The following is a 288,358-nucleotide window of genomic DNA, read 5'->3' on the forward strand; positions in this document are numbered from 1 at the left end:
ACCATTATCTTCAATTTAATGATAAGAAAAACTGAGCTCCCATGGTTTATAAAATTTGCCATATTGTCATTTCATGGAAGACCTAGGAATCAGATCTAAATCTGTCTAATCTCACATTAAAATTCTTAATCCTATATAAAAACCTCATATTGTTTTCAATCTACTGAAAGAAACAAAATAAAACCTACAAAGAAGCAGTATATAAGTGGTTCTGTGGATACTTGGAAAAAGATTTCCTGGCTAGAAAAATAATATTAAGAGAACACTAAGTATGAATCTGGAGAGGCAATGGAAATTATAATAGTTTATCCTATAAATACTGAAATTTAATTTTAATGTAATATGACTTTGTGTCCTGTACTAATTATTTAAAATTTCAGTGTCTCAGCTTTTCCATATGTCAAACAGGGATAATAATATTACATTCTTTATAGGATTTTTATATGAGTGTAATATGTTAATTGATGAGATATGGTTAAAATAGTGCTTGACTCATGGTGAACAGTGAAATTTAGTAATCAAATAAAATATAGAATAACATCAGCATGGAGTAAGAGGAGATGGCAAGTAAATATCATTCTAAACTGAAGAAATATTAATAAAAATCTGTGAGTTAGATGATCTAAGAAGCAAAGCATTTTGAGATATTCTTTAGGTAGGTAGAGAGGGAAAATATATTATTAAATGACAGAAGAGAGTCATACACACTAGGTTATAATAAACACCTATACAATATTCAAATTAGGAAATACTTTTACTTGTTTTTTCAACCAAATAATAGGACCCTTTTTTAAAATGAACATTGTACATCTTTCAGTGCTACTATAACCATTATCTATATCTCTGTCACTATCCATTGTCAAGTTCTTTTTTTATATATATAATTTTTATTGAGACCAATGTGATTTACAAGTCTTTCACAGTTATACTTAAGGTATTTAGAGTCAGTGAATTAGGGCAATTCCCACCACCAGTGTTGGGCTCCCTCTGCCGTAGTTCCCAGCATGCATCCCATATTTCCACCCTTAGCCTCCTGGAATGCTAGTGTAACAGGTACCTTTTGTGTATAGCTGTTGTAGTTTGGGCCTTTTGATTTTATTATCGTTGACTTTGGGTGGGTATTTAGAGTTGATTTTTTTAATTTCCACTTAATGTTCATGAGAATGCTGCCCCTGGTACCATCTACTTTTTGTTTCCTCAAGTTATGAGGCAGAACAAGCTGATTCAATGTCTATGGTTCTGTTGAACAAGAAAAAAAAGGGAAAAAAGCAGGGGCAGTGATGTCAAGTTCTTATACAATTTATTACATCTTTTTTTTTTGAGCTCAGGTATAGATGGAAACCTTACATGTTTATTGAAAAACACTTAATCACCTCATACAAAGTTTTGATTTACATTTAATTCTATCAAATTCAACCATGTTCATATTACAGTAAGAGATAACCTTGAAGTTTGGGGGACTTTTGTATACAAAGAAATTTTTGATAACCTTTTATTATCTAAATATTGCTAAACCTATACTACATACTTTTATTTAAAAAATATAAATGTTCTGGAACTGGAGAGCTACCTCAAAATTTGTAGTCTAATCTTTGCATGCCTGAGGCCTGTGTCTGATCTCAAGCACCTCATTGTTCCCTAAACATCACCAGTGACAATAGCCAAGTACAGAAACAGGAGTAGCCCCAAGCATCACCAAGTGTGGCCCCAAAATAAAATAAAATAAAATAAAATAAAATAATATATATAAAAATGGTCTTCAAAAATATTAATGAAGATAAACATTAAGGACATAAATACTAGTTTAGTTTATGCCAAATAGTAATGTATGTCTAATGAATATTTACAGTGCTATTGATATTCCCCTGATATCAATTTATTTTATTTAGTATTTTTAATGTATGATAGCACAAGTGTATGCGAATAGTAAATTTTCTTTGTGAAAAAAGACTACTCTCATAAAAAATATACATCTTTTTTAATACCTTGTTGACACATTTATTAGAGAAGAAAGCAGAGATCAATAATCATTCACAGGACTGCTATTAGGGAAATCATTTGTTTCCAGTCAGACTAAATACTGTAAAAAAAAAAATATATATATATATAGGAATAGCCATTGTGCTCTAGATCACAACATTATGTAATTTATAAAGTGCTGCAGTGGGACAAAGCAATGCCATTCATCAGGATCCAATCAGCAATGAAGCTGGCAGAAGAAAGTAGGCTGTATAAGAATGCATTGGCACAGGCCATTTAAACTGGCAAATTCTAGAGCTTGGCAGTGTTTTTTAAAACTAATTTATTTGTTATTTGCGGAAAAGGGTTACCATTTGAAATTCACTGAAAAAGTTTCCAATTTCAGGACATTGAATAGTCAGACACTGCTACTAGTATTCTTGTGTGATTTCCTCTCTGCACCCCTTAGTCCCATCCATACAGCTGATAAGATGTCATTTCATTTCCTGCCATCACTACATATTTTTTTCCTCATTCCCTATTTCTGTTTTAAAATTGAATCCTCTCCAAATTCTTTTCCATTTTTAAACACCACCTGCTCTTCTTTCTAAAGTACTTACAACATAGGTTCATATCTCTTGAAGAATCCCATTAGATTTGGAATTGATGTACACATGCTATTTGTGGTTTGGTATTAAATGCTGGAGGACATACCGATTCTTTATTTAAATATATTAGTACAATGTGGACAAAGTCACAATGCCATGGCCATCTATAAATTCAAGGCGATTCTAGTAGAAAACACAATAGGATTTTTCATACATCTTGACACACTGATGTTTCAATCCATTTGAGAGAACAAAGCTCTAAGCCTAGCCAAACATGTTTGGAAAAAAGAACAAGAAACAAAGAGGTCTTGCTTCACTAGAAGTAATGATTTTATTTAAGGTATAGTAGTTAAACAATGTGATTATAAAATGGGAGAAAGACAAGTTATCAAAGGGATTAAATGAGAATCCCAGGAAAAAGTTTGCATACAGGCAAGCTAGTTAGATTACAAAATTGGCACTGAAAAGACATCATCGATCAACAAGTTGTTCAAAGGTATATTTGAATAATAGCTCCATGTATGAAGCAATGCTAACAATAAAAATCAGGCTTTCAACAAACATTATACATACATACACAGACACACACACATATATAATACTAAGGTTTTAAAATTTGCATATTAAAAAATAGAAAATATTTGTGATCACAGGGTCCTATCAGAAGCTTTAAAAATAATTTAATTAGGGGCTGTAATGATAGCGCAGCAGTAGTGCATTTGCCTTGCATGTGGCTAACCCAGAACAGACCGCAGTTCAATACCTCAGTGTCCATATGGTCCCCCAAGCCAGAAGCGATTTCTGAGCGCATAGGCAGACCCCTGAGTGTCACTGGGTGTGGCCCCAAAACCAATAATAATAATAATAATTAAATTGGATAGATCATGTTTAAAATATCTGAACACTGTATGATACAAACCACACATTAAAAGAAGATATTAATAATATCACAGGGAGAAAGCCTCATATATATTTTAGATTTATTTCTATTGCAGTTTTGATATCATGGTTACAATAGTTAACATTTATAATTTTGATGTACAGTTACAGCATCTCTCTACTAACTTGTCAAAGACCTTCCACTTTGGAGGGTCTTGGGCACCTTGACATTCAAATCTGACACTTTCTCCCTTAGCTCAGCCCCTCCACCCACTATTAGTATCAGACATTTTGTAGTCTAGGTAAAAGGTATGTCATTGCTTGATCATGTCTATTCCCTTGGAAAAAAACTCATATATTATAAAACAAAAGTAAATTATAAAATGAACTAAATATCTGCACAAATACCAAAGATGAAACATGTGGCTAATTAACAAAGTCAGGTGTAAAGAAATTCACATACAGCACATCAATATCATAAAAATGCAATTTCACAGCAATCAGATAAATACACAATAAAATTGGTCTGTAAAATTAAATGCTGGTGAAGATTTTGGTAATTCATTTGAGTTATTTAGGTCAATAAAATCATTTTCTTTCTTTGTTTTGGGGCCACACCCAGTAATATTCAGGGTTTAGTCTTGGCTTTGTGCTCAGAGGTCATGCCTGACAGGCTTGGGGTCCTTAAAAGGTGCCAAATATCAAACTCTGGTTGGTGGAATGAAAGTTAAATTCCCTACCTACTGTATATCATTATGAGCCTCAATAAAAGCATTTTGGTCAATTAAAAGTAATATTAATATCTAAGAAATAAATTATTTAATGCTAACATACTCTAACAATCTGCGTGAAGTCACAGAAGGAAATATGTATGACTTATAATGTTTTGGAGGTCTGTTTGTACAGAAACAATTTTGAAACAACCCCTAAGTTTACAAAAGGAAATGAATGCAATTTTCATATAATAATGTGAAAGAAGCAGCACGAATTGAATACACAAAATTAGAGCTAGATACTACCACATAGTCACCACCACTTCATATTCCTTGTACCTTATTTTCTAGTAATACTGATGCTTAACATTTTTAATATTTTGATTAATTTTTACAAAAGATTAGTTGTAGGGGAGGCTATAAAATAGTTATGTTTTTTTGTTCAGTTGTTTTAGTTTTGGAGCTACACCAGTAGTGCTCAGGTCTTATGACTGAGCTCAAGGAAAACACATGAGGTTCTAGGGATCAAACCCTGGTCTGTGGAATGCAAAGCAAATAAGTGCCTTACTTGCTGTACTATTTCTGGCTCATAGTTTTGCTTCTGATACACTGAAGGAGATAATGGAATTATCTCAGTTTTCACATGATATGCTTTTCTAAAATTAAGGCATAGCTGCTTTTCACATTAACGCTTGGATAAAATTTACATTAAAGCTAATATATATGTTTGTATATATTTTAAGTGTTACTCAACTTTTGCATACATACATACATATATATATATACACACATATATACATTTGTTAGAACCCCAGGCAGAAATTAGGGAAGGTTCTCTGAGTGATCCTTCCTTCCTAGTGAGCAGTAGAGCTCTATATTCTACCTATGGTTTATATTGGGGGAATCATAGTATTTTTACTAACTTTTGTTCTCTCATCCTCTTCTTTGCACTATTATAAAGTAATTATTTGATTAAAATAAACCTATAATTTCTTTCACATATGTAAAAATTTTAGCTCCTTTCTAGTCATTCTACAAAACCTGCCTTATGAAGGACGTTTTCATAGAAAAAAAAAGAGGCAATATCTCTGCCATAACATTAATTAATGAGGTTTATTTATAGTCTAATTTATTAATTAAGCTAGACTAGGTCTGTTTAATGAGAATAAAAATAACAAAGCAGCTCCAAAAATCTCATTGGCTTAACTGAAAAAAATAATCGACTAAGATCTTGTATACAAAACAGACTGATAGAAGGTCAACTCTTTTCTTTATTTCTTCCTTTTTTAAAATCTGTTTTTGGGCCATGTCCATCTATTCTCAGGGCTTATTCCTGGTTCTGAACTCAGGAATTAGCCCTCATAAGCTCAGGGTACCTTATGGGATGCCAGGTATCAAATCATTTGGGTTGGCAGGGTGCAAGGCAAACGTCTTACCTGCTACAATATTCCTTTAGCCCCAAAGGTTCATTTATTTTTTCACCCTTAATGACAAGTGATGGCAATTTCACCATTTCATAGCTATTATGAAAGAGCTGAAAGAGACTACCTTAGTAAATTATTGGGTCAAGAATACATATACCAGGGATATTCCATATTAATTATTTATACCAAAAAGTTATAGGATTTGTTCACTACAGAAATTGTTTTCTGCGTGCCTAGAAGAGAGACGATTGAATGTTGGTAATTACTATTAATCTCCACAAAGATATAGAGCTAAGCTGGACCTGAAATAGTTATTATACATTTAAAGAGGACAGTCTATGCAAGGTTGAACAGAGGACTAAGAAAGAAGTGGCTTCTCAATACCAACCAAAAATAGTTCTTGCCAGATCGAAAAACACAGAAATTGGGAGAAAATTATATATCCTAATGCTTTTCATGTAGGTTGTTAGTGCAGTCTGTTTGAAAGGCTTTGAATCAGAAATGTAGAACAACCAGTGTTAGGACTTTTAGTTTTCCCAAACAATTTTGCTGATAATAATTGATGTATTGGTATTTAGACCTCCCATAATTTAATAGGCTTATATAAAAGCATAAACAGTCAAAGATTTGTTCATTCATTCTCATTCTTTCATTTTTGATTATTGTATCCAGGACAAGAAAATAAAAATTTGTTAAAGTACAGAATTATTTTGTGCTGATTAAAAAATATATTAAGGTGGTTATATTGTTTGTGTTCAGTGCTATAAAGATTTGTGCAATATGTCTAAAGATAATCTTATTAGGAGGAGTCTCTTTACTAAAATTAATTTATTATAGTATAGCTTCCATAATATATTTGATTATTTTCTAGTCACAGATAAATTGCAATCATCTATGCTGGCAGTTCTCCATGTAAAGTTGCATATTAGATATTTTTGTGTCCAAGGCAATTTAATGCCATAACATATCCATGTTATCCAACAAGAGATTCTAAACAAATTTAGAAGTTTGTCTGCTTCCTTTATCTTTTAAAAAACTATTAGTAGTCATAAAACTAACATATGTGTTCTAGACATAGTATTTAATTATTGGCTCATAATTTTATTAAATTTAATGCAGCAAGTTTAATGTGCTTGTGTTCAGTTCTGTAGTCAGGATCACAATCTAGGAATCAAGTAATCTTATTATCTTAATTTATATCTAAAATCTAAAGTTACTATTTCAGTTTGATAATATGCTAAATTCTAAGGAATTATTGTGGTCAACTAGTACTGTTAATTTTGTCAAGAGAGATAGTATAATAAACTTTTAAAATATTTTCTTATATTTATTCATATCCTACTGCATTTATTTATGTGTATTGCTAACAACAAATCACATTTGTTTTCTTTTGTTTTTATCCCCTTATCTATTCTTTTAGACAAAAGAGAAACAGAAAACAAGTCAAGGAACATTCTTTTCCCAGAACAGTGCAGTGGATTCTTTAAAGAAAGTCATTGTTTTATAAGGTAATGTTCACAGTTCTCAAACATATTGGTATAGCTGTCAGCAAGTATATTCAGTTTGATAATAAAGTTCCAGTTAATGAGCCTCTTAGAACTATTTATTATTAAATTTCATTGCTTTCTGCAAATGTCCATGTTGATTAATCCCATCCTTTCAAGCTCTACCACACACTTAGACCAATCACTTATATTTTCAGTGTGACGAGATGGTAAAATTTGAGCTATCATGCTTTCCACAGGACCTGTCTTGTCAAATCTTTAAATATAATGTAATAAAATGGCTGTTGATGTAACTATCAAAAGTGGAAAAACTCATTTATAAAAGCAACCAACCATACCTGAAGAACATTTGCATTCTTTCACATGACAAGGATTACTTAAACATTTTGGATAATCTGTGTAAAAAAGAATTGCCATGTGTGGTATTTGTCTACTATTCTGTCAACTGTACTCTGTCATAATTGTATCACATATTTCCTAAAAAAAAACACTCCCAGGCAAACAAATTTTCTTAAAAATGACTTGAAATTTTCAAATAATATACAAGTATAATATTACAATATATTAAAAAGCTATGCATATTTACATGTGTTCATAGAAGTCTTTTCTTAATATTTTATGATTTTGTAAAGTGATAAGCAAATGCTTTAGGGATATATTTTATATTATTAGTATTGCCATAAGATGAAATTTGGAGAATAATTTCTTGCATAGAATGGAAAATAGATGAGAATGCAATATATATTACAGAAATGTGTACATTTGTATGTAATTTGCAATACAAAATATAAAAACACTGACATTTTCTAATTCAATAAGAAGAGGAGGAAATAGGCCCACTAAATCAAATTTTCATTGGCAAACAATGAGACAAGAAAATATTTTAAAAATGTAGTATCAAAATGTAGGTAGAATTTGCACATTTGGGAAGCTCCCATATCACCTGAGTTCTTATCAATTCAACAAACATATTTTTATACTTAGTTGTGACTGGGTTTATACTCCTCACTTTTCATGAGTTTTGAGAAAATGAACCCTGGTCTTTCATATGTTCATTTTAATCCCTTAGAAAAGTATATAAGATTTAAATTGATCAACTTATGTTCAATTCATTAATTGAGAACATAATTATGGATAGAATAATAATATTTTGTTACTAATTTTCTTGTAATTATATTCAATATTATTTTAAAGAAAAACAAAAGATATTATTAAAGATGGAGAGAGTAAATCTTAACCCTGAAGAAGGGTCATTTATATTCTTTCTGATATGATTGGTTACACGGTATCTATTATTCAAATCAGGACATATGTAAGTGCCTATCTTACTAGATATTATCAAGAGGATAGAAAGTAATATATAAAATATGTACTCATGAGTACCTCATAGTCTGTTCAAACACATGCTAATTTTACAAAGCCCCTGTCAACATATTCTTAGAAATGAAAAGATTCAAGAGAGCTGTGTGCTATGTGAATCTAATATTTTTCTTTTGGAAGGTTTCATCACAAAGTTATATTTCAAGATGTTCTTTGAAGTATAGCACAATACTAAATAAGTGAAGGGTGTCTTAAAATTTTTAATAATGTTTATTTTTGGAGAAGTATATATGAAAAAGATGTGTGGCACAACAATATGCAGTAATAAGCAAGAAGGAAACCCAGAGAGAATGTGACAGTAGGCTTATATTTGAAATAATGTGATATGGAAGGAAAGGAGCATAAGGACAATGATGAATAGACAGGGTCAGTTTTGTGGTGGTATGGTATAGTAAACTTCCATAGCTTTGAAACACAACAATATTTACATTTTAATATACATACTTATATGCATATATTCATATATCTATTTTGTTTGTAATGAAAACATTTTATAACAATGTAAAGACAAGGCAGTAAAAGATTGTGAGAATAAAAAATAATAAATGTTCAAAAGTTATTTATACAGTATTAATCTTTTCATCTTTTAACCACTAGTTTTAAATTATTATAATAGCACAGAGAAAAAAGAAAGAAATGGGAGTTTAGAATCATACGATTTACTTAGCTACTTTTGTAATAGGAAATAGACTTCAATTTTACCATCTGTTATCTATTATCACGGTCCTTATGTAATTCCTTTTATAAAAAAGAACCAAGTATTGAGAAGTTATTTGTCTCAAAATAACTGAACTATTAAGTAGACTTAACTTCTCTGCATTTGTGTATCAATATATCATTTGGACCACCCCCCGATGATGCTCAGAGTTACTCTTGGCTATGTGCTCAGAAATCGCACCTGTCTTGGGGGACCATATGGGATGCAGGGGATCGAACCACTGTCAGTCCTAGGTCAGTGCATGCAAGGCAAACACCCTACTGCTTGTGCTATCCCTCTGGTCCCTCAATAGTATATGTTTATATATTGCTGATATATTTAGTTCCAACTTAAATGTTCTGTTTCAGGGTTGCCTTTAGAAAAGCTTTTTGTGTCTGACTTCCAAAAAATAAATTAATATATTTTCAGCTAGTAGAAGATATAGATATAACATATACTGATGGATATTGATAATGAAAGGTATTTATTGATACACAACTATTAGACAGAATCTGGAAAACAAGACATATAAACTCAGCAAAATAAAATTAATTTTCAAAATCCTGAACAGAAAGCAACCAGACTAAAGCATGAAAATTAAACTACCTATAAACTTAATAATACACATACACACAACATATGGTTTCATAAATTCAGACCATTATATCTTCATCATTTAACATGTATTAATTTATTGTATAAATGTTATTTTGTTCATACAGAATAATTACCCACACATATAATAATTATGATAGACTAAATTTGGGATGAAATTAGAATACCTTCTTATTAATAACCCAGTGGAGGCAGGAGTCATGAAAAAAAGCTGTATAAATGTCTCCAGAAGAAGTAGGATTGACAGAAGTACCATACTGGTAATATTTATACTCTAACATAAGAACTGGATTGCTTTGGATTCAAATTCAAAGACGTCTGATCTATTGTTTATATTCACTTTGGTTTCCACTTCGAAATTCGGGTGAAAATGTCTTGGCGTTTCCTATCTTTTTATTAATGGACAAACTCAGAAATTAATGTTCCACTGTCTTAGACCCCACATTCTCTAACATGTAAGTATCTTTAATCCTATGAGTGGGATCATAGAGAACCCATTTCATTCCAAATTTCTCTGGAAAAAGTATTAGCAGATAGTCTCGGTACAGAAACATTGTACATTGGAATCACTGATATAAATAGAGCCAGTCCCCCGCCCAGAGTATTGTGCATGGAACATTTAGTGCAATTGTATGCAATGCCTAATCTTAAAAGCATCATAGCTGCATTTTATCCATTGGTAAGAACCAGCATAAAAAAGATCATAGACGGGGCCGGTGTGACGGCGCTAGAGGTAAGGTGTCTGCCTTGCCAGTGCTAGCCTAGGACGGACCGCGGTTCGATCCCCTGGCGTCCCATATGGTCCCCCAAGCCAGGAGCGACTTCTGAGCACATATCCAGGAGAAACCCCTGAGCGTCACCGGGTGTGGCCCAAAAACCAAAAAAAAAAAAAACACCAAAAACAAAACAAAAACAAAAAAGCAGATCATAGACATCTGAATTCAATACTTCATGATTAGAAAGCAAGATTCATTTTAGTTCTCTATTTTCTGTATCAGAATAACTAAGCATATCCCTGGGCTTTAACAAAATTATTTAATCACTATTTGATACCAATATTTAAAAATTAATCACTTTTAAAATTATTACACTAGAAAATTCATTCATCAGTGTCTGACACATAACAAAGACCCCAGAAAATAGTGATGTCTCCAGATTAGAAAGATAGCACAGCAAGTAGACTCCTTGCTTTGCATGAAGCTAACTAGAATTCATGTCTATCACGCAATTTGGTTCCCGAGCAAAGAAAGAGACAGAATCAAGTGGGTGGAGTGGGGTCCATTCCCCAAATAGTTATTCCCAGTATTATCTAATTGTCCTCAGTATAGAAATTTTTAAAAATCAATGTCTTTTTTTGGTTTTGTTGCCACTTTTAGTTATGCTCATGGCTTATTCCTGATTATACATTCAGGGATCAGTCTGAAGGACTATATGGCAAGCAGGAAATCAAACAGTGCTGGCACCATTCAAAATAAATGCCCTACTTGCTATACTATCTCTTCAGCCCAATTTTTAATTACATAATAAAAAATACCTATACTGAGTCTTAAGTTGTGAATTAGTACAAATGGACAAAAAACACATAAAAATGCTCCATATCACTAATCATCAGGGTTATGAAAATGAAAACAGAAATGAGATATCACCTCACACCAGAGACTAGCACATGTAAAAAAGAACAAGAACAACCAGCACTAGAGCAAATGATGGGGGGGTGGGCGCAGGGGGAACAGTCTCATTTACTGCCAGTAGGAATGTAGACTATTTGGAAAACAATATATGCTTTTCTCAAAAAACTAGAAATTGAGCTTCCACTTGATCCAGCAATATCACTCCTGGAAATATATAGTAGGAGCCACCAAACGCAATACAGTAAAGGAATCTGCACTTCTATATTCATTAAAGCACTATTCACAATATCCAGGATTTGGAAGTAACCCAAATGCCACAAAGAATAGTCACACTCATTTATAGTATATTAAAAAAAAGAATGTAGTGAGAACAAAGAGAGTGAAGAGTGTAGGACACACCTGAGAAAAGATGGGTATTAGAACGTTGTATGACTAAAATTCCATCATGAGATTCAATAAAACAAAAAATAAGAATAAAACTAATGTTTGAATGAAAAGTTGTGAAATAGAGTTGGTACTAGAAAAATTCACGATTTGGAAAATATATATATTAAAAACAATAATTACAGGTTCAGGGTTGCCAGAGCATATTTCATGATTTTATAATTAACAAAAGTTGCTTTATTATGAGTAAAGGAATCGCAACAGCAGTGACAATTTGATAAGGACATCTACACTTCACTACATATATTTCACAACAGACTTTTAAATAAGAAAATTGGAAGAGTAATTAAAGCTTTTAATTGGTGGTAAAATATGCAATTCATAAAATCTATTTAATTAGTTCACAGAACAACTCAGTGATCCAACAAATAAGTTTCTAAACAAATGTGAACTTCAATAAAAAGAGAACCATATTATTAAACATAACCAGTTAGTACTTATAGGGTAAATGAGTCTAGATTGAATGAAATGTAGTCTTACTTTTTAGCATTAAACCCAATTCCCTTAGATAGTTCAATTATCTTTTTTAAGCTTTTTTTTTATTAAGTATACAAGTCATTAGTATTAAAAGGCAAAATAATGATTTCAAGAAGAAGCTTCAGACTTTCTGCATATTTAATCAACTGCCTCTAAATTTTTAATCATTTGAATCCAGGTTCTTGTCTTGAAGCTTAACTTGATCATAAACTTACCAACTTGTAGAAATAATTGGTACAAAATCAGTCAATAATTTATAAGGAAAGAAAATATATATTAGAAGTTGCAAAGGTAAAAAGTTACCAGCTTTAGTTATTTCTGAAATGTAAAAGCAAAAACAATGTCTAGCTCTAAAATTTCTATGGAACACTGGTGACATCCTCTGGCTGTCCATTAGCATTGTTCAAAAGCTTGAGAATTTTTAAATGCAGGACTATTAATTGATAAAATTTACATTTAATACCTTTCTTTAATGTTAACACCAGTTATATAAACTATACATATTTTATATACAGTATAGCATATGTCTAAGTTTTAAAAGCTTAAAAGCCAATAATATATGAGAATGGTGCTCTACTCTGCATTAGAATGACTCCAGTGAAACTCCTCACTACTATTTGAAAAAGTATCTTTCACACTGAGAAAAAAGTGAGAGAAGAAATGGCATCACTGATGATCTGATAAAAATTTATATTGTCGTTTTATACAAATGGCAATTTGGTGAACTGTTTTGCATGGTCACTTTGAAACAATGAGGAATATATATGATAAAGTTTAGAAATGTGCAAAAAATGTTGAATGCACTTAAAGGTTCTGGAAGTTTAGCAAGCATCAGGTGATGAATTCTTATCATCTATTATAGAGAAATATTTCTGAGTCCTGTTGCAGAAATACACCAGGATATTTGAGAGAATTTTTCTGATGTCACTGATTCACAAATCGCATTCCTAACCTTAATACTCCAAATACATATTTGCACATAGAATGCATTCTATATACTGTTTGGATTCCCTACTGGAGACAGGCAACACAGAAAAGATGCCCGACTTAATCAGTGGAATCAATTCTTTAAATAATTTATTTTATATTATGTAACTTCCTAAATTGAATCACCTAATAAAAACATATTTTAAACTGCATTTTACTCCTCTTTTTTTGCTGTTGCAATTTCTGAAGACTGCTCACACACTTGGTTAGGGAGGTTGCACATTGAGATAAAACACACCACATGCATGTATAAGTCACATACCAGGTAATGGTAGAGAGCAGTGAACCCAGAGTTGCAGCCTGACACAACACACGCCATGACAGGCAGGACATGCAGGACAGGCAGGACATTGGGGGAATTGTGTCTTTGGGATGCGGAAATGGTGACATAAGAATGCATCCCCACTGTGGGAATACAAGGATACGATAGAGGTCATTGTACCCTCGCTGCAGAATGCAAGGGCAAGATAGAGACCCTTTCAAAGTCTTCTAACATGTTAGCGGAAAAAGGATATCTAGATTCAACCCCCAGACATAGGAGGAAAGAATTGACAGCAAGAACCCTTGATTGTCACAAGGTTGCACTCCTTTGTTACTTTTGAACTAATGCATCTGTGTGCACCAATGAGATACTTGTATTGCTAAGCCTATGCAACCCTTTATAAACTCTGGGCTTCCTCAGTTCAGGGTCCACAGACCAGCTTGCTTCAACAGGAAACTGGAGACTGTTGGATCCTTGGTGGCCAGGTAATAAATCCCACTTGTTATTGCATTACCGATTGGTAGTCTCTTTCTCTGGGTTTTAGGGTGGTGGGCTACCCGGACTCTTAACTCACTTTCCTGTCTTTCCTTCTTTTCTGGCTCTCTGTACCTCTAAATGTCTATTCATTAGAGCAGTCTGAATATTCCCCCCTGGGCCTGGGACCACCAACTAAAAATTTCTAGACCAGTGACTATGAAGACTCCTATGGCAGGATGAGGGGGTCACGAGCAGGTCTCCCCTGTCGCCTGCAGAAGAAAATTTCTGCAATGGTGTTAGACACATATTGGTTAAAGCAAAACACTCTCCCAATATTATTTGGCAGACTGCTTCTACCTCTTCCACCTGTGGCTTCACGAACCCTAACAGTAAGATAGCCCCAGTGTTCCTGAGCCCTGTACTCTTTTTTTTTTTTTTTTGGTTTTTGGGCCACACCCGGCATTGCTCAGGGGTTACTCCTGGCTGTCTGCTCAGAAATAGCTCCTGGCAGGCACTGGGGACCATATGGGACACCGGGATTTGAACCAACCACCTTTGGTCCTGGATCGGCTGCTTGCAAGGCAAAAGCCGCTGTGCTATCTCTCCAGAGCCCTGTACTCTTAAATGGTCTGTTTGCACACATGTTTAACTACCAGGGTCATGCTCTTTAACTGTGGTGTTGATTCAGTCGTGATGCTTACAAGATATCACTTGTGGTGTTCACATGGGCACTTATCACAGGTCAGACTTCTTTATTGGGGGGAGAGGGAAACATCCAGTGACACTCAGGGGCTACTTCTGGCTATGCGCTCAGAAATCACTCCTGGCTTGGGGGACCATATGGGATGCTGTGGCATCGAACCTTGATCTGTCGTAGCCGCATAGAAGGCAAAGGCCCTACCACTTTGCCACCTCTCTGGCCCCTCAGGTCAGACTTCTTGGTCATAGTGCTCAAGCATTTTTTTTTTTACATGGCACAGTCCAGTGGTTGCATAAATTTAGTGGAGGTGCTCACAAACACTTAACTACAGTGCAGCCAGAAATTATATACAGCTCTGGAATCACAGATTGTAGACAGAGCTTCCAAAACTGTTATCAGCACAGGGGACAACTAAAAGCGAGTTTACATTTGCAAGATAGTAATTCTAGGTCGGTAAATAGGGCCAGAGTAATAGCATAGCAGTAGGATTTTTCCCTTGCATGCTGCTGAATGGGGATGGACCAGGACAAACCTGGGTTTGATCCCCAGCTTCTCGTGATTCCCACGAGTCTTCCAGGAGCATTTTCTGAGCGTAGAGCCAGGAGTAATCCCTGACTAGTGCCAGGTGTGGCCCAGTAAAAAAAAAATATTTCCCTGGGATTTTTTCTAGGATCCATCTCTAGGAACTGTACACAAGAAAAACAGAACTATTATTATTTAAAGTTTAACATTAAATACCCAGTTTCTAGCTGGTAGTTCAAATGGCAGAGCATATGCCATTATGTGTGAGTTTAACCCTTTGAACTAATGACCTCTGAGAACCACTGTGCTCAGCATCACTGGGAGCAATTTTCTGGCTCTCTAGTCCCACCACTATTATTTTGGTTCTTATTTTAAAGTCAGAGACTCAAAATAAAGTGATATTTAATAAATGTCAGATAATTAATATAAAACATTATAAGGCAACACAATTGTATGCACTACACTGCGCATATCAATGTTAGAAATGCTGTGTAATTTGTGGATATCAAAAATTCAGATGTCAGATTTTTGTTGTCTTCATTTTCTACAATAAAAATGTAGTATATATGAAATTGTTTTCAATTTAGTCAAATATACACTACTACAGATTTTAGCAAAATCATGGTTAGACTGGGAAGAAATAGTGTGAATAGAGCAGTCTTTCTCCCACTCGTGATCTTCTTCATCATCATTTACTTTGTTTTCAATCAACCAGAATCTTCATGGATGACTTTTAAGAACTGAGTCACCAAACAAAGATTGGGATATTTACTTGGAAGCTATGGTTTAATAACTTAAAGTTAATAATTGTGACTTGGAGTAAAAGACAATTTTGAGAAGCACAAAGAAGGTAAGATACACAGGGCAAGAAAGCAAAAAGGCTAAGCTATTTTCTATGAGAAACCAAGAAAAGGTATTAGAGATAAGGGGTTATAAAAGAGTAAGAGCAGGAGAGATGCATTTTGGACATAGGTAAGAATCTACTTTTCTTATTTTATTCCTTCTTCCTTCCTTCTCTGTATCTCTTTCTTCTTTCTCTTTCCTTCCCTTTCTTTCTAGAAGCTCTTTCATCCATAATACTGTGTATCAGTTCTATTTGGTATTTTTCATTCTTTATTTTCAAAAAATATCTCATTGATGTATTAGTTTATAACATTACATAACTTCAAGTATACAACATTGTATATCAAAATCTATACAGCCTACATGTTTGCCTTAAAAACCTAGTTTCCACTTTTTACCATACAATTTACTCTTTAAATATGATTTACTACACTTTCACTTCCACTTACTTTCCTTCTGGTGACATTTTGTTTTTTTAGTCTAAGAGATCTAAGAATTGTTATTGATGTAATTTTTTGATGTTTTATTTGTTGTTTCATTACCTTGCACATATGGTGAAATTAAAGTTTTTTTTAATTTCTTCATCTGACATTTCACTAATCATAACTCTAAATCCATCCACTATTTTGTAAATGACGGAGTTTTATCTTTTTTATAATTAGGTAGTTTTCCATCATTTTAATCTTACAATGTCTTGATAGACATTTGGGATATTTTTAATTCTTATTATTTTGCACTTGATCTTAGCCAAAAGGCCGAGAAGTGATAATTCTTGATTATTTTGAATAATGCTGCAAAGTGGGGGAAAATGTCCATTTCTATTGGCGATTTTAGTTTTGAAGTAAAGATTTCAAAGTGGGGACAGATGGATCATATGGTATTTCAGTTCTTAATATTCTGAAGAATTTCTAAGCTGCTTTTCATAATGGCTGCACTGACTCCCTTTTCTCCGCATCCTTAATAAAAGAGATAATGATGTTCATATTTTCATATATCCGTAGGTCATCTGTACGTCCTGTTTGAGGAAATATTTGTTGCAATCTTCTACCATTTTTTTTTGTTTTTGGGCCACACCCGTTTGACGCTCAGGGATTACTCCTGGCTATGCGCTCAGAAATTGCCCCTGGCTTGGGGGGACCATATGGGATGGGGGAAAGGGGGATCAAACCGTGGTTCATCCTATGCTAGCGCTTGCAAGGCAGACACCTTACCTCTAGCACCACCTTTCCGGCCCAATTTTCTACAATTTTTAATCAGGTATTGTTGAGTTTTATGAGTTTTCATCTAATTTTGATATTGATTATGGTTTACAGGTATGAAATTTTTGTATTATGTTTTCTTGTAAGGGCTGAGAATAAGCTAAGGCAAGTTGGGTATAATAGGCATAATTATTAATTAGAATTAACCATGCTTCTGGCTTGTTTTTGCTTGCTTTTAGAAACTCTTGAGTTGATTAGTTGACATAAGCACTGATATTACAGGCTGCCATTATAAAGTAAAAAGACTAGGCCTGAAGCAGCAGTTAATTCTGGAAACCAGACCTTAGGGGTAGAAAATCAGGCATGACGCATCCCCTCCCCTAGCTGACCCTCAAGATAACCATAAGAGCATTCCAGAACAAGATGTCTTAGACGGTCACAAGAGGGAGAGACCAAGGTATAGCAAATGGCCCTTGAGTATTAGAAAGGGCCGGAGAGATAGCATGGAGGTAAGGTGTTTGCCTTGCATGCAGACAGTTTGTGGTTCAAATCCTGGTATCCCATATGGTCCCTGAGCCTGCCAGGAATGATTTCTGAGCATAGAGCCAGGAGTAATCCCTGAGTGCTGCCAAACCAAAAAATATAAAAAATAAATAAATAAAAGGGATGACTGCATGTGTTTCCAACTGCTGGTTACTCTTTTTGTGTACATGCATCACTGAAGGAGTAACTAGCAGTTGAAAAACATGATTTAAAGTGATAACTAATAACTCAAGAACACATAGGATGGAGCAATGGCTATAGAATAAGAGTGAGATAGAGATTGTTATTCTTCACTTCTGTTACTGGCCTGCTTTGAGCTAAAGTAGTATAAGAAACCAGACTCCCTCCCTTCCTCCCCCCCCCACCCCCCACCCCCCCACCCCCGTCAGCCCTTGTAACTGCCTTACCAAGCAGACAAGGCCTCCACCCTGCCAGATCAGAAATCTCCCAAGAGTCATATAGAGGGAACAGGCCATATCTTTACAGACCACCAGGAGGGGGCTAGGGTGGCTGACGTTAAAGAGGATTTGGGATAGTTAAGGAATTGCACCTTTTTCTGTTTGCACTATTGTTTTTGAATTGTAACAGTTGTGTGAACCAATGACGTGTTTGAAGTTTGAAACCTTATTATCATATGGATTACTCTAAAAGCCCTGGGTTTCTAAGGCTCTGGGTCCGCTGGTGAACCTGCTGCGTCAGGAGATGGTGGACCCCAGAGCTCTGGATGAATAAACCCTGCGCTGCTGATTACATTCTCTGAAGGCTCGTGGTCTTTATTTGAGAAGGTGGGCTCTTTTCGAACCCATTAATGGACTCTTTTAACATTCTTGGGATCTGTCTCGCGGTTGTATGCTTTAACCAAAAATAAGCAATAGAAATCATTGATTATATCATTCACATAGATCAGTTGCCCACAGTAATCACAAAGTGAAAACTAACAAAATAATTCTTGTATGAATGTTGAGCAACTACATGAATGACAAGCACATCTGGACACAACATTAATCAATTTTATACATAGAATAAGTTTCTAAAAAAAGGAAAGTCACATTTCTATTACATATAAATATTTTCAACTATCATTAAAATGAAGGAACTTTTGCTGTAAATTACAGCAAAACTAAAATGTAAGAGTATTATGTAATGTGGAGAAATTTCCATCACACTCTATAAAAGATATTTTAAACATTTTGTCAAGAAATTTCTTAGTCTTGGTCTCACAATTGCCTGTAGTCTTTTCATGTACAGAACAGCTCCAAATGCAAAAAAAATAAAACAAAAAAAAAAACAAAACAAAAAACAAAACAAAACAAAACAAAAACCTATAGCTTAGTTGCACAGTAGGCCCTTTTTAAAACTTAGAGAGTCTAAACATTAACAAATGTGTTATAATTAGGGTGGTGAAGGGGGAATTAAAAGATATGGGAAAATTATTTTGCCTCATCCAAATAGTGAATTACCTCCAAAATTCATCATGAACTTGACTCTTTACTAAAAACCTGGAAAAATAAATCTCCTTCATATGAACTACTGCCAAAATTTTAGACCTTTTGAAGTTTCTTTAGCACTCCCATTGCTATCAAACTTAATGAAATTTCTAGTTAGGTTCATCTGTCCAGAATAACATGAGCTCTAACTTCATCATCCAGTGATCAGACTCTGAGAGAGTGGATCAGACTATAAAGTGACCCATGACTTATTGAGGACTTGAAACTTCTTTTAAGTAAATCCAAACTTAAAAGCTAAGTTGTTTCTCTTAACTTTGAACATGTCTTCACAGGTGATCAGAAAAAGAGAAATATAGTTTTCTTTTATAGCACAGTCATCAAAATGCAAAAGAAAAGAACAAAAGTTTATGCAATGGCAATTTTTTTTTCTTCTCTTAAACACTCTGCCCTCCCTGGGCCAGAGAAAACTTTTTTCTTTTAGAGTAATTTTTTTTAAATCTATCTATCTGGTTTTCAGATTGAGAACTGTGCAATCCTATAAGCCTTTATTTGTGCCATATTAATACTGTTAGCATGAGATTTCATCTTAACCCCAATACATCTTAGCAAAATTTAAGGGAGTGAAATCTCTGGGGGGAAGTGTGGTGATAGGAGGGTCAAAGTAATGATCTTTTCAGAAATAATAAAACTTAAGAAATTGCCCCACCCTGAAATAGCCAAAAGACATCAAGAACACATCCCACTAAAATGTAAAACTTGAAATCCTAAAAAATGAAGAAGCTGTAGCAAAAACTCAAATGCAGAAACTGAGACCCTCTGAGAAATACAAAAGGCAGAGGACAGTTTAAAGGTCATGATAAGAATATAAAAGGACCATCAACTGTGGAAGGCTTTCCCTGTTGCAACAATTATGTATACCAAGAGTTCAAGGCTAAGACAATTTGGAGAAATTGTATATACCTCCACCCAAAAGCTATTCCCTGCTCCCCAAAGCCCTTTTCTTTCTTGAACACTTATCTCTCTCTTTCTCCCCTCACATTTTTCTAAATTTCTCTCAAAACCTATTTTGCTTCACTAATAGAAGGAAACTAAAATACAAAATAATGCATAGTCTCAACATACAGAATCAAACAAAATAAGATACAGAAAATGTATTGGTAATTGCCAGTGATGAAGGGATGGTGGGGATTAAAAAAAAACCAGCAAGATAATCATTAGAAAATAATATACAGTATGATGAATGTAGGTAATAATTACACATCTATATTAAAAGTTTATCAAGGAACTCTTAAGCTTTAATCACAAAAAGTTAAATTATGATACCTGATATCAACTAAGTTTATTGGGATAACCACTTTGCAATATATGTAATATGTAAATATATATTCACACACATAAAATACATATAAAATTGCCATACTATTCATTTAAAACTAACATGTTATGTCAATTAATCAAATTAAATTGATTTATTTTAAAAATTGAAATAAATTTCTTCTTGAAAATAAGATAGCACTTAAACATCCACTAATAATATCTTAGTATGTATAATATACTAAGAGAATTAATATATAATTCCCTCACCCCTTTTCTTTTACTTAGGGTTTTCACAACACAGTTGTGGTACATTGGTGGTCTCACACTTGGCTAGGATGCTCACACTTGGCTAGGATGCTAAGGATCAACTCTACAGTGATACAAGATAGTACTGGGATCTAGATTGAGACCACACATATGATATGCATTCTATCACTGAGCCATATTCAAAGATCCTGGATACTTAATTTACCCCACTTCATTGCTAGTATTTAATTTATCTACTAGACAAATACCAGAATCTAATGAAAATTTAAATTTGTTTTTGAATGCTAATGAGCCTCACTATCTTTTAATGTTTATAGGCTACATATATTCTCATTTGCAGTTGATTCCATTACTTTTTCTATTGGAATGAATATCGTGATTAAGATATTTTTCACAATATGATTATTTTATTAATTATTAGGCTTTATTTGGGGAAAAGGGCAACTAAATCATGGAAGCTCCTGTATTAGAGAGGGAGACGGAGGGTCTCCTAAAAGCATTCCAGAAAAAGCCATAAGCCTTCCCCTTTTATGCTTTTTTTTAAGAAAGGTGAGTGCAGAATTAAATCTGGTACTCTAGATGGTCTAGCCTACAGTGGTCGGCAACCTGCGGCTCTTGAGCCACATGTGGCTTTACACTTTTAATTTGTCTCTTCTGTGTCCCGGACGGCTGCTCCAGGAGTCAGGACTCTGGTCCTAGCCTCTGTCAGTGCGCGCCCTGTGTGGCTCTCAAAATAAAATTCAATCGTGGTTTTGGCGAGATTTGGCTCAGTTGAAAAACAAGGTTGCCGACCACTGGACGGCATGTAGTTATCATAAAATTCACTGTTGCACTTTTCAAATAAGAATACATTTTTTATTAAAAAAAAAAAGCAAAAAGCAAGATAAAAATCATTGGAACAATATTAAGTGAATGATCACAGCCTACCTAAATTCAGATTTTATGCTATAATTTTTAAAGCTATATGCACATAAGTGTATACATATAGATATATTCAAACATAGCTATTTTATATTTATAAAGCTCTGGAATTATTACCTTATACGATTTCACCAGAAATCCAGAATAAAAAGTTCCAGAACTACCTTATTCTGTTCCTATCCATTGCTATATTAATTCATTAAACAAATCTCTATTGAGGGACTGCAGCAGTGGTGTAAGTGGTAGGGTGTTTGCCTTGAATGTGTAAACCTAGGACGGATCTCGGTTTGATCCCCCAGCAGCGCATATAAGTTCCCCAAGCCAGGAGTGATTTCTGAGCACATAGCCAGGAGCAACCCCAGGGTGTCACAGGGTGTGGCTCCAAAACCAACCAACCAACCAAACAAACCCAAATTTCTATTGAGTTCATTTAATAGGGCTTTAGGCAATCTGTTATGTTCTGAGACTAGAAATTTGAAAAATATAGTGATTCATTGTCTGAAACTTATATTTAACGTAGAAAAACTATTAATAATATTTTAACAGTGTTGCAATGATCATAACAGAAACAATGGGTTACTGAAAACCTTACTTCTTTCCCAAAAAAGAGATACATTATATTGGCTCTCAACGAAATAGGATAAACTAAGTTTTACAGAAGGGTAAAGGAATGTATTCAAAATAAAGGTAAGAAATGGAATGCATAATTTGGATGCAGGAATCCTAGATTCAATACCCAACACCATTTGTTCTCAAAGTATCACCCAAAACAAAACAAAAACATTAAAGAAAATTTTCTGTGCAAAAGTCCAAAATGTGTCAGAACAGAATAGGACAGAAAATAAATTGTAACAGAGAATGGCTAAAGATGATGCTACAAATACAAAGGTCAAAGCCTGAAAGCCCATAGCCATTTTAGGAAGAATAGTTTGCTTCAAGGGCAATCGGAAGTCACTGAAGCTTTTATGTAGAAAGATACTACAATCAAATAGTGTTTTTGAAAGAAAACCCTCACTATAGAGTGTAGTAAATGTAGAATTTGGGGAGTGTAGTAAATGTGGAATAAAGGCAAAGGAAGTACTTTCAAAAGTCTACTCAGGAATGCAACTGGATTAGCAATAATATAAGGACCTAGTGGTGGAGGGTCTTGAGCACGTGGATGGTAATTGTATGCAATGTCTTATTACACCAATACCATAAGTTTTAACACTATTAGAACCATGTACCTCACTATAATCAAACAAAAAATGAACGTGAAACCATAAACATAAATGAGTATTAAGGGTGCAGTAAAAGAAGAGAATTAAGACTATTCTTAGATTTGAATAATAGTATTTCAAGGTTGTATTGATATTAGAAGTCTGTAAAAATAAAGACCAAGGCAAAACACCCAAGCTAGGAAAAATAAAAATAAAAATATCAGCATGAAAACTAAGGGAGAAACTAAAACAAGAACAGGGTTGTCATTAGCACCGATGTCACTGAAATAGCTAATAGAAATATTTGAAAAATCTTTCATATGACTTCACAACTTATGATAGAGATGTCAGTAATATCAAGTAACATCAAGCAGATAAATGGTGATTGCAAAAAGATAGATTTAACAGTATGGTGACAAAGTGATTAAAGTTTTCTGCTAATGTTACTAAAGGAGGGAGACTTTTTGTTTTTTATTTTATTTTACTTTGGTTTTGGGGCCACACCTGGTGACACTCTGGGGTTACTCCTGGCTATGCACTCTGAAAAAGCTCCTAGTTTGGGGGATCATATGGGACACCAGGGAATCAAACCACGGGCTGTCCTAGGTCAGCTGCGTACAAGGCAAACGCCATACCACTACCGTACCGCTCCTACCTTGTTTTTCTTAAATGATTGCAGAAACTATATTCGCTTAAAACCATCAAATTTGCTTTGTGTAAAACAAAATATATATCCTCCTGGTAAGTTAATTCCTCAATCAAAAAATATTTGAATTACGGTTTGAATTTCTTATTCTGTTCAACTTTGATTAATTTATATTTTACTCAGACATAGCCTCTAAACCTAGATGTGAGGTATGATCTTTGCCCCAATCTTTCTACAACACTCCTCCAAGTTTCTGTACTTGAGTTTTGATTTCAAGTTTGGTATGATGGAACTAGGTTAGATGTAAATTTCAGAGGAATCAATGCCTAAAACACATATACTCTAAGTTCATGTTCTTAAGAGTTGTTTTGTCAGATGATCTCTGACCTTTCTCAACACCCATTTTTCCGTTATTTCAAGATGGTGGGAGACCTTTTCAACCCCCACCATCTTGCTAGGCACTTTCATTCTCTCACTACCTCTCCTCTATAATTCCATGAGAATTTTTCTAGGCAAACTGTAGTTGTTTGTATTTAACGACTTTTAGTATCAAGCTTTCAAGACTAACTTGTCTAAAAGATAATTTTTCACTCACAAAAAGAATTCTGTTCAAGTTGTTTAAAATATGTTTTTCACCATCATAATTATCCACATCTCCCTTTTTTCCCTGGCCTTAAACTTAAATTTTGTCTTCTTTCTCCTTGTCAATTACTAGTATATCCCTTTCTATAGAATTATTTTTAATTCTAGGGCACTCAGTCTCTATCCTGATTGTCACCATAACCACTTTATTTGATGTTTAATGCTGAACCCATGCATTGTAAAGGATATGTTCTACCACTGAGCTAAATTCTGTCAACTTTTGATGTTACCTAGATGGATTCTTTAGTATCTCTTTGACATTCTAGTTCATCTTATACACTTACTCTTCTAATCAAGGCATCTTCAAGGTACTTACATTGTTTCATTCAATCAAAATTTCTGAGAAATAATTTCCAAGATGCAAGAGAGAAATTAAAAGACAAAGTCCTTTCCTAATTACAACCACACAAATATTTAAAGTGGTGACACATTAATTTACCAGAATATGACTTTCCTTAACTAAATTTTTAGCCATTTTGCTAAGTATTGCAGTACATGCTTGAATATATAGACATGAATATTGATGAATACTTGCTATAAAGTAAAACTATCATTTACTGAACAAGTGGAATTCAATCATGCCCTTGCTATAGCACTTTTCATTGCCACTTTGATGACACTCGATAGTTATCCAAAGTTTTGTTAAATACATATCCTATAGATCTCTAAGACTCACTGTATTCCTGCCACTTTCAACAAGTATAACTAATGTCTTTTTCCTATTTATAACACCAGCTTGACTTAGAACACACACACACACACACACACTTATATAAATCAATACCTATTATTCAGTTTTGAATCTCTAAAAAAATCTTTCACAAAACAGGCTTTCAAAAATGCTAAAGCAAACTTAAAAGTGTACAAGTTAATCATGTTTTCAGTTCCTAATCTGATTGCTAATATTATAAGAGTAAAGGGAGCAGAATCTACTTTGAGTGTTTGACTAAGAGAACTGAAGGTCTTCTAATTTTAAAGATCACCGCTCACATTGTATTTTTTCATTTTCCTACATCAGCTCATTTTCTATATTTTCTGGTAGAGTTAGTTTTCTGTATTTCTCATTCTATTGTATTAATCACTGCTATTTGAGAGTATAAAATATGTGAATCCAAAATTTCATTTTGTATTCTTACTATGCAAGAGGAAGAAAACATGTATCTGGTGTATATGGGTACTTTTGTTCCATAGTCTCATTATACTATTACCATGACCACCTCCCATAAGAGAGTGATGTATACTATCAACAAAATGTCACCAGAGAAAATTGAATCCATTTGTTGTAGTAATCCCTAAGCAAAATGGCAAAGGTAGCAAAAGTTATCTAAACTGAAATAAGTTATAAGCCAAATAAATTCACATTTTTTTGAAAATCCATTTTAATACTCTTCTAACTCTGAAGATATGCAACATTCTCATTTAATTTTATATTAGATTTACACACACTCACACATTCAAAACCTTTTATCAGAAGGAATCAGGAATGATAATACTAACCTTTCCTTATTAATTTTTCTTGGCTCATGCTTTCAGATCAAAGTAAGCAATTACATACAAAATCTGGGATCCACAATAATAAATTTAGATTTTCAGTGAAGTTAAAGATACAAATAACAAAGACAAGCACATGTTGGTCAATTTATAAGACTATGATTAAAAATGTTACATTATATGATATTATTAAACTGAGTTGGGCACAAAATGAGAAAATGCATTTTAATTCAGGACAAAAAGTACTTTGATAAGTCAGAAAGAAATCAGAAATACTCAAATCTTTTTCTTAAGGAGCAAGTGTGCTTATCACTTAACCCTTTCACTTAGAGGTCTTATGAGTCCTCTAATATAGAAGATCAATATTTTACATCAGATTTAGATTCTAAATTTTAGAGGTTTAAAAATTAAGTTTGCATTGGCTAAACAAATGAATACTTTAAAATTTCCACCAATAATTATTTTTCACTAACAAATGATTTATTTGTATTTCATTTAAATATTTAAAATATTTAAAAATGCAATTTCCTTTAAAATTAAAGTATGCATTTAAAAATATGTTTTAGGGTTCAGAGCAATAGTAGATTGGGTAGGGCACATGCCTTGCAAGTGGCCAACTAGGGTTCAATCCCAGCATACCATATAGTCCCCTGAGCACCACCAGGAGTAATTACTGAGTGCAGAGTCATGAGTAACTGGGGGATGGGTAACCTGAGTTTTGCTGGGTGTGGCCTAAAAACAAACAAAATTCTTTTAATTTTTTCTCAACTTTATCAAAATTTGCATAAATTAATTAGAGATGGGCAATATTGAATATGATTTTAATATGTATATCTGATGTTTTTTCTTATTTTTCTTTTAAAACAATGAATATCTTCCCACAGAGTAAGAAAATAGAATAATAGAATTTCAGATGGTATTAAACTATAAGGGAGGTTACTTTCTCACATTTCCAAAATCTTTGGCTTCCATATCGATGCTGCCACGGTAAAAAAAAAAACACTTAAAAAAGAAAGAAAGAAAGAAAAAAAGAAAAACTATGGAAGGAAGCTGGGTGACAAGGAGAATAAAGTAGATTGCCTGTTAGCATTTTCATAGATTTTCAATCTTTGATTTTTCTTGTATTTGGTCAATAATCCAACAGTAAAAGAATCTGAACACAGAGTCTTCTAAAATTTGCAGCCTTGGATAAAACCTGAAAAAAAAATCATGAACTATTAAGGAGACAATGCCACACTGTCATAGATGATCTGCTTCAAGGCAGCATGTGCAAATTTTGATCATTTTCTTCAAAACAAGTAGTTCCAGTCAATTATTAAATGGACAAAAATGCAACGAGTAAGTTACCACTAATAGGTACAATACCAGTGTAATTATTACAGTAAATTAATAATTTAATAGTAAAAGTCATTTTGAAAAAATGCAATATATGTCAAAATAATTTTTAAGCTGCTACTTCAAAATATGATTTAGTTCTAAGGTTGTAATAAATTCAGAAAAAATATAATTCAGTGTAATTTTAAATTTTATTTCTAGGTTGTAGGTAGCTGCTTGTAATTGGTAACTCAACTATTTATCATTTTTTTAAATTACAAAAACATTTTGCAATTAAAATCTGGTCTGCAAATAATTCATTCTGAACCTCTAATTTTCACATTATTTTTCAATTGAGAACTCCAATGTCCTTAATGACATAAAGATGATTAAAATTTACTCATCTGAAGAAAATATCATAGTAATGTAAAATCACACAAGAATACACCACATCATTTTTTCTGAGGTTTAATTTTAACTAAGAAAATTTAAATGATGAAATGGAAATCCAAATCTTTGCTTCTATATAATGCTCAAACCATATTTGTAATCTGTAGGTGAAACAGATTCTTTTCACTATGGCAATAATTCCACTTTTATTTGTGGTCATTCTTTTTTCATTTGCTTGAGTCCTTTTTCCTTCAACAGTTTAACAAGTCACTTTTGGCTTTGCTAAAGAGCAATTCGGGCACAATAATGTTTCAGCTTGCAAGGAAGAACACCTTTATTGAGCTGATAGAATTCTACCAGCTGGATTAGATCTGTAAATCTTGTATGGCCTTCATCTAGGGTGTGGAACATTTCACCATCATCTTCTACCTGAAAACCAAAAACAGCAAACTCGTATGAAGGTCAAAATACTCAAATGAAATTACCATGTTCTATAGCATATTGTATCTTTATTACTGACAAGTTTAGAAAAATGATGGCTAGAAAAAAGAATAATGACTTTTTTATGTAAATCTATTAATATATATTGGTTTTTGGGCCACATGCATGATGCTCAGGGGTTGGTTACTCCTGGCTCTGCACTCAGAAATCACTTCTGGCTCAGGGGATCATATGGGATGCCAGGGATTGAATCCAGGTTTGTACTGGGTCAGCCTCATGCTAGGTAAATGCCCTACTGCTGTGCTATCGCTCTAGCCCCATAAATCTATTAATATTTTAAAAAAATATTTCATTCTAGGAAAAGCTGTAGATTTATTTTTCTTTCTCAACTCTCCCAAATCTCTGAAATTTGAGTGTTCTATTTTTCAATATACGGTGATATATTTTCACTATTCAGTGAAAAACTAATAATGTTTTAATACTCCATTATATAAAAATTAACTTCCTAATATTATCTTAATAATTTGATTTAGCATTAAAATGTGTATCAATAAATTGTATCATTAAATTGACTTTGAAACAATTAAATATTTTAGTAATAGAATGTTATCTGTTTTGTGAGAAGGAAAGTAAATGTATCATTAAATAATTATATTTTACAGGAATTGCTCTCTTAATAAATAAAATAGGGAAGAGACTTTATATGGATATTAGTTTATCCAAAGAGTGTTATGGGGACATCTGAAATCTGAAATAAAACACCAGAAATTTAGGCATTGCATATGACACTTTTCTGATAGTACTCTGAATTTCTATTCTATACTATGCTTTTCTAACATGCATTTTTATGTATACATCTTATAAATACTTTTCTGATAGTAGACTGAATTTCTATTCTATACTATGCTCTTCTAACATATTTATGTATATATCATATACATGCATAATTATATAGACACACACATATGAAAAATAATAAAAGCACCTAGAATGAAAAACTTTAAATTTATTCAGAATAATTTAAAAGATCTTTAGTTTTAGAGTCATAATGACTAAATTTTTTGCTAAAGAAGAAAACCGATTTGTAAATAACCACTGATATAATTGAGAAATAATATTTATAGTTTTTAACAATCAGTGTCATGGGAATCTATGCAATATTGCTAAATCATATTTTATGAGAAAAAAAAAATAACCAACAATTCTGGTATTTCTTATATTTATTCAGGTTCATAAAACCATTCTTGCTAATCTTAACTCTAATTGAAAGTACATACAAACTCCTATATTGTATTTGATAAAAGAGACACAGTAAACTAAAGCATTCCTAAATTCATGCACTAAGAATATGTATAAATATATGAGTATGAAATCACAAATTACTTACTGGTATAATCTGAAAGTGCTTTATTTTTTGTCCATGACTCATTGATAGTACAAAAGTTTTGGGGTTACTCTGACTATCCCGAACCAAGAAAACACTAAAAAGAGAGAAGGAGTTTTAATATGCTTCTATATTTATTCATAGGTTTCATAAAAATACAGCACATAACAAATCCAGGAAGAATATTCATAAATGTTGTTAAGAGTTAGAGTCTTCTTTTAGTGTTTAGTCAATGATGGGGCTCTCTGACATGCAGACTATATAGTATAAAATCTTACACATGAATGTAACATCACTGATAATTTCATTAGCATAAATATATATCAGATCATTTATTTAGGATAGCAAATATAATGCTATGCAAAAATTAATAATGAGTTAAGTGTCCTTTTTCCTTCTGGGATATTAGTATTCCCATAAAAATCTATTGAGGAGAATAAAGAATTAGTATATCAATACTCTCTGGGTTATGTTATTAGGCCTTAGTAAGAATACTGAAGAATGAAATAATTCCAAACCCCTCATCTACTCTAGATTCTCCTTTTCCTTTTCATTAGGTTCTAACTATTAAATATGTAACAGAAAATAAGAAATTCATTCTAAATCAGTCCTAAAATAATTTATTAAATGCTTGAGCTTAAAGTTTTAAGTAAAACAAAACAAAACAAAACAAAAAAAAACACTCAAATGACATGGATTTCAATCTAGAAGAATAGTTAAAAAGTTTAATATTAATCGATAAAAATGAGACAAGGCCTTATGATCTAGCAGAAAAATGTTCTGAGGCATGAATTCTAATTTGTTGGCAAGACAGTGCAAAGTTATTTCCTTATGTGAACAGAGTATATACACAGTCTCTCATGGTGATTCTAATTTCACTGTGACTGGGAAAACAAGTAACTAAATCTGAGTCATCACTGATATATAATGATATTATCCATTTCATTAGTGCAGAGTGAGATTCCAACTTTATATGACTAGATGTTTCCAAAATTTCATTGGTAAATTTAAATTGGTGCAACTATCACATCACTCCCAGGTAGAACAGCACTACCACCTAGTGGACCAACTGGAATCATCACATCCATCCAATTACACCACCTACACATATTTTAATATAAAAAATAAGAATTGTTTTACACATATTTTCAAACACTGTGCTTAGAAACATAATATAATACACTGTATTATAACACAACCATTTTAACCATTATTATAGTGTTTTGGAGGAGGGTAACATCACATTGAAATTCTATGGATCATTCAAATACCTATCTAAAAGTTTGCTATAGTGAAATGCTATTTTCTTCTTCTTTTATTTTTTTAGTCACACCAGCAGCATTCAGGGCATACTAAAGACTATTCCTTTGGGGATCATTCCTGGTCAGGGCTTGGGGAATGACCAAATGTAGTGCTGAGCAAGGAACCTGGGGTTTGCCACATTCAAAGTAAGATCACTACACATTGTACTATGACTCCAATCCAATATTGACTTTCTATTAATATGATTTCGTATCAAAATCAATTAATTCTAAATGTAAATATAAATCACCTTGAAATACTTAAAGAAGATTATTACTTAATCTGTGCCACTTGCGTAAGTTAATGTTAGTCTCATTTCTTCGTGAAACCTCAAACAATTTTTAATTTTAATTTCATTTAACTAGAAAATTCCACTAGCATTAGAAACATTATCTAAAATACTAATTTAAAAATGAAGACAATTTTCAGTTAAATTTAATTTTTAGATTTCTTTATAAGATATGTATATCTTATAAATCTTTTCTAAAGAATAGGAGAAACAGTCAAGAGGCTTTTTTCATAGGTTTTTATTAGTTTAATAGAAATTAAAAAAAAAAACCCAGAAATTTAAAAGATGGCTTTCAAACAGAAAATTAAAAAAATGTGGACGAAATATGTTAGAATAGTAGGGTGGAGGAAATGTTGGCTTCCTACTGGTGAGGGGATACTGACCATGGTTTTGGTTGGAGTTGAATCAAGCAAACTAGTACATCTTTGCAAATCATGATAACTAAATAAAATATTAAAAAAACATATTTAAGAACAGTTCTTTACTTAATACTTACTACAATTAAAAATAAGATTATGTAACATATAAGATAATGCCATGGAATACCTTGGAATCATATGTTAAAATTCTTTACTTGGGAATTAAAAACAATTTCAGGCTAAAATGTTAACATCGCAAAATGGCAGTTTTCCCTGTCTTACCTCCCTTATCGATTGATATTTGAATTGTTAGTTTTTTTGCAGCAAGGGTGTTGTTAGATTACTGGCTAATATATGTACACTATATAGCTCTCTATTTATGAAAAATTATTATACCAAGTGAACATGGTGTAAGGACAGTGCTGGGGTAAACTCACCCATAGCCCAATTAGTTTTATGATAAGCTCAATCAAATCTCTTTGTGTAAATTAAATAAGAAATTGCTGATCACAGAAAAAAGAGCATCACTCCCACTGAAAATTAAACTTACCCATCTACAAGTCCTTGCTGAATAATTAATCGTTGAGCTTCATCTCTAGAAATTTTGTGGTGAAACCATGGCTGAGACTGGTGGATAGCTGAAGGAAATAAAAGAGGGAAATAAAGCGTTCTGTTTAAAATGACATCTTAATTGCCTGTCCATTCGATCAGGACAACTCAGAGATATATCCAAGGGCACATCTATCTATTCAGTCACAATGAACATATACAAACATACCCATGTTTGTGGCAGAGCTCTGTGAAGAGGCAGTGGGGCTACCATGAGTACCCAGACGTAAACATCCTTTTTTCTGCACAAGGAATGGGCAGACATATGTAAACTTTTAAGGTGAAAGACATTAAAAATTGCAAGCATGTGAAGAATGTGAAGCTTTTTATACCCTCCAAGCAAGTCCTTCTTCAACTGCCACTGACAGGGCTTCAGTGGGATTTTCGATAACTCTACTTTTCTGGCCTGAAAAGTCCATTGCAACCAGGGAATTCTCTGATATACTTCTCTGGAAAGAAATGCATATTTTTCCGTGAAAATATTGTTCAAGATATTTTTAGTGCTTCGCTTGTAATACATTACATTCACTCTAGATTGTGATTGCAAAGGTTGCTAGAAAGAAAGCTATTAAAATTACAAGAGATAAAGGTGCTATAAACTATTTGGTTAAATAAGTAACATAGCTGTTTATTAAGGTCACTGAATTAAGTGTGGAGTAAAGCAATAAAAGTCCTCAAAGTAAGCATGTCTTTCTCCTAAAACATTTTGTCATTTATATTCTCTCTATAAGGAACAATACCAACTTAAAAAGAAATAAGGCTTCCTGTGGTTAAGAAAGATTCACTACTTCTGAAACCATCTTTCTATTATGCTTTAAGATTCATCAATTGACCTTTAAATAGCAAACCATCTAATTTAAGAAGCATTTCTTAGAAGATTCAATCAAGATACACAAAGGCTGTTTCTTTATCACTTCTTTACAAAGAAATAATACTTGTACTTTATAATAGGGCCAAAACAACAGTCTATCATCAAAACGTTCATCACACTAGCTATAATCTTACTTAGAAAATGAAACAATAGTTGAAATAATTCTACAATATCAAAATTTATATAAATTAAAGTAAAAATTTTATCATTTATGAATGTGGTAAAATAAGATTCAAAAATAAGTGAATGACAAAATAGCTAATATAGAAGGGGAACTCTTACAACAAATATTACAATAATAAGTTAAAACAAGTAAGGAAATAAGTTCACATTCTATCAATTAAAATTGTATTTGTGTTCCCTGATAGTAAAGATATAGCCCAAGACTGGACCCTATTTTTAGGATTTTTGACTCAAAATTTACTTTGCTATTATCATTTAAAATTGTGCCACTTTGCAATGAGTTATACATCCTGAAAAAATAAAATAAAAATTTCAAAATATCCAGTTAGCTTTCACTCAGTTTATAAGAATTAGAATTCACCAAAGAGAGAAATCAAGAACTTCAAGGGAAAAAAAACACTTAATAGTTATTCCCCACTGGTAAAAAAAAATCTAAACAAAGAAAATGTATTTCAACCAGAAAGGGAGTTTAATGGAAAGTAGGAGCCAGAGACATGTGGTTTCAGATCACTTTACCTCTCCATTTGAATTTGGTAATCCACAAATGGATGGAACATATATAGTCCAATTAAGGTTTAAAACAAAACCTCATGCATCTTTCACATGTTCTCATTTTCTCTCTCTCTCTCTCTCTCTCTCTCTCTCTCTCTCTCTCTCTCTCTCTCTCTCTCTCTCTCTCTCTCCCTTCACACAAACACACACACATACACAGAGAAGGCTAGTTTATCAGTGCATGACACATTCACTTTATTAGCATTTATTATTTCTTTAGACCATGCTGTAGTGATCCACAATCATATTATGGTTCATCTTTATTTCTAGACATCCAGCATGCAATCTTTCATTTGTTAAAGGAGTCTTTATAACTGACAGCTGCTCTTTCCAGACAGATGCTGTCTCTGTAATCTCTATTTGCTGTCACACCTTACTTTGCCCTTCTCACCCCGTGATCTTCTGTGCCGGGCTGTGGACCAGTTGGATATACTTTTGCTTTGCTGACATTAATGAAAAGCCTCCACCTGCCCAAACCACAGAGTAACTAATCTCAATCATAATGATAGCTTTATCCTTATAATATCTCTACTATCATATGCCAAGATGGGCTCTGTTATCACAAGGCCCTGATAGCATAAAAATACGATTAGGAAAGAAAAATAAGCATAACCAGTTGTTCCTGTTCTGTTATCCACATCCCCATTTTTTTTTCCTACAAAATGAAAGTGCTGAAGATAAAATAAAATCTCAAGTACTATAATTACTTGACATAAGTAGGAACACTATAATACAAGTAAGTATTTTCACTTGTTATATTAATGACACTGGGGAGAAGCATGGGTATATAGCAAGGGTTTTCTGTTGGAATGGCAGATGGTAGATGAAAAATTAATAGTTTACCTTGGTGGACAAAGAAATGTAAGTGAAGCAGAATCTAATGTGAACTAGAGGTCATTTTCAGCTCAATTTCTTTCACATATAAAGGTAATGTTGATAATATTCAGAATCAGTGACTTTCTCAAATATTTGTTCCCTTTTCTAGATCTTCCTTCTGGTGAAATAAACAGGGAGAACGCTAACAAAAGGGTCCCCACTTTTATAGCATGCCTCCCTTGTTTAGAAAGAAAAAACCTGGGTATACCCTATTATCCAAGCCTTCTGAGATCAGATCCAATAGCTCTTAATGAGACTTAGAAATAAAATATTTCATAGGCAATTTGGCAAGGTAGCAGATATTAACCAGACACTTTTTGTCACTCCATTTCAGATTTAGATAAACCTGCATGAGGGTACAGAATCTTCTCTGATAGTAATCTTATGAGCTTCTTACTGAGTCACAGGATATAAGAGTTGGCAGTAGTTTGGGAGATTATGAAAACTTCTTATTTTACATTGCAGGACACCAATGACTCAACTAAGGACATGAAAAGTTCATAGTAATGGAATGACAAGGCTCAATTTACTACTTCTCTGTATCATAGACTATGAGACATAGGAAAGAAACTGCAATTTGAAATGTCTAATTGAGATTCAAAAGTGAAGAATGACAAGAATTTGCAAATATCTATTTTCCTACCGCTTAATGAGCCAAGATCAATATTATTACTATTATTAGAATTCTGGCCTTAATTTTATTCTACTTATTTTTATTAGGGTTTTGGGCCACATCTGGCTATGCTCAGAGATACAGCTGACAGAACCTAGAGTATGATATGGGGTGTGTGGGGCGAGTCTGATTATAAACAAATGTTACACAGACATGCCCTCAGCATGAAGGCACCTACAAATCTGTTTTTCCATCGTATTGGGAGTAACTTCTATTAATGGTTTGTTAAGAAAAGTTACAAGAATGGTCAAAATTTTATCAATATACAGACACCGTTTTGTTTGCTTTTGGTTTGAGAGCCATAGAAATGGTGTTCAGGGCTTACTTTTGACTTTGCTTAGGGAACATTTCTGGAAGAGCTTAGAAGACAACATGAGGTTCCAGTGATTGAATTCAGATAGGCAAGTGTCTTGTATACTGTACTATAGTGCTGGCCCCAATAGTAGGACTCTTTAAAAGGAAGGAGTCAATAATGATACATATGATGGAATTAGAAAGTACTTTGTTTATAGTGATGTTGTTCTATACTTAATAGGACACCAAACAATAACTATTTTCAAATATATTGCTTATCCTAATAATATCCAAAACTAAAATAAATTTAGGATTGAGAAAATAAATGATATAATAAAATTCATTTTCATTTTACATATAAAGATTGAAAGAAAAGGATAAATTTCCTAAATAGTGAAAAAGTGTAAGTACATGGGGCCAGAGTAATAGCACAAGGGTAGGGTGTCTTTCATGCAACTAAGCCAGATTAATCTCCAGCATCCCATAGAGTCTGCGAGCATTGCCAGGAATGACCCTTGAGCATCACCAGGTGTGCTCCCCCCCAACAAAAAGTAAAAGAAAAAAATCTTAAGTATGATTGTTTATAAAAATTAATTGCATCCCATAATTTCTTATTATGGGGGCTTAAATAAAAGCAACATCGTACAAAGATGAATAGTTATTCATCCATAACTTAAAGCAACACAACTGCAGAATTGGAAATCTTGTTCCACATTAGTATATCAGGTTTCATAATCAGCATTATTTCATGCCTCATTCCTGGAACTAAGCGTTTTATCTGTTACATTACATTAGGTAAGGAAATGTACCTCCTTATTCTCACCATGAAGAGGCTATTTTTAACTCAAATAGAAATGCAGCATGTTAGCTGATTTATAACATGGACACATAAGTGTGAATTCCAAAAATACTCAATAGTTAGAATCCCAAAAGAAAATAGAACAAACTTTAAGTTCAAAAATAAATTTCTTGAGTTAATGCAAAGGAAACTAGTTAGGTGACAGGGTAAGGAGAAGGCATCTATATGTGTGTGTAAATAAACATTCACATTAAATAAATCTAAAAAGCCACGCTAGACTTTTCTATTTTTTAAATATTATTTTTATTTTAATTATAGTGGCTTATATATCGTTCACAGTAATATTCCAGGTACATATCACGCTAGACTTAATGTAACATATGGCTTACACTTGATGTGTAGCATTTTGGGTTTCTCAGAAATAGTAGTGTTTATAGATTTAGAATTTAAAATGTTTAATAGTTAGAAAACAAGATACAATAGATCTCACATGTGTATAATGCAGACCTAGGGAAATAAAATTATCTGAGGTCCTAGTAAAATCTTCAGCACTGAATGGTCCCCATGCACTCCTGGAGTATGCTAGAATATCAACTGAGAGTAGGTCCAAAGATTAAAAGTTGTGGTTTCCAAACCAAATTTAAATGAATAATGTTCCATATCACTAATCATCAAAGAGATGCAAATTAAAACAACAACGAGGTATCATCTCACACCACAAAAAATGACACATATCAGAAAGAACAAGAACTAGTATTAGTGTGGATGCAGGGAAAAAGAAACTCTCATTCACTGCTGATGGGAATGTAGACTAGTTTAATCTTTTTGGAAAACAATATGGATATTTCTCATAATATTAGAAATTGAGCTTCCATGTGATCCAGCAATATCACTCCTATGGTATACCCTAGGAGCCCAAACTTACCATGTAGAAAAGCCTTGTGCACTCCTATGTTCATTACAGCACTATTTACAATAGCCAGAACCGGGAAACAACCCAAGTGTCCAAGAACAGAGGAATGGCTAGAGAAACTATGATACATCTACACAATGGAATACTATGCAGCTGTTAGAAAAAATGAAGTCATAAAATATTCTAATACATGAATAGATATGGATTATTATGCTTAGTGAAATAAGCCAGAGGGAAAAGGATAGTCAGAGAATATCACTCATTTGTGGGATATAAGAAAAATAAAAGATCATATGGTAATAATATTCAGAGACAAAGGAAATGAGGGACAGGAAGTCCAGTCCATAGCAATAAGTTTGTGACAAAGAGCCGGAAATGTGCTCTGGTTTTGGTAGAGAAGGGTCCACTATAACAATGATAGTTGGGACTGATCACTGTATAAAAATGTGGTGCTGAAAGGGGATAAGTATATGATACCTATTATTAATTATTAATAGTGAAAACAGAAGTGTTAAAAAAGAAAAATGGGAGGAAAGAGAAAAAGAGATAGAGGGAGAGAGAAAGAAAAGTGAAATGTCTACCATAGCCAGGCAGGAAGAAGGAACATGCAATGGTGAAGGGAAGTATACACTGCTTGACTAAACTCAATCATGAACAATTTTGGAACCACAGTGCTTAAATTAAAAATAAAGTAAATCCAAAACCACTGACATCTTTCTATTAGACTATACAAACATGATAACTACCATTAAAATTAAAAATGGTTTATAAAAAACATTTACTAAGAAAATATTTATAATCCCCCAAAAAACATTCTAGGAGATAGTTACCTAATCAAGATTTTTTTTTTGGGGGGGGGGTTTGGGCCACACCTGGCAGTGCTCAGGGGTTACTCCTGGCTGTCTGCTCAGAAATAGCTCCTGGCAGGCACGGGGTACCATATGGGACACCAGGATGCGAACCAACCACCTTCGGTCCTGGATCAGCTGCTTGCAAGGCAAACGCCGCTGTGCTATCTCTCCGGGTCCTCTAATCAAGATTTATTCCTTAAATATATTAATGAAGAATTCACAGAAATCTTTTTTAATTATCTAAATATTTTCATTAATGTATGTATCCTAATGTACTTTATATATATTCTCTATTCCAATATTATCAATAGGTTCCTATAATATATAGAATAAATCTATCAAGATTTTGTGATAGCATGATGGCAATGAACAAATTTACTTCATTGACAGAAGATAAGCAATATTATTATAATGTAAACTTAATGTGATATAATTTTCAATTAAGATAATATAAATATAAGACAAAAATATAGGTTCTGAAACAATCCTTACCATGGGTGATATACTCTGAGAACTGCAACCACTTCTACCTTGATATGGATGCATGTAATTCTGGTACAGTTGCATGCCATACTGCAGAATAAATAAACAAGTAAATAAAAAAGCACTTCCACTTCTTATACTATACAGATTAATTTATAAAAATCAACACTTTTATGAAGAGGTATAATGAATATTTAAAATAAAAGTAACTTAAAACTTGGTTTTCAGTACTTTTTTTTTTTTTTTTTGGTTTTTGGACCCGGTGGTGCTCAGGGGTTACTCCTGGCTGTCTGCTCAGAAATAGCTCCTGGCAGGCACGGGGGACCATATGGGACACCGGGATTCGAACCAACTACCTTCGGTTGGATTGGCTGCTTGCAAGGCAAACACCGCTGTGCTATCTCTCCGGGCCCGGTTTTCAGTATCTTACAATGAGAAAACCAGAAAGAACTTTACTTGGACCAACACTGTAGTTGCACAAATACTGGAATTCCTGTGTATTATTATAATGCAATATATAGGTGCTCTTAGCACCAAGAGTGCCAGGACCATTTTAAGAAGTATATCACCTAGAGATAAGAAAGCTCAATGGGGATGGATGCCAGACACGAAGATTTACATACTCTAAATAAAACCGGGTAAATTTTTTTAATATAATTTTTATTTTGATCATAGAGGCTTACATATTGTTGACAGTAATATTTTAGGTACATATTTACATAAAATCAGGGGGATTCCCATCGCCAAATTGTCCTCCCTACATCTCCGTTTCTGTCCTACCTCCCATTTCCTTTTCCCTCCCCCCAGGGCGGCTAGAATATGTGGTCCCCTCTGTATCCAACCCACTACTTAGTAGTCTTGCACCTGTTTGGTCTTGATACCTCCCTTATTTCCCCCTCTAACTGGAGGCAGGACTAGCTAGTTCAAGTTGCGTGGTTTTGTTTGAAAAAGAGAAAAGTGATAAACTGGGGTAAGAGTCTAATACCCCGAAAATGGGCGGAGTCCTTCTAAAGGCTCTCATCATCAATTTGGGAGATGGAGAAAAAGAAGGTGAAACACTCCACTAGTACCAAAAGAAGTATCAAATATCCAGTGAGGGCTCCAGCTATATCGATAAGCACCTCAAAGAACCGACAAAACAAACAAACCAACAAAAACAAAAACAAAAACAGACAAACAAAAATCACGCCATGGTCTTGAATTGAGAAACATGGCATAGCACATACCGAAAGAGAAGAAAGGAAGAGAGAAAAAAAAGTAAGTATAATTGGGGACAACACTTTCAATAATCGCACCCAAACAGAGAAATCAACCAAAATAGATAGGTAAATCAAAAATAATAATAACAATAATAAATGAAGGTAATATATATATTTATATAAAAATAACCAAGGTTTTGTGCTTTTTTGTATTTGTTTTTTCCCTCCTGCCCTGGCACAGTAAATATTGGGGTCATTAGAAAAGGAATTCACTTGGCCTAAGAGATATGGGGTTTCTCCGTCCCTGGAGCATACTGTCCTGGGATCAACTCTAGACTTTGCTCAGGATCAGGATCCTTTACTTTCCCGGTGGTGTTTTTTGTTTTTTTGTTTTTGTTTTTTTTTTTTTTTTGGTGTGTGGAAGACTTCTGCTCTGTAAAACCGGGTAAATTTTAACCAGGCTTGTCAATTACTGGCTAAATTACATTGTCCCTTTTGTAAATATATAAGTCAGGTCATCTTCTGGTAGCAAAGTTTTTGGTTATTTTTATTAAGTTTTGGTTTTGAATTCAGAAAACTCAAAATGGTAAAGCATTAGTCTGATTTCTGAAAAAGGGTTACAATATGTCAATGGCAGTTGTGAAACACAAGCTTCATTGCTTGCAGGATGTAGCTGCATAAAAGTTGGGCTATCAGGCAACAGGAGAACGAATGTCTAGATTATAATCAGATTATTTGTTTAAGGGAGATTAAGAGTAACAACTTCTGTGACCAAACCTATCTTGCTGAAGTTCCCATCTGAAACTAGAAGAGGACCTCCTTAGACTAAAATTGTTTTGTTAAAAAAAAAAAAAGAAGAAGAAGAAGAAAGAAGCAAACAATGAACAAAGGAGATAAATGGCAATGGACTTTTTAGGTTTGTTTGTTTTTGTTGTTCCTGCTTTTTGGCTGTACTCTATAATTCTCTCTGTTCCATGGAAATTAACAAAATTATTTAAAGTATATTTTGTAAAGTAGACTATATTAATAAAAAAGATTGAAGAGACACCATGGAATATGATCTTAAGCTTAGAATGAATTCTATTTTAACATTCCAACAGCAGTGCTTCTCAACTAGAGATTATTTTCTCAAAAGCCAACTCCAGACAATTGAGTAGTTTGGTAATTAGGCAGAAAATCAGAGAGAAGGCTGTAGGGAATAACTGTTTTCAAGACTTGAATTTAAACACAAAACAAAACCACACTATGTAAAGTTCTCTGGATTGACAACCTCATCCAAATATTTTCTAACTATATATATATATATATATAGTTATATATATATAGTTATATATATATATAACTGCATTCAGAAATATATATATATATATATATATATATATATATATTCTGCATTCAGAAATCATTTCTGGCAGGCTTGGGGATCATATGAATTGCTGGGAATAGAACCGGGGTTGGCTGAAAGCAAGGCAATGTCTAATCTGCTGTGCTAGTCCCTAAAATATTTTTTTAATTTAAGGTTTGATTGACATTAATAGAATCTAATGAAATTTATCTTCAGCCAACTCTACTTCAACAATGACTTCAAAAGAAGACAGAGAAGCTAAATTCCTAGCCTCCAGCTACTACTTACACAAGCCCCTGCTGCTTTAAGTCACTTATTATTTATCTGCTGTGTAAGGCCTACCATTATCTAATAAATTTGTTTCCTTCAGAGATGACTGTTACTGGCACCTGTGGTTTTGGGTACTTGTTACTGGTCTTTAGTAGGCATTTGGCTCTGGCTCAGCAGTAGGACATGAGTCACCTTATCATTTCCCTGTCTTATGGAGGACAAAAAAAAAGACAAAGTAGTAGAAACAAGCTAACAGAGTTATAATTGAATGTATAGGGAAGCAACAAGTAACTGGGATACTGTGGATGAGCATATCTCTCATTTTCTAAGGTTTTAGAAAATAAGAGCATTTCTATTTGAAGCTACATAAAGAGTTTATATGAATATGAATAAACAATGGGAAATACAATAAAAGGTTGAATTGTACTAGGGAGTGATAACTATAAAGTTGTATACGACCATGATTAACCACTTTATGGTCACAAAAGTAATGAAATGTTTGGGTATGCTATAGATGTGATGTTTGCATATCCATTTTTATTTACTAAATGTCACTCACTTGTTCACCTAAAATATTTAATTTTGATAAATGATATATACATATTACATTATTTTTAATGTAGAGTTCAAAAATCATTTTTCTAAACCTGCCATAGCCATTTAATAATTTTGAATAAAATTAATTAGACTTTCTTTAAAAGAAAATGCTTGATAATTATATAAAATGATAAATTTGATGCTGTATTTTATTTATATTGAATCTATATGTTTTCTACATAGTCTGAAACAATTCTGTCTCTCTTACCTAGAGAACATTCTTTAGGATGTTCTTATACCATACAAAATGTTCAGTAAAAAATTATTTTTGGAATGGACTCCATCCTGCCCAGTCCCACCAATGGTGTCCAAACGAACATTGCTCCTAAAATCAAAGACACCCCCACCACCAGCGTAGTGCAGCATGTCAATGCAGGTGAGCAGACTCCACCCCGAAGGGTGGAGCCAGAGGATCAGGGGTAGGCCACACAATTCTCCTAATCAATGAATTCCAGCACAACACATAAAAAATACTACACTACAAGAGTGACAATCAGGAAACAACAAAGGCTTCTACCACGCCTAGAAAATGAAGTTGATAGATTTGATGACTTTAAACTAACAACCACCTATTTAGCCTCTCAGATAAGGACTTTAGAGAAGAAATATGAAGGATGTTATAAAACTCAAAGAAAGCATGGGACCAACTGAACAAACCACAAATAAGAATCAAGAAGCTATTAAAGTAGAAATGAAAAAACTCCAAAATTTAATAACAGGACTGAAAAACTTGATAGGTGAAATGAAGACCTCACTGGAAAGTCTCTCAAACAGAATAAAAGCTGTTAAGGACAAAATCAGTGACCTGGAAGATGAGATGCATAACAACTCCATACAACAGAAGAGATTGGAAAGAGCCTTAAAATAAATGATCAGACAATGAAAAAATCCTCAAAGAATGTGAACAGATGAAAAGAGAAGCCCTTGATAAACTGAATAGAAACAACATAAGAATTGGCCTGGAGCAATATCACAGAGGTAGAATGTTTGTCTTGCAAACAAACCTGGAATGAACACTAGTTTGATTCCCAGCATCCCATATGGTCCTCTGAACCTTCCAAGAGTGATTTCTGAGCACAGAGCCAAGAGTAACCTCTGAATGCAACTGGGTATGGCCCCAAAAGCAAAAAGAAAAAGAAACAAAATAAGAATCATTGGAGTCAGTCCCAGAGACCCACGAAGAAAATCCTCATGAAGAATAAACAGTCAAGGACATCATGGCAGAAAAACTTCCAGAGCTAAACAGAGCATGCAACCAAATTCTGCATGCCCAAACAGTACCAGCTAAAAGGAATCCAAAGAAGAGCATCCCAAGACATATCCTAGTCACAATAAAGAATCCCATAGATAGGACAGAATACTAAAAGTAGAAAGATCTAAAAAGGGACATTACAGTCAAAGGAGCATCCTTAAGATTTACAGCATATCTGTCACAAGAAATCCTCAAGGTCTGAAAGCAGTGGTGGGATATAGGACAAAACTCAATTAAATCAATGCTTTGGCAATAGTACTACACCTACCAGACATACATTCAGGTTTGAAGAAAGGATACAAATCTTCACTAATAAACAACAGATCAGAAACTTTACAAACTCAAAACCAGTAAAGACAAATTGAAAGGTCTACTTTAGGACAGACCATAGACACACCAAACTCCTAAAAAAAAGATGACATTATATATGACAATTATCTCTCGCAACAACAATGATCTAAATGCACCCGTTAAGAGACACAGAGTAGTAAAATGGATCAAAAAGCTGAATCCAACATTATGTTGCCTATAAAAAACACATCTGAATAGTCAGAACAAACATAGACTCAAAATCAAAAGTTGGAGGGCAATCATCCAAACAAACAATTTCCTTAAAAAGGCTGGAGTGGCCATACTAATATCAGATGACATAGATTTTAGACTTAAAAGAATTTTAACAAACAGAGATGGACATTTCTTAATCAATGAATATGTAAAACAGGAAGAAATCAGACACCTAACATTTACTCTCCCAATGAAGGACTAGCAAAATATTTAAAAAAGAAAAAGAAAAAAATAAGGAAGAAATAAAATCTTAAAGAAGACATCAATAGTAACACAACAATAGTAGGAGACTTCAACACAGCACTGTCATCCCATGATAGGGCAACAGACTAAAACCTAAAAAGAATAGACTGTCTCTGAAGAGAAAATAGAAGAGAGTGGCTGAGTATGTATCGTATATTTTAGAATATAAGATGACTGGGCACATAAGATGGCGCCCTACTTTTCCTGTTAAAGTATAGGGTTTGGCTATATTTTATATATATAAAATATTTCTATATTATATATATATATATATATATATATATATATATATTTGGCTATATATATGGCTATATTCACCATATAAGACTACCTCTCTTTTTTTTTTTTTTTTTTTTTTTTTTTGGTTTTTGGGCCACACCCGGTAACGCTCAGGGGTTACTCCTGGCTATGCGCTCAGAAGTTGCTCCTGGCTTGGGGGACCATATGGGACGCCGGGGGATCGAACCGCGGTCCGTCTCCTAGGCTAGCGCAGGTAAGGCAGGCACCTTACCTCCAGCGCCACCGCCCGGCCCCAGACTACCTCTCTTTTAACGCACATGAAATGGAAATTAAAAACATAAGAGAGAAAGAGTAGAACCCTCAAAGGTTAACAGTATATGTTTAATAAAGCTAGACTTTGGAGTGCCAACAAATCATTTTACATTTGTCATTTGTAGTGAGTGACTGTGAGTTTTTTCATTGTGATCTTCATTGAGAGCAGGGAGAGGGGGCTCCTCCAAAAGCAGCTGGCTGGGGTGCAGTAATAAATAGGACAGCTAGCAGAAACAAAGCACCTCCTCTGTGTTCCATAAAAGCTGAACAGAGGACTGAGCACTGAAAGACCACATACTCAGTGGCTGGATAAGATGCAGTACTCGGTAACTCAGCTCCTCTGTGTTCCCTGAAAGATGAATCAGGACAAGCAGAGGACTGAATGATGATGCCTGGCAGAGGGATGGGATGCAGTGGTAAGGGGGGGGTGTGTGTGTGGATCACTCATTCACTCGTCCCTGAAGCTGGAGTAAGTTTCAGCATGCTGTATACCGGCGTATAAGACAACCCCTGACTTTTAAGAAGTTTTTCATGGGTTAAAAAACTGGATACATTTTTCTCCAGTGCACAGTCATTCTTCAGAATAGACCACAGGTTGGCCCATAAAACATAATCCAGTTTTATTTTGGATTTTATTTCTATAAAATAGATAGGCTAGAAATTATATGAACTATCTTTTCAAGTCATAAATGCACTGAAATTAGAAGTGAATTGCAAACACAGAGAAAACACAGAGAATTACAGACACAGAGAAATTAACACCTGAAAATTAAACAGTTCGCTATTGAACAACCAGTGGTTCAGAGATTAAATTAAAGAGGAAATGAAAAGAATCTTGAAAACAAATGAGAATGAAGATACAAATTATCATAATTTTGGGGAAACAGCAAATGTGGCACTGAGTATAATTTATAGCTTTGCAAACATTCATCAGGAATAAAGAAAGGTCCTACATAAATAAGTTAATAACACAACTTATAAAATTATAGTGATCACAAAATGAAATGAAAATTGAGGATGAAACGAAATAAAGCTTAGAACAGAAATTAATGTATTAAAATCAAAGGAAATAAAACAATTCAAAGATCAATGAAAGAGTTGGTTCTTGAAAAAATAAACAAGATCAATAAACAACCAGCAAAACTCACAAAAACTCACAAAGGAAAACAGAGAAGCTTAATAAACTAGATTAGAAGTGAAAAGGAGGAGCCAGAGAGATAGCATGGAGATAGGGTGTTTGCCTTACATGCAGAAGGACAGTGGTTCGAATCCTGACATCCCATATGGTCCCCTGAGTCTGCCAGGAGTGATTTCTGAACCTAGAGCTAGAGCGTTGCTGGGTGTGACCCATAAACCAGAATAAAAAAAAAAAAAAGAAATGAAAAGGAGATTACTACAGATACTACAGAAATTCAAAGGGTAATCAGAGATTACTTTGAGAAACATTATGCCACAAAATAAGAGGACCTGGAAGAAATGGATAAATTCTTGAACTCTTTTAACCTCCCAAGATTGAACCAAAATTGATATGGCATATCTAAACAAACCCATCACTATTAAGGAAATTAAAATAGCAATCAAATGCTTTCCCCAAAACAAAAGCCCAAGCCCAGATGGATTTACTAATGAGTTCTTTCAAACCTTTTTAGAGGACCTGCTACCAATTCTTTTCAGACTCTTCCTGAAACTGAAGAAACAAAAACACTCACAAATAGTTTTTATGAAGCTATTATCACCCTGATACCAAGAGCAGATGGAGCCCACCCCCAAATACAGAAGAAATGCAGAACACTACTCCTGATGAACACAAATGCAAGGATCTCAACAAAATTCTAGCAAACAGGATACAACAGCTCATCAAGAAAGTCATAAACAAAGACAAAATAGGTATCATTTCAGAAATTCGAGGGTAATATAACACATGCAATTCAATTAATGTAATATACCATATCAATAAAAGAAAAAATAAAAATGGAATGGAAAGAAATTTCCTCAATATAGTTAGACCATTTACCATAAGCCAATGGCAAATATTATACCCAATGGCAATAAACTGAAATTCTTTCCTCTAAAATCTGGTACAAGACTAGGATGTCCATTTCACCACTAATATTCAACATAGTATTGAAAGTATTTGCCAGAGAATTGGGCAAGAAAAAAATAACAAGGGAATCCAGATAGGAAGGAAGAAGTCAAGTTTTCATGGTTTTCAGATAACATAATTCTGTAGAATGTGTATCTCGAATACAGGCAGTGGATGAGGTAGGAGAGAGACGGGAGGCATTGTTACACTGGTGAAGGGAGGTGTTCATTTTTTTAATATCTGAAACCCAACTACAAACATGTTTGTAATCATGGTGCTTAAAAAATATATTAATTAAAAACAAATAAAAAACATCTGGGTATGTATGAATAAAAAATAGAAAACCATAAAGACTCTATTAAAAAGCTTCTATACAATAGATTTCTATAGAGAAGTGGGAGGCTACAAAGTTAACATGAAAAATCAATGGCCTTTTTATACACAAATAATAAAAAAGAAGAAATAGACATTAAAAAACAATCTATTCACAATAGCACCACATAAACTCAAATACATTGGAGTCAACTTAACTAAAGAGGTGAAGAACCTATACAAAGAAAACTACAAAACACTTCCAGAAATAAAAGAGGACACAAAAAAATAAATACACATACCCTGTTCATGGATTGGGAGAATTAACATCATGAAAATGGCAATACTCCACAAAGCATTAACATATTTAATTCGATCTCTCTAAAGTTACCATGACATTCTAAAGAAGTGGATCAAACACTCCTGAAATTCATTTGGAACAATAAATGCCCATAAATAGCTAAAGCAATCCTTAGGAAAAAGAAGATGGGAGACATTATTTTCTCCAACTTTAAATTCTATTACAAGACACAAGTCATTAAAACAGCATGGTTTTATAACAAAGTCAGATAGTGTATTCAGAGCATGTCCCCCAGACATACAATCAATTAATCTTTAACAAAAGGGCAAAATAATGCAAAATGGGGCGGGGAAAGCTTCTTCAGCAAGTAGTGTAGTGACAACTGATCAGCCATATGCAAAAAAAGTAAATTCAGACCTCCATCAACACCATGCACAAAGGTCAAATCAAAATGGATTGAAGACCTTGATATCAGACCTGGAACCATAAGATATATAGAAAAACACAGAGAATACTCCATGACATTGAGACTAAAGGCATCTTCAAGGAGGTAACATCACTGTCCAAACAAGTCAAAGCAGTAATAAACAAATGGGATTACATTAAGCTGAGAAGCTTCTGCACTTGAAAGGATATAGTGACTAGCACACAAAGGCCACTCATGGAATGGGAGAAACTATTCACCCAATATCTATCATATACCCATATATCTAAGAAATACAAGACACTGACAGAACTTAACAAAAAAAAAATCTAGCTTCATCAAAAAAGTGGGAGAAAAATACAGATGGCCAAAAGTCACACACACACACACACACACACACACAGAAAATGCTCCATTTCATTAATCATCAGGGAGATGTAAATAAAAACAACAATGAGGTATCATCTCATGCCACATAATGGCATACATCATAAAGAATAAGAATAATCAGTGCTGGTGAGGATGTGAGGAGAAAGGAACTCTCATGCACTGCCATATAGTCTAGCCTCTCTGGAAAACAATATAGATGTTCCTTAAAAAAATGGAAACTGGGGGTCAGTGAGGTGGCCCTAGAGGTAAGGTGTCTGCCTTTCAAGTGCTAGCCAAGGAAGGACTGCGGTTCAATCCCCCGGTGTCCCATATGGTCCCCCCAACCCAGGGGAAATTTCTGAGTGCTTAGCCTGGAGTAACCCCTGAGCATCAAATGGGTGTAGCCCGAGAAACCAAAAAAAAAAAAAAATGGAAATTGGGTCGGAGCAGTGGTGCAAGAGACAGGGCATATGCCTTGCACAAGCTAACCAAGGACGGATGGCGGTTCAATCCCCAGTGTCCCATATGGTCCCCAAAGCAAGGAGCGATTTCTGAGCACATAGCAAGAAGTATCCCCTGAGCATCACCGGGTGTGGCCCAAAAAACAAAACAAAAAAAAAAAAAGAAAGAAAAATATTGAGCTACCATATAATTCAGCTATATCACTCCTAAGGTATACCCAGGGACCACAAAAGCACAATACGAAAATGCCTGCTGCACTCCTATGTTCTCTACAGTGCTATTTATAGAAGCCAGAATCTGAAAACAAACCCATTTGCCCCACAACAGATAAATGGCTAAAGAAACTGGTACATATACACAATGGAGTACTACTCAGCTATTAGGAAAAATGAAGACATGACATTTGCCTATACATGGATGTACATGGACACTATTATGCTGAGTAAATAAGTCCAAGGGAAAGAGATTGACACAGAATAGTTTCTCTTATCTGTGGGATTTAAGAAATATAAAAGACAGATGGTATTAATACCCAGAGATAATAATGAGGAGGGCCAAAAGACCATTCCATAATATGAAAGAGTGATGAGAAATAACTACACTAATAACTATCATGACAATGGTAGTGAGAGACAGAAATAGAAAGCCTGTTTCAAAGACAGGCTCTGGGGTGGGGAGGAGAAAAATGGGGGACACTGGTGGCAGAAAAGTTGGATTGGTGAAGAGGGTTGTACATTTTATGACTGAAACCCAACTATGAATATGTTTGTAACCATGGTGCTTATATGAAGATATTAACAAAAATAAAATGTTTTTATGAGAGCTATAATTTCTATTTAGCACAAACAAGGCCAATATTTCAAAAATACTGTTAAGAGTCTGAGTTATACTTATAAAGCTTCCAAGCAATTTCTACAGCACTTAAATTAAATATACAATGAACAAATTCAGGAAATACAATGAGGTGGGTACATTCTAAAATATATTTTATAAGGGATTAATGGCAGTATTTTAAAAATAAAAACTAATCTTGTACAAAAATTGCATAAAATATACAACCAATATGTAATACTCTTAAAATATCAGAATATTTCTTAAAATAAACTCCTATTCCACACACAGCAATAAGTGTATCAGAGAACTCTTTACTTCACAACGGTCTTTTAGATTAAAAAAATAAAACTTTAGTGCATACATTTTATGATGGTTCTATCTTTATCTCTCATAAACCCACAAATTCATAGTGTGTTTTCAAATAAAATGTTTGCAAACCTCTATGGCACTTCTAAGCTTAAAAGAAGTTTGTGCCTGCAATAAGATTACCTTAAGCAATCTAATGGCGGTCACCCAGCATGTCCTACTCTGCTCTTCTTCTGCACAGAGCATTTTCAGGTCTCGGGGCCCTCCTGCTTTGTTAGGCTAGAAGGCCACAGCACATTGTTTATCGTTAATGCATATCTTGAAGGTAACACCTGTTGAAATAAAAGTCACTAAAATTCTCCTATATATAAGAGAAAGCTGTCTCTTTTTAAAAGAAATTAAAAGAAACTCAAGCTTACCTAAAAGGCTGAGGCTTGCTTTATTCATTCTAGCAAAATATTAAGCCTGTACCTTAAAGCAGAATCCATAGTTAGTCGGAGCTCCATGTTTTTTTTTGCCTGCCAGTGACACATAAATATCACTATTGCCAAATTCGCTGAAAAACTGCAAATGCCGTGGTTCCTTTAAAAAGATATGTATATTGAAATGATTACATTCTTTTTACATTGCCTATCTTTTCTATCACATTATATAATATGTACATTGGTAAAAATCACAGAAACAAATAAAAATAAATCATTATAACCAAAAATAAAGAGAAGTTAGAAGTATTCATTAGAGAACTTGTAATTTACTTTTGATTTAATTTACAATATGCAAAAAAATCTTAAAATAATTTTCTTTAAGAATTTCAAGAAATTTGAGGTAGAGAGGAAAAGAACTTGATAACTGTTTTTCTTGTCCAAATTTCAAACAATAGAAATTTAACAAAGGGAAGAAGATGAGCTTGGACTTCCACAGCTGTTGAAGAGGAAAAAGGAAAAACAGATCATAATTTCTCTTTTTTTTTTTTGAAATGACTATCCCTATGCTTGTATTTGCTTAACATATCACAGCAAGCATAATGATGGTGAGCATAACTCTGTTTTCAAAAAAAGAAGACAGCCTATACAGATGAGTTCAGGGAAATTATCTGGCAGAGTAGCATATGTGATTATCAAAGCAAAATATCATCATGGACAGTTATATCTTCTCTGGTAAATTCACAAAACTTACAGATGGTTATGGGAAATCACTGGGTCATATTATTTTGCGATAGGTTAATAACTTGGAGAAGTGCTTAATGCTCACATTGAATTTATAATCAAACTGACAACAATGCATTTGTTTTTTTTGAAATGTTGCTACTAGCATTAATCTGGTCCTACACCACAATATCAGCAACACCTAGGAGCCTAGTGTCAATACAAAATCAATTAAAAAAAAAACCACCCAACTACCAAATCAAAAATTTCATTTTAATGGGATTCTAGGTAATTCATATGCATTTAAATTTGAGGAAAAGTGCTTTAAAGGGAGATGGAAACAGAATACTGTGCAGTGAGCAATCCAGTTAAATCCACATCCAAGGAAGTATCAGTCATTTGTCATCCCTGATCTTTTACAATACAAGAGCTTTTAGTCAAACCATTGTTGCTAGTCATTCTTCTCAAGTATTTTGGTATAACAACCACAAATGACCAGTTTCCAATTTCATGTGAAATAATATTGAAAATAAAATTATTATACATGATCTTGACTCTGATTCTTGAGAAGAGGAAGAAGAAATGTACTCATAACTTTAAAAAGTTTATTCCTCAATAAACTGATTCACTTTTTAAAAATGGCTGACTTCTCTGACACAAGTAATCCCAATAAACTGAAATTGCAGATAACAATGTACTTGAGTCATTTGGATGTGAGAAAATGCAATTCAAGAAACTGCAAAGCAGGATGAGTATTTTTCTCTGATTGATATCTATTTCTTTACTGTCAAGATATCAAGGTTTTATGACATTATCAGGCAGATTTGGCATGGTTGTATGTATATAAGGTGTATATTAGATGTTTCTCTGAAAATATATTAGAGTCACATCTCCAAATCTTACAGAATTCATTACTTAAAATCTCACATAACTATGTAATGTAAAATGTAAATGATCCTACAAAAATGTTATAATAGATATTAGATAACCTACACAATTTGCAAAAAAATTATAATCCCTGAGGCTATCACTAATACTTTGAATTTTTTCTTTTTTTTTTTTGGTTTTTGGGCCACACCCGTTTGACGCTCAGGGGTTACTCCTGGCTATGTGCTCAGAAATCGCCCCTGGCTTGGGGGGGACCATATGGGACGCCGGGGGATCGAACCGCGGTCCTTCCTTGGCTAGCGCTTGCAAGGCAGACACCTTACCTCCAGCGCCACCTACCCGGCCCCATGAATTTTTTCTATGAGAGAAAATTTAAAATTATTTCAAGAAGAATTATGGGCATGAGTTCATTAGGCAGAAAAAAGAATCTTATGTACAAATGCACAGCATTCAGACAATAGGTTGCTTAAAGCTAAGATACAGCCTGAGAACAGGCTTTATACAAACAATTTTGCCTAAGCAAGAGGAATACCACTACAAAAATAAAAGCATGGCTCCCATATCAGGAATAAGAACTTTCTTGTATAATGTTTAAGAGGGAACAGAGTTAGGAGAGGAGTAAAATAAAAATCAAGTAGGTAAAATAAGCATAAAACAAAATGAGTAATCTGCTGAAGAAGTCTGAATTTAGAGATTACTGAGTTTGCTATGGCAGGAGTCAGAGAACCATGAGCTTTGGGGATGGGACATTTGTTAAAAGGTTCATAATGCCGGAGTGTTGTCTGAATGAAACTCTTATCATTGACAATATTGGAAGTCATGGTGATACCTCAAACAGAACATTTTTAAAGTTCTCATCGCAAGAGAAAATTTTTATTTATGAATTTGTGATGACTAATGTTAACTAGACATACTGGTATACTTATATTTTAAGATACAAAAATATTAAATCTTTAAAAATAAATAGAAATTATTATATCTTGGGGCCAGAGCAGTATGACAGCGGTAAGGCATGTGCCTTGCATGCTCTAGCCTAGGATGGACTGCGGTTCGATCCCTAGGCATCCCATATGCCCCCCCCCCCAAGTCAGGAGCAATTTCTGAGTGCATAGCCAGGAGTAACCCCTGAGTGTCACTGGGTGTGGTCCAACCCCCCCCCCCCGCACAAAAAATTACTATATCTTCTAACAAAGAACCACTGAAAAGTTTGAGATAAACACAATTATTGGATTTAGAAACCACTGTGTGTATGTTAAAAATAAAAAGATGAGCCAGCACACATTTAAACAAATGTTTATTTTTTTAAATAAAAATCACTGATACTGGTTATTTCATGCAGTAGAAACACTGGGGAACAAGTCCATCACTGAAATGTTTAAGGAAATTCTAAAACTTTAATTATAAAAATGGATAATTACTCATCCTTTCTGTTATAAATAATGTTGAAAAGTAGCTTAAATATTCAATAAAAAAGGGATAATTTTATACGCATGATGGAGAGTAATCAAACAATGCAAGCTTAAATGATGAGTGTTAGGAGTTACAAAGAGCAGAGCCCAATTACACTAAGGAGGTAAAGTGTTTTACCACTAAACCTTCAAGTAAATATAAACACATATAAACACATACATATACATATACCCCACAAGAATGAACACACAAAATTCTTTTATATAAACACACACAGAGCAACAACAACAGCAAAAAAACTACATATGCAAAGGAAGATGTTTAAATGTCTGATCTCCATCATTAGTTGTGTTCTGAACATTTCCATTTAGATACTTTAACCTCAACAAATTATGTCAGAAACATTTAATCATCTGGCAAAGCTAATCTTACTGTTTATTTACTCTTTCTATCTTTTTTCTCAAAGAACACTGAGGAACCTTCCTTTTCTTTCTTTTCTTTTATAATTTTTTGTTTTGTTTTTTTTGGCAAGACCTGGTGATGCTTAGGGGTTTCTCCTGGCTATGTGCTCAGAAATGGCTCCTGGCTCAAGGGACCAAATGGGATGCAGGGGCTCGAACTGAGGTCTGTCCTGAGTCAGCTGCATAAAAGGCAAACACCCCACTACTGCACTATCACTCTGGCCCCATATCTACCTTTTCTTTCATTTCAATTAATAAAATATGGATAATTAAGCTTTAATCTTATATCTATCACTTTTTCTCCTTTTATGTAATCACCTCTATCATAATATACTCAATATCTCAATGTTATCTTTGCTTCAAATCAATGTTTCCTTTTAGTTTTCTCTCTTGACTGTCCCCAAATTTTACTTTTTCCTTTCTCCCTCTTTCTATATAACTTTAATTTGGAGGAGGGGGTAGGGAGTCCCAAGCAGAGAGTACTCAAACAGTTTACAGAGCCAGCATTTCAATACAGATTCAAGCATTCAGTGAAGTTTGGACCCTGTGTGGCTGATGATTACACAGGGCATCCCAGCAATGCATAGGTGGCCCTCTAGGGCTTTAAACGATAATGTTCAGGGGATCATATTTGGTGGAAATTCAACCAGGATTGACCACATTCAGGCATAAACTTTAAGACATACTATTTCTCCAACTCCTTCTCAGGTGATTTTTAAAGCACTTTATTTGTACTTGACTGTAGAAGTCCCCATGGTCAGTCAGTCTAAACTTCAAGAAACTTGATCATTTCAGTCTCTTGCTCAATGCTTTCAGGGACTTCCTGATTTTTTGTGGAATGAAAGTTTCCTAAAAATATATGTGTCCATGCTCCAAACCCAAGAACTTGTGACTGCTTCTTTATTATTTTTGTTTTTTGTTTTGTTTGCTTTTGGGGGCACACCCGGCAGCGCTCAGGGGTTACTCCTGGCTCTACACTCAGAAATAGCTCCTGGTAGGCTCGGAAACCATATAGGATGCCAGGATTCGAACCGCCATCCTTCTGCCTGCAAGGCAAACGCCTTACCTCTAAGCTATCTCTCCAGCCCTGCTTCTTTATTTTGGAAAAACAATGTGTATGTAATTAAGCTATGAATCCACAGATAGCACTAATATGATTGTCTATGATTATCCTGATGGGCCCATAAACCCAAGAGAAAAAAGTAGCCAGCATGGAGAGATAGAAAGGAGGCAGAGAAAGAGGAGAAATGAGTTAAATAGTCACAAGGAAAGGGGCAACAGTAAATTAAAAAATTAGAGACAATTGGATCCACTATTGGCAAAGACTGAAAATAACTATTGAAAAATTAATATTTAAATAGGAATTAGAGGGCCTGGAGAGACAGCACAGTGGTGTTTGCCTTGCAAGCAGCCGATCCAGGACCAAAGGTGGTTGGTTCGAATCCCGGTATCCCATATGGTCCCCTGTGCCTGCCAGGAGCTATTTCTGAGCAGACAGCCAGGAATAACCCCTGAGCACCACCAGGTGTGGCCCAAAAACCAAAAAAAAAAAAAAAAAAAAAGAATTAGAATAATATGGATGAATGTTTTCAGCGTAAAATAAAAAATATGAATGTATAAATTATATGTGAAAGATTAAAAAGTATTTAAATATATGAAAGCAGAATTAGAAATGTGCGAATGATATCCATGAGTATACATCTATATAATAGTACTACAAAGATACATATACATATGAAAGCACATGAAGAGACACATGGGTCTACCCTTTATCTTAACATAATAGTTTCTTTCTCCAGGAATTTACAGTCTCAGTGATAATACACAACTAACTCAAAGAAATAAAGGAACAGTTATGGTCTCAGCATAATATTAGTAACTGCATCAGTATCAACAGAAGTTCAGAAGTGAGTAAGATTAGTCCTAAGACCTGGGAGAAAGATAAATAAAGTAAAGTATGTTTGGCTTCAAAATATTCAGCCTAGGATAGGGAGAATGAGAAGAAGTGAACAAGAGATATAAAACTAAAATATATGCATCAAGATTTCTGCAAAGGATATATGCTGAAATTAATAGGAGGAAAAAGACAAATATATTTGAAAGTTTTACTTGAACTTAAAGTTTGCATACTCTTGATATCTAGTAATAGGTACTTTAAAATAATAGTAGAACCCATTTAAATGGTTTACCTACATATAATTCATAACATATCATAGATTTCCCAATTTACCTTTGATGTCCCTTTAGTAGAAAAATATAAACCCGATCTTCTCAGAAGGAAGTAAATCTTTTTCCAGGACTTCTTTCCCTGTTCTTTTGCATGTAAGAAGCCATGGATTTCAGGATATGTGCTTGAACTTAGAAACATCTAAAAAGAAAATTTGATATTTTCAAACTATATTTAAATCAATAATATTATAGCCTCATTATTATCCCATTAAGATTTCAAATAGAAATAGAAATAGAAATTGAACAACATGGATGTCATTCATACCATTATAAAATGACCATCTGTACAACAGTCTTTAAAAATTGGAGGCAAAGTTTTAAATAACACATGCTTACAAAATGTATATTCTAATAATGATAAGACATTAACAATGCCACTTGAAAAGTTGGATTTCATACATGGAGTTAGGTCATGACATTTTACCCTTTTCAATGGTTTACACTGAGATAATAGATTGATCCATCAAATTCAAGTTCATTATAATAAAACCACAACCCTGTTGTCTCTTTTAATTATTTGAGAAGTTGAGGCAAGTTCATTTTTTGGATAGAGGTAAAGCTAAAAATACATTTTTGTTCTCTGTTTCTCAATAATAGTGTAGTTTTTGATTTTCAAAGAGAGGGTGGGTGAAACTGAATGTGTGGAAAAAGAATCGAGGCTATGAAAATACCTGGCACATACAGTGAAAAACCATTTTAGATGGGAATCCTCTATCTCAAGACTCAATATGCCTCTGAGATGATCCAACCAACTAAGCCCTCACCAAATTTCTGACCCATAAAATTGTGGGCAAACTTTGAGTGGATACTTAAATCATTAAGGTTTAGAATAGTTTGATATAGAGTAATAATTAACTGTGATGGTGGGCGTGTGTTGATCAGGATAAGGAGAATGAAAAGGAATGGCTCTATCTGTGTGCTTGTGCTCAGCATCTTTAACAAGACAGTGGACGAGCATTAGCATTTCATTAGTAGAAGAAAATAAAAAGCCTCATTAACAAACAAATACAAAATGGAAAAACTTAAAAGTACAAGAAATTATTAGCTAAAACATGGCAACATTTTAAAAGGCTACCTAGGGAAACATAGCAGATATTTGTGTTTTTTAAAGTAAATTAATAAAACCGTCTTAATTTAATGAGCCACAGATATTAATTGACATGCAAAACATGCAAGTCTTTTTTTTTTTTTTTTTTAGTTTGAGTGCTTTCCAAGTTATTAAACCAAACCAATTAAATTTTAAAAAGGGAGTCAGAGAGGTCACACAAGAAGAAAAAAAATGCTTTAAAAAGTATAAATGTTGCCTCAGTGGAGAGAAGAGGTCAGGGGCACATGGAGGGCTATCTGATTCTCAAGCTATGCTTTTTCTTGTTTTTATAATTTAACAGTAGAGTAATAAAACTCTATTAGAGGAGTGTTTGGGAAAGAATATAGAAGAAAATTCCCAGATCAACAGTCCATCCTAATCTAGTAATCTTGAGAAGCTTTAAGAGAAGGTTCTGCTTTTGCAGTTGCCTTTCACCTTAACATTCTGGCCAGGTATCTCAATGAAAACCCCAGATATTTAGAAAATCTCTTTGATACTGATGATATTTATAAAATATTCTAAGTGCGAAAATGAAACCTGTTTAAAATGTCAAGAAAAACAAATCTGTGAAAGATATACCTACCCAAAATATTCAAAAGCATACTACATCAGAAGTATTAAAATTTTCTGTGTTGAAGATTTGAGATTACTGAGTGAGACTGGGAAAAACTTGTGCTTGGCTCAAAATTAGCCACCTACTAACAAGTAGAGCTTTCTCTTATAGGATATAGTTGTCTATCAAAAATACAATTACAGAGGCTGGAGTGGTGGCGCAAGAGGTAAGGTGTCAGCCTTGCACTCACTGGCCTAGGATGGACGGCAGTTCAATCCTCTGGCGTCCCACATGGTCCCCCAAGCCAGGAGCGATTTCTGAGCACATAGCCAGGAGTAACCCCTGAGCATCACCGGGTGTGGCCAAAAAAACAAAAAAAATACAATTACAGAAACACAGCTGTTTGTAATGCAAATATCTTACATCATGGGGGGAACATATACTACTGCCAAAAGTGACTGTCACTTTAAAAAAATTAACTCAGCTGATAATACTGATTTTTATAATCAAGATTATATTAATTTAATATATTACTTTTATTATTACTTTAATAAAATATTAAAACTAATATTTACATTAAAAAAAGCTTTTTAAATTTCTTTAAGATTTAATAAGTATCCACAAGTATAAATAAATTATAAGTAAACCAAATGTTAGCTACTAAATACACACACACACACACACACACACACATATATATATACATATATATATATATATACACACACTCTTTTTTGCTTTTATTTAACTGCTAAATAGTTGCAAATGGAATTGAGGTTATTTATTATAAAGGTTCACACTAAATATGCTTTAATAATATCTGTAATTTATTGGGATTTAAAATTAACAAAATACTAATATCATTAAGTACATCACAGAGCAAAACTATGATTTCGATTCCACGATACATAATTTTAGATATTTTTTTATTTTCGGCCACACCTGTTTGATGCTCAGGGGTTACTCCTGGCTAAGTGCTAAGAAATTACCCCTGGCTTGGGGGGACCATATGGGACAATGGGGGATCGAACTGCGGTCCTTCCTTGGCTAGCGCTTGCAAGACATACACCTTACCTCTAGTGCCACCTCACCGGCCCCAAGAAACACTTTGTCTAAGGTAAGAATAACAATATTGTTCATAGGTCTTATTGATTTAGGCATTTCTTTATCCTAGTTTTCCTTTTTGCTATACTTCAATTTTGCTTTTTGCAAAAAACATTCAAAGCATGACATTTAAAAACTGGGCATAGGGAAATGCAGGTAATAAAGTTTTACTGTAAGATAAAATTATTTATGTACTTTAATAAAAATAAATTTACCTGCAAAATCTTTGTGGGGGTAATTTCACCATTGGTTTCAGTTGCAAAAGACACCATATGCTCTGGAAAAAAATACTGACAAAAGGATACAAGTTATATTATCCAAAAACACATGTAAAGAAAGATAAAATCATGAACAATCTAAAGCAAAAGGTAAGCCAGTATAACAGAAATTCAAAGTGCTTTTTAAAATGTTAGTCCTAAACTCTACCTTTAGGTTCATAAGTAGAAGACACATGCTGACCACCCATATTCCTAAATTCCATCTTAGAGCCAATGACATAATTGCTTCCATAATTATCCCTTAGTCCTACTAAAGCATTTTCAGCCTTTATTTTATAAAGTCAAGGCCCAGAAAAGTAGAGAGTATTCTCATAGTATAGCAGGGGTATCAAACTCAATTTACCTGGGGCTGCAGGAGGCAAAGTCAGGGTGAGGTAGGACCGCATAAGGGATTTCACAAAAAAAAAGTCCTCAAACGTCATTATTAACAGTTTTAATTATTTCTTCTGAACATGAATAGAACATTGAGTGAAGATCATGAACAATTCTTTTGAACATGGCATCTTTTGCCTATTCTTTGCTGCCAGAGACTTGACAGCACTTCTTCTCACAAATCTGAACCACATTTGTCTTTAGAGAGGAAGCAGTTGAGATCCTCAGTATGGCTTGAAGATGATCATCATTAAGTCTTGACCTGTACCTTGACTTATTGACTTTTAATGTGGAAAATAACTTTTCACACAAATATGTGCTCCCAAAAAGGCACATGGGGCACTTGAACATTCGGGAAAGCTCAGGGAAGCTGGGAGGCAATTATCTCAAAAATTGCCCATGCATGTCTGCTTTTCCACTAATCTCCCTGAACTTGGCTTTGAGATCAGAGTTGCACTGCAGGTCAATGAGCTCCATTTGAAGCACAGGAGGGGCATCTTGCACATCAAAGGAAAAGGGGTCCACAAAAATTTGAAAAGTGGCTCTGTGCTTTTTGAAGTCTGCAAATCTGTGATCAAATTCCTTCTCTAGCTTAAAAATAGCATCAACATATTTCTCACCACTGAATGGTATGCCTGCATCCACAAATTCCTTGTATGCTGGGAAATGGCAAAGGTTTGTCTAAAAGAGCTGGGATTTCCATAACACAAGTTTTGTGGAGAATGCACTCACGTTGTCATAGGCAGCACTGATAAGCTGCCCCGGGCCTTGTAACATCTTGTTTAGTACATTCAGCTTATGTGTGATGTCAACAAGAAAAGCTAAGTCTATGAGCCTTTTGTGATCACTCAACTCAGAAACAGCATTCCCATCCTTCTCCATGAAGGCTTTCACTTCTCTCAACTCAAAAAAATCTTTTCAGGACATTTCCCCTGCTGAGCCAACATACCTCAGTGAAATAGAGCACATCTCCAAATTCTGACTCCATTTTCTCTAAAAAAGCACAAAACCTCCTGTGCTTTAAGCCCCTAAATCTGATTTGGTTGATTCATTTCACAACAACAGGCATCACATTGTCACATGGCAGGCATTTACTGCAAAGGGCCTGCTGACGGATAATGCAGTGAAGAGCAATGGCCTTCTCTACACCCTCCTCTTCAAGTTTTTTTGGAACAAGTGCCACCAGTCCATTTTCATCCCTGTCATCTATGGCACTCCATCAGTTATTATTCCAACAAACCTCTTCCATGGCAAACCTGTATTCTCAATGGCATCACACAGATGCCGAAATATCTCATTAGCGGTGGTCTGGCCATGCATTGGAATTATTGTGAGCAGCTCCTCTGCCTATTCAAAATTGCAACCAACACCACGGACATATATTGTGAGCTGTGCAGTGTCTGTTAGATCTGTGCCCTCGTCAAGAGCAACTGAGTATGCATCAAAACATTTGGCTTTCTCACAGTTGATGATAAATGTCACTTGACATGTCAGAAATGCGCTCTGCCAGTGTTGGCAGAAAGGCTGATTTTGCTAAACTGACCTTTCTTTTCCGGACAGATAATACTTGCAGCCTGTAACATGCATTTTTTTTTTACAAACTTTCCTTCTGTGAATGGTTTCCCTGACTTAGCAATCATCTCACTAACCATGCAACTTAGCTTCAACTGATGCAACATTCTCTTTGGTTGCTTTCTTGAAGAAATCTTATTGCGTCATTAGACATGCTTTAAGACTGGCAACCCGCTTGGCTCTCTCATTTCCTTGATATTTTGCACATTCCTCAGCATGTTTAGTTGAATAATGGCGTTTCAAGTTATATTCTTTGTGCACTGCAACTTTCTCTGAGCAAATAAGACATGTAGGGATGCCCCTGTGCTCAACAAAGAAATACTGCATCTCCCACTTTTCCTGAAATTGTCTGTGCTCGTCATCAATCTTTCTGTTCACTGCAGGCTTTGATGAAGTCATGATGAAGGTATGACAAAATATAATTCTGTAATAAACTTCTCTCCCTTAGGCCTCCGATAATACAAGGGACAATGGGCAGGAGCAGCGGAAATGATGTCTGCGCTAGACGCAAAGTATTAGTGATTATTCGCTTACCGATTATTCGCAATAAAAAATCGCATTAGTAAGAAAAAATCATAAAAAATTGCATTAAACATTTGCATACCCCGAACGGGATTGCTCGGGGTATGCGAATGTTTAATACGAGTTTTTCTTACAATGTGATTTTCATTGTGATTATTCGGTAAGCGAATAATCGCGAATACTGCAATATTTGAAGGCAGGCTGCAGGCCACAAATGTTGTATGAAGGGCCGCAAACGGCCCGCGAGCCGCGAGTTTGAGAAACCTGTAGTATAGAGAAGCCAGGACTTCAAATAGCACTGGGCAGTGCTTTCATCCCGTTTACCAAATTTGTTTTATTTACCCATGGCAGTTATTTTAAACAGGAATTCCCAAAGCTCAGTCCTGGAATATGATTCAGTACATTTGGGATGGTTCTGCACTCTCCAGTTCCCTCAGATATCTGCTATGGTCAGACAAGTTTTTAAACAAACTTACTATACTATCCCCTAGGACAGGGTATTTCATTGTGATATTACTAATACAAAACAGGTAAAAGTAATATTTGACTAAAACTTAAAACTGGGACCAATATCAATACTTCGACTATAATCTATGTTTTCGGAAGTCACCCTATCTTTTGTTGGGTGACTAGCAGCATTTCTGGCCTCAATATGCTAGTAGCCCTTCCTTCTCCACTTATAAAAACTAAAAATGTCCAGAGATTGTGAAAATGACTTCCTACTCACTTACTACGACAGTTCACAACCACTGGACTATGCCCACAAATTAAATGCATATTTTTGTTTGAAAGAGTGAAAAAAGTGAAGGGTAAGCCACATCTCTTGACATGACTTAAATTCTTGCTTAAATAATGATTCACTAAAATAAAAAAAATTTCTCTGCAAATTCTATTTAATTGTAATTAGGACTTTATTTTCTTTGAAAAATTAGCCTATCCTGATTCTAATATTAGTTTCAAATAATAAAAATATAAAAGGTCTTATAGACTTTGAAAATATTCTATTATAGTGTGCTATATGTTTTTCAAAAAGGTTCATTTCAATCCAATTATACAAGACAGTATAAAGATATGCCCCAGTTATAAAAAAAAATAAAACAATTTGAAATAATGAGCCCAGATCCCTAAACTTCATTAATATGTGACATACATTTACTTTCTTTTAAGGAAAACTACAATGCAAGTAGTATTTAGTAGATAATGTACTGATAATTACCATATTTCTACTGAACTCAGTAATTATTACACTATAAACAAAATAATTTGGATCATTAAGATACATGTCAATAATTTTAAATTACTAAACTACAACACTCACCAATCTGTTTTACTTCATAAATGTTTATTTTGTACATTTATTAATTTAATATAAAATATTAAACTTTGAACATGCATGAGTAAATGTAATTCATTACCCCAATCAAATATGTATTAAAATATATACACATATATGTCTTTATATTTGTATTTGGGTTCACACCTAGTGTGCTCAAGAGATAGTACTGCTTCTATACTCAGAAATAACTCCTGTTGGGCTCTCAGGTAACCTATGGGATGCTGAGAATCAAACCTGGCAGCTTGCAAGGCAAGAGCCAGATAGCAAAAAAAAAAAAATTTCACTTCTATATCTAAACTTCTAGACATGATGCTAAGTATTGTCAGAACAAGAAATGTGATCAAATTTGAGGTGACCAAAAATCATATCTACAACTTATAATAAAAATGTATTTTATTGGTAATTACTAATTATTGATAGTTATTGATCTCCATTATTAGGATTTCACTTACCATTGGATTTTTAAAGAATTCATATTTGGCATAATTTTTTCTAAAGTATAGCTTATTTTCTTCTTCCATTCCCCAGTTAGAGAGCACTTCAATTACCAGCTCATGGTCTTCTATGGTTCTTTCTGTTAAGAATGTTTCATAATAAGAATTTTATGTCAATATATGGAGAGATGAATGTATGACAGAAAGGCATACAAATATATGTTGATATGGGCAAATAGGCAAATAATATTTAAATATAGTATTAAGTACTTTCGTTAAAAGGTATAATTGTAATTCAATTCGGCACTAATCAAATGAATACATTTTCAATTTTAAATTTGTATTGTTTAATTTTATACTAGTGAAGTCAATAAGAGAAAACTGACATAAAATATCACAATGCACTTCATGTTCATTCTCATTCCCATTTTATTTCTATATAAATTGTAAGTTTGATAATAAATCTACATTAAGAACTTGGGAACTATTCTTCAACTCATCGTGGTGTCAAAATTAAATTATTGCCTCAAGGTAGAATAATTCACCCTATTAAGAGATAAAAAAATTTGACAGGTTCAATATGCATCTAAGACACATAACCTGAATAGTTTAGAAAAATTAAGGGCTTTAGACAAAAAATTTAATGTAATTACATACAAATTTTGAAAAATCCTAATTTCTTGTGGCTCTTTATATTTCTAAAACCAATATTCAAAAATGTATTTGTATTAATAATGAAGATAATTAGTTTGGGTGGAAGGCACTTAGGAAAGTCACTTAAAAGAAAAAAAAACATTAAAGGAGGAGAGATATCATACCAAATCCTATTTTAATAAAAAACTGAGATATGGGGCCAGAGCAGTAAGCAGTAAGGAGTCTGCCTTGCCCACACTAGCGTAGGACTGACCACAGCCCTAAAACAAAAACAAAACAAAAACAAAAAAAGAAAAGAAAAGAAACTGAGATATTCACAGGATTCCTAGTCATAATTGTAGTAAATTGGAAATTACTAAAATGCCTGTATTTGATAATGGGCAAATGAAAATATAAAGCAAACAATGAAATATATATTGTAATGAGCACAAATATTGGATGAATTTTACAAACATAAAATGGAAGTGATTTTCTTTTTTCTCTTTGGATTACTCAGTTCCTTATGATTTGTTCCTGGTTGGTCTAGTAAAGAGTTGGACTATATGTGGTATCAGGGATAGAAGCCATGATTTATGCATGCAAAACATTTATACCAGCAAGTGAATGTCTCTCTACCAGTGATGGCTAACCTTTTTGAGCCCGAGTGCCCAAACTGCCTCACAATGCCTGGTCCTCCCAATGGCCGGTCTGGCCCTGTTGCCAGGTGAGCTGCAAAGCAGATACCGGCACATTCACCTCCCACCGCACCAAATATCTTAATTGCGGATGTTCCCACGTGCCAGCTGCATGGCCTTAGCGTGTCACCACTGGCATGCATGCCATAGTTTCGCCATCAATGCCTAGACTATAATAGTGAATGAAAGACAGTAGAGCATATATACATATATATATATATATGTATAATATACACGCACATATATACACATATTATTCCACTTATATGAATATTGAATCAATGAAGAAAACCTATATATGCTCTTGAAAATTAGGATGAACAGTGGGTGAGTGAGTAGGGATATCTAAATAATCATTAGAATGTGGGGAATATTTTGTCTGTTGGTTTGGATGTGGGTAATCAGGTATATAAAACTGAAAATTATTCATGTGGCTCATGTATGGTTTGGTCACTGTAAAGTTCCACTTTCTTTTCGAAGAAGCTATGTTTGAGTTCTGTGTGTAATACAACAGTTATTTTTCTTATTGTATGTCATATTTCAATAAAAGGTTAATAATAAACAGTCAAAAATTAATGAAAAACAACCAAGTAAAAAGCATTTACATTCTCTACCTTTTTATGGGCTTCTAGAACCTTTTTGAAAGGAATTATGTTTTAGAAATTCAACATTCAACAGTGATCTGTGACCTATAACACCTGAACTCTTAAAAGTAATAAAGCTAGATTTTAACAGAAGCTCATTCATCTGAAAGTTCTTGTCAGAATGTCCAATGAATATGGATGAGTTTGAACTATATATGTATCCATACCTTGGTTTCTATTTCTATCTCTGTTCCTTCCTCTCTCATTGATTATATTTTTATAGCACCTTCTACTTTCTAAGATGCAGTCTTCATCTCAACTCTTTCTTTTTTTCTAAAGATAAACTAATTCAAACTCCCTTCTTCAACACCACAGCTGTAAATTCATTCAAGCAAAACCAACACCTACCATATATTTAACTCACATTTCAGGGTCGCTGTTAGACTCTTTATTAATGCAAATACATTTATATAGACCCACAGTTAGTATGAGTCCTCAAAATATTGAAGAATTCTAGCAACCCCAAAGCTGTGCACATGATCAAATAACATGAAAGCAGGGTTAAAACAATATCTATAGATTATTGTTCAGATTAGTTTGATCTATACTAACCAAAGGTGAAAACATCCTATACCCATTAAAAATGTATGGATAGGGGTGAGAGTTCCCTCCCTTGTGCGGCTAGGAGGAAACTTGGTTCCCTGTGCGGCTTGGGTGAGCGTTTTGCTCCCTTGTGCGGCTCGGGGGAGACAGGGTTTTCTGTGCAGCTTGGGTGAGAGTTTTGCTCCCTTGTGCGGCTCCGGGGAAACTTTGTTTCCTGTGTGGCTTGGGTGAGAGTTCCCTCCCTTGTGCGGCTCGGAGGAAACTGTGTTTCCTGTGCGGCTTGGGAGAGAGTTTTGCTCCCTTGTACGGCTCGGGGGAGACAGGGTTTTCTGTGCGGCTTGGGTGAGAGTTTTGCTCCCTTGTGCAGCTCGGAGGAAACTTGGTTCCCTGTGGGGCTTGGGTGAGAGTTTTGCTCCCTTGTGCAGCTCGGGGGAGACAGGGTTTTCTGTGCGGCTTGGGTGAGATTTTGCTCCCTTGTGCGGCCTGGGGGAGACTTTGTTTCCTGTGCGGCTTGGGTGAGACTTTGTTTCCTTGTCGTCAGGACCGACTCCCCCCCCCCAGTGAGTCCCTTCCCCCGGGTGGGCGCCTGGAAAGGCAAGTTGAGCAACCGGAATAGTCGGGGGAGATAGGGCCAGCTATCTGGACTCTCAGGTGACCTAGAGCAATCCACCCCCTTGGGCCCTGGAGCGGATCAGGGACTCCCCAAGGGTGAGGGCAGAGCCTGAAAGGGTAGACTGAGGGAACTCCTTCAAGGGAGGTTTGGAGGGGGCGGAAATCCATTGACTCCCAGAGAAAGGAGGGGGGATTGAGAGCTAGGCTCAACAGCGCCAGTAACCATTGTGGCCAGGAGTGGAACTGCACCGCTGACAGAAATAAGGAGCAGAAAAGGGAAAAGACCCACAGCAGGAAGGCTGAACTCTAGGAAGCAAAGGGGAGGAGAAAGGGCTAGGCTCAACAAACTCACCCAACAGGCCCCTCTAGAAACACCTTCAGGAAGGGGTCAAAGCAGGCCAAAATTAGAAGCCACAGCACTCCAAAATACACCATTAAATACAAAGAACAATGCGTAAAGCAAGGAAATCGCTAATAACTGGAGACACCATGACAAACCCTATCAAATTTCCAAGTCCACCAAAACGCACAGATCCACAGGAAGAAGACCTAAAAGCTGTCATGAGGAAGGAAATGCAAGAATTAATAAAAGAATTGAAAGAAACCCTAGCAACCGAGTATAAGAAATCCATGGACGGGGGCCGGGCGGTGGCGCAAGAGGTAAGGTGCCTGCCTTGCCAGCGCTAGCCTTGGACGGACCACGGTTCGATCCCCCGGCGTCCCATATGGTCCCCCAAGCCAGGAGCAACTTCTGAGCGCATAGCCAGGAGTAACCCCTGAGCGTTACCGGGTGTGGCCCAAAAACCAAAAAAAAAAAAAAAAAAAAGAAATCCATGGACGAACGAATCAGCCAAATTAAAGAAGAAATGTCAAAGAACATGAGAGATTCCATACAAAAAGAAGTGAAGGACTTAAAAGACAAAGTAGCAAGTCTTATGAGCAGAAACACAGAGTTGGAGAAGCACATCGAAGAACTCGAAGGAAAACTACAATCAAACAATGATCAAGAAACCAACAAAGAAATAAAAGGCAAAGCACTGGAAGGAAAAATCCAATATCTAATGAACAAAGACAAAAGAAACAATCTAAGAATTGTGGGTATACCAGAAGGGGAGGAAATAGGGAAGGGGGAAGAACAGGTAATCAGGGAGATAATAACAGAGAACTTCTCAGGACAAATCCAGGAAGTCAAGAGAGTCCCTAATAAAATAGACCCTAATAAACCCACACCAAGACACATAATAATCCAAATGGCAAAAAACAAAGAGAAAGAGGAACTCCTAAAGGCAATAAGGGAGAAAAAAACCCTCAAGTACAAAGGAAAGGACATAAGAATCAAACCGGATCTCCCATTTGAAATAATTCAAGCAAGAAGACAGTGGAATGACATATTTACACGACTGAATGAAAGAAACTTCAACCTAGGGTCCAATACCCAGCAAAACTATCATTCATATGGGAGGGCAGACTAAAAACATTCTCAAACATGAACGAACTTGAACTATTTGTGCAAACTAAGCCGATCCTAAGCGACTTACTCAGAGATGAATTACACAATCCAAACCCCCGATTGTAACAACCACTGCACACAATACAACTGCACAACAGTCCTCTCTATCAATAATTTCCCTAAATGTGAACGGACTAAACTCTCCATTTAAAAGACACATAGTAGAGAACTGGGTTAGGAAAAATAAACCGGACTTCTGCTGTCTGCAAGAAACACACCTACAGTTACAGGATAAGCACAGGCTTAGAATAAAAGGATGGAAAGTAATTATTCAGGCCAATGGAAAACAAAAAAGAGCAGGGACAGCCATTCTTATATCAGACCAAATTGTATTCAACCTCAAGAAAGTGATCAGAGACAAAGAGGGACACTACTTACTGATCAGGGGAACATTAGATCAAGAAACACTAACCCTAATCAATATCCATGCACCTAATGTAGAGTCAGCAAAATATGTGAGGCAACTACTGGCAAACCTGGAGAAACACATGAAGGGAAATGTGATAATAGTAGGGGACCTCAATACTCCACTATCACCACTGGACAGATCCACCAAACAGAAAAATAACAAAGAAATAAGAGCTCTAAATGAAAAATTAGAAGATTTAGGGCTAATAGATTTATATAGAGCCCTCCATCCCCAGAAAGCAGAATACACATTCTTCTCAAACCCACATGGAACCTTCTCCAGAATAGACCATGTATTAGGATACAAAGCCAACCTATATAAGACCACAAAGGTAAGGATCATAAGAAGTACCCGTTCAGATCACTATGCAACAGAGGTTAAAATTGATGTCAAGAAGAAGCAATGGAGGAAAACTAGTACCTGGAGATTAAACAACATCCTGCTCAACAACAGCTGGATCAAAGAACAACTCAAGGAAGAAATAAAAAGATTCCTTGAGACAAATGACAATGAAGAGACAACATGTCAAAATTTATGGGACACAGCAAAAGCAGTAATTAGGGGGAAACTCATAGCAATAGAGGCCTATGTCAAGAAACAGGAAAATAACAAAACCAACAGTTTAAAAGATCACCTCAAAGAATTGGAACAACAGCAACAGAGAAATCCAACCACAACCAGAAGGCAAGAAATAATAAAAACCAGAGCAGAAATAAACAAGATCGAAACCAAGAAAACAATACAAAAAATCAATGAGACCAGGAGTTGGTTTTTCGAAAAAATAAACAAGATAGACAAACCATTGGCAAAACTCACCAAAAAAAAGAGGGAAAACACCCAAATCAACAGGATCAAAAATGAAAGGGGAGAGATTACAACAGAACCCCAAGAAATACAACATATCATGAGATCATACTATGAACAACTATACTCAACTAGGCTAGAGAACCCAGTAGAAATCGACAGATTCTTAGACAAACACCCTCTTCCAAGACTGGAAAAGGAAGATCTAGAAAGCCTAAACAGACCAATCACCTCAGAGGAAATTGAAGACGTAATTAAAAAACTACCTAAGAACAAAAGCCCAGGCCCAGATGGATTTACAAGTGAATTCTATCAAACATTTCAAGAAGACTTACTACCACTTTTCCACAGGCTTTTCCAAACCATAGAAAAAACAGGAATCCTCCCCAACTCTTTTTATGAGGCTAATATCACACTCATTCCCAAAGAAGGCAAAGACACCACCAAAAAAGAAAACTACAGACCAATCTCACTAATGAACATAGATGCAAAGATACTTAACAAAATCTTAGCAAACCGAATTCAGCACTTCATCAAAAAGATCATACATCACGACCAAGTGGGATTCGTACCAGGAATGCAAGGTTGGTTCAACATACGCAAATCAATCAATTTGATACATCACATCAACAACACGAAAGACAAAAACCACATGATCATATCAATCGATGCAGAGAAGGCATTTGACAAAATCCAACATCCTTTCATGTTAAAGACACTCAGAAAAATAGGGTTAGAAGGAACTTTCCTCAAGATAGTTACAGCTATATATGAAAAGCCAACAGCCAACATTATACTTAATGGCGAGAAACTAGAAGCATTCCCACTAAGGTCAGGAACTAGACAAGGCTGTCCACTCTCTCCACTCTTATTCAATATAACCTTAGAAGTCCTAGCAATAGCAATCCGACAAGAGAAGGGAATCAAAGGAATTCAAATAGGGAAAGAGGAACACAAGCTATCTCTATTTGCCGACGATATGATGATATACATTAAAAACCCTAAAGAGTCCACAGTAAAACTCCTAGAAACAATCAGCCAATACAGCAAAGTGGCTGGATACAAAGTCAATACACAAAAGACAGTAGCGTTTCTATATACAAAAAATGAAGTTGAGGAGAGAGAGATTAAAAATACAATTCCATTTAAGATAGTATCAAAAAATATCAGGTATCTAGGAATCAACCTTACAAGAGAAGTGAAAGACCTATACCAGGAAAACTTCAAAACACTCCAGAAAGAAATTGAAGACGATCTAAAGAAATGGAAGAACATCCCATGCTCATGGATAGGTAGAATTAACATAATGAAAATGACTATCCTACCCAAACTCCTATATAGATTTAATGCAATCCCTATCCAAATCCAGACACAATTCTTTAAAGAATTAGAACAATCATTAACAAAATTCATCTGGAACCACAAAAGACCCAGGATAGCCAAACACATACTGAAAAACAAGAAGCTGGGTGGAATCTCCTTACCTAACTTGAAACTATACTATAAAGCCATAGTAGTCAAAACAGCATGGTACTGGAACAGAGACAGGACTTCAGACCAGTGGGTCAGGACAGAATTCCCAGACATAAACCCCCAAGATATACAGCCAACTAATATTTGATAAAAGAGGCAAGAATCTGAAATGGAACAAAGAAAGCCTATTCAACAAATGGTGTTGGCACAACTGGAAAACCACATGTATGAAAGTGAAAATCAACCCATACCTCACTCCTTATACAAAAGTCAACTCAAAATGGATCAAAGACCTTGAAATCAGACCCGAATCTATAAAGTTTATTGAGAATAAAATAGGGAGAACACTCGAAGACCTATATATCAAAAAGGTCTTTGAGAATGGAGCACCAATGGCAAGAACCTTAGCAGCAAACATAAACAAATGGGACTACATCAAACTAAAAAGCTTCTGCATGGCGAAAGAAACCTTACTTAATGCAAGAAGACAGTTAACAGAATGGGAAAAAATCTTTTCACTAGACATATCAGATAAAGGGCTGATATCTAGAACTTACAAAGCACTCAGAAAACTGAGCCCCTCAAAACCAAACAAAGCCATAAAAAAATGGGGAGAAGAAATGAATAGACACTTCTCTGAGGATGACAGAAGGATGGCTAACAAACACATGAAAACATGCTCACCTTCACTCATACTCAGAGAGATCCAAATCAAGACAACAATGAGATACCACCTTACACCAGTGAGGATGGCTCACATCAAAAATACTGAGAACAATCTTTGTTGGCGTGGATGCGGTATGAAGGGAACTCTCATCCACTGCTGGTGGGAATGCCCCCTAGTCCAACATCTATGGAGAACAGTCTGGAGAGTACTCAAAGAACTCAGAATTGAGCTCCCTTTTGACCCAGCAATTGCACTCCTAGGTATATACCCCCAAGTTGGAAGAACATTTATTCCAAAATACGTGTGCACCCCACTATTTATCGCAGCACTCAGTATAATAGCCAAATCTTGGAACCAACCGCGATGTCCAACAACAGATGAATGGATCATTAAGATGTGGTATCTATACACAATGGAATATTACATGGCAGTCAGAAATGATACAATCACAGATTTTGCAGCAACGTGGATGGACTTAGATCATGTTATGTTAAACGAAGTAAGTCAGAAGACAAAAGATAAACACAGAATGGTAGCACTATTCTGAAGCACATAGAACATACATCTCAATCACAACTAATACTTAACAATCAAATAACAGGGTCTAACAGGGTAGAAACTCCAACCACTGTAATAGTCAACATATACCTCGGAACAGTGCCCAAAACACATGGAAAAGGAACAACACAAACTTGCGACTACACATTATACCACAAAGAAAACAGCAACACCAGAACAGCAGCATAGAGAGAACAGGTACGTAATTAACCTTCTACAATAATGGCCCATAATAATCATGTAGAGATTGTATACAGGAACACAGGTAAAGAATACCAAGGCAAACCACTGGCTCCAATGGAAACATCCCATAAAACTACGTATTAATGCCTCTATCTTACTATATTTAAAATAACCTCTCAGCTTTTCTGTCCACAGGCGTTCTTGGATACAAAGGGCGGACAAGCTAAGATGGCACCTCGGGATACCACACGAGATACCATACCCAGTTTGCACTACGAGTTGGCCCTGAGAAAACTCTTTAACATACACTTTATCCCTAGGTTTACCTTCTTTTAGGGTTTCAAGCACGTGACCAGTCAGACCACCGAAGCAGTAACAGCGACGTACAGACCCAAACTACATGCTCTATTCACTGAACACATTCAAGCAAACCAGCATTCCCTTGCTATTTTCTCCTCTCTTCTCACCACTTTCTTGGTTATTTTTTTCTTTTCTATTCTTTTCTTTACTTTCTATCCTTTCTCTTCTCCCTTTCTTTCTAATGTATTTTTCTCTTTTCTCCCTCCCTACCCCTTCCATACACCTTACCCTTTCCCCCCTCTGGAACTATCCCTCCACCCCTCAATCCCATCCAGACCTCCCTCTATATTAAAACACTTCACCCTCAGTCCTTAATCTATTAGGCAACAAGATCGACCTCCTACCCCAACGAACCAGTACCCAGCACCCAAGAGAAGGGACACCCAGTCAAACCCACAGCTCGTCCCGGGCAAGAAAAGACAGCCAACTCCCCTGCGGACTCATGCTGCGAGGCCCTCCCTACCAACTCCCCCTAACATGGACTGTTTCTTGAAACCGGACCTAGTTCCAAAAGTATCCCCAATGCAAGAACTCTTCCAAGACCTCCCTGCCGCAAATTTTTACCAACCTGAAGAAGGTCAGGGGGTGTGATAGGAAGATGCCTGGGAACCCACACATCACAAGAAAAACCCAAAAGACAATGGGAAAAACTGTACTTCCAACATAGGCATAAGACCTGTAATACACCACTTCGTTATCTGCTCTCCCCCAAATGTAAGGTAGTCTTTTGCACCACTTTGGTCCTTTAAAAACTTCGCTAACTCATTTTCGTTCTTTTTTTTTTTTTCCTCTTAAATTTATTTATTTATTTTTTTAAATGTTGGTCCTATATATACATTTGTGAGCACATACGTTTTTATTTATTTTATTTTATTATTATTATTATTATTATTATATATTTTTTTTTATCATTTTTGGGTATGTGACCTGTGTCTGTTATCCCCTCTGTCCACCCCCAAACACACCGACAATACAATGTGGCTCCACCTCCCCCTGCAAAGACACACTAAGTAATGGGGAAACCTTACATATAAAAAAAAGAGCTCTTATCTACTAGAGATGGGAACTCATAGTTGTTTACAATACAGGGGTATCTCCTACCTTGAAAATATGTCATGTGGAATCACTTAGACCTCAGATGATTAGATGCCATTCATCCAGCCTTGAACCCTGGATCCCAGACATAGAATCGGCACAGCTCTTCACAACAGCTACAGGAAACAAACTCCATCCGGAACAGCCTTAATACTGCGGGGTCAACAACAAGGACCAGCTCTAACATGATATCCTGACAAAGAGGAAAATGTGAACAACTTGACCTTAGAGCAGATTAGCCTACCTTACCAGCTAACGACAAGACAAAACCAGAAGACTCGGCACCCTTTGGTAGGTCCAAAAGCCAAGATCGTGACTTACAGATGACTGGCTACTAGAACCACGACCAGACAGTATACATCTTGGGACCAATAAAAAAGCCCTAGTTTAGGGTTTGAACTATGACTTGCACAATAAGCATGACCCCCAGTCCCAAAGGTCTGACAGAGACAACTGCAACAGAATGGGCCTTCTGGAAGCACAAAGAAAGACGCTAACCTAGGTGCCATCCTAGGTTCAGTGCAAAGACCAAGGTCACCAACCACAGAAGATGGACTAAAACGACACTGAGGTAACAGAACCTCTAGAACCACAAAGACTGACCTCACCATAAGTCCTACCTCAGGATCTGTGCAGATACTGAGACCTCTAAACACAGAGCTCTGAGTGTATCACCCTGGACAGAACAGAAGTCTTCCACACGCCAAAAAACACCACCAGGAGAATAAATGATCCTGAGCAAAGTCTGGAGCTGATCCCATGACAGTATACTCCAAGGACGGAGAAACCCCATATTTCTTAGGCCATGTGAATTCCTTTTCGAATGACCCCAATATTTACTGTGCCAGGGCAGGAGGGGAAAAAACAAAAATACAAAAAGCACAAAAACTTAGTATTTTATATATATGTATATATATGTGTGTGTGTATATATATATATACATATATATCTTTTACCTTCATTTATTATTGTTATTATTATTTTTATTTACCTATCTATTTTGGTCGATTTCTCTGTTTGGGTGTGATTATTGAAATCGTCATCCCCAATTATACTTATTTTTTTCTATTCTTTTCTTTTCCCTCGTTATGTGCTATGCCATGTTTCTTATTTCAAGACCATGGCGTGTTTTTGGTTTGTTTGTTTGTTTTTGTTCTGTTTTTTGTTTGTTTGTTTGTCTGTCTGTTTTGCTTTGTTTTTCGGCTGTTTTTTTGTGGTGCTTATCGATATAGCTGGAGTCCTCACTGGATAATTGACACTTTTTTTGGTACTGGTGGAGTGTTTCACCTTCTTTCTCTCCTTCATCTCCCAAATCGATGATGAGAGCCTCTAGAAGGATTCCACCCATTTTGGGAGTATTAGACTCTTACCCCAGTTTATTTATCTTCTCCCTCTCAGGCAAAACCACGCAACTTGAACTAGCTAGTCCTGCCTACAGTTAGAGGGGGAGATAAGGGAGGCATCAAGACCAAACAGGTGCAAGACTACTAAGTAGTGGGTTGGATACAGAGGGGACCACATATTCTAGCCGCCCTGGGGGTGAGGGAAGAGGAAATGGGAGGTAGGACAACAACGGAGGGGTAGGGAGGACAATTTGGGGATGGGAATCCCCCCTGATTTTATGTAAATATGTACCTAAAATGTTATTGTCAACAATATGTAAGACACTATGATCAAAATAAAAATTATATTAAAAAAAATGTATGGATAGGCAGCAGATATATAGGACACATATACAATGGAATATTTAATCTTGGAATAAATTTATGATACATCCTGTAATATATATGAAACATAAATATTATGCTATACAAAGATAGCCAAAAATAACATATTGCATGATTCATTATAAAAAGTAACAACAGATTTTTTTTTCTTTTATAAAATCTCTAATACCAGGCCCTATCAGAACGTAATATAGAAATCAACTGCAGCTTCAAATTCTTCCCAAGTAAAATTTAATTTTGGTTTTTGTTAGGGCCACATCAATGGTTCTCAGGGGTTATTCATGGTTCTGCATTCAGAAATTACTCCTGGTAGGCTCTAAGAACTCCATATGGGATGCTGGGGATAGATCTGAGGCCTGCTATGTGCAGACTAACCATAGTACTTTTGCTCCAGTCCACCAAGTAGAATTCTTAAACCGATCAACTTACAATTCCTGATCTGCACTAGTAAGATAATCTGCACAATAAATCCCATTGTCCTCTCCTAAGGAAAGTTGATCTTACCTAGAACAATCTTTTCTTTCACTAAAAATCAGTCCAAAACTCCAGATGTAGCCCAGAGGAAGAGCAAGTATGAAGCTCTGAGTTCCTCTATAGCCCCAGCCCCCTACTGCACACTCATTCCTGCATGGACAATAAATAAATTAAATTAAATAAAACAAAACACTTCTTTTCCGATTATAAAACCTTTTAATTTTTTTTTTTGGTTTTTCAGGCCACACTCATTTGATGCTCAGAGGTTACTCCTGGCTAAGTGCTCAGAAATTGCCCCTGGCTTTGGGGGACCATATGGGACGCCAGGGGATCGAACCGCAGTCCTTTCTTGGCTAGCACTTGCAAGGCAGACACCTTACCTCTAGCGCCACCTCGCCGGCCCCAAAACCTTTTAATTTTATCTAATTCTTTGGCACACTTTTTTTTTCTACTAGATATATGGGATCCTATCCATAATCCTAGAATAAAGGCAATTTAGATTTTCAAATTTATCCCAATGCTGTTTGTTTTTATAACTCAATTTATTCTAGGAATCTAGAATAGATAAATTCATAGATAAAGAAAGAAAAAAGCTGGTTGCCACGGTTGAAGGAGAAAAGCAATGAAGTCACTATTTACTGGAACGATAAGCATGCTAAATACAATGTAAATTTTAAAAAGTGGCAATTATTCAGGGAAGAGAAAAAGAAGATGATGCAAAAGGGAAATTTATTTTTTCAGAGTTTTCCAGGTAATGCTTCACTGAACACTAAAATATCAACAAAAGTCCAAAGGAGAAGGTACAAACTAAACAGATATCTAGATTAGGAAATTGAACAAAGAGTTTGAGACATGAACAGAATTATATTTAAAGCAAGTTTATTAATGTGACTGATGAGCTCTCAACTGCTCTCACCCTTGCACCATGGCTCACTTGCTTTCGCCATGCATCATGCACATTTCACCCCTTACCATGGCTCTAGACTAGAGAAAAAGACCTTCACCTTTTCCTCCTCCTCATCTACTTTCACCTCCACTACAGACTCCTCCATTGAACCTAAGATGCCATGCTGTGCCCAGAGTGCTGCTAGAAGACTGCACTGCTTGCTATCTGCCCATGCTGAATATGGTAAAGGCACTACAAGCCAACAAGCATCCTAGGGGCACCACAGTGGTCACCATCAAGATCTATATCCTGCACAACTATGTCATGTCAATTGTAACTCGGCTTAAGTACCTGCTGAAACAGCCATTGGCCATGGGCATGAGCTGTGGCCACCTCACTGGGCTGTCACATTCCAAGTCCAAAGATATCACCAGCAGCTTCAAACAAGATCCAACTCCACGAGGAAAGTCCAGTCCAAGAAGATGTGCACCAAAACAGTCTCCAGAAATCCTGGGGTTGCTATGAGGCAGGGACCTAAGAGACCAGGTGCAGCTAAAAAGGATCTCCCCAGACAACGCCAGGCCAAAGGGGACCACAAGAAGCCTTGTGAGGGGAAGATGATTCAGGCCAAATGGGAGTCATCCAAGAAAAAAATCCCCATCCCCAAAGCCAACAAGACCAAGGACCTTACCAACCCAGACAAGGTGGAAAATGGGGAGCAGAAACCAAGAGGGGTGAAGGCAGCCCAACCAAAACCAAGCACAACTAAGAAGAAGCCCCCAAAGAATGACTACCAGACCATGGAGCCCAAGACCTAGAAGACCCCCCATGACCCAACATGGCCGGAAAGGTCCCACATAGTGGTTTACCAAAGGCAATGGGGGTAGTAGGCAAGCCAGTTCTGCCAAAATGGACCATTCCCTGTGCCATTCCCCAACCCTGGCAGACACCATGCCCAAGAGCCATAGATCAAAGCCCAGAGTCAAGAGCAAGCAGGGTACAGCCACCCCCTCCAGGAAGGAGAAACTTGGTGGTGTTGTGGTGTAATAACATTATACACCTAAACATAAAAAAAAAAAAAAATCATACTCTTGGGGCCGGAAAGATAGCATGAAGGTAAGGCATTTGCCTTTCATGCAGAAGGTCATCGGTTCGAATCCCAGTTTCCCATATGGTCCCCCGTGCCTGCCAGGAACAATTTCTGAGCATGGACCCAGGAGTAACCCCTGAGCACTGCTGGGTGTGACCCAAAAACCACACACACACACAAAAAAAATCATACTCTTACATAATGCTACCTCAACAAATTAATCATTTTTAAAGAAATAAATATGCCTTTATTTGGTGAAAAGCTCCTGATTGTCAGTGTTTGACTTTCTTTGTAATAAGGAATAAAACCAGCTTTTCTGCTAACAACAGCCAATGCAATCAATGGGTGACACAATGCAGCTTAGATTAGAGTGGGAAACAGTGCACATGTAAGTATACAGAAACTTGATATATCTGAAGGAAAATAAATCTTGTGACAAATTTCATAAGAAAAAAAAGATAGAGGTGGTTAATGTAAAAACTAATGATCCTGTGCTAATAATATGGGAAAACTAGGTAGCCATAATAAACTTGGAAGACTAAAGGAGAAGTGTGATAGGGAAGATCTATTTCACAAACAAGGAGGAAAACCTGCATCCTTAATAATCTCTCTATACTTATTTTTGTCTACTCTCATAAACTCAGTTGGCATTTTCAAGCTTAATAAAGGAGGTTACTCTATTTAGCATTATATATACAAAATGCTACCTATATTATTATAACTTCAATAGAAGAGGATGTCAATATAAAGAAATGTATTCTTCTATATATCCATTACTTCTTTCTACCTACCACTAAGGACACAGTTTCTTTTTTGCCTTGTGATATATACTTTACAGAAAGAAAAGAACAGAGATGCATTTTCTTTGATTCTGAACTTCATGGTACACTTTATCAGTTTTTGACAAATATAATTGCTTAGAGGAAATCATCTCAAGCCAATTCTCCAAGATCTCATACAGAGATCTAACCTCTAATCTCCGGGAAAGAAGTCTGAATTAAGAGGTTAGTAGAGGAAAGGCAAAGTGACTTGTGTCCTATGGTGATATAACTCCAGGAAAGTTTAATGGTGGCAAATGGTTCAAATCTGAGTCTGAGGAAAACATCTAGCAAATAGAAGCCTTGCCTTTAGTGTGGTAGAGAAGAAATAGCTAAATGCAATGTGGAGATGGATGAGTCTATCATATACCTATAGGGAAAAAGACAAAAACAGTAGTATTACATCCTGTAATACAAGTTAGGTCCATAAAAAGACCACAATTGTAAGGAGTTTTCTGGTATAGAACAATTGCTGGAGAAGAGCAAAATATCCAGAATATCAAGAATCTATATATGCATATGTATACCCCTCCTGCAACTGTGTGTTAGAAGAATTAAAGAGAAATGTAACTTTAATAGATAATATTTTAAACCTAATGTAATTCACTTACACAATCTGAGTTGATCATTTAACCTAACATGACTTATAATAGGCCTTAAAGCAAATTAATATATACTATAATACAGCCAGAACACTCAGATCTACAGGTTCAGTCAGAAGACTCAGCTAGAAATTCATTCAAGTTCTTATGTAAAATTATATACAGATATAAATGAATTTATCTTAAGTCTCAATTTGGAAACTAATTTATTTAGTTATTATTATAGGTAAAGTAGAATCAGTAAGATTCCTTTAGTAAAAGCAATAGATATTTATCTTTAGATTCTGCAAATGCCACCTTACATGGCAAGCCTTTGGGAATGACATCAGTTCAAGGGTACTGAGATGAGATTAACCTGTAATATAAAGGTAGTTCTCGAATCTATCTAATCATATATATCCTGATAAGAACAATACAAAAGAGGTTCTGGAATAGAATAGGCCAGGGGAATCACAGATGTATGTGACCACATCAAAGGAAAGTTGGCATTACCACAATCTGGAACAGGAAAGTAATGAGTTCCAGTAAAAGCCTCTGAATGGAAAGCAGACCTGTAAACAATTGATTTCAGCCCAATGAAACTAATTTTGGATGTCCACCTCCAGAACTATTAAAGACTACATTTGTTTTTGTTTTTTCTTTTGTTTTGTTTTGGGGCTACACCCAGTGACCCAGTAACGCTCAGGGATTACTCCTGGCTATGCGCTCAGAAATCGCACCTGGCTTAGGGGACCATATGGAATGCTGGCAATTCCAACAGTGGTTCCTCCTAGGTTAGCACGTGCAAGACAGACATCCTACTGCTTGTTCCACTGCTCCGGCCCCTAAGACTACTTTTCTTTTGTTTCATCACAACCATGCTTGTGGTGATTTATTACAGTGGCTTAAGAAAACTAAAACAATAATATAAATAATACAATTCATTTATATTTTATAGAAAAATAACCTTAAGTTCAGAAAAATGAATATTTCCTAATTTGCATGTCAGCTGAATGCTCACCCTGAGCTTTCCATTCCTTCAAGGATTTCTAATATTATTCCATTAAAAATACAGGTAACGTCAAAGCAAACAAACAAGCAAATGATTACCTAAGTTCAAATGCCCTACATGTTGTTTTCAATTTTATTTGTTACTTTGGAGGCTACACTTGGTGAGGATGTTCAGGAATCACTCGGTTCTGCACTCAGAAATTACTCCTGGTGGTGCTTGGGAGACACAGAAGCTGGGGATTAATGCGGATGTTGGCCATGAAAAAGGCAAGTGCCTTACTCACTTTACTATTGTTCTGGTCCATGTTTTTAATTTTTTAGTATCATATATTTATGTAGAACAAATATAACACTTTCTTACCAGACCATCTTAGTTGTTAAATAATATTTAATAATATTTTATTTTGTGGTATAAGTCTCATTTTTATTGACAATCATTTATAACAGTACAAATGTCTATGTTTATTTCAGGGATTTTATGCTACCAAACCACACCTAATACAAAAATATCCATATCTCTCAATGATTAATCATAGGTTACTTTCAAGCTGTTTCCTATCCCAGAAGCATTTATAAATAATGGGAGAATATTTTTTTCACTCTTCTGGATGATGTTTTTGGCCATTCTGTATAAAACATGGGATCTAGATCAGTCTTTTGACCTAAGAATTACCTCCCAAATCTGTATATAATTATAAATATTGACTGTTTAAAACATTTCTCATTACTCTGGAAAAGTTATTTAATACAATAATAAAAAATAAAATAAAATGCTTATCACCTTCCAATTTGGATGTTTGTTCTGTCAATTAATAACAAGCCCAGATTTGAGTTACTATCTAAAAAATAGTACTTTATAACTCTAAATTCTACATTGTTTTAAAAAGATCTTATAAGTTAAGCTTCATAAGTTCATCTAAAATGTGCTATTAAAACATTTTATGAAAGCAGCAACGGTCAGATTTGTGACTCAGTGGTAGAATAATGTCTTGTATGCCCTGTATTTAATCCACAAGAGTCAACACATATACACATAGCATAGTAACACATTTTTAAAACAATGTTTTAAATTTATTATAGGTACTGAAAAATAAATTGCAATGATCCTATGAAGGTTAAAAAAAACAGGGAGAAACTTTCTTAAGTCATTTTGACAGAGCAACCAAAAAGAAGGTAAAAGAAAAGAATGTCTTCAAAAAAAGAGAACTAAAAAGTTTTCATAAAACAGAACCATCATGATACTTGATTTTTGTGTTTTATTCTTTAGTGAGATTTTATGGAATGGAAGGGAATATTACTAAACAATGAAATTAGAAAATTTATTTTCTGTTCATTTTTTTTTAAATGTTTCCCTTAAGGGGAAAAAAAGTAACTTCTAAAACTGTTGATATAGCTTCAAAGTCTTTTAAAAAAAAAACCTCAATCCTACCAGAATGGAAAGTGTTCACCTGTGACCTTCTGCCTGGATTTCTTCACTGAATCTACTGAAAGTACAGTGTGGGACTCAAATAGAAACCCGAGTCCCTACTCTTCTCATCACCTGATAAGAGGAGAAACAAAAGTGGCTTTTACCTCTAATTCACCCAGAAAACAATTCTTTGTATCCCTCTGTTATAGGAAACTCCAATAGACAAATGGTCCTTGTACCTTTCCATGCGAGGTAGAAACTACAGACATTTTGTCAATCTTATTTTTAGATAAAAATGAACAGCCTCTGAGCAAGAAAAAAAAAAAAAAAACTGGAGAAAAGAATAAAACAAGGCTCAAGTTCTAAAAGGTTCCTTAACATAAGAAAACCTACTTAATACCAGCAAGATCCCCAGGAAAATTGCGACACCAGATTCAGTTCCTCAAGAGCAATAATAAGAAAATCTTGACACTTATGCTTGATGGGTTTATAAAGGCCTTGTGGATCATTCTTTAACAAATCAAAAAAGTTCTTATATTAACGCAGTCTCAATGATCACTACTAGGATTTATGAAAAGTCTCATTTTCCACCAAAAAAAAAATATATATATATATATATATATCTTATCTCAAGCTAACTGGTAAATATCTGAGAAGCTTGAAAACAGTTTTCATGAATTTTAAGTTTCCTAATACAACCTTTAAGAACTCAGTAAATTTCCATCTGGGCAAGATATGTGATTTCTTTGGCTTCTTTTCCAAGTCTTTCCTATGTACTTTGTAATCCATCCTTTGACTACTTTGATCTACTTAATACAGAAGTTTCCAACTAACTTATTTGGTTTAATGTCCCCTTTTCACACACAAAAATATTACTCAGTCTCCCTTCTTCCTTTAGCTGAAATCTATCTTTTTCATCAGAGAAACAGAAAGCACTACAAGCCTTCTTCCACCATTGCACCAGAAGTTACTTCTGGTCCCTAATCAGTAGGCTTCTGTGTGTATATGTATCTGTGTTTGTGCATATATGTAAGTGTGTATATGTGTGCATGTGTCTTGCTATTTTTTATTTTGGGAAATACAAATATGTTATAGTTAAGTATAATTTTTTCACAAATAATTTATTTGCCTCATTCGTTGAGTTAAAAGATATGTGTATAGTCCCAACTCTTAAGAATTACTTTTAACAATTTTTTTTTTTTTTTTTTTTTTGGTTTTTGGGCCACACCCGTTTGATGCTCAGGGGTTACTCCTGGCTATGTGCTCAGAAATCACCCCTGGCTTGGGGGGACCATATGGGACGCCGGGGGATCGAACCGCGGTCCTTCCTTGGCTAGCGCTTGCAAGGCAGACACCTTACCTCCAGCGCCACCTACCCGGCCCCTACTTTTAACAATTTTATTACTATTACAACAAATACAGAAAATGTTACAGTAAATAGCACAGAAGATACCTGCTTTAGAAAGAAGTTGTAAACAAATCTCTAAAAAGTTTCAAAAATATTAATATTTTAGTAAATTAAAAAATATATTTCTACCAAAGTATCTGAAAATCACCATTGATCATCTGTTAGTCAATTAATTAAAAATAAGTACATATAATTTCTATATATTATCTTCTTGTCTTTTCCTCTGGGTCTGTTTGAGCATTTATGTTTTAACATATTTTATAAATCACCATATAGTACATATCAATGTATTGATAATTTATTGTTATAGGCTTATATACTAGGCAATACATATGTATTAAAAAATATTGCTCTAAATTTTATGAAAATTTTATATACATACACTCATATTATACTTTTATTCTAGCATCATTACATTTTGGTATGTGTGCCTATAGTAGTAGGGTGAAGGAAAACTCCAAAAACATAACACAAAGCCGTAAAAATTTACATTCTAAAGATGTACTATAATTATATCTATTATTGTACACCATTTAGTTTTACTTTGCCAATTAATGGGCATCATAAATTATTCTGTCTGAATAGCCTTCTATCTATAATTTATTCATATTAACTTGTTTCCTGATTATGTCAATCACATGTAATCAAGAGCATGTTGACTCCAAGACAAAATTTACTAGCATCATTTTGCTTTATATACCAGCAATTTTTATTTTCAGAATTTACAATTTCTTAAGAAATGTATAAGACTGGGTAGTGGTGAAAAAAATACCCTGTTCATCTTACCCTGGTCATCTTCTCCATCAGAGAAGCAAATGTCTATTCTTACAGGCCAGGCATATGAAAGAGATAGCTAGCTGTCTCCCTACATCTACTATGAGATAGAAAAGCAGAATTTCACTTCACAAGACCAGCATGGGAACTTTCAGCTGTGTTCCTCTCTCCTTCTGCCAGATTCTCGCACATGATTAGCTGCTCATCAACTTGAACAGCTAAAAGTTTTTTCATCTTATTTTCTTTACATACATGTGTGTCTTTATGTCTTTATTGTAATGTCCAATGATCATAACTATTATGAAAAAAAATCCAACCCTCACAACATGCTCCTTGTTGAGAATATGATGACAATAGTATTAATTTCTCATTATTTTAGCCTTCCAAAGAATACACATTAAAGATGGAATAATAATTGTTTTCATAGGTGTCTGTACAAATAGCAGTTCTATTTTACTGCTAGTTATTTTTTTACAAACTTAAATTCATGTATTTGTTTTGTGGTGCCCAGGATATAATGTGAGGCCTCATACAAACATAAAACATACTTTATATTGCTAAGCCAAATCACTAGCCCCTTACTAGTCATTTTGAAATTCCAAGTAATCTTTGGAAAGTGAACAGCAATATTTTTGACAGTTTGGAAGTGAGATAATTATACATATTAAATCCAAACCCCAAGGGTCAACACTTATACAGTTATAATGTTGATCCGAACTATAATAAGTTAACACTTTTGGGGGTCACACTCAGTGGTGCTAAGGTCTTACTCCTGTTATCTGTGTTCAGGGATCACTCTTGGTAGGTACAGAAAACCTTACATAATTCTGAGATTGTGCTTTGTACAATGGCCCCTATACTAAGTAAACTAAAAAGAAAAATTAAAATCAGTTTTCTAAGAAAGTGATGAGGCAAGGGAGGGAACACTAAATAATTAGTGGAGGGACCTTGGCACAGGTCTTGAGTTAAAATATTGAGTTTCCAGAATATATTACTAAAAGATTTGTAAATCATGTCTGTACTAAAAAAAAAAAAAAAAGACAACCTAAAAAGTGGGAAAAATAAATCCTCTAAAGAGATGAGAAATTCTACTTTACCTTCATTTTATTGAGAATCCTCACTGTAAGCAAGAAGATAGTAAATACTGAAGCACAAGCAGACTACAGCAGAAAGTTCACCAATGAATGAAAAAGGTTTAGGAGGAGGAGGGAAGTGAAAGACACAGTGTTCTTGGGATGGGAGTCAGACCAAATATGCCATCAACTCTACAAGGGACCTTACACTATAACTCAAACAGAATCCAGTCTGTCTTGATAATCTGGGAATGATGAAGGGATAAATGTTGAGACCGTAACACAGGATATTGAGAAGGAAAATTAGGAGCAATGGGAAAGAAGGTTAGTTATAGGCTCTTCCCACTCTGTTATTTTCTGATTTCCCAGTAGGACACCATACGTTCTCAAAGTTCAGGAAGAAGCCACCTGTGTACCAGTATTGAATGGGAAGGAAGTGTTCTAAAGACTTTATATATATATATATTGGTGAGATGAAAATGGTTACAGCTCTGATGACTGGTAGATTACTGACAGAATAGCGAGTTGAAGGTACAACTATAAATTAGCTCCAGGAAAACCACTTATGTCTCTTGTTTAAAGATAGAGAGAAATAGAAAAATAAACAAAAAACGTGAAGGAGCAGTTTCAAAGAAGCAGGCTTTTAAGCATTCCCTCCCAGCTGCTGCTATGCTTCAGTTTTATCTTAAGAGATCACATGGGTGTTGCTGAACACATAAAAATGGTTTCATTAAAAGCCTCAGTCAATTCATTTTGCTTATTAAAGCCACTCCACAATGATATTCACAATGGAAATCTCAGCTGTCCCCAGCAATGGCACTAAAATACAATTAATTCCTCTTCCCTAGGAATCTACAGGTATGCACTTGAGGTATTGTGTTAATTGATAGTGCTTCATACAATGGTTTCAATTAGGAATAAAAATGGGAGCAAGACAAACATGGATCCCATTAAATTCCAGAGGCCTTAAAACTTAAGTGCTCCCCTTGCTACACCTACACTGATTATGAAAGCCAAGACGTCCTTCTGGGGAACAACAGTGACATCCAGTGGCTGTCAAGGAAACACACCAATTATACACCATGTTAAGCATCCCAGGAGAAAATTATTTGTTTAACATAATTTAAATTCAACATCAAAGTTGTTCATACAACTAGAATTTTGTTGTAACCTAATTGACATTTGAACTTTAACTGCAGTATTAATACTGAATATCCTGTGTCCATATCATTAATACACATGATGAAATATTTAATAACAATATTTTATATGAAGTTATCAGAGATGTCTAACAATTCTTAATTTTGTTACAAATTTTAAATATTCCTGATATTGTCACATTTTCCTGATATAACTATCACATATGTGCATTTATATCAAAATACTAAGATTAAAGTTTCCTTTCACACAGATGTCACACTGAAAATAATCTTTAAACTTTATAAATTTATTATATTTTGAGTGTCAAGTGCTTCTTCTGACTTTAATAATTTGTGTTTAAATGGACTGAAAGCCACAATAGTAGCATAGAATAGAATACTTTTGAAATGTCCCCAGATTATTCTGATCATTAAAGTGAACACTAACTCTCAACTTGTATCTATCCCACAAGTTGAAATGCTCTTATCGATAAGATCCAGGATCTCAGAAACCATCAACTTTCATCTATCCCATGTCACAATGTTCTTACCTATAAGACTAAGGATCTCAAGAGCACTACTCCTCATACATATAAAGAACATAATTCAAAGGGGTTACAAAGAGGAATGTTTTACTAGCAGGAATGAGTAAAGATCAATCCAGAAGGTGGACTGATGCCAACACAAAAGCATTTAACCTTCAAAGCTCAAATTCTGCATTCTGGTTTCTTAGAAATGTACTTTAAAAACCAATTCAGATTTATTGCTTTCTAAATCCAGCATCCCATTATTTTCTTTTTTCTCAGTGTGAATGTCAATTTCCCGTCCATACAACCCTATTAGCATAGGATCCTCAGCAACTCTCTGACTTTCCCATTATTGCTTCTGACTGACTGATTCCATTATGGGGACGTTGGCCTTTCAGCTCTTTCTAAATACAAGTTATCACAATCAAATCTTTTTTTTCTCTGTTCCTTCTACACAGAAGTATCTTCTGTTTAGATGAAGAAGTGATGTCATGATGACTTGTTTCAGGTACCTGGTTAAACCTCTAACTGGCATGTAACTCTTCCCAGATGCCTTTTTCAAGTAGAAATTCCATCCAGCACAACACTCTACTGTGCCTTTCCTCTGCCTTCCTTTACTCTCCAAGTCAGGAATAATAAATTGTAGTCATTCATTTTTCAATTTTCCATATTTGATAGAATGCAAACTCTTTACAGCAGTGTCTTGTATATTTTGCTTGAAAAATTGTATAAAAATTGTTTGTTTGCAAAATTGTACCCACAGGGTTGGTGAACTAAGTGAAAATAATTATTTGTTAAAGCATGTGAAAAAAGCATCAGGAAAGGCAGGAGATTTCTTAATAATTATATAATATATAAATTAAAAATTAAAACTAAAAATAGTCAGAGGCATTTCTAAGTTGATGCACCCAGATTCTAAGATAGTCCACAAAACTAAATATGGAGTAAGTTAGAAATTATATCAAGGGACAAGAAATGCAAAATGGAGCGCAAGGTAAGCCTTTTCAACCAGTGGTGTTGGGACAACTGGTTAACCACATGCAAAAAAGTGAACTCAGACCTCCATCTAACACTATGCGCAAAAGTCAAATCCAAATGAATTAAAGACAGTATATTAGACCCAAAACCATAAGGTATATAGAAGAACATTTAGGTAAAACACTCTATGGCACTGAGACAAAAGGCATCTTCAAGGAAGATACAGCACTGTCCAAACAAGTGGAAGTGGAGATAAATGGATGGGACTATATTAAGCTGAAAATCTTCAGCACCTCAAAGGAAATACTGACTAGGATACAAAAGCCACCCACAGAATTGGAGAAACTATTCACCCAATATCTATCAGATAAGGGGCTAATATCAAAGATATACAAGGTACTGATAGAACTTAACAAGAAAAAGATATCCAATTCCATCAAAAAATGGGGAGAAGAAATGAACAATTTCTCAAAGAATAAATACAACTGCCCAAAAGGCACATGAAAAAATGCTTTACATCATTAATCAGGAAGATGCAAATCAAAACAACAACAAGATACCATCTCACGCCACAGAGACTGGCACACATTACAAAGAACAAGAACAATCAGTGCTGGTGGGAATGTAGAAGAAAGGAACTTTCATTCACTACTAATGGGAAAGCTATCTAGTCCAGCCTTTATGGAAAACAAATGGAGATTCCTCAAAAAACTGGATTGAGCTCCCATATGATCCAGCTATATCACTACTAAGGATATAACCTAGGAACACAAAAATACGATACAAAGATCCCTTCCTCAGACCGATATTCATTGCAGTGCTATTTAAAATAGCCAGACTCTAGAAACAACCAAGATGTCCTTCAACAGATGAGTGGCTAAAGAAACAGTGGTACATATAAATAATGAAATATTATGCAGTCATCAGGAGAGATGAAGTCATAAAATTTTGCTACACATGGATGTATTTGAAATCTAGTATGCTGAGTGAAATAATTAAAGGGAGAAAGATAAGACACAGAATAGTCTCACTCATCTATGGGTTCTAAGAAGAATAAAAGACATTATTGTAATAATGTCCAAAGACAATTGAGATGAGGGCTGGAAGGACCAGCCCACAACATGAAGCTCACCACAAAGAGTGGTGAGTGCAGTTAGAAAAATAACTACACTGACAACTATCATGACAATGTCAATGAGTGAGAGAAGTAGAATACCTTCTCGAATACAGGTGGTGGTGGGAGGGGGCAGAGAAGGGAGATAGGGGACATGGTGATGGTAATGCTGCACCGGTGATGGGGGGAGGGTGTTCCTTTTATGACTAAAACCAAACTACAACCATGTTTGTAATCAAGGTGCTTAAATAAAAATACAAAAAAAAAAAAAAGAAATTATGTCAAGTAGAATAAATAATAAAATGTACTGCATTGTTAATTATAGATAATATCACTATTTGACATACAAAATTATTATTATTATTTTATTTTATTTTATTTATTTATTTATTTTTTTGCTTTTTGGGCCACCGCCTGCGACACTCAGGGTTTACTCCTGGCTATATGCTCAGAAATCACTCCTGGCTTAGGGAACCATATGGGACAATGGGGATCAAACCAAGGTCTGTCCTGGATCGGCCACATGCAAGGCAAACACCCTACAGTTAGCTGTGCTATTGTTCCAGTCCCACAAATCTCTTATTTTAAATGAGCTGAGTTATTTTTGTATTAAAACATTTGTAACAACCAAAGTCACTTCCTCTAGTTTCTATTCACTGAAAGCTCATGATTTTGATCAAAGGTGATCTAAAGCTTCTAAAAAAAAAAATAGAGAGCTCACAATTTAGTCAAAAAAAAAAAAAAAAAAAGCTCTGGAAAATGGTTTGATTAAGCTATCAACTAAACTTTGGTTCCTTACCAACAGCCTTCTGGGAAGATGTACAGCTCTGTGTGTCAGTGGTGTTCTAGTGAAAAAGGGCATCTGCCACTACATTGCCTCTTAACTTTATCTTTTTTATGTAGGAGCCACAGAATAAGCAGTGCTCTGGGGAGATGTAGTGTTGAGCAAACTTTGGTGCTCTGTAAATGTGAGGCATTTGCTGCACCATTTAAGCTATCTTCTCAAACAGTGTATCATCTGTGGGGAGCCTAGCTGATAAACCTAGAACATAAAGACACCTCAGTAATTCCTAATCTGGTCACCCACGTGACCAAAAGCGCCCATGCCTTGAGGACAAAGGAAATAGACAAATAAAGTAATTCAGAGCAGCCCGATATATCCAGCCAGAAAGAAAAATATAGAGCAACCTGCCTTTGTGTTATTAAGATTATAGCTGATGTTCTATTTATACTTGTTGAGTATAATTTATAGAACTCTGTTTGAATCTTATGCCTTTTAGTAAAACGTGCTCAGGTCTACCTCTTTGCCCCTCCCTATTACCTGCCCCAGTTTATGCTAATGAATGCTTGTAACTGTGATTGGTGTAAAACTTGTAACACCTCTGACGTGTTTCAGCTCTTAAAAGCTGATCCCCCAACAATAAACTTCCCTTTTTTGAACAGCATGCGTTGTCTTGAAGGCTTCTCTTACTAATCTCTCTAGTTCTTCTTTACAGGTCGGTTCTGCTCGAGTGAACCCACTAATAACTAGCAACCTTCATTTCCACACCCCCGCGGGTCGGGGGTCCCCCATGAAAGTTGCAATCATCTGCACCATTTAAGCTATCTTCTCAAACAGTGTGTCATCTTTAAAGGAAAAAACACTTTGTTCTAGTTCTTTCCATTTATTTTAATATGCAGATGGAAAATTACCTAATACTATTATTAGCCTGAATAGCTACTGCAAAATTATGTATTTACAAACTACATGCATAAAAAATTAAAACCACATTGGTTTCTATTTGATATAAGGAGCCACAGCTAGCACCTCTTAGTGATTATTCTATTAATAGAAGATGGTAAAAAAAAAAAAACATTGGCATGTGGAGAGTAGTATTGCTAGCAATGCATTCTACCATTTGAAGTTATAATCTCGAAAAAAAAGAAAATGACACAAGAAAGTTCTTGAAATCTATTTCTCATAAGCTTTAGTGGTTGGGTCTGTGCATGGCTGATGAAGCAATTTTCCAGAAATACTTATTTATCCAGAATGAAGAAATATACTTGTATTTCTGTTTGAAGCTTAAAATTTTAATTTAGTATGCAACTAAAATTAATTCTAAATTTCCCATTTAAGCCCATAGATAAAAATATTGTGCTTTTTATTCCTTAATATAGTTTGCAGTTTTCTCAGTGAAAACTTCTGTTTGACTTACAGAACAGAATTGTTGGTGAAATTTAAACTATTTGTAAGGAATAATCTGTGTAACTATAAGAAAGATAAAGTTATTAAGATTTTCGATCTTTTCAGCTGAGGAGGTCAGCATTTTCCTCAGGGTCATATGGTAGAGCTAGAATTGGGTTGGACTCAGGCAGAAACCCATGCTCTGCACCATGATACCATATTGTCATAGGCAAATGATTTTTAAGATCTGATATCCCAGGCATAATAACCAAACATCTGCAAAAAAAAAAAAAAAAAAAAAAAAGATTTTTCCCTAAAAGAAAAACTCACCAACATAAATAAGGTAACAAAATGATATGCTTTTGTACTTGTCAAAAACTACATTTCTATAAGTATATGTGAACAAAATAATTCAGAACATGAGCTATTGATTAAGAGTGAAAACCAAGTTTCTAGGAGATTATCATGTGTAAAAGTTGTTTCTCATCACAAATGAAAAAATATATATTGAGCTTTTTCTGGTATAGAAAAATGAGACAGCAAATTGACCATTTGATGATCATTAACCATCAAAGCATACCATAGAATTCATGTTTTCCTAGCAGGTGTAGCTGTCAAACTCGTCAACTACCAACTAGTTTTGAAGCAGGGAACTGATGGTGAAGGTAGGAGCTGGGGTTCAGATACAAGTATACTTCTCTTCCATGGGTTTTATTCTGTCCTCTGAGATACTGACATATAACAGGACAACCTTCTGATTGGGTGTTTATTAGTACATTCTGGGAATGGAGATAGTTTTCTACTACATCACAATCCAGTATCTTTTTAAAAGAAAACCTCAAAACAGGCCTTTTCTAAAAAACATTTGAAGCTGTTTTAATTCAATAGTTTTATTAATTTATTCAATAGTTTTAATAGTTTAAATTTCATATGACAAAGTGAAATTTATCATTTGAACTAAAACTGACTTTGGTTATTGTTCTGGAGTATAAGCTGGTTAGTTCAGTTTTTCACAAAACAGGAGATACTATGCACTAGCAGCCACTGGAGCTTTGAGGGAGGATGTAGTAGTCTCCAGTTCATTTGTGGCAGGCTTTATTTAATGAAGCTAAATCTGATCTGAGGGGTAGGGGTCTAGGGGCCTCTGATTTTCTTTTCTTGACAAATGGATTAGCAGATAAAATAAGTTTATAAGCCTCTAATTCATCAAACAAAAGGGAAATTACTATATTTGTAGCTACCTATGCAAGAAGGAATGAACCTCATGACAGGTCTATACTTTTTTAACGATTTTTCAAACAATTTGAAGGAACTTATTACAAATGACTTACCAAGTTCTTTGGCATAAAAAATAAAGCAGTTGACAAATGACTTCAGTTGGTTGCAGGTTAAATAATAGCTCCCAAAAATAGCTGCATATGAACCCATCCATGTATAATATCTTGGCCAAACCTAGAACTTTATTGATATGACTGAGTTAAAGTTTGTAAAATACTGTGATCAGTTTTGATGATTTGGATGAACCTCTAAAGTTCTTATAAGATTTGGGAAGAAGGAGACTAATAAAAGAGAGAAGGTAAGAGAGAAATGGGAAGAGTGAAACACAGAAGAGAAGGCAAAGTGATCACTGAAGAGTATAGAATTGAATTTAGACTAACTCAGTCATTGGAGACTAAGAAAAGCTATAAGAGCCAAGAAATTGATTTCCCCGATAGGCTCATGACATCCAAAATGATGTCGCATTTCAACCCAGTTATACTGGTTTTTGCTTTGCAATACTAACAGAATACATTTTTGTGTGCTTCAAAGCCACCAGTTCTGTGGTTATATGTTACAATAACATAAAACTAACAGAGTACAAATGACACTGCCATAACAAATTTCTACCTTCTTATTTATTTTCTATGGTAACATATTTTTAATACCAATCTCTATAAAAATAAGAAAGTCTATGACAGAATTGTTGTAGAATCTATAACATTCTAGAAGAGTAAAAAATTTGTATAACATATTGAAGTAACTGAAAAAAAATCCTATACTTTGCCAAAATTGTATTTCCAATTAACAAAATTTTATTGTATTTGACATCACGGACACCATGTTATGTGAGTCTTTATAAGTCTCTATATGTGTAATTAACACCATTTTGACCACCAAATTTTTATTTCCAAGAGAGAAGCTTCTCCCACCTATATTCCTCTCAACAAACCCTTTTTTCTTCTGTGGACACAAGCTTTCAAGTGTAGGAGTTAATTTTGTGATTTTCTATTATCTAATTTTAGTTATTCTTACTCTACATACAAGAAAAACTATTTGTTAATTGCTTTACTGCCTTATTTATTTCACTTAGCATACACTCAAAATCTATTTATTTTTGTCTTCAAAGTGATATTATCTAAAAATTGCTTTAATTATTTCTGGCAGGCTTGGGGGAGCATATGGGTTGGCCACTTGCAACTCAAGTGCCCTACTTGCTATCACTTTGGCCTCTATATTTGTGATTTTTTTTTAAAACTTAGAGTTCACAAAGGAGATGCAGTTTAATCCTCAATATTGATATGGCCCCTGGGCACCACAAGTGTGGACTTCTCCACCTTCATCTGCTAAGGAAACTATAAAGGAGTTCATTTTATATGAAAAAATTTAGGCTGTATATACCATAAAGAACCTGCACTCTGGATATTCCCATGCTTATGAGTCTACAACAAACTCATAAGTAGTTATAATAGCAATTGATTGTATTAAGTATATTATAAAATTTACCTTTTCAAAAAGATGGAGTCCAAGTTTTAGCTAAAAATTTCCACACACTCACCACAGGGATAGTTTAGTGCAGTCACAGAAATAATTATACTGAGTACTGTCATAACAAAATGTGACTGAATGAGGGAAGTAGAAAGCCTGTCTAGAGTACAGGCCAGTGTGGGGTGTATATATATATATATATATATATATATATATATATATATATATATATATATATGTATGTATAATCAAAAAAAGAAAAGATAAATATATATAAGAAAAGATATATATATAATAAAAAAAAAGAAAAGATAAGGCCTCCCAATGCTTACCACAGGCTGTGTTCTTTCCACTGACTGTATAGAAGAGGAAGTACAGTAAATGTTTCCCATATACACCTCAAACCAAGGCCCTTTGCCTGGTCTGTATTGTGAATGGGGGGACAAAAAAAATTTCCACAGGAAATTATTTAAACAAAAGATACTCAGTGTATATAATTTCTATGCTTTACTTTAAATATATTACAATTTTATCAGTCGTATCTCAATAAAACAAAACTTTAATTTTCCTTTTCAATTGATTATTTAATGAAAAAAAATAATTTTTTTTGGTTACTCCTGGCTGTCTGCTCAGAAATAGCTCCTGGTAAATTAATATTTTATTTTAAAATATTTACACACTTTCTAAGTAAATTCTAAAATTTTTACTATCTTATTTTTTAATTTTGTTTTGTTTAGTTTGGGGGCTATACCTAGAGATACTCAGAGCTTTACTTCTGGCTCTGAACTCAGGGGTTATTCCTAGTAGCCTTGGAGGACAATGTGTGGTGTCAACTTCAGATTGAACCCAGGTATATTGCATACAAAACAAGTAACTGGTTCACTGGACTGTTGCTCTGTAGCCTACTTTTTAAATTTTTATTTAGGCCCCATAGTTTATAAAGATGTTTGCAGTAAGGCTTCAGGTATACAATATTCTACCACCACATTTTCTATTCTTATGATCTGGAGTGATGGTCCACTAGGTAGAGCTCTTGTCTTGCATGTAGTCAACCCAGGTAGGATATTTGGTGACCCATATGGTCCCTGAATCTGCCAGGAAAAATTCGTGAGTGCAGAGCTATGAACCCCAAAGTAACCTCCTAGTATGGTCCAAAAACGAACCAAAAAAAAACTAAAAATAACTTTTCTTAATTCCATCTTCTGCTTTGTCTTATACAACCAATGACAAAATGAAAAATAAAAATTTATAATTTTCACCTATTTTTCAACACACTGTACAATAATGTGCAAATATTTCCACTGAGACATGACTGTAACTATAAAGGACACAAAAGCAATGTATGGCTGTAACTTTGTCAACTTACCTAGACCTATATAAACTAGGTGTTCAAAAAGGGTCCAGCTGTGGTCATCAATGTAATGATTCTTCAGGATTAACAACTGACAAACATCTCGGGCAGTGATATCACTGGGAACTTCTAATGCCCTGCTGGTTTCATCCTCACTGTATACTTTAATAACCTGTGCAAAGAGAAATAAGAAAATGAGTTAAAATACTTTAAAATACTTTGATATGCTATCATACTTATTGGTTAACTTAATTGTGAATTGCTTAAACAGTTTATTGTATATCTATTCTCATTATAAATTAGTTTCACAAAAACTTTTTATAAAGTGTCAATGTCACTTTGTCAAACAACTTTCACTCTCTTCTCTTCATTGTCTAAATAAAAGACATTCAATAACCAAATATTTCCCTATATCTCTGGTCTACTAAAATGCTGTTTCTCTCTAATCAAGTTTTACACTTTTCTGTTACATATTTAGATCCTGTAATACAAATAATGGTTGATTTACTTATACATGTAGAAAAAGTAATAAAATAAATAAAATCAGATTTGATGGAAAGAATTCCCTAATTCAATTACAGAAAGATTTGTCCAAAAATAGCTAGAAGTGTACTAATCCTTTTATATTTCTCATATATAATTAATTGTGACCACGGAATTGAGTTTTAGTCAATTAGAATTGCAAACACAGGCAATGCTGACTTCTAGGTCTAGGTCAAAAAGTCTTCTACCTATTTTTCTCCATTCCCTTAACCAATTCTCCCATTAAATGCAAAGAACTGTAAGAAAGGGCTCAACGAAGCACACCTGTGTGGAATTTTGATATAAAAAAGTAAACGTTTGGGGCCAGAGTGATAGCACAGAAGTAAGGCATTTTGCCTTGCATGCGGCCAACACAAGACGAACCCCGGTTCGAATGCTGGCATCCCATATGGTCCTCTAAGCATTCCAGGAGTGACTTGTGAGCACAAAGGCAGGAGTAACCCCTGAGCGCTGCTGGGTATGACCCAAAATCAAATAAAAAAATAATAAATGTTCATTGTGTTAACTTATTTTGAATTTACACTTATCTACCACAGTCCAAAGAGATCACTCTATGGATTTAGAGTTTCAAATATAATACACCCTTAAACATTTACCAAGTTGTGTTCTATATTAGAATTTTTATTTATAATATTCTATATTAAATATTTGCTATACTCAAGGTATATTATAATTAATTAATTGAATTATAGGATGATAAATGATATATGCACACAAAATGAATATTCTATGAAAATTCAATAACAAATACAGCTGTTACAAAAATGCGAACATTTTAACATTTTAGTAGTTCAAATGGGTACAAATTAAAATGCTTTATTTTGTTCTATAAACCATCTTCAAATTAATATTAAAATAAAATAGCTCCGATAAAATAATTGCTCTTACACCTAAAATAATATTTATATGTTAATATATATAAATATAAATTAACTACCTGGTACGCATATTGGAATGCATTTAGTAAAAGCATCAAAAGGTCAATTTCTTTCTTTGATTTAATCATTTCACTTAGGCAAACTATGTCAACAAATCTGTCCTATATGTAGAAAATTATCTTCAGTACAAATTTACCCAACAAAATACTCTTCACAGTCCTATTAACTTGAATATTCAACAATGAAAGCATAGAAACTGCAGTAATTACACAGAATGACTAAAACACTTAAAGAAAAATGTAGGAAAAAATATTACATGGACCTAAAAAGGTCACTTGAAAAAAATGATATAAGAACTTTTATGAAACCTTAAGTAAAATAAAATGACACCTGCATGTAACCAGTGGCATAGTATAAAATTTCTTGTTAGATTGAGACCTGTTGCCTAAGCCCCCACATAGGACTGATTTCTTTCCCCAAAAAGAACACTGCTCTCTTCCTCCCCATTAAGCCTGTGATTCTGATCTCTGACCATTCAGCTCCACTGTAGTATGTAGTTACTGCTGAAACTGGCTTAGACAATTCTTTAGATACTTAGGAACATTGCAAGACAAGAATCTTAAAATCATTTTTTTTTACATGGAATTCCTTACAATAAAGAAAGAAGCTAGCAAATGCTACAAATAGTTGTGTGTGTATGTATGTGGGTTTTTTGTTTGTTTGTTTGTTTGTTTTGTTTTTTGTTTTTTAAGAAAACTTTAGGAGGGACACAGTGATAGCACAGCAGAGAAGATATTTGCTTTGTACAAAGCTAACCCAGGTTCAATCTTTAGCATCCCATTAGGCTCCCCTGAATTCCTGAATGCAGATCCAGGAAAGCAGATCAGGGGTCACCCCTGACTGTGTTTGGGGGCCAACCCCAAACAAAGAGGAGGAGGAGGAGAAAGGGAGGGGGAGGAGGGGAGGCAGGAAAGGATGGGAGGGGGAAGGTGAAGGAAGAAAAAGGGAGGGGGAAAGAGGAAGTAGGGGAGAGAGAGGAAGGGGAGGGGAGGAAGAGAAAGAAGAGTAAGGGGAGGGGGAAGAGGAAGAGAGGAGGTAAAGGAAGAAAAAGAGGAGGAAGGGGAAAATATCAGAAGTTTTCCCAAGGAGTGGTTAACCCAGGACCAAGGTAGTTTTCTAAACCCATGGACAAACAGTGAATACCAAGGACCAACCAAGCAGAATGTCTCAATACTACATCCTGATCCTGACAATAATAAACTGCCCAAAACTAGCAAAGCTGAAAAGCCTCCTGGGCCACCCTGGTAGAGCAAGAGAGGAAGGGCATGCTGTCCCAGGAATCAAACTTGGGGCAGGCCTTGCACATTGCACCTTACATACTTTAATACAGATTAATCTATTAGTGCCCTATATCCTGCCAACAATCATAATGATTTCAGATAGAGGAAGATGATTAATAAGCAGTCAATCTACTTATCTTTTCACTAATCATAAACTGGACTTTCATCTCTTTGCTTTTTTTAAATTGAGCACATTTAGGATCAAGCTGTTATTATTCATAAAAGATACAATGTGGAGAAATAGAACCCATATAAAGTCATGTCAAAAGATGTAAAAATGCAGAGAATATCTTGAGGACATCACTTAGAACTCATCACCATATCAACAAGCCTTTGAATTTTCCCTGGTTTTATCAGTGTGTTTTATGAGGCTATGCTTTTCTAGTGGTGATAGCCAGTTACTTATCTCTTTTTCCTAGGTATGGCTACCCTCCATACTACTAGCAAACGAACTTTCTAATAGCCAATCCAATTAGATTCCTCTGGTACTAAATTTCTTCATTGGTTTCTCTCGTCTAATTCAAGTTGCTTATTGTGTATATTAATAGCCAACATACATTTTTTCCTGTGTTTTAATGAAAGGTTGTCCCCAAAATATGGATTTTGTCCTTAAAGAGCCTAAAGTATAGTGAAGAATTCAGCACTATAGAGCAATTATAATCAGCAGAACATAAGATATAGCATGTAACCAAAATATAAAATGAGGTTTGGAGAGAGATAGCTAATATTTAAGATAAAATGTAAAACAGAGTCCAGGAAGAGTTCAATGGACTAAGTTCATGATAGAGGGCCACTACTGCATGATAGTCTGAACTCTTTTAGGCATGATCCCAGTGCTGCCTGGGAATACTGTCAGGTGTGGTGCAAAATCAACACAGACAAACATACACACACACACACACACACACACACAAGTTAGTAGCTAGGCAAAGAGAATAAAAATATTTCAGGCTAAGGGAGAGAAACTGCAATATCACTGGGACAGGAAGGAACTTCGCACACTTTTTTTTCAATATCTTTTTTTCTTTATTTAAACATCTTGATTACAAATTATGATTAGGTTTCAGTCATGTAAAGAACACCCCCCTTCACCAGTGCAACATTCCCACCACCAATGCCCAAATCTCCCTCCATCCCACCGCACACCCACCTGTACTCTGGACAGGCTTTCCATTTCCCTCATTCATTCACATGATTATGGTAGTTCTCTTTGTAGTTATTTCTATAACTGCACTCACCACTCTTTGTGGTGAGCTTCATGAAGTGAGCTGGAATTTCCAGACATCTTCTCATTGTCTCTAAGGATTGTTGCAAAAATGACTTTTATTTTTCTTAAAACCCATAGATGAGTGAGACTATTCTGTGTGTGTCTCTTTCTCCCTCTGACTTATTTTACTCAGCATGATAGGCTCCATGTATATCCATGTATAGGAAAATTTCATGACTTCATCTCTCCTGACAGCTGCATGATATTCCATTGTATATATGTACCACAGTTTCTTTAGTCATTCGTCTATTGAAGGACATCTTGGTTGTTTCCAGAGCCTGGCTATTGTAATACTGCCGCAAAAATATAGGTGTGAGGAAGGGGTTTTTGTATTGTATTCCTATATTCCTAGGGTATATTGCTAGGAGTGGAATAGCTGAGTCGAATGGGAGCTCAATTCCTAGTTTTTGGAGGAATCTCCATATCGCTATCCATAGAGGTTGGACTAGAGGGCATTCCCACCAGCAGTGGATAGGAGTCCATTTCTCTCCACATCCCCGCTAGCACTGATTGTTCTCATTCTTTAGGATGTGTGCCAATCTCTGCGGTGTGAGATGGTATCTCATAATTGTTTTGATTTGCATCTCCCTGATTATCAGTGATGAGGAGTATTTTTTCATGTGCCTTTTGGCCATTTGTATTTCTTTTTTTATCAAAGTGTGTGTCCATTTCTTCTCCCCATTTTTTGATGGGATTAGATGCTTTTCTCTTGTAAAACTCTGTCAGTGCCCTGTATAATTTGGATATTAGTCCCTTATCTGATGGGAGAAACTATTCACCCAACACCCATCAGATAAGGGGCTAATATCCAAAATATACAGGACACTGACAAAACTTTACAAGAAAAAAGCATCTAATCCCATTAAAAAATGGGGGAGAAGAAATGAACAGATGCTTTGATAAAAATGAAATACAAATGGCCAAAAGACACATGAAAAAAATGCTCCTCGTCACTAATCATCAGGGAGATGCAAATCAAAACAATGTAGAGATACTACCTCACACCACAGAGATTGACACACATCACAAAGAATGAGAACAATCAGTGCTAGCGGGGATGTGGAGAGAAAGGAACTCTTATCCACTGTTGGTGAGAATGCCGTCTAGTCCAACCTCTATGGAAAGTGATATGGAGATTCCTCCAAAATCTGGAAATTGAGCTCCCATTTGACCCAGCTAGTCCACTCCTAGCAATATACCCTAAGAACACAAGAACACCATACAAAAACCCCTTCCTCACACCTATATTTAGTGCAGCACTATTCACAATAGCCAGGCTCTGGAAACAACCAAGATGTCCTTAAACAGAGGAATGGCTAAAGAAACTGTGGTACATATACACAATGGAATATTATGCAGCCATCAGGAGAGATGAAGTCATGAAATTTTCCTATACATGGATGTACATGCTGAGTAAAATAAGTCAGAGGGAGAGAGAGAGACGCAGAATAGTCTCACTCATCTATGGGTTTTAAGAAAAATAAAAGTCATTTTTGCAACAATCCTCAGAGACTATGAGAGGAGGGCTGGAACTTCCAGCTCACTTCATGAAGCTCACCACAAAGAGTGGTGAGTGCAGTTATAGAAATAACTACACAGAGAACTACCATAATCATGTGAATGAATGAGGGAACTGGAAAGCCTGTCTAGAGTACTGGTGGGGGTGGGGTGGGATGGAGGGAGATTTGGGATATTAGTGGTGGGAATGTTACACTGGTGAAGGGGGTGTTCTTTACATGACTGAAACCTAATCACAATCATATATGTAATCAAGATGTTTAAATAAAGAAAAAAAATTTTTTCAAAAAAAAAAAAAAGAAAACAAAACACAAAGCCAAGAATAAGCCTGAAGTACTACAGGGTGTGTTGCACATTAAACAACCACAACAATGTTATGCTATGTCTGAGTTTTCACTTAAATTTCTTTGAGTTATTAATTCATAGGGCTCACTAAAATTCCAAGATTGTTTAGCATATGTGTTTCCCCTGTTAGCATCTACATTAATATGTGTTTTTTGGGGGGGCCACACCCGGCGGCACGTAGGAATTACTCCTGGCTCTGAGCTCAGAAATTGCTCCTGGTAGGCTCAGGGGACCATATGGGGTGCCGGGAATTGAAACCAGGTCCATCCAGGGTCAGCCACGTGCAAGGTAAACATTCTACGGCTGTGCTATCTCTCCGGTTCCTGGAATAATATGTTTTAAACATTTGTTTCTATAGTGATACTTCAAGGGCATGCTGTCCATTATGCATGCAGCTTTGTTGAACCCTGACTAAATTAAAAATGGGTGGTGCAAGGATGATTCTGCCCAAAGTAGATAATCACCACTGAGAGGACAGGAGGACCAAGCTCTCTGGCTGCTCCTCGTGTGAGAAAGTAATGATGAACCCATTTCAGGGTCTACTTCACTTTTCATGTGAAGAAGTGCTGTATGTATGTGGGTGTGGGTAGGCAATGAAACAAGACTGAAATGAGCCAGTAGTCACTGGTAGCTCTCTGCATTTTATCATTGACCATGTGTTTTATTAAATTGGAAGTTATATACTGCTAATGAAGTTCAAATTTCTTAAGTCAGCAGAATGAGAAAAATGACAGAGACATTTGGATCAAGTCAAATTAAAAAAAAACAGGCAAGAATAAAGCAAGACAAAGAGCTAATTTTAGAGAAAGTGACAAAGATCTCACCAATCAAAGAATTTCACTTATTTGTTCAGATTATGTTGCTGCAAACTGAAAAAAAAAATGGTGGAAAAGAATCAAGATACCTATATTTAAAGGGGCTATGTCCATATAAATACCTGGAATAAGTGCATATGGGGCTGTTGAGGTAATATAGGGGTTCAGGTGCTTGCCTTGCATGCTGCCAACTCTTGTTCTATCCCTAGTAACAAATAGTCCCAGCACAGGGCAGAAAGGATTCCTGAGCACAGAGATAGGCAAAAACCTGGGGTAACTCTAAATGTTGCCCCTAAAGCAAAATATAAATAAATAAATAAACAGAAATAAGGGCATGTTTTGTTTTTATTTAAAAAATAGCACATACTGGGGGGCTGGAGAGAGAAATGGAGGTAAGACTTTGCCTTGCATGCAGAAGGATGGCGGTTCGAATTCTGGCATCCCATATGGTCCCCCGAGCTTGGCAGGAGTGATTCCTGAGCATAGAGCCAGGAGTAACCCCTGAGTGCTGCCGGGTGTGACCCAAAAACAAACAAACAAACAAACAAAAATAATACTACTGAGAGCAGTTTTCTTTGTGATGTATTTCAAAAACCTTATTTTAAAAATTCTATTCAGGAGCCAGAGAAACAGCATGGAGGTGAGGCATTTGTCTTGCATGCAGAAGGACAGTAATTCAAATCCTGGCATCCCATATGGTACCCCGAGACTGCCTGGAGCAATTTCTGAGTATAGAGCCAGAAGTAACCTCTGAGCGCTGCCAAGTATGACCCAAAAACCAAAAAATTTAAAAAATAAAAAAATAAAAAGTAAAAAAATTCTATTCAATACTGATATTTTTCAAATAAATATGTACCTATGATGGCATTCAACTTAGGTTAATAATCCACAGAAGTGAATTTTTGTTTTCTCATAGATCTATTGAGTAATAATTATGAAAAATGCCTTATGCTACTAGTAAGATGCCTTTGTTGAAAGTAATATTTTATTTACATGTATTTCTTTTTAAAGTAAAGAAAAGGAAATAAAATTTCATCCTAAATATCTAGTAGATTCAATTTTTCTCAGGCTAATATTACTACATTAAACCTTCCTACTTAAGAAAGTCTTTGGGAAAAATGAATAACTATTATTAATTAAGATTAAAAATAAAGTACATGGGCCAACTGCAGTTGAGCACTAGCTTTGCAAGTGTGAAGCCCTGGGTTTTGTTCCTACAAAAATAAATAAAAAATGTTCATGACTATGTAAAAAGCAAATAACAGATCTAGTCTAAAAATCACTGGAGGGTTCAAGGATGTGGTTCAATGAAATATCAACTGTATTGTGGGTATACAGCTATTTAATCCAGTTCTTAATCCAGTTTCCCATCGCTGAGTGTGAACCTGAGAGCCAAAACAGTTGAAGTCTCTAGCATGCTGCAACCAAGCCTGTGACTTTTGGACATCACATCACAGAAAAAAACACAGGAAAAGGAAATAAATACACTTAAAAAAAATAGAAAAGATGGGGCTGGAGAGTGAGTTAGGTGCTTACCTTGTACCAGCTGACCATATTTCAATCCCCAACATATGATATGGTCCCCCCAACCACTTCCATGACTATCTCCTGAGTACAGAAAAAGAAATTAGCCCTGGTTATTACCAGGGGTAACCATAAAACAAAACAAAACAAAACAAAAATAGAAAGGATAACAGCTAATTAGATAAATCTGCTTGAAATGCAATCAGATATATCATAAATTTCCTGTAAAATGAGGTTTAGCGAAAAACATTTTTAAAAATAATTCTTAGTGTACAATAGCAGAATCTTATACCCTCTTCATTCTGAGAGGGAACAAAAAGAGATCTGAAGATCACATTTACTTCTTAACAAAAGCACATTTCTAGTTCAGCTATCCAAAACCCCATCTTGCTTTATAAAGTAAAAATTATGGGGCGAAAATACTTAAAACAAATCAGCTTATCTACAAGATCACTTGAAACTGCCAGCAGGAAGAAATCCTTTCTGTATCATACAGAATAGGAACTTCCTTTGTTTCATCAGTACAGAGGTTCTTGACTAGCAAGAGACACTAGCACTGATAAGGCCTTTCTATAACACTCCATCACACAAACAGAGAGAAGGTCAAGGACAGGCAACGTGGTACACACAGGCTGTGTTGAGAAAGCTCTTCCTTGTCACTATAATCCTGACAATTAGAGCAACCTTGGCCTTTGGAGAGGTTCACAGCTTCAAAAGCTGCTGTGGGAGCACATGGTGTCTAGCAATGGAAATTCAATACCCAAGACACAGCAGCCCTGCAGGGGATATGTTGGAATGTGGGTGGAGCAGGTCCCTGTTTTGGCGTACAGTGTTATCAACACAGTTTATATACTTTTTATGCCATCTCCCCTAGACTGCCTTCTAAAACATCACTGAAGGCAAGAGATAAAAAAAAATAACAGCAACCCATTTTTACAGCTGTAGACACAATAATTTTCAAAGACAGCAGGAAAGAACTAACTTCAAGGAAATTTTGAGCTTTCTCAACCATGAGAACAAAAAAGCAAATGTAAAATATAAGAAAAAAACTTTTTGAAAAAATAACCAAAAATAAAAAATAGAATTGGAAAGTCAAGCCAATATATATCACCTTGTCCACAAAGCTTAGTATTTATCGGCTACAGTTACCAGACATTCTGGCTCTCAGAGCAGAAGCTGTAGTTTCAGGGAAGCACTGTTCAAGGGCTAAGCAGCTAGTCTTCTCTTCCCTGGGGATCCCAGGAATGTGATGACATAGCACAGCCTTTCCCAGCTTGGCTCATGTAGAATATTTGAAACAAACCTAGGATAGTCATCTGGTCATCTGGAAATGCCAGAGTCAAAAAAAGGCTACTGGATGGTCTTATAAGCTGTTATCAACTCAATATCTCTCCCTACTAATCCTTTGTTTCTCTAGAAGAGGGAGAGGTGAAATCATACAACACGTGGTTTTGAAACAAAGAAACAAAGGACACAGATTAAGCATAAATTCATGATCAAGAATCCATAGAAAAAGAGTAAGGAAAAAATTTTTTGAAAAAGAGTGAGAATGAGGATAATATTAAGTAGCCTTATAGTCAGTGTCACATTTTGTATGGTGGGGTTTAAGAGATAGCTTAAAGAGCAAGTGCAAATGTATGAAGGAGGCCTGGGTTCAGTCAGTCCTTGGCATCACAATGTCCCCCAGCACCATAATTTGTGGTTCCAAAACAAACAAGGTGTGTAATTCTGTAATTACCATCCCATGACCAGCACTACATAATGCTGCATGAGAGTATAGATGGTGTCCAAGTGTGCTTTCCACTATGTCCTCAGTAGTTAGTATCTGGCACAGAATAGACAATCAAATATAATGAGGAATGAAGCCATCATATATAGTCAATATTGAAGGAAATCTTAGAAATTCCAAACTAGTAATTCCTGTACTACACTACATTTCAGTTAAATTTATTTCTAAATTAACTGTGTTTAAATATCATAAAGATTAATTCTTACTTTTTACTTGTAACTAGAATATTTAAACATTTTAAATCTTATCACAAAGGTATATTCCTTTTAAACAAACAGATGTCATAATATTAACTGCACATAGAGAAAATGTATGACTAATAGAAAATAACAAACATGACCCATATATATTTATTTAACTCCCAGTGTAAAGTTGCGTATTTCCACAAATCACCCAATTTGCAACCGAATTATAAATCTATCTCTAATTTAATGTTTTTAATATTTTTGCTTTATTTTTACCAAATGGGCAATGCACCTACATCATGCAAAACAATAATGAGGTCAGATTTTTACATTCTTTTAAATAAGAAATTAGCTATTTTAAGATAAGGGGATACATTAATAAATTTTAATTAAACAACTCAATGCATTCTCTTTCTTGAAGAAAATATTGAATACTTATAGATTATTATTAAAATATCTAATATAAAATTATATACTTTGAGGTACAGAGATAGTTTAATGTTATAAAGTCAGGAATAAGCCCGGAACACTGCTGGGTTGCCTCCTTTTAATTAAAAAAAAAAAAAGGAAAACAAACAATAGATCTTAAATTTTTCAAAGATTTTCCTATAGATCCTAATTGCTTATGAAACACTTTTGCTTCATTATTGCCATTCTGCATTATTTTGCTAGTTTTAAACTATTTAAGAGAAAAACAACACAAAGTTTAGAGAAATCAAATCAAGGAGTCAAATTTTCTCCACTGATAGTCAATCTGACATTGTCCTTGGACAATCGCAGTATATGTTTATTGAATTGCAAGATATAAACTCATAACAGCATCAGAATTAAATGAACTTATGAACACAAACAAATTCACTCCATATCCCTTTCTGTGCCTTATAATATCTTCCTCATTCTCTGACTCTGATCCTAAGTTTGTGTTTATTTTCCTCCTTAGTGTATTGATGTAAAGTATTTGCACAACTGATCCTGTCTCCCTACCATTTATACTCCCAGACCTTCAGGCAAACCAGGACTTCTGAAGCGAAGTTTTTGATGGCCTTCCCAGTTAGGTCCAGGCCCTCTGGTGCAGTATTCAATATGCAATTTTGTTATTACTATCCCCCGGCCTCCTCTCTGCACAATATTGAATGCTCCATGACAGCAGTGATGTTGTCCAAGTGTGCTTCTATTAAATCCTCTGAGTTAGTACCTGTCACTGTATATAATGATCAAATATAATGATGAATGAAACCATCATATATAGTCAATACTGGAGGCTATTTTAGGAATTCCAACCTAATAACTCCAAAGCTTTAGAGGACTTGAAAATGTTAAGGGGAAAAAAAAAAGACATAACAAGGTCAATAGAAATAAGGTAAGTTTTTGGGGGGTGGTGTGAAAAAAGAAAGAAATAAGGTAAGTTTTTTGTAGTTGTCTATTTTTTGGTTTTTGGGCTATAGCCAGCAGTACTCAGGAGTTACTCCTGATTCTGCCCTCAGAAATTCTCAGGTCAACCAAGTGCAATTCAAACAAAGGCTCAACCAGCCGTGCTATTGCTCTGGCTCCAAATAGGTAAGTTTTTATAAAATTCATGAAGTGAGCAAAAGTAAGTTAGGAGATACCTAACATACCCAGTTCAAGCCAACATTCTATTTAAAAAAAAATTATTGAAAAGGAGGTAGGAAAGCAAGTAAGATATCTCTGAAAGATAGTCCTGAGCAAAGATACTAAGGATAGAAGAGTAAAAATTTTGAATATAACAGTAGATAATTTTGCTCAGATCTGAGAAAATAAGACTATTATAAGAATAGGTGAGGTAGGGCATAAAAGTGTGAGGGGCCTGTTGAAGGAATCTCTTCACTCAATACTTCAGAACACCAGCTTGTTATTTTCTACCAGTGCTTGTTATTTTCTACCAGAAGCATCAATGACAAGGTCATTTTTTTTTTATTGTGGTCAAAGTGAATTACAAATCTTTCACAGTAATATTTAAGGCACATAGTACAATGAATAAGGGCATTCCCACCACCAGTGTTGTCTTCCCTCCACCCGTTCCCAGCATGCACCCCACATATCCCTCATTTAACACCCCCTAATGCTAGTGCAACTGTTCCCCCTTGTACAGATTGTTGTAGATTGGGTATCAATTCTGTTGTCATTGACTTTGGATTTGGTATTCAAGTCTGATCATTTTTTATTTCCACCAAATGAACAATAAAGTTTTAAAATGACAGTTTTATATGATTATAATTACAAATTGATTGGAGATTGAGCTTAAATGGCCACCTTGTGACTAACTCATTAAACTCTGACTGCGGGGCCTGCGAGGTGGCACTAGAGGTAAGGTGTCGCCTTGCAAGCGCTAACCAAGGAAGGACCGAGGTTCGATCCCCTGGTGTCTCATATGGTCCCCCAAGCCAGGGGCAATTTCTGAGCACTTAGCCAGGAGTAACCCCTCAGCATCAAACGGGTGCGGCCCGTAAAACAAAACAAAACAAAACTCTTGACTGCAAAAAAACTGAGTATCAAATTACAATATTTTTAAAGACAGGTTTATTGTTCTTTGTTGTTTTTGTTTTCATTGTGTGTGTGTGTGTGTGTGTTTCTTCTCACTGTCAAAACCACAAGCCAAATGCTCAGAGCTTTGGGAAGCCACTCCATCAAGTCACTGGTTACCAGGCTCTTCCTGTTAGTCCACAGTTTTTAAGGTCACAGGATGGATCACCACTACATCACCTCTATAACAACCCTGAACTGGTTGTACATTTGTATGTTATTACATTTCAACAGGAAAATTACTGAGCCAAATTGGATAAAGAGAGGCACTATTCACAGTTAAAGAACTTATGTTCCTGGGCTTGCACATAGGTCTTCCAGTTCTGGAGATGAATTTTAAATGCAAGAATGGAGCTTTTTGATGTATTGATTTGCTTCCCATTCAGCATGAAGTCAGAAAGGCAAGTGTGACTTCATCACTGGAAATGCCTCAATGTCGGCCTGGCAGGATATTCAGCATTGCCACTCTTGAGAGCCTAGATCAGTGACACTGCAGAATCATACCATGTCTAGGCTTCTGACCAAAAGAAGCAAGACCAAAAATCAAGTGTCCAGGCATAGGGAGTCCTGAAAGTCCCCGTAATGGCCCCAAAGTCTATGTTATCCTCCTCTTCTCTTTATCTTTCTGCTCTCCTTACTTCAGGCTGAAGATAGCTCCCTTCTTTTTTTTTTTTTGGTTTTTGGTTTTTGGGCCACACCCGGTAATGCTCAGGGGTTACTCTTGGCCATGTGCTCAGAAGTTGCTCCTGGCTTGGGGGACCATATGGGACACCGGGGGATCGAACCGCGGTCCGTCCAAGGCTAGCGCAGGCAAGGCAGGCACCTTACCTTTAGCGCCACCGCCCGGCCCCGATAGCTCCCTTCTTGGGTTTATCTAGCAGAGAGTAGTAAGACTACCTCAAGAGTCTTCAGTTTTCAAGCACTTCAAAACTGAAGCAAGATTCAATTTTACAGAGACAGAAATGGGAAGCCCTTACTTACTATGAGCTCTCTCGGATGAGGCAAAAGAAACATCTCTCATTTTATTTATTATAAAAGAAAAAGTCACTATTAAAAGCTAAGTAAAAAAATATCCTATAGCATCCCTACACACATACACACATCTATCCATATATGTACATGCTACTTTATGGCCTAAATCCAATATGAATAACGAGGAAGATTAAATCACAAATTTCATACTAATGTTTCCAATGACTTCATCAAAGGAAGCTTCTCTGAAGCCTCAGTGTTTTTAGAACTCATGTAATTCCTGCAAAGATGCCAATGCTGACTAATTCATCTTTGAAGTGAAAAAACCTTCACAAGTGCTAATGCTTATTCATATTTAAAGCAGAAAACCACTGCTTTTGCTTATGTTGGATACAATGTTATCCTAGTATCTCATTTCAGCTTTTAAGCAATCATTTGTTCCCAAAATAACCAACCATAAGTGTTGTCCAAGTGAAAATGTTAAAAACTGTTTCATACAGAGAGAAAGAAGGACAAGATTGAGAAGGGAAAAAGTTCAGAAGAGAGGAGAAAAATACAGGAGAGGATAGAAACTCTTTACTTAGAGGCCAGGACACTCCAGGCGTTTTTTACAGTTCTTAACTGCCTGGCATCAAATAATACATTTTTAAGAGCTAGCTTCTTTTACTGATTTTTGAAAGCACTTTTTCTCACTTTTAATTTATCTGAAACTAGGATGGTAATTTATCATCAATGTATGTCATAATTTAATTGGAAGTCTAATAAATGATGATGTGCTTTGCAATTCAAGGTGGGAGAAAATCCATGAAATAGTCTATTTTTCATTTTTACAAAATATTTAGGGTATTAGTTTACAAATATATAAAAGGATACAAAATATTATTTTCTAAAATTGACATTTTCATGCTGTTACAGTACTGGCCATACCTGATTGATATCCATTTTTATAGTATTACCTTTCCATTATTCTTTTAAATATTTCTTTATTAAAGTGTGTACAGAGTTGGTTCCTCTAAAAGACATGGAGTCAGTGCTGTTAAAATCATAAGAGTTTAATGGTCGAAAGGACTTTTTGAAAAGATTCTCTAAAATCCTTTCATTAATTACAAATTCAGAAGTAGAGATGAGGCTCAAGAGGATCTCACTTGGCTGGGGATCCCTGCCTAGACACTTATTGAGCCAGCCATGATCCAAGCTCCCACCTGCCTCCTGTTATTTCTGTGCTGCTCACTGACCTGCATGTTACAGTAAGCTGGAGTTCTCCATGAATCTTGGATAAGATTCATAAAGAACTGAAAATTAGAATGTAATAGTGCACATATGCCCCAAAGCACCTAGATTTTGAATGTCAAAAATGTTTGTGTTTGTGCCTTTTAACTTTTTTCACTATAACATGACAGAAAAAGAGCATACCATGAAATAGCCAGCAGAGGGAGTCTTTATTTTTCAGTGGGTGCAAATCAAGAAAAAAAATGTTTTGAAATTTTCAACTTTCAAAAGCTCTCCAGAAATCAGTGCTCACTCAAAAATAAATAACATTGCCTTTTTTTTTGTTACACACCTCCTTGTGGAGCTACAAGAGTCTAACCTCCATAGCTGTGTTGTGTGAAATTGAGAGCAGAGTTCCTATTCTCTCTAAGGCCATCTTGGAAAGAGAAAACTTGAGTGACCATAAAGTATGGACAGGGGCAAAAACCAAAGAAAGAAATTATTTAAATAAAAATATATTGCCTAAGGGCGAGAGCTATAGCAAGCAGACTTGGATTAGATCCTCAACATTCCAAATAATCTCTCAAGCCCACCAAGAGTGATTCCTGAGTGCAGAGACAGGATTAACCCTTGAGCACTGCAGAGTGTGCCCTCCCCTAAAAGTATTGCTATATTTAAATAATTTCTTTGTTTTCACACAAATAAAAGCCTTTATTTAAAAATTCAAACTTTAATATCATTACTGCTCTTGAGATAATTTAAGTTTTTAACAAAATTTAAATAATTTTCTAAATATTAAGAATTTGAATCTTTAAGCTAAACTACCATATAGACATCTTAAACTTTCATGAAGGATATTCAATGTATGTATACACACATATACAAATGAGTTACCTCATTAGGAATCTTCTTGGGCCTTAACTGAGGTTCTTCAAATTTAAAATGCTATGTTAATATTTCTCTTCAAATTTTGAGCAAACTATCAAAACTTCATCATCATACTTCTAAAATTATAAAATAATGTCTCTGATAGTTTTAAAAACACACCTGAAAGTATATGTCCAAATATGCAAGTCTGATTAGGAGATAGTGTTTTCTGATGGTACTGTTTGTGCTAAAACAACTTTGGAATTTTTCCTTTGGAACTGTTTTCAGGGCAAGCATTTTAAAATATCCTACCAGGGTAAAATCATCTTTATCCTCTCAGAAGGCTTAATATCTAAAATTACTAAACGTCTCATTTCTTTTTTTCTGCCAAGAAGAAATTCTTATTTTCTAGATTTGGCTCAAGGTACTGGGGCATGTCCAGGGAAGCTGGCCCTGAGACTGCCCCCATGCAGGATGCCTCGCCTGTGCTTCAGTCCAGCTGTTTTTAATCTGCCTTCACTGCCAAACGTGTACCATGCTGTTAACATGTAGTTAACAAAATATTCTGAGGCCTGGTGCCCCTGGTTCTCAAGATTTTTTTTAGTTCGGGTACCTCTAGCAACAGTGGCTGTGCTGCATCCACTTTGTACTCAGATCCTAGACCACTGGTTTATCTATCAGTTATAAACCAGTCTTAAGAGTTCTCATTCTGTAATATGGACAAAATACAGGCAAATTGATATACTCAATATTAAAGATTCTGTATGTCTTATTAGAGGGGATTCCCAAACAGTAATCTGGATATAGAGTCAATGCCCTTCAAACTTAACCAACTAAGCTGAGTATTCTGTACTCAGGCCTGAAGAAACAGAACTGTTTGGCCTCATTATAAGTAGGGTCACAACAAGGAATACTGGGGGTGAGGGTGATGAACATGTGATGGTAGGGTTCCAAATTAGGAGTGAACGCTGAGTTACTCTACAACTTCTATATACATGGTTTTAGGCAAAAGAGAAATTTAGGCAGGAGTAAAGCCTCAACAACATCTCTAGTCTTGTTGAGCTGGAAAGAACTCTGACATATGATTTAGCACTCTGTCTGTGAAGTAAGACTGTGAAGTTCCTAGCAAGAAAAATAACCAGACGAGCAAAAGGCAGACAGGTTCAAAAGGAAGATATGTCTAGGGAGAGGGGAGAGAGAATAGAGTCCTGAGGCTGTTAAGCAATGGGGATGATGAGAAGGCCTGGGGTTCACCATTTAAACCATGTGTGTATTAGCATCAGGAAATTCAACATTTCCAAAACTCTCTTTCCTCACTTGAAAATTGGTTTGTTCACCAGCCCATTTAGATCTTCTGAAATGGATCATATTATTGCTGAGTACATTATTTTTTCAATGAGTTGCAAGTTTGGAGGTGTGCACTAATTGCACCTAACTTTGCCCACAGTAGTGAGCAGCAGCTGGTGGACTAAGGTAAGAGAGAAACTGAGGGATTTCCAAATAAAGGGTTTTTTTTTTTCACCACAAGTAAAATAATGAAAATGCAAGCAAAACAGAGCCACAGGAAGAAATGCCCAGAGAAGGTTAAGTATTGAAGGAGCACAATACTGTTGCTTTTGTAATGTGTATAATCAACTAGATGCAATATATACTAATTCTGTATCTTTGTATTCTGAATCTATTGCCCTAGGGTGGTCAAGATGAAAGAACCCTGTCTATCTAGAACTAAAACACCAGTGAAGCTACACTTACCTATTGAAAGAGTCATAACTATTTCATTACTTTCAAATATACAACTAGCCTAGGGATATGGCCAAGTGGTAGGACACAGCCTCCCATATCTAAAACTCTAGGTTAGAGCACCTGCATCAGCTCCAAAGGAAAGTGGATTGGGGTGGAAATTCAAGTTAAATATACCACACTTAAGCTTGTAATTAATGCTCCCTGGGAGAGTGATAGGAAAAAGAATCTAATTACCTATCTTAAACTTAAATCTATGTCTCCAGATCAAATTTTGAAATAACTCTTATCAGCACGAGTCATATTTCATTTAAAATTGAAATCCACCTTGACACACAAAAAAAGAACTTTGAATAAACACCTGAAAAATGCAATGCTTTTTTCTCCTGTATCATATCAAGTTCAACTACCTGTTCTCTGTTTCACTTACTACAAAAAGCATTTTAGAGTATTACTTTAATAGGACAGGTGAAAAATTCTAATTTCAAACAAAAGTATATACATAATATTTATGAAGCTAGTAAAACAGACCCTTTTAAAAATGAGGTATAGAGAGAAGAAATTCATACTTACTAAGCTTCTACTTTGTGTCAAATACTTCTAAATGCCTATCCTATTTAGTCCATACAACTATAAGTATCATTACCCCAAAGAATAAATTTCTGGACAAGTTTAAAAGAAGGCACAGAAAGGCGTATCACTGGACAGGGACAGACTCAGCTCAAATTCAGAGCTTTCTGGTTCTCAAGCATCCAATGATCTCAATTACACCATACCTTTAAACATTCTCAGGGGAAAATATTTTTTGAAAAAAAAAAATAGGCTGCAAAGAACAGATAGGTTATGAAAGGGGAGGTCAAATGAAAGAAGGAGGCAAGGAGAATACGGTACAAGGATACTGATGTGATAACATGCAATTTGAAGAGTTGGGAACTTATCCCTAATATATACACAGACTTGAAAACCAATGTTACCCCAATATAAAGGAAATGAATAATAAAAATAAATTAGTGGTGTATGCAATGTCTTTCCAGAGAGAATATACAAGCTGGTAGATATAATAAGTAAAAGAGCAAAATATTAAGGTTTGGCAAAAGTGATGATTCTGGTAAACAGTATTAAGTCCATTTGCTACCATTTTACTACTATTACTAACTTCCATGCATGTCCATCATCACAAAAAGGTCTAAATTTCCATTACCCTCTCCCTGAAGAGGAAATCTGCTTTCTCTGCTGTATTGCTCCTCTACTATCCCATACAAGTAATAAAATGCATTTGGGCAAATAGCATAGACATTTTTCACACATCTGGAATGACAATAATAAAAAAATATCCAACAAATGAATAATCCCTGAATACCATGTATGCTGGAGACACTGGATAGTTTCCCACCAAGAGCTACGTGGCCCACCCCTCTTTCCTTCCAAATGCTCACTGAATCTGACGAAGAAGGCAAAATTTTTAGCCATAGGTGACATTTTCCAGCTCCTTTTGGAGCCAGTGTTGACCATGTGAAAAATCCTGGCCAGTAAGATGTAAGCAGAAACTCGAGGTTATTACAGAGTGCTAAGCTAGCGTCTGCAAGAACTGCAAGAACTGGCCAGCATGCCCTTGGTCTTTCCTCGTTTGTATGCCAGGAATGTGAATAGAATGACTGGAGATTTGCATTTATCTTTCCATAAAAGGAAAAGGGACCTACTCTAAGGAAGGCATAAGAGAAAACAAGAAGGAGCTTGATTTCTCTGCACTCACTACTGTAGGACCTGAAGACACTGTAGAGTCGTTGGCATGAGTTTTAGATTAATTTTTCTTGTAAAAGAAAACAAAAAATAAATCTTCTCAGTTAATTCTCTATTATTTTAGTTTCCTAGTTACCAGCAATTAAATTTAGTTTATATCTGACAAAGTACTTTATTAAAAGACTCCTTTGTAGAAAAAAAATTTAATATTGGATCCAGAGATAACTCATAGTGCTAAATACATGATTATATGCAAAAAGCCTAGGTTGATACCTAGTACCAAGAACTCCATTCTCAAATAAAATCTGGTTATAAAGAAAAAAAACAACATATGTATGCTTTATATATTATATACAATACGTATGTTTTAGGGACATACCTAGAAGTACTCAGGATTTAATCCTGGCTCTGTGGTCAGCGATCACTCCTGGTGGTCTTAGCGGTCTATGTGGATTGCTAAGGATTGAGCCCTCATGTAAACAAGTGTCCTATGTGCTGTACTATCTCTCCCCACAAGGGAAAAAAATTTTTGGCAACTAAATAGTGTATGATGTGTATAAAATACATGTGATACACAGAAAAGACTAAAAATCATATTAGCAAAGCCAGACAGCATTAAGACACATACTTAGAGATAACTAATAAGACTTAAAGGTTAAAATAGAAAAAAGTAAAATGATATCACATAGCAGTAGTTACAGAACTAAAAAAATAAGAGATAAACATATGTTCACTAATTCTGAAACAAGGTGCCATTAATATACTAATATGGAGTAAAGTCTTAGCAGACTTCAGAATGGTACTGTAGTTTGAATTGGGATGGACAGTCATTGTGAAAATAAGCAGGAGCCCAGGGCTGTTTACAGAACCTGAACACAAGATCTGGGAATCATAAATGCAGAGAGATAAATGTTTCACTGTTTAGAGCATTAAAAGAAAACCTGTGAGAAGAACTTAAGGCATCACATAGAACCGGATAACTGTAACTCATGCATACTCTAAAGATGAGAATACCTTCTCCATTTTGATTAATTTTGTGTGTATTTAACAGTTTCTGGGTCAAAATGACTTTAAGAAAAATAAGATCATTGCAATTATTCCACTTGTTTAAAGAAGTAACTAAGATCCTTTTCCGGTTCATAAGCATGATGATCGGGTTTTCACATGCCTGTGTGATATGTGCCTCCCTTTCAACCTTGTTACGACGTTGGCACATCACCCTTCTGACATAAAGAAGTAACTAAACACACTATATACTATCCTCTACTGTAGATGAGAAAATGTATCTTTTAAGTGGTAATGATCTAGGTCATACTCAATCTGAGATTAAGAAAAAACTATTCTCTAAAATTATCTTTTATTATGTGATTTCATAAGATATTATAAAAATTTGTGTTTACAGATAATTCAGAAATGCTTGTAAATACAATTTGCAAAACAATGTTAGTCTTAGAGAGGAATGCATATCTATTCAGAGAATCAGAACATAAATACCTAGATTTCAAACTAGTATGTTTTTTTAAAAATAAAAGTTGCAAAATTTACATTGTACATAATGTAAATATTTCAATGTTTTAGTCTTTTTGTGGTTTCATTTTTGGTCTGTACATGGTGTCACTCAATGCTGAGGGATCAATGGGTTGTCAGAAATAGGATGTTTGTTGTATGCAAACACACTGCCCTTGTACCAAGTATTCAATCTCAATGTACTTTAGTCTTTCACTAATTCTCTGATATCTTTAAATATTTTATTTTAATCATTTTTCTTTAAAAAAAAAATAAGCCCTACCAAGAGGTGCTCGAGGGAATACTTCTGGCTCTTTAATCCTCAGGATTCATGACCAGCAGTAATTTGAGGCCCTGTGATGCTGAGGAGCAAACTGGAATCATCCACATGCAAGGCTAGCTCTTAGCCCCTGGATTATTTCACCTGCTTTGAATGTTTCATGATGTAAATAGTATATAAACCTAGAATACAAGACTTAATTTCCCCTCTCCTTAATATATTTCTCTCATAAATATAAAATTACTCACATTCAGACTCACAGTGCTTTCTAAATAGAAAGTGTATACACTTTGATGATGTAAAAGGAAGATGAAAGGATTTGCCTAAATTAATTCTAAACTGGAAGTAGAATGGCTTATCCACACCAATTTCATTAAAATCAATATCATTAACATATTAATTTCAGAAGGTAAAATATATCTAGGATAAATATACTAGAACTCACAAGACCTGGATTCTATTTCTAGCTTTGCCAATGACCTTCTGGGTGACTTTGCATAAGTCCCTCAACACCCAAGAGATTCAGTCTCTCATTTTAAAAAAATGGCAAAACATCATAGCTATCTGAAAAAATAATGCTTTGAGGGAAAATATTCATTCAGAACATTTGGTGAAAATGTGATAATTTTTGCTGGATACAAAGAGCTGTCTGAATCAGACAAATAAAAATCAAGAAAATAAGACATATAAGAAGCCAAAATGTTCTTTCTAATTTATTTTATAGTACATCAAAATGCCTTGTTCTTCAAAGATCAAAGTCTACTTGATCTTCTGCACAAAAATTGTAACATTATAAGTGACATATTTAAGTGTCAAATTCCTAGCCACTCAGTGGAGTATTATTTGACCACGTAGATCAAACAATCTAGTTGAAAAAAATATTACTCTCTAGTGCTACTAAACATTTGCAAAAATGTCCTCAACCTTCTAAATGATTTTTAGTTCATTTGGCAAATTATTTTGTAGGAGTCAGTCATTCATGATGAGAAAACTCTTTACCAAACTTGTGGAAAGTGTTTTGTGAGAAAATGAGAGGCTACCCTACAAATGCTATGACAGTTGCTTGAACATATCTAAAGGATGATCTTAAATAATGGTGCACAAATAAATGTAGAAAGCATGGGCTAATTTCTTATATTTTTGTTTGTTTTTTGGGCCACACCTGGTGATGCTCAGGTGTTACTCCTGGCTATGCACTTTGAAATCGCTCCTGGCTTGGGGGACCATATGGGAAATGGGCGGATCAAACCACAGTTGGTCCTAAGCTAGCGCTGGCAAGGCAGACACCTTACCACTTTGTGACACTGCTCTAGCCCCTGATTTCATATCTTGAAAAAGAGTTATAATGTGACCAGATTATCTGGTCAGAAAAATATTCAATTCCTTAATGAGATATTAAGATTTTCAGAAATCTGAAACACAATGGTTATCCTGGCAGCTAAAATAGTAGGATAAAATAATTATACTTAATACCTTCAGCATATGACATTGGACTAAAACATATGAACAGTTAGTATGTGTATTCAGTGGAAGGAAATTATATGAACTTGGGCTTAGATAATCTTGATTTATGTAGTTATTATAATAGAATCCTAGCTAGAAATTTGTCATAAGAACACCAAGAGAAGTCACAGTGATGTGTCTATTGGCAACTTAGACCTAACATCAATTATAATCACAGTTTTCCAGAGTGATCTACTTTTGCTACATAGTAGTTAGGGCTTTAAGTTATATCCTCACCATATCTTTCCTCTTAGCAATTTACCATAGACTAATTACTCAAGTCCTTTGAAACAATAGCTTCTTTTTTCTTAATGTTTTATTTCCTAAAAAATAAAAATGTTTTAAATATTTTGTAATTATTATAAAATAAAATATTTTATTTCATTCAAGGGCTTATAGAAATAAGAATGAAGAAATGATATAGTGGAAATCATTCATACTATCTACTGGCTAAGACTGAGAATTTAAGTGAGATATTAGGGCCACACAGCTAGTTAACATTACCCAGATAGTATGCTTTTTGCCACACCAGTATGTTATCAACACACACACACACACACACACACACACACACACACACACAAAATGGAAAGTTTTGAGTTCAATTCTGAGCCATGCATATCTCTCCAAGCACTGTTGAGTGTGAGTAAGATGGCCGGCCCATGCAGAACAAGGTTTGAGCACTGAACTGACCTCCACAGTTGGTGAAGTATGAGCAAGATTGGCCCCCAGTGTCCAGAGTACTACTGAGGAGGCCCTCCCAAAAAGTAAATAATAAAGTGCATGCAGACGGATGCACTCTCTCTCTCTCTCTCTCTCTCTCTCTCTCTCTCTCTCTCTCTCTCTCTCTCTCTCTCTCTCTCTCTCACACACACACACACACACACACACACACACACACACACACACATTGATAGTTACTTTTCAGTCAACATAAACTGCAATATTAACTACATAAAGCAGAACTCAAGGTCTGAGGAGATGGCTCAAGGGCTGGAGTATAAGTATAGAATGTAGGTCACTTGGATTTGAGCCCCAGCACTCCATGTACCCAAACACCAAGTCCCTGAGTAGTCCCTGAGTATGCCAGTTGTGTCCACCCTCTTAAAAAAATCAAACCTCAGAAAGTAGAGTTGGAATAGTAGAACAAGTAGAATGCTTGCCTTGCACATGGTTAGCTCAGGTTCAATTCCTGGCACCATATATTGCCAAGCACAACCAGGAGAGATCAATGAACACAGAACCAGGCATAAGCCCTGGTTATTAATGTGTGTGACCCCCAAAAAAAAAAAACAATAAAGAAAGTAGATTTTATATATGTTAGCATACTTTTTCATAAACTCTGAGTTAGGGAATTAATGTGGCCATACACTGTTAAATATAAATAACATCATTTAAGCTCAAAAGTAATTTTTATTTAATTTGTTTAAATAAGTAAAAGTGAAGAAAAAAAGAATGGTAAAATGTATTATTTCAATGCAAAGTAAAATGATCTCAATTAAAAAATGGTCAGTCATATAAGAAATTTAACTGAAACCTAACTATTAAAAGTAATGAAAAGACCATAAAAAAGCTACTTTTCTAGAGTTGTCATCTTTAAATAAATTAAACCATGACCTTTGACTTAATGAAATACACTAATAGTTAACCTCGGTTAACTATTAAAAGTCAGGCATGGAAATAAACATTATAGTTTCTCATGTACCTAAAACCATTCAGAATGAATGCCAAAAAATGTATTTTGTGCTTTCTTTTTCTATACAGCAAATTTGAATATTTAAGGAGTTCAATGCAATTGCAATTATTTAATATTTGCAAAAGAAGTTTAGAATATTCAGCTTGTAAAATACTGTATTACATGGCATAATTATACCCTACTAGATATAATGCCACAGTTAAATAGAAAATTTCTTTACATAAAAAGAAAATATTTCATATAAAATTTTTGTTAATAATTAACAGACAGCGCTTTCACAGGAAAATTTAATGGAAAGTTTTTCTTAAGCAAATAGGTAGAAACTTGAACAGAAATGGGTAGAAAGTAGAGGGTAATAAACTGATACCATATGTTTAAACAGTAAAACAATTACCTAGTTCATTCAACAATGAAGATGGACGTACTATGAATTTTAGTAAAACAAAGACACTGTTCCTTAATAAAAAAAATATAAAGCATAATAGTTAGCAGATTTCCTACTGAAAAGAAGGCAAAAGGCCTGAAGTTACAAAAGGAAAAAAAGAAAGCTCCAATAGTCTCTAAGACACAATGACTTGAAATCGAGACCAAACTGCTTTTAAACAGAGGTTTTACTACAAAAATCTTGTAGCACAGCATTTATTTTTCCCTGCTCTAATGCCAATTATATGTCCTTTAATCACCTGGAGCTAAAATAAATTGCAGTTCTTTCACAATAGGGAAGTGCAGTTTTCAAAATGTTAATAAAAAGCACAGTTAACTGAAAAAAAGAAGGAAAAAAGGGGAAAAGAAGGCAAAAGCAGTCACATACCCTTTTCTGTAGAACTATTGGAGTTATTGCAGGCAGAGTAACTCTTCTCGCACTCAAACTCATGCCTGCTTCTCTCAGAATGATCTCCTCTCACGATCATGAGCGAAATGAAAGAAATCTTTTACAGTTACTCCTGGGGAATCAGAAGGCTCAGTGCAAAGAAACAACTAGGAAAGCAATAAATGTCACCCTGCTTATATGATTCCAATCTACTCAAAGCCAATTAAGGATGGCTGTGGGACAGGACAAGGCAGCAACCAATCAAAGCCCAGAAAACGCTGCCTTTGTCCTTGGAAACACATTCTGATACTTTTGTTTATGATATTTAAAGAACCAGATTAACAGGCATCTAGTTCACTTAACTTTTTTTTAAAAACAGTGCAATTCAATGCCATCTTTGTTGACTAGGCAGTTATGTCTTTACTCTGCTAAACATTTCAGCATATGGCAGATAAGACAATGTTTACATTCATCTATTTAAAGTATATAAATATTCAGAGAAATTAAATTTGCTTAGGTTACTTGTTACATTGATAAATGGGTTGATTGGAACTATTATATGAGGCACAAAAAATAAGCAGCCAGAAGTTAGGATTGATCCCAAAGCATTAGTTTGTGTTAAAAATATTTAATACATATTTATGTAATTCATCTCTTAAACTACTTAAATAGTTGCATTATCAAACGTTAAGCAATCCATAATTAGATTCCTAAATATTCCTATTGAATTTTTCCTTGATAATTAACTTAAATAATAATGTTAAATATAAAGTAGGCATTAAACTGCAGATCATGAATTATAGATACTGATTTTTTTTATTTTGTTTTGTTTTGTTTTGTTTTTTGGGGGTCACACCCGGCAGTACTCAGGGGTTACTCCTGGATCTACGCTCAGAAATCGCTCCTGGCAGGCTCGAGAGACCAAATGGGATTCCAGGAGGGATTCCAACCACTGTTCTTCTGCATGCAAGACAAATGCCCTACCTCCATGCTATCTCTCCAGCCCCTAGATACTGATTTTTTAAAAAGCAAACAAGTTAGCAAATTTTAATCAAATGCATTTAAGAAATATCCAGTGCTTAAAACAATTTACAAAATTTTAACAACCATTTTGCTTTGTTTTCTTAAAATAACTAAAAACTACATTCTAAGAATTTGGGGGACTGAACAAGGTACACTTAAACATAACGTTCATTTACAGAGAATACTTTCATTATTTGGGGAGGGTACTCTCAGCTGTGTCAGGACTTACTCTTGACTTCACACTCAGCAATCACTTCAAAAGGGACACAGGGAAAAATTTTAGATGCCAGTGATAAAATCCAATTGACTACATTCTAGGCAAGCACTCTACCTGCTGTACTATCTGTCCTGAATAAATAACAAAGGCACCATTCTAGAATGAATTTTAATATTATTATATTATATTATTATTTTAGTATTATTATAAACTTCTTATGAGTTTCAATAAATAATTTTATAATATTTAGACTTTATTGAAAACTCTCTCTCTAGTACTAATAATATAATATCTAGTATTAATATGAGTAGTTTAACCTTGAATTCCTTTTTGGGTAGGCCAACAATAACAAAGCCCATAGTAATATCACTTCAAGAATTTTATCTGGAATATTTGAATTTTTCTTTACCATAGCTCAACATTCCTTTAATATTACAAATAAATCATATTTCTGGCCTCAAAAATAATATTGGATGTATATTAGAATCAAATAAATTCATTCCACTATATCATGATGCAAATTATTCACGTAAGTTAGGCACTGAGTTAGGCACTGGGAATATATTAATGAATAAGATATATAGCTGCTGTCTCATAATAGATTACTCATTTAAAAAAATAAATCCAGTAGGTGATTAAAATAAAACAGTCATTCCCCTATTTCCCCCTAGACTCTTGGCCTTCCCTGGGTGCCAACTCAGGTGGCCTGAAGTGGATTCTAGGTAGACCCTTTTAGGGGTCCTCAGGCTCCCCCCTCCATTCTAGGAGGGAGAAGCATGGGGAGGGGCCTGGCAGATCTGGCTTCCGGTTCCTTGATCCTGGAGGCCAGCTCTTCCCAGGTAATGGATTAGGGGACACCTCATGCCAGAGGCCTACTCCCTAGCTTGGGGGGGTGCTGGGAAGCTTGGCAGGCCTCCAGCCATTCCTCTATTTCTCCCCTTTATTCCAGGCCTTCCCTGGTTGCTGGATCAGGTGGACTCTATAGTAGTCCTCAGGCTTTCCCCCTTTCTCTCCCTACACTAAGGGGGAAATGCATGGGGTGGAAGGCGGGCCGATGCAGCACTGGTGTATGACATGACATTCACTGGTATTTTTTTTTCTCATTGGTCTCCATTTTAAAAACCTTGCAGGGGCATACTATATATATTCAAAATAAAAATGAGAGGATAGACTCTCAGTTTGGGAAGAGACCAGTTCGGGTGGGGGTACCATATATTTTCAAAATAAAAATGAGAGGAGGGATTCTCAGGCTGGGAAGAGGCCAGTACTCTTTTCCTACTTGTTTACTCTCAGCGGCCTCTTGGCCTCTTCCTTTTTATATTGTGTAACTGTGGTTGCTACCATACTAGGTTTCTGATTAGTTCCCATGAACGGTGACAATTGAGTCCACTGTCTTAAGTTAGATTGTTTATTTTCCCCACTTTTTTTTTTATCTTTTCTCCTCTTTGTGAACTGTTCAATAAGGTATTTTGGTGAAAGAGTCCCTCTCTATCTTTCCTTCCCTATGTTATTTGTTAAATAAGAAAGTTTGTAGAAGTGTCACTCCATTTAATGTTTATATAAGAACCAAGTCAATTGGATTGTTGGACTTGTTCTAGCATCCCCATAGGCACAAATCTCGCCATGTGATACTGTTCTGCCTTTGCATTTGCACAGGCACATTAAAATGGTAAACTATATACAAACACGTTCTTACAGAGATGGGAACACACAAATCTTATAATGCAGTAGGACCTACACCCTGAACATTGTCATAAAGACCTCATTCATGTCTTGAAAAAATAGGCATTGTCCATTTACCCCTGAACCAGGGATGCCACCTACAAAACAACCATGGTTGTGTACTACATCACCTGAAAACAATCCTCTATCAGGGAAGATTCTACCACTGCTCTGGCATAGACCTATTCAACAGAGACTTCCCTTTAACACTCAGAGAACTTAACAACAATAACAACCTTCTTTAAAGACTGAGCTCTCTGCATCACCTTCTAATTGTGAGTGAAACTAAAAGGTGCTCCTCATCATCCTGACTTTTATATAGGATATGGACATATTCCGAGATCCTTGGCTACAGAAACCTGACACCAACAACAGTGTGTGAAAAATAAAAGTGTATTGGCACTACAATGACTTGGGTTGGACAACCTAATATGCCTGAAGCCTAGAGTTGGTCTTATGCCAGAAAACTTCAGGGGTAAGGTCTCCTTGTATTTAGTCCAAGGCTTTTTCTTTTCATGTCCCCTATATTTTGCTGGGTCTATGCAAACAATTTCCACACTAACTCAGTCTTTTTGTGCTCCTTTTACTCATTCTTAATGAGTTGTTGTATTATGATCAATTGTGTCAACAATACTACAGCTTATTTGGGGGGGGCACACCCGGTAACGCTCAGGGGTTACTCCTGGCTATGCGCTCAGAAGTCGCTCCTGGCTTGGGGGACCATATGGGACACCAGGGGATCAAACTGCGGTCCATCCTAGGCTAGCACTGGCAAGGCAGACACCTTACCTCTAGCACCACTGTGCCATCCCCAATACTACAGCTTTTAATGTTAAAGGAGTTGCATAAATTTTGTGGCTTTGGATTGCTTTGTGTAAGAAATATTATAATGTACTACAATCTGGGGGCTCAAGGGACAAAGTAAATGTACCGGGCGGTGGCGCTAGAGGTAAGGTGCCTGCCTTGCCTGCACTAGCCTAGGACGGACCGCGGTTCGATCCCCCAACATCCCATATGGTCCCCCAAGCCAGGAGCGACTTCTGAGCGCATAGCCAGGAGTAAACCCTGAGCGTCACCGGGTGTGGCCCAAAAACCAAAAAAAATAAAAAATAAAAAATAAAAATAAATAAATAAATAAATAAATAGAAAGAAAGAAGAAAAAAAACTGAACAGCAGCAGTGTGTCAAAATGAAAGAAATCCAACATGAGAATCCAACATGAGATTATGGCTGTATTCAAGGTAGGAATGAGATTTGATTTGAAAAGTGATTCAATGAAAAAGAATACACATAAATTAATACTGATGTGGGCATAAAGTGAACTAATTGAAGCTTACTGCAAGGTGTAAAGTATAGATGATCAGTAAATTAAAGATGCTACTTTACATTACACTATAGCACTTTCCAAATACTGAAATGAATCCTTCAACTCAAAATACTGTCCATTTATTATGCTATATAATATATAAGTCTACCTTTTGAGTATTAAAAATTTGAAAGGCAGCTAATAGTTGATATCTGATAAATAATTTCTTCTTTTTTTCCTTTTCTTTTCTTTTTCTTTTTTTGGTTTTTGGGTCACACCTGGTGACACTTAGGGGTTACTCCTGGCTATGTGCCAGAAATCGCTCCTGGTTTGGGGAACCCTATATGATGTTGGGGATCAAACCCAGGTCCATCCTGGATCAGCCAAGTGAAAGGCAAATGCCCTAGCACTGTGCTATCACACCAGCCCTGATAAATAATTTCTGTAAGTGAGAAAAACTGCTAATTTTTAAAAATCACAATAATCAAATTAATAAATTTTCAGTGAAAACCCTAAAAAAGAAAATGTGGCATTTTGGGATGTTATGTTATCCATATAGCAAATGTCTTCCAAAAACAAAAACTCATAGGTACTTTTAGTAATCAACAATCTGGCAGACTAATAAGATGACATTCATACTCAGGACAGGCAGAGTCTTATTTTACAGTAGTCCTTTCCAAGAGCTCATGTTAATCTCCTTTATTTTACTTCATAGTTATCACAGACAGTCATCAAAATTTAAATTTAGCTTAGGCTTTTCAAATCATTGTTATAAATATGTTTTCAGTCACTAACCTTGTCAAATAAACTTTCTAAAAATTACAAATACCACTATTTACAAGTTGTTCATAATATAGTTGTTTCAAGTACAAAATGTTCCAACACCAATCCTATATCACCAACGTAACCTCACCTCCACCAGGGACCAGATTCCCACCCCAACACCAAAGCCTTCCCTATTGCAGAGGCACAAAAAAATTACTTCGTATTGTTTGATACAACACAAAGACAAATGGAATTATCAAAATTTAGAACAATAAGAGTCAATTTGTGATAATTGTTATATCTCACAATGGTTTTATTAAAGTGATTGTCTGATGATCTACAGTGCTGGCTAGAGCTAATTGAGCCTTCTGTTTCATTGTTTAGGGTCATTTAGCTTGCTGAACCTCTATGTAACTTTCCCATCAGCTCTATTGTGATCCTACTGGGCTGACAGTACTATGAAATTTGGAGGTATCACATGGCCAATGCAGCTGAACTCAGTCCAGGAGCTACAAAGCAGAAACTAATTGGTGACTCAGCTGTTTAATAAGGTTCAGTTGTGGTCCGCACTGTTTCTGTGTCTGTGGTTTCAGGTGTGGCTCTGGGGTGCTGTGCCTGTGAGCAGAGAAGGGAATCTGCCTGCATACATTCAAAGATGGCTTCAGAGTTGTAAGCCTGGACCAGTCTACCTGGTAAGGTTCAGTGGTATCATGTTCTTTTGGAAATCATTTGTCAAGATGGACTGTTTCTCTCTGCCAATCTTGTCAACTAAACTTTAATTTCTTATGCTGCTGAAAGACTGGGATAAAAAGAAAGGAAGTAACTTTTGAATTGTGGTAGAATCCAGAAAATCAAATTTGTATAGAACCTGGAAGAGCGCTTGGCAGATTCTGAAAAAACACTCATTGAATTCATTGCAAATATTTATAGCTGTGATGCATTCTTCCTGGATTGATGCATTAATTATTATTTCCAAAAATAAAATTTGGATATAATAGTTTCACATTTACTTAAACAGTGTCAGCATCATAGAGTTGTGCATTATTTTCTGCTTAGTGTTCTGGCAGAATAAAAGTGAATTTTACCACTCCAAATATAGGCAGAACAAGGTTTTAATGTCACATGATATTAACAAAAGAACTATTATAATGATTAATACAACACTTATAGGAGGATTCATTAATCCTCTCAAAATGTCTATAAAGTGTGCATTAACTTATGAGAAAACAGTAAAAAAAAGAATAGACAACTAAGAAAATGACTGCAGATATAAGTACTTATTGCAAAAAGCCATACCAATTTCGTAAAGTATGTAAGTCAAGAAGTGGGGTGTAATCCACATTTGGTACTCTCCAAGAACTGCACTTATTCTACTTTATTATTGTCTCTCCTACGCCATACTATATAATTTCAAATAATTTTAGCAAAAATGTCATCTTCATATACTCCTCACTTCTGAGGCACCTAAGTTTTTTAAACAATATGTGTCGAGGACCTTCCTATATGTAAAATACAATTATTTGCTATGGGGATTTAAAAAATGGTAACATCCGATTCTTGTTTACCAAAGGAGAGGCTACATGTTAACAATTAGCCAAAGTAGTATACAAAATCTTGGCATAAGAAGGTTATGTAAGCATCAACCAACCTTTATATTCCAGGTATGCCTTTCAAACCTCTTCTCTATACAACTTCAACAAAACTCTAATAGTTCCTGTATTCCCACGTCACTGTTCTTTCTATTCATACCCAAAACCCCATAAATTCTAAGTTAAATCACGTCTTTCTGAAAACCTCATTGTTGAAGCATCCTTCAAGCATATAGTGTGTACAATAAGTTTAATAGCTATCCTGAGAATACTTGTTTTAGAAAAAATCCAAATGATTTATTTACACACAAACATCATCTATCTAATTCCAATGCAGCTTATTTTACTTTAGAAGGCTTTCATTTCCTAAGTATTTGACATGGTATTGTGTTTCACACTTGTAGATCCTGATGTAGTCAAACTTGGTTTACCTTCTACCCTAACAGGTATGGGGAGACATTCTGCCATGAATGTGTAGAATTTCTTATTAAATAACACTCAAATAAAAACATCTTATTTCATTTTCATTTCTAAAACTGTAATCTTAGTATGGAAAGATGGAGAGAGAGAAAATGCTAATTGACACATCAGTTTGCTAAGTAAACATTGGAATAGTGAGCCAGATGGTGTTGAGCATCTAACTCAAAGCTGAACATGCAAGGCATGTGCTTTCCCATTTTGACCCATGTTCACAGCACAATTTCTTCATTTTAACTATAATACTGTATACATTGCACTGCCCTCTAGGCTTTACATTGGAAAAAAAAAATGCTGTGCTAAATGAAGTGAGTCAGAAAGTAAAAGAAAACTATCAGATATTCTAATTCATATGCTGATATAGAAACAAAGAAAGAAATTAGAAAATCTACAAAATGCAATAAAGCCCTAAAATATGATCAATAAAACTGGAATCTGGAAGGTCAGAGGAGAGAGAAGAGGAAAGAGACTATAGAGAGTTGTGAATGGATACTGATGGAGAAACTGGTTTGATAACACTACAATTGTAAAAGAACAATGACAGGGGCTTGAGAGATAATATAGTGGGCTCAGTACTTGCCTTGCATAATCATGACCTGTTCAATCCCTGGCACTCTGAATAGTTCCCAAGCCCTACTAGCAGTGATTTTAAATGCAGAACAAAAAGTAATCCCTGAATACTGCTGAGTGTTACTTCTAAGTGCCCCCAAATACACAAAGAAAGAAAATTATGACAATAGTATTGTATATCATTGTATACTTCAAATAAATGCTGTTAACTAGAATGCTTTTTGATTACTAAGCCTTATAATATTTCTTTAGTCACCAAAACAATCACTGTACCTCATTACATAAAATATAATTTGTATATTATTTTGTTAGAGAACTAAGTTCTGTCAGTGTGCAGTACTGTGGGTTATCCTGAGAATATTGGTTTCAGAAAAAATCCAAATGATTTTGCTATAGAAATTAACAGATAGTCTATATATTTACACACAAATGTCATCTATCCATTTCCACTAGCTGATTTCACGTTAGAAGGCCTTTCATTCCCTAAGTATTTGACATGGCATTGGGTTTCACACTTGTAGATCCTGATCTAGTCAAATTTGGTTTCCCCTCTACTCTAACATGTAGGGGGAGACTTTCTGCCTTGAATGTCTAGGATTTCTTACAAAATAACACTCAAAAAATGTCTTCTTTCATAGAAATTACTAAATGATTTATAAATGTTTAGTGATGATAATCATACCAATCATTCAAGTGTTTGAACAGTTTTAGTGTAATCTATTCTGACAATATTTTCTAAAAGTATTGTCTACTGACCAAAGAAATATTATCTTTAGGAGGGCAGATGGATATGATAATTTTATAAAGAAAATGCTAATCCATCAAAACCCAATAATCTATTTTCACTATTAGATAGTATACAAGCTATCCAAGTAGACAAAGTATTCAAGACTGAATTGCAATTCCAGGAAAAACAACTGATAGAAAGATGAGAAATTTTTTTTTTTTTTTTGGTTTTTGGGCCACACCCGTTTGACGCTCAGGGGTTACTCCTGGCTATGAGCTCAGAAATCGCCCCTGGCTTGGGGAGACCATATGGGACGCCGGGGGATCGAACCGTGGTCCGTCCTACGCTAGCGCTTGTAAGGCAGACACCTTACCTCTAGCGCCACCTTCCCGGCCCCAAGATGAGAAATTTGAAACAAGAACTTTATAGTCTACAGAACACTAAAGAGATAACTCTCATTCACAATGGTAGTGATATTTGATGAAATATACACTTCAGTGTTGAAGATTAACTTTTTGCTATTTCTGTGAATGGGGTTTGGAAGAAAGGAAAAATGAGTTAGCCTAAAAGAGGAATACAAATTATTTGATTAGAAAGAAGCTGATGGCATTTAGTGATCAGAAGGCATAAGAAAAAGGGTCAAATAGTTAAAAACATACTTTTATGAACAAAACATAACTAGAAGAGTTTCCAGTATATGACCTTATAACAAGTTATAATTAATAAAATATGGGCTATCAGAAATAGCTCTTGTCTATACTCTCTTGAAATTTTCATATACTTCATTATTATTTTTAATTGTCTAGTCTTGAAGATACTAGAGAGATTAGGTCAACAAAACAGAAAGAAAATAGGAGCCAGGCTTTCTTTGTACCCTAAAAACTTTAAAATGACAAGGGAAGAGTGGGGGAAAATATCATATTTCATTATGAGTAAAACATACCTTCATCCTTAATTGTGCTGAGATATCAGAGAGGTACTATCAGTAGACTGATCATTAGTCAAAGTATTTCTAGAGTCTGGTATTATTGAGAACTAACTGGTAAGAACACATGAAAATACATCCAAGATTAATATAAATTAAAAATAATCTGAAAGCAAAGTAACTTATCCTTAAAGTGAATCTGAAGAAAATGCAATTTAATTATCTTGCTAGTTAAGTACTTAAAAGAAAAGCAGAGGCAGAGACAATCAGAAGTTCAAAGTCTCTGAAAAACTAAATTAATAGACCAGCATGATAAAAAGGGCAACCAAAGGGCAGAAAATAAAACAAATTTAAAATGTATATGAATACATAAATAAACCCTTCCAAAAACATTAAGAGACAGCTGGGGGGGGGATCATATGTTCTGAGGCAAGTTTACCACCCTTTCTTTGATTGCTGCTGTTGTTGCAATGACCAGGAATCATCCAAGCTTGACTCATGTGCACAACAGGGGTCACACATCACTGTAGGGAGTCAATACATTGGGTCAATCACTGGGGTAATACACTTCAGTTGCAGTACTTGCACAACTCTACTTGCCAGGATCACAGTCCTCTAGAGCTGGGTAGGAAGCAACTGGGATAGAATTCACAGTCCCATGGCATAAAAGGCAGGTGCCTTTAGTCATTAAGCCATACCCTAAGGCTTTCAGTAAATAATAAAATAAAAGTAAAGTAAATATAAAAATATAAAGTAAATTTAAAAAGTATAAAATTATGGGGCCAGAGCGGTGGCACAAGCAGTAGGACACTTGCCTTGCACGCGCTAACCTAGGAGGGACCACAGTTTGATCCCCGGCATCCTATATGGTTCCCCAAGCCAGGAGCGATTTCTGAGTGTGAAGCCAGGAGTAACCACAGGGTGTGGCCAAAAAAAAAACAAAAACAAAGTATAAAATTATAAAGTAAATTAAAAAGTAAATATAATAAAAATAAAATAAATAAAAATCTATAAGTAAGACAAACATTACAGAAAGTTAAGGTGGCCTGCATGCAGCTGAGCCTGGTCTAATAATCATCAGCACCACCCATGTTCTCCTGGGCTCTGCAGGGTTCACACCTGATTATAAAAAGGGATAACCCCAGAGAACTACTGGATATGAACATCCAAAACAAACAGAAAAAATATGATTGGATTTCTTAGACAGCACCAAGAATCAAGGCATACAGAATTGATAAAATAAAATGCTATGGTGTGTTAGAGTATCATTAAAGACCACAGATCATTCACTTAAGATATCAATATAAATCATTATTATGAAATTAATTAAAAGCAAAGGACACTGGGGCTGTAGAGATATCATAGAGGTAAGGCATTTATCTTGCACATGGCTGGCCTAGGATGAACCTGAGTTTGATTCCCGACATCCCATATGGGCCCCAGAGCTTGCCAGGAGTGATTTCTGAGAGAAGAAAAAAAAAGAAAAAAGAATAACATTAAAATAAAGTTGAGAGTATCTCCCATAGATAAGAAAATTAAAAATGCTTAAAAGACAAGTAATAATTCAGAGCAGTAAGCAGACACAGAATGTGAGCTATAGGAAAAAAAAGTAAAAGCAATCAGAAAGAAGAGATGTTATTAGAGCTGGAGAAAAATACAAACAAATCTTTCAAAGGAGCTATACAATAAATTAAAAAGGAGTCATGCTATAAAATTAATTACAATTAATCTTTTATAAAATTATTATCACAAAAATTAAGTTTTATAATTCTTTCTGAGTGGAATTAATGTTTATCAATATGGCATGAGGATTATATTAGAATATCATATGATTTCCTATCAATATTTCTGATGAATATAAACACAAAGATCCTTTGAAAACTAATTAATCCAATGTATATAAAATGTTTATCTTCACAGAGAAGAATATCATTTTTCTGTTATACTGTGCTAATAGTGTGATATCATTTTTCAAGAAAACTTTTACAAATACTCATAATCATTTATAAAGACTAATATATAAAAATATACATATGTATTAACACCAAAACAGGACATTTCGTATCTGTGTCTATGTATATGTGCGTGTGTGTGTGTTGCTGGGAACTGAGTGGCCCAGGGTCTTCTACATACAGAGCCTTTGACCTACAACTAAGCCAGGTACTGGCCCAAGGACAATTCTTTTGAATTTTTCATTAGAATTTTCACTATCCATCCATTTAAACACCCTATTAAAAACACAAAATTTTGTTCCTTTAAAAATGAATAATAAAATAGAACTAAAATCAAACATGTGCAAACTAGCAAAGAAAGGAACAAAGGTTCAAGAAAAACAAACGGCAGATGAAGACTAATTACAAGAAAAGTACTGCCAAATATAAAATTAAATTAAATATCACACATTTTATCAATCATAAAGAATTATTATGAACCAGAGATGTAGCTCATTGGTAGAATTTATGTTTATATAAATGAAGCCCTTGATTCAATTTGTAGCACCCACCCACTAATGCTAATCAAGCAAATTATTATGTATTCATACAAAGTAGAAAAATAAAAACACAAAACTCAAGAAATTTAATTGCTATATACTGAAATGCAAAAGTGAAATAGAAATTAAGTTGATGACAGATAAAAGCAAAGTATTATATTGAGAAGAAAGTATTTTAAATCTAATATTAGAAACAGAGAGCTAAATATAAGAAAAAAAGAACCAGAGGCACGTAGGTCCATAAGAAAAAAACAAAACTAACCAACAAACAAAAACCAGATAAAACATGTGCATAGAAAAACATACAATATAATTTCTATAATAGAATGCAAGAAATGAAAAGACAGAAAATTCCAGAGTAGTTCTTTGTAACAGTAAGACACCATAGTAAAGCTACTTGAACTACATTATTTAAAGAATACTTTGGACATCAAAGCAAATCACTCTGGAAACTTATGACAAGTAGGGGAATCAGCCTTTTGTAGTATTTCCAACATTCAACAACAGGTGTCAGGGGACCCTAATGCCTTCTAGTTCCTCCACTTCATGGAGTAATACCCACGTAATCCTGGGGGGGAAAGAAAATAAAAATGTAATTTTGAAATAGAACCCAACTCATTAATTACAAAGACAACAATGTTCAAAAGTTTTGAGCATACGTGAACACATAAAAATGTGTTCCCATGGGATCCTCATGGGAATTTACTAAAAGAAAAAAATAAAGTTATCCAAAAGATGACTGGGGAAAAGAAAACAGCATAAAAGGACTATACTAAATACCAAAACTAATGATGGAACTCAATTCCTATCTGATTAAAGGGCTACAATAAAATAAAAGAAATACGTGATTAAAAATGCAGACATAATAAAACAAACAAACAAAAAGATGAAAGCAGAAGAAGAAAATATCTGGAATGTTACTGAGATCAAAAGATATCATTTAAAACGGATAAATTAAAGGACAGTTGATGTACATTATTTAAAATATCAGAATTAAATGGTATAGAAAGAAAAACATTAATTTTACTATTTCCTTTTAGAAGCAACTAATGTCTAAGTTTAATTGCATGTCTAAGAAGGCTTTTACACAGCTGCTATTATAATAATAATGAAAATATAATTTTAAATTAAAAAATCAGAAGACACTAGTCTTTCAAATCTATAATTTTTAAATTAGAGGATAAAATACAATATTTACATAAACCTACATTTATTTTCTTTTATTAATGTTAAAGAGCCAAAATCACCCACTAAAAGAAAAAGATAATTTCATAAAAAGTAAAGATTTCAAATTCTATTCTATAGAATAGAGAACCCTATAGCCAAATAATTAAGAAAATTTGAAAAAAAAAGAAAAAGAAGGGAAAAGGAAGAATAAAAGAAAAGATGGAGGGAGTGAGGAAGCGAAAGAAAACGATTTATAGTGTTTAAAATTGAATTCAGAACAAAACAGGAAATGAAAAAATGTTTTAATATTTAATGATATAATTCACAATGAAAAATATATTGATTATGAATATCTAAATTATGTAATGCATATATATATATATAAAGAGTACCTTATTAGGAGATGTGAAAAAAACAGGTAAAACACATTATCAATGAGTTATTGTCCTATCTTTTCTGTGGTAGTGCAGAGCCACATTTTGCTGTGGTCAGGGGTTACTTATGTTCTTTCCGTAAGGGTCACTAAGAGAAGCTGGGCAGAGAGGGGGCAGTACATACATGGTACTAGGGATTGAACTGGAGTCAACCACAAGTAATGCCTTAACCCCTGGTATGAGCTTTTGGTCTTGTTAGACTCTTAAACCATAACGTACAAGTGGATCAAAATTTAAAAATTATAAATATAATTAATAAACTACATTCACTGAATTTAAGAATAAATCAAAGCCATATATATTTCTTCTCTTTTAAAATGTGATTTAGGGGCCGGGAAGGTGGCGCTAGAGGTAAGGTGTCTGCCTTGCAAGCACTAGCATAGGACGGACCGCAGTTCAATCCCTGGCATCCCATATGGTCCCCCCAAGCCAGGAGCTATTTCTGAGCACATAGTCAGGAGTAACCCCTGAGTGTCAAATGGTGTGGCCCAAAAACCAAAATATATATATATATATATGTATATATATATACATATATATATATATAAAATGTGATTTAAAAACCATTTTAAATGCTTAAAAATGTTGGTCATATTTTATGTTTTAAATTAATTTATTTGTTAAAAATCATTTTTAATTGAATCACTATGAATTACAAAGTTATTCATGATTGAGTTTCAGGCATACAATATTCCATTACCCATCCCTTCACAAGTGTCAACTTTCCCATCGCAAATGTTCCCAGATTCCTTTCTGTCTCCCCAAGAACCTAACGTCCCCCATACAACACACACATAAACACTCTGGCAGGGACTGTTTTCTTTTTAATTTTATTTTTCCTTCTAAGCATGTTGGTTTACAATACAATTGCTGAGAGTTACCTCCTTTCAGTGAATGTGCAGTTCTCCTCCAAGAGGACACACTCACTGTCATTTTCTTAGTTGTCTTTATTCTGACCTAACCCTACTCTACACAGTGGCAAGATTCCTACTAAGGACCAGTTTGCTCTTCCTTGCTATTGCCTTTGGGGAAGTTGGTTACATTTCAGATTACAAGTAAAGCTTTCTAGTTACAGAGGCCAGAGTGGTAGCACTAGAGGTAAGGCATCTGCCTTGCAAGTGCTAGCCTAGGATGGACCATGGTTCAATCCCCTGGCATCCCATACATACCCCCAAGCCAGGAGTAACCCCTGAGCATCACCAGGTGTAGCCCAAAAACAACAACTTTCTAGTTACAATAAAATAAAATTAAAATTTACTAGTAAAATCTGGATATAGGAAGTTCCTACTACACGTAAAATTTAAATTATTCAAATAAGTTTCTGTCTAAAACAATGCCATGAATATAATACAACAATATTACTATTACATTTGGGGAGGGGTTGGGCCACACTTGGATGTGCACAGGGGTAGCTCCTGGCTCTGCACTCAGGAATTCCTACTGCAGGGCACAGAGGGAACCATATGGAAAGCCAGGAATTGAACTTGATGATCAAACTCAGGTTGATCTTTAAGAAAAGCATCCTATCTGCTGCATTGTTGTTCCTACCTCCATATTACATCTTTTACTGCTGAAATAATTCTCAAAATTTAGAGCAAATACATATCTGCTAATGGCCAAGAATGAAAATAATTAAGTTCTAAAAAATTTTAAATTACATTAAAACAAAAGGAAATTTGGAAAGCAGAAATTAGAGGAGTGAGAAGAGACAGTTGAGTGATCTGGAGATTCATGCTTTGCATGGGAAGTGAACCTAAGTTTAAATCCAGTACCACATTGCCACCAGCTCTAGCAACCCCTCAGCATCACTGGCCACTTATTGCTGAACCCAACCATTGAACAATTGTAGCATAACTGGTCAAACATCGTATGGTCAAATATCATAAGGAGGGGCCCCCATCACACACACAAATAATAAACTAGTAAATGAAACTGGAAAAAAAAACGAACAAAAGGAATCAAAAGGCATTCTTTAAAGATGAAAAATAATATAGATAGTGAAACTAATCTAGAGGGATAAAAGACAAAGAATGAGAGAAACAAATTTTTCTGCCCCATTTTATTCTAATAAAACTTGGATAAAATGAAGAGTTTCTAAGCCAAGTTACATAAATTGAATACAGAAAACAGAAACTTCAAAGACTTTAATTGCTAGAGAAAAAAAGAAAAGAAAGTTTTCAAAGAGCTGCTTTCCCAAGAGTGGCCTTCTGAGACCCAGTTCATTCTGCAAAGAAATTCTATATAACCAGTAAAGAGCAATAAATTTCTCTTCTATTTAAATGGATTAATGTTATTTAAAGTAAATTCAAAATTATAACCAAGGCAGTTAAAAAATAATATGAATAGGGAGAGTTTTTCCATAGATAATATAGTCCATATATTAAAAAATATACATAGCTAAAAACTTAAAACTTAAAACCAAATATATATATATTTTATATATATATATATATATATATATATATATATCCTGATAGATCCATGGTATGACAATGAAAATAGAAATAAAAAGAAACAAAATATTTAAAGAAGACTAACAATATCTGATTAAGTGCAAAGGCATGGATATTTCTTTTTATTTTCAGGCTAATCCAGTGGTACTCAGGGATTCTTCCTGGATCTGAGCTTAAAAAAGATCAGAGGAGTGCTCAGGGAGAATACATGTGGTATCAGGGATTCAAAAAGGGTTGTAGCTAAGTGTCTTACCTCCAGGTATAGGTTTCTAACAAAAAATTTTAAAAATTAAAACACTAAAATCGGCTCCAAAACAAGAAAACTAAAGATAAAATTTTGAAAGTTGACAAACCAATGTAAAAAAAAAATGTAAAAAAGCCTTCCTAAATAAGAAAACCATGTATCAAACAAAAATAAATAAATAATTTTAACTCATGATGAGCCATTATACATAGTACAATATAAGGCACAGAGAGATGATATATGTGCAATGTATTTTTAAAGAACTGGTATATAGAACATATACTCTTAAAATAAATAATATATATCTAAAGAAAATTACACAAAACCATAAATTCATATATACAAAAAAACGCATTATCCTTATGAATATCAAAACTTTAAAAATATGCAATCATTCTACTAATAAGATAAATGCCTATTAAATAAGATAATTTAACCACTGGCAAAAAATGTAAATGGCTAGTGATATCAAATACTGGTACATATATCATGCGAGAGTGATATTCTCAGATACTGATGAAAGTACTGCACTGTATATAATAGCATCTGAAGTATCTGTAAAAATTTTGAGAAATTATGACTTTGATCATTTATTCCCCTTCTGGTTTATTATTGTATAAACTCACATAAATATTTAGAAAAGCATATGAAAAATTTTTAAATGCATCACTGTTTACATGAGAAAATTCAAATTGAAAAAAAAATTCATGTTAAAATACATTGTTGTTTATATTATAGAATGTTAACTAAAAAACCTAAAGAATGTTGTTGAATTCTCATAATTTAAAAGCACAACAACAATTTGTTTTCAGAGCACAGAAGAAGTGGTGCCTCTTTGAATGTGGTCATACACAATTTGATCACCAGAAAAACGTATGGTCCCCGTAGCACAACCTGATGTCACTTTTGAGCATAGAGCCAAGAATAACCCCATCCACCAAAATAAAAGCAATCAACCAATCAACAAATAATTGTTTTCAAAACAGTTAAGACTTGTTTGTGTAAAAAAAATCCTATAGTTTTATATATATATATATAATATATTTTTCTATATATTAAGTACAAAACCTATAGAAAAAATATCAAGAGAACTCCAGTTAACTCATAGCAGCTTAAACACCAATGGTAGCAACCCTACTCCAAGCAACAGAGCTTGGAGTAGCACCCGAGCTACTACCGGGGACCCCAAAAATGAACATTTTCACACAATAAAATTTCAAAAACTTGTTAGCCATTTTTTGCTTTAATAATCTTGATCTCTAGGGAGAAAAGTAAAATGAAGAAGAAATGTCATCATGAAGTAGCTGTATCATAAAGTGGCCAATTAAAATGCAAAAGGTTATAAGATAATTCATGTTAAATGTCAATTATTTGACAAAATTAAAGTATGCCTTTTTCTAGTACTTCTCAAGGTTTCACATATAATATCCAAAACTAAGTTTTAAAAAAAATTACTGGTGAAGGAGGGTATTCTGTTATTGACTGAAACCCTACTACAATCATGCTTGTAATCATGGTGTTTAAATAAAGATTTTATGCATTAAAAACAGTTACAAATAGGATCCAAAAACATGGTGTTGAGGTAAGGGTGAGAGAAGAGTACATTAAGCAATGGAAAAAAATCTAGAAATTAGAGCCATCAAATATGTATATCAACATAATAATTGCCAATGTATTCAAGAAAATTGTATGGAACTGAAGATATAGTACAGTAGGTTAAATGCTTGCCTTGCTCATGACTGACCAAATTTTAATAACCAGTATCCCATATTGTTCCCCAAGCAGTAGTAATTTCTTTTTCTGGGAGGGGGCACACCCATTTGATGCTCAGTGGTTATTCCTGGCTAAGCGTTCAGAAATTGCCCCTGACTTGGGGGGACCATATGGGACTCCGGGGGATTGAACCGTGGTCCTTCCTTGGCTAGCGCTTGCAAGGCAGACACCATACCTCTAGCGCCACCTCTCCGGCCCCAGCAGTAGTAATTTCTAAGTGCAGAACCAGGAGTAACCCCTAAGTTCACTGAATGTGACTCCCCTCAATAAAAAGAAAAAAAAATAAAAATGAATAACCCATTCAAATGACTCAACTATAAAAATGAAGGAAATGAGCAGCAAAATCATGAAACTAAAAGCTCAAATATAACTTTAATAACAAATTGGATCTAGCCAAAGGAAAGATCAGTCAACTGGAATATAGCAATCAGTAAATTTTCATCAATGGAAAGCAAAGATGTCAGTGAAAAATATACTGGGGATAAATTTGGCTGCTGGGATGGGGAGTTAGTGGGACAAGTATGATAGAGCTCAGGGTCACTCCTGGCTGTTTTACAGGATCATTTCAGGTTGTTCTTAGAGAATATGCAGTGCTGTGGATTGACAAAAGAAAGGCACTATCTTAACTTCTGTACTATATTTGACTTATGAAGAAGAATATTTAAAGAATGTTCTATGTGTATGACACGCCAAAATTCAGGAAGATTATCAAAGAATTAAGAATTTTAAATATGTCAAAAGTGTATCACAATAACAAAAGTAACAAATAAAGTTAACTAAATATGGGGAGATGCAGAAAGTATTGTGCTCAGTGAAGTGAATCAGAGGGAGATATAGAAATAAAATAATCTCACTCATTTGTGGAATATAAGAAAAAATAATATAGTCATATAGTAGTAATATCTAGAAGCAATAGAGATGAGGGCCAGGAGGATCAGTCTATGCTTGCCACAAATAGTAGAGCAGTGCATTTAGGGTACAGAAGGGTCCACTATGACAATGATAGTTGGAATTTATCTCTCTGCACAATAACTAGACACTGAAAGGAGACAAACGGCTATGCATGATACCCCTTCATTAACAATATTGCAAACCACAGTGCCTAAAAGGGAAGAGAGAGAGAAGTAAAATGTTTGCCTCAGGCAGGGGAAGGGTCTGAGGGAAACTGGAGACACTGATGGCTGGTGCACAATGTATGACTGAAAATCATGAACAATTTTGTAACCACAGTGCTTAAATAGTTTTTTTTTTAAAAAGATCTATAATAGATTAGGCTGGTATAAATGGCAGTATTACTTCAATAAAACATCTTACAAAATCTAAGGTAACTACAAAAGAAAGATTAAATTATGTAAAACCACAAGTTTAGTAGAGAAATCTCAGAATTCTACATTCCTGAGTCATGCTGAGAAAATAAGATGATCTGTATTTGTGCTTACCCAACTCTGCTATTAAACAGTAATTTCTTCTTGGGCAAATAACTTTTACTTTCCAATGCCTCAGGTTTGTTACAGTGATTGTACATATAAAAATAAATTATACTTATTAGCTGCTAATATCATTATTATAATTCAATAGTGCTGATCTTAAATTGAATAACTTACATTTTTATATCTTAAATCAGAACCCAAGTCTGCAAAAGAAATATGCATGAATGCCCATAATTATTTTTCCATTTAGAAAGGGGGAAAACACATTAATGTTAACTTGAAAATAGATTTATTTATTGAAAGGATTCATATATTGTGAATTTATCATAGAGATACTGATGCTCATGTTTCTATATCTCTTTCAGGAAATTTAAGTACATTTTAGCTATTTTTAGCTATTCGTTAGTTAGAAAAAATATATTGGCATGTTGACTTTCCACCAACCAATGTCACTGTTACTGAAAACACAAAGTCATGGTTATTCTCTCTAAAATTCAAACCCCAATAATAAGTTGCAATGTAATGTCTTCCCCGAACCTTCTTCATTTTCATCAAGAAATTGTGAGTGCCTAAATTAAAACTTACACACTCCCTTACATAAAATGATATGACTTAAATAATCAGATCATCAGACATCTTTAACTTCATCAGTGGAAATGAAAAAGAGAATATGCATCTTGAAAGAGACCTCAGCTTTCAGCAGATTTATTTCTGTAAATTCAAGAAACAAGTTAGCTTATTTTCAAACTATATCCATAGGCAAATCAAGTTAATGAGTACAAAAATTTAATTAAAGGGCATAATATCCTCAATAATAAACTCTTAAATTTGATTTTCATTTTTCTTATATTGTTTAGGTAATGCAGTTATAATAGTTACTGTACTTATAGTATTCTTCATAAAATTCTGAAATTAAAAAAAGAACTGAATACCAAGTATTTGAAAATAATCAACTGAGAATAATTTTGGTCATCCATTAGTTACATTTAGTACAAATAACAAAGTAAAAATTTACTTTGCTTCAAGTAAAGCATAACAATGCAGGCTGAATGCAAACATTTACTCATTTATCCATTTAACCATTTTTGCCAAGCTATGCTAATTAGATCACAGATGAGTAAGTCATTGTCCCAACCTATAGTCAATTCAGTGACCAAAGAGATAATACAATGATTAAATTATTCACCTTGTATATTATAAGCCAATACCAGTTGAATACTGGCTCCACAAGGACCTCCTCTAAGCAACATTGGAAGCAAATTTGTGAACTGAACTGGTAGTAGGCACCAAACACTGCTTCAAAGTGTTTTTAATTTAAAAATAAAATAAAGTAATTTCAGTGTAATATTTCAGGTGCTATAAGAGATACATAAATAAGAAAAAAACATAGGACTTAAAGACATTGGCAATGTCTTTATAATTAGACCTTAAAATAGTAATATTTCATTGGTTAATTGTAAAGTAGAGAAGGATATAGTCAAAAGGTAAAGAATTGGTTAGCTCTGGAAAACAAAGTATGTAACTTTATTAGACATAAGGGATATATAAAAATACTAAAATATAATATTAAAATTTTTCACTGTAATTAGTTGAAAATTAAGTGTAAGGATCTGATATTGATTTTGTAGGCAAGAAAATCCAATAAGAATTGTTTAAGGAGTGTTATATGACTAGTCCTATTCTGACAATATTAATCTGGCAACCATTTATTATATGAACCCACATTATACCTACCATATGGAAATAATTGTAGATTCACTCTTTCTGCAACAGACTTCCACCATATAGCAAACTGTGTCACACTGTTATTTAAATTCCTATATCCCAACTGCTTATACTTTCACTCTTTATGCAAACCATTTCACCAACAGCACTAGCGACAGTTTAAAATAATAAAACTTTAGAAATGAGGCAATGCTACCTGAGGAAGACCAGAGTCATGTCCAATAAGCTTCACACTAAAAACAGCCTAGACTTCAGTTTAAAAGTTAGAAGTCTATATTGAGATTCAGTGTCTTGATCAGAACGATAAGCTTAGAAGAGCTTAGGCATCTGAAGTAGAAATAATAATTACCATATTGGGTACTGTCTCTGTGGATTATAATTTGCCCTTTATGATAATGCAATTGATGATCAAAGATGTTAGAGGTTAACTTGCTCAAAACCACAAGGCTGACAAAACCCTTGGCAAAATTTATACCTAGAAGGAGGGGAATAAAAGACAGAAATAATGAAACACATAATGTTCTCTTAGCAGAATAAAAGACCATATATTTGAGATTAAATGAGACTGCAAAGTACAAAGTAGGCATAGTGTATTTTTAAAAGATAACGTTAAATGTAGTTTAGTATATTATAGATCACAATTACAACACTGAAAAAAAATTGCAAAATTTTCAGAAAGATCATAAAACAGTCATCAAAACAAAAAAATCATGTCATAAAAACAAGTAGGAATCAGATTCCTACAAACTTTTACAAACACTGAATGGTGCATGATATAAATTAATCTTCAATATTTTTAGAGGTACAATTATTTTTAATCTAGAATTTAATAGTTTGTCAAGTCACTGATCAAGAGAGAAAATAAAGACATCTTTAAAAAAAAAGAACCCCCTTTCCTATAAATGATAGATGATCATCTGTAATTTCAAGCACAGTGTGAGGCATTTCACACAGGTGAATTTCTTAGGCCAATGCCAGTTTTCTTTATACAAAAGCTGTCTCTGAAAAAAAGTTTATCAAAAACTATTTCCCAAACATGTTTTAACTTTCAAAAATGAAAGTATGAAACATGAACTATTTCTAGTACCAAGAGAAAATAAAAAGAATTTAATATTATTTCTTTCTACCAACTCCAATACCACAGACTTCAAAAAAACCGAACAACCAATAAATAAGCTGTCAATGATCTTTACACACTTTCACATCCTCCAATTCAGTGTGTGTAGACATGTAAATCAAAACCTGGCATAAAATTATCTTCCAGGGCCGGGCGGTGGCGCAAGAGGTAAGGTGCCTGCCTTGCCTGCGCTAGCCTTGGACGGACCACAGTTCGATCCCCCGGCGTCTCATATGGTCCCCCAAGCCAGGAGCAACTTCTGAGCGCATAGCCAGGAGTAACCTCTGAGCGTTACCGGGTGTGGCCCAAAAACCAAAAAAAAAAAAAAAAATTATCTTCCAAAGCAAACTTTCAATATAAATATTTTAATGAAAACTACTCCTGACATAGAATTTATATTTTCTTATTTTTTTTTTTTTTTGGTTTTTGGGCCACACCCAGTAATGCTCAGGGGTTACTCCTGGCTATGTGCTCAGAAGTTGCTCCTGGCTTGGGGGACCATATGGGACACCGGGGGATCGAACCGCGGTCCGTCCAAGGCTAGCGCAGGCAAGGCAGGCACCTTACCTTTAGCGCCACCGCCCGGCCCCTATTTTCTTATTTTCAATATAATTATTTTTTAATTTGGGGGAATGGGTATCTTGGACCACACCCAAATATGCTCTAGTATTACTCCTTAGTCTGTGCTAAGGGTCACTCTTGGCAGGGTGGAAAGGACAATATGGAAGCCAGGGGACAATCCAGATCAGCCTCATGCCAGGGAAGCACCTTCCCTGCTATACTTTTTCTATGACATTCTGACAGAATTTTTTCTAAGAAGTATTATATGCCATATCAGAGAGTGAACAAAATGGAAGCACCACAACAACAGAAACCACAATCAAAAAGAAATGAGCAGAAAACGTTTTTTGTCTAAAACAGTGACATTAAAGGCAACTTTTTTTTTTGTTTTTTGTTTTTTTTGGTTTTTGGGCCACACCCGGCGGTGCTCAGGGGTTACTCCTGGCTGTCTGCTCAGAAATAGCTCCTGGCAGGCACGGGGGACCATATGGGACACTGGGATTCGAACCAACCACCTTTGGTCCTGGATCGGCTGCTTGCAAGACAAATGCTGCTGTGCTATCTCTCCGGGCCCATAAAGGCAACTTTTAAAAGCCCATTTTAGTTTCAAAAGAAGTCCCTGCAATTATATTGTCTTGTTATTACATGTTTGCTTCTTTCTTTATTTATTTTTTGGCCTCCCAATAAAACCTGGAAGTCTGCAGCAATTCCTGACCAAATAGGCTGGCATTTAATGCAAAGGGCCTGTAGTGGCAGAAATACCTGGGGCATCACAATGATGCTTAGGTCTCAAGATTGCTCCTGGCAGTGAGCAGGAGAGCATGTTGTGCAAGAAATCAACCCCAGGGTAATCAGTCTGCCATATACTCCAACTATGCTATATTACCTTCAGACATATGTTGATTTTGATAGATAAATCTGTTATCAGCCTTTAAAAACTCTCTGTAGGTAACAAGATTTAAACCTAGATTCATCTTTTAAATGATGAGGAGGAGCAAAGGGAGGGGCCAGGCAGATAGCTGGCTTCAGGTCCCTTGATCCTGGAGGCCAGCTCTTCCCAGGTATGGGGTTAGGGGACACCCCATGCTGGATGGCATTCTCCCTAGCTTGGGGGGTGGTGGGAGGCTTGGCAGGCCTTCAGCAGTTCCCCTATTTCCCCCTGGACTCTACGCCTAGCCTGAGTGCTACCTCAGGTGGCCTGCTGTGGATTCCAGGTGGACTTTTATTAGGGGTCTCCAGGCTTCCCCCCTTCCCTACTCTAGGGAGGAGGAGCAAAGGGAGGGACTGGACAGATAGCTGGCTTCCGGTGCCTTGATCCTGGAGGCCAGCTCTTCCCAGGTATGGGGTTAGGGGACACCTTTGCTGGATAGCATTCTCCCTAGCTTGGGGTGCTGGGAGGCTTGGCAGGCCTCCAGCCATTCCCCTATTTCTCCCCCTACTCCAGGCCTTCCCCAATTGCTGGCCCAGGTGGTCTATGGTGGTCCTCGGGCTTTCCCCATTTCTCTCCCGACACTAAGGGGAACACATGGGGTGGATGGCGAGCCAATGAGCACTGGTGTATGTCGGGACATTATCTCGTGACAGTCACTGGTATTTTTTTTTTCTATTCATTGGTCTCCATTTTAAAAACCACGCGGGGGCACTATATATTTTAAATAAAAATGGGAGGATGGACTCTCAGTTTGGGAAGAGACCAGTTCGGGTGGGGGTACCATATATTTTCAAAATAAAAATGAGAGGAGGGACTCTCAGGCTGGGAAGAGGCCAGTACTCTTTTCCTACTTGTTTACTCTCAGCGGCCTCTTGGCCTCTTCCTTCTTTCATTGTGTAACTGTGGTTGCTACCACACTAGGTTTCTGATTAGTTCCCATGAACGGTGACAATTGCGTCCACTGTCTTAAGTTAGATTGTTTATGTTCCCCACTTTTTATCTTTTCTCCTCTTTGTGAACTGTTCATTAAGGTATTTTGGTGAAAGAGTCCCTCTCTATCTTTCCTTCCCTTTGTTATTTGTTAAATAAGGAAGTTTGTAGAAGTGTCCCTCCATTTAATGTTTATATAAGAACCAAGTCAACTGGATTGTTGGACTTGTTCTAGCACCCCCATAGGCACCAATCTCGCTGTGAACTGTTCAATAAGGAATTTTGGTGAAAGAGTCCCTCAGTTTAATGCTTATGTTTGAACCAGGTCACGGGGATTGTTGGACTTGTTCTTGCGGCCCCCTTATGCTCTGATAACGCCAGGTGGCATTATTCCTTGTTTGCATGGGCACATTAAAATGGAAAATACTATACATACAAATAAGTTCTTATCTAATAGAGATAGGAACACACAAATCTTGTAGTGCAATGGAACCTTACAAACCCTGAACATTGACATGATGACCTGGCATAGGCCTCAGAGGTTTGGGTATTTTCCAGTCACCCCTGAACCAGGGAAGCCATCCATAAAACATCCAACGTTGTTTATGACATCACCTGGAAGCAATCCTCTACCAGGGAAGACCCTACTGCTGCTCTGGCATCGATTTACTCAAAATAGTCTTCCCTTAACACTGAGAAGACTTAAACAACAACAACGACCTGCGTACTGGACAGGGATTTCTGCATTGCCCTTTAATTGCGAGTTGAAATTAGAGGCTGCTCCGCACCATCCTGACTTCAATGTAGGATATACAGATTCCAGGACCTTCAATACAGAAACGTGAGATCAACAACAGAAACTGTGAAAAATATAACTGTATGGGCACTACGGACAATGACCGGGATTGGACAAACTAGCTTGCCTGGAGCCTAGAAATGGTCTTATGTCAGGAAACTCCAGGGGTAGGGTCTCCCTGTACTTAGGCCAAAGATTTTCCTTTCCATGACCCCTGTACTTTGGTGGGCCCATGCAAACGATAACTGCCACACTAACATTGTTTTTACAGTGCTCCTTTGACTCCAAACTTTTAAGAAACAATTAGTAAAAATATCTGGAACTGCAAAAAAAAAAAAAAAAAAGGTTTACATTAGTGTTAACGTATATGCTTTTAGTTATACCAGCATTCTGGGGGATAAAGGAGGGAGATAAGGGATTTATGCTTGGGAACAGGGATGAAGGGAAGACAACTCTGCTGGTGGAAAGGCCCTCATTTATTGTCACTGTGTACCTTAAATATCACTGTGTAAGATTTGCCAAAAATTAAAATTAAAAAAAATTATACAACACGGAAAATGGCTTTAAAATACTTATGATTCATTTAATGGTTATATAAAGATAAGAAAACTAGCATGACAATGCCTAGCCAAGGGTAGGCAAGAAATGTAGAAATTTTGCCAATGTACCTCAATGCTAACAGAAGCATCCTTATGTTCTCTCATTAGACTCTCCTGAGCAGATTGAGTAGAACTACTGAATTAAATAAGGGCCAAAGAATTTCTCTACTCAAATCAAACCACCATCTGGTCTGCTATGCTGTTTCTGCTAGTGGTCACAGCAGAAACTTCAAGAAAGCAAATGTGGACATCATTATAGGATTGTATGTAGGTGGAGAGAGAAAAGTATTCTTAACTGCAATTGTGGTAGACTATGTCTTTTTTATAATTGCAAGTTCAAATATTTATAAGGTGTGACTGTGATAATGATACTGACTTAACAAACAGACCAGAACAAGTGGATCCTCAAAGGAGTGAAATCCTTCAAAAGTCACACTGGCTTAGAAGTTTCTCAGGTAAATCTCTTCCAGTGAAGAGAACTTTAAACTAAGCTGATGAATATAAACATACATTTTTATTTCCAGCAATTTCATTCATTGGATCACATATTATCAACAAAGAGATATAAATGGGACTTCCAAGTTATTTTATAAACTATGACTCTAAAAGTTAACACTACATGTATGTATGTATCTGCCTGCTATAGGAAAAGCTATTTTGAGAATAAATTGGTTTCTGCTCACAAACACTTTTACTAAAATTCCTACTTGAGATAAAATATTCTAAAGCATTACTTTAGATAATGTTAATTATCTATTACTAATTACTTTAGATAATGTTAATTTAATTGTGCCAATTAGTTGCATGACAAAATCCATGAGATAGATTATACTTTTTGGTGCTGAATGCACATATAACTCAGTACACAGAGGACTTGAAAGAGTCACTCTGTACCTTCACAAAGAATTTAAAAGGAAGTGAAATATGATTATATATAATGACTTTCATTTAAAAAACTATCCTTAAACAATGTATTTAATTAAATTAAAACTATAATAATACATAGACCTTAGAAAAACTACTATTTTCCATTCCAAAAGGAATAAAACATAGAAAGTTTTTGTCTGGGGCCTGAGATAATATAAGGATTTAGGCACATGCACATGATTGGCCCTTTTATGTGCTTGATCCCTGAAGCCATCAACACTTCCACAGGGCTCAAGCAGGGCCATATCCTTGACTAGTTGACTGGCATTACCACATTGGCCCCTCTTGAATAAGAAGATGTCCTGATCGCTTCTTAGGAAGTGTACCCCATGCAAAATAACAGAAAAAGGTTGAGGCATCCTGCATTATCTGTTGTTGTTGCTTAGAATTTTATTTTTATTAAGCTTTAATTTTTCTTTATTTTTATAAATTAAAATTATTTAATAAATGTATTATGATGATGATTTACAAAGTTATTCATGGCAGGGTTTTAGGAGTACAATATTCGAACACTAATATCTTTATCAGTGACCCAGTTCACTACTGAACAATCAATGGATCAGAGGAAATCAACAGATTCCTAGACACAAGTAGATATGAGCATCCAAGACTCTTATTCGAACAATGCTTCTCTCTGCTATTTTAACATTCTCCATAGAGAATACCAGGATGGCTGAGTCCGGCAATAAATTCAGAGCCTCAATATTTTATATATTTTCAAACTGGGATAGTTACTGCTTTATCATCCAAATTTGGTGCTAAACAACTCTTTGATCTTTCATAAATCATATTATTTTAATGAATTAAGATTACTCACCGGCTGTGAGATTTGAAACTGGGAGAGACAAAATGGACCTGTTGGCTTTGCATGTTTCTCTACTATTCTGTCTCCTGAAGCTCTCTTGAGAGGGCCAGGAAAGCCCAGCAAAAGCTGTCTCCTAGAGGGGCACCCAGGCTAAAAGGCCAAGAAAGACTAAGTGAGTGAAAACCAGCTATCAGAAGTGCCCAGCAGAGAGGTGACTCCTTTGTCTGTGAATGTGGGAAGGGTCTACCCCTGCTGTGAGATTCCAACTGGGAGAGACTGAGGGGATCTGTCTGCTTCGCATGTTTCTCTACTCTTCTGTCTCCTCAAGTTCTCTTGAGAGGGCCAAGAAGGGCCCAGCAAACCGAGCGCTTTCTAACTAGTGAACCCCACCATAACACACAGAAAAAAATCACACAACAAGTGTGACAATGGGGAATCCTCCCAGGCAAACATCATGCACAGAGAATGAAGATGATAGATCTGATGACCAAAAATATAACAACCATCTGAATAATCTCTCAGATAAGGAGTAGAATAGAAATATGAAGGACCCTCATGGAAATCAAAGAAAACATAGCTCTAGCTGAACAGAACACAAAGACAGAAATCAGAAAACTCCAAACTGAAATAACAGATCTGAAAAACACGGCAGCTGAACTGAAAACCTCAATGGAAAACCTGTTCAACAGAGTAACAGCACCCAAGGACAGAATCAGTGAACTGAAAGATGAAATGCAGAACAACTCCATACAGCAGAAGAGATTGGAAAAGAACCTTATGGAAAATGATCAGACAATGAAAAAAGAACTCAAGAAAAGTGAATAGATGAAAACAGCAGTCTTTGATAAACTCAATAAAAACAATATAAGAATCATTGGAGTCCCAGAGGTCCAGAATGGACATCCCCAGGAAGAATCAATAGTCAAAGACATCATCACAGAGAAACTCCCAGAGCTAAAGACTGCATGCAATCAAATTCTGCATGCCTAAAAACTACCAGCTAAAAGACACCCAAAGAAAAACACCCCAGGACACATCCTAGTCACAATGAGGAATCCCACAGATAGAGACAGAATACTGAAAGCAGCAAGATCGAAAAGGGAAAGTACATTCAAAGGAGCATCCATAAGATTTACAGAAGACATATCAAAAGAAATTCTCAAGGCCAGAAGACAGTGGTGGGATATTGTGAGAAGACTGAATGAAATGGATGTTTCACCTAGAATGTTGCACCCGGCCTGACTCATATTCAGGTTTAAAGGAAGGATACAGAGTTTCATGGATAACAGATCAGAAATTTTACAAATGCAAAAAGGCTTAAAGGAAAAATGGAAAGGTCTACTTCAAGACAAAACAGACCAACAGACACACCAAACTTATACACAAAGATGACATTAAATCCCATAACAAATCATCTCCCAAAATGTCAATGAACTAAATGCACCAACTAAGGGACACAGAGTGGATAAATGGATCAAAAAGATGGATCCAACCCTCTGCTGCCTTCAAGAAACACAACAAGAATAGTAAGAACAAACACAGACTCAAAATCAAAGGCTGGAGGAAAATCATCCAAGTAAACAACACCCTTCAGAAAGCTGGGGTGGCCATAGTAATATATGACGACACAAACTTTAGACTCAGAAAAGTTGTAAAACAAAGATGGACACTTAATACTAATCAAGGGATACATGAAACAGAAAGAAATCACACTACTAAACATATATGCACCCAATGAGAGACCAGGAAAATATCTAATACAATCATTGACAAATTTGAAAGAGGACATCAATAATAACAGGATAATTATGGGAGACCTCAAAATGGCCCTGTCAACACTTGATAGGTCAACCAGACTGAAAACTAACAAAAATATACTAGGCATGACAAGAAAAATGGAAGAAAGAGGCCTAGTAGATATAAATAAGACACTCCATACCCAGAAACCTGGATACTCATTCTTCTCCACTGTACATGGGCCATTCTCCAGGATTGACCACATGCTGGCACATAAACCATACCTCAATAAAATCAAGAAGATAGAAATTTTGCAGGCTACCTTTACTGACCAAAAGGCTCTGAAATTAGATGTGATCTATAAGGGACACAGAACTTTAACAACTGAAAATTAAACAGCCTGCTACTGAACAACCAGTGGGTCCGAGATGAAATCAAAGAGGAAATCAGAACGTTTCTGGAAACAACAATAAAGACAAAACTATCAGAATCTATGAGACACAGAAAAGCAGTACTGAGAGGAAAATGTATAGCTTTGCAAGCACACATCAGGAAGGAAGAAGAGGCATACCTGAATAGCTTAAAGGTACAGCTTGTAAAATTAGAACATGATCAACAAAAGGAACCAAAACTATGAAGACAGAAGAAAATAACAAAGCTTAGAGCAGAAATCAATAAAGTAGAAAACAAAAAAAAAAATCCGAAAGATCAACAAAAGCAGAAGTTGATTCTTTTAAAAAGTAAACAAGATTGATAGACCATTGGCAAAACTCACAAAGAGAGATAGAGAAACTCAATAACCCGTATTAGAAATAAAAAGGGGAAGATCACTACAGATATTGCAGAGATTCAAAGGGTAATCAGAGACTACTTTGAGAAACTTTGTGCCACTAAACATGAGTACCTGGAAGAAATGGATAAATTCATGGACTCTTATAACCTTCCATGGTTGAAGCTGGAGAAGTAGCATATCTAAACACCCCAATCACTACTGAGAAAATTAAGACAGTAATCAAATGTCTGCCCAAAAACAAAAGCCCAGGCCCAGATAGATTCACTAATGAATTCTTTCAAACTTTTCAAGAGGAACTATTACCAATTCTGGCCAGGCTCTTTCATGAAATTGAAAAAAAAAAAAAATGGGAACACTTCCAAAAAGCTTTTATGAAGCCAACATCACCTTGATACCAAAACCAGACAAAGATGCTTCCAAAAAAGAAAACTATAGACCAATATCCCTGATGAACAAAGATGCAAAGATCCTCAACAAAATCCTCGCAAATAGGATCCAATGCCTCATCAAGAATATCATTCGCTATGATCAAGTAGATTTCATCCCAGGAATGCAAGGATGGTTTCACATCCGTAAATCTATCAACATAATACACATCAACAACAAGAAAAATAAAAATCACGTGATTGTATCAATAGACGCAGAGAAAGCATTTGATAAGGTCCAACACCCATTCTTGATTAAAAAAAAAAAAACTCTCAGCAAGATGGGAATTAAAGGAACCTTTCTCAATCTAGTTAAAGCCATCTACCACAAGCCAATGGCAAATATTATCCTCAATGGGGAAAAACTAAAAGCCTTCCCTCTAAATTCTGTACAAGACAAGGCTGTCCTCTCTCACCTATCCTATTCAACATAGTACTGGAATTCCTTGATATAGTGATTAGGCAAGAAAAAGAGATCAAGATAATACAAATAGAAAAGGAATAAGTCAAGCTCTCACTGTTTGCAGATGACATGATTCTCTACTTAGAAAACCCTAAAGACTCTACCAAAACGCTTCTAGAAACAATAGACTCATACAGAGAGGTGGCAGGCTACAAAATTAACATACTGAAATCAATGGCTTTTTATACACCAATTATGATAGGGAAGAAATGGACATTAAGAACACAACCCCATTCACATTAGTGCCACACAAACTCAAAAGTCTTGGAGTCAACTTGACTAAAGACATGAAGAACCTATACAAAGAAAACTATAGAATCCTGCTTCAAGAAATAAGAGAGGACATGTGGAAATGGAAACACTTACTCTGCCCATGGATTGGCAGGATTAACATAATTAAAATGGCAATACTCCCCAAAGCATTGTACAGAGTTAATGTGATCCCTCTAAAGATACCCATGACATTCTTCAAAGAAGTAAATCAAACTCTTCTGAAATTCATTTGGAACAATAAACACCCTCGAATAATTAAAGCACTCCTTGGAAAAAGGAATATGGGAGGCATTACTTTCCCCAACTTTAAACTGTATTACAAAGCCAAAACAGCATGGTATTGGAATAAAGACAGACCTGCAGATCAGTGAAATAGGCTTGAGTACTCAGAGAATGTTCCCTAGACATACAATCACCTAATTTTTGATAAGGGAGCAAAAAATCCTAAATGGAGCAAGGAAAGCCTTGTCTTTTATCTCAGAGACAAAAGAGAGGAAGGCTGGAAGGTCCAGCTCATGACATGAAGTTCACCACAAAGAATGATGAATGAAGTTAGAGAAATTACTATATCAAGACTATCATAACAATATAAATGAATGATGTAAATAGCCTGTCTACAGTACAGGCGGGTGTGGGTTGGGGAGAATGGAGATTTGGGACATTGGTAATGGAAATGTTGCACTAGTGAAAGGGGGGGGGTGTTCTTTATATGACCAAAACCCAACTACGATCATATTTGTAATCAAGGTGTTTAAATAAAGATATTAATAAAATAAATCACTCACCAACCAGAATGTTTAGAAGATCAGTATCAGTTTACTAAAATAAAATGGCCTGTTTTCTTATTCTATTCCCTTTTCCATTGTCTATATTTTGTAACAAGCTGATAATGTAGCGACATAAATTTTCTGAATACTGTTTGCTATTTTTGCAAATTCAACTGAACATGAGAGTGGTATCCTAAGAATCTATGGTTAATGTTGGAACACAAGAGAAAACTATTATCTTCCTAGAAATTCTTCAGAAGCTGGCCAAATAAAAAAAAGAATGAGAATAAAATATTAAAGAAATAATTATATGTGTGTACGTGTATGAATATGTGTGTATATATCTATCTTTTATACCCAAGTGAATACCAGTAAAGCTGAGTAATCAGGAAGGATATGGTCTTAAAAATCATCTTCCAATAAGTAAGATAGAGGACTTTGGGAAGAAGACCAATGAAGAAAGAAAGCACTGAAAAACAAATTTGGAAAGACAAAGAGGAAAGTTTTAGAGACTCTTGATAGAAATACTATCAAGATATCCTTAGGTTACACTTGCCTTCATTTATCTTGAAAAAGAATTATGTTTAAAAAAAAAAAGATTAACTGGAAAGCCTGTCTGAGTACAGGTGGGGGTGGGGTGGGATGGAGGGAGATTTGGGACATTGGTGGTGGGAATGTTGCACTGGTGAAGGGGGTGTTCATTACATGACTGAAACCTAATCACAATTATTTATGTAATCAAGATGTTCAAATAAAGAAGAAGAAAAAAGATTAAAAAGAAACAATAATCTTTAGGGTATATTAAAGAATAAAGAAGGATTCTGGTAGCTTTAAGAGTGAAAAAAAAGATTATGTTCAAGTAATGGCACAGTTCAAACTGAGTCTCTGTTTTTTTCATTTATAAAATTAGAAAGCAGATCACTTGCTGCTAAAAAATGTATGATTATAGATCAACACACAGTATTTAATCAAAAATGTTATATGTGGAGGCCTGAGCAATAGCACTGTGGTAGGGCTTTTTCCTTGCATGCAGCAGGTCCAGTATAGAACTGGCTCCATCTCCTATGTCCCACATGGTCCCCTTGAGCAAGGATCAATTTCTGAGTGCATAGCCAGGAGTAACCCCCTGAACATCACCGGGTGTGAACCAAACACCAAAAAACAAATTAAATATGTAGATGCATTCAAGATTATAAAAAGAGAAAAGAGATAGAGTAGCATGAATAAGGCACTTGCCATGCTGAGTTGGACTCAGGTTCAACCACTACCTTCCTCCTTGTCCCCCAAGCCCTCCAGGAATGATCTCTGAATACAAAGCTAGGAGTAACCCTAACTACAGCTAATACAGCTCCAAAAGAAAAAAAAAAAAACTTATTAAATGTTTGTAGAGGTTAGTTTTTCTTCTTTTTTCTCCTATAATTGCCTTTTCTACTTCTAGGCCAAATCCAGTGGTACTGGGCAGGGGATGAGTTGGCTTTTCTTGGCTACCGCTGATGGTGCTCAGGAACTAAGTGCTTCTAAGATAAAACCTAGAGGTTCCACATGCAAAGCATCTATCTGATCTAGTCTTTTGATACCTGTCTATGACCCCAGTAGGAGTTATTCTAAACAATTAGATCATGTTTTTAGCATTGATTTATTTGTTTTAGACCATGCCTAGGTATTTTCAAGACTTACTCTTGGTTCTGTTGGTACCTAGGGACCCATTTGTATTGCTGAGTTTGAACCCAGGTCAACTGTGAACAGGGCAGGATTTACCTGCTTCACTGTTTCTCCACTCTCTGTCCTTTAAATCATATTTCAGTTTTAATTTTTTGTTCATATATAGTTTCTATTCTCATAATTTTAATAAGTCAGTAAGTATAAATATAAACATTTCACATATAAAATGTAAATTAAATCCTAAAATGTATCAATAAAATTACATTTTTAATTTTCTTAAAGATTGATGGTTAGCATCACTCAGGCATATTTTTCAAAATTCCCAAACACTTTTACTTTGTATTAGCAAAGCTGCTCATAAGTAGGTAGATGAGAGACAATAGGTGATAGAGGAGTGAAGCAGAGAGAAAATAAAGAAATGATTTATTCAGGATCATTAATAGAATCCCAACTACAAAGTTTGTGGAGACATTACTTTTATAAAACACTGATACAAGTACTTAGAAAATAATTTTCTTGAAGGTATCATCCTTATTCCGAAACTCTGAACCATATTTTTTTTTTACTGACTATGTATGTACAAGTCAAAAGTCATAGAAAAGCTTTCCCAGTCTCTACTCTGTCAAAACTTCAAGGCATAAAGATAGAGATTTTCTTTTGAAAATGGCAAATTTTCAAATACAAACTTTTCTATTCACTATAGGTATTTTAGGAAGCTTATGATAAGACTAAATCCCTTCATTTTACTTACTTTATACATGTTTTATTTATACAGCAAGGTGTGTTCTAGACACCAATCCTCTATTTAACCTAAATCAATAAAATTTAAAAGTCAGTTTAAATAATCACTTATTTTCAGGATAATTGTGCTTTTATAGTTAGTTATACTTCCACTTGCCTCCATCTTTATAAAATATTATTTTTTTGCATTTCCACATGAGACTTAAGTTTCATAAAAATGTGGTTGTGTAAAAAAAAGCAACTTTAAATAATAAGTATGCATAATGACATTCTACAGCTCTTCTCATATTTCAAAGTGCTTACTTAAGAGAAAAATATTAAGCCAAAGAAAATAGTTAACAGAACATGCCTATAAATAAAAGTTAAGGGAACTTAAACAGACACTGTTTCGGTGAAGATATACAGATAGCCAACTGATATATGAGTTTTTACTGATTATCAGGGAAATGTATATCAAGTAAATAGAAACTAAAATGACCTATATCATAAAATTTAAAAACTGCAAGTCCTAGAGGGATGTGAAAAAGATGAATACTCATTCACTCTTGGTGGGAATGTAAATTAATTCCTTTTGAAAAATATTATGTATTTATTCCCAAAATTCAAATAGAAGAACCATGTGATTCAACAATTCTGCTCCTAACTTGCTATCTAAATAACACTAATATGCTAATTTGAAAAAACAAACATATATGCACATCAATGTACACTGAAGTAGTAATAATAAGTGATAATTAAGATCTGCAAACAACCCAAGTATCAAACAATAGATAAGCAAATGAAGAATACTTAGGCAATACAGAATAATACACAGCTATAAGAACTCTCAATACAAAATGTATGAAAGTAAATAAATCATATTAAACATAAGAGAGAAAGACAAATACCAGATTATAACACTCATAAGTAATAATTCCCACAAAAATAATAACGGAGTCAGAGAGATAGTACAGTGGTTTAGGTGCTTGCCTTGAATATGGAAGATCGAGATTTGATCCTTGCACTCTATATGGTCACTCAAACCTTGCTACGAGTGATCTCTGAGTTTAGAACAAAAATAAACCCAGAAAGTAGAGACACCCAAGTGTATCCTAAGAGTCAGAACCAAAAACAAAACAAGAAATTAGACAATAAGTCCCTAAACTTTGTCAATGGAACTGAGGTTATAAGAGGGAATGGAAGAGGTGTGGAGGGAGAGGACTAAAGAAAAGGAGCATATAAAATGACAATGTAAGACAATGGTTTTTCAGTGGTTGGTGTGGTGTGGAAACAATAAACATCTAAAGCATCAAAACCATTGTTACTTCAATAATTCTAAAAAATATGGGAACATAATTTTTTATTTTTCAATAAAAGATTTTATGTTTGCATAAACAAAGCTCTAGTTCCAAGTGTCAGCACTAAAGATATTTATATTTTTTCATATTTCTATATTTACACATACATAAATGTAATATATTACATATTAGGTAGTATTTAATTTATATTAATAAATACAATGTTGGTGGATAATACATATTAATTATTATTTAGTATGAGTACACAAAAATAAATATTTATTTAGTATTAAAGTTAGATCAATTTTAAATTATATATTATATTTTACATGTATATGAAAGTTTAATTTAGATTATCTTTATTATAAATGGGAAAAATAAAAATTAAGTAATGAATGGATATGCTTTCAATGAAAGTAAAATTTCAAAACTATAAAGTAATACAAAACAAGAATAAGCAGAAACACTAACAATCTATGAAGAAACTAGGAAGCAAATTTAATCTTAAAATTTCATATAAGAAAACAAAATACATGGGATAATAGTACATAATTTAGGAAAATGATAACTCAAACCTGAGGGCAAAAGCAATGAATATGAATCCAATATATCCTTAAACCCATAAAATATTCATAAGGCAAAAATATAAGCAAATATGCAAGCAATGATGTGATTAGATATAAGAAAACACTATGGGAACCAAAAAAGTAGTACAGTGGGTAGGTCTCTTTCCCTGCAATTAGCTGACCCTGGCTGGATATCTGGCACTGCATATGGTTCTTTGTGCACTAACTGGTGTTACCCATGAAACTTGATTAAAAAGCTTTGAAAACTTGTATTAAGGGTTTTTACACTTACTGTGAGTCCTTTCTTCTATCCTACCACAGCCAGGGAGATAATGTGTTTATAAAAATAAGATTCCAAATTAAGTGGAGACCTGGAGTGAAAAATTTTATTTCATTTTTACAAACATAACTAATTCTCTCGAAACATAATGTCTTCTCTTACCTCTCATATCTTATGTACTAAGCTTACAGCCTCAAATTATTGTAGGTGAGGTGAACAGACATGGTGATATCACTTAATAGACTGACATGGTCATGTAGGTCCCCCAATAAACTTTATTAATATTGCCATATGATGAAAACTACTAGCTCTCAATATTCATTTTATGATGCCAGTTTAAAATATGAATGCAGCACCAAAAGTCAATGGGCATTTGATGAATATTTCCATCACAAAAGTAAAGGATCATAATAAGGACAAGATCAGATGCAATGAAGGGAATAGAAGATAACTTCAGAGAAGCAATGGATCCTAGACAGGTAACAGAAATAGCATCAGGGTACTATAAAATTAAAGTAACTATTTAGATCCTGCTGCCACTCCTGAACTCCCTGCTATTTCTTGCCCAATCTCAGGTTTAACTTTGGTCGGTCCCTCACATCAAATGCAGCCAGTGTCACTTCCAAAGTCTTCCCCTAAGCTGCTCCACCTCCCACCACTGCTCCTGACCTAGCTGTTGTTTCTTGCCCCATCTCAAGTTTGTCTGCAGAGATAGAGACCCTTTGGTCCCTTCCATTAACCCTCCTCCTCTGAAACCATGTGGACACTAGTGTGTCCACATGAAGACAGTTCAATTTATATTAGATATTTCCAGGCATATTGGACCTAGCAATTTATTCTTTTATAAAAATTTTTACTTTTTTCTTAGAAAATATACAACTCAAAACTCAGTTGATCAAATCAATTAATTAGTTCTAGGCAATATTTTTATCATACTTAATAACCTTGTGTGTTTAAGTAAACAACCTCAAAAGCAGATAGAGATCTCTCTAGCCAGCTTTACACAATCAATTCAATAGATCACTTTCTAAAATAACCTGAAACTCCAGCATTCAAACCCACTAAATGCAAAGAATAATAGGGAAACAAAGAAAGACACCTGCAATTTTGGATATAGAGAGAACCCCTGGCAGGTTTAAAAGCCCACCAAAACACATTAACCAAATAGATGAGGATATAAAATCAACAATCAGTATTTTAGTATGAGAAATCAAGGAATCACTAGCCTGAAAAAATAATCTATAGATGTACAAGTCAATGAACTCAAAAAGAACTCTTTGAGCAGATAAGAGAATCCATACATATGAAACTGAAAGAACTAAAAAAAAAAAAATGTTATCAAGCCATAGTAACAGAATTACACAGATGGAGAATAGCATTGATGAACTTGAAGATAAATTACAAGCCATCATTGATAAAGAAGTTAAAAAAGAAAGGACAGACAAAACAATATAAGAAAATGTAAGGTACGTAGTAAACAAAGACAAAAAAAATAATCTTCAGATTATAGGAATACCAGAAGGGAAGGGAAAGGGCAATAGGGAAGAACAAGTAGTAAGGGAGAGAATATCAGAGAACTTTCCCACTCTCTGAAAGAGGATGATGTACAAAGCCAAGAGGCAAAAAGAGTGTCAATATTAACCCTAACAGAACAACACCAAGACATATAGTAATCCAAATGCCAAAAACAAAACAAAACAAACAAATGAAAAACAAAGAGAACAATCTTAAATATAAAGGAAAAGAAAACAAGAACCAAACCACATCTCCCATTTGAACCAATCCAGGCAAGAAAAGAGTAGAATAACTACTGAATTAAAGAAACTTTCAAATTAAGAGTCTACTACCCAGCAAACCTCTCATTTATATGGGAGGGAGAGATAAAAACATTCTCAGACAAAAAAGAACTCACAATATTTCGGCTAAACAAACTGATTCTAAATGAACTACTCAAAGGTAAAACATTAGCCAAATAACCAATTGTAACATCTATAACTCTACACAATATAATAACACAACAGCCCTTTCTGTCAATATTTTCCCTAAATGTCAATATACTAAACTTTTCCATCAAAAGGCACAAAATAGCAGGTTGGATATGAAAAAAAAAATGTCAGCCATTTTCTGCCTGCAGGAAACATACTTAAAATTTCAAGATAGACACAGAATGGAGTAAAAGGATGGAAAAAGAATTATACAAGATACTGGAAATAAAAGGCTGGGATAACCATAATTATATCAGACCAAATTGCATTCAATCTCAAGAAAGACAAGGATGGACACTACTTATTGATCAGGAAAACAATAGTCCAAGAAGTACTAACTGATAAACAGTTATGCAACAAATGTAGAGTCAGCAAAATGTGTTTTGCTCACAAACCTACAGACATAATATATAGACAGAAATGGAATAGTTGTGGGAGATTTTAACATGCCACTGTCATCACCACACAGATCCAATAAGCAGAACACTAGTAAAAACATAAGAGCACTAAATGAGAAACTAGAAGAACTGGGACAAAAGGATCTAGATAGGGCCTTTCATCCCGAAAATGTCATATACACATTCTTCTCAAGTGCACATAGAACGTTCTCTAGGATAGACAATATTTTAGTACATAAGCCTAATTTAAATAAATTAACAAATAAAGAAATTATACTAGGCACCCTATCAGCCCACAGTGCCAAAGAGATCAATATTGATTGTAAAAAGGAGATGTGAAGAAAAGATAACACCTGGAGACTAAACAACATGCTGTTCATAAATAGCTGGATCAAAGAGGAAACGAAGGAAGAAATAAAGAGATTCCTTGAGACTAATGATAACAACAACAACAAAAAGAAATTACCAAAAATCTATGGAACACAGCAAAAGCAGCAATTAGGGGAAAACTCATAGCAATAGAGGCTACATCAGGAGGAAAAAAAGTCAAAATCAACATCCTTAAGGTACACCTGAAATATCTGGAAAAATAACACCACAGGAACCCAAACACAAACAACAGAAAAGAAAAAATAAAAACAGGTTGAAGGAAGAGGATGTAGCATATCTAAGCACCCCCATCACCATTGATGAAATTAAAACGGTATGCAAATGTCTGCCCAAAAACAAAAGCCCAGGCCCAGATGGATTCACTAATGAATTCTTTCAAATTTTCCAAGAGGAACTACTACAAGACTACAAGACTGGCAAGACTCTTTCATAAAATTGAACAAACGGAAACACTTCCAAATAGCTTTTATGAAGCCAACATCACCTTGATACCTAAACCAGACAGAAATGCTACCAAAAAAGAAAATTACAGACCAATATCGCTGATGAATGCAGATGCAAAGATCCTCAAGAAAATCCTGGCAAATAGGATTCAATGCCTCATTAAGAAGATCATCCACCATGATCAAGTTGGTTTCATCCCAGGAATGCAAGTATGGTTTAACATCCGTAATCTATGAAAATAATACACAGCATCAACAACAAGAAAAATAAAAACCACATGATCATATCAACAGATGCAGAGAAAGCATTCGATAAGGTCCAACACCCATTCTTGATCAAAACTCTCAGCAAGATGGGAATCAAAGGAACCTTTCTCAATATACTTAAGGCCATCTACCACAAACCAGTGGCAAATATTATGGAGAAAAATTAAAAGCCTTCCCGCTAAATTCTGGCAGAAGACAAGGCTGTCCTCTCTCACCACTCCTATTCAACATAGCACAGGAAGTACTCGCTATAGCGATTAGGCAAGAAAAAGATATCAAGGGAATCCAGATAGGAAAGGAAGAAGTCAAGCTATTGCTGTTTGCAGATGACATGATATTCTACTTAGAAAACCCTAAAGACTCTACCAAAAAGCTTCTAGAAACAATAGACTCATATAGCAAGGTGGCAGGCTACAAAATTAACACACAAAAATCAATGGCCTTTCTATACACCAATAGTAATAAGGAAGAAATGGACATTAAGAAAACAACCCCAATCACAATAGTGCCACACAAACTCAAATATCTTGGAATCAACTTGACTAAAAATGGGAAGGACCTATACAAAGAAAACTATAAAACTCTGCTCCAAGAAATAAGAGAGGACAGGCAGAAATGGAAACACATACCCTGCTCATGGATTGGCAGGATTAACATCATCAAAATGGCAATACTCCCAAGGCATTATAACACATTTAATGCGATCCCTCTATAGATACCCTTGACATTCTTCAAAGAAGTGGATCAGGCACTTTTGAAATTCGTTTGGAACAATAAACACCCTAGAATAGCTAAAGCAATCATTGGGAAAAAGAATATGGGAGGAATTACTTTTCCCAACTTTAAACTTTACTACAAAGCAATAGTTATCAAAACAGCATGGTATTGGAATAAGGACAGGCCCTCAGATCAGTGGAATAGGCTTGAAAACTCAGAAAATGTTCCCCAGATATATAATAACCTAATTTTTGATAAAGGAGCAGGAAATCCTAAATGGAGCAGGGAAAGCCTCTTCAACAAGTGGTGTTGGCACAACTGGATAGCCACTTGCAAAAAATTGAACTTAGACCCCCAGCTAACATCATGTACGAAGGTAAAATCCAAATGGATTAAAGACCTCGATATCAGACCCCAAACCATAAGATATATAGAACAACACATATTCAAAACACTCCAGGACATTGAGACTACAGGCATCTTCAAGGAGGAAACTGCACTCTCCAAGCAAGTGAAAGCAGAGATTAACAGATGGGAATATATTAAGCTGAGAAGCTTTTGCACCTCAAAGGAAAAAGTGCCCAGGATACAAGAGCCACCCACTGAGTGGGAGAAACTATTCACACAATACCCATCAGATAAGAGGCTAAGCTCCAAAATATACAAGGCACTGACAGAACTTTACAAGAAAAAAACATCTAATCCCATCAAAAAATGGGGAGAAGAAATGAACAGACACTTTGACAAAGAAGAAATACAAATGGCCAAAAGACACATGAAAAAATGCTCCACATCACTAATTATCAGGGAGATGCAAAGCAAAATAACGATGAGATACTACCTCAAACCACAGAGAATGGCACACATCACAAAGAATGAGAATAAACAGTGTTGGCAGGGATGTGGAGAAGAAAGGAACTCTTATTCACTGCTGGTGGGAATGCCGTCTAGTTCAACCTTTATGGAAAGAGATATGGAGATTCCTCCAAAAACTGGAAATCGAGCTCCCATATGATCCAGCTATACCACTCCTAGGAATATACCCAAGGAACACAAAAATACAATACAAAAACCCCTTCCTTACACCTATATTCATTGCAGCACTATTTACCATAGCAAGACTCTGGAAACAACCAAGATGCAATTCAACAGACGAATGGCTAAAGAAACTGTGGTACATATACACAATGGAATATTATGCAGCTGTCAGGAGAGATGAAGTCATGAAATTTTCCTATACATGGATGTACACGGAATCTATTGTGCTGAGTGAAATAAGTCAGAGAGAGAGAGAAAAACGCAGAATGGTCTCACTCATCTATGGGTTTTAAGAAAAATGAAAGACATTCTTGCAATAATAATTTTCAGACACAAAAGAGAAAAGAGCTGGAAGTTACAGCTATCTCACCTCAGGAAGCTCACCACAAAGAGTGATGAGTTTAGTTAGATAAATAATTACATTTTGAACTGTCCTAATAATGAGAATGTATGAGGGAAATGGAAAGCCTGTCTAGAGTACAGGCGGGGGTCGTGCGGGGAGGAGGGAGATTTGGGACATTGGTGATGGGAAAGTTGCACTGGTGATGGGTGGTGTTCTTTACATGACTGAAACCCAAACTCAATCATGTATGTAATCAAGGTGTTTAAATAAAAAATATATATATAAAAGAAAAAATAAAAAAGAGTAGAAATCAAAAATATAGAAATAAAAAAATACAAATAATTGATGAAATAAGGGACTAGATATTTTTAACAAAATAAACAAGATATACAAACTTTTGGCAAGACTCACAAGAAAAAATAAATAAATTGGGTCAGAAATTATGTATTTTATTTCCTGGGGTTCTGTTATAACCTCTCTCCTTTCACTTCTTACCCAATTTCTGGAAAAATATAATCTTCCAATACTGAATGAGGAGGAAGTAGAAAGCCTAAAGAAGCTAATCTTAAGTAAGGAAATTGAAACATTAATTAAAAAACTTCCAGGAATAAAAGTCCAGGACCAGATGAGTTTTACAGGTGAATTTTCTTAAACATTTAGAGAAGGGTTACTACCCCTGCTCCTTAGACTCTTTCAAAATATCAGAGTTGGGAATTCACCATAATACATTCAATGAAGCTAATATCACTCTCATTATCAAATCTGACAGTGATACTACCAAGAAAGCAAACTATAGACCAATCTCACTGATGAACATTGAAGCGAAGTCCTTAACAAAATCTTAGAAACCGAATCCAACAACACATCATACAGATTATACATCATGACCAAGTGAATTTCATCCCAGTATTGCAAGGGTTGTTCAATATATACGTAAAAAGAAGGATAAAAGCCACTTGATCATATCAATAGATGCAGAGATATCACTTGACAAAATCCAACACCCATTCATGATGAAAACCCTTAGCAAAATAGATGTAGAAGTAATATTCCTCAAGACAGTAACAGCTATCTATAAAAAGCCCCACTGCCAACATTATCCTTAATGGCGAAAAATTGAAAGCATTTCTATTAAGGTCAGGCACTAATCAAGGATAGCCATGGTCTCCACTTGATTATTGCTAAGAGGACATCATAAAGTTTCCAAAGAATAAATAGGTCACAAAGGATTAAAATTCTGAGCGAAGGGCAAAAGATAATATAATGTGTAAGCAGCTTGCCTTGTATTAGCCCTTTCAAGTTTGATCCCTGTATGCCATATGGTCCTTCAAGTCAGCCAGGAATGATTTCTAAGCACAGAGCCAGAGGAAGCCCTAAGAATAGCTAAGTATGGTCCCAAAATAAAATATACACACATTAAAAATATTAATAAAATTATAAGTAAGCTGAACTCAGAAATAATCTAGAAAATATATACAATAATAAAATCCTGCAGTAACAATTACTTAAAAATTCAACAAAAGTAATGTTGAATTAAAACCTTTATTATAAAGATATTTTCAAACCATCAGGATAAAAACTTTACCTTTCCACTCCTATTCATCCATGTACAAAAGAAAAAAGAAGGGAAAATAGCAATCAAAAGCGGAAAGTGAAAAGTTAATGTAAAAACTAAAAATAGAGTGAAACTCCCAAGATGACAGTTTGCAATCATGGAAGGTACATTTTCCAGATAAGTGAAGAACAGAAAACAAAGAATAATGTTCTAAAGACATCCTTCAGATGAGGAAAAACTGACAGAGTACTGAACAGCTGATCGTGGGAAATGAGTCCATTACTGAGAGCTGGAGTGATAGTACAAAAGATAGAGCATTTGCCTTGCATAGTGCCTACTGGGGTTCGATACCCAGCATCCCAGAAGCACCACAAGAATAATTCCTAAGTTTAGAGTCATTACTAGTTTGATAAATAGCAAATGATGTGAATACAATTGGTCAAAATACCAAAGAAAATGAAGCAAATGAAATCATCAGGTATTTATTAATTTCTGGAAAAAAAAATTCGCACCACAAAGTCATAATACACTATACTGTCCTGAATGATTATAAAACCATATTATAGAAAATATACAAAATTTGTGTGACTATGTTTCCAGTTGGGCAAGAGAAACTGCTTAAAATCTAGAACTCTTTAGTTACCATAATATAAAGCCAACAAATGACATGTAAATTATCTTATGTTTGTATAATAATAATAAAAAAACTTTTATTGGCTCAAAATGTTTATACAGATTGGAAAAAATAATTGGAAATAATAATACCAAAATGGGATCCCTCCTTTGTCCCTGGGGTAAGAAGATAAAGTAACTTTAGAGGTCAGGATAGAGGAAAAGGAGTTCAAAGAGCAGTTCTCAATTAATTCCCTGGACACACCAGACCCAGGAGCGAAGGTGGGGGTTGCCCTTCTGGCATTCTGAACACCTAAAAGGAGACTCTTCCACCAAATACTTTTGCTAATTGGCTTAACTTTTTTGTTTGTTGAGAGAAGGGGGGAAGGGGAGGGCATAATAGCATTGCTTGGACACTATTTCTGACTGTGCTCTGAAAACACCCTGGGAATGATATATGGCACTGATCAGGGGCCCTATGTGGTAGAGGGATTTAACCAGGATTGTGGCAACTGCAGGCACAAGCAAGGAAAATGACTTACTTCTTTTACTACTTCTCTGGCACAAAGACTGCTTAACATTTTAAGCTATGTAATATAAAGTTAAAAGTTTATGATTTCACATTACTACTTTTATACTTAATCTCGTGACCCTCTGAGATACAAATATCATGGGTATCATCATCTCTTTATTTGATAAAGCATATAATGTGTGTCTGCTGACTTTCCCCAAAGCTAACTAATCATGTCATGGTGGAACCAACTTCCTTGCCTCTTTCTCCATTAGGGTATGAACATTCTTATTCATAATGTACAGAGGTTAAAAAATACTCATCAGAAACTTTCTAAGAATGTTCATTGTAACAGATGCATGTTAAAATGAGTAGGGTATCTTCTAAATTAGGCATACCTAGGGAATAGAAGAAGTTATATATTTTCTCTTGTGTTATTTTTAAAGTTAGGATAAGTTAAATTTTATTCATAAAAAGTATAGATGTGGGCCGGGCGGTGGCGCTAGAGGTAAGGTGCCTGCCTTGCCCGTGTTAGCCTTGGATGGGCCGCGGTTCGGTTCGATCCCCCGGTGTCCCATATGGTCCCCCAAGCCAGGAGCAACTTCTGAGCACATAGCTAGGAGTAACCCTTGAGCGTTACCGGGTGTGGCCCAAAAACCAAAAAAAAAAAAAAAAGTATAGATGTTATTCATAAAATGTATATAATAATTTATTATATATAAATTTAAATATATTATATGTATATATGTATATAATATATAAATTTATAACCAAACCCAAACTTTTTGTGTGTGTGTGTGTTTTTGACCACATCCAGCAATGCTCAGGGGTTATTATTGGCTCTGTGTTCAGAAATTGCTCCTGGCTCGAGGGACCATATGGAGTACCAGGGATAGAACCCTCATTCTTCCTGGGTCAATGATATGTAAGGCAAATGCCCTACCACTACTGCTATGCTACCACTCTGGCCCAAAACCAAACATTTTTAAGGTAAAAACAGAGTTCAGAGGAAGATGAAAGTGACCTTTGTGCTCAGGGTCATTCCTAATGGTGCTCAGGGAACCATATGCACAAGATCCAACCAGCATTCAAGGAAAACAACTCATCTCCTTGCTTTCCTCTGATCTTCATTAACCAGAGTTAATCCCCAAATGCTAAATTACAATATAAGGCACATGTGCAGATTAAATGTATATATCAGTCCCAATATATACATTTGGGACTAAACATTTATTAATGAATTCTTTAAAAATTAGAATAAGCACAGATGAACAAATAATTTTAGAATATGCGATTTTTCTTTATAATTATCAATGTGTATGTAATCAAAAGAACATATTTCACTTTGGTAAGCCTGCTTATTCATTTTTGTCTGTTTCTTGGGTCACATCCAGCAGCACTCAGAGGTCACTCCTGGCTCTTTGCTCAGAAATCGCCCCTGGCAGGCTCAGGGGACCATATGGGATGCCGAGATTCAAACCACCATCCTTCTGCATGCAAGGCAAACGCCCCACCTCCATGCCATGTCTCTGGCCCCAGGACTACTTATTCTTACATACAGGAAACTTTTTATGCCAAGGTCTAATAGAGCTATAAGATAAGAACCTATTAATAAGTAAGAAATGATGACTATTTTTAAAACTTATGTTTTAGGGGCCTGGAAAATAGCTCATGTAGTAAAGCAGGTGCCAAGCCTGTGCAAAGCTCTTATTTGATTCCTATCAGCAGACAATTCATTGAGCACTACAAAGTAGAGCAATAGTGTCCCCTAAGTACTGACAGGTGTGGTCTCTCTTTGTAGAAATAAACTTCTAATGATCTAGTAATTGAATAGGAATACAGAGAATATGTGGGACCCATAGAATGTGAGTCATTTTTTTTCTTGAGGATTATTGGATACATCATGTAAAAAGGTGAGAATTTTTAAGAATAGGAAGAAAAGTAAGACATGAGATACGCTAACAGGCAAGGGGAAGGTTGTCAGAAGATCATGGAAGACATTTCTAATACAGTAAAGAACTTGCACTCCAGTGCCTACTATCTATTCTCCCAACAGTGAAGAATCATTAAAATAAGAACAAAGATAACCCACATAGCCAACAATGAATGAATAGTAAAATATATATAATCATGGAGAAATATCCAACTATAAGAAAAAATGAACATGGTCAACCTTGCATGGTGCTATGCTAGGCAAAACAAAGAGAGACATAAATGTAGACAAAATTCATTTGTATATGAGGTAAGTAGAAAGAAAGCAAGAGAAGAGACAAAACAAATCCAAAACTAACTCTGAGATACAGCCTATGAACAAAGTTTATTTGAGCAAGTCATAGGAACACAAAATGTGAAGGGTTCCCAAAGGATAGACAAGGATTTCAGTGTGATACTAATGTGTATAATGTGATAAATCACTTTGAAAAATGTGTAAAAAAACACTCATGAAAAAATACACTTTTATGTTTTATATAAAATAAATTTTACATTTTATATATCTATATAAATTTTATTTTATATAAATATGTGTAGGTGTTAAGGCACACATCTTGCAAACAGCTAATGCAGGTTTAATCCCCAGCACCACTCAGTCACTAAGCATCCCTCAGAGCTCACTAGCACTGAGTGTGTGGCACTAGAAGTCCCCAGTAATTCCTGGCACCAGCTACAAGTCTTAGAAAGAACCTTTGGTCTCTTGAACACTGCTTGGGAGCCCCCAAAAGCACAGGGGGAAGCAAAGAAAAATATCATATACTAATATAAATCACTGTGTTCTCAATTATTTTTAAAAAATCAAAGAGTCGTTATCAGTTCAAATTGTTTTTAGAAAGACTACTATAGCAAATAAAAAGAAAACAAAGGGAGTCGCCATATCTGCACCCTCCCAGCTTCATAGACTCACCTGTTCTCCAAAAAGATGTTAACCAAGCCATAAATAATTATGGGTACAGATGCCATACAACTGAAAGAAGCTATCTCTGGAGGAGAGGGCAGGCCAAGTCCTTTACACCTATTGCCCACAATTGCTGCTTTGCCTATGGCCCTTCCTCATACTCCTCTACAACTCTCTACAACCAATTTGATCCAAGTCCAAGGATGCTAGTATTTGGGCTGATAACACATACACACACACACACACACACACACACACACACAAAACACACACACATGGGGCCAGAGAGATAGCATGGAGGTAAGGCATTTAGCTTGCATGCAGAAGGTCGGTGATTAGAACCCCGGCATCCCATATGGTCCCCCTACCCTGCCAGGAGCAATTTCTGAGCATAGAGCCAGGAGTAACCCCTGAGCACTGCCAGATGTGACCCAAAAACCAAAACACACACACACCCCTACACACATACACACTCACACACATACACACAGCCCTCCCTTCTCATACTTCCAGAAAACCTGGCAGCCAAAAACATGCTATCTGTATCTTTGTGGGCATGAGTTCATAGATGGGGGCCTCCCCTCTGAATGCCAAACCTAAATTGTAAACAATCCATGCCTAAAATGTATATAGCATAGCCCCTCCTATAAACTTTCGCTTCTCCCCACTTCAGAAATCCTTCTATCCTTTCACCACCCCCATCATGATCCAATATCCTCCTTATTTAACTCTCTTAACCCTCAGGTCTTAACTCATTGGGTACGGAGACCAACCTCCAGCCCCAATAAACCATCACCCAGCTCTCAAAGCGAAAGCGCACCCTCTCAGCCCATCTCATGCCCCAGAAACTACAACCAACATTCCCGCTGACTCATGCTGTGTGGTCCTTTTTCTCCACTCACTCCCCCAAAATGTGGACTGTTGCATGATACTAAATTCAGCTCTAGAAGGACTCCCAGCGCAAGGACTCTAACTGATCCTTTTTTGCTGCAAATCATTTATCAAACTCAACAAGACCAGGGTGTTGGATGAAAATGTGGCCTGGATTTCACCCCATAATAATATTTCAAAAGACAATGGGGAAGATTATTTTATCTTTATACGTTTAATGCCTCTATAATAATATATGAGTCTACTTATTCCCAAATGTAAGGTAGCTTTTTACATCACTTTATTTTTTTCAATTACTTTTTTAAATTTATTTTTATATATTTCTTCTATTATATATATTTTTTAATCTTTTTCTCTTTAACTTCACCTGTTTTGTTTCTGCTTGGTATAAAAACCTACAAGAAAACATTTTGCCTGGGATAAATGCTCAGGTCAAAACCAGGGCATAGAGATTATGTACCCTGACATTCATATCCCCAAATGCACAAGCAATGTAATATGGCACCATTCCTTTTCGCAAAGGAATACTAAAAAAGGGAAATTTTATGTATAGAAACAAGCTCTTATCTACTAGGGATAAGAACCCATACATTTTATAATACAGGGGCAGCTCCCACCCTGAACATGTGTGATGTGGACCCAACTTATGTGATCAGACAGTGACCGTCCAATCCTGAGCCCTAAGAGTCCAGACAGAACGGACACAGTTCTCTGCAACAGCACCAGGAACCAAATTAGCTTGGGGGAAATTCCTAATACCACTCTAGCACCAACTTGCACCAGTTTGGATATGACATCCTGACGAAGAGGTAACGGCAACAACTTGATCTAAGAGCAGGTTGTCCTATCTAATCATCTAACGGTAAGATGAAATCAGAAGACATGTCATCCTTTGACCTGTGCAAAAATCAAGATCACTAACTACAGAAGACTGACTTTGACAACCATGAATGGGAAGAACTTATCTTGGGACCAATATGAAAGATCCTACCCTAGGCTTTAACCTAGGATTTGTACAATAACCAAGATTTCTAATTCCAGAGGTCTGACTTTGACAACTGCGACTGAGCAGATCTCCTGGAAACATACTGATAGACTATCCTAGGCTTCATCCTAGGATCTGTGCAAAAACCAGGACCACCAATTACAGAAGACTGATTACGACAATAGTGATGGCTGCTAGAACTGAAAAGAAAGAAGTTACCTAGGCTTCATCCTATGACTTATGCAAATACCAAGATTTCTAGTTAGAGGCCTGATTCTATCATCCACAACTGAATGGAAAGTTTCCTGGCACTATATAAAGTCCTGGGAGTGTGAAAAGGAGCTCGAACCTGTAGTTATTCCCATGACAGTATGTTTCAAGGGTGGAGAAACCCTGTATCTTTTAGGCTAAGGGAATTCCCTTTCTAATTTCCCCAATATTTACTGTGCCTATGCAAAAAAATAAATAGATAAAAATAAAAACCTTTCCACACCAGCACTCCCCTTTTTTCTTTCCTCACTTCCCCTCTCTTCTCCTTTCCTTTCTTTTGTTCCCAGGGTTATTGTTTAGTTGTTGTATTTGTTGCTATGGTGTTTTTCTGTAGTTGCCGGTATTGTTTTTTTTGTTTGATTTTTGTTTCTTTTCTTTGTTTTGTTTATTTTGTTTTTGTTGTTGGTTTTTGTTTTTGTGGCTGGTTGTTGTTTTTCTTCTTTTTTTCCCCTTTCTTTTCTTTTTTTAACTTGTGCTTAGAAATCGTTCCTGAGTTGGGGGTCCATATGGGACACTGGGGGATCGAACCACAGTCCATCCTGGGTTAGTGCATGCAAGGCAAATGCCCTACTGCTTGTGCCACCACTCCAGCCCCTCCATTTCTTCTTTTTAAATTGATATTTATAACATCCAGAAGAACTCCTCCCGGTTTTTTTTCTTTTTCTTTTCTTTTCTTTTTTTTTTTTTGCCCCCAAAATTATTCTTTTTTTTTAATTATGTGAAGAATGATGCAAAGAAAGAGGACAAGGTAAAGTTACAGTGGAAGGACACTCACCCAAAAACAGAGTTATCAGAAGAAATCCCCCTGCTGCCACCTTAATTTTGAACTTACAGTCAAAGGACATTAAGAAAAATAAAACAAAACCCATGTACAATTACTTTGTCCCTCAAATCCCCAGATTGTAGCACCTTATAACATTTCTTAGCAATACACCAAGCAATCAAAATCCATAAAATTTATGTAACTCCTTAAACTTGAAGGCATAGTAGTTTTTTACATTTCCATGCAGATGCATATTAGTTTAAGTTAACCTCAAAAGTTTAAGTGGGCTTTTTTTCTTAGGTTTAGAGTCAAAGGAGCACAGTAAAAACGGTGTTAGAGTGGCAATTATCATTTGCATAGCCCACCAAAATATGGGGGACATGGAAAGGAAAACCCTTGACCTAAATACAAGGAAACCCTACCCCTAAAGTTTCCTGGCATAAGACCAACTCTAGGCTCCAGGCAAACTAGTTTGTCCAATCCAGGTCATTGTCTGTAGTGCCAATTCAGTTTTATTTTTCACACAGTCTCTGTTGTTGGTATCATGTTTCTGTATTGAAGATCCTGGAATCTGTATATCCTACATTGAAGTCAGGATGGTGCGGAGCGTCCTCTAATTTCAACTCACAATTAAAGGGCAATGCAGAAAGCCCTGTCCAGTAAGCAGGTCATTGTTGTTGTTAAGTCTTCTCAGTGTTAAGGGAAGACTCTTTTAAGTAGATTGATATCAGAGCAGCAGTAGGGTCTTCCCTGATAGAAGTCTGCTTCTAGGTGATGTTATAGACAACTTGAGATGTTTCACAAATGGATTCCCTGTTTCAGAGGTGAATGGAGAATGCCCATTCTTTTGAGGCCTGTGCCAGGTCATTATGTCAATGTTCAGGGTGTAAGGTCCCATTACACTACAAAATTTGTGTGTTCCTATCTCTATAAGAACTTATTTGTATGTATAGTATTTTCCATTTTAATATGCCTATGCAAAAAATAAATAATGCCACGTGGCACTCAATGTAGGATATACAGATTCCAGGGTCTTCCCTGGTAGAGGAGTGCTTCCAGGTGATGTTACAGACAACAATCCCCGTGACTTGGTTTAAACATAAGCATTAAACTGAGGGACCCTTTCACCAAAATTCCTTATTGAACTGTTCACAAAGTGAAGAAAAGATTTAAAAAAAAGTGGGGAAAATAAACAATTTAGCATAAGACAGTGGACACAATTATTACCGTTAAGGGGAAATTCAATAATAGTTATAGTGGTTGAGGGCATATATCTACAATATTCAAAGGAGATATGCATGTCCCTTTTATGTCATTAGAAATAGTCTGGAGGAGGGTGCAGAATCCTGGACACCACTTTGGTCTGTGATTTAGACTTCTGGAGTCTGCAAAATGACTCTCACAGTTCCATATCGGGAAATGCTTTTGAGTGGGAACTAACTAGTATGTTATCAACCACAGTTACACAATAAAGGCAGGAAGAGACCAAAAGGCTGCTGAGAGTAATCAAGTAGGAAAAGAGTACTGGTCTCTTCCCAGTCTGAGAGTCCATCCTCATTTTTCTTTTCAATATAGCGCCCCGCGCGGTTTTTAAAATGGAGACCAATGAGAAAAATAATTATCAATTAATGTCCCAACATACACCAGTGCTGCATCGGCCCACCCTCCTCCCCATGCATCTCCCCCTTAATGTAGGGAGAGAAAGGGGGAAAGCCTGAGGACCACTATAGAGTCCACCTGAGCCAGCACCCAGGGAAGTCCTGGAGTCCAGGGGAGAAATAGGGGAACGGCTGGGGGGCTGCCACACCTCCTAGCATCCCCCAAGCTAGGGAGAAGGCCTGTGGCATGGGGTGTCCCCTAACCCAATACCTGGGAAGAGCTGGCCTCCCGGATTGGAAATAACCAGAAGCTTATTAAAAAAAAAAAAAAAAAGAACCACATAACTTGAATTATCTTGTTCTGCCTCATAAATTAAGTGGAAAAAAATGAACGGTACCAGAACCAAACAGTCGTATAAGCATTGAATAGAAATAAAAAGGATTCAGACTTAAACACCAAACCCAAAGTCAACAGCAACAGAATCGATACCCAATCTTCAACAAGCTATACACAGAGGGGATCAGTTATACTAGCAGTCCAGGATCCAAAGGAGGGGGATGCTGGGAACAGGGGTGGAGGGATGACAACACTGGTGGTGGGAATACCCGGATTCAATGTCACTATGTACCTTAATATTACTGTGAAAGATTTGTAATCCACTTTGGTCATAATAAAAATTATTTCAAAAAAAAAAACATGCCTGGCAAAAACTGCAGTAACATCAATAGTGCTTGAAATTTCTGGTTGTGCAACAACACCATTTTCTTTTAATGGTGCCATTCCCATAGGAACACATCAATTTAGATGACAATGTATAGCTGAAGTCATTTTAATGTTCAAAAACCAATAAAGTAACAGAATGATCAGCTAGCAACAAGAGCTTACTAAACTTTCTGACAATGACTTAATGACCTCATTGGAGATTTTGATAATTTTGATAATTGTGCTCGTTGCTGTACTTTTTTTCTTTCATTCCTTTTTTTCCCTTTCTTTTCTTTTTTAAATAATTTTTCCCACTTATTTGAAAACAAATGTATTACTCTCAACTATGTAAACTATGTGATATATGTTCTTTAAATAAATTTTTAAAGACAAAAAACAAAAGAAGATCAGGAAGACGAGTGACAACACTTAGAGGTTTCTAACAGTGCTGAACAAAATCAGACTCTGAATGGAATGTATTCCACGAAAAATATAAACAATTCTATATTTGGCATCTTTATACAAACTCCTAATTTGCAATAAATGGTTGATCAATAGTGTAATTTATGCACAATTGAAAATAAAGTTTTTCCCAACGTAAGTGACTAAATAGTGAAATATGGCACATAATGTGTCACCTTTCATAAGACCTACATTATAAGTCTAGTTCTAGTAAAACAAGGACATTTAAATTCCACCTTTGGAAATACTGAGTTTCGAAGATATATATGCCCCAATGGATAACTGAATAATATTAAACCTTAACTTATAAAGAACTTAATATCCAGAATCATTAAAATGTCAGCTTATAACAGGTAGAATTAGTCAAAATCTTAAAAAAGTTTTCCTTCCATGTTATACTAAATTTCCCTTAAAATTACAATTTAGAATTCTCTCATAGCTGTATTTTTCTTTTTTGATGACTAGAAAAATTAGTCAAAGTACATTTAGTCTACAAAGATAAAAATAGCAAATAGTTTAAAATGATGGCTAAAGCAAAAAACTGGTAAATGAACAAAGATAACATTTGTAGAATGGTATGTTCTTCAACTTGGAGTTTCTTCACATTTTATTTTTACACTTCAAATAAGTTCTAAGAAACAAAAAACATAAAAATTACCTTGAACTTTCGACATTTTTGTCTTATCTTTGAGGGAAGCTATAATTCTCATAGTGCAAATTATTCTGTTTGAGAAAAAAAGGCATAGTTCACTTCTCATCAAAATACCAGCTTAAAGTATAATTCACATAGCTAGTGTTTAATCCTTCAAAGAACATACAAATCATCATTTCTTAATCTTACCAGAAGGTATTTAAGATCAAGATATTTCCTTTTTCATAAGTGAATTAACCACTCAATACCCGTGACCCGATACCTAGATTTACTTTTTTGAACATAAAGTGTCAAACAGTATTGCCTGAATAACAATGAAAGTAAAAACTAATGGGAAAAAGAAAAGCCAACGGCACATTTTACTTCTAAACTTTAAATAGGTATATATATATACATATATATTTATTTGTTTTAAGCACAGATGATAGAAATTATACAATATGCTTGCATTCACATGAGTTTAAAATAATTTTCAAGTCAGTGCATCCTCTTTCATAATCCAGATATAGTCACATAAAAAGTTCATAACTATTGTGCTTATTCATTATTTATACAACAATTACCACAAAGAATTTCAGAATTATGTAAAATAAAATTGTAAAGAAAATTATATTTAGGATCTATAATCTAAAGAAATAATTGCCTTAGTTATCCTATTTAGGCTCTATAATCTAAAGAAATAATTGCCTTAGTTATATAAGAATAAGGTTTCTACTCACCTTAAAATTAAACTGAAAATTAAAAAAAATACTCTTCAAGCTAACAATTCCCAAGGAATAAACAAAAAACTAGTTTGAATTGGTTAAAAAAAATGAAGGGAGGGAAGAATGGAGGGAGAGGGGGAGGAAGGAAGGGAGAGGAGGAGGGAGGAAGGGAGGGGGGAGAGAGGGAAAGAACAAGAGACTAGAAAAAAATCAATAGGTTACCTCTACAGATATAGAAAGAAAAGAAATTAAAATTTTTTATCAAGTTTCTACTGAGTTTTCGGAAACAGTTACTGTGAAGCATGTAAAGAGACAAACAATACACTAATCTCTAGAAAACTTGAAAGTGATGAGGGAGTACATCAGGAGCTGATAGGAACTAAGAACTTTAGTTCAAGAAACCAAATCAGAGCAGGTAGTTGGTCCTTGATAGTATGCTTCAAGGGTGGAGATGGTTTGACTTTTTGTTTATTTTTGTTTGTTTTCTTTGTTTGTTGCTTGTTTTTTCGTAGTTGCTGGTTCTGGCTTTTTGTTCTTTTTTGTTTTTCTTCTTCTACTAAATTGAAATTTATAATACCTAGACAAACTCCTCCTCTTTTTTTTCTTTTCCTTTTTATCTCCAACAGAACCACATAACTTGAATCATGTTATTCAGCCTCTTAAATTGAGGGTGGGAAAATGGATAGAACCAGGACCAGATAGTCATATGAACATTTAGTGAAAATAAAAAGTGATCAGACTTGAACACCAAACTAAAAGTCAAGTATAACAGAATCAAAACCAAAACTACAACAAGCTGTTCAAATGGGGATGAGTTACAGTAACATTCTGGGGGGTAAAGGAGGGAGATATGGGATGCATGCCAGGAACGGGGTGGAGGGAGGACAACACTGGTTGTGGGAATGCCCTTCATTCATTGTCACTATGTACCTTAATTATTACTTTGAAAGATTCGTAATTTACTTTAGCCACAATAAAAATTAAAAAAAAAAAAAAAAGAATCCAAATCATGTTGCTGCACTTCCAAATAGAGTACATTTGAAGTATAAATAAAGCACCAGGAAACCTTTGTTCCTTAAACCATAAGCATAAAAAGCCATTTACAACCATCCTTGGCCAACAGCAAAATAAGGAGCTCAGTCCCATTGTCATAGAACAGCAGAGGCTGGTTTATAGCATATGTCAAATAAAGAGAAAGGCAGGACTGAAGAGCTGATAGATACTAAATTGGCAGTCAGACATTTTAAATGTCAAATCAAATTTTGAAAATTATTTCTTCTGTGTGAAAATACATTCAAAATTTCCAAATTAAATAAAGGATGTTTAGAATAGAAATCACATAAATTTTGAGATTATTACACAGGGTGGATGACTCACAGTGAAAGAACACATAAGTACATGACCTAGATTCCGAATTTAATCCGCGGCACTCACACAACCCATGAACCATCACCACCACCACCACCATCACCAGAGCACTGCAGGGTAAACACCCTGATAGTTCCCAAAATCTACTAGTAGTGAACTATCGGAAACTAAGTATCACTGAAAGTGACTCTGAGGTCATCTAAGAATTACTTGAGAGTCCCTCCTCCAATGAATAAATTTAAGAAATTAATATTACCTACACAGAAAATGAGCATTTAATTATGTGTGCATGTTTATTTTTCTAATATTCTTGCTATGTATTAATATTAAGAAAAACATTAGAGTGAATTAGAACTTTTTATAGTTGTAGGTAACCCTAAAATTATTGGGTTGGGCATTCCCATACTGTATTTTGGGGTCCTTTTGAGATTATAAAAGTTTTGTCTCTTAAGATAGATATTTATGTATGTACTAGCTATATCGATTTGTTTTCACCTAATAGCCAGATAGTGCAGAATTATCTTATAGGGATTTTTGGAGTGAAAGGCAACAAAATTAGAATTCTGAATATGACCATAACATCCTGTATATCCTTGAAGTGAAAATGTCATTATATCTCTCTGTAATAGTTTTCCCTATCAAAGGGAGTAACTTTAAATAGTATTAATAATTTTAATAACATTAATAATAATGTTCCCCAAAGATCCTTCTAATGCCACCACTTATTCTTCTCAAATATTTGCCTGTATTCTGTAAAACAAATTAACCCAAACATGATGACTTAACATTTTAATAAAACTTATTAATTTTATTTATTTATTTTTTATTTCTGGGACACATCCTGATATGTAGGGTTTACTCCTGATGTACTTGGGATCACTCTTCTGGCGGGACTTAAAGAAGCAGGTATTGGGGACTGAACTCACATATTGGGAGAAAAAAAGATGTTAAAATATGTATTTTAGCACATATACATATTATAGAAATATATAGCAATATATCAAATATAAAATACAAAAAACACTAGGTCTAAAAAATATGAATTTGAATATGGAATTTATTTTCAAATTTAATATGAATATTATGAATTATATATTTATATATGAATTTAATAATATTTAATTATATATAATATTTATATATTTATATTTATAATATTTACATATAATATACAATATTATATAATTATAATCATAGTCATATTATATAATATTACTATTTTGATTAATATTTTATGAGATATGATTTATATATGAATTTATATGTATACTATGAAATATGAATTTGAATATGGGATTTATTTTCAAATTTTAAGGACACAATATGGTCTGAATGATATCTATCTTCACTCCATAAGCAAAAAATTACCAAAAAACAACTCAGAAAATTATCTATGGGAGATATTTGACAATGCTAGACTTGTAATCTGTTATCCTGTTAACATATCAGATACCTAATTTTTATAATAACAGCTACAAAAAAGAACCCCAATTAACAGTGACATTAGAGCTGCTATTTATAACATAAAATATGAAAATATATCAAACTAAAGTAATGGTTAAAGTATTTTTTATTATAAATCTCTATTTAAACACCATGATTACAAGCATGTTTGTAGCTGGGTTTCAGTCATAAATAGAATAACCCCTTTGGTTAAAGTATTTTTATTCAAATAGGTAGGTTATAAAAATTTCTAATCATGTGATCCTTTTCTTAAATAAAGGATCATTTAAGAATTATTTAAGGATAAGGTTATTATAGTAAATAATTTCTTATCATCACTGGCTGATGGTTTAAGTGAAATGCATTAACGATGCAATCTAAAATAATTTACAACAGAATGATCAGTTCCTTAGTTCCTTTGGCATTGTAAAGCATGTTCCCTCTGTATGTATTTGGAAAGAACCACATACATGCAAAAAATATCTCAATGGCGCCCCCCAGTGTGAACTACTTCATCAACCACATTAGGAATTGTGGAACCCTAACCATCCATTTTCATTACCATAGATAGATATTCTTCATTAAACTAATACACCTTCTTTTTAAAGGTACGGCAATTCAAAATTCATGCAAATGCTAAACATCTTTATAATGAAGTAAAATATATAAAGTACTATTCTCTACTTAGGTCTCCCAATTTATTCAAACTAACATCATACCTTTTATAAAAGAAATGTATAATTCAGCACCACCTTGAAAATTAACTTCCTTTAAGCAATCTATCTGAAAGCACACACCAACTGCACTCAAAAATGCTGCCCCACCACCACACACATACACACACACACACACACACACACACACACACACACACACACACACACACACACAACACACCAGAATAGTCCAGAGCCACCACATGGGTGATATCACTCATTCGGGGAGAAATTGTGCTGGAAAAATTATTACAGAACCACAAATGTAAAAGAGTATATATATACTATCTCCTTCCAAAATTACAGTTAATAGCCAAATACTTCTCTGAAAAAAATGCTGTTCATCCAATTCCGAACTCATATTATCTCCTCAATATTGACCTATCGAAGATATCTTCATCAGTATCTTAAGAACCTTGTGAAACATACTTAAATGTTATATGTTCTTTCTTTCTTTTATTTTTTTTTTTTTTTGTCTTTGGGCCACAACTGGTGACACTCAGGGATAAGTTACTCCTGGTTATGTGCTCAGAAATCGTTTCTGGCTTGGAGGACCATATAGAACACAGGGGATTGAATTGAGGTCCGTCATGGATCAGCCACGTGCTAGGCAAACGCCCTACCACTGTACTATTGCTCCAGCCCCTAAATGTTCTTTCTAATGCCTTTTTGTTTTGTTTTGTTTTTTGGGTCAGACCCAGCAGAGCTCAGGGGATACTCCTGACTCTATGCTCAGATATCGCTCCTGGCAGGCTCGGAGGACCATATGGGATGCCAGGATTCGAACAACCGTTCTCCTGCATGCAAGGCAAATGCCCTACCGCCATACTATCTCTCCGGTCCCTTTCTAACTTTGATTCTACAACACACCTATGAAATTAGAATCCCCAGGGACAAAATTCATGAGCCTTCACATTCATAAAGAATACATACTGGTAAAGTACAAAATTTGCCACCTTAAATTAAATCATTGCTAGTAAAACAACTTTTTTTTAATTAAAAGGTAATCATACTGGTAAGTAAGGAATGTCTAATCTCTCTTTCTAAAATTAGAATTTAATTCTATCAAATTATTATTTTATTATTATTAAATTATTATTATTATTATTTCAAATAGCTTTCCATTCTATTCCAACATTCTAATGGCTGGAAAAATAGGAGTTAGGGCACATACTTTGCATGCAACTGACCCCAATTTGATTCTAGTTCACTGAGCACCACATGTTACAGCCCTAGAGAATCCCAAACATCACTAGAGTGGTCCCAGTAAGTACAGACACCACAGGGCTTAAACAGTACCATATCCTCAGTCCCTCACATTGAACCATAGACAGAATTGATTGAGAAATTCCCAGTAAACTTAACCCCATGTTCCTACCTGGTGCCTCTGTGCACTATATGGGAGACTTGAAAGTAATAATAAAAAAAACAAGAAAAAAAATAAAAAATTAAATGCAATATTCTCTACACCAGTATTTATGATCCTCTGATAATTCTAATAGAGATTGTTTGCTTGTTATTTGTGAGCAGTAAGTGGCAAGACAGGCTCACTTATGAATCTCTATTCCCTGTGCAGGCAGCTGCATACTTTCTAAGGACAAAAAATAAGTTGAAAAATGCATTCCTCTCCACTTCCTCTGCTTTGTTCAATTGTTCTCTAGACTACAGTACAAAATTTTTATGAACTTAAATCTCAATTAAATCCCAAACAAGGGTCTATCAATGAAAATTAATCTAACACCCCAGAGTACAGCTAAGCTCTTTCCATCAGAACACATCCTGAGTGAGAATGATCCAAATCCTGCAGTTTCTAAAACTCACTTAAAGTTCTGCAAATTAAAAAAGACAATAAAGATTTATGATATTTCCTGAAACAACATTAAAAAGGATTTTTTTATGTTTCCTGAAAATAATACCATAGGAAACCAGTACCATATGAAAAAAAAAAATGGAGATGGAAGAAAATCAGATTACGGCCAGGTTTAAGATTAGTTTATAAAATACGTTTCATTATTGTTACAACCTATTTTACTGTATAAAAATCTGTGATACATAAAGCAAAATCATGGTATTTTGGATGAAACTTTTAAATAAATCATCTATCAATTTTATGTTAAGTAACTCAAGACTAGAATTCAAATCTAAAAATTTAGGATTAAGTACAGGCTGGGCCATCAGTAGGATTTAATCCCTCACTTTGGTCCTATTTCTATCTGTAAAACAAGTATAACTTTTTTCCTTAAATTTTCATATGATGGGACCAGAGAGATGGCATGGAGGTAAGGTGTTTGCCTTGCATGCAGAAAGGGGGGGTGGTTCAAATCTCGGCATTCCATATGGTCCCCCAAGCCTGCCAAGTGCGATTTCTGAGCGTTAAGAGTAACCCCTGAGTGCTGCCGGGTTGTGACCCCCCCCAAAAAAAAAAAACCCAAAAAAATGTTTTCATATGTTAAACATAGGAGGATGATTTACTCCTGATTCAGTGTTCCAGGGGTCACTCCAGGTATTCTCAAGAAAACACGAGGAGTCAGGGACTGAACCAGTGGCTACTGCATACAGAGCATGAGCTCTAGCCCTTTGGATCAGCTAGTTGCCTGACCCCCAAATGACATTTCTCTGAGTGCCTTGAAAACTATGTCATCATTAATGTATTTACCCTTATAAATCAGCAAATAGAAAGTCACACTTTTCTAGAACTAGTGCTCATAACTCCTTCAACTCTTCTCATAATATGGGCCTAGCATAATAAAAACATTCCTTTTATGTTTCAATGTGTTTTTATTTTAATTATAAAAACTGTTAGAAGGGTGCCAGCAGAAGTAATAGTACAGGGGTTAACATTTTCCTTGCAAGAGGCTAACCCCTATTAATCCCTAGCATCTCAGGATCCTCTGAGCACTTCCAGAATTAACTTCCAAGCACTGAAGCAGGAGTAGTCTATGAAGACCCCGAGGCCCAAATACCCACATTCTAAAAACGGAAAGAAGAGAGATAGAAAATAAAATTTCACTTATAAGGGTATTGCCATTCTGTCACTTCCCATATGTGTAATCTGGATTAAATATAATTTGTTTTAAATCTAAATGTCTTTGTAAAATAGAATAGGTGTTAGTAGTGATGTAAGGAATGATGTTAGGTCTAACGCATTAGGTATCAGGGGGGGGAAATGGTATTACGAAGTTTATGTCCTTAGCACAACTGGATGCACTACTGACTGAAACAATATTAGTGATGGCAAAAAATATGGTGAATTATTACTTTTTTTTATTTTGGGCCACACCCAGTGACGTTCAGGGGCTACACACTAAGAAATCGCTCCTAGCTTGGAGTACCACATGGGATGCCGGGGGATTGAACCATGGTCCATCCTAGGTCAGAGGCATGCAAAGGAAACGCCTTACTGCTGCATCACCACTCTGGTCCCGGTAAATTATTACTTTTAAATAAACTTCTAGACAGAGAAAATGAAGGTTTGGAGAGATTAAAGTGTTGAAGATGTTTTCATTTCCAAAAAATAATTGAAAAATGCCCCAATGCTACCCATGAAAGAGTAAAAAGAAATAAGTCAGAGTAAAAGACAATTCTATAGACACAATAACTAGTAAAAAGAGAAAATAAATATTACTTAGAAGGGTTTGTAACATGCTGAAAATATTTAATGTGTTAATTAGTCCATTAGCATCATCTTAAAAATGGTAGGCTAGCATGCTATGTTTTATTATCTCTGTGCATACAAGAAAAGCTGAAGGGTACAACTACTATAATAAAAATTTTTCAATGCAATAATACGCGGACATGTTAGAGTAATGAATCAAAATTAGTTTAAGCAGGGAAAGTCAAAATCCTGCAAAACAAATGACATACTTTTTTCATATAACTATCACCTTCTTCACCACCCCGTCAAAACTGAGGATCAAGCCCAGGGCACACTTTTGAAGCATGTGCTCCATTCTTAGCCATATTCTAGACCCTTACAAATTAAATAAAAACTTGTCTTATACTTATTTCAAAGAAAGCAAATATACAAGGATTTTACTGATCACAAAGTAAGTTCATAACTTTGAAAATGCTAGAGCAAATTATAGAGCTGGTGAATTAAGGGATTTTTTTTTTTAAGAGCTAAAACCTATTTGGGATGATGTGTTATCTGAGCCATTTGTTCATTCAGTATTACAAATATTTGCAAGATGTAAAATGTGCCAGGTACAATATTAGGGTGAAAAGTCCTTGACTTCCAAAACAAACTTGGTTTCTGCTGCCTGGGGAGAGCTTCCAGGATAGTTTCTAGGCAAATAGCAGTTTAATAATGTGTCATTACTGATTAATTAGTCTATACATGAACAGGGCAACAAAAACAGATATGGTAGGGAAAGAAATGACTCTCCTACTGAGTCTGCAAAGAGATATGTTTGGGCTTTTTTTTAAAGATTAAGGAAAATAAGTTAAGCAGGAACATATAACAAACAGGCAAAGACATGACCCTTACTGGGTCTGTTAAGAGGAAAATAAATGATGAATTGGAAAATGAAAAGTAAGAGAATGAATAAAACATATACTATAAAGAGGGAATCATTAGAGAGATAACCCAGCATACCTAGCATCCCAAAAGGCTAATAAAATCAATTTCTAATGAATAATATGGGTTCATATAATGACTTAAGAGAATAATGATATAAAATGATTTGTCCTTTAAAAACCGTCACTTCAGGTCTGAACCAGGCCAACTCCATAGATTCACTCTTTTCTCAAACAAGATGTTAACCAAGCCATGAAGATCATGGGTACACCAGCCCACACAGAAGAAAGCTGGCCACCTTAGGAGGAGAGGGTGGGCCAAGCCTAAGCCCTGCTGCCTTCACACCCAGAATTACTGTCTCCTGATGGCTCTGCCTCATTGCCCTTCTACGATTCCTTTCGGGGACAACAATGTGACCAAACTTCAGGAATGCTGGTTTGAGGAATACTATCACCAGGATTCTTGTGGAGTGAGTGCAGGTACCCTCCTCCCATATCTTCCTTCTAATGGGAATCCTGATAGCTGTAACTATGCCCATATACACAGTTGCATGTTCAGCCATGTTTGGGCCAGGCCAGTTTCATAGACTCACTCTTGTCTCTAAAAAAGATGTAAACCAAGCCATAAAAGACATGGGTATGCTGGCCATCTCGGGAAGAGTAGGCAGGCCAAGTCTTTGCAGAAACCATGCCTGCTGCTTCTATTGCCCAGAATCACCATTTTCCCAATGGCCCTGCAACATTTCCCCTCTATGATTCCCTTCAGTGACAGCAATATGACCAAATTTCAAGTACACTGGTTTGGAGACTATTATTACCAAGGCTTTATGAGTGAGTTTTCCCAGGAGGCCTGGCAGCTGGGTACATGCCCCCACCTAAGTGCAGTACCAGTAAAAGTGCTTTTAATTTCTGGACAACCTCATTTGTTTTATGCTGCCATTCCTATAGTAACACACTAATTTAACAAAATGAACAGCTAACAACAAGAACTTACTAAATTGTATGCCATTGTATTCATAACTTTATTGTAGACAATAATTTTCACAAATATGCTTACTACTGTACATTTTATTTTATTTTATTTTGTAACTTCATTCTTCCTTCTCTTCCTTTTTTTATTTTTTCTTTCTATTTTTTTCAATAACTGCTTTTACTTTTGAAAACAAATGTATTATAATCATATGTCACCTATAAGATGCATTTTCTTTAAATAACGTAAAAAAACTATAACTTCACTCTAAAATAAACTTGACACATTGTCAAAGAAATGTTATAAAGCTTGAAGGAAATGAAGAAGAAAGTAATAAAATGGTACTATTATAAATGGTACTTTAAGAAAATTGTACTTTTATGAGTAGGCATGTGAAAACATAATATTTCTATCACACACAAAAACAAATCATGTTGTATTAAGGACCCAAGTATGAGAAGACAACTAAATGAAAACATGTGATGTAAAAGGAAAATTAAAACTCTAAAATAAAATGCATAGAGGCATAAAATTGGGGCCTGAGAGATAGTACAGTGGCTAAGGTTCTTTCTATGCATGTAGTTACCTGAATTCAATCCCTAGTACCACATATGATCCCCCTAAGTACCACAAGGAGTGATCATTGAGTACAAAGCCAGATGTGCCTTCCTTATAAAAGCAAACAATTAAACAAAAACAACAAAACTAAATAATGAAAAAAGCCTATCATAAGAGATCAAAGGATGTTATATAATAAAAAATGCAATGTTTATATTTTCTTAAAAAATAAAATTACTTCAATAATACTATGAACTATTATTTTATTATTAACAATAAAGTGTATTAATAAAATTGAGGGTACAGAGAGATTGTAGAGTAGTTAAGGCTCTTCTTGCCTAGAGGGCCAGAGGGATAGTATAGTGGTAGGGTGTTTGCCTGCACGCAGATGACCCAGGACAGATCCAGGTCAATCCCTGGCATCTTATATGGTTCCCCAAGACTGCCAGGAGTATGTTTTGAACACAGAGCCAGGAATAATCCCAAAATCAAAAAAGTTTCTTCCGGGCCCGGAGAGATAGCACAGCGGTGTCCAGGACCTAAGGTGGTTGGTTCGAATCCCGGTGTCCCATATGGTCCCCCGTGCCTGCCAGGAGCTGTTTCTGAGCAGACAGCCAGGAGTAACTCCTGAGCACTGCCCGGTGTGGCCAAAAAACAAAAAAAAGAAAAAAGTTTCTTCCTATTAAGGGTTGATCCCCATACATACAAATGGATCCCCAAGCACTGTCATGAATGATCTCTGAACATGGAGGTAAACAGCAATAAGGTTTGAGTATACCAAGTGTAGCCCAAATCCTGAATGGTCCCAAAATAGTATCTGTACTAAATAAAAGATTTATAATTTTAAAAATTCAAAAGAAAAATACAGATATTTCACAGATAAGTATGAATGAACATCTTTGACTAATCAAAAGAAGCTTAACTTTACAAAAGACCAAGCTAATGCATAAAATTTCATTAACTCTCCACACTGGTAAAACTTTAAAATATGATAATATCAGTTGCTGAAGAAAAGCAGTTAGCAAACAATGCTAATGAAACAATCATTCTGAAAAACAATCTGGAAATATCTAGTAAAACCAAAGTATGTGTCTATTCTATCCCAAATCAATATGACTTCAACAAGAGAAAAAAGAAATCCTTTCATACAACATAAAGAACGACAATGAGGGGCTGAAGAGATAGCATGGAGGTAAGGCATTTCCCTTGCATGCAGAAGGTCGGTGGTTCGAATCCGAAATCCTAGCATTCCATATGGTCCCCCGAGCCTGGCAGGAGCAATTTCTGAGCATAAAGCAAGGAGTAACCCCTGAGCACTGCTGGATGTGACACAAAAAACAAACAAACAAAAAAAAAAGAATAACAATAACAATGAAGTTTTAAGTAATAGAAATTAAAATTTTAATTTTCATCAACAGATAAGAAATTATATATTTAAAATAAAATGATCTCACTTATATGAAATATTCAGAATAAGTAACTGCATAGAGATAAAAAGCAGATTTGTGACTGCTAGAGGTTGGGAGAAGAGAATAATGTACAAAGAGGCTACGTAATTAGTATGTTTTCCTTTGAAGATGACAAAATTAGATTAGAATGGTGGTTGCACAATACTCTAAGTGTACTAAACAAAATTGAATTTTTGCTTTAAAAATTAGCTTTATTGGGGGCCCCAGGCCTTCCCCAACCCCCACCCTGCACAAGAGGGATGGATTGGGAGAGGGGTCTAGTGAACTTCTGGCTTCCAGCACAATTAAGAAACTAACTTCCTCTCAGGGAGCCAGAAGCTTCAACCAGCATGGGGAGCAGCAGGGCTCCATGCGGAAGGCCTTTTTTGCCAAGCTTAGGGGAAGATGTGCACTCCGACTGCTCCCAACAGCCTTCTCTCTCCTTCCTCCCAGACACCCACTGAGGCTTTCCCTAGGCACCTGCCAGGGTGCCAGCAAGGTGGGTGCCAGGGAGGAGTTTAAATGGGACCCCAGGCCTTCCCCAACCCCCATTCTCCACAAGAGAAGCAGGCTTGAGGAAGTCACTGGCAACTTTCCTTCCCACTAGTCCCCATTCTCAAACAACACAGGGGCAATAGCTCCCGCACGTAACATTTATATAGTTTAATAAGATATCATAGATTTTAATCCATGTTTGCATTATACAGAATATAATATACTCTTCTTCCCCTTTTGGCTCACCACTTTACAGTCTCATTTCTAGTCCTTTCCCCACTCATCCCACCGCCTGTTACCCCACATTTAACCCTTTTTACCTTCACTTCTTAGCTCATCACAAGCAGATCATTATCCCCACTCAAACCAGCTGCCAACCAGCTCCCAAAGTGAAAAAATAGGCTCTCAAACTGAGTTAATACCAATACTTTGTTGCTATTGATCTACTCTCAGCGGCCTCCTTTCCTCCACCTCCCTTCATTGCATACATGTGCTTGCTACCTTACTCCGTTTCTGAGAAGTCCCCAAAGACATTTCCTGATATGGGACTACTGGGATTAGTTTTGAAGACTCCAGAAAGCCAAATCACAGACCAAAGCGGTGTCTCAGACTTAACACTCCCCTGACTATTTCTAAAGACATAAAAGGGACATATATATCTCCTTCCCTTAACAGCTATAACCCTTATTGAATATCCTCTTATATAGTGACAATTTCACCCATTGTTTTGGGGGTTTTTTGTGTTTGTCTGTTTGCGATCTGTTCAATAGGGAATTCTGTCAAAAGAGCCTCTCTGTTTAGTTTTCATGTTATAGCCAAGTTACTGGGATTGTTGGATTTGTTCCCTTGACCCCCAGATGCACCAATAATACCTTTGCCCCCCTTTTTTGGCATGCACACATTAAAATGGGTAAATATTACATATACAAACAAGTTCTTATCTAATAGAGATAGAAACACAAATTTTGTAATGCAATGGGGTCTTACACTCTGAACATGGTCATAATGACTTGGCTCAGGCCTCATAAGAACGGGCATTGTCCATATACCCCTGAACCATGGATACCATCTACAGAAACAATCACAATTGTCTATAACATCACCAGGAAGCAAACCTCTACCAGGGAAGATCCTACCATTGCCCTGGCATCGACTTACTCAAAAGTGGGTTCTCTCAACATCCAGATGACTTAGCAACAGCAACAACCTGCTTGCAGGGCTCTTCGCATTGTCCACTAATGGTGAGGTGAAACTAAAGGAAGCTCAATATCATCCTGACTTTGAAGAAAATGCACAGAAACCAGAATCTTTAACTACAGAAGCCTGACACCAACAACAGTGAACCTGCGAAAACATTTTACCAGGACATCAGAGAATGACTCAGGGGTTGGACAACATAGTATGCCTGGAGACCAGAGTCAGTCTTATGCCAGAAAATGTCAGGGGTAAGTTCTCCTTGTATTTAGGCCAAGGCTTTTTCCTTTCAATTTCCCCCATATTTTGTTGGGCCTATGCAAACAACAATTGCCACCCACACCGTTTTTACTGTATTTTTTTTAACTCTCATCCTTTAAAAAAAAAAAAGAGCTTACTAGACTTTCTGCTAGTGCTTTAATGAGCTCATTGGTAATTCAATAATTTTCAAAAATATACTTGCCACTGAACATTTTCTTTCCTTCCTCTACCATCTCTTAGTTTTTCTTTTAATTTTCTGTTTTTTTAATCATGTTGCTTTTGGTCTTCCTGAAACAATTGTATTATGATCAGTTATGTCAACTATGTGATGCATTTTCTTCAATAAATAAAAAATATAAAAAAATTTAGCTTTATGTTTAATGTAAACCTAAGCTCCTCAATGGAGAGAAAAATCAAAGCACATTATATTTTTAAGAGTAAAATAAGACTAAAATAGAGTAATCAATGAGAAAACTCTCACTCTAAGTATGGAAATGAAGTATTTGGCCTAAAATATAGCAATGACACAGAAGCTGAATAAATGGATAAATTCAAGGTTGTTTTCACAGAAAGACTTTGTTTTGGAAATGAGGTGAGAAAGAAGTAAAGAGAAGCCAAAAACTAACTATGTTTTTTTATATATAACTATGAGTACAGAGTATTCCCAATGAAGGAAAACACAGAAGTATCAAATTAAAGAGGAAATAGAGAAATTCAGTTTGAAATATGTTGTATTCAGAGATACCTATGGACTAAAGAAGATGCCTAGCGGGTAGTGAAGGTAAATATCTACTCCATATTTATTAACCGAAGCTCTGGGAGCTTCTAAGAGTATCCTAGCAGTAAAATAAAAATACAAGATCATAATTTTAAGCAACAGTAACACTGAAAATCTACAACCAAGACCTATTAGAAGTCAAGAAATCTTCTAAAGGGAGAACTTTAAAAAGTCCAAAATTGCAAAGATATCAAAATAAGATATCAAAATAAGTCTAAAGGAACAAGGGTCATTAACATCTTTTGTGAGAGTAATGATTTTCCGCCAAGATGCAGGAAATCGAAGTGAAAAAAGGGGGTGAGGAACTTCTAAATTTCTAACCATCAATATATACTAATGATATAATTGATAATGATATAATTGGTATTGTGAAAATCAGAAATAGTTTAGAAAGAACTTGGTCTAGAGGATTAAAAAAGAAACGATGATGACCAATCCTCTAGAGATTTAAGAGCTATTTCCCACAAATGAAAACTAGGGTTTACCAAAATTTTCCACCACAACTACAACTAACAAAAATGCACAAGAAACTAAACTTATATCTGATCATATCAGAGTACATAATGAAACTTAAGTATTTAATCTGTTGTTTAAAATTCAAAACACTAGTGTGCACTATTCATAAAAACAGTTTTTATTTCCATGTAAAAATATTTCCCCATTATTTTAAATTTAAAAAAAGTCTTTAGAAAGGTATTCCATACCTAGTGTGCAATTTCCCTTGTGACATTTCCACAATCCCCGCTTACCTTTTATGTACAGAAACATTCTATGCTCCCTCTTTAAAAAATATGGAGGAACTTCATTCCACAAAAGTGGATAATTTCTGGAGCAATAATTTGCTGAAGCCATGAGGTGCTACAGCACCTATAAATCTTTCTTGCATTCAATTTTTTAAACTACCTCATTTAACCTTCAAGATAACATTCCAGATATCATGGAATTTGATGGCTCCATTTACGCTGAAGAGACTCAATTATGCTTGCTCTTCATCTTTCTTAACTAAACACTGATAATTTATCAAGTACTCTTTACATGGACGTTCACTCAAAATCTGCAAATATTTGATCGCTTTTCTCTAAACCTCTCCCATATATTTCACAAGGTGCAGAAAAGGTTTTGTAAAGGGGCCCTTATGCCTCTGGGACAAAGGCAGGTTCAAGCCTAAATGAGGTCATTAAAACAAAACATCAAGTTCCCAGTGCCCTAAGAATCCAAGCCAATGACCTACAGAGTGCTCTAGCTGATCCTAATTTCCACACACAGTAAGAGTACTGTAATATAATGCAAAATGTCTCTAAAGAGAAACCAGATAGCAGCCCAAGCTTTGCCAATACACTGTTAAATAATACCAAAGTACACCTTTCATCTGATTGCTAGGCTTCATATATATATGTCACCCTCCCCAAGAATGAAAGTAATCTTCTACTGTGAATGTGGTTTGATTGAAAAGCTTTTACTGGACTCAGTCCCATAAAGAATGTGTGCTTTTTAATTGACACACATGCACTGTTAAGATTAAAATTGCTTACAAGGGACCAAAGAGACAAAGAACAGAACTTTTTCTGAGCAAGGGTAATCCAAATTTAGAATGTGCTACTAGTGGCAAATCAATATTTATCCTAAGAACTCTTGGATCATATAGTGATATCAGACCCCTACTAAAAACTAAATCATACTTTTAAGTTGCAAGTGTCCTTACAAACGCTATCATTTCTATTAAGAAACTCATATTACTTAATATTGTCTATTCTTCCATTAATAATGTCTTTGCTGTCTCCATTATCTGATTCATTCATTTATTCTATGTTTCATTAGTTGCTCTTAATATTACTTTTATTCTTAAATATTTATTCAAGGAACTTTAGTTTATAATATTATAGATGTTTTCAGGTATATAGAACTAAACTTTGATGCCTTTATGTCCTATACATGATCCCCACCAAAAAAATTTAGCTTCTATACAATTTTCAAGCGCTATTATATGTCAGGAAATGGTCTACATGACAGAAACTAAGTACTACAGATGTAGCAAACTCTAAAGTACATGCCTTGTAGATGTGAGCTTGAGTTCAGCCTCCAATTTCAGCACTGATCATCACTGGTAAGAGCCTGATCCCTGAGCACTGAAACACCAACAAAAAGTTTCTGACTTCACAGGAATTATAGTCTAAAGAAAAAAGGCAGAGAATAAACATCTTTATGTGATTATATCATATGCCATGTCAATGTTAGAAAGAAAAATAAGTTTGAGTAAGTGGAAAGGAGAGCGAGAATGTGTTAGAAAATGTCGATATTTGAATTCTCTGAGTTAAAATGCTTTTTCTTTCATTTATTTTGGGGGGAAGAAAGAGAGTAGAGCTTTCAAATAATGTTCCATGAAGTTCAATGGCCACACTAGTGATTCTGGGCAAACTGGCCAGAAGTTGACTGCAAGTGCCCAAGTATGCAATACTATTCATGCCCTGAAGTGTTGGACTTAATTGGCTGGCTTTGGCAGGTGCTGGGACCTCCATGGCTATACTTAGCAATGCTCAGGGGACCATTTGGTGCTGGAACTCAGGGCCTGGTCAAGCACATGTACTTTAACCGCTCTACTCTATCCCACCCAGTGAACTAAAATATTTTTTAATGATCCTTTATCAGCAATCCATTTTAAACTTCAAAATATAACTGAAATAAAGTATTAAAAAATAACTTATTTGAAAAAGTTTATCGGAGTCATTCACTTTTCAATCTGTGGATAGTGTTAGCAATAAGTCTTTCCCACAAATAGTGCTATTTTTTTACTTGAAAGTATTTTGCTTAAAATAATATACTAAACTCAGAGAAATGACAGGGAAAAGGAAATATTATTTTATCATATATTAGCAGACTGACTTTCTGCTAGGTCTTTACAAATTTTCTGATTTATTTTTAATAAAATGTTTGTCTTATATATCTTAATATCCTGAAAAGTGTTGTCTTATATGTCTTAGTTATTTTTCATCAAAAAAATTAGTTCAGTTTTAAGAAAATGACAACTGTGTAATTTAAAAAAAAATAGTTCTCACTCTCAAATGAACAGGCCAAGATATATATATATATATATATATATATAAAATACATATAATAAAGTCAAATAATGATATCACTATATATTCTGAAAAAAATACATTAAATTAAATTTAAATACAAATTAAATTAAATATATTAAAAAGCAGTAAAAATTAAGTACCATTTTGGCCAATAAAAAATGGATAAAAGCAAACAAAACTAAAATAAGGGGCCGGGTAGGTGGCGCTGGAGGTAAGGTGTCTGCCTTGCAAGCGCTAGCCAAGGAAGGACCGCGGTTCGATCCCCCGGCGTCCCATATGGTCCCCCCAAGCCAGGGGCAATTTCTGAGCACATAGCCAGGAGTAACCCCTGAGCGTCAAACAAAAAAACAAAAAAACAAAAAAACAAAAAAACAAAAAAAAACTAAAATAAGACAAACTGAGTCTTGAGGAGCATGATGAAATGCCAAAAGGAACATGGAATTCTGTTGGCCACCATGTATGTTACATGTGTGAATGTATATTTTCACCTTGACCATTTATTTTTGTTTGTAATTAAATAATAATAAAAGTACTAAATAGTACAGATGGTAAGAATCTAACTTTGCAATCACTTGATCCCCAGAACCACAGATGGTCCCCCTGAACTGCCAGGAATGATTCCTGAGTATAGAGCCAGAAGTCCTGAAGATAGCCAGGTATGACCCTAAAAACAATTAATTAATTATACATTTAAAAATCAATAAAGAATTAGAATTAATTCCATTTATATTGTAGTACTCACGGTAAAGTTTATGGTATAAACTTTTCAAAATTACACTACAGGAGTTAGATTAAACTAACACCTATACTTTTTAATTAACAGATGGATTTTGGTAAATAGTATTTTATAATAAAATAGGTTAAGAATTGATTGCCATTAGGATAATCTACATAATTTGATACAATTTTAAAGAAAACTATGAAATAAATCACACAGATTCATTCTTGTATTTTATCCACATTACCTTACAAAAGTTGGTAGTCCCAGAAAGGGCCTATTCTATTAAAAGGTCATAGTGACTGTTGCAGATGGTGAGGTACACCATCCAAGGAATGTACTTCAGGACAAAAGCACTCATTCTCTCCCCTGATCACGTCCACTTTATAAGTAAACCAGTAAGTACTGGCACAGTCCTGCCACTACACTCAACTAAAGAGAACTGTCATGGCCAAATTCAGGCCCTCTGCCCTAATTCTGAACCATTCTGTAGGACATTCCAGCTCTAAAGCTCCTACGGGACTGGCTGAGAGCTCAGCTGTGGTTACACTGTCATTGCTCCTCACCATTTGTCCATCCCCTCAGATACTGTTTGCAGGAGTTCATTCAGGAAATCTTCTTGCAGGTAAATCTAAAAAAGTCACATCCCAATTACATTACCCTTTATCTAGAGTGCCAAGAAGACAATCGATTACTACATTTCTTATCCCCTCTCAATTGCACATCAGTGTATACTTATACAAAGTAATTAATTATTATTCCATATAAGTTAATATTTTTCAAAGCAATATCATTAATACTGCAGAAAGCTTTTTTATTTGTATTAAGATTCCCATTTATATTGTACCATGAAAGATAACAATTTATTTTCTTTTGATAGTCCCTAAAGTATACTCTTTGGAATAAAAAATAAATAAATAAATAAGGTGAGCTCTTAAAGAAGTGAAAACTTGGAGCTAGAGAGATAGTACAGCAGGTAAGGTTTTTGCCTTGCACATATCCAGCCTGGATTCAATCCTAGCATTCCATGGAGATAAAGTCCCATAAATCAACCAGGAGTGATCATTAAGAGCAAAGCCTGGAGCAAACCCTGAGCATAGGCAGGTGTGGCTCAAAACACTAAGAAAAATAACTAAAAATAAATTAAAACTAAAATCCAATTGGCAGATAAAAGTGAAACTGAGGGGATAAAGAGATAGCTCAATATCTTGGAGTTGATACTTTGAATATAGGAGGCCAGGTTTGAACATCAGCATTTCAGGGTCACCCAGTACTACCAGGAATAACCCCTAACAACCAAATCAGGAACAGACCCTAAGAAATGCCAGGTATACCACTTCCACGACCAAAAATAATATAGATAGATATATATAGATATTTTAGACTACAAATATGCCTGCAAATTCTCCAGAAATTAGAGAAAATTTCCAAATTCAAAAGTAAATATATATGAGTAGGTGAACAGAGACTAGAGATTAGATTTTAAAATAAGAAACAGGTATCTTTTGCTATAAATGGAGATAATTAACATGAAGTTAGTTAGAGGATCCTGAGTTGGCAGTAAAGAGGCAAAGAGAGAAATAGGGAGTAAATCACTTGCCTAAATCTGTATAATGCCTTGAGGTCTATTGCATTTTTAATGATGTTAATCTTCCCAATCCATGAACAGGGAATATATCTCCATTTTCTTGTGTCCTCTTTTATTTCCTGAAGCAGTGTTTTGTAGTTTTCTTTGTATAGGTCCTTCACCTCTTTAGTTAAGTTAACATAAGGTATATGACTTTGTGTGGTACTAATGTGAAGGGATTATTTTTATAATGTCCATTTCTCTCTATCATTATTTGTGTATAATAAGGCCATTTATTTTATGTGTTAATTTTGTAGCTTGACACTTTGCTATATGAATTTATTGTTTCTAGAAGCTTTTTGTTAGAGTCTTTAAGATTTTCTAAATAGAGGATTATGTCATCTGCAAACAGTGAGAGCTTGACTTCTTCCTTTCCTAATCGGATGCCCTTCATAACTTTTCCTTGCCTAATGGTTATGGCAAGAACTTCCAGTACTATGTTGAACAGGAGTGATGAAAGGGGCAGCCTTGTTTTATACCAGATTTTAGAGGATACCCATGATATTCTTCAAATAAGTAAATCAAACACTCCTGAAATTCATTTGGAACAAGAAATACCTGTGAATAGCTAATGTAACCCTTAGGAAAAAGAAGATAGAGGCCTTCACATTACCCAACTTTAAATTGTACTACAAAGCAATAGTCATTAAATATGGAATATTCCAACATTTATTGAAATAAAGATAGACCCTCAGGTCAGTGGAATAGACTTGAGTATTCAGAGAATGTTCCCAAGACATACAATCAATTAATCTTTGATAATGGGACAAGAAATGCAAAATGGAGCAAGGAAAGCCTCTACAACAAGTAATGCTGGGACAACTGGTCAGCCACATATAAAAAAGTGAACCCGGACCTCCATCGAACACCATGCGCAAAGGTCAAATATAAATAAATTAAAGACCTTGATATCATACCCGGAACCATAAGGTATATAGAAGAACAAGTAGGTCAAACACTCCATGAGATTGAGACTAAAGGCATCTTCAAGAAGGAAACAGCACTGTTCAAACAAGTGGAAGCAGACATATACAGATGGGACTATATTAAGCAGAGAAGCTTCAGCGCCTCAAAGAAAATAATGACTAGAATACAAAAGCCACCCACTTAATGGGAAAAACTATTCATCCAATACCCATCAGGTTAGGGGCTAATATTAAAGATATACAAGTTCTTGACTGAACTTAACAACAACAACAAAAAACCATATAACCCCATCAAAAAATGAAGAAATGAACAGACAATTCTTCAAAGAAGAAATGCAAATGGATCATCAGAGAGATGCAAATCAAAGCAACAATGAGGTACCATCTCATGCCACAGAGACTGGCATTTATCACAAAGAACAAGAATAATCAGTTCTGGTGGGGATGTGGGAGAAAGGAACTCTCATTCACTGCTGATGGGAATGTGTCTAGTCCAGCCTTTATAGAAAACAATACGGAGATTCCTCAAAAAAATGGAAATTGAGCTCCTATATGATCCAGCTATACAATACCTAAGGATATACCCTAGGAACACAAAAACACAATACAAAAATGCCTTCCTCACACCTATATTAATTGCAGCACTATTTACAATAGCCAGAATCTGAAAACAACCCAGATGCCATACCACAGATTAGTGGCTAAAGGAACTAGTACATATACACAATGGAATACTATGCAACCGTCTGGAAAAAAATGAAGTAATAAAATTTCCCTATTCATGGATGGACATGGAAACTATTATGCTGAGTAAAATAAGTCATAAAAAGATAAATTGATACAAAATAGTCTCACTCATCTATGGGATTCAAGAAAAATAAAATATATTATAATAATATACAGAGATAATAGAGAGAAAAGCTGGAAGGACTGGCTCATGGTATGAAGTTTACCACAGAGTGATGAGTTTGGTTAGAGAAATAACTACACTGACAGCTATCATGACAACTATCATGTGAGAGAGAGTGAGAGTAAAATAGAATACCTGTCTCAAATAAAGGCAGGGTGTGAAGGGAGGAAGGAATATGGGGGTTTTGGTTGTGGTAATGTTGTACTGCTGAAGGGAAGTGGCCTTTTTTATAAGTGAAACCCAACTACAAACATGTTTGTAATCATGATGCTTAAATAAAGATATCAATTTAAAATTAAAAAAAAAAAAAAGCACTTCCCTAGTATGCAGCCAGCTCAGCTTCAATTCCAGCATCCTATATGTTTCCTCAGGGCCCACCAATAATGAATCTTAAGTGCAGAACTAGAAGTAAACTCTTATCTCCACCAGGCGTGGTCTCAAAACAAAAACAAAACAGGTAAGAGGATCTCACTAAACTGCAAGATGAGAACAGTGGCCAAATTAGATGACCTTACTGAAGAATGAAATAATCTGGAACCATGTTCAGATAATCTTATGCTAAGTGAAGTGACCTGAGGTGAAGAATTGAACTCTGAACTAAGTAGAAAAGGCGAATCAAATCAATATATGGATCATCTAATATATATATAATTCATTGATACATACATACATTTATATATAAGAAAAATGATTTATGCCCTTTTGTTTAAAAATAATTTGGGGGATCAGGAATGTAGCAAAGTAGTAGTGTACTTACTCTGTTTATGGGAGACTCTTGGTGTATATTTCCTGAGCAACACACACACACATACACACACCCTTATTCACACAGCTATTTGGGGTACCCTGTTTCACAACCAAACTTACTTATGATTATGCATTTGTTGATGACAGAATGCATTTCCACAAGAAGTGACCACTGCTTAAGGTCCCCATACCCCTTCACTGAGTAAGAATTGAACATTGGCAATTATCTCAGATATAGACTGTAGTCGGTTATCAAGTGAAACATTTATTTCAACAAAGGTAACCAGGGTCCAAAGGGTTGGTGCTTGGAATAAGGCATCTGCCTTGCCCGCCTACGGACTGCGGTTCGATCCCACAGCGTCCCATATGATTCTTCAAGCCAGGAGCATTACTGAGCACATAGCCAGGAGTAATCCCGGAGTGTCACCAGGTACAGACAAAAAAAAAAAAAACATAAACTATATCAATAGATATATATCAATATATATATAATTATATATAATATAATGTTATATTATATATAATATGATGATATACATAGAAAACCCTAAAGAGTCCACAGTAAAACTCCTAGAAACAATTAACCATTACAGCAAAGTGGCTGGATACAAAGTCAATACACAAAAGACAGTAGCGTTTCTCTATACAAATAACGAAGCTGAGGAGAGAGAGATTAGAAATATAATTCCATTTAAAATAGTATCAAAAAATATCAAGTACCTAAGAATCAACTTTACAAGGGAAGTGAAGGGCCTATACCAGGAAAATTTCAAAACCCTTCAGAAAGAAATTGAAGAGGATCTAAGGAAATGGAGGAACATCCCAAGCTCATGGGTAGGTAGAATAAACATAATCAAAATGACTATCCTACCCAAACTTCTATATAGATTCAATGCAATCCTCATCCAAATTCAGACATCATTCTTTAAAGATTTAGACTAATCAATCATAAAATTCATCTGGAACCACAAAAGACCCAGGATAGGCAGATACTGAAAAACAAGAAGCTGGGTGGCATCTCTTTACCTAACCTGAACCGATACTATAAAGCCATAGTGATCAAAACAGCATGGTACTGGAACAAAAACAGAGCCTCAGACCAGTGGGTTCGAACAGAATTTCCAGACACAAATCCCCAGATATACAGTCAACTTTGACAATAAAGCCAAAAACTTGAAATGGAACAAAGAAAGTCTCTTTGACAAATGGTGTTGGTACAACTGGAAAACCATCTGTAAGAAAATGAAAATTGACCCATACCTCACTCCTTATACAAAAGTCCACTCAAAATGGATTAAAGACCTTGAAATTAGATCAGAATCTATAAAATTTATTGAGGAAAAAATAGACAGAACACTTGAAGACCTATATATTAAAATGTCTTGAAGGATGGAACACCAATGGCAAGGATTTTAGCATCAAACATAAACGAATGGGATTACCTCAAACTAAGAAGCTTCTGTATGGCAAAGGAAACCCAATTTAAAACAAGAAGACAGCTAACTGAATGGGAAAAAATTTTCGCACTCAACACATCAGATAAAGGGCTGATAACCAGAATATACAAAGCACTCAGAATGCTGACTCCATCAAAGCCAAATAAAGCCATAGAAAAATGGGGAGATGAAATGAAAAGACACTTCTCAGAGGAGGATGGAAAGATGGTCAATAACACATGAAAAGATGCTCACCTGGGGAAAATCCACGAAAATACACCTGCCCAGTGGGGCCCGACTGTGAAAAACTGTGAGTGCTGCCTGTGTGTGTCTGTCTACTATCCTGTTGTGTGAACCACTTGGGAGTGGGCCGAAAAGAGGCTCCAGCAGAGCACTTTGGCTCCGCTTCGCTACACGGCCGTGCACTCTTTCTAAGAAAAGAATACCATCGCAACAAGAAAAAAATATCACACTAAGAACTGTGCTGGATCACAGAAGCAAGCATTTCTCTCCGGACTGTCATCACTGCTGCATGCTCAGGCCTAAGATTTGATCCTGTGTGAGGCTTCATCCACGGAGGGCACCGAGTCAACCCACCCATAAAGGGCAGAGCCAGAGGAGCGAGGCCTCACACATCATTTAGCCAATGAATACCACCACAACAGGTAGAAAAACCCACAAGACCAGTGTGACAATGGGGAAACAACGCAGGACAGCATCAGACATAGAGAATGAAGATCACAATTCTGATGACCAGATAATGACCAACCAACTAATCAACCTCTCAGATAAGGACTTTAGACTAGCAATATGGAAGATGCTAAACGAACTCAAAGAAACCATGGATCAAGTTGAACAGAACACTAATAAGAACCAAGAAAATATGAAGACAGAAATCAAAAAACTCCAAACTGAAATAGCATGTCAACTAACAGGCCTGAAAAAGTCAGTAAATGAAGTGAATGACAAAATAGATAAGCTATGGGACAGGGTATCAAAAGCTGAGAATAGACTTGGTGCTGTGGAAGATGAGATACATAACAATTCCATACAGCAGGAGAGATTGGGAAAAAAAATTAAAGCAAATGAACAGACAATAGAAAAATTAGTCAAAGAATGGGAACAGATGAAAATAGAAGTCTATGATAAGAACAACAGAAACAACTTAAGAATCCAGAGACCCAGGAAGAAAATTTCCAGGAAGAATCAATGGTCAAGAACATCATTAAAGAGAAACATTCAGAGCTAAAGAATATATGTGATCAAATCCTGCATGCTCAAAGAGTACCAACCAAAAGAGACCCCAGAAAAACCACCCCAAGACACATCCTAGACACAATGACGAATCCCACAGATAGAGACAGAATTCTGAAAACAGCAAGATCAAAAGGAGAAATTACTTTCAAGCAAGCATCCTTGAGATTTACAGCAGACCTGTCACCAGAAACACTCAATGCCAGAAAGCAGTGGTGGGATATTTTTACAAGACTGAAAGAAATGAATGCTTCACCTAGAATACTGTACCCAGCAAAACTAACTTTCCGGTTTGATGGAAGAATACATGGTTTCACAGACAAAAATCAGCTCAGAAACTTTACAAACTCAAAACCAGTCTTAAGAGAAAAACTGAAAGACCTAATTTAAGACAAGACTAACCAAAAGACACACCAAATTTCGATATAAAGATGGCATTAAATCCCAGGACAATTCTTTCTCTCAACGTCAATGGACTAAATGCACCAGTTAAGAGACACAAAGTGGCTAAATGGATCAAAAAACTCAATCCAACCTTCTGCTGCCTACAAGAAGCGCACCTGAATAGTCAGAACAAACATAGACTCAAAATAAAAGGCTGGAGAAAAAATATCCAAGCAAACAACACCCATAAAAAAGCTGGAGTGGCCATACTAATATCAGATAATGCAAACTTTATACTCAGGAAGGTTGTAAGGGACAAAGATGGACATTTTATATTAATCAAGGGGTATTTTGAGCAGGAAGAAATAAGTCACCTAAACATATATGCACCGAATGAGGGGCCAGCAAAATATTTAATACAAGTCTTGACAAAACTGAAAAAATAATATCAATAACAACACAATAATTGTGGGGGACCTCAACACGGCTTTGTCAATAATGGATAGGTCAACCAGACTGAAACCCAACAAGAATATACTAGACCTGAAAAGAGAATGGAAAAAAGAGGCCTAGCGGATATATATAGGACACTCCATCCCCAGAAACCTGGATACACATTCTTCTCCAATGTACATGGGACATTCTCCAGGATAGACTACATGCTGGCACATAAAACATACCTCCATAATATCAAGAGGATAAAAATTTTGCAGACTAACTTCGCTGACCACAAGGCTCTGAAATTATTTGTGAATTCCAAAAGGACTCAGAAGAAAAACTTTTAACACCTGGAACTTAAACAGCCTCATACACAATAACCAGTGGGTCCAAGATGAAATCAAGGAGGAAATCAAAAGGTTCCTGGAAACAAATGACAATAAAGACACAAACTATCAGAACTTATGGGACACAGCAAAAGCAGTACTGAGAGGAAAATTTATAGCTTTGCAAGTACACATCAGGAAGGAAGAAGTAGTTTACCTGAGTAGCTTAATGACACAGCTAATAGAACTAGAAAGCGCTCAACAAAAGGATCCAAAAATAGGGAGACAGAAGGAAATAACAAAGATGGGAGCAGAAATCAATGAAGTTCAAACCCAAAAAACAATCCAAAAGATCAATGAAAGCAGAAGTTGGTTCTTTGAAAAAATAAACAAGATTGATAGACCACTGGCAAACCTAACAAAGAAAGAGAGACACTTGATAACTCATATTAGGAATGAAAAAGGAGAGATCACTACTAATATGACAGAGATTCAAAGGGTAATCAGAAACTACTTTGAGAAATTCTACACCACTAAAAATGAGAACCTGGAAGAAATGGATAAATTCTTGGACTCTTATAATCTTCCACGGTTGAAGGAAGAGGATGTAGCATATCTAAACAACCCCATCACCATTGATGAAATTAAAACGGTAATCAAATGTCTGCCCAAAAACAAAAGCCCAAGCCCTGATGGATTCACTAATGAATTCTTTCAAACTTTCCAAGAGGAACTACTACCAATACTGGCAAGACTCTTTCATGAAATTGAACAAACGGATACACTTCCAAATAGCTTTTATGAAGCCAGCATCACCTTGATACCTAAACCAGACAGAGATGCTACAAAAAAAAGAAAATTACAGACCAATGTCGCTGATGAATGCAGATGCAAAGATCCTCAACAAAATCCTGGCAAATAGGATTCAATGCCGCATTAAGAAGATCATCCACTACGATCTAGTAGGTTTCATCCCAGGAATGCAAGGATGGTTTAACATCCGTAAATCTATCAACATAATACACAACATCAACAACAAGAAAAATAAAAACCACATGATCATATCAACAGATGCAGAGAAAGCATTTGATAAGATCCAACACCCATTCTTGATCAAAACTCTCAGCAAGATGGGAATCGAAGGAACCTTTTTCAATATAGTTAAGGCCATCTACCACAAGCCAGTGGCAAACATTATCCTCAATGGAGAAAAACTAAAAGCCTTCCCTCTAAATTCTGGCACAAGACAAGGCTGTCCTCTCTCACCACTTATATTCAACATAGCACTGGAAGTGCTTGCTATAGCGATTAGGCAATAAAAAGATATCAAGGAAATCCAGATAGGAAAGGAAGAAGTCAAGCTCTCACTGTTTGTAGATGACATGATACTCTACTTAGAAAACCCTTAAGACTCTACCAAAAAGCTTCTAGAAACAATAGACTCATATAGCAAGGTGGCAGGCTACAAAATTAACACACAAAAATCAATGGCCTTTCTATACACCAATAGTAATAAGGAAGAAATGGACATTAAGAAAACAACCCCATTCACAATAGTGCCGCACAAACTCAAATATCTTGGAATCAACTTGACTAAAAATGGGAAGGACCTATACAAAAAAACTATAAAACTCTGCTCCAAGAAATAAGAGAGGACAGGCAGAAATGGAAACACATGCCCTGCTCATGGATTGGCAGGATTAACATCATCAAAATGGCAATACTCCCAAGGCATTATAACACATTTAATGCGATCCCTCTAAAGATACCCTTGACATTCTTCAAAGAAGTGGATCAGGCACTTTTGAAATTTGTTTGAAACAATAAACGCCCTAGAATAGCTAAAGCAATCATTGGGAAAGAGAATATGGGAGGAATTACTTTTCCCAACTTTAAACTTTACTACAAAGCAATAGTTATCAAAACAGCATGGTATTGGAATAAGGACAGGCCCTCAGATCAGTGGAATAGGCTTGAATACTCAGAAAATGTTCCCCAGACATACAATCACCTAATTTTTGATAAAGGAGCAGGAAATCCTAAATGGAGCAGGGAAAGCCTCTTCAACAAGTGGTGTTGGCACAACTGGATAGCCACTTGCAAAAAATTGAACTTAGACCCCCAGCTAACGTCATGTATGAAGGTAAAATCCAAATGGATTAAAGACCTCGATATCAGACCCAAAACCATAAGATACATAGAACAACACATGGGCAAAACACTCCAGGACATTGAGACTACAGGCATATTCAAGGAGGAAACTGTACTCTCCAAGCAAGTAAAAGCAGAGATTAATAGATGGGAATATATTAAGCTGAGAAGCTTCTGCACCTCAAAGGAAATAGTGCCCAGGATACAAGAGCCACCCACTGAGTGGGAGAAACTATTCACCCAATACCCATCAGATAAAGGGCTAATCTCCAAAATATACAAGGCACTGACAGAACTTTACAAGAAAAAAATATCTAATTCCATCAAAAAATGGGGAGAAGAAATGAACAGACACTTTGACAAAGAAGAAATACAAACGGCCAAAAGACACATGAAAAAATGCTCCACATCACTAATCATCAGGGAGATGCAAATCAAAACAACGATGAGATACCACCTCACACCACAGAGAATGGCACACATCACAAAGAATGAGAATAAACAGTGTTGGCGGGTATGTGGAGAGAAAGGAACTCTTATCCACTGCTGGTGGGAATGCCATCTAGTTCAACCTTTATGGAAAGCGATATGGAGATTTCTCAAAAAACTGGAAATCGAGCTCCCATATGATCCAGCTATACCACTCCTAGGAATATAACTTAGGAACACAAAAATAGAATACAAAAACCCCTTCCTTATACCTATATTCATTGCAGCACTATTTACCATAGCAAGACTCTGAAAACAACCAAGATGCCCTTCAACAGACGAATGGCTAAAGAAACTGTGGTACATATACACAATGGAATATTATGCAGCTGTCAGGAGAGATGAAGTCATGAAATTTTCCTATACATAGATGTACACGGAATCTATTATGCTGAGTGAAATAAGTCAGAGAGAGAAAATCGCAGAATGGTCTCACTCATCTATGAATTTTAAAAAAAATGAAAGACATTCTTGCAATAATAATTTTCAGACACAAAAGAGAAAAGAGCTGGAAGTTCCAGCTCACCTCGGGAAGCTCACCACAAAGTGTGATGAGTTTAGTTAGAGAAATAACTACATTTTGAACTGTCCTAATAATGAGAATGTATTAGGGAAATGGAGAGCCTGTTTAAAGTACAGACGGGGGTCGGGCAGGGAGGAGGGAGATTTGGGACATTGGTGATGGAATGTTGCACTGGTGATGGCTGGTGTTCTTTACATGACTTAAACCCAAACACAATCATGTATGAAATCAAGGTGTTTAAATAAAAAAAATATATTTAAAAAAATATGTTTAAATAAAGATATTTAAAAAAAGAAAATAAAAAGAAAACATGCTCACCTTCACTCATCATTAGGGAAATCCAAATCAAGACAACTATGAGGTACCACCTTACACCAGTGAGGATGGCTCACATCAAAAATAATGCGAACGGGCATGGAGAGATAGCACAGCGGCGTTTGCCTTGCAAGCAGCCGATCCAGGACCAAAGGTGGTTGGTTCTAATCCCGGTGTCCCATATGGTCCCTCGTGCCTGCCAGGAGCTATTTCTGAGCAGACAGCCAGGAGTAACCCCTGAGCACCGCCGGGTGTGACCAAAAAAACCAAAAAAAATAAAAATAAAAAAATAATGGGAACAATCTGTTTGGCAGGGATGTGGTATGAAAGGCACTCTCATCCACTGCTGGTGGGAATGCCCCCTACTCCAACACCTATGGAGAACAGTCTAGAGAGTGCTCAAGAAACTCAGAATTGAGCTGCCATTTGACCTAGCAATTGCTCTCCTACATATCTACCCCCAAGTTGGAAGGATTCATCCCAAAGTATGTCTGCACCCCACTATTTATCACAGCACTCAGTATAATAGCCAAGTGTTGGAACCAACCTCGATGTCCAAAAACAGATGAGTGGATCATTAAGATGTGGTATCTATACACAATGGAATACTATATGGCAGTCAGAAATGATACAATCACAGACTTTGCAGCAACGTGGATGGACCTAGAACATATTATGTTAAACGAAGCAAGCCAGAAGACGAAAGATAAACACAGAATGATAGCACTATTTGAAGTACCTAGAATATACACCAGATATACAACCAATACCCCGCAATTTAATAACAGGGGATAACAGGATAGAAATTTCAAACACTGTAATAATCACCATATACTAGGGAGTAGAGCCCAAAACAAAGGGAAAAAAAAATAACTCAAAGCCCGATTACACATTATATCATAAAGAAATCAGCAACAGTAGAAACAGCAGCATAGAGAATAGGTATGTAATTATCGTTTTACTACAAAGGCCCATAATAACTTAAATAGGGATCTTATACAGGATTATAGGTAAAGATTAAGATGGAAAATTACTGAGTCCAATGGAAGCATCTCAAAAATTATGTTTGAATGTCTTAACCTTACCACATTTAAAATAACCTCTCAGTTTTTCTGTCCATAGGGGTGCTTGGATACAAAGGGTGAACATCCTAAGGTGGTACCTCATTGCTCAGTCACAGGAGGCACCATACTCTGCTTGAACCATGAAAATGGCCAGACAAAACTCTTTAACATACCCTTTATTTCTAGATTATGCCTTCTTTTAGGACCTGAAGCACATAACCAGCAACAACCATGGCCTACAGAGTTATACCACAGGGCCTAAGCATCGAGCACGTTCAACCAAACTAACATGCACTTACTCTTATACCCTCCCTTCTCATTACTTCGTATTTTTGTTGTTGTTGTTGTTGTCTGACTGTTGGTTTATTTTGTTTTGTTTTTTCCTACTCTCTCTTCTTGTCTCCCTCTTCCTCCACCTTCTCCTCCTCACTATCATCAATTCAATCTATGTCAAATAAAAATCACAAGGTTACCCTCTCTATAGGAAAGGAAAACTGGCATATAGGGCGCTGTGGACAATACTGCAAAGGGTAAACACCTATATAGATAGACCTCACTAACACAATGGTCAGTACTCGAGACATGAAACCTATACATATCCAAAAGTTGAACTATTAGTTTCCTTTCCTTTCAAGTACTATACTTACCTATTTTTCTGTACTCAGCGCACCTCTTGCCCTCCTGACCTCTCTACATTAGTATACACCTAAGCTAACTTCTATATGTTTATATGTGGGCAGGAGCACACAGAGATAGGAATCCTCCTCAAGGAACAAACCTAAACCACAAACAGCCCATACCTATACCATATATAACCCTTCCCATATACTATCCCCTCTCCCTCCCCCAGAAATCCAGCTATTCCTTCACCCCTCAATCCCACCCCCGATATCCCCACCACATTATAACTCTCCACCCTCAGTTCTTAATCCATTAGGCATCAAGACTGACCTCCTACCCCAACGAGCCAGTACCCACGACACAAGTGAAGAGACACCCACCCAAACTCTCACCTCGTTCCCAGCAAGAAAATACAACCAGTACCCCAACTGACGCAAGCAGTGTGGCCCTCCTAATCACCTCACCCAAATTTGGACTGTGGCTTGATACCAGAACTAGCTCCAAAGGACCCCCACTGCAAGAACTCTACCCAAGACCTCCCTGCCTGGACCCTACACTTCACAAGGAAATCTCAAAAGACAATGGGGAAGCCTGTGCTTTCATCATAAATATAGACCTATATAACACTACCTCTTATCCTGTTTATCCTCAAATGTAATCTCCTGTATCACTTTCTCCCTTTTTCTTTGTTTTGTTTTTTTTTCTTTATTCTTTTTTATCCTTGTTTGTTTTTTTCTTGTTTTTTTGTTTTGTTTTGTTTTAGTTTTAGTTATTTGATTTGATTTATTTTTGTTTCTTTTGGGTCACTCCTGGCAGCACTCGGAGGGTGCTCCTGGCTCTATGCACGAAACTCGCCCCTGTTGGCACGGGGGACCATGTGGGATGCCGGGATTTGAGCCACCATGCTTCTGTGCAGGAAGGACAGACGCCTTGTTTCCATGCTATCTCTCCCGGTCCCACTTTACTCCTTTAATTACATCTTTTATTTAATCTTTTTTTTTTAAGAAACTCTTTTTTTTTCTTTAGATATGTGTGAGCATATATATTCCTAGTTTTTGTCGGGTGTCTGTTTTCTCCTCTCTCCACCCCCAAATCCACCAGCAATATAATGTAGCACCACTTCTTCCTGCAAAGAAAAGGGGAAATTTTATGTGTAAAAACTAGCTCTTATTTACTAGGGATAAGAACTCATACTTGTTTAAAACACAGGGACATCTCCAACCCTGAACTTTGTCATGTGGAAACAACTTAGACTCCAGGGATCTAGACACCGACCATCCAGTCTTGACTCCTGGACCCCAGACATAGAAATGACAGAGCTCTCCACAACAGCTCCAGGAGCCCAATCCCCTCCAGGGCATGCATAATGCTGCTCTGACGCCAACATGTGCCAGTGCTAAATTGATAGCCTGACAACGTGGAAATAGGACCAACTTGATCTAAGAGCAAGTTGTCCTTCCTCATCAGCCAACGATAAGACAAAATCAGAAAACATGTCACCCTTTTGATCTGTGCAAAAGCCAAGATTGCTATATACAGATGACTGGATGTTACAACCAGGACAGGACAGGACAGGACACATCCAGGGACCAACAACAACAACAACAACAGCCACAAAAAGCTCTAGCCTAGCTTTTGGTCTACGATCTGTTTCAACAAACAAGAGCTCCAATTCCAGAAATTTGACTGAGACAACCGCAACTGAACGGGTCTTCCAGAAACGTAACGAAAGACTTTATCCCAGGCTCCATCCTAGGAGCAATATAATGACCAATATCACCAACTATAGAAGATGGATTAAAACGACACTGAAGAAACAACTGCTAGAACCACAAAGAAAGACTTCATCATAAGCTCCATTCCTTGAGCTGCACATCACCAAGATCTCTAGATACAAAGGTCTGATTTTACCATCCATGACGAAGCAGAAGTCTTCCATACACCATGAAAGCACCAAGGCGAGAGCAAATGATCATGCAAGGAGTCTATAGTTAATCCCATGACAGTACACTTCAGGGGGGAGAAACCCTGTATCTCCTAGAACAAGGGAATCCCCTGTATAATATCCCCAATAGTTACTGTGCCTATGCAGGGGGGGGGAGCACAAAACAATCATTTTTCCACATATTTATTTATCGATTAATCGATTCTTTTTTACATCTTTATATTAGTGTTGAGATTGAAGTTGATGTCGCCAATATTATTTTATTTTATTTTATCTTATCTTTCTCTTTCTTTTTGCACTCCGACATGAGTTGATCTCAGACCTGAAGTCTGTTGTGTGGTGTTCATCTTTATTGCTGTGGTGCTCACTGGTTATTTAATTTGATATTTCTTTTCTGTATTGTGGTGGTGTTTCAATTGCCTCTTTCACATCCTCTCTCAAACTGAGGTTGAAATTCTCTGAAAGGACTCCGCCTATTTTCAGCATACTTGACTTCTTTTTTTCTTTTTTTCCTCTTATTTTGTACCCCAATCTATTGCTTTTCTTTCCTTCAAACAAAGCCACATAACTCGATTTATCTAGCTCTGTTTCTTAAATAGAGGGGGAGAGAGGGGTAGATACCAGGACCAAACAGATATATGATCACTAATAGTGAGCTGGACAAAGAGGGGACCACCTACTCTAGCAGTCCGGGGGATGATGGTGGGGTAAATGGGTTGCAGAAGGGTAACTGGGATGGGGGGAGGACAAATTTGGTGATGGATATTCCCGATTCAATGTTGATATGTACCTAAAATACTACTGTGAAAGATATGTAAGCTATTATGATCAAAATAAAAATTAAAATAAAGACTTTAGGGTATTGTAAAAACACAAAATAAATTTAGAAAATAAAGCAGAGACATTGTGTTCTCCCATGAAAGAAAAAAATGAAAGAGTGGAAAGTGGCTGCCTTGATTTTTGCTGACTTTCTAATTCACAATTCTAATCTCTTATGAGATCATTGAAACTTTGGTCTGCAGATACTATAACATGACCTTTCAAGTTAGTTCATTTGAGACTCTGTTACCTCAAAAAATCAATACTTGAATTAAAACACCAACTAAAGTTCATTTGGCATATCCCTATATTTTCTAAACCAAATGAAAGCACCCACAATCTTAAAAGGTCAAATTGTCCAAAATTTTTTAAATTGACAGTGAATAAGTATGCACATGTAACGTGTGAAAAGGGAAGCAAAAAAAAAAAAACATGTCAACAGTGGGGAAAAAATTCAAAGTCTTTTGTCCTTTATCAAATTTTATAAAAGTCTACAATTTTAAACTTTTTTTTTTTTTTTTTTTTTTTTTTTTGGTTTTTGGTTCTCACCCAGCAGCACTCAGAAATTACTCTTGGCCCTATGCTCAGAAATCGCTCCTGGCAGGCTCGGGGGACCATATGGGATGGAGGGATTTGAACCACCATCCTTCTGAATACAAGAGAAATGCCCTACCTCCATGCTATCTCTCCAGCCCTACAATTTTATACTCTTAAGAAGTATTCCTACTGATTTTTAGAAAGGTTGCTCAGTGATTATACTTAAGAGAAGCACTTCTCCAACTCCTATTTCTATTGTACAAAGATCTGTGATCTGTGTAACATCAAGTTGTTTGGGTTTTTTCCCCTCAAAAAAAAATTTTTTTTTATTGGGGCAGAGAGATAATACAAGAGATGATGCTTGATTTCCACACGTGTTTGATCCCCAGCATTGCATGTGGTCCTGTGAGCACCAACACCACAAAATGAGGGTCAAAAACAAATAAAAATTAATCTCATTAAGTGTTAAAATTCAAAAGTAGCAAAGTACTACTAAAAGATCATTTTGGTTTGAAACCATTGTAGGAACTAGTACTGTTTCTTTTATTCCTTTTGAATCTTTAATAGCACACTTCACTTTTCATTAAATAGGATTTAGCCAGATCATTTGGGGGCCTAAATACTACATATAATGTATTTCCAATTGAAAATAAACTTAAACATAACAGATTAGAGATATTTAAAATATAATCTTTTTATAACTTAATGATTCCATTATCATTCTGAGAAAATTTGATTATAAATGGGCTTAACTGATCAAAGAAATCATTTTTTTTTTTGCAAGGGAATAAAAACATTTTGGTTACAAGTGAAAATGAAATTTTCAGATATGAACAAAACTACATAGAGGTGCTATGACAGAAAATAAAGATTTGCTTTAACATAGTTTAACAATGAGGGTGAGAAGATAGTGGGAAAGGCAGAATGCATGTCTTGAGTGTGAAAGGTTCAGAGTTCAAATTCAATCTCTCTGCAGGACCTCAGCACTGAAGATCACAACAGCAGTTCATTGTCAGGTCTGACCACCTAACTATGAAGGTCAAATTACAGGATCTAGGGTATCTAAGAGTACAAACAGCAACTTCAGTTAACAACAGTGTAGTCTGCATCAAAATATTCATCAGACATTAAAACTTTCAAAAGGAGCAGATGAAGTAAATTAGGCAAATCTTGATTATTGTTGCCTCTATACAATTAGAATATGGAAGCACAGTGTATTATTTTCTCCTTTTATGACTACAGGAGAAATGATTGAGAGTTCACAAAACTGCCATAACGCCAACACAGAATTTCAGCATTATTCAATATCAGAAGTATATTTTTTCTCTGAATATGATAATTCATTATAGTTCTGAGGTGTTAACCTTGGAAACTGAAACAAATTTTTGTCTCTCACATGAGAGGAAGAAGAAATCAAGAGTATATAAAATGTAAGTTTTAATTATTTAAGATATTTTTTAATTTTTAAGATGTATTATAAAGACTCAAATCAATACAGGAGACTAAGCTGTGTAGTGAAAGACAGAATATTAAAATATAATATTCTTTTCATTTCACTTTATTTAAGCTACAGAAGCATAAGCATATCAATTAAAATTTTTACATCTTTTAAATCTTCATATGTAGATAGCAAATCCAATTATTGGCATTCTTTTGAATACACTCTAAACTACACACAAAAGTTTGTTGTTAATAATATAAATCTTGTCTGTGGCAAAAAAAAAGAAAAAACTAGGATTTTGTAAATATGCTCTTGAAATATAAAGAGCTTAAACTAATAGCACTGACAGTTTATCATTTATGCTACTTTTTTTCTTAGGGATTTGGAGGAAATGGACCACATAAGCTCCTTTGTGTACTGGAGAAGAGGGTAGGGGCAGCCCCATGCAAAGAAAGTGCCATAACTCCACATACTATCTCTTCAGGTCACAAGGTCTTTTGAAACTGTGTCATCTTTAAAAAAAGATGGTCAAGGGCCAGAGTGATTGTATAGAATAAATGATAAGGCATTTAAGGATGCCCTTTTTTGGTCGCTTGAGTACCCAGAACTAAATACTGAACAATCACCAGGTTTGACCCAAAAAGACCAAAAAAAAAAAAAAAAAAAAAAAAAAAAAAGAAAGAAAGAAAGAAAAAAAAGATTGTCAAAGACAAAGACCCAAGAAATACTGAGTTAGTAGGGTTCTCACTGTGCCACAAATCAATTGTTGGCTTCAATTTCCTCATCTATAAAAGAGCATTCAACTCAATGTTCTCAAAGATTTCTTCCAGCTTAGACATTTTACAACACAGGTTTTCAACAGTGTTTTTTTTTTTTTTTTCATCAGTGTTGCCTTTAAAATCTTCAGAAGCTTCATTCTGTGTTAGTTATCCTTAGTCCTAAAAAGCCATTAACCAAAGCCACTACAAAAGTTGAGTCCAAGCACAAACATTACTTGTGGGTAGACAATCTTGAAACAAGTACTAGATTTGGATTAGTTGCATGGGTTAAAGATTCTTGGCCTTTCTTCAAGTAACTGCTCAGGAGGGTTTTATTGGAACATTTAAAATAAAAAAATAATAATAATAAATAGAGAGGGAGGAATAGTATATTGGTAGGGTGATTGCCTTGCACATGGCCAATCAGAGATCCATCTTAGCAAAACATCCCAAGAACTATCAGGAGTAATAATATTTTTTTCTCCAGGAGTGATTTCTGAGTGCAGAACCAGAACAAGTCCTGAGTACCACTGGGTGTGATCCAAAAACAAAACAAAAAATAGGGGATGAGGGTTAACTAAATTCATTTATTTTACTATAATATTTAAATTGCAGAAAATTTTCTTGGTCTTATATATGAAAGAAAGCACATTTAAATTTTCTTTAATGATACATATTTTTAAAATAAGCAGAGAAAATATATCTGACACGTATTATATTCAAGAGAGATAGAATACATATCAAAATTCCATCATTCTTGCTCTTTTTATAAAATAAAACATACTGAATGACAACAGTGTATACAGAGGGACATTTTATTTGCAGAGAAGAGACTATTTATGCCTTCAGTGTACTTTACTATTCATGCATTATATAGATATTCCAAAAAGTTTAAATAGTATTTTATAACGTGCTAAATGATTTTTGACAGGTTTGAAATTTTTGTTATAAAATATAGCATTTTAAGTTTCTATTCTTTAAAATTTTTGTTTTATTTTATTTATTTATTATTTATTTTAAAATGTTTTTTCTTCTTGGTTTTCCTATGGGAAAGAAATTAATTAGTCAGGTGCTGGAGATATAGTTCAACAGAAATGTTTGACTTTCATGAGTGAGATCCTGGGTTCAATTCTTGGTACCTCTAAAAGTACATATATATAAAAAAAGAACTGCTAAGCCATTCGACAAAAATAATGCAAGATAATCATAAAAAGGAGACACATCACTCTTATTATATTTCAACTATAAATAGTATTTGATAGAAACTATGACAGTCATTTGTGTCGTTCCAACCAAAGGTCAGAAAAAAATGAATGAGACATTAGAAATACACCTTGAAAAAGGGTAACCAACATCACCACATAATGAGCTTTAGGGAATTACGTTCATTGAGTTATCTGTTTTCAGAACTACGCACATTCCAAAGTACTGAGTACATACAGAAAAGAACAGGCGTATTGCAAAGTCTTGGTGGAGAAAAGGAAAAATAAAGGAAGATAAAAAGAAGCCTCCTCTTACAACTTTGTATATTCTTTACTTCATAGAGATTCCCAACTTTTAGTGAAAAAGAGGTCATGGCTGGAGGGAGAGATCAATGGGCTGAGCATATGCTCTTTGTGCTGGTTCAATCCCACCAGAGAATCCTGCCCCACCTCCTCCCTCACCACCCCCAGCTACCCTTTTTTTGCGGGGGTGGCAGGGGATGAATTGTACATAGGTCTGAGCAAAGCATCACTATAAGTGGCTCCGAAGTAAACACATACACAAAACTAAGCAAAGAAGAAATCAGCTAGAAAGGCATTTTCAGGTGGCAATTGGCTTGGTCTCCAGGGTCTGGCCATTAATCACTGCTCATGAAACAGCCAAATTGTGAGAGGAGTGCTCTTTAATGTCTCTGTGGAAACAGGACCCAAGAACAGAGCAGAGAACCAAGTGGAGTCAATAAAAATATAGCTTTCCATCCCACTCCCTAGTTTGCCAAAAAACTAAATCAAATCAGAAGAAATGTGAAATTCACAAACAAGATGTTTCATTCTTAACTAGGATAACTAACCTCAGTCAACCGTTGATACCTGTGGTATGACTTGACCTTGGCAATGACATCCACTCTATCTTTCCTCCGTCTATTAACATAAACATGCAACACTTATTCTCTCTACTCCAAATCCACCCTGCCACATCAACACATCTCTCAGACACAGGCGCTTTCCCAGGACTATTCAGGAAATCAAAATGAGATTAAATCCAGACCTTTCTTTCTATAGCCCACTGGCTCTGTCCAATTCCTAACCCCAAATCAAAACCCCACTTTGGAAAATTCTGTAAAATATTTTGCATAGTTCAGTGGTTCAGAGCCAAAAGTTGGTGCAGGGAACACATAGAAGGTCCTCCTTAAACAGTAAAGAAAAAAAAATCTATTAAATTCTCCCCCTGGTAACTACTATGTCATTAGCAAACATTTCCTTTTTCAGTATGGGTCACATGGACATTTTAGAATCATTTATTTTCCACAACCATAATACACAGTCAACTCTGTCAGTCATACTGATATCTTATGTCCTAACCTTAAAGTCTGGCTTTGAAAGGGCCCAGATGTTTTGGCAACTGAAATTTTGCCTTGGGCTTTGTCTTAAAACTTATCCTAAAAATAAAGTTCTCATGAAAAACTTCTCCTGGTTCATCTCTCCATGGAAAGTCACAGTCCTACCCATTTAAGGATTTACCTCCCCCATCAAAGATTCTAAATCAGTAGATACCTTTGCTCTGAGAATATTTACTCCCACTTTTTCTACCCTTTATCCAAAGATACATGCAACGATTTAAACTTCAATCCCAAAACCTTAAACTACCATACATAAAACTTATCATTCCAAGATATTTTTTAATTCAATGTCTGATAGTACAGAGTTAAGGCCTTGCCTTGCATATATAGCCAACCCAAGTTTTATCCCTGGCACCACATGATGCCCTGACTGTCACTGTCAAGACCCCTCCCAGGAATGGGCCGGGTCACCACTGAGCAACCCTAAACCACAGAATTGGGAGTAGTCTTCAGTCACTATCTATGTAACCCAAATGCCACAACATTTTATATATTATATTTTCTCAACTGTTTCTATTAATACCATATGTTATCAAGTTGTCTCTATTGCCCAGAGTATTTCCTCTAATCCTAAAACTATAAATATACATTAATGAGCTCATCATAGTATAAGTGCAGAGAATAAATGGATGGCAATAGGTGAAAGAAAATTACTATCTTCTATCTGCTTATTATGTCTGTCCTTGCTGAAAGCATCTGACTATTTAAATGTATTGCATATCCTTGTAAAAATAAGTATGGTTCCTATTGTGAAGCCTCTCTTTGTTTTGTTGATTCAAAACTGGGAGGAAGTGTATTAAGAAGAGATAGAATTATTTTAGGACACATTCTTTTTCTGTAAAATGGATAATTATGATGGATTTCCCCATAATTTCTTGGTCTTTGAAATCTCATTTGCTTAAATTAAGTCCCAAACTGGAAACTAAGAAAGAAAATCATAAAAATAAAGTCTGTTTTTTAACTAACATTTAACAAGTCATCTACCTTCTGCAGCCAGTTTCCAAACTGAAGAATTTCTAAAATAATGATGACATGAGACCTAAATTATAATTATCTCCTACCACAGATTGACTATATCACTTTCTTTTAGTAGTATGTTGAAAATGCAAAAAAAGAAGTTATAAAAGGAACCTGCCAATTTCCACTTTGTATCAATATCATTGAAGCCTCTTCCAATTTATGACAAAAATAATAATAATAGCTTAGATTGAATGTGTTCCTTTTCTGCTCACTAGGTCAGAAATGAAAGGGGAGACTTCACAACAGATACCACAGGAATTCAAAAAATCATAATGGATCACTCTGAAAATACTCTTGGGGCCAGAGTGATAACACAATAGAGAGGGTGTCTGCCTTGCAAGCAGCCAACCCAAGTTTGATATCGGCATCCCATTTGGTCCCCAACCTTGCCAAGAGTAATTTCTGAGTGCACAGCCCAGAGAACTGGCAGTTGAGGCCCTCCTAAATACAAACACAAAGTATGTGTGTGTATATATATTTTGTATACTACAAAATGGGATAACCTAGAAGAAATGGATAAATAGACTCCTATAACTACCCAAGGTTAAAGAACAAAGAAATGGAACATCTTAACAGATCAATTAAAACTGAGGAAATTTAAATGGGAATCAAAATTCTCTAAAAAACATACATCCAGGCCTAGATGTGTACACTAGTTAGTTCTTCCAAACTTTTCAAAAAGATCTACTGAAAAAAAAAAAAATCCACTGCCAATTCTTTTAGACTCTTTCAAAAAGTCAAAGAACCAGATATTTTTCCAAAGAATTTCAATGAGGCAACAATACCCTGATATCAAAAGCAAACAGACACCATACAAAAAAAGGAAAATTTAGACGAATATTTCTGATGAACACAGATGAAAAGATTTTCAATAAAATATTAGCAAGTGAAATCCAACTACACAACAAAAAGACCAAACATCATGACCAAGGAGGATTCAACCTGGGAGATGATAGGACAACTTAACATGCAGAAACCAATCACATAATACACTATATTAATACAAGAAAAAATAAAAATTTATATGATCATACCAATAAAAGCATATAAAGTTCTTGACAATATTCAGCACTCATTCAAGATGAAAACTTTTAATAAAATGGAAGTTGAAGGAACTTTCCTCAACATAATGAAAGGCATTTACCATAAGCTCCAGCAAGAACTGTACTTAGTAGTGAAAAACTGAAAGCCTTTTCTCTAAGATCAGGTACTAGACAAGGTTGTCTATTCTCACCACTCATATTCAATTTTGTATTGAAAGCCCTAGACATAGCAATTAGACAAGAAAGAAATTTTAATGCAATCCAGCTTGAAAAGTCAGAAGTCAAACTCATACCTTTTGTAGATGACATATTATTATACTTAAAACACAAACTACAAAAAAGCCTCGAGAAACTATATAGGTGTATATAGTAAAGTGGCATGCTACAAAATCAACATGCAGAAATCCATGGATATATGCAAATAATGAAGAAAGAGATTAAAAAAAGCAACCCCATTCACAATTGTGATCCACAAAATCTAATACCTAGGAAGCAGCTTAACAAAAGAGGCAGAAAACTTATATAAGGAAAACCATAAAAACACAGCTAGAAGGAAAAGAAAAGGACAAAAGGAAATGGAAACATATGCCTGTTAATGGATTTGAAGGGTTAGCATTGCCAACATGGTAATGTTACCCAAGTATTATACAGATTCAATGCAGTCTCAATAAAAATGACATGGTATTTTCAAAGAAATAGATCTAACACTGTTGAAATTTATATGGAATAATAAGGAAATGTTTACCCATCTGATAGCTAAAGGAATCATAGTTTAAAAAGAAAAAGTAGATGAAAGGCTTCACTTTTCCCACCTTCAAATTGTACTGAAAACCTACAGTAATTATGTGGTAGTGTCATAAGGACAAACTCTCAGATCAATGGAACAGAATGGAGAATCAAAGATAGATTTACAAGTATATGGTCAGTTATTCTTAAATAAAGGACAAAAATATCAAGTAAAACAAGGGAAGCTTCTAAAATATGTCATGTTGGAAAAAAATAGTCAGTTTAATATAAAAAATTAATTCAGAGCCCTTCTAAAATAAAAATAAAGCTTCCCAAAAAGTCCAATCAAAATGGATTAAAGAAATTGATATCACACCTGAATTAATAAATTATATTGAGGAAAGCACAGATAGAAGACCTCAGGACTTTGGAGCTAAAGAGATTTTCGAAAATTCAACACCTTTGGCCAAACAAATAACAGCAAAGATAATAAATAAATAAGATTGCATCAAATTAAGAAGCTTCTGCCTCTCAAAGGAAACAATGACTAGAATAAAAAGATACCTACAGACTGGGAGAACATATTTATCCACCACTCTTCTGATACAATGTTAATAGTCAAGACATATAAAGCACTATGGGGCTGGCGAGGTGGCGCTAGAGGTAAGGTCTCTGCCTTGCAAGCGCTAGCCAAGGAAGGACCGCAGTTCGATCCCCCGGGTCCCATATGGTCCCTGCAAGCCAGGGGCAATTTCTGAGCGCTTAGCCAGGAGTAACCCCTGAGCATCAAATGGGTGTGGCCTGAAAAATCAAAAAAAAAAAAAAAAAGCACTAGTATCAATTTACACCAAAAAAACAACAATCTCATCAAAAATAAAGTGAAGAGAGGAACAGAAACCTCCCCTGAAAAAGGGTTAGAAGGCATATGAAAAACAGTTCTAAATCACTAATCATCAGAAAAATGAAAATCAAATGTGAGTTATCACCTCACATTGGAGAGATCAGCACCATCACAAAGAAGAAAAACAACCATTGCTGGTGTGTATGTGTAGAAAAGGAGCCTCACTGCTGATGGGAATGTAGAATGGCCTAGTCTTTTTTGGATAACAATATGGTCTCTTCTCAAAAAGCAGGAATTGAGCTTCCATATGACCTAGTGATTTCATGCCTAGCCATATACCCCAGCTGCCTAAAAATACTATTTACAAATAACATTTGCACACCTCTGTTTATTGCAGCCTTATTCACAACAGCCAAAATCTGGAAACATATCAGGTGTCTAGTAACAGATGACTGAACAACAACAACAACCAAAAAAAAAAAAACTATGGTATATATACACAGTGGAATATTACTCAGCTGTAACTAAAGATAGTCACATAATTTGCTTCTATGGTGATGGAACTGGAGAGTATCATGCTCAGTGAAATTAGTCAGAAGGACAGCAACAGATACAGAATGATATTCCTATATGTAGGATATAAAGAAACATTGCAGGGTAATAATAAATGACCAAAGGCAATATATCTTCAATAGGGAGGAAAGGGAAGGGGTAGAAGGGAGGAAGACAATGAGACAATGGCAAAATAAGTGGTAACAATGGGGGATAGTGGTGAGCTAGAATATGTCAAGTATGAAACAATGTCAGTAACAGTATCATAAATCTCAGTGCCTACTTTAAAAGTGCCTATCATAGAAACAACATGTATATGTAGGGACAGAAGTTAGTGATACTGGTGGACAGAAGAAGCTAGTATTGATGGGATTGGTGTTGAAGCACTATATGCCTGAAATTCAATCATCAATTTGTAAGTTATAACCTTAAAATAAATAAATATTTGTTTTTTTAAATCTAGACACTAGTTTGTTCACAGGGCTAGAGTGCATGTTCTGCATGTGGGAAATTTTGGTTCAGTCCCCAGCACCACATACTCCTCTAAGTAACAGCAGGAGCTTGGAAGAACCAAGCCAGAAGTAACCCTGAGCACCAGCAGTATAGCCCCAAAAACAAAGAGCAAAGAAGCAAAATTTATCATCTATAGTACCATATAATTCTCACACCTACCTAAGAACAACTGCTTCCAAACACAGTGTTGTGTATTGTCTCTTTCAGCCCATTCCCAAATTCTGGAGTAAGTTTTAATACACCCATTATATACCATAAAAATTAAGAGACACTAAATAAAAAAATTCCAAAGAACTATGTTAGTCATATAAATTTTAAAGTAGGTCATCACACTAATCCTCTATACTACTAAAAAATTACTAAAAACCTTGAAGTCTATGCAAATTGTGAACTCATAAATGTATTTTTAAAATTAAAAAATATAAATGCATACCTGTTTTTTCCTTGAGTTTGCTTTAGGAAAGAGGCCTGCTGACAACACAGATGTAAATGGAGAACAGCATAGCTCAGGAAAAGGGTTTGGAATAGATGGCATTTCTAGAACATCGAGATCTTTCTTTTTTCTCCTACACCAAGAGAACATAGGATGTAATTTACATAAATCAGACTGTAAAATTTAATTGCTGTCAAGATTAAAAAATAAGGCCAACATACACTACTCTGGATAATACTAATACAGTATAATAAAGTATACAGAAAAGATCTGTCATGTACAGCTGTGGGGTAAAAAAAAAGTATAAGTAATATAAACCAATCTACTATACTATTCCTGCTCTTTTGGGGGGAGAAGGGTGTAAAAATGCCAACAGGAATATAAAAGTGATGTATAGTAGTCTTAATAATTTTCCAAAACTGAGATACAGACTATAATATTCTTGGTGTAAAACGCATTCAAGGAGTAAAAACTGACAGTTTTTACACAAACATTTAGTGACTTCATTCCTATGCAATTTTACTAATGACTCTTGGAAATTATTTATTCATTGTAACAGTGGATCATCTTATTTCAAATTTCATTCACAACGTTGCCCCCACACAGTCTGCTGGTTTTGCTAGTGCTTATGGAGATACTAACCCTCAAGGCAAAGCTTTGGAGAAGGTAAGTGAATAGAACTTGCTCATCTAAATGTACTCTAGTGCGGAGTAATTTTAACTTCAGTGAAGTTGAAGTGGTTTGAAAATCTGAAGGGGGAAAAATGTACCATTTAAATGTATGATCATAAAGGACTATAGATTTTTCTATTGCTGCAGCCTTTTTCTATCCTAAAGTATGTGCGAAATTGTGAACTCTAAAGGCACTTAATACTGAATGTTATGGAGATTGGGAAATCTTTAAAGACTCTATTCTTTTCCCGCTGAACTGGGAGACTGCTCAAATGTCAATCCCTGCTTTGCTTCTCCAGGGTCGCTGGAAGACGCTGTGGGAGGTGAAGCCACTTAAGCTGCGATTTTTTTTTTTGAAGATATAAAAATGAAAGGGGCATTTATTTATTTATTCATTCATTCATTTATTTCTAAGAACGGGTCACGAAGAAAGCAGAAATGGGGGATGGGGAGTAGGGGTGGTCAAGTTTGGAGCTTTGGCCTCATAGTTATACAGAACAGGCTGAAGAGAGCTGGGAGAGAGGGGGGGGAGGAGAGAAAGGAGCGAGAGACATAGAGAGAGGAGAAAAAGAGGGGAGAGAGAGAGAAAGAGAAGAAAGAGAGGAGATGGAGAGGGGAGAGAGTGAGAGCAAGAGAGGACAAGGAAAGGAGAGTGAGAAGCGAGAAAGAGAAAGCAAGGGAGACAGACAGCAAGGAGAGGAAGAGAAGAGAGCTAGGAGAGAGGGAGAGGAGAAGAGAGTCAGAGAGAGAGACACAGAGACAGAGAGAGACAGAGAGAGAAAGAGACAGAGAGAGACACAGAGACAGAGAGAGACAGAGAGACACAGAGAGAGAAAGAGACAGAAGAGAGAGAGAAACAGAAAGAGACAGAGAGAGAGAGAGAGAGACAGAGACAGAGAGAGAAAGAAACAGAGAAAGAGAGACAGAGAGAGAAAGAGAGACAGACAGATAGAGACAGAGAGACACACAGAGAGAGACACACAGAGACAGAGAGACACAGAGAAAGACAGAAGAGAAAGAGAGACAGAGAGAAAGAGACAGAGAGACAGAGAGAAAGAGAAGACAGAGAGATAGAGAGACAGAGAGACACACAGAGACACACAGAGACAGAGACAGAGGCAGAGAGAGACAGAGAGAAAGAGACAGAGAGAGAAAGAGACAGAGAGAAAGAGAGACAGAGAGAGAGAGAGACAGACAGAGAGATAGAGAGACACAGAGACAGAGAGAGACAGAGAGCGAGCGAGCGAGCGAGCTCAGTGAAGCCGCGATGCTATTTCTAAGGCGCCGGGGCAGCGGGCGAGCGCGAGCGCGAGCGAGATGGCCGTGTCCCGCGCCCGCCGGGGTCGGAGCCCAGCTCAGGGCGCGACGACGCGGTCTTGGGAGACTTTGCAAACTTGGCCCGGCTCCGGGCGCACGCTTCGCCCCCAGGCCCGCCCCTCGCCCGCCGGCGGGACACTCCCCCGGCCCCGCCGCCCCCACCCGCGCCGCCCCCTCCCTTACCTGTCCGCCGCCCGGCCGCGGGTCCCGCCCGCCGGGGGCAGCAGCGGCCGCGCGCTCGGGGGCAGCCGGGGGCCGGGGCCGGGCGGCGGGTCGCGGGCGGCGCCGCACACCTGGGCGGCCGGCGGCGGGTCGCGGGCGGCCGCCAGGCCCGCGGCGCCCGGCCCATCGGGCAGGGAAGTGGTCATGGTCGCGGGCCGGGGCAGGCGCGCGGCATGGGCGGCTCGAGGGCAGCGGCGGGGAGCGAGCGAGCGGCGCGGCAGGTGCGGGTGCGGGTGCGGGCCCGGGCGGCGGCGGCGGCGAGCGCGGCCGAGCAGAGGCGAGGCGAGGCGAGGCGAGGCGCGGCGCGGGGGAGGGGCGGGGCGGGGGCGGGCGGAGGGGGAGGGGAGGGGAGGGGAGGGGCGGGGGAGGGCGGGCGCCGGGACACGCGCTGAGGAGCTGAGGAGGGGCGAGGCGAGGCGAGGCGAGGCGAGGCGAGGCGAGGCGAGGCCCGGCCCGCCCCGCCGCCACCTCCTCAGGTGGGAGCCCGAGCGCGAGGCTCTCAGCCCGACAGACTGACAGCTCCGGCTGATCGCCCGCCTGGCTCCCTGGAGGGCTCGGAGCCCGCTGACCTCCCAGATCCTTTCATTCATTCCTCCTCAGTCCTCTGAGATTTACCTCAGCGCTCGCGGGGCCGCCATGCTAGGCCCCACCGTGTCAGAAGGGCCAGTGGGGTGCAGGCACCAGTTGACCCGGTCTTTTCCTCCCTACTTGCCCCACATTGCTGCTCAGTTAGGCGAGTTGGAAGGCGCAGCCTCCCCCAACCCCACTGCCAGGTGGTAAGGGCTCAGCCCTGGTGAGACATTTGCACATTTTTGACTAAGCCAAGAGTGAACCTGGACTCGTGAGAAGTGGTTTTCTTTTTGTTCCAGGAGAGCATTTTTATAAGCGTCTCCAGAGCAATTTTTTTAGAGTCTCCAAGCTTAGCTTCTGTCTCACTCTTTCAGTCAATGCCTCCTAAGTTGGATGTTGGCCCCATTTTACAGGTAATGACATTGGAGTCCAAAGTCAACGCATTCCTTTCACAACATTCATTGCACCCAGCCATGGGTTCAGTCAAGATTCCAGCCTAGAAATTTCTGTCGACAAAATGCCCTCAGACCAGTTGAAGTAGTGGTTCCGCTCAAAAAACAGCTCTACTTTGGAAACTCTGGATGACCCAGTGTCTGCTCTTCCTTCCTGGAGTGTCCTCCATCCCCATTACACCTTTGAGAATTTCCAAATGTTTGACACAGTCTTTGTTCTTTGACCAAATTAGTTAACATCATCTGGCCCTGGCATCTGTGACGCCAAGTTTTCTTAACCTCCACAACCTCTGCCCAGGGAAAAGCAAACACTGAGGTATAAAATGAATAATGTTAGTTATGATGCCCTCTCTTTTGTACTGATACTGTGTATTAGACAATACCCTATCTCATGCTCATTGCCTGTAGTTTAGACTCTGAGGGTTTTAAGCAAGTTTAATTAAAAAAAAAGAGTCAAAGATAATGAGGTCATTACAGACAAGTGAAAAGGGGGAGCACATATGCAGATAACTTGAACTAAAATCATAAACTTATATCATCATCAACATCATTATTAATTTCATCCCAAGTCTTGCGGGGAACCATTTCTCCTCTAAACATGATTGAGATTTGGAGAGATAATGTTTGGAAAGATGTCTGGAGAGGGGTAATGTGCTTAACTTGCATGTAACTGACCAGGTTCAATATCTGACAATCATAAAGTTTCCTGATCAATGCCAGGAGCGATTCCTGAGCTCAGATCTGAAATAAGCCTTGAGCATATCCAGATGTGCCACTCCCCCTAAAAAATAAATCAATAAAAGGATAGGTAATCAGTAACAAGTTTTTCTCAATAATAGACTATTAATCATTCTATGGGAAATTGTCCCCTTACAAAAGCTCAACTCCAAGGTTGGGTAGTCCCCTGGGTAAAAGGTCTTAATATATAAACAAACATAAAAATATGTTCCAGGAAAAAAATAATAGATTAATGGCAAGCAAAAATATATCAAGAAGGGTCGGACAGATAGCACAGCGGTGTTTGCCTTGCAAGCAGTCGATCCAGGACCTGAGGTGGTTGGTTCAAATCCCAGTGTATCATATGGTCCCCCGTGCCTGCCAGGAGCTATTTCTGAGCAGATAGCCAGGAGTAACCCCTGAGCACCGCCGGTGTGGCCCAAAAACAAATATATATATATATATATATATATATATATATATATATATATATAGAGAGAGAGAGAGAGAGAGAAGAATAGTATAAAATATATAATAGTTTAGGGTCTTCTGAGTGCAGATAGCAACTTTAGCAAAAATAGAATATGAAACTCATAATCTTACTCTACGTTAAGGTTGCTTGCCAAATCTATGTCATATATACAAGTCTAGTTATAATGTACCAATGAATTTCAATATCTTTCTTTTTTACATCTTTTTCTTTTAATATTTATTTAAACATTTTGATTACAAACATGTTTGCAGTTGGGTTTTTAGAATTTCAATATCTTTCTAACTGTTCTTAATGTCTTCATTAACTTAAACAATAACTCACGTGTTCAAAGTGAAGATGAGGGAGCAAAACTGTGCTAAATAAATGGCCGGCCTGTGAGCTCACTTATGCTCAGGCAACTCCAAAGATTAAACAGCCCATGTCATTGTCTCCTTATATATTTTTTGTCTCAATCTCTGCAACCAACTATTTCTCAGTAGAGTGAAGGTGCCAGTCTTATTGACTTCAGACAGTTCTCTCTCTCTCTCTCTCTCTCTCTCTCTCTCTCTCTCTCTCTCTCTCTCTCTCTCTCTCTCTCTCTCTCTCTCTCACACACACACACACACACACACACACACACACCGGGGAAAGGATTGGTGGGTACTGTATATTCCTAGAATCATAATAAATACCACTCTTCCAAAGCATATATAAATGTTTATTCTCCATAAATAATAATTCTTGGTTGGAATGAGATATCACTTGTCTCGTACCTCTCTAGACATTTTCACAATTAGTGGAAATCCAGAAAATGTACTTTTTTTTTTTTTTTTTGGTTTTTGGGCCACACCCTGTGACGCTCAGGGGTTACTCCTGGCTATGCGCTCAGAAGTTGCTCCTGGCTTCTTGGGGGACCATATGGGATGCCAGGGGATCGAACCGTCCTAGGCTAGCACAGGCAAGGCAGGCACCTTACCTCCAGCGCCACCGCCCGGCCCCGAAAATGTACATTTTTTTTTTTTTTTGGTTTTTGGGTCACACCCGTCAGTGCTCAGGGGTTACTCCTGGCTGTCTGCTCAGAAATAGCTCCTGGCAGGCACGGGGAACCATATGGGACACCAGGATTCGAACCAACCACCTTTGGTCCTGGATCGGCTGCTGAAAATGTACATTTAAGTAAATGACTTTATGCTATTTTGTGAGAATGCTTGGAGCATAAAAAATATCTCTGGTCTCTGGTGCACAAAAAGAAAAGAACATATCTCTAAGAAATAAAAACCTAAATAGTTTTGTCTTGTTGATTGGCATTAAATATTGAATGTACTTCCAGACATTTGAAGATTTGTAACAAAAATTTAAGAGTTAGTTCATTTACATTTTTTGAAGAAAGTCAACTAAAGAGTTGGCTTTGTATATTGGAGGCTTATAAGAAATTATGATAAATAAAAACTCTGGAGTATGAAAGGATCACAATACTATCGGGCCTACAAAAGCTTAAAAGAATGCAATGCAAAAGGGCTGTCTTTATTCTCCCAGAACTTAAGAGTTTTGAAACAGTAAAGCAGTTATCTTGGTACCCAAGATCTAGCCAGGGGTGGCGAACAAGTTCGACACAAAGAGCAAAAATTTTAAACTGTGAGAGTCAGAGAGCCACACCACGCAATGACCTGCCAAAACAAACACACACACACACACACACACACACACATATAATTTTAACAATAATATATTAAACACATATTGCATTTTGCCATTTTAAGTGAAGGTAAAAATCCTGTTTGCCACCCCCGGAAGTCCTCTCCTAGTTTGTCTTATTTGAGTTGACCTTACATTAAATTGCAAAGGAAGCAAATTGACTCCTGGTCCTTCCCTCAAATGTGTCTTTCTGCCACATTTCATTTTCATTTCACTCCCAAGGAACTCTATAGATATTTTACCCTCAAGGAAATTGTGTCTTCCTTGCTTACTAATTTCTTTCTCATCAAATGTAAACATTTTAACTTCATATTCAAAAAGATAACAAACATATAAAAGTACACAAGCAAATTCCTTGATGGCTAATTATAAATGATTATAAACAAATCCTGACTTAAGAATATGAAATAGATTATTATTGGCCATCCCAAACCTTTAATGATGATTTTCACAAAAATAAATTCTTTTATATTTGCAGACTAGCAACAAGTATTCATTCTTCAGCATCTTAAATTGGTTGGATTTAATCTTTATATAAATGGAATCATACTGTATGCTACTTTTGTTTTTGACTTGACTCCCTTGCAAATTATTTACAGTATTTCTCCATGCCTTTGCAAGTTTCTGCATTTCATCACTCTTCCATTATATGTGGATTCTAAAATTTATTTATTCTTTCTACTATGGATACACATCGGAGCTGTTTCCAGGCTTTTACTATTATTAATTCAGCTTAAATTAATGCTTTGTACATTATTTGGAACATTTGCACATGTATTTCTGTATGTGCATATATGCAGAATTTGCAATATAAGGTCAGGTATCTGTGCATATTTGGCTTATGAAATACTGCCAATTTTCAAAAAGTACTTGTACCAGTTTTCATCACCAGTAGCAATGCCAGAGTTTCTTCTATTCATCATATCCTTGACAAATAGACTGTTGCATGGATCATCACCATAGACATCTGTTGAATGACTGTCGTTTACAAATTCATTTTGGAATCTGACTCTTCCTTGAGCATTTTAATCACATGATTATTTTCTGTTTCTATAATCCTCTTGTAATGTACCCCTTTAAGTTTTCTGGCCATTTAACTGATGTGTTGTCTATCTCTCATTTCTTTATAGGAGTTTTTTGTTGTTTTTGTGCTCTTGACAACATCCAGTAGTGTTCAAGGTTTATTTTTGGCTGTGAACTCAGGGGTCACTCCTGCCCAGTACTCAGGAGACCATCTGTGATTGCACAGGATTAAATCTGGGTCGGCCACATGCAGACAAGTGCTCTCTACCCTGTACTTATCTCTACAGAAATTTTTTGCAAACTAGTTTTAATCTTTTAATTGTAGGTTTTTAAAATATCTCGCCCTATTTTGTATCTAACTTTCTATTATTAATTATATCTTTTGATAGGATTTCTTAAATCTAATATAACTAAACTGATGTTTTATGATTATATTTATATTCTGCTTAGAAATTTTCTTTGTCAGGGCCGGAGAGATAGCACAGTGGTAGGGCGTTTGCCTTGTAAGCAGCCAACCTAGGACCAATGGTGGATCAAATCCCGGCATCCCATATATGGTCCCCCCATATATAGTCCCCCGTGCCTGCCAGGAACAATTTCTGAGCATAGAGCCAGGAGTAGCCCCTGTGTGCCACCAGGTGTGACCCAAAAAGCCAAAAAAATTATTTTCCTTTGTATATTCAAAAAAATTGTTATTTTGACTTTCACTGTTAAATCTGTGATCTACCTAACATTGATTTTTTTCTGTTTTTAATTGAAATATAATTGATACATTATTTTAATTTCAGGTTTACAGCATAGTCTTGACATTTTTTTGTATTATAGAATGACCTTTATGATACATCTATTAACCACCCTAGCTACTTTTATATTTGCAATTGCATGTATTATAGGACCCATGTTTTGCTTAATGTCTCCTTGAGATATAAGTTTGAACTTATACTTACCAGCTAAGATTTCAAATTTTCAGTGTCATATTACTCATTGCATTTCTGTGCTATATGTAAATATGTACTTAAATATTTAATATGTTTATTATATAAATATGATAATATATTTTCTTATATATACTTTTGTTATTTTATATATAATATATAGTTACATACTTATATATTTTATATATTTTGTCCACTTGATTTATTTTATAATATAAAGTTTGAATCTATTGATCCCACTCATCCATATCACCCAAAACCTAACTATCTCCCTTTTATTAAGCATCTTAATTTAATAATTATATTATTTTTGTATTTTTATTTTGGTTTATTTTTAGGTTCCATATAAAAGTAAGGTTATGGTGGCCCAGTGCAATAGTACAGTAGATATAGCATTTGCCTAGCAGATGGTTGACTTTTGTTTAATCCTTGGCATCCCATATGGTCCACTAAGCTCTTCCAGGAGTTATTTCTGAGTGCAAAGTCAGGAATAACCCCTGAACACCGTCTGTTGTGGATCTCCCCCCAAAAAAGATTATGGTCCACTAAGCTCTTCCAGGAGTTATTTCTGAGTGCAAAGTCAGGAATAACCCTTGAACACCGTCTGTTGGTATTATGGTATATGACTTTCCATTTGGTTTATTTTACTTAGCCTAATGTAGCATGTTTCAACCATTTTGTATCAAGCAGCAAAATTTTATTTTTTCATAGTTAAATGGTATTTCAGTGTATTGCATGTATGTATATATATATATATATGTGTGTGTATGTGTATGAGTGTGTGTATCTGTAAAATACTTACTTAGCTGTTTATTCACTGCTGGATATTTAGGTATATTTTATATCAATTTTTCTGTGGAGAATTGCCATTTATACTGATTATGTAATGTTTTTACTTGTTAGTGAACTGCCATCTTTTTCTACATTGAATATATCAACTTGAGGGGCTGGAGAGATAGCATGGAGGTAAGGCGTTTGCCTTTCATGCAAGAGGTCATCGGTTCGAATCCCAGCATCCCATATGGTCCCCCGTGCCTGCCAGGAGCAATTTCTGAGCATGGAGCCAGGAGTAACCCCTGAGCACTGCCGGGTGTGACCCAAAAACCACAAAAAAAAAAAAAAAAAAAAAAGAATATATCAACTTGATAAAGACTAAATCTAACAAAAGTGCATGTTTCCTTTTCTACAGTTCTATCAACACTCATTGTGTCTAATTTTTATACAATAGCAATTTTGATAGGAATGAGATGATATAACATTATAATTTTGATTTACATTTCCCTGTTGACTAATGATATTGAACCTCTTTTCTCATACTTATTCAATATCTGTTTATCCTCTTTGAAAAAAACATCAATTTAGTTCCTCTTCCAGTTTTTTTAAATTGATGTTTTTCTTTTGTCAATACTTCATGTATTCCTTCAAACCTTTATGATATGTGATTTGTAAATATCTTTTTTGTTTGCCTTGCCGGTTTTTTTTATAATTTTCTTCAGTGAAGAAGTTTTCTAAAGGATGGATGATGACTCAAAGGACCATAGAATTTATTTTGCATGTGGCAGCCTTGGTTTTGATCTCACTACATGATTCCCCAGCACCTTAGGTACTTATCTATTAGGAACAACCTTAAACACGACACATAGCAACCAACCCCTGAGCACTCATCAGGGAGTAGTACCCAAGCATAACCCAATATAGATACACAAACAGAAAGGCAAAAGGCCAGAGCTTTTTAGTTTGATGCAGTTTCATTTGTTCAATTTGTTTTTGTGCTTGTCTCTTGGGTCAAATACAGAAAGCATTTTGAAGATTGATGCCAAGGAATTTATTACCGGAATCTTCTAGGAATTTTATGGTTTTAAATCTTTCGTTCAAGGCTTTAATCTTTTTTGAGTTTTGTGTAAAAGTGCTTCAGATTCCTTCTTTTGCACTTGGCTGTCCAGTTTTCAAGAACCATTGATTGAAGATACTGTCTTTTATCTATTATATTTCTTGATACTTTGTTAAAATTAATTGGTTACACACATGTAGGTTTATTTACAGACACTACTGTTTTATTTATATTATCTTTTAGTATTTTTGGGGGGCACACTCATCAACACCCAGGAGTTAATCCTGACACTGCACTCAGAAATCACTCCTGGAGGGCTCAGGGGAACATATGGAATGCTGAAAATATTACCCAGGTGGGCCATGTGCAAGGCACATGCTTGTTCTGTTTCTAGGAAGAATGATATTAGAATTTAGATAGAAATAGCATTAATTTTACTTAAGATCTTGCTTTGAGCCCTTTCCTTTTTCCTTTCCTTTCCTGTCCATTCCTTTCTTTTCTCCTTTCCTTTCCTTTCTCCTTTCCTTTCCTTTTTCCTTTTCTTTCCTTCCTTTCCTTTCCTTTCTCCTTTCCTGTCCATTCCTTTCCTTTCCTTTCCTCCATCCTTCCTTTTGAGTCTCGCGCCTAAAAAAAAAAAAAAAAAAAGATCTTGCTTTGAAAAATATTGGCATTTTGGCTAATAATTCTTTCAATTTATGAATGAGAAACATTGTCCCATTTCTTTGTGTCATTGTTAGGACTACACCTGGAGGTATTTAAGGCTTACTCTTGAATCACTCCTGACAGGCCCAGAGATGATGTAGTATACCAGGCATCAAACTTGTTTGGACACTTAGCAAAGAAACATCCCTAGTGTGTCTTTTATTTCTTTCATCAATATCTTTCAGTTTTCAAGTTATAGCTCTTAGATTCCTTGGTTATGTTTATTCATAAGGATTGTATACTTTTGTTTGTTTTTGTTTTGGAGCCACACCCATCAGTGTTCAGGGGTTACTATTGACTCTACAATCAGAAATTACTGCTGGCAGGCTTGAGGGTCTATATGGGATGCTGGGGATCAAACCCGGGTCTGCCACATGCAAAGCAAATGCTGTACTTACTGTGTTATTATTTCAGCCCCTGGATTGTATATTTTTAATGTGATATTTGTAAATGGAATTATTATATTTTATATTTCTGATAGTTCATTATTGCTATATAAAATGTAGTTGGTTTGTGTATTGATCTTTTTATTTTTACAATTTTTTAAATTCCTTCATTCTAAATTTTGGGGGTAGTTTTTAATATTTTATATACTTAAAATTACATTGCCACAAATGTTGGATGTGGCCGCAGCACTAGAGTCCTGTGAAGGGGAGTGCGTTGAGCTTTTGTGCATTAAGGTCTAAGCACCACAAGGTATAGGAGCAAAACAAAATGAAAAAGAAAACAAAACCAAAAAGGTAATTGTTACAGCCTTATTTGTTAAAAGGATTATCTTTCCTTACAACTTTCCAGTCCCTCCTTTTTCATAGTTTAATTGCTGATTGTTGATTGTTCCATAGGCTTTTCTGAGATTTCTCTTCTATTGCACAGTTTATCAAAAAAATTATATAATTTCCTTAATTACTGTGGTTAACAAGTCTCAATATTCAGCAGAAAAAGACTTTTTTGTTTTATATTTATTTATTGCTTTTAGAATTTGAAAGATTTTATGTAAAACTACAATGGAATTTTTGCCTACTGAAAATACAGTTTTAAATTTTGGCTTCATCTAGCAATACTAAATGACTATTTCCAACCAGGTACCTGCTAATAATGCTTGGAGGTCTATAGAGTGCAGGGGATTGACCCTTGATTTCCTACATGCAGAGCATACGGTCTAGCATTTTGAGCTGTCTCTAGACCTCTCAAAGGAATTTTTCTTGAATTGTGTTGTATTTATAAATCAGCTTAGGGAAATGTTTCTTTCAAAAACATGCCAATACATAAAGTTTCTTTTCATCTGTCTATATCTTTAATTTATTGTAATTGTATCATATGGTTTTCTATTTAGATACTTTGCACATATATTGTAAGACATACCTTTAAGTGTTTGATACTTTTTGTGTGTGGTTTTTGGGTCACACCAGGCAGTGCTCAGGAGTTACTCCTGGCTCTACACTCGGATATCGCTCCTGGCAGAAGCGATCTCATATGGGATGCTAGGATTCGAACCACTGTCCTTTTGCATGCAAGACAAATGCCCTATATCCAGGCTATCTCTCTAGCCCCAGTTTAATACTTTTTTTGTACATTTTAACTAAGTATTTATATTCTTCATGAGAAAATAATTGATTTTTGTTATTGAGTTTGCTCTTATTTAAAACTTAAATAGTTAAAAACTATAGTCCTATTTAGATTTTTATATATACATGATTGTATTATCTTGAAATAGTGACAGTTTTATTTCTGTCTTTGAATTATTTTTTGTTTTATGTGTATTTTTCTCATCTGACTATGCTTCTTAATAATTTATACTCATTGTTGAATGAGTAGTGGTAGTACAGTTTCCAGGTGTTATTCTTGATTTAAAAAGATAGAAATTAAATACAACATTTCATAATGTGAAAATAGATATCCTTTGTCATGTAAGGGATGAATGTTAACATATTCTTTGTTGACTAAGAATTATTTGTCATACATGAGATAGTTCAAAAGTTAAATTTGCTTTGCATCCTTGTGTCTTCTTTTTGAATCTCCTTCAACAAATATGCTCTCTTAGCCACCGCCAGTGGTTACTCCTGAGCACAGAGCCAGGAATGGCATAAACATTGCTAGGTGTGACACTTAAAAAAATTACATATTCTCGGGCCGGAGAGATAGCATGGAGGTAAGGCGTTTGCCTTTCATGCAGAAGGTCATCGGTTCGAATCCCGGCGTCCCATATGGTCCCCCGTGCCTGCCAGGAGCAATTTCTGAGCACGGAGCCAGGAATAACCCCTGAGCACTGCCGGGTGTGACCCAAAAACCACAAAAAAAAAAAATTACATATTCACATGGAGTCTAAATTGGGACCACATGACATAAGTTCAAGGTTGGAGGTGCCCCTGTATTGTAAAATGTATGAGTTCTTAACCCTAGTAGATAAGAGCTTGTTTCTATACATAAAATTTCTCCTTTTTTTAGTATGACTGTTCAAAAATAAATGGTGCTATATTATATTGCTGGTGAATATGAGTGTGAAAGTGTCAGTCTCCATCATCTCTGTGCCCTGGTTTTGACCTGAGCTTTAATCCCGGGCAAGACTTTTTCTTGTAGGTTTTTGTACCAAGCAGAACCAAAACAAATGAAGTTAAGGAGGAGAAAACAAAAACAAGACTATATATATGAAAAAATAAATAAAAATGAGTTTAAAAGAAAGTAATTAAGGGAACAAAGTGATGCAGGAGACTACCTTACTTTTGGGGATAAACGGGTTAAGAGGTAGTAGTATAGATGTTTTAAATTTATAAAGGAAAGATAGGCCTCCTCTCCATTGTCTTTTGAGATATTCTTGTGGGGATGAAATCTAGGGCACATTTTTATCACACACCCTGAGTTTCAGAAATGATTTGTGGCAGAAAGGGTTTAGGTTGAGTTCTTGCACTGGGGGTCCTTCTGGAGCTGAATCTGGTATCCACATTTGGGTGGGGGAGGGGGGTAAGGAGAAGGGCCACACAGCATGAGTCACCAGGAGTGTTGGTTGTAGTTTCTTGCCAATGAATGAGATATAGGGCTGATATATTATTCTGCCTAATATTCCATTGTGTATATGTACCACAGTTTCTTTGACCATTTATCTGTTGAAGGGCATCTTGGTTGTTTCCAGAGTCTAGCTATTGTAAATAGCGCTGCAATGAATATTGGTGTGAGGAAGGGATTTTTGTATTGTATTTTTGTGTTCCTAGGATACATCCCTAGGAGTGGTACAGCTGGATCGTATGGGATCTCAGTTTACACATTTTGGAGGAATCTCCATATTGCTTTCCATAAAGGTTGGATTAGACAGCATTCCCACCAGCAGTGAATAAGAGTTCCTTTCTCTCCACATCCCCGCCAGCACTGCTTATTCTCATTTTTTGTGATATGCTCCAATCTCTATGGTGTGAGATGGTACCTCATAGTTGTTTTGATTTGCACCCCCCTGATGATTAGTAATGTGGAGCTTTTTTTTTTTATGTGCCTTGTGGCCATTTGTATTTCTTCTTTGTAAAAGGGTCTGTTCATTACTTCTCCCCACTTTTTGATGAGATTTGATTTTTTTTCTTGTAAAGTTTTTTCAGTGCCTTGTATATTTTGGATATTAGCCCCTTATCTGAGGGGTATTAGGTGAATAGTTTCTCCCAATCAGTGGGTGGCTCTTGTCTCCTGGGCACTATTTTTTTTGAGATGCAGAAGCTTCTCAGTTTAATATAGTCCCATCTGTTTATCTCTGCTTCCACTTGTTTGGAGAGTGCTGTTTCCTCCTTAAAGATGCCTTTAGTCTCAATGTCATGGAGTGTTTTACCTACATGTTCTTCTATATACCTTATGGTTTCAGGTCTGATATCAAGGTCTTTAATCCATTTGGATTTTACCTTCGTACATGGTGTTAGCTGGGTGTCTGAGTTCGCTTTTTTGCAAGTGTCTAACCAGCTGTGCCAACACCACCTGTTGAAGAGGCTTTCCCTGCTCCACTTAGGATTTCTTGCTCCTTTGTCAAAAATTAGATGATTGTATGTCTGGGGAACATTCTCTGAGTACTCAAGCCTATTCCACTGATCTGAGGGTCTATCTCTATTTCAATACCATGCTGTTTTGATAAATATTGCATTGTAATACAGTTTAAAGTTTGGGAAGGTAATGCCTCCCATATTTCTTTTCCCAAATGAATTTCAGAAGTGTTTGATCCACTTCTTTGAAGAATGTCATGGGTATCTTTAGAGGGATCGCATTAAATCTGTACAATGCTTTGGGAAGTATTGCCATTTTAATAATGTTAATCCTGCCAATCCATGAGCAGGGTATGTGTTTCCATTTCCTAGTCCTCTCTTATTTCTTGAAGCAGTGTTTTATAGTTTTCTTTGTCTAGGTCCTTCACGTCTTTAGTCAAGTTGACTCCAAAATATTTGAGTTTGTTTTGTTTTTATCTCAGGACCGTGGTTATTGTTTGGTTGTTGTCTTTATTGCTGTGTTATTGCTGGATCATATGGGACCTCAATTTCCACATTTTGGAGGAATCTCCATATCACCTTCCATAAAGGTTGGACTAGACAGCATTCCCACCAGCAGTGAATAAGAGTTTCTTTTTCTCCACATCCCTGCCAGCACTACTTGTTCTCATTTTTTGTGATATGCTTATTGCTTATTGCTGTGTTGCTTTTCAGGGTTTTTTTTTTTAGTTTGATTTTTTTTCTTGTACTCTTCTTTTTTAACTTTCTTCTCTTAAATTGATATTTATAATCTCTAGAAGGACTCCTCCAGGTTTATTTTGCTTGTTTGATTTTTGCCCAAATTTTGCCTTTCCTTCTAACAGAACCACATAACTTGAACCATCTTGTTCTGCCTCACAATTTGAGGGAGAAATAGTGGAGGGTACCAAGACCAAACAGTCCTATGAACATCAAGTAGAAATAAAAAATGATAAGACTTAAACACCAAATCCAAAGCCAATGCCAACAGAATCAATACCCAATCTACAACAAGCTAGACACAGAGGGGACCACTTATACTAGCAGCCAGGGAGCAAAAGAGGGGGATATGGGATGTATGCTGGGAATAGGGGTGGAGGCAGGACAACACTGGTGGTGGGAATGCCCCCAATTCAATGTCACTATGTACCTAAAATATCACTGTGAAAGATTTGTAATCCACTGTGGTCAAAATGAAAATTATTTTTAAAAATTCCATATTATCACAACTAATATTGGATATTATCAAACATTTCCTTAATCTACTAAGTTTTTTTAATATTTTAGTACTTGATTAAATTTAGTAATAAATTGCATTTGTCTTTTTTTGGGCCACGCAGCTGGACTTTGCTCAGGCCTTTCTGCTGGCTCTGCACTCAGGAATTATTCTTATTGGTGCTTTGAGGACCATAAGGGATGCCAAGAATTGAACTCTGTGCAGGAGCATGCAAAGTAAGCATTCTATTTGCTGCACTCTCTCTCCATCACAAGAAGTAATAAAATATGTTTACTTCATCATAGTAAACTACATATACCACCCTGTTCAGGTAAGCTTATTTCTGTAGACCAACGTCTTTTTATTTTTATTTTTTTATTTCTGGGCCACACCCAATGATGCTCAGAGGTTACTCCTGGCTATGCACTCACTCAGAAATCGCTCCTGGTTAGGGGACCATATGGTACACCCGGGATCAAACACCCTACTGATGTGCTATCACTCTGGCCCCTGTAGGCCAACTTCTTTGTTCTGTTGTCTTTGGCCCCTTTTTCTTTACTATGTATATTTTATTTTCAGAGATTTTGTTTATATTGTTCTTTTTAAAATAATAAATTCTTACTTATTTTTTAAATTTCTAAATGCTTGGGTTTTTCCTCATTTATATTTGTGATTAATTTCCATTGTCAAATCATCATGTCTGAGAGGATAGCTTGATATGATTTCTATTTTTTATGGATAAATTTTTTTCACAGTAATATTTTAGGTATATAGTGAGATTGAACCAGGAGCATTTCCACCACCAGTCTTGTTGTCCCTCCACCCCTGTTCCCAGCATGCATCCCCTATCCCTCTTCTGTGCCCCCAGGACAGCTAATATAAGTGGTCCCTTCTGTGTCTAGCTTGTGTAGTTTGGGTATTGATTCTGTTGTCATGGGCTTTAGACTTGGTGTTTAAGTCTGATCATTTGTTTATTTCTACTCAATGTTTATATGACTGTTTGGTCTTGGTACCATCCATTTGTTTCCCTTAATTTATGAGGCAGAACAAGATGGTTCAGGTTATGTGGTTCTATTTGAAAAGAAAAAATTAGGGAAAAAAGGAAAAGAAAAAAAAACAAAAACAAATAAACACAAAACAAAACAAAAACAGAAAGCAAACAAACAAAAAATGGAGGAGTTCATCTAGAGGTTATGAATATCCATTTAAAAGAAGAAAGGGGAAAAAAGAATAAAAACATAACAAAAAGACAAAAATATATAAAAAAGAAACAGAAAAAAAAACAAAACTACAATGACAATAGCAACAACACAACAACAAATCAATCAAACAAACAAAAAAACCCAAACCAGCAAATACAAAAAAGCACCACAGCAATAAAGACAAGTACCAAACAATAAGCACAAGCATAGAACAGAGGGGAATAAAAAAGGGGGGGGGGGGAAATGTGCTTTTTTTTTTTTTTTGCACAGGCACAGTAAATATTGGGGAGATTAGAAAGGGAGTTTCCTTGGCCTAAGAGATACAGGGTTTCTCCGCCCTTGAAGCCTACTGTCATGGGAATAACTACAGACTCTGTACATGCTCTTTTTCACTCTCCCAGGTCTTATTAGGGTACCAGGAAACTTTCCACTCAGTCGTGAATGATAAAATCAGGACTCTGTAACTAGAGGTCTTGGTATTTGCACAGGTCATAGGATGAAGCATAGGATAGAGTCTTACTTTATGGTTCTAGAAGTTCTGTTCCATCCAGGTTGTTTTAATCAGTCTTCTGTAATCGGTGGTTTTGGTTTTTGCACTGATCCTAGGACAAAGCCTAGGATATAGTCTTTCATTATGTTTCCAGAAGTTCTGCTCAATCGCAGTTGTCACAGTCTTCCTCTGGAATTAGAGCTCTTGGTTGGATATATTCTTTGAACCAGAATACGGTTTGTCTTAAAGAATGTCCAGTGTGTTGGGTCCAGAGAGAGGGCATGGATGTGGTACATTTGCCTTGCATGCAGGAGGTCCCATATTGTACTCCGAGCCTGCCAGGGGCGATTTCTGAGCATAAAGCCAGGAGTAACCCCTGAACGCTGCTGGGTGTGACCCAAAAAACAAAACAAAAATTTTTTTAAAAAGGAATGTCTAGTGTGTACTGAAGAATAATATGCATTCAGCATTTTTATCTATCTGTCTATTTATCTATCTATTTGTCTGTGCATCTACTTTTCTATATATGCTAGACACATCTCTTTCATTCTTTCAAAGCCAGTGTTTCCTTCTGATTTTTTATCTATTCAGCAGTGATAAAGGATTGTTAATCTCTGCTATCAATATATTATTGCATGGCAATTAATATTATATCTTTACTTACTACAGGTGATATTGAAAACATGAATGAATGTATTGCAATCATCTTGTGGAAGTGAAAAATATTTATGAAATTTGTCTTTTAAAGATCCTTAATGTTTCTTGCAAATTTGGTTCAAAAAATATGAGCTTCCTAAACTTACTTTTCTACAAAACATTTATTATTACTTAAAATCTGATTAGTAAGACAGTTGGGAAGAGTATTTACAATATACCTCACCATTCTATTCTTGCTATAGAGTTTCATTTGCTATAGCTGCTTAGAATTTTTGTATGTAAGTTTCTTCTAATTTTTCTGCTTTCAATATTATATTTGCTTCAATTATTATAACTGTGTTTTTTTTCTGATTACAGTATGTCTCAATATTTATTATTTTAGTCCACTCACCAGTATACTTCCAAGCCTCTTGAATCAGGGTACATGTACTTGTCAACTCTGTGAAATTTATATATAGGATTTATATTAGTGACTGTCATTGAAGTTGCCTTCCTGTTCTTTACCAATGGTTCTTAAAATTGCTTGAAGTAATCCAATAGTTCCATGATGATCACTTTTGAGCCTTTCCAGGGGTCCTCAAATTTTTTAAACAGGGGGCCAGTTCACTGTCCTTCAGACTGTTGGAGGGCCAGATTATAGTAAAAACAAAAATTATGAACAAATTTCTATGCACACTGCAATATATTATTTAGAAATGAAGAAACAAAATGGGAATAAATACAATATGTGGCCCACGGGCCGTAGTTTGAAGACTCCTGCTTTTGGCTAAGATCAAGTGCAATGGTTCCATTTTGAGCTGTTCACTCATTTTCAGATTTTTGCCAATTTTCTATTGTCTGTTTCTCATCTTGGAGCTCACTGGTTTTTCCTCACCTGCTGTTATTCTTCAGTGGAGGCCTTCTATTGAGATTTGTAAATTGTTTTTTGTTTGTTTTGCTTTGGATACCATACCCAAGATATACTCAAGGCTTCTGAATCTATTCTGTTTATTCCAATCAGATTTGGGAGACCACTGGGGTAACAGGGATCTAATCTGCATCCAGCACATGCAAAACAAGCTCCTTACCAGTCCTTGAGTTTTCTTATTATACCTACCATACTCTTCAGTCTATCATTCTTTATTATTGTTTTTCCATTTCATATGTCCTTGTACTTCATTGATTCTTGTACTTCATTCATTCCTTACTTGTACTTCATTGATTGTCTGCACAATCACTTCTTTGAACTCATTAGACAATATTCACCATATTGCATCTCTATAGTCATCATTTGAGAAGTTATAGTGCTAGCTAGTACAGTAGAGCTTTCCATGCTATTATCTCCACTCATTGAGCGTTTTCTTTTTTCTTTTTTTTTCTTTTGTTTTTTGGGGCCACACCCGTTTGATTCTCAGGGGCTACTCCTGGCTAAGCTCTCAGAAATTGCCCCTGGCTTGGGGGGACCACATGGGACGCCGGGGGATCAAACCGCAGTCCTTCCTTGGCTAGCGCTTGCAAGGCAGACACCTTACCTCTAGCACCACCTCGTTAGCCCCAGAGCTTTTTGTATTTCTATGCAGCTTCTCTATTATTTTTCTTCTGTGCTCTAATGATAAAACTATAGTTTTCCCCTTTGGGAACTCTTTGTGGAATTAGATTAATTATTACTCTTCACCTTCCCTATCAGTCCTCATTCAGTAATAGGATATTTTATTGTGGATAGTGTAATTTGCAATGAATAAAGTTGTTGTGATCAAAAAAATACAGGGTAAAAGCAATGATGAGTGAGAAAAGGAAATCCATTTGTTTATCCAAAAAGTTCCTAAATATATCATCATTGAGGTTATTCTCACCTGGGAACAAAAAGAGCAGACTATATGGACTATACATGTTGCCCTGGCCAGGACCCAGTTCTAATTTATAAATTTAGATTTATCAGGTATTCTAGGAAAATAAAGCACTTAATATTCTGAGGTATCACTCTTTATATCTAGTAATTTCTCTATTTCATATTTTAGCTTATGTTAATGCATTTACTATATATGAAGTAGCTTTTCCTATATATTAATAGTCAACATTTAATCTCCATATTTTTAAATTTAGATTTCAGTTTATACAACTGTATTTTTAGTGGTACAATTTCATGTTATCAATTTCTATCTACCAAGATCACTGAATTGTCTCTCCCTATTACCTTCAATATTAATGTTAGAAGTATCTTATAGCTTATTTACAATTGAAACTTTTTACACCTTAGTTTTTAATTTGGTTAGATAATTGTTGCTTTTTTAGGAAAATACATGCAGGGGTGCTCAGGAGTTACTCCTAGCTCCAGGGATACATGGGGTATTATATGGGATGCCTGGGTTGACTGTGTGCAAGGCAAATCCCCTGCCCACTGCAATATTACTCTGGCCCCTAATTGTGGCTTTTAATTGAAGTATTTAAACATTTTGACTTAAATATCTCTATCTCTTTAAAGAATAATCTTAGATTTTACCATTTCTTACCTTCTTTATGGAATTTTATTACTGTATTTTTTTCTTTATATTTTTTAGTTTTAGCCACTGTTCTTCCTCCTCCATCTTGACCCATATTACAGGAGGTTATACTTAATGGAGGACCTCAAAGTGTTTCCTTAGTCTCACACTTCTGGTAGGTTTTGATTAATAGAAGTCACCATGGGAGGTCAAACAGTGGAAGAGTATGATTTTGTGGAATATTTTTTCACCCTGTTTGTAATACTTGCAGTATTATTTTTCTGCAAAGTAATATTTCTTGGGTAGACATGTTACCTCACCCTCAATATAACTCCGATTAAGGATTTTAGGTGTGAAAAACTGTGAAAATGCTACTGATATGACTGTGGGTGACAGGCCCTTCTTTGGTTTTGATCAAGTCATCATATCATTTTTTACCTGCATCCTTGAAATAGAAAATAAAGTATTTTTTAGCTTGAAAGGGCATAAATCTCGGGCTTCTATTAGTTCTTGTCCCACTAAAGTTCTGCACTATCTCTTGTATTTCATTTCATACTATTAAACTTGCTCGAGTCTTGATAAAGAACACCTTTATTAAACTCTCTTCAAATTACCTAATTTGAATGTACCATCTGTTTTCTGCTTCATTATCTTTGAAGTAATGCACACATTTTACTATTTTCTTATATCCAATGCTGTAAAATATATATGTCCTTGACTTACTACAATATACTTGTTTATTTAATTTTTCTATTTTCCCATAAATGAAAAAATTTTTAAATGGTCTATCACTATGTACCATTCACTCAGTGACACTTTGCTATCATTACTATATATGTGAATCTCTACTTGTGTTCATATGTGCTATCTTTATAATATATCACTTATATGTTTTTAAAGTCATTACTCACTTGATTAAAGTCACATACTTACTGCTAAGTCTGCTGGCCTTAGAATAATAAATATAATTACCTGCATTTTTATCTGGAAAGACTTTCTCACCATTATTTTCTACTATAATACTGAGTTAAAGTTTACTTATAATTTAATATTTAAAACACAAAATTCAGATGCTTCTTATAAATACATACCATTGAACAAATAGCATTATAATCAATTCTACATCCCCATCAGCTAAAAATGAAACACATTTTCATGACCAGAGAGGTAGTATGCTTCCTTCAACTTAAAAATAACATTCTCATTAGCAACCATGAAGTACTTCAGGTTGCCACCCACTGCATCCCTAGATAATCAATTCGTTTACTTGATGTCTCTGTAGATTTACTTATTCTAAACATTTCAGGTAGAAGAAATGATACAATATGTGATCTTTTTTAATATATGATGTAAATTTGCAAGGTTCACAAATGTTTAGCATATATCATTATGCCATATCTTCTTGTAGTATGTAGGTTTATGGATCTAATTACCAGTTGATGACATTTGAACTGTCATCACTTATTGACTATGTAAATAATGTCACAACAAGCTTTTATATACTATATATATATATATTTGTATAGACATGTGTTTTTATTTCTCTGTGAAATTTCCAAGTTTTATATCAATGTAATATTTAATGATATAAGGAAATCCAAGAACATTTTCCAAAATATCTGTGCTTTTTTTTACTTTACCATTATCATTATATGAGGATTCTTGTTTCTCTACATTCTAATATTTTTATTATCTATCTTTTGATTATAGTCACTTAGTGGTTGCCAAGTAAAATCTCCTCGAGGTTTTGATCTGCATTTCCCTAATGGTTAATGGTGCTAATGACATTGAATATCTTTTTATGGATCCAGTCGCCATTTATATATCTTCTTTGGAGAACTGCCTAATCAGATCGTCTGCTTTTATATTATTATATTATTTGTCTTTCTGTTATTATCTTTAACATCTTTTGGTTTTGTTCTTAAAAGGGCAACACTGAGAGATACTCTTGTTGGGTTCTGAGGACCATATGAGGTGCCAGTGATCAAACAAATTGAGGTCAGACATAAGCAAAACACTTTACCAGCTATACTATCTTTCTAGGCCAATGATTCTTTATTCTGTTTTGTTGTTGTTGTTGGTGTTTGTTTGAGAGCCATATTTGGCTCAAGGGCTATTCCCCTTGATATGCTCAGAAGTGATCTCCAACACTGCTTAGGGGACCATATGTAGTATAGGGATTCAAAAAGGGATCTGTTATGTGCAAGGCAAAAAAATTACCTCTTCTTTCTCTCTGGCCTTCTTCATTCTAGAGTTTGTGTTTTTCATAAATTTTTTAGTGCTCAGTGCTAACTCCTTGCTTTGTGCTCAAGTATCTCTGCTATAGTGCTGGAGATTGACTCTTGAGTCAGAGCTAAAGGAAAGCACTTTGTACACTCTACTATCCCCCTCACTCCAGTCAGATTAATATAGTTACTTAATATTCAAGATTAAAGTCAGATTTATTTTTATATAAGAAATTTTTATTTAAGTACCATGATTATAAGCATGATTGTAGTTGGGTTTCAGTCATAATCAGAATACCCCCTTCACCAGTGCTACATTCCCAACACCAGTGCTCCCTCTCCCTTCTTCCCAAACCCTGCCTGTATTTAAACAGGCATTCTACTTCTCTCACTCATTAAGATTGTCATGATAATTGTTAGTTTAGTTATTTCCCTAACTGCACCACTATTCTTTGTGGTGAGCTTCATATTGTGAATCGGTCCTTCCAGCCCTCATCTGTATTATCGCTGGGCATTATTACAATAATGTCCTTAATTTTTCTTAAACCCATAGATGAGTAAGACTATTCTGTGCCTATCTCTCTTTCTCTGATAAAGTCAGATTTATGATTTTTAAATATATTTTCTTTTTGTAATATTTTTATTTCAATAATATCTTTAATCAATTCTTAATTTTGGTGAGGCTTTTGCTTTCTATTTTTTTTTCATTTAATCACAGTGAAATTACAAATTTATTTATGATTAAGTTTCAGACATACAATTTCCTGCTCACCCATGTTGACTCCACCTCACTAGTCAGTTGTGGTGATATAGCAGGTAAGACTTTTGCTTTGCACACACACAGCAGACCCTTTTTTGATCCCCAGTATCCCATATGGCAGGGGTGGCGAACAAGTTCGACACAAAGAGCCAAAATTTTAAATTGTGAGAGTCAGAGAGCCACACCACGCAGTGACCTGTCAAAACAGACAAACACACAAAAGCATATAATTTTAGCAATAATATATTAAACACATAATATAACATGCTCAGTCAGGTGTTTTTTGTTACCTTGTTGGAGTTATGGGATGATTATCTCAGTGGGATTTCTGACATCTTTTGTTTTCAGTAATCTTATGCAAATCATGTTTGTATTCAGTTGTAGCTACTCAGAGCAGTTCCTTTACATGAGTGTCAGTCAGAATGGACCGGTGCTTTGATTTCACGTGTTTCAAAGTAGAAAACAGCTTCTCACAGATGTATGTTGACGAGAACATAGACAGCAGCTTGAGAGCAGCTCTTGGTACATACGGGTATTTTTCAGTTGGCACAGCTCTCCAAAACGTAAGATGGCCTAACTTCGAAAGAGATTTCAGTCTATCATCCTCGCATAGCTCAATCATTTCTAATTCACTTGCTGCCTCATCAGTAACAAGTGGGGTTTTCAGGCAGTCGGTGTCAGCATTATATGGGTCGATGAGAAAAGTGATGTGTGGTCCTCAAACCGCAAAGTAAACTTCTCTTGGAGTTGTGTAAGTTGTTTCATGTATCCAGCTATATCTGTTTTAACACCGGTCTTCTGCAGGGTGCTGCACAAAGAAGGAAAATTCAATAGATTGTTGTTTTGAATGTGTGCTTTAAAAAAGCTTCAACTTGTTTCCAAAGGAGAATACACTTTGTGTCAGATCAGGAAGAGTTTTTAATTTCCCCTGTAGGTCCACTTTTAGTATCCAAGTGTGAAAGCATGTCCACTAAAAATGCCAAATCCATAAGCCACTCGGTGTCTGAAAGCAGAGGATATGTTTTGTTCTTCTCTGCCATAAACAATTTTACTGTTTCCAAAAGCTCAAAAAAGCATGAAATTACTTTGCCTCTTGAGAGCCATCTCACTGCGCTGTGCAGTGGCAGGTCAGCGGGCAAGTCTGCGTCAAGTTCTGCAATGAGGTTCTTGAATTGCCGATGATTAAGGGTGTGTGTACGGATGTAGTTCACAATCTCCATCACAGGCTTCATCTAAATTCAGTGTTTTGGACACAAGTTGCTCACGATGGATGATGCAGTGGAAGTTCCAAAATTCAGGAAAGGCGTCATCACCTTTACAAAGACCCACAAGTGGGCCGGAGAGATAGCACAGCAGCGTTTGCCTTGCAAGCAGCCGATCCAGGACCAAAGGTGGTTGGTTCGAATCCCGGTGTCCCATATGGTCCCCCGTGCCTGCCAGGAGCTATTTCTGAGCAGACAGTCGGGAGTAACCCCTGAGCAACGTCGGGTGTGGCCCCAAAACAAAAACAAAACAAAGACCCACAAGTCCATTTACTGGGCCAATCATCGATGGTGCTTCATCCGTGACAATTGCGGTGAGTTTTTCAAAAGACATATTCGCTTTTTTAAAAGGGCAGTCATTGCCTCTTTTATGTCAGTGCCGCGAGTTCAGTCTTTTAATGCGATAATGTGGAGAACCTCTTCTTTAATCACGCAGTCCTCAGAAACCATTCGCGCAAATATTGCCAATTGTGGCTTGTCTTGTATGTCGCATGACTCGTCTAATGCAACACTAAAATAAGCACATGCGTTCAAGTCTGCATGTAGATCTGACTCAATCACATTGTTTATGTCTGCTATTCTGGTTTCAACTGTGTGCCATGACAACTGGAGATCATTGATGGAATCTTTGAGTTTTTTATTGTCTGGAGCTAAGGTTTCAATTACATCTGCAAAACACTGTTTTAGAAACTCCCCCTCATTGTATGGTTTTTTTTTAGCACGGGCAATGTTCCACGCCAATTTATAGGATGCAAAGGTCACAGTTTCTCCATGCTTGGTTAATTGCTAAAAATTTTGAGACTTTTTACCTGGCTTTTCAAGGTGCTCAAATTTTTTTTTTTTTTTTTTTTTTTTTTTGGTTTTTGGGCCACACCCGGCGGTGCTCAGGGATTACTCCTGGCTGTCTGCTCAGAAATAGCTCCTGGCAGGCACGGGGGACCATATGGGACACCGGGATTTGAACCAACCACCTTAGGTCCTGGATTGGCTGCTTGCAAGGCAAACGCCGCTGTGCTATCTCTCCGGGCCCAAGGTGCTCAATTTTTGCTCTGTAGTTCAGTACCTTTGGGCATTGAGAGTGCTAAAATGACGCTGAAGATTTGAAGCCTTGAAATGTGATATCATAGTATTGCGTATTAAACACAGTGCTTTCCCATTTCATTCAAAACAAAATCCACCCTTGGCAAAGAGCCACAGTGTAGAAAATAATGAAAGGGGCAAAGAGCCGCATTCATTTTGGCCAGGAGCCCCATGTGGCTTGAGAGCCACGTGTTCGCCACCCCTGCCATATGGTCTCCTGAGCACATCAGAAGTGAATACCTGTACTTAGTTGCCCCAGTATTACTTAAAAGATTCGTTTTTCAGTTAGTATTCAAAATTTTTGTCAAAATTTTGACCTTAATTTTGAGTGTTTACTTTTGAACATTTCAATATATTTTATTGATTTGTATGTTTTGTTTACACCAGTATTATACTATTTCAAAGAAATAGAAAAAATAATGATTGATAATATATCAAGCAAAGTTAAATATACCTATTATTTTTTAACCAAATGTTAAAAGCTTGGGCAGGTGTCAGGGAGATAGCTGTAAGGGCTGGAATTTTTACATTGTATATAGGAGACCCAGGTATAAATCTTAGTTCTGCATGGTCTAAAAGCAGCACTGTATGTTAAGGGTGTGTTAATTGCCATTGGGTATGGCAAATGATGTAGAGGATATTGGGGAGAAAAAAGTAAATGCCATTCAAAGAAGGCACAGTGACACAATAAATTAAGCTCTGATTTATTTATTTATTTTTTGTGAGGGGGTCACACTCAACAGTGCTCAGGAGTTGCTCCTGGCTCTAGGTTCAGAAACTGCTCCTGGCAGGCTCAGAGGACCGTATGGGATGCCGGTTTCGAACCACTGACCTTCTGCATGCAAGGCAAACACCTTACCTTCATGCTATCTCTGATTTAAGTTCTGCAGATTTAAGCTTTTCCTTCTCCATTGATTAACTCTTTTCCAGAGACATATGAAGATGTTACATGTAATTATCTCCCATTATGCTTTCAGAGCTCCTTCCACAATTTAACCTTTTGTAAAAGACATATTTTGAAGTGGCACATTTTTTTTAACGTTAGTAGTTTTATCTCTGAAATTTCTTAAGAAATTGCACAGTTCAAAATTACTTCTTTAACTATTTTATAGAACCAGTTTAAGTACTGAGAATAAGTTAATCCAAATAAACCATTTTTCCAAATTTATGAGGTAGGTCTGTATCTAATTTCGGTTAAGGTTATGTAATTCAAGTATTATAAACATTTCTATTGAAACAAAGCAATTTATAATTTTAGAAAAGGCTATTCATTTTCTCTCTAAGAATAATATTTGTGTTTTCTATATTTTTATAGCAGGGGTGACATACCTGAATGTGCTCAAAGGTCATATGGGGTTCTGGAGATCAAACCCAGGTTCATTATATATTTGCCAGGCATGTGCTCTACTCGCACTGTACTATATATCTTATCCTTTCAATACATTTTAAACGTAAGGTTTACATCTAACTAGCAATAAGGAAGGGAAAATGATGCTAGAAAATTAATCATTCTAAGAACTACAATACTAGTGGTCAGCTAGTGAAGAACCTATTAGTCATACTATTGTTTAAAATAGTATGTATAAAACATGGCCTTCACCCAAGGGTGGTTATTTTAGAAAATTTTTATGCTTATAAAAGATGAAATTTGTAATATCAGTAATTGAAGTGACTTTAAAAGTTGCCTGCGCTGAATATTGTATTTAATTATCTCCTACCACAGCCTTCAGATGTCAGCCTAATTTATGTAAAATGTTCACATGCTTATGAGACTCCTTAATGCCCAAGCTAAGTCCCATTGTAAGACAGTGTTTCAGCAAATTGTAAAATAGTCCTGCCTGGCTGCTCTTGCTTTGTGGAAACACACACACACACACACACACACACACACACACACACACACACACGAGTTCTAAGGCAAACAGACTGGCATTTTCAGTACAATACACTATTCAGTACAATACATTTTAAAGTGAAAAATAAATTAGCCACAATAGTTTTTTTTTTTTGGGGGGGTTGGGTTTTTGGGCTACACTTGGCGGTGCTCAGGGGTTACTCCTGGCTGTCTGCTCAAAAATAGCTCCTGGCAGGCACGGGGGACCATATGGGACACCGGGATTCGAACCAACCACCTTTGGTCCTGGATTGGCTGCTTGCAAGGTAAATGCCGCTGTGCTATCTCTCCCGGCCCAATGGTATTTATTTTAATGCAGGCTTTATTCAATACTCAAATATGACTACCAGTAAGTACCAGTAAACATACTTGGCACATACCTGTCTTTAGTAGATCAAATATGTGCACTCTCTAGACTCCTGAACTCTATGAACCTGTCAGGGAATCTGCCATGAAGCTTTCATATGAAATGTAAGTTATAAGTATTTTATATTTCAATTCTATTACCTTAGTGCCCAAAATGTAGTCCCTTTCTATTTCTTAAATTAAAAAAATAATAAAATTATATCTTCCTTAAACTGCAATCCAAGAAAAGCCAAAAACTAGATTATGAATGATGGCCTTAAATGACCATCAATATTAGATTTGGGGGATGAGGGGACTTCTTTTATTTTAGGCACCCTGGTTTACTTTTAATAATAAAGTTTCATGCATACAAAGTTTCAACACCACAACCTCCACCAGATTTTCCCCCTCCTTCCACCTACTCCCGTGAGTCCCCACCATGGTAAACTCAGTTCTGTAAACTACTTAGCAAATTCTGTCACTTTTTGCCTGTTTTGTCTGTTTGCTTCTTTACCATACAAAAGAAAAATAATGGACAATAAAGATATGGAGAGTACTAAGGTAAAATACGTAAGATCCTTTACCTCTATCCCTTTATTACCTCTATTTCACCTAGTCTTTCCTCCCAATAAATTTAGTCAAAGCTTATTTAGAAAATTGATGAAACTAAGAGATACTTATCACACTGGAACCTTTCTTTGTATCTACATATATGTGTTTTAAAACAAAGTTAAGGATCCAGAGTGATATGACAGTGGGTAAGGCACTTAATTGCCTTGCATGCAGCTAACCCAGGTTTGATACCCAGCAACTCATATATTCTCTCTAGCTATCTAGGAATAAGCCCTGTTGACCACTAAAGTAACACGATTGTGCCCCCCCCCCCAAAACCACAAAACACCCCAAAATAAAAATACCCCAAAGTTTATAATTTAGAGACTGACCCTTGTAGCTGTCAGAGCTGGTCAATTCCATATTGAATGCTATATTTTTTTCATTGTGATTATATACATCTACCTGGTTAGACAATGTTGAAGGATCAATTTTGGGTGTTTTGTTGGTGCTATGTACATGAATGTTTGTTAAGTTAAATTTTCATATGAGCAAGAAACATATTTAAACTAATAAAACAGTGGAAAGATCATTGTTAACAAGAACCACAAGCATTAATTCCATTTAGTTTCAGATTTCTAATTCTGAAAAATAGATGACCAAACTTTAGGCTGAGGTAAATTTAAACTTAATCTGTTTGTGAAGTGAAGTCAGGGGTTGTTTATCTTGTTCACTTCTATTTTGGGGGCACTAAAGGGAATTAGAGCCACACCCACCACTGCTCAGGAACAACTCTGCTCTGTGCTCAGAGGTCACTTTAGCCATGCCGCTGATCAAATCATAGTCACATGTAAAGCAGACATCATTACCCAAATCCTGTGTCTCTCATCTCATGCCACCTCTTTTGTTCCAGGTCGTTGGATGGTGTATGATATGTCTGCATGAATGAAATTTCTTCTTTCTTAGGCTTTTTTGGAAGTCACTAAACTGACATAGCTTTTATTCGCGCTTCTTCTAAGCTGTGTTATTTTTGTTTTCTAATGTAAAAAATAAGATCATGTCATTAAATAAATTCCCTATTGTTAGAAAGCTCAGAAAATGCTTTTGAAACATAGATATAGGTAATTCTAAATCTCAGGATATTTCTTGTACTCTCAGGAGTAGATGAACAGAAATCATACTGAAGCTGGAGCATCAAGTATAACTCTTTGGAAAATGTTTAGTTTTAATTGTTTTGGAGGTTGTGGGATCCTTCAACCTAGATGCAAGGTGCACAATACCAGATAAGGCAAAGAGGAAATATATTGCATTGAGTAAATATTAAGTATTAAAGACCAATTAATGATTATGCTATAAATTCTATCTTCATAGTTCATATCTTCATTTTAGCAAAGAATAATATTAAATTATTAAGTAGGAGATTAAGAAATTTGAACAATCTTCCAAGTAATCAGAATCGAACAAGTTTGTTTTTATTTTTTTGGGGGGTGGGCCACACCCAGTGATGCTCAGGGATTACTCCTGGCTATTCGCTCAGAATTCGCTTCATGGCTTGGGGGACCATATGGGACTCTAGGGGATCGAACTGCGGTTCGTCCTAAGCTAGCGCGCACAAAGCAGACATCTTACACCCTGCGCCACTGCTCCAGCCCCTGAATCAAACAAGTTTTTTAAAGAAAAATTGAGGGCCAGAGAGGTAACACAGTGGTAAAGCGTTTGCCTTGCATGCGGCCAACCCAGGATGGACCTGGGTTCGATTTCCAGCATCTCATATGGTTCCCGGAGTCAGCCAGGAGTTATTTCTGAGCACAGTGCCAGGAGTAACCCCTGAGTACTGCCAGGTGTGACCCCCTCCAAAAATAAACAAAAACAAAAACAGAAAAACAAAAAGGAGAATTATGGATATTTGTTAAGATTCCATTGAAAATGGTACATGGTAATAAGATGGGACTTTAAAAAAATAACAGAAATTCATAGAATTCTGAGTCTGGAAGAAATTGTATTAATGCTTTAAAAAATTATGTTTTTGAATTTATACACATTATTAATATCCCAGCAAGAAGTTGTGATCTGAGCCTTTAAAAATCTCAGCTAGAGGGGCCGGAGCGATAGCACAGCACAGCGGTAGGGCATTTGCCTTGCACGCTGCTGACCCAGGATGGACTTGGTTCAATTCCCGGCATCCCATATGGTCCCCCAGCCAGCAGCAATTTCTGAGCTTATAGCCAGGAGTAACCTCTGAGCATCATCAAGTGTGGCCCAGAAACCAAAAAGAAAAAAGAAAAAAGTTTTCAGCTAGAGTTACATATTTGGAAATCTTTTGTAGAGAAATAATAATTGATATCACAGGATAAATGAGATTATATGAAAATAAAGACTTATATAAACCTCAAACAGGAACATTTAGTTATCAGAAAAATAAGAAGCTTCTCAATAGACAGAAAAGGTACAGTTGAAATTGAGAAATATGGATTGGACAAGGCAAATTTTATGTCGAATAAATTTTTTGAGACAAAATTATTTTCTTAAGAGTGTTTGTTTTAACCTTGTTATTTCAAATAGTTTATTTTCTCAGTTTTATCTCCCTATTTCAAATAAATGAAGGCTGGCCAAAATATTGGCAGTACTAATAGACAATAGACTACCAATGATTTTTACCAAAAAAATTTCAGGAAGGTGACCAGACAGATAGTACAAAGGTTAAATGGCACTTACCTTGCAGGATGGTCAATCTGAATTCAATCCCCAGCACTACATATAGTCTACCTAAGGGAACTAAGGGTCACTTTTGAGCCTGGAGACAGGAGTAGCCCCTAAGCTACTCTATGTGGGGCCCAACTCCTTCACACCCCAGAAAATGTTCAGAAATATTCTTCCTTTTTAAAAATATTTTTCTTTATTTAAGCACCATGATTACATACATAATTGCAGTTGAGTTTCAGTCTTAAAAAGAACATCCCCTTCACCAGTGCAACCTTCTTTCTTCTAAGCCAAGTTTTAGACTTAATTCGGAGAGGAATTGAATTAGAATCAATTGATGTAGTAAATTATGAGAGTAGTCAATTCATTAGAAGGCTTTATCTTGAGTATGAAAGTATTCTTTTAGGTTCAAGTAAGGTTTTGTTTCATGAATCATTCATTTGTTTTTCCCCTCTGGTTTCCAATATTTAGCAAATTAAAGTATTTTTACTTTTAAAAAATCCCAGTTAAATATAAGCAACATTTGTTTCCACATTCTTTTAAATTGAAAAAGAGACAGAAGTATTATTCTTTCTTTGAATATTTTTGGCTTATAAATACATACTACATTTCTAATATTTTTAGTGTGTGAAACTTTTATAGTAAGCAAATACAAATAACTTTATTCCATAAGACCTAGACTTATTATTTCAATCTCTATTTAATGATTTTCTTAACATATTTGGGAGATTTTTGGTAGTTAAAGTTAGTGGCATTCAGTGGTTATTCAGTGTTCTCTACTAGTTGTCACTCCCATGGGAACTATGTGATGATAAGGATTGAACCTCATCCTCCTACATGCAAAACATACTCTCAATAATTTGACAGATAGAGCAAATATATATAATCAGCCTAGGTGTCCAATAGTTGATGAGTGGATTGTGAAGGTGTGGTTTATGTATACTGGAATATTATGCCTTTTAAGGATATATATAATAATGCAATTAGCTGTGACATGGATATAGCTGGAATATATAGTTTTGAACTCTAACACAAAATATTTTAATAAAAGAATAAAATTATACAGTCTATTTTCAAATTTTCCTTATTTCCCATCCAGACTCTTACTTTTACTTTAGTTATTACCAAGCTTTCTACTTGAGATACTTCTATGTTCTACTATCCTTACTTAAAAATATCCCCCTCCATACCTGGGCATTCATAAAACAATCACCAAAAAATATTTTTGCTTTGGTGGTGTGCTCAGAACTGTGCTATAACTTGCAATTACAGTGGTAAAGTATAGAAGCATTCCTATTTTAGAGAATTTATAGCTCAGATAAGAGATAAAATTGTTAGATGTGAAAAATATTGAAACTCTGTACTAAGTAAAATTATTCTAAAAGAGAGGCTAAAGGGTGTCACTTATATGAGGAAGATAAAGAAATAAAACAAAGGAAATGAACAAGCAGCAAAATAAAACAAAGCTTTAAGGCTCACAGAAGGGAAATCAAATGGGTACAGTGAATGAGATGTATGATGGTAGAGAGTAAAGACTAGATTTTGGTGGTGATAATAATATAGCACTACATATAATATAGCATATATTATATAATATTTATAATAATATCATAATAAAGCACTAAAGATGCCAGTGTTTTAATTTTGTGGGTAATCATTGAATCTTTTTTTGTTGTTGTTTTTTGTTTTTTTGGGTCACACCCAGCAGCGCTCAGGGCCACTCCTGGTTCTATGCTCAGAAATCGCCCCTGGCAGGCTCAGGGGATAATATGAGATTCCGGAATCTGAACTACCAACCTTCTGCATGCAAGGCAAGCATCCCATCTCCATGCTATCTCTCTGGCCCCTAATCATTGAATCTTAAAGAGTTAAATATAGCTAGCTACATGAAGCCTGCTAGAACTTTTTCTCCAATAAGAAAGAAGATCCTTTCAGGCAAATGAATAAAAGCATAAAGAAAGAATATATATGGCTTGTTTGTGGACTTTGAGGTGACTTGATCAAAACAGTGTCTATACTGGGGAGAGAAAAGTATGAAATGTGGTAACTTAGCAATGAGAACATATCATCAAGATGTTGCATGCCAGACAGAAATATGTAGATTTGTTTGACCAGCACACTTTGAATTATATTTACTCCCATCTTTCTCTCCATGTCCCAAATTTGTAGAGAAAATAAAAGACTTCTTTTTGCTGAATAATACCTTCCTGGAAGTCTTCTATTTGTAGTAATGACAGTCAAACCCTATGAAGGTATGTTAAGAATAGTGGCTGAAACCTCAAGTTGAATATTTTAGCATTACATGATTTTTTTTTTTCATAAAACCCTTTGCTATTTTTAGACTTAAATAATTTGGTTTAGAAGAATGAGAGAAATGATCTTTAATGAGAGATGACTTTATTCTGACAGCAAATAGATGTTTCATTTCAGCTTTTTTCAAGATACAACTACTTTCCCAACTATCACGAACTGATGTTGATTATTCCAGAACTTGGATTAAGAATGTAATAAATGCTGAACTCTACTGGAACTCTGATACCAGCACCCCTATCTGCCTGTCTTCTATGCTGTGCTGCATTCTTGGCCTGATTTCATCCTGTGTGTGCTCATCTGCAGACAGCTAGCCTTCCCTGGAAGTGAGTTTACACGCCCAAAAAGGGGAAGCCACTGAATTCTGCTGGAACTCTAATGCCAGCACCCCTATCTGCCTGTCTTCTGTGCTGTGCTGCATTCTTGGCCTGATTTCATCCTGTGTGTGGCTCATCTGCAGATGGCTAGCCATCCCTAGAGGTGAGTTTACACACCCAGAAAGCGGCCGCGCACATCATTTAGCCAAAGAAAACAACCACAACACGTAGAAAAACCAACAATACAAGTGTGCCAATGGGGAAACAATGCAGGCCAGCACCAGACATAGAGAATGAAAATGGCAACTCAGATGACCAGAACATGGCCAACCAACTAGTCAGTCTCTCAGATAAGGAGTTTAGAGTTGCAATATGGAAGATATTCACAGAACTCAAAAAAAGTATAGAAGAGAACACTAATAAGAATCAAAAGAATATGAAGATAGAAATCAGAAAACTCCAAACTGAAATTTCAGGTCAAATAACAGGTCTGAAAAACTCAGTAGATGATTTGAAGAAAAAAAATGGATGAGTTTTCCCACAAATTAACAGCAGCTGAGGATAGAATTAGTACACTGGAAGATGAGATGAATAACAACTCCATACAGCAGAGGAGATTGAAAAAAAGCCTTAAAGCACATGATCAAACAATGGAAAAATTACTCAAAGAATGGGAACAGATGAAAATAGAAGTCTATGATAAGCTCAACAGAAACAACTTAAGAATCATTGGAGTCCCAGAGACCCAGGAAGAAAATCTCCAGGAAGAATCAATGGTCAAGAACATCATTAAAGAGAAACTACCAGAGCTAAAGAATACATGCGATCAAATCCTGCATGCCCAAAAAAGTACCAACTAAAAGAGACCCCAGAAAAAACACCCCAAGACACATCCTAGTCACAATGATGAACCCCACAGAATTCTGAACGCAGCAAGATGAAAAAAAGAAATTACATTCAAGGGAACATCCTTGAGATTTACTGCAGACCTGTCACAAGAAACACTCAAGGCCAGAAGGCAGTGGAGGGACATAGTGACAAAACTCAATGAAATAAATGCTTTGCCTAGAATAAGGCACCAAACAAAACTCACTTTCAGGTTTGAAGGAAGAATACATGGTTTCACAGACGAAAAACAGCTCAGAAACTTTATAGACTCAAAACCAGTCTTAAAAGAAAAACTGAAAGACCTACTTTAAGAGAAGACTGACCAACAGATACACCAAATTTTGATAGAAAAATGACACTAAATCCCAGGACAATTCTTTCTCTCATGTCAATGGACTAAATGCACCAGTTAAGAGACACAGAGTGGCTAAATGGATCAAAAAACTCAACCCAACCTTCTGCTGCCTACAAGAAACACACCTGAATAGTCAGAACAAGCATAGTCTCAAACTCAAAATAAAAGACTGGAGGAAAATCATCCAAGCAAACAACACCCATAAAAAAGCTGGAGTGGCCATACTAATATCAGATGATGCAAACTTTATACTCAGGAAAGTTATAAAGGAAAAAGATGAACATTTTGTATTAATCAAGGGATTTGTACATCAGGAAGAAATCACTCTCTTAAACATTTATGCACCGAATGATGGCCAGCAAAATATTTAATACAATTGTTGACAAATTTAAAAAATAGTATCAATAACAACACAATAATTGTGGGCGACCTCAACATGGCATTGTCAACACTTGATAGGTCAACCAGACTGAAACCCAACAAGAATGTTCTAGACCTGAAAAGAGAAATGGAAGAAAGAGGCCTAGTATATATATATATGACACTCCACCCCCAGAAACCTGGATACACATTCTTCTCTAATGTGCATGGGACATTCTCCAGGACAGACTACATGCTACATGTAGCAAGAGGATAGAAATTTTGCATGCTACCTTCGCTGACCAAAAGGCCCTGAAATTATACGTGAACTACATAGGGACACAGAAGAAAAACTTTAATACCTGGAAGTTAAACGCCTAATACTGAATAACCAGTGGGTCCAAGATGAAATCAAAGAGGAAATCAAAACCTTCCTAGAAACAAATGACAATAGAGACACAAACTATCAGAACTTATGGGACACAGCAAAAGTGGTACTGAGAGGAAAATTTATAGCTTTGCAAGCATACATTAAGAAAGAAGAGGGGCATACCATGTGGGCGACCGTACACCCACATATTCAATGGATTTTTTCACCGCTGCCTGATTCAAGCCAAAAGTTTGCATAGCCCTGAGCCAAAAGAACCCTGCAAATAAATTTAGCTCACCACAGAGAATCTAGCTTAACTAGATTCCTTAAATCCTTCCATGGAACCTGTTTTTTGTAACTGCTCTCAAGCATAGTTATAGATAGGTTTTTGTAAGGTTTAAATTGTAATCCTTATTTGCTTGCACAAAAGAAAGATCTATTAACTATTTGTTTAAGGATTTGCTTCCCCTCCCCCCATCCTGCCAGGTTTCTCCTTATCCTTCCCGCCATCAAAATGTGTCTGCTCCCATTGGTTAAAAATCGTTGTACCTGTACAAATCTGATTGGTTTAAGTTTCAATCCTATGTTTTTGCCCCTCCCACTGAAGCAGGGTATAAAAACTCTGCTTGTTCTCTCAATAAACCTCTTGACAGGAATTCAGCTTGAGCTTTTTATTATTAACTTCTACGGATTAATTTTCTAGGTGTTCACAAAAGAGCTTAACACTTGCGAATTATTTGTATTCGCCTTCTACCTTCTGTCCTGGTTGAGAGAAAACTGCTGGCCGGAGATCTCTCCCATTAAAGGGCAGAAGCGAAGGTGGGTACAGATGGCGCCGCAACGTGAGTGTTTTTAATCCCACGTGTTCATCCCGTCGGCTGGAGGCAGGCGAATCCAGGAGCTAACGCGGTAAGACGTCGGTAAACCCTCATCAGGGGTGGGTAAAATCCCATCAGGAGTGGCGCAGCGTAATAGTCAGCCTTTCTTAGTGTGCACACATTTATTTTTGTGCCGACCTATTGTCCCACAATTGGCTTTTGGAACTCCTGTGCTTTTTTACTATGGGCAGCCCCCTCAAGCACAGAAGCCAAATTCATTGCTTAATATTCAGTCTGAATTAAAACGCAGACATATAGAAGTTACCAAAAAACGTATTTGTAATTTCTTAATGTTTTAATCATAATGTTTGCCAAAAATCTAGTGTTCTGGGCTCCCTCTCATCTCTGTTTCCTTCCTCCTCTGATCCTTCATCTTCACTTCTGCCGCTAACAGTCAGCCACTTCCCTAACCTTGCCTCCAGCTTTTCTGTCGCTGCAAAACAAAAAACTGCCTTTAAAAATCTCCCTGGCGTTTCTCGTACCCTGCCATAGCCTGCCTCAGCTCCGTCCTTGCTCCGCCAAAGTTTTTACTCCCCTCCTTAGCCGGCAATTGCTACAAAACAAAGTCTTTAATTAAAAAAGCCTCACAGCTGTTTCAAGCCCTGTAACCCCAGCCCCTTACACGGTCTCCTGCTTGAAATCTATTGGGGGTGGCGCTGTCTCCCCCGCTGAATCACGCAATATTGTCTACACAATGCTTAAAGCTAAACTCTGTCTCTTGCAAAGTTAACTTTTTCTCCGCTGTAAAATCCTTCCTTCCGGCAAGCAAGCACAGATTCTAATCTCTGAGCTCATCGCTGGCTTCACCTTAAAGGGATAGCGCCCATTTTCCAAATCCCAGCTTAAACCCGGTTCCACACGTGGCAACAAACTTTTGCTACTCCCCCCCCCCTCTTGGCCATGCGGCCGCTTCAGCAAAATTCAGCGAGCAGGGCGAAAACCTCCCATCCCTTATTATACAAATGCCTATCTTCCCTCAGGCTTTTATAATTGTCTCTCTGGTGCTACAAATGTTCCTTTTTTCCTCAGTTGGGATGCCTAAGTTGAAATGTTTTTCTAAATATAAAGGCCACAGTTGGTAAAATTAAAAAGTCTTAAATGTGTTACAAAATGTCATAAAAAGTTCTTTAACCTACGCAAAGGTAACGTATATGTGGCTTACTTTGTACCTGTTTTTAAAACTGTAAGTTTCTCTGTACCTAAGTGCAAAACATAAAAAAAAAAAATTATTTTTAATCTTAAAAGTATATGAAGTTTGTAAAGTGGTTCAGGTCATGGGCATTTTTTAATAGCTTAAGCTCCTTAATCTGCGTTTAAATGTCTCTCATATTTTGTCTTTTTAATTGCTCTTTCCTCTCCATGTTTGCTATTCAAATCTAATAGTCAAATAACATTTTGTAATATTTTTAACTTTGTTTTTGAGGAATAATTTGTAAATATAACACAGGTGTCTTTTTTACCTCTGCATTGGAAAAAAGAGCAAAACTCCTTTGTTAAAATTACTGCACATGTTTAGAAAGTTAATTTTTTTTAAGAACTAAAATAATACAAGTGAGCAAAATAAGTTGGTCAGCTTTCCTTAACAATAATGTGTAAACATTCCAAAACTCTAAGCTAAGCCTAAGCTCTTTTGAATGCATATAAATATAGGAAAATAGCATTGCCATTTAAAAAACTTAAACCAAATAATCTGAACCTTTAAAGTGGGTAGGCAGTTCAAACAGTGGCATAAAAGCCATTTCAATAACAAAAACAATATAATAACTAATTAAATAAATTTTTTCATAAATTATTGTTCATAAACTTAAACCTTAAGTAGCTTTATTTCTTTTCTTAATTTCAAGCTTAATTTTAAACTCAAAGGTAAGTACAAATAATTTTGCATTTTCCAAGTTTAATCTTAAGTTGTCTCTGTTCATGTTGTGGTTAGCCCTTTTTAAAATAATATTGTTAATTAGTATCATAAAAGTAAATTTTATAAGCAAATTAACAAGTATTAAAAATAATTTTGGTCTTAAGCTCTAGGTGTGTAAATGCATCAAATGTCTTTAACTATATTTTATAATGTCTAAACATTTTGTTAATTTGGTATCTAATATTTTTTACAAATTATTCACTTAAAGTCTTCAAAGTAAAAACAGTTGTTTTTTAAAGTCAGTTTTTTATACCTTTAATAATCATAGTTCATGCTCTTGTGTTTAATCATAAAAATTTTAACACTTTATTACAGCTGTCTTACTATTTTACTGTGAAACCAATTTATAACAAACCTGTTCATTTTCAGCAAATAATATCATACTTCACAGTGGAAACTTCTTCTACAGTGCTCCCCTAACCATTTCACTTAACAAAATTTTTAACTGCTAACATTTTCCTTCATGTTTTAAACTTCAAATTAAAATTGTTTTAAAAATGTTTTGTGTTAAAGCTAACCTTAAAATTTATTTTCAGCAGTTCCACTCCAGCTACGTTAACATTTTTTTTACAAACATGCCGGCTAAATATTTAAAAGCGCTTGTTAATTTTTCCAATTCAAATTTTGAATAAATCCTCTTGTCTGTTCATGTGTGTGTGTTATGCGTGAAAGTGGCCACAATGTTGTGTTTCGTGTTGTTTGTTCTGTCTATTTGTTGTTTTTGCATTTCATATAAATACAATTTTTAAAGCCTTATCCATTTTTAAAATTTCAATTAATTTTTTTTAACCTGGCTTAGTCTGGTCATCTAACAAACTGTGAAATCCTGCTAAAAAATCCTGTGCTAAGCTAGCTTTGTTCTATCAGCATGGCAAAAAAGGTAGGGGATGGTAAACCCCAAAAATTTCTCAAATGGCCATCAGGAATAATTTTTCCCTGGAGAATTTTTGGACTTTGCAATCCCCAGTTTTTCTGCTATGTGTAGTTAAGGCCAATAGAATAAGGCCAAATTTGGCTACAGAAAGAAGCATCTAGCTTTAAATTGATAACTAATAAGTTTAAAAGAAATCATTTAAGTTCAGTTTAAAGGTTTTTGAACAATTGGCTATTATTAATTATAAAATTTTTCAAAATGCTAAAGTCTGGCAAAAGTCAAAAGGCATTCCTGTGGCATTCAAAAATAATCATTTTACCTCCTGCCAAGTTGTTTTCTTATAAACCTCCTACAGCTTCCTGCAGTCCTATCTTCACCCACTTCAAAAGAGCCTGTCACCCCTCCTGCCAGCCCACCATTCCTGCCAGACCAGTTTCTGGCTGACTCCACCTTTCACAATGCTGAAATTGGTACTCTGCCTGGCTGTCCTTGATGCCCACTGCCACCAACCACCCCCTTCGCACCAAGTCTTCATTAATTTGTTTGCTCCACTTCACTCTCCCTTGCAAGATGATGACAACACCTCTGGTTCCTTCTCTTCACCCTTTGCTGCCCATGCTGTCCTCCGGACCCCCCTCCTCTTCTCAGCTCATCCTTGTCATGATCAACGCTTCCGCCCTCCGCCCAGACGCAAACGCCTTCGGTACCTGCTATTCACCCACCTCAAACCTCATCCTACAGCTGGTCAACGCCTCCACCATCACCAACCCTGCCTGCTTTGGCGACCTCCTGCCTGTCTCTAACCCCTTCGCTCTGCGATCCAGCCCCAAGCCTCACTTCAGCATCACCTTGGAACAGGTGGTGAAACTTGTACTTTGCCTTTTGGTACCCAATATGATTCCCCCTATTGAAAATTGTAATCAAATTCTTGTCATTAATTCCTCCTTTTAGTTCATAATTGCCCCCAATTTAACGTTTCTTGCCTGTTTTACTGGTTTATCTCCCCACATTGTTTCACATTTGTTTTTTCAGTCCTAGAACTACTGTGTTTTAGTTGTTTTAATGCCTAAATTAACTGTTACACCTGAAACTAATTTATTACCCCTTAAAAATAACTCTGTGTCTCTCCCCCTCTGCAAGAAAAAACCAGTTACTGCTCTTACCTTTGCCTTATTAATGGGCCTGGGTATTATTGGTGCTGGCACAATAATTTATTCATTAATTCCTACTCTAAAATCTGTTAATGCCTTAAATATAACTGTTGTTAAATATGTTTACAATCTTAAACTAAGTTTACAATACTTAGAGCACACTGTTAAATCCCTAGCAAAGATAGTGCAGCAAAACCACCGTGTTTTAATTTGGTTTCCTTTTTTTTGAAGGAAGGAGGAATCTGTGTAGCCCTTAAAGAAGAATGTTGTGTTTTTAAGGATGAAACAGGTTTAGTTAGAGACAGCATTCAACGTATAGAGGATGATTTAGTAAATAGACAAAAAGATTTAGAGCAGAGTGAGAGCTGGTACAAAAATTGGTTTTCTACCACTCCATGGATAACTACAGTGCTCCCAGCTTTTTTGGAACCCTTCATTGGCTTCATGTTGCTAGTTTCTTTTGGTCCTTGGGCTTTTCGCAAACTCACCACCTTCGTGAAGAATCAAGTGGATGAAGCAACCAGAAAGGACTCATACCAACAACTATGCACCTCAGAAGACCAGCTGACGCCTGACATCTCCCCTCCTGCCAACTTCCGCCACTTAAGTTTGAAGTTATCGAGGAGCTGGCGCATAGACCTCAATCTGTGCGCTCACGCCTTGCCAAGCTTTGGAAACGACTGACTCAAGGGTAGCAGATGCGGTAACTGGAAGCCCCACACCTCTTCACCCAGTGTGGCCAGTCCACCGAGGCACATCTGTCCTTTCCATATTGTATACTAAACAGGGGGAGATGTGGGCGACCGTACACCCACATATTCAATGGATTTTTTCACCGCTGCCTGATTCAAGCCAAAAGTTTGCATAGCCCTGAGCCAAAAGAACCCTGCAAATAAATTTAGCTCACCACAGAGAATCTAGCTTAACTAGATTCCTTAAATCCTTCCATGGAACCTGTTTTTTGTAACTGCTCTCAAGCATAGTTATAGATAGGTTTTTGTAAGGTTTAAATTGTAATCCTTATTTGCTTGCACAAAAGAAAGATCTATTAACTATTTGTTTAAGGATTTGCTTCCCCTCCCCCCATCCTGCCAGGTTTCTCCTTATCCTTCCCGCCATCAAAATGTGTCTGCTCCCATTGGTTAAAAATCGTTGTACCTGTACAAATCTGATTGGTTTAAGTTTCAATCCTATGTTTTTGCCCCTCCCACTGAAGCAGGGTATAAAAACTCTGCTTGTTCTCTCAATAAACCTCTTGACAGGAATTCAGCTTGAGCTTTTTATTATTAACTTCTACGGATTAATTTTCTAGGTGTTCACAAAAGAGCTTAACACTTGCGAATTATTTGTATTCGCCTTCTACCTTCTGTCCTGGTTGAGAGAAAACTGCTGGCCGGAGATCTCTCCCATTAAAGGGCAGAAGCGAAGGTGGGTACAATACCAGAATAGCTTAATGACGCAACTCATAGAATTAGAAAGTGCTCAACGAAAGGAACCAAAAATAGGGTGACAGAAGGAAATAACAAAGTGAGAGCAGAAATCAATAAAGTGGAAACCCAAAAAACAATACGAAAGATCAACGAAAGCAGAAGTTGGTTCTTTGAAAAAAATAAATAAGATTGATAGACCACTGGCTAAACTAATAAAGAAAGAGAGAGAGAAACTTGATAACTCATATCAGGAATGAAAAAGGAGAGATCACTACTGATATGGCAGAGATTCAAAGGGTAATCAGAAACTACTTTGAAAAACTCTATGCCACTAAAAATGAGAACCTGGAATAAGTGGATTAATATTTGGACTCTTATAATCTTCCACGGTTGAATGAAGAGGATGTAGCATATCTAAACAACCCCATCACTACTGAGGAAATTAAGACAGTAATCAAATGTCTGCCCAAAAACAAAAGCCCAGGCCCTGATGGATTTATTAATGAATTCTTTCAAACCTTTCAAGAGGAACTACAACCAATCCTGGCAAGACTCTTTCATGAAATCGAAGAAATGGGAACACTTCCAAATAGATTTTATGAAGCCAACATCAGCCTGATACCTAAACCAGACAGTGATGCTATCAAAAAAGAAAATTACAGGCAAAACATCCTGATGAACACAGATGCAAAGATCCTCAATAAAATCCTGGTAAATAGTATTCAATACCTCATTAAGAAGACATTCCACTATGACCAAGTAGGGTTCAACTCAGGAATGCAAGGATGGTTTCACATCCATAAATCTATCAATATAATACACAACATCAAAAACAAGAAAAATAAAAATCACATGATCATATCAATATATGCAGAGAAAGCATTTGATAAGATCCAACACCCATTCTTGATCAAAACTCTCAGCAAGATGTGAATGAAAGGAACCTTTCTCAATATAGTTAAGGCCTTCTACCACAAGCAAGTGGCAAATATCATCCTCAATGGAGAAAAACTAAAAGCTTTCTCTCTAAATTCTGGCACAAGACAAGGCTGCCCTCTCTCACCATTTCTATTCAACATAGCACTGGAAGTACTCGCTATAGCAATTAGGCAAGAAAAAGATATCAAGGGAATCCAGATAGGAAAGGAAGAAGTCAAGCTCTCACTGTTTGCAGATGACATGATGCTCTACTTAGAAAACCCTAAAGACTCTACCAAAAAGCTTCTAGAAACAATAGACTCATATAGCAAGGTGGCAGGCTACAAAATTAACACACAAAAATCAATGGCCTTTCTATACACCAATAGTAATAAGGAAGAAATAGACATTAAGAAAACAACCCCATTCACAATAGTGCCACACAAACTCAAATATCTTGGAATCAACTTGACTAAAAATGAGAAGGACCTATACAAAGGAAACTATAAAAATCTGCTCCAAGAAATAAGAGAGGACATGCGGAAATGGAAACACATATTCTGCTCATGGATTGGCAGGATTAATATCATTAAAATGGCAATACTCCCCAAAGCATTGTACAGATTTAGTGCGATCCCTCTAAAGATACCCATGACATTCTTCAAAGAAGTGGATCAGGCATTTTTGAAATTCATTTGGAACAATAAACACCCTAGATAGCTAAAGCAATCATTGGGAAAAAGAATATGGGAGCAATTACTTTCCCCAACTTTAAACTTTATTACAAAGTGATAGTTATCAAAACAGCATGGTATTGGAATAGAGACGGGACCTCAGATCAGTGGAATAGACTTGAATACTCTGAGAATGTTCCACAGACATACAATCACCTAATTTTTTATAAAGGAGCAAGAAATCCTAAATGGAGCAAAGAAAGCCCTTCAACAAGTGGTGTTGGCATAAGTGGCTAGCCACTTGCAAAAAATTGAACTTAGACCCCCAGTTAACCTCATGTATGAAGATAAAATCCAAATGGATTAAAAACCTCGATATCAGACACGAAACCATAAGATATATAGAAAAACACATAGGCAAAACATTCCAGGACATTGAGACTACAGGCATCTTCAAGGAGGAAACTGCACTCTCCAAACAAGTGAAAGCAGAGATTAACAGATGGGAATATATTAAGCTGAGAAGCTTCTGCTCTTCAAAGTAAATAACGCCCAGGATACAAGAGCCCCCCACTGAGTGGGAGAAACTATTCACCCAATACCCATCAAATAAGGGGCTAATCTCCAAATATACAGGGCACTAACAGAACTTTAAAAGAAAAAACATCTAATTCCATCAAAAAATGGGGAGAAGAAATGGACAGACACTTTGACAAAGAAGAAATACAAATGGCCAAAAGACAGATGAAAAAGTGCTCCACATCACTAATTAACAGGGAGATGAAAATCAAAACAACTATGAGGTACCACCTCACACCACAGAGATTGGCACACATCACAAAGAATGAGAACAAGCAGTGTTGGCGGGGATGTGGAGAGAAAGGAACTCTTATCCACTGCTGGTGGGAATGCCGTCTAGTTCAACCTTTATGGAAATCAATATGGAGATTCCTCCAAAAACTGGAAATTGAGCTCCCATACAATCCAGCTATACCACTCCTAGGAATGTACCCTACGAACACAAAAATACAATACAAAAATCCCTTCCTTACACCTATATTTATTGTAGCACTATTTACCATAGCAAGAGTCTGGAAACAACCAAGATACCCTTCAACAGACGAATGGCTAAAGAAACTGTGGTACATATACACAATGGAATATTATGCAGCTGTCAGGAAAGATGAAGTCATACAATTTTCCTATGCATGGATGTACATGGAATCTATTATGCTGCGTGAAATAAGTCAGAGAGAGAGAAAAACGCAGAATGGTCTCACTCACCTATGGGTTTTAGGAAAAATGAAAGACATTCTTGCAATAACAATTTTCAGACACAAAAGACAGAAGGGTTGGAAATTACAGCTCACCTCATGAAGCTCACCACAAACCGGGATGAGTTTAGTTAGAGAAATAACTACATTTTGAACTATCCTAATAATGAGAATGTATGAAGGAAATAGAAAGTCTGTCTAGAGTACAGGCGGGGGTTGTATGGGGAGTAGGGAGACTTGGGACATTGGTGATGGGAATGTTTCACTGGTGATGGGTGATGTTCTTTACATGACTGAAACCCAAACAACACAATCATGTATGTAATCAAGGTGTTTAAATAAAAAATATATTAAAAAAAGAATGTAATAAATACAACTAGGTAATGCATGGCCTATATTTTAATATACATATATTATAATTTAGAGCTATTTACCTGTGACCTAAATTATTATCAGAAAGAAGAAAATGTGGAACATACATTTAGAGGAACAGTTTGAATATAGGTTGAGTTAGATTAATTTTTAAAAAGTATTTTCAAATCTCAGTTATTTAACCAACAATTCTTTACATAATGGATTAGTACAGTTCATATTCTACTAGCTGCTCAGATACACTAACTGGCAGAAGCTTCATCATCTACAGCTCCACCATTTAGTATACTTTTTCTATTTGATCCCTGACATAGAAAAAACACACTTAATCTTTGTTGAATTGGCTAGAACGAGTAACACGACTATCATGCAGGAGCCTGGGAGTATAGTCTTCTGAATATCTGAGATATGCAGGAAAACCATACTCTGGTGTATATTTTGTGAGTTATGCCATGACTGCGCATCAGATCTTTGCTATGCATATGCTTTATTTTATATTTGCAAAAACTCATTGGAACAGTATTATCCACACAAAAATGAGGACAGTAAGCTAAAATGCTTAGAAGCTAAAATAAAGCCAGTGTAGGAAGGGAGGTTTGGATCTATAAAACTAGACTGGAAACTCAGTTTTGTTATTTACTAATGTGTTGTAAGACAAATTAAGTGGAACAAGAGACCAAGCTCAACAGGCTGATCACATGCTTCATATGCAGGAAAGTCTACTTTGATCCCTGACACTAGTCACAATAAAGAGTTATCCATGAACACTGCTGAGTGTAATCCCCAAAAGAGTACAAATCACTTGACACATCACCCCTTTATAATTGTTTACATTATAATAAGGTGATCTTCCTAACCTCTTGGTGTTAGGTATTCCTCTTCTATATTTATTCTGCCCTCTTTTATCATAGTAATTGTATTAAAACTTCTGTTGTCATGTTAAATTTCTTGAAGAAAAGGGCTGCTATTATTCATAGTTTTATATTAGTCTATTTTCTGTCATCTGGGGAATTCTTTATATTCATTGAAACATAAATGCAAATTAACTTTCTGGTCATCTATTGCTAAAGATATCAGCCCAAAATGGAGAGTCAGAAGCATAGCTCAAATGGTAGAGCACATGCAATGTTTGTGCAGGCCCCTGAGTCTAATCCCAAATAATCTAGTCCCTCTTTAGTTATAAAACTGACTTTCTTTCTTACACACACTGTCTAATCACAAATAATCCAGTCCCTCTCCAGTTATAAAACTGACTCTCTTAATCACACAGTCTAATCCTAAATAATCCAGTCCCTCTCCAGTTATAAAACTGACTCTCTCTTCCTCTCTCTCTCTCTCTCTCTCTCTCTCTCTCTCTCTCTCTCACACACACACACACACACACACACCAGTTTTGCTGAACCAAGAAATAAACCATGAGGCCTGCACTTGAACAGTTATGTATCACTAAAGTTTACTCCTATTTAAAAATAGAGATGCAACTAACTATCAACAGTTTTTGCTGTCAGGTTTCTGTAGTTATATATCTTGGTTTCTGTACAGGTCCTAAGTTCACATGTTCCAGAATATTGTATCATATAATTTATGCTGTTAAAAGATTCTGCATTTTTTTAAATATAGCATAATATTTCTGAGAGGTACAGCTCTAAAGGCTACAAGTCAACCAGTTTGATTCCTTCTTAGGGCTATGAAAGAGAACTTGTCCTGTGCCTTTCTTCCTAAATTCTGGGGGTAGCTGGGGATTATTATTATTTTTGGCTTGCAACCACATAACCGTAATTTCTTTTTGCTTACTCCCACACGGGGTCATTCCCTTGTGTTGAAGTCCAGGTGGTGAGTAGCATCTTTTAGTTTAGCCTCACTATCAGGTAGCATTGAAGTGAATCCTGCCCTAAAAGCATACTGTTGCTGTTACCAGGTTGTCAGGGTATCATAAGAACCATCTTTGGAGTAAGACAGTGTTTTGGCGATAATGAGGCCATCCTTGGTAGAATTTTTATTCCTGGTGATGGTGTAGGAAACCATGTTTGTTTCCATAGATAGTATCCATGGTTTAGGGGTGAATGGTCAATGTCTGATCAACTGAAGTTTAAACCAAGTCATTATGCTAAATATTCAGGGCGTAAGGTCTCATTGCAGTATAAATTTTTGTGTTCTATCTCTATTAGATAAGAACTTATTTGCATATGTAAACTCTTTCCATTAATATGCCTATGCAAAAGGGGACAATGCCACAGCTATTACTAGTGCATGTGGGGGCTGAGGTATCAAGAGCAACAATCCCCAGAACCTTTTTTTTACATGAACTCAACAACAGAGACTTGTCTACTAGAATTCCATATTAAACAAATCCCGAGGATGGGGGAAATTGCCTCTCAGTAGCAATCTTATTACATAAAGCATGTACTCTCTAGCCTGACTCACTATCTGATGACCAGCATTGCTCCTGGCCATGCCTTAACTTCAGAATTGAACGTTAATTATGACCAAACCAGATGAGCAGAAATCTTACATTCAACCCACCTCACTACTCTAGCCCTGAAATTTTATAATTTTTCAATTCCTGTTACTTAAAATGATATCTTTAGATAGAGATAAGTCTCACTAAATTCATTGTATTATGTAATTTTTTTCTTTTAAAACTGACTATATTGGTGTAGGGAGATAGTTCAATGGATGAAAACATATTTTGTGAGAGACCTAGATTTCATCCCCATTACCAGGAGATTCTCCAAACTCCCCAAAGTTGGGGTCACTGAGAAGGGAGTAGCCTTTGAGCACCACCAGGTGTGGCAAAGAAACAAAAATAAAAATAAAATGTTGTTTCCTTTTTAAAGTAATTCATAACAAGTTGTTTCAGAATATTTTTTCAAAAGTTTAGAATATAACCAAATTATCATGCATTAGGAATGAGAAAAATGGTGTCAGAGGAGAAAGTAAGGTCAAGAGTTACATTATAACAACAGCAACTGAAAAGATGCTGGCAATAATTAAGAGGAAAATGAATTTTATTCTTTGACCCACCCATGGGAAAAATAAAAAAGATGCTGCACCATGGGGAAAAATGTAGAATTATTAAAAGTCATAATAGTCAACTTGTAAAGAATACACAAAGAGAAATTTATAAGTGAGAAAAGAAAATCCCTGAAGGGACTCAGAAATAGGTATAAATATTAATTCTTTCTCAACATTGTCTTTTTAGTTTTAACTAAATAGAAAGTAGTGACTCTGCAGCATTCAAGGACAATGGATCTAATAAAGGGAGCAACAATGAATCCTCAGAAATAAATGAAGCTTTATCCTTAGTTATTGATTTGATATATTCAAGACACCTCTCTTCCTCACGTTTACTTTCTCTGCCTTTTCCTGTTAGAGTTCTAGATTTATTTTTTGGTGGGAAGGTTGGCTGTTGTTTTTTTTAATAAGAAGGAAACCAAAATTCTTGATTTGGTTTTCTTTCTTTTGTTTTAAAAACAAAAGCAAAGCGGAACACTGTTCTCGGGTCACCTAAGCAAGAAATGTACCTGAAAGTCTTACTCTTGAACACTAAGGGGTTTATTTAGATTTTTTTTAACATATAAATATCTTGAAATGGATTGATATTTTTCTATCCTCACTGTCTCCACCTTCATTACACCTCTTCACCCTACCCTTTTATAAGCCAAGTTCTGAATAATCACAGGATTCATTAATCACTTCCCACATGGAATAATATAACTCTTCCTAGACATTGATCTATCACAGGTTTCCCCAGGTATGGTATCTCTTTTCCACCTTCACCCATCATAATTTATATGTCTTTAAACTATAAAAAGCATTATATCTTCTTGAATGATTTTACTGTTTAACTTTCCCCACTTTGTCATTGCTCTGTGTTGTCTTCATGGTTGAATTAGTTTTCTTTTGTGCTCTATAAAATTGTTCTGTATATCAAAGTTCTTACCCTTCAATCTGTGGTTTTTTATTTAGGTCCATAGTCTGTGAGAAATGCAGAACCCTAGGCTCCACTTCTTCAGAGCTACTGAATCACTATCCTCATTTTAAGAGATCCCCTATCCATGCCTAATGTCTTTTGCACCTAAGAGTTTGGGACATACTGGTAGAGATCATGTTACCAGAGCCTTAGACTTTTGTCCTTGACTGTAAACTCTGAGCTCTAGATGAGAGTCACACAGGTTTCCTGTACACACTCTATACATTTTGCTATTGCATCCCCTATCATTGTCTTACCTTGTGCTGAGTGCTTACAGTTGGGATTTAAGTGAGTGAAAGAAGATATGAAAAAAAAAAAAAAAAGGTCTTTGGTAACCCAGGTAGTAGAGGCAAAGTCAAAACTTGCTGAGCACTTATGGATCAGAGATTTTCTACCTCCCATGGCTATGACCCTTATAACATGATTTTCTTTTCCATTTCTATACCTCAGAGATATTGGCTGGCGCACCATCAGTCACAAGGCTATTTTAAGTGGCAAAGAGGACTTCAGAACATTAGTTTTTATCTTGACACTTAAATGAAGATCTTTCCACTGTGTCATTTGGCCTCTATCTGTCAGAAGCACAAATGGGAAACACATTAATTGAACTTCTGTTCTGACAATTCAAGTTCCAAAGAGCATCTGCCATGATGAATAAAAATATATTTGTGTTTCACCAGTGTGCTTTTTTGATTTATTTAGTCTTGAATTATAGTCCAGTAAGCAAAGCTCTTGAGCATGTTTACATTTCAAAATTAAGCCAGATGCCCTAACTGAAAAACATGAAAAAAAAATGAAATAAGTAAAGCAGACACATAATGTCAATTCACTGTTTAATTTCTACTATACAAAGCAAAATTTGTAGCTTTAAAATTAATATATTTTGTTACACCACAAAAGCACTGAGAGGAGAGTAAAAGATCATGAAAGGAGTGTATAGTTAATCCCATGACAGTATACTTCAGGGATGAAGAAACCCTGTATCTCCTAGGCCAAGGGAATTCCCTCTACAATATCCCCAATAATTACTGTGCCTATGCAGGGGGAAAAAAAGAAAAAAAAAGCACAAAATAATCATTTTTCCACATATACATTTATTGATTGATTGTTTTTTTATGTCTTTATTTTGGTATAGATATTGAAGCTGATGTCTTCTTTTTTATTTTTATCTTATTTTATCTTATCTTTCTCTTTCTTTTTGCATTCTGGCATGATTTGAATTCAGAACCGAGACTACTGTGTGGTGCTTCTCTTTATTGCTGTAGGGCTCACTGGATATTTGACATTTATTTTTGTATTGTTATGGTGTTTCAATTACCTTTTTCATGTCCTCTCTCAAACTGAGACTGAGAGCCACTAGAAGGACTCCACCCATTTTCAGCATATTTTTATTAATTAATTAATTAATTAATTTTTAATCTTTACTCCATTCTATTGCCTTTCTTTCCCTCAAACAAAACCACATAACTCGATTTATCTAGGTTAGCCTCTTAAATAGAGAGAGAAACAAGGGAGGGCACCAGCACCAAACAGATGTATGATCACTGCTAGTAAGCTAGACAAAGAGGGGACCACCTATTCTAGCAGCCTGGGGGGTGATGCTGGGGGTATGGGTTGCAGAAAGGGAACGGGGAAGGGGGAAGGACAAATTTGGTGGTGGGTATTCCCCTGATTCAATGTCAATATGTACCTAAAATACTAATGTGTAAGATATGTAAGCCAGTATGATCAAAATAAAAATTAAAATATTAATGTATTTTGAGAACAAAGAAATTTATATACAATGATTAACAACTTTTATTTTGAATAAAACATGCTAGTACCCAAAATGACATATTTTACTTCCATATTTCCAATATGTTTGAGTGTTTTGTTAAGAAAATAAGAAAACAAATATATATCTATATGTTTTCTATATAATTCCTATTATATAGAATATATTTTCTATATATAGGATGTCTATATAATTTCTACTGATATAAGTTGCTTTATTTCATTTTGAAATGATAGCCAGATTATGTGACATTAAGCAAGTTACTCATGAAAACAACATATTTATTGTATGTGTGCTATATGCCAATCATTGTCATAAACCGCACTCAAGAAAGTCATCTTGAAACTAAGTCCCCAAAAAGACTAAAATTTAATCTGAAAATTAAGAAGAGTGAAACATTCCAGATAGGGCAGCTACATGTGCAAAAGCCCTAATTCAAGGAAACAGAAAATTTTAACAACTGTAGGCTAAAGATGTGACTCTGAGAGAGTACTTCCTTTGCACGGCTGAGGCCCTTAGTTGAGTTCTAGAATTGCATGAGCCCTTGAATTGTGATCCATGAGTAAAAAGTAGCCAGAAGCATTGGTAAGAGTGGCTCTCTACCAAAAATAAGTCAGTGTTTGCAGAAATGGCTTAGTATTAATGTGACTGCCTTGTATATATAAGCATTTTGATTATATTTTAGTTAAAAAAGAATGAACTAAATACAAATTACTTTCTAGTTATGACTAATTTGAAAAGCAACATAATGTTAAAAATGAATCAAAATATCTTTGTTTTACTTTGAAAAAATAATATTATATATAACTGTGATGCTGCTTCACTCATTTTTATTTCCCAGGAATTCCAGAGACTGAACCTTGTCCCATGCATACAAGACATTGACTTTACTGGCAAGCCATATCCATAGTCTCTCTATTTTATTCTTACATTGCTCCCTCACCATTCCCCCTCTCCTCAACCCTTGACAATTTTAATTCCCCATCCAAAAATCTTACTGTGGGATCATGAGTGTGGCCCCAAAAGAATAGAATCCGGGGCCGGCGAGGTGGCGCTAGAGGTAAGGTGTGTGCCTTGCAAATGCTAGCCAAGAAAGGACCACGGTTCGACCCCCCGGCGTCCCTATTGGTCCCCCCAAGCCAGGGGCAATTTCTGAGCGCTTAACTAGGAGTAACCCCTGAGCATCAAACGGGTGTAGCCCGAAAAAAAATAGAACCCAAACTTCATTTCAATTTGCTGCAAGTTCCATATGGTCCCAGGGCACATTCAGGAGTAAATCTTAAATGCAGACCCAGGAGTAATTCCTGATCATCATAGGATATGGCCAAAAAAAAAAAAGAAGAAAGAAAGAAAGAAAAGAAAAAATATTTTATGAATATTAACCATAGCTGTAGTAAAGTATCAATTAATTAATATACTTTTGTCTTGTGGTCTATACCTGAAAAAGATTTACCTGTTAACTTTTAGAAATTTATTTATATGATGTGCCTTTTATTTTCTCTGTGATGTTTGGCCAGGCTTCTCTTTTTTTGATGTCATATCTTTATTTCTTTATCTTTAAAACAATTATACTTGTAGACTCATTTCTTGGTCTTTCTTTACACAACCTCTAGGATTATTTATACTTTTGTTTCTGGTCTTTTATATTATCACTTCTTCTACCAGTGGCAATTTATAAACACTTATTAATATCTATATTATATTAGATAACTATTAGAATAGTCAAAATTATGATTGTGCATATATATATTTTAAAGATAACTTACTACCAAAAGGAATTATAAAGGAAGAAAACTTTATGTTAAAAAATAGTCTACCCAGCACTGAAGTGATAGCACAGTGGATAGGGTGTTTAACTTGCACGAGGCCGACCATGGACTGATCTGGATTCGAGAACCGGCATTCCATTTGGTCCCCTAATCTGCCAGGAACAATTTCTGAGCACAGAGCCAGAAATGATCCCTTAGTGCTGCTAGATGTGGCCCCCAATTCATAAATAAATAAATAAATAAAATAGGCAGAGAACACATAACCTTTATAAAAATGCTGGATCATATAATATGGTAGCTTCCCTCAGGGCATGATTAAAGAAGAAAATAACTAATTCTTCATTATCACTTCCTTCTCTTATATAAATACTATGTCATCATTTATATCTTCGATATGAATGAGAATAAGAAATGTAAAGGAAAGGTTGAAGGCTATTTCTTTGAGAGTAAATGAAGTTTGATTAATCATAAAAAATGCTATTAAAACTACAGTGGATTTGTAAATTCTGAAAATGTCATAAAAATTGGATTATGAATTTAAGATGAAAATGTACAGAAGAGGGGCCAGAGAGATAGAGGTAGGGCATTTGCCTTTCATGCAGAAGGATGGTGGTTTGAATCCTGGCATATGGAATATGGTCCCCCGAGCCTGACAGGAGCTATTTCTGAGCATAGAGCCAGGAGTAACCCCTGAGAGCTGCCGGGTGATACCCACCCCCCCCCAAAAAAAAAGAAAGAAAGAAAAAGAAATGTCCAGAAGACATAAAAAGTAAGGTAAACTACATCATCATTATACTTATGTCATCATACAAATTTAAAAATTATTCCATTGCTAAGGACAGAGTAATAGTACAAGCAAGGTAGGGCATTTTTCCTTGCACACAGCCCAGGTTTGATCTCTGGCAACCCGCATGGCCCACTGAGCAACGCTGGTAGCAATTATCTAGTTTTTGGGCCACACTCAATTGCACTCAGGGTATATTCCTGGCTCTGGACTTAGAAATTACACTTGGCAGGTTTGTGGGACCATATGGGATGTCAGGAATCAAACCTGGATTGACTGTCTGCAAGGAAAACACCCTGCCCATACTCTGATGCCATACTTGTAATAATTATTGAGTGCAGAGTAAGGATTAACCCCTAAACTGCCAGGTGTGGCCCCAAAATAATCAAAAGCAAAATTATCCCATTGTTGGCAGTTATTGGCAGTTTATGCAGTGATCAACACTTCAACTGGTAGACCCACAAGTAAAGGAAGTTTCTAATACGGTTGAAAACAATCAAAATAAGAATAAAGCTATATCACACATGACAATTTAATTTAATTCAAAATTCTGTCCTTGGGCCCGGAAAGATAGATAGCACAGCGGTAGGGCATTTGCCTTGCACGCAGATGATTTGAATAGATGGTGGTTTGAGTCCCGACATACTATATGGTTCCCCGTGCCTGTCAGGAGTGACTTCTGAGCACAGCGCCAGGAGTAACCTTGAGCACCACCTGGTGTGACACAAAACTCAAAGTTTTATTGGAAATAGCCATTCTTGCTATGTGTTCCTTTTGTTTTACAGTGACTATCTAGAAGTTGTAACAGAGACCACATAACCAAGAAAGCCTGAAAACATCTTGACCTTTACAGAAAGTTTGCCAGCCCTTGATTTTGTGACTAATCTGTTTGATCTTTTATACTAAGATGTTACATTGAAATATTTTCTATTCTCCAAAGCCAAAGATGCCAATATAATGACATAAAATACAAAACAATAAATCATCGAATTCCCATACAGATTATCAAATCACTTATTTACCTTCTTCACAAAATTAATGGCTTTTTTTATACTACGCAGGTCAATGGTCATGATAAGGTATCTAAAATTTGTGGGGGGGGGGGGTTGTCATACCCGACAGCACTCAGGGGTTACTCCTGGCTCCAAGCTCAGAAATCGCTCCTGTCAGACTCGGGGGACATGCCGGAATTCGAACCTATGACCTTCTGCATGAAAGGCAAATGTCTTACCTCCATGCTATCTCTCCGGCCAGGTATCTAAAATATTTTATTGCTCTTTTTTGGTTTATTTTTTTATAAAGTTATTTTATTTTTTGTTTTTTATAATATCTTTCTTTAAGAACCATAATTAAAAATGTAGTTGGATTTTAGTTATAGAAAAGAACACCCCTTTTACCAGTGCAACCTTCCCACCATCAATAACCCCTACCCCCTTCCTGTATTCAAGACAGGCATCCTACTTCTCTCACTCATTACCATTGGCATGATAGTTGTTAATGTAGTTATTTCTCTAACTGAACTCACCACTCTTTGTGGTAAGTTTTATACTGTGGACCAGTCCTTCTAGCACTCATCTTTATTGTCTTTGGGTATTATTATTGGGTATTATCTTTTAGTTTTCTTAAATCCCATAAGTGAGTGAGACTATTCTGTATCTGTCTCTCTCCCTCTGACTTATTTCACTCAGCATAATAATTTCCATGTCTATCCATGTATAGGACAATTTAATGAATCATTTATCTTGAGAGCTGAATAGTATTCTATTGTGTCTATATACCACAGTTTTTTAGCCACTCATTTATTGTAAGGCATCTGGGTTGTTTCCAGATTCTGGCTATTGTAAATAGTACTGCAATGAATAGATATGCATAAGGCATTTTTGTATTATTTTTTGTGTTCTTAGGGTAGATCCCTCAGTGTGGTATAACTGGATCATATGGGAACTCAATTTCCTTTTTTTGGTGGGGAACCCACCCAGTGACGTTCAGGGGTTACTCCTGAATATGCTCTCAGAAATTGCTCCTGGCTTGGGAGACCATATGGGACACTGGGGGCTCAAATGTGGTCCGTCCTGGGTCAGCTGTGTGCAAGGCTAATGCCCTACTACTATGCTGTTGCTCTGGCCCCTCATATTGTTTTTCAGAAAGGCTGGACTAGATGGCATTCTCACCAGCAGTGAATGAGAGTTCCTTTCTCCTACATCTCCACCAGCACTGATTGTTCTTGTTTTTATGTGATGTCTCTGTGGCATGAGATGGTACCTCATTGTTGCTTTGTTTTGCATCTTCCTGATGATGAGTAATATGAAGCATTTTTTCCATGTGCCTTTCAGCCATTTGTATTTCTTCTTTAAGAAATTGTTCATTTCTTCTCACATTTTTTATGGGGTTAGATTTTTTTTTCTTGTTAAGTTCAATCAGGACCTTGTATATCTTCGATATTAGTCTCTTGTTTGATGGGTATTGGTTGTATACTTTTTCCCATTATGTGGGTGGCCTTTCTATCCTAGTCACTATTTTCTTTGAGGTGCTAAAGCTTCTCAGCATAATGTAGTACCATCTGTTTATCTCTGTTTCCATTTGTTTGGACTGTGCTGTTTCTCCTTGAAGTTTCATAGAGTGTTTTACCTATGTGTTCTTCAATATACCTTATGGTTTCGGATCTGATGTCAAGATCTTTAATCCAACAGTACCACTTGTTGAGGAGACTTTCCTTGCTGCATTTTGAGTTTCTTGCCTCTTTATCAAAGATTGATTTGTGTCTGGGGAACATTCTCAGATTATTCAAGTCTATCCCAATGATCTGAGTGTCTGTCTTTATTCCAATACTATTCTGTTTTAATGACTATTGCTTTGCAATATAATTTAAAGTTGGGGAAAGTGATGCCTTTTATCTTCTTTTGCATAAGGATTGCTTTAGTTATTCATGGGAGTTGATTGTTCCAAATAAATTTCAAGAGTGTTTGATCCACTTCTTTCATGGGTATCCTTAGAGGAATTGCATTAAATATGTACAATGCTTTGGGGAGTATTGCCATTTTTAATAATGTTAATCCTTCCAATTCATGAATAGCCTATGTGTCTCCATTTTCTTGTATCCTCTTTTATTTTCTTGAAGTAGTATTTTACAGTTTTCATTGTATAGGTCCTTAACTTCTTTAGTTAAGTTGATTCCAAGGTATTTGAGTTTGTGTGGCACTGATATAAATGGGATTTTTTAAATGTCCATCTCCATCATTATTTGTGTATATGAAGGCCAATGATTTTTGCATGTTAATTTTGTAGCCTGCCATTTTGCTATAATGAATCTATTGTTTCTAGAAGCTTTTTGGTAGACACTTTAGGGTTTTCTAAATATAGTATCATGTCATCTTCAAAGAGTGAGAACTTAATTTCTTTCTTTCCTTTTGGGTGCCCCTCATATTTTTTCTTGTATAATTGCTATGGCAAGTACTTTCAGTACAGTGTTAAATAGGAATGGTGAGAGGGCAGCCTTGACTTGTACCAGATTTAGAGAAAAGGCTTTTAGTTTATATCCATTGAGAATAATTATTGTAGTAAATAGCCTTTATTATATTGTTTTCTTAAGCTTTTATGGAATGTTTTCCTCAAAGAATAGTTAAAACCCTTAGATCTCCTAAAATGAACCAGAAATAAACTATACAAAATTATTATCACTTTTGGAAATTGGAATATGGTTTAGTGGCAGAGTACTTGCCTTGCATATGTGAAGATCTGAGTTTGATCCCTGGTACAATAACAACCCCCCAAATCCATACAAGTAAAGTTATTGCCATTGCTATAGCACATGAATATGTTTCTTCAACAATGACAGCATGCAACCTCTAAAACTGCCCTACATTTTTGGAAATAGCTTACTACCTAAGCAACCTGGCCATGTTGTGTTACATTTACAGAAACAGTTGTTTTAGGTAATATAATGTGCTTTACATTGGTCAGAAATAGTTTTACATAAGTCATAGTTTTATTTAATTTTTTAAAACATATAAGAGATTTTGAGGGAAAAAAAGATAGCACAAATAGGTAGGGCATTTGTCTTACACACTGATTCCCTGGGCACTGTCAGGAATCAACCCTGAGTACAGAGCCAGGAGAAAGCCTAGAGTAACACTGAGTGTGTCCCCAAACCAAAACAAAATAATCCAAGAGGTAGTTGTGAATGCTCTAATCCATGTGTTAATTCATTAAAAAATATTCTACCATTACTGTCAGTGATAGAGGCACATAAACCTTAGTTCAAACATCAGTCCTATTTCTTCTTAATCACACATAATTTAGTTAGTTTTGTTTTGAGTTTTGGACCACATTCTGCAGTGCTTAGGAGTTATTCCTGGCTCTGTGCTCAGGGATCTCTCCTAGGGAGAGGCTCAGGGAACCATATGTGTGCCAGGGTCCAGCCATATGCAGTGCAAGAGCCCTACTCTTTATACTATATCTACAGTCCATTAGTCACACATATTTAGGTAAAGCAACTATTTTTTATTTCATTTAATCTCCCTAAGAAGTCAATGCAATACTATGCCCATGCCATAAAATTTAGTCCCAATATTAATTTATCAACATAATCTTAGTTTTTTACTATAACTTTTTTTTTTGAGGGGGGACACCCGTTTGACACTCAGGGATCACTCCTGGCTATGTACTCAGAAATCGCTCCTGACTTGGGAGTACCATATGGGATGCGAGGGGATCGAACCGCATTCTGTCCTAGGCTAGCACTTGCGAGGCAGACGCTTTACATCTAGCGCCACCTCTCCGGTCCCTACTATAATTTTTTTATATTAAGGCCTCTGTGGTGTACCCCAAGACCCACCCATATCTGGGAGGAGTTTTGGGAACCGGATAATAGGTGTAACTACCTGCAAGACCTCCCATTTCTGGGAGGGGTCTGGAAAAGGATAGATAAACCTCTGAGCCAGGGGATTCGGGGCTTTTTGCCGTTTCTCTCTTGGTCCGGCTTGGCTTCCTGGCTTTTGGATCTTTGGGCCGCATGGAGCCCAAAGGGAAGATGGCTAACAGGAGATAAGATGCAGGGCTAGCAAAATATAGCTGAATGCTTAAAAGGTTGACATAGGCCACACATCTGTGGTGGCTAGGGCATAAATAAAGATGAATTATTTAATGCAACATCTGGCGCTCCGAACTTTGACCTGAATCCTGAACCCAACAAAACAGCGAAAATGGTGAGATTTCTGCTCTTCTGTTTCATTTTGGCTCTTTTCGGGTGCACTGAGCCCAAAACACTGGGCCACGTGCAGCCATGTTCAAACATGGCCGTGACCCCTTCTAGGGAAACAAGGGCAATTAAAACAAAAGAGGTGGAAGCTTGCATCACCTCCAGCCCAGGCCCAGGCCCAAAACTGAAACTTTGTTACAAGAAACAAAAACCTGGGCCTCTTCAAAGACTTATTAAAAGTCTAAATTGGAAAAGGAGGAGAAAAAAGACTATTAAAAATGGACTGATTTTCTGAAAATGACCTTTGGCTTGAATTTGGATTTCGACTTTGGAAATTTCGAACTGAACTTTTAGTTTAAATCACTTGAAACTCTGAACATCCATAAGCTGCTTCCAAAGTGCGCCCGGAAGGAAAAATAAGGCAGCGGTGAAGCCCCTCCAGCATCAGAAAAGTGGCAAAAAGCTCCTATCGGCCCAGAAGCAGGAATGCCTCAGCTCAGCTCAGCTCAGCTCTTGCTCCGCTGCAAGCCTGAAAAGGTAAAACAGCAGGAGCGAGAAAAACCGTCCAAAGTAATGCCCAGAGATGAAAAGCGGCTGGGCTCGGCTCGGCTGGGATCTCGGCTGGGATCGGCTTGGCTGGGCTCAGCTTTGCCTGGAAAAGCGAAAAACCTGGAATCCACGCTCCAGATCACAAACCGGCAGCGGAGCCTGGAACTACGGAAGAAAGCCACGTGGTAAAATCAGCGTGGGACAAACCAACATCTGAACTTTAAAAGTTTACAAAAGCCACGTGGTGAGATCAGCGTGGGACAAATTAATCTAAACTATGGTTTTAGGTGTAGAAAATTAGTGGGTAGTAATATTTTACTCATAGTTGGTGATGGAATAAGTTTTAATTAGTTAGTGGTTAAAAAATAAAAATATAAGGGAGGTAATACAAATTAGCCCATTTTAACATCTAATTTCTAACCACCTGCATCTTTGTCTTAGTTATTTTCTTTATGATTTAAATGTGTTTTGTTGTCTTTCAAAGTTAATATTTTCAATTGCAAAATGTTTTACTGTGTATTTTAATGTACTTAGCCTGTTTTTAAAATGTGTGTTATGCATGTATGCTGAAGTACTTGTGTATAGGAAAAATATAGGAACAGTAAAGTTCCCCCAATATAGTTTAAAAATATAGAAACATAAAAGTTCCGAAATAGTGCTTGGTAAAAAAGCATTAATAGAATTTTAGGTTACAGGTGTAAAGTATATTTTGCAAATGATATGTTTTTAAAAAGGGCTGGTATATTAATTTTCACTTTATTACGTTGGCGCATGAAAATATTTAAAAAAGGGGGAAATGTGGTGTACCCCAAGACCCACCCATATCTGGGAGGAGTTTTGGGAACCGGATAATAGGTGTAACTACCTGCAAGACCTCCCATTTCTGGGAGGGGTCTGGAAAAGGATAGATAAACCTCTGAGCCAGGGGATTCGGGGCTTTTTGCCGTTTCTCTCTTGGTCCGGCTTGGCTTCCTGGCTTTTGGATCTTTGGGCCGCATGGAGCCCAAAGGGAAGATGGCTAACAGGAGATAAGATGCAGGGCTAGCAAAATATAGCTGAATGCTTAAAAGGTTGACATAGGCCACACATCTGTGGTGGCTAGGGCATAAATAAAGATGAATTATTTAATGCAACAGCCTCTATGGAGAGTTTAAGGCATGTGTAAATAGCCAATTTTTAATTTTTTGGTGGGTCACACCCAGTGATGCTCAGGGGTTACTCCTGGCTATTCGCTCAGAAATCGCTCCTGGCTTGAGGGACCATATGGGATACTGGGGAATCAAACCGAGGTCCGTCCTAGGCTAGCTCCGTGCCACCACTCCACCCCGCACTTTTTAATTTATTTTGTTAGTTTATTAACTAAATAAATATTGGTTTCTTTTGTAATTCTATTCCCCCTTCCCTTCCTCTCTCCCTTCCTCCCTCCCTTCTTTCCTTCCTTCCTTCCTTCCTTCCATCCTTCCTTCCTTCTTTTCTTCATTCCTTCCTTCTTCCCTTCCTACTTTCCTTCCTCCTTTTCTTCCTCCCTTCCTTCTTTCCATCCTTACCTCCTTCCTTTCTTCTCTTATTCCTCTTTATTCTTGTCCTTTCTGTATTTTTGGTACATTATGAGAAAGAAAAATGTTCAAACAACAGTATGTCTTTTAAGAAATTTGTCCAACGTTTGCCTGTATTAACAACTCAGCTAATCATAAATCTTAATCATATCTCTATAGTAAAACACAAAGATTGGCTGCCATAATATGGGAATTTAATTTTACTGGCCAAAAAGCAGTTGGCTGAATTTACCTGAAACCATGGAACCATGGAGACAGTCCTACAACAAGATTGAGGGAGACAGTCTGCCTATAAGCTTCACTGAATCAGACCCTGTTTTGACCTGGTATTGGCATGAATGAATTGGCACACACTAGTGGCCACAGTTTGGACTTCACTAGGAATTTCCCTCTGATATGGGCAAGACTTCAAGAGAACAAATTAAATCAAAAGTCTCCAGGTGTGGGGATTTCATATAACTGTGTGGATTGTTATTTTCTAAATGTCTACTTCAATTTTGAGATTTCTGTTACAAAAATGTCTTTGAGGGGCCGGGTAGGTGGCGCTGGAGGTAAGGTGTCTGCCTTGCAAGCGCTAGCCAAGGAAGGACCGCGGTTCGATCCCCCGGCGTCCCATATGGTCCCCCCAAGCCAGGGGCGATTTCTGAGCACATAGCCAGGAGTAACCCCTGAGCGTCAAACGGGTGTGGCCCAAAAACCAAAAAAAAAAAAAAGTCTTTGGAAATTTAAATCTATTTATTCTATAATAAATTGTGTAGTACATTGTGCAAAACTTTGGCAATTTGTTGTTGTTTGAAAGGAAACATGCTTCTTTGAAAGGTAACATTCACAGTACTTTGCTTTGTTTTGAAAGCTCAATGCCTTTCACTTTGGAATATAGTGAGAGAGCCACAGCATGTGAAATCAGAGATTCAGTCATGATTGATATAGGTGGGCAAAAGTTAGAGGGTTTTCTGTAATCATTTTAAAAAAATTATTGAATAATCATGAATTACAAAGTTACAAAATTTTTAATGGTTGAGTTAGACATATAATGTTCTAACACTAATCCATTCTCCTGTTTCCCAAAATAGTAGGCTATATTCTTTTTCTTTTTTCCTCCCTTCCTCATTTAGGCACTGTGGTTTATCCTACTGTTACCTAATAGATTATCATGCATGTCATTTTATCTCCTTTCAGCACCACATCCTAGTCCAGCATGATGTCTGTTCTTATCATAATGGTCCTTTCACTGACCTATCCCACCTCTCATCCCAATTTCAAAACAGCAAGCTTCATAATAAGAACCAGGTATCCTGATCTTTGTTTCTATTGCTTTTCGGCATTTGTTATTCCCCTACTATGTTTCTTTATATCCTGCATGTGAGTAAAATCATTCTGTGTTTGTTCCTCTCTCTCTGACTCATTTCACTCAGGTTGAAACTCTCTAGATCCATCATGTAGCAGAAAATTGCATAACTTCATCTTTTCTTTTTTGCTAAGTACTATTATAGTGTGTATATGTACCAAAACTTCTTCATTCACTCATCTGTTCTTGGGCACTTGGGTTATTTCCAGATTTGGGCTAGTGTGAACAGTGCTTCAGTAAACATAGGAGTACAGGTGTCTCTTTAATCTTGAGAAACTCCTTAATAGATGGTGTGAAGGGGGAAGACACACTACCTTAGAATGTAATCATCATTTTTCTTCATAGAATAGTTGTACTTCTTTCCATAGAGGAGAGAAAGGTTCTATGTTGCTTTTAAAAAAATAGGATCATCATCTCCAATAATGTTAGACTACTAAAAGAACGACTTATCTAAAGGGAATTCATGCAAAAGCCTCGTGTTTCTTCATAAAATTGAAACATATTTTTATGAGAACTTTTCTTAATCAACATCTCACATTTTGGGCTGAATGGAATTTTCTGAGCTTGTTCCCCTCACCCTAGTCAATCATATGCTTGGGACTCAGATATTAAAATAAAATAATAGCCCACTAAATTAACAACTTACAGTACACAAAATAGGAAAATGGATATATAACCATTAAGTTTAACCAACTTTGTTTAATAATCTTTCATTATACATTTATATATACATACAAAATAACACATGGTACCTTCAACATTTTAGTCAATTTAGTTTACTATGATTTCTTTAATATTATAAAACTAGTGCATCAACTACCAAGCATCAGGCATATGATTCCACCATGTGGATGAGCTTCTGCAAATTATAATCTTTTTTTAGTCAGTTATAATTAGCATAGGGATCAGAGGTCAAACCCTATTTTACAGAGGAGAAAAGAGAATTTGGAGAACTAAATGGTTTACTCTATCACATAGCAACAACAAATCTAGAAATTAGGCTCTGTTGATTATTGTAGCTGCTTGAACTAATTAAGTCTTACTGTTAATTCACTCATTTATTCATTTTAATTATTAATTAATAAGATTTAGAATGCCCAATGGGTATTTGTTTTATTATTATCTGCCCATAATTTAAGCTCCCTTTGATTTGGCAGGAAATCTGTAACATTAAAAAGGCAAGGTTCTGTTACCCTCTAGAGAACTAAGAGGAACATCATTTCCTCTTCTCTCCCTGAGGGTTGTCTTGGTTGTGATCAGAAGGAAACTCTGCGCAGGAATATTGATTCTATAGGAAGTCACAGACTCAGACAGAGTTGGGCATTATTCTGGAATCATCAGAACAATTCAAGTCATAGCAATCACAGCATAAAGGGTCCAGTAGTGTCACAGCTATATGACTATGACTATCCAGGCTGATCCTATGATATGAACTTAGTTATAGTTTCTACTTCCTAGTCTCTGATTAAGATACATTTTCAGCTTTGTCCTATGGATAATCAACTCATTTCTCTCCAATGTAGTCTTGCTACACTTATTTATTTATTTTTGCTTTTTGGGCCACACCTTATGATGCTTAGGGGTTACTCCTGGCTATGCACTCAGAAATTGCTCTTGGCTCAGGGGACCATATGGGATGCCGGGGATCGAACTAAGGTTTGTCCTGGATCAGCCACATGCAAGGCAAACACCCTACCACTGTGCTATCGTTCCAGACCCCTACATTTTTAAAACCAACTGAGTCATTTTCAGGTTTTTAACAAATACCTTGATTTAAATACATTTTAGAAAGTTGAGTTGTGACATAGATCCTCAATAAAACTGGTGGGATTCTTCCTAGTTAAATGGTTTTAAAATATATTATTTTAGGAATGGGATTAGGAATTTTGACCTTCATGTGTGAAAGTACAGTAACTAAAATATTCTCTGTGATCACTTACAATGTAATCCTATAGTTACTGAGAGGTCACATTTAAGAGCTCTAGTCACTACTCCAGTCTTTGAGCCATCAATCAGTTCAGTTTAAGTACAAAATAGGTGACTAAATGAGCCTTCCACTTGTTCAATAGCCAATAGCCATCATTCCCTACTATGAGGGGCAGCAATCATCATCAAGCAGAGGAAAAACCATAGTAAGAGCCTCACATTCCTTATACACAAAAACTTAATAAAGTAAATAGCTTAAAATGACTTTGGTTGTTTATTTTTGAATCATACCTGGCAGGGCTTATCACCAAGGATTGAACTAGAACTCCAATTCCTACATATAAAAGCATGTGTTCCAGTTTATTGAAAATATTTAAACAATTTAGGGTAGTAATTTTTAGTAAATACCACAAAAATATGAATCCACCAAATTAGTATCTAATTTAATATTTGTACAATAAGATCATTGGAAAAAATAGCATTGGAGAATTGTGGAAGGAATTTGATGAAGGGATAGCTACATAGAGGGATATAATCTCTTATTGATGAGGCCAGTATGTGAAAATCCTCTCCTGTGGATTAGTTTGCCCACTCAATAGATAACATCAATTCCTTTCCCAGTAGTGTAGATAAATAAGTGGAACATTTATCATTGAAGGAATGAATTTTAGAACAATAGGATTTCATAAAATTGGAGATCCCTTAACTGACCATATGACTATAGCCATGATACATGTTCCATTTTCTTCTAATAGTAACTATCTATGGGATCCTGAAAAGCATACTTAGATGTAGCAAGTAATTGGTATCAAGTTGTCTTTTGCAGAAGCTTATCATTCTTTGAAAAGCTGAGAAAGGGGGCAGTTTCTAACAGTATCTTATACTAGATACTATTGTGGATATGTTTTTGCTTTCCCTCATTTTTCTTGTAATTCACAATCTGTAGATTAATTCCTCTCAATGCAAAGCCATGCTGTCCCAGGCAAAATTGTTTCAGTTTAAAGAAGATTTTCTAAAAAAAATAACAAGAAAGACAAGGAGATAATATTCACAGGATTTATTGTTATTATTGTATACCCTAGGGTTTAGAAGGACCTAGTCTTTAACTATTCAGATGAACTTAAATCAGAGTTAGAAATCTAGAGTTTGAAGTGCCCTCCTTCAAGATATTCTTTATACTCCTTACAGGCTGATCACCATATGGAAATATTCCTCTCTTGGCCAGAAATTTAATTTCTTTACATTTCTTTTCAATTAGTTTTCAGTGGAGGTGTGGATTGAGATTGGGGTTATTCATGTACTCTGTGCTAGAGTAATTCCAGGGTCAGGCATGCAATGTAAAGACATGTATTATCTCTTTAGGTTCCCTTCACATTGTTTGCTTGTTTTTATTAATTACTTTAACTAAACACCTTTGTTATAAGGTCATTCATAATACAATTTTCCCACGTTACAAAGTTATGTTCATGTTCATGATTGAGCTTCAGTCATGATGCAATCAATGTACAACATCCTTCATCAGTGCACATTTCCCACCATTAATGTCCCTAGTTTCATTCCTCCCTCCCCCTGCCTATCTATGGGGCAGACAGTTTCCCCATCCCCCCTTTCTGTCTCTGTCTCTCTCTGTCTCTGTTTCTCTCTCTGTCTCTGTCTCTCTCTGTCTCTGTCTTTCTCTTCCTTTCTATCTTCCTTCCCTAATAAATAGCATCATATAAATAGTATCTCCACTGAATGTTACTTAGGACCATCTAGTCAATTTGGCTTCTTTATGTTACCACAGAAGCAAGCAAAAACAATAATAAACAAATTCATTGTTATTTTGTTATATGTAAGTCTACTTTTCTTGAGGGAAAGTAGAGTTACTACCACCTTGGTGGATAAGCAGAAACTCCATTCTGCAGCCTAACTTAAGCAGTGCCATCATGAATTTATATCTTTTACCACATTGAATATACATTCATGACATACAAATCTGAGCTTAAAACAAAGCAAAGTGCAGTTGGGAGAGGGGTCATAAAATACAGTTAACGTCTCAGCTGAAAAACAAACCCATATTCCCCTTTCTGCTGTTAAGTTGCTTTGAGGATTGTTGGTTTTTTTCTGCTAAGAATTCTTTAAAAATATTTTTAATATAACATGTAATTTACCAAATTGTTTGTAACACAGTTGATTTAGGAATTAAATGTTCAAATACCAATACCTTCACCAGTGTGACTGTCACTCCCAGTAGTGTCTTCAGTTTCCCACCACCATCTAGCCTGCCCCTTTGCAGGTGCAAACAAATTTACTTCATGTTGTTTGTCAGTAGCATCATGGAATTATCCTATTGTGCTATCACTACGAGGAAATTTCCAGCAAGCAGTAGCATGGTCTAGGACCTATAGATTTAGAACAAATTTGGTGGTTTCACAGTGTGATAAGGTTAAATAGACCTTTTCTGTTTGGTGGCAGGATTGGCAATGGGTTGCTGTCCTTTCAGGCAGAACAGAGAATCTGACCATCTCATTTCCAAGAAGGCCCAGAGTTTTCAGCCCAGACCAGATTCTTGGGAAGTCTGTCATAATTTTCTTTCAGAGCTTAATAGAGGAGCTGAGATATTTTTCTGCCAGAAAGATGGCCAGTTGTTAAGAATTCTTGAACGATAGTTTTTTAATTTTGTTGATTTTTTGTATAAGTTTAAAGAAAATGCATTACATAGTTGACATAACTGATCATAATACATTTGTTTCAAGATGACAAACAGCAAAGTTATTAAAAAATAAATAGAAAAACTAAAAAATGGAAGAGAATGGAAAGAAAAAAGTTCAGTAGCAAGTATATTTGTGAAAATCATTGTAACACCAATGAACTCACTAAAGCAATAGCAGAAGGTTTAGCTCTTTTTTTTCTTTTTAAGGATAAGAGTTAAAGAAATACAGTAAAAAAGGTGTGAGAGTAGCAATTGTTGTTTGCATAGGCCCAGCAAAATATGGGGTGAAATAGAAAGTAAAAGCTTTGGCCTAAATACAGGGAAATCTTACCCCTGAAGTATTCTGGCATAAGACCAACTCTGGGCTCCAGGCATATGAGGTTGTCCTACCGCTGAGTCATTCTCTGTGGTCCCAGTAGAATATTTTCTGCACAATCGCTGTTGTTGGTGTCAGGTTTCTGCAGTTAGAGATCCAGGTTTCTGTGCATAGCTTATCAGGATGATGTGGAGTGTGCTCAGGTTTCACCTCACCATTAGAGGGCAATGCGGAGAGCCCTGCCCTGAAAGCAGGTTGTTGTTGCTAAGTCCTCTAGCAGTTAAAAGAACTCCCTTTGGAATAAGTTGATGTCAGGGCAGCGGTAGGGTCTTCCCTAGTAGAAGTTTGCTTCCTGGTGATGTTATAGACAACCGTGGTTGTTTCTGTAGATGGTATCCATGGTTCAGGGGTGATTGGACAAATCTTGTTCTTCTGAGACCTAACTAACCCAAGTCATTATGGCAATGTTCAAGATGTGAGGCTCCACTGCATCACACAATTTATGTGTTCCTATCTCTATTAGATAAGAATTTGTTTGCATATGTAATATTTTTCCATTTTAATGTGCTTATGCAAAAAAGGAATAATGCCACAAGATATTATCATTGGTGCATATGGGGGCCGAAGGAACAAGTCCAGCAATCCCTGTGACTTAGTTCTAACATGAACTCTAAACAGAGAGACTTTCTACCAGAATTCCTTATTGAACAGATCACCAAAAAAAAAGAAGAATGGGTGTGCCACCAGTGCGAAAAATATACATAGTTTAACTGGATATCATAGGGCTAATAATCTTAGAATGCTTTTAGGAAAGGAAATGATATGCTCAAGACTCACTGGACAGCATTTCATGGCATAAACTCCACATACAGGACCTCCACCATATCACTTAGCTTTCTAGACTTGAAAATTATGATTGTTTTTAAACATGCTCTATACACAATCTAATTCATGAAGCCTTTCTTCAGTCAAGTTTACCATCACTAAGCATGATTGATCTAGAAAATGGAAAACCTTTACACCAGATAAGCCCACTTTATATATATATATATATATATATATATATATATATATATATATATATATATATATATATATATATATATATATATATACTTACATAATTTTTTCTTTTTCTTATCTTTTATTTTATCTTATTTATTCTTTAAAAAATAAAAACAGCATCCTCTTTCACTGCAGCTAGGTCAGTTAAATACATGTAACACATGGATTTATCCTCAGTGTGTGCTGATATAAGCTTATGAGTATACGTATTTACCATACCAATGCCCTCTGTGATATATGACTATTTTATGGCATTGACTCCACATAAGAGCTCATTACCAATTCACTTAGCTTCTAGACTCAAATATTATGATTTTTTTCTACAAAGGCCTTATACACAATCTAATCCATAAAACGTCTCTTCAGAATAGTTTACCTTCATCAAGCATGGCTAGCCTAGAAAATGGAAAAACTTTATATCAAACTTGCCAGCTTTATCTTATTTTATTTTATTTTTAAGCAATTCACTTGGGTCATCTTTTCTTTCTTTTTAAATTAATATCATTATTTAAACACCTTGATTACATATATGATTGTAGTTGGGTTTTAGTCATGTAAAGATCACCCCCCCCCTTCACCAGAACAACATTCCCATCATCAATGTCCCAAATCTCTCTCCTCCCAACTCACCACCACCAGTACTCTAGACAGGCTTTCTACTTCCCTCATTCATTCACATTGTTAGGATAGATGTCAGTGTAGTTATTTCTCTAACTGCACTCACCACTCTTTGTGGTGAGCTTCATGTTGTGAGCTGGACTTTCCAGTCCTCATCTCTTTTGTCTCTGAGAGTTATTGCAAAAATGTCTTTTTTTTTTTTTTTCAGTTTTTGGGTCACACCCGGGAGCACTCGGGTTACTACTGGCTCTATGCTCAGAAATCCCTCCATCAGACTTGGGGGACCATATGGGATGCTAGGATTCAGACCACTGTCCTTCTGCATGCAAGAAAACATCCTACCCCCATGCTATCTCTTCGGCTCCTTTTTTATTTTTTTTAAACCCATAGGTGAGTGAGACTATTCTGTATCTAAATCTCTCCCTCTGACTTATTTCACTCAGCATAATAGATTCCATGTACATCCATGTATAGAAAAATTTCATGACTTCATCTCTCCTGACAGCTGCATAATATTCCATTGTGTATATGTACCACAGCTAAAGCCATTCATCTGTTTAAAAGCATCTTGATTGTTTCCAGAGCCTGGCTATTGTAACTAGCACTACAATGACTATTGGTGTGAGGAAGGGATTTTTGTATTGTATTTTTGTGTTCCTAGGGTATATCCTTAGGAGTGGTATAGCTGGATTGTATGGGAGCTCAATATCCAGTTTTTGGAGGAATCTCCATAATAGCTTTCCATAAATGGCATTTCCATAGATGGCATTCCCACCAGCAGTGAATAAGAGTTCCTTTCTCTTCACCTCCCCGCCAACACTGCTTGTTCTCAATTTTTATGATGTGCGCCAATCTCTGTGGCATGAGATGGTATCTCAGTTGTTTTTATTTGCATCTCCCTGATGTGGAACATTTTTTCATGTGCCTTTTGGCCATTTATATTCCTTCTTTGACAAAATATCTGTTCATTTCTTCTCCTCATTTTTTTCATGGGATTAGGTTTTTTTTCTTATAAAGTTTCATCAGTACTTGTATA

The 288,358-nt window shown here is 35.8% G+C and overlaps 1 protein-coding gene and 2 non-coding genes across 4 annotated transcripts; 2 read left to right on the forward strand and 1 right to left on the reverse strand.

Moving 5' to 3' along the window:
* Positions 1–27,562: 27,562 nt before the first annotated feature.
* GRB14 (growth factor receptor bound protein 14) lies at positions 27,563–220,608 on the reverse strand. 2 transcript variants are annotated; one of them, XM_049773783.1, is made up of 14 exons: positions 220,424–220,608; positions 218,253–218,385; positions 94,353–94,509; positions 62,902–63,023; positions 58,585–58,659; positions 55,627–55,764; positions 49,964–50,074; positions 49,676–49,771; positions 38,389–38,469; positions 32,217–32,333; positions 32,054–32,126; positions 31,826–31,913; positions 29,329–29,422; positions 27,563–27,929 (listed from the first exon to the last, which is right to left on the reverse strand). In XM_049773783.1, exons 1-14 carry the CDS (start codon positions 220,606–220,608, stop codon positions 27,783–27,785), a joined length of 1,617 nt encoding a protein of 538 aa, XP_049629740.1. In that variant the 3' UTR covers positions 27,563–27,782. The 2 variants fall into 2 exon arrangements, with proteins under 2 accessions (XP_049629740.1, XP_049629741.1); XM_049773784.1 differs by lacking the exons at positions 218,253–218,385; positions 220,424–220,608 and adding an exon at positions 119,407–119,564.
* Positions 93,302–93,434, forward strand: LOC126010156 (small nucleolar RNA SNORA51). The gene has a single exon (XR_007496289.1). It is a non-coding gene; the product is annotated as a small nucleolar RNA SNORA51 (small nucleolar RNA).
* Positions 114,735–114,839, forward strand: LOC126010265 (small nucleolar RNA U13). Its single transcript, XR_007496364.1, has one exon. It is a non-coding gene; the product is annotated as a small nucleolar RNA U13 (small nucleolar RNA).
* Positions 220,609–288,358: the final 67,750 nt, after the last annotated feature.

This window comes from Suncus etruscus, chromosome 5, assembly GCF_024139225.1.
Source record: "Suncus etruscus isolate mSunEtr1 chromosome 5, mSunEtr1.pri.cur, whole genome shotgun sequence".
Taxonomy (NCBI): domain Eukaryota; kingdom Metazoa; phylum Chordata; class Mammalia; order Eulipotyphla; family Soricidae; genus Suncus; species Suncus etruscus.

Excerpts from the sequence above, each read along its gene's own strand:
- GRB14 (XM_049773783.1), bottom strand. The coding sequence starts at position 220,608 with ATGACCACTTCCCTGCCCGATGGGCCGGGCGCCGCGGGCCTGGCGGCC. Across the intron at positions 55,765-58,584 it reads CCCCCACAAAGATTTTGCAG|ATGTTTCTAAGTTCAAGCAC; the intron begins GTAAATTTATTT and ends TTTTCTTTTTAG. Across the intron at positions 27,930-29,328 it reads AGCACTTTCAGATTATACCA|GTAGAAGATGATGGTGAAAT; the intron begins GTAAGTAATTTG and ends TTTGGTTTTCAG.